Source organism: Colletotrichum jinshuiense, chromosome 5 (genome assembly GCF_051148585.1).
Source record: "Colletotrichum jinshuiense chromosome 5, complete sequence".
Taxonomy (NCBI): domain Eukaryota; kingdom Fungi; phylum Ascomycota; class Sordariomycetes; order Glomerellales; family Glomerellaceae; genus Colletotrichum; species Colletotrichum jinshuiense.
In genome coordinates this window covers 962,285-1,174,758 of record NC_139312.1, presented here as the reverse complement: position 1 = coordinate 1,174,758, position 212,474 = coordinate 962,285, and the positions used below count along the sequence as shown (strand labels likewise).

Below are 212,474 nucleotides of genomic sequence, written 5' to 3'. Positions count from 1 at the left end.
GAGCGTATTAAACAGATTCGTAATGACATGGATCTGTCCATGACGCAGATTTCCTTCGAGGAGCATGTCTTCAATGATCCGAGAATTCAGTGCCGCTGCCTGAAGAGCGATCTGCCCATCTATTTCCCTGCCCTCTTCGGCGTTGCCTATGCAACCTGACCTATACAACAGAATCAAAAGATTGTTGTACGCCAGGTGCAGCATACTGGCATGGAAACTGGGCGGATTACCAAAGTCGTTGGCTCCAAGTTGCATTTCTGGCGGTAAGCTCTGCCTCCACCGTACTAGATCATTCTTCATCTGCAATCTGTCACTGGCAGAAAGGGATTTGCTAGGGAGGTACCCGCCATGAACAATCCGTCCCAGGGCTCGAGAGAGTTGAGCTATTCCGATGAAGTACGATATGTATTCTTGAACCTTGTTACTCGACATAGCCGGGTTGAAGGCATGCTCAAAGTCCATATCTCCCAAGAGTTCGATGTCACAGTCTTCATCTCGGATCCTATTCGGCAAGCCCAAAGCCGCGGCGCATTGCCTTTCACGGATGTATATAGCCCACCAAAGTCGCCTCCGAAGCTTTTCGGTCTTCTTCTCAGTAGACGCGGCACGAGACGAACGATGCAGCGCTTTTGTCTGTGCCAGGCTGATAGCATTGCCCAACCAGTGTCGAGCATCCTTTTCCAGCAGCAAACCGGCTCTCCAAAAGCTCATCAGGAACAAGGACTGAATAACAGTAAACTTCTTTGACTCGAACTCAATGTCATAAATGTCCTTTGCTCGGTTATAAAAGACCCATTTAGCCATATGGCGTCCACCGAGGCCCAGAGCTGGTAATGCGTCTTCGTCACAGTGTATGACGGCGATGAAGAGGATTGCCTGAAGTAGCAATGGAGACAAATTCCCATTTCTGTAACTACTCAGTACGTCAAGCTCATCCACGATAGGAAAACATGGATGAAACCATTTAAAATATGCACTGAGCAGCGTCTCAACGGCTGGCTTGGGCGGGAAAGAAAAGACACCCTCTGCTTTCAGCGCCCGGATTCGTGTCTGTCTTCGCTGAAACTCCCACTCAGGTATGAGATTCTCGGCTCTCACGGCATGAGGGACAGAATGAAGAAATCGCAGGTTTTCAGGTGGTGAAATGCCTGCTTCTGATGGTGCCGGGTTGCCATTGGTGACGTATCGGATCGATGACGACTCGCCCAGAAAAACAGAGCTATCATCTTCATGCCTTGAGTCTGATATTAAGCTAGGAGACAATGGTCTTAAAGGTCTGATGTCGTCGACCCTTGAAACTTCAGTTAAAGCTTCATGGTCCCGATTCCTTGCCAAGTCGGCTAGCGCTTGGGAAGCTGCCACATGTTCGTCGGTTTCTTGTTCTACTGAGCCTTCAAATAGGTTGCTATCGACGAAGTCAGGCGATGATGCCGTTTGGTCGGGGACGGCAAGGTTCCTTGGTGTCGCGTGTCGCCGTGATGGGCGCGGGTGCTTGCCGCGCCGGGATTCCCGCAGCTCGCAGGATATGTCGGCTGCCGCACAGTTTCGGCAGGGGGTCTGCTCGGTTACATTGCACTTGACACGTCTCGCATTGCAGGCCTGGCAAGCCTGGCGCGCTCGTCTCCGGAGACTCGTCATAACCGTCAGCCGACTCCGCGACTAATGAATGTTACCGGCAGACGACTCTCGCCTCGGCCAGATATATTGGTGATACAGTTTTAGTTGATAAGGAAGATCCACCTTACAGACGCTGTTGCAAAAGGATTCTGGCCACGGTGTTTGATAAGTTGAGTATGAAATAATATGGGTTGTTGCCGTGTGCGTAGCAAGCAGCACTGACCACACTGGCCACTGGTCTGGTGGGCGTCGTTTCTTATTGCCGAGGTGGGGGAATGGGTACAGAAATGACATCAGTACGGTTGCTCGGTTATATGGCATATAACCGACACCACTAACGGAAACCCACGGACAATCAATTTAGTTACATTCTCAAGGTATCCATGAAACTGTACATGAACTTGCTGTAAGTATTCACCACAGAATTATCAGACACTCGCCATTTAATAACAGTTCCCATCATGCGCGCACAACAACTCTCCAGAGTTACCAGCTTATGCCGGCAATGGAGTGTACCACGTGAGGCAAGAAGGAGCTTCTCGTCAACAGGCAGACAGAAAGCTTCTTACGATGATACAATCACAAATCTAAGGATATACCGGAGCACGAGAGTGATATACCAAGGTGAGTGGCCTCAATAACCACGTGACACCTTGTAAATGGACCCATGTTGACATGTTTGCAGGGTTTACTGGCAAGGCCGTATGTGGAACGGTGCAGTTCTGAATTGCCGTGATCACTGCTGATTATTCGTACTTCCGAAAAGGCTACAAAAAATGCAAGAGATACAATAGAGTACGGGACTAACGTCGTTGGAGGCGTTTCGCCCGGGAAGGGAAGCCAACTTCACCTGGGCCTTCCAGTGTTTGGTACCGTGAAAGAGGTATAACTAGTTCACAATCCCCCGACTAGAAACGCGAACTCACAGTGAGATTTTCGATTTAGGCCATGGAAAAGGTAAAGCCGCACGCGAGTGCTGTTTTTGTTCCTGCGCAATTTGCAGCTGGGGCCATTATCGAGGCCATTGAAGCCGAGGTCCCACTGGTAGTGTCAGTCGCGGAGCATGTCCCACTTCACGACATGGCACGGGTACAAGAAGTTTTAAGAACACAGAGTAAGACTCGCCTTGTCGGGCCAAATTGTCCTGGAATCATCGCACCGGATCAGTGCCGCATTGGAATCATGCCATACAAGCAATACTCCAAGGGAATAGTCGGCATTGTCTCAAAAAGCGGAACTCTTAGCTATGAAGCCGTTGGTGCCACCACTAAAGCGGGGCTTGGGCAAAGTATTGTTGTCGGGATGGGAGGAGACATGATGCCAGGTCTGTATCTGCTCTTGAAACTTTAAGCTTCTATTCTTATCTGACCTTTTTCGAACAGGTACCACCTTGCTTGATGGCCTTAAGCTGTTCTTCCAGCATGACGAGACCAAGGGCATCATTGTCATTGGGGAAATTGGTGGCGAAGCGGAACTCAGAGCAGCTGAAGCAATTAGAAAGTACAGGGCATCCACGCCCAATCCCAAGCCAATTATCGCCATGGTCGCCGGAATGACTTCACCTCAAGGAAAGACGATGGGCCATGCGGGTGCGATTTTGTTTCCAGGTGATGTGTCCGCCGTTGCGAAATCCAAAGCACTTGAGGACGCGGGTGCCATTGTGGTTCCTCACCCTGGGGTGATGGGTTCAGAAATGAAGAGACTACTTCAGATTCAGTATAAGACGATTTAGATTACATCCAAGATAATAATAAATTATTTAAGAAACACGGACTTACTGGTCCAAGCCTCGTCAGCTTGTTTTCCCTCGACTGCTATCCTAGGATGGACGTTTCTCATTGGCCTTTTTGGCCGTTATTGGCCGTTATTGGACATGATGGCTCGTACTAACAGATTATGCTCGCTCAACCACTACAGTCTTGGTTCTCTGTGTTGCGCATAACACTCGCTCTAGATGGGTATATTGGCTTTATCACTTTAGATTATTGTTAAACCATACCTTCCACAGGAAATTCTGGACATAAGGATTCCAAGGGACTCATTGAAACTTTAAGACAGCTGAATCGTATTGGTATCTTTAAACTTCAGATGAATCTCAGATAACACGCATTCACATTGAAACTAGTCAATGAAAAACCAAACTTATGTCATCTGAAATGTTCCTAACGGCTCCATTCATGGTTTGGCCCGTTTCCGAGAGGCAGAATACAACATTTCATGGGGTCTCATCAGGTCCGTACACACACCCAACAACACTCTCAATACTCAGGTTTGCACAATATCCCAGCCTCTATATCATCTTAATGGATACTCATCTCCGCATTTGACTCAATTAGCTTCTGAAATTCTCATTTCTATTGTTCAATGCCCTAAATCGAATGTCTCCGCTATGAGGGAGAGTGGAGCACGGCACAGAACTAACTAAATTTTCTTTGTCGCCCACCATACCACAATTCTCTGAGATTAAATCAGTTTCTCGGCCAGGCTGACCATCAACCAGCCAATTTACAGGTGAAATCTGCCCGGCTAGCTCAATCGGTAGAGCGTGAGACTCTTAATCTCAAGGTTGTGGGTTCGACCCGTAAGCATCTAGAGCCTAATCAAATATACATCTTGGACATCATCACTAACAAATCCCAGCCACGTCGGGCTCAATTCCCGTCAGCGATTGACACATTTCTTTTTTTGCCATTTCCACCATTTAACTGATTTCTTTGCTGTCTTTTCCAAGTGTCATTTAGTTGATATACATCCATAGTACCGTACTGGTACCTAGGCTTGGGGTAAGTAGCTCGAGGCAGTCTTTGTAATGATTCTTGTTTATAGTCACTGATTAACCCCATTTTACACCCCAGTAATAAATGGCGTCTGTTGATAACAACATTAAATGTTGTTACAGGACTGAAAGCGCTGTCTTATCAAGTTGATCTCGGCAGGTGGCTGGCGAGCCATGATTCTGTAGAGCAATCTAAGCAAAATATCGTAAGCGATCAACAGACGAAGGCCTATCAGATTTCGCTTGATACAACTTTATTCCCCACCACCACACGCGTCTAATGATACTGATGCTTGATTCTTATCAGGAATCAAACGAGCTAACATGTAGGGCACGGCATACTGCTGCTGATCTGATGACCACAGCTGCTTAGGCTTGGCTCCCAGGATTGCAACGGCCGTTTAATTGCTATTACCGCGAACTATTGGCCAGAGACTGCGTATAAAACGCCCGTATTATGTCTCTGAACGCCCGCTGGTATGCACCTGGAGACAGCAGATCAGGGTAGTAATGAGCCATGGTCAAGGTGAGCAAGATAAAGGAGCAGATTATTGAAATGGCTCAAATATATAAAAAGGCAATATCAACCACTCTTTCATTAAGCCCTAACGTCATGTCATTTAAAAGCAATGAGAAAGACAGCGAGGTTCATTTCGTGAGTACTACAAATTGCTCGTCCATTTCTCTAGTGAATGCTCCAGTCAAAGACGAATGACTATTAGGTTCAACAGCTCCGCAGTATTTTATATTGACAAAGAAGTGGTAAAAGATACCGGTTAGCTCCTGGACGAACACACATATTGGATACGACAATGAATCATCACCAAGTCCAAGCACTGCGGTACCACCATCAAACCTTCAGGCACGATCACTCAGAGCAGATGAATTCCATGGCGCAACCCACAACTCCTCAAGAGATTCAAATCACTGAAACTGCCTCCAAATCCGGGTTGGCAGTCTTCAGGACATTTCCTGTTTGCTGAGTCCCAGCTGATGCCGGCTTCGGAGCATGGCAACCTCTCATAAACAATAAAAGCCTCAAAATGGTCTATCAAACTGCCAAATCCGGCACTAGCTCAGCTGCGACATCAGTCCCGGAGACAAGTTTCCTTCTCAGAAGCAGAAGCCGCCGTCGGCTAATGAGCTCTCTCCACCTCTACGTCAGACCGCTGCACGTGTGAGTAGTACAATAATGTTCACATTAAACACCGGGCAATTCGAGGAATGCCGAAGCTTGTTCCCACATACAGTAAGAAACCTGCAAAGATTGCATGCTAGTTACGCTGTGGAAGGGCATCTCTTGTTTGCCTATCAGCTGCAATGCGGGCTTATCAGTGATCCACGTCCATACTATGGCACGGGAAGTGGGAAGTGGAGAAGCCTCGGCAGTAGGCTGGGGGCAGTTTCCGACATCCACGGTAGTTCATCGACCAAGCCAAAATTTCAGGTGTTTCGATATCCTTCGGGTACGTTTTGACCTAATTTTGCAACTGTGAACAATAAGCTAATATTCTCAAAAGATGGGCCATTGGTAATCATCGCAACTTCCGCATCACTCCAGGCCCAGCTGGGTCTAACAAGCCATACTGTGCAACTGTTCCGAACTCCCTACCGGCGGACCACTGCCGAGATAAGAATGAAAGATAAGCAGACCGCGACGTCAACTGATGGCTTGATCGGCTGTCAACGACTGGGTTCCGTTACCAGGGGGAAGAAACTAATCGCCCGGCTGCTTTTGGGTCTCAGGCCAACCCTTACCCGCAATGCAGGCATCGGGAAAGACCCTGTTGTCAAAGTTGGTAGCTGGGCTTTGTGGATGCAAACCCCATTCAACTCTCCATCTTGAGCTCACAGACTATCAACAAACCCCGCATGCCCAGCCTCTCCACATCGTTGACAGCCCAGCTGAACCAGGGTTACCTGGCTGGCGACTCCACATAATTGCATTTCAAGATAAGGGAACCTATCTTCAACACCACCGTGGCAGCGGACTCAGTAGTCGATTCCATTCAAGCTTAACTAATATCACTGGTTGAAAGTTGCAATCGCAGCAATGTCTAACTGTTTTGGAGCTGGCACTATCAAGATATGGGTTATCTCGGATATTTTGGGCTTCTTTGTTCCCAATTACCGGTCTCACAGGTGGAGCGGAAGATGCCAATCAACAATGCCTGGCAACACATCATCGTGTCGCCTCCAGTCATGAGATGAACCGCAAGACACTCTCTCTGCAGGCCGCGGGCCGCGATATCAGCGATCCGGGTCCGCTATCCGCGAGCCAGACGCCACTTTCTGCAACTGTGAGCGATTATCCCGTCATTTTGCGGGTCATTTCGCAGAGCACAATGCGTGTCTCGCTCGACTGGAGTTGCAAGCTCCAAATGAGGCTCTCGCTCCTGGCTTCCATCTACATCCTTAGTGGCGCAATTACTTACCGAAACTGGTTAGCTTGCATATTGAAGGTTTGCTCGCATATCGTTGTCAGTTAGTACTCTAATGAAGATGTCGATACTGTTGATACGACTGTATCACCGGTGTCGGGGCATACCAGATTCTTGCGATCATTGTGCACATGCTTCCGTGAAAGCAATGAAGGCATATATAAACAGCGGTGCCCTTCACCATCTACATGTCGGACTTCCCGGAGATACGCCCACAACTCTAACCATCTCACAACAGACTGGCAAGACGTCCAGATCTTAGACAAAATGGGTTTCTCTTCGCTCACCCGTATTCTCGGGCTGGGAGCCCTGATTCTTCTTGGATCCGACTTGGTCCCCCAAGTGAATGGTCTTCCAAAGACCAGTTGGGCTCAGCAACGCGCCAAAGGACACGGAAGGAAGGCTCTCAGCCAAGCGATCAACCGACGTCAATTTTCTAATGCGACTGACCCCATCGACTGCGTGCCTCATGACCCTCTCGATATTGAAGCGCCAAAAGACAACATTTGGGGTGGATTGACGGGCCCTGAAGCCGCAGGCGTCACGCAGTGGCTCTTTGCTCAGACAGAGCTGAACCTCACCCTCAGCGAGAACGCCACATCATGGGATAACACAATGTGAGCAAACTCGAGAGATTTCTGTAAAATATTCTATACTAACAAGTGAAAACAGTGTCCTGGTAGAGCTCATGCAGCCAAATAAGTCGGACGCCCTGGCATATATTGACGGAAGCGCCCCTGCGCCCCCTCGCTATGCCCATGTCTTGATCGACTTCCGGGCGTCGGAGGATCCTGAATACCAGGACATCCTAGTCGGTCCTCTGCCAGTCACAAACGGTACTACTAAGTGGGAGCGCCTCGAATACCCCTACACCCGCAAGACAGGCGGGCGAGTCCGCAGCTTGGACGCAGACGAAGACGCTATGCAAGAATGGCTCTACGAGGTCAGCAAGACCGTCGCAGACATCACCAAAGATCTCTGGAACGCCACCGCACTAGGGCTCGAGAACGATACTCTGGAAATCTGGGGTATTGATCCATACTATCAGGATGGGGATCGTGTCCAACGCTGGGACACGTTCTGGAGCATACCCGACTCTATCTTCGATGTTGGCTCGATGATGCCTATGGGGCTGTTTTTCATGTCGGATATTACCGGCCGTGACGCCTCCAAATGGTTCGTCGAGGGGTGGTACTACAACGGTATTTTCTACGAGACTACTGAAGAGTTCCGTGCTGCTTACTGGGGTGGCAACGTCGAGAAGCTTGGAGGCAATTTCGCCGGGAGCTGGTCAGCCACGGACCAGCAAGGCCCAATTCTCCCGATGGACACCATGGCTCCCCCAACCTCCGTTGCTCCCCAAGGCGCCAGATACTCTGTTGACCCAGAGAGGAAGTATGTTGAGTGGATGGGCTGGTCCTTCTATGTCGGTTTCAACCGTGATACTGGCATGGCTCTCTATGACATCCGTTACAAGGGCCAGAGAATTATCTACGAGCTTGGCCTTCAGGAGGCATTGGCTCACTATGCTGGTCAGTACTTCCCTAAATTATGAGAAATATTGTTGATTGTTAACTGGTCAACAGGAAGCGATCCTACACAGTCTCACGTGGCGTATCTCGATACTTACTACGGATTTGGTCCGTTCGCCTTTGAGCTGCTCAAGGGCTACGACTGCCCGTCCTACGCTACTTATCTGAACTCATCTTTCTATGTCTCCGAAACCACCCACACGCATCTTAACAGCATTTGCATGTTTGAGTTCGATGCCGACTACCCAATGGCCCGCCACAGCTCACAGGATTATGTGACAGCTACCAAGAACGTCTATTTCACCATCCGTTCCGTCTCTACTGTCGGAAACTACGACTACATGTTCTCCTACTCATTTTTCCTTGATGGCTCCGTCGCCGTCGAGGTCCGCGCTTCTGGATACATTCAGGCCGCATTCTACGCCAAGAATGATGGTTATGGCTTCAAGATCCACGACCAACTTTCCGGTTCCATGCACGACCACGTTATCAACTTCAAGGCCGACTTTGATATCTTCGGAACTGAAAACAGTGTACAACGCATGCATCAGGTTCCAACAACGCAAGTCTACCCGTGGTCCAAGGGCAAAGCTTTCAACACCATGAAGGTGGAGAGGGAGTTCGTCGACAACGAGGACCAGGGTCGCTTCGACTGGAGCTACAACAACCAGGACCAACTTTTCGTTCTCAACCAGGATGTCAAAAACAAGAACGGCGAGTACCGCGCCTACCGCGTGCTTCCTTACACCGGCGCCGCGCATCTGACAGTAAAGGACTCGAATATCATCAAGAATTCGGCCAAGTGGGCTGGTTATGATATCATGGTCTCAAAGCGCAAGGATACGGAACCTCGCAGCAGTCACCCGTACAACAACCAGGACACTGAGAACCCGCCTGTAAATTTTGACGCATTCTTTGACGGCGAGAGTCTGAACCAGACTGACTTGGTTCTTTGGCTCAACCTCGGCATGCATCACGTTCCTCATACTGTAAGTTTTGGTCAAACTGATAAATCCCTTTTTCTCTTACTTTGGTATCCTTGATGGATAGATTTTGATGCTTGCTGGTATGAATATTAACACGAGTCTTAGGGTGACCTTCCCACTACTGTCTTCACCACAGCTCACTCTGGAATTCAATTCATGCCGGCCAACTATTTCGACATTGGCCCGAACGTAGAGACAGTCAACATGGTCCGCATTAACTACTCTAACGGCAACACAACAGATGTCTTGACATTTGGTGCTGAAACGGAGACCTGCGGCCTTGATTATGAGCCTACCCAAGTTGACCTCTGGTCATACAAGGGAGATGTCGTTGTTCGCAAGCTCCCGTATTTGCCTGATGACCCCTACTACGACACTGAAAGCATTTAGAACCCAAAGATAGCAAAGGGTTGGCAATGGAAAAGCCATTGGGGGAAATGAGGCATGAGCGAGCACATGATGGAATGAAGTATGCCCAAATGAGAAGTTATAATTACTGAAGATATTGACGATCTGACGAAAATGCCATCGCTAGAATATTAATTAAATCCATGCATTCTTTTAAAGACAGCCCATTCTGTAAACCACCCCAATTGAAGTCCCATCAACAACAAACCATAAATACAACATGTATTTTCCCTAACGGATCAAGTATGGCGATCAAGAATGTGTTAACTCACATTGCTGTATCTTGAGATCTCGTCCTGTTAGCTCAGCTCAAGATACAACGGACAAGCAAGGATGGATCAGGTTGTATCATGTTCATCGTGAAATTGACATGCAAAATGTGGCTCAGCATCGGAAGGAATACGGGAACTAGCATTGCAGAACCGTTGATTACTGAGCCTTAGATCATTTTTCGCTGACGGCAGCTATTTCGAGGTTACTGGCCTTGCATTTACAGTACCACAGGTTAACTAAACAATCATCCATCCCGATGGGTGCACAACAGCGGGAAGGCTGTAGAAAAAACGGCGGGATTCCGGAAAGGATTCTGATTGAGGAGTAATTGACACTGCAGCTCCAAGGCGCTGGGCCAATTGATGTCTTCGGCTCAAGAAGAAAGGGTGGGGGTTTACCCGAAATAGCATCATGCTTCGGGAGCTGATTCCCTCCATTTTCGTATTCCCCTCACTCATCCACTCAGCACGATTACTCCCCTGATAACGGCCACCAGTTAAACGTAAATCAGATCGACGGATCAACGAGGGGACGACATAGAATCACCCAAACAACAGTGCACATAGGGCTTAGGGTGCCCTCGGATCGCGACGCAGGGCCCAAATATAATGAACGATGTATCAGTAATGATCGTCAGGAGGGGGACTCCATCAGGCATCCATGGCTGGGTATATTGGACTAGCCAAGTCACCGCAATGGCCCCATGGCCGCCCCCGATTTCCCTCTTCCCCAGCGGCCGAAGTGCACTTGAGTCGCACAGTAATCCATTGATAACGATGACGACTTCATTAATGCCGCCGACATGTTCTAGGACGGGGCACTCCGCTTCTTCCCTTATCACCCAGCAACCGGCCCCAGGGCTCGCACTTCCAGACCCAGCAATCCCTTGGCCCAGAGTTTGGTTATCCCTGGCGTCGATGCTCTGTCTCGGTCGTCCTACCTGAAGCCCCCAGCTAGGTCAATAATCCTGGGACTCTTGGCTGGCAACCGTGCGTCAATTGGCTATCTGACCGAATGGCACCGCGACAGCACCAGTTACCATCGTCCAAGACAAAGTGCATTAGGGTTTACCGACCGATGTCACGTCATCGGTCTCCGCCTGGCGGAAGCCTCCAGCGCCGCATGGGGAGACACCAATCCGAAAGAGGCTCAGCTTCTCGCGCTCCAAACCCCTTCCTTACCTCCCTGCCTATGCAGCTCTAACCCACTCTCTCCATATTGATCCCCTGATTTTGTGTTCTATCTTGCTTTTCTTGTTTCGCTTTTGCATGCCACATCCATAGTGGCATGGTCCAGTCTTGCAGTCAGCTGGAATCGGAACATTGAAGAGCGAGCAAGTGCAGTGCGCCCTGCGGCTTGAGCTCAAGATCCGGCCTAGCTCTCCAGCCTGGCGTGGTTCAGCCATCAGTACGACGTTGAGATCGGTGCCTGTGAAGAATCATTCCACTGGAATTCTCGCAAATCAATTGCCCCATGGACCACATACACGCACCTTCTGAAGTCTGTTATGCCATGCATCGCAAAAAAAAAGGTCCTCCTAACCTTAGCTTTCCAGCCACAGCTTCGAGAAGGGAACTAGCGTGCGTTTAATGTGTCCGAAGTATTTTTTCCATTTCGGTGTTTTCCGCGGCCACGTTTGTCAGGGCAGAAGATCAGCGCTTGCAACATTCGCATTCCTCGCCGGGCAAAGCTAGCTCCCGCGGTGACATCTTGAGACATGCACCCACCTCACCAGGGCTGACTCTCGGCGATTGAGCCTCTTTAGACGGTCGTAGTATGTCTATTCACTCACAGGACAAAGTTGAAATGTCCCCGGGGGTTCGGATTTCGATAACGATGTCTCAGTTCCTGTCTTCATTCCACCTAGGGGCCTCCGCCACTGTCCATTAGACCCATGAGGGCATTGACTCAACGTGTTGAGTTTTGCTGCCCTGCCAAGAATCAGCAGGAGTGAAACAATTTCACCTTCTCCCACCGCAAACCGGTTTCTTCCCCCAAACTTCGCTTATGTTTTCCCATCATTTAGCCATGCCATTCCTTTACGAACGCCAACATATAATATATCTATCCGAAAAGTGTCCTGTCTCCTGGTGCAAGCCGTCTGTGGCATTGGAGGATGATTAGTAGAGGCGACGCTAGTTCCGAAGCGGCGTTTTTCAACTGTCAAACCCACAACTCATGGCTCTGGCGTACTTCTGCACTCACTGTGCAGCCAAGACAAGCCTTCGACACGCCACGTTTATCGGCCTTGGCCGCTGCTGAGGAGGAAAGACTGGTAGTCCAAGTCTCCGGGCCAATCTTCTTTCGAGGCTTCCACGCCTTCCATACACACCTCTATTTTGGGACTTGGCCCCCAGCGCGACTGCATCCATACCCCACGGGAACTTCAGCCGTCGACGCAAACATGCCTCACTCAGTCCCCCACGCCACGTGACTGGCCGGTTTACTACTCTATCCCACCGTTAATGGCCCAATGCGGATTTGAAAGCCTAGGTTCAACGTTGATGTATTCTATTTTCGTTGTGGTGGCTATCCCCAAGCAAGTCGTACGCGGGACCAGCATGCAAGGCATGTGAAGACATCTCCTGAGTATCATGAAGGGGGTTATATATCAGGCCATCAGGACCCCCTCGTTGAATGGTGTTCTCTCCTCAGTCACACAAGAATCAAGCATACAGTCTCCTAGGTTTCTAACAACTTTCCTATCTCTTTTATTTTTATTTTCCTTATTTTCTTTTTGTCCGCTACATCACTATTAGATTTCCTTCTGCAGGTTTTCTGTCTCCTTCCTTTTTTATCTCCTTACCTTCCAATCACACGTCGCCGTGTTTCTTTATTCCGACCCCCTCTTCAACCACTCTTCTACTACTTTGTAAGTTGACTTCGACACAACCCAACTTCTCTGGACAGTGGTGGTAACTGTGACGTAGTTCCTTTTTCTTATATCTCAACTTGACAATGTCTTTCGCGACGGCTTCTTCAGTCACGCTCGCAGTTGCGGAAGATGGGCAGGAGCAGTTGCCAACCGAGACTGGCAACGATTCTGCCTCCCAGCTTAGCCTGACCCCTCCCATGAAAGCCCTTTTCCCCATGGGCTTGAACTCATCATGTCGCACTCTTGTGGTCCCGGAAGGCACAGGCCATTCTCAGGCTCCCGCCGGCTCCGCAAGCTCGAGCGAAGCTGACGAGGATGAGGACGAAATCACCGTCCCGTCCAAGAAGGGCACCCGGGCCTATCGCTACCTCCGATGGAACTTCGGCTCCGTATACAGACGCATCTTTACTCTGGCCTTCTTTGGCAACATCGTGGCCCTCGCCTTCGTTATTATCCGCTCGCTCATCGGAGGTTCGTCCGCCCGCCTCACCCCGCAGACCTGCGCCACTGCAGTCTCGGCCAACATCCTCGCTGCGCTCTTCATTCGCAACGAGCATACTGTCAACGCCATGTTCAAGGTCTTCGTCCTCTTCCCCGTGAAGACACCCCTCTCAGTCCGCCACGCATTTGCCAAGGTATACTCCTATGGCGGCATCCACAGCGGTTGCGGTGTCGCTTCCTTCTTCTGGTTCGTCGCCTTCCTGGTCGTCCTTACCGCCGAATTCGAGAATCCCAACGCCATCCGCGCCTACATCCTCCTCGACAGCTACCTCATCTGCGCCCTTCTCGCAGCTATCATTGGCTTCGCGCATCCCAAGGCCCGCGTTCTCCTCCATAACTGGTTTGAGGGCACCCACCGCTTTCTGGGCTGGTCCGTCATCTTCCTCTTTTGGGCCCTGGTCATGATGCTCGCCGAGGACTACAGTGCCGCCTCCAAGATTCCCTACGCCGCTTCCCTCATCATTACTCCGTCTTTCTGGATGCTTATCGTCATCACTCTCTTGGTCGCCTATCCCTGGACCCGCCTTCGTCTTCGCGATGTCGAAGCTGAGGCCATGTCCAGCCACGTTGTCAAGCTCAACTTCGACTATGCCGACGTACAATACGGGCAGGCCATTCGCCTCACCGATGCGCCGCTTCGCGAGACCCATGCTTTCGCCGTAATCCCCAACCCTGCGGCACCCTCAACCGACGATGATGCTGAAAAGGCGCAAAATGGACTCTCCAACGCTGGCAAGAAGGGCTTCTCTGTTCTCGTCTCCAACGCAGGCGACTGGACTGACAAGATCATCAAAAACCCGCCCAAGAAGATCTGGACCCGCGGCGTCCCGCAATATGGCGTCCTACGCGTCGCCGGCCTCTTCGAACCCTGCATCGTTATTGCCACGGGATCTGGCATTGGGCCTTGCTTGAGTCTTTTCGTGCAGAAGCCCGACCACCCAGTTCGCATTATCTGGTCGACGCAGCGCCCTGTTGAGACCTACGGACAAGCTGTCATTGATACCATCTACAAGGCCGACCCCAACGCCGTCATCATCGACACCAAGAAGACTGGCCGCCCGGATCTGGTTGCCATCACCTACCGCATCTGGGAGGGTAGCCGTCGCCAAGCGTTGGGACTTGCACAGAACGACGGCGTCGTATCGGCTAAGAAGATGGGACCGTGCGAGGCAGTTGTCATCATTTCAAACCAGAAGGTGACGAGGAAAGTCGTTTACGGCCTCGAGACCAGAGGTATTCCCGCCTATGGCGCCATTTTCGATTCGTAAACTCTTTAGACGAGGGCCTTTTTGTCTCATTTTCCATTTTCCATTTCCGTTTTCTTCCTTTTTCTTTTTTGGCTCTGAAGAATCTTATCTTGTGGCGTTTTTGTCTCTGGGGATCCTCAAATACAGGTATCTGTACAGTGGACGGGCATGGCAGGCGTTGGTGTGTCATAGAATAGAACTAAGACCGCAATTTCTTTTCCCTTTTCCGAATTGTCTTCTTTCACTCATTTTAGGATACTTATTAGCATAATTAACGCCTACTTTGACTCTCAACTTTACATAAGCCCCAAGCATGCTCTTAGTGTGATAGCGAGAGATGCTATCTTGAACACTTGGATTGTTTAGCTGAAGGTTTTCCTACTGGTCAAAAAATACTTCCCCACTTCCATACCCAAGCCGATATGGGATTGTAATCTCTTCGCCACTACAACAGCCAATCACGGCACACAACTGGTCGGTTAGCTCAGTTGGTTAGAGCGTGGTACTAATATATCATCGGATATGTTGTGTAATGCCAAGGCCGGGAGTTCAAGCCTCCCACTGATCATGACTTTTTGCTGATTTCAACGAATTGTATTGGTGATTGAGAGATGAAGAGTAAAGAAGTTAGTGGTCAATGTGATCTTTCTACTTGCATCTCCTCCGCCAGTCGGCCCATAGCTTGTAGACTATGTTGAGATCCCCGGTTGGTCTATGCTACCATATCTACCCACAACCCGCTGAAGTAGTAAGTGATAATGCGTTCGTCTCCAACAGCAGGCAGCGCGTCAACTCAACCTCGGATGGGAAGCACGGGACGCCTAACTTCACCAGGGTGTCTTTATAGGAAGTTTCGCTAAATCCCGCCTCGACAAGTAGAGCCTGAAGAGATTGTTAATCGTTATTATTAAACGAGTGATTTGTTCGGCGACTAAATCTCCTCTGCATTCGTCTTCTTCCTATGCTTAGGATTTGTCATTCATCTCTACAAGATCTCGTTTCCCAATTTAGCCTCCATGTAACTCCATTGTCCGTCATGTAGCGTTGCAACGAGGCCGAATGTAGGGTAGACGCAATGGGCGCCAAGTAATTGATAGATTTCCGGCGGATGCGCCCATTCAGCCCGGCTGTGCTCCGATTGAAGCGGGGCTGCTTGACACAGCCCAAGCCGCAGCGCGAAACCGCCGCGCTAGGAATTGCCACCAACAGCTTGACTAGTTTTGAGTTTGTTGAAGTAAGGATGGACAAAGAGTAGATAACTAAGGTTCGAATTTCGCCCGAACCCAAAGATTCTGGATAAAAAGAAGAAAAGTTGCGCTGTATACAGAATGCTTTGTAAAGATCTCATGCAGCCGGGGACACTAGCTCGATATCGATATAAAATATTCACTTCAGATTGGGGGCTTTGAAATTGGTTTGGGTACCTTGGATACATAGCTAGAAGTGAATTTTGTGCCCTGTCTTGAGGCCTATCTCGGCCAACGTCGGCGAAGCCATGTTGGAGACTAAAACCGTGCTTTGCTAACTCTGATCAAGACCTCTTTTCTTGCTGCCTTCGCAACGAACTTCCCCGGAATCTTCTGTTGGCATGAACTGTTTCCAAGGTCCAAGGAGAAGGAAAGGAAACTAAGGTTGATTGAGAACGGGCTCCTTACTATCCTAGGATGAGATGGAGTGGCACTGCAAGCAACAGTGCTCTGAAGGCACCGTCGATGCGGGAAAGTATAAGCAACAGAATAGTAGAAAACACCGACAACATGTACACAATAGCCCCAAGGAGTAAATATTTCATCTATAATAGGGAAATAATAGTTGTCACTCATGTTCTATTCAGCTAATTATTCGTCTCAGCTCTGCAATTTGCTCCAGGACCCCGGCTCGGCTGGTGCTGCCTCGACCAGTTTTGGCCTCGACACTTCGGAGATAATCAAAGCAATCCAATACGTCATCTTCCAGTCTTTCGTCCACCGTACGGAGTTGTTCAACGCTCAAAGAACTTATCGGAAGGCCTAGTTCTTCGCCCAAGGCAACCACCTTTCCAGCAATATGATGAGTTTCGCGGAAAGGAACACCTTTTCGAACCAGATAATCTGCCAAGTCCGTCGCCAGCAAATCCGGAGTCAATGCCGCATTCATGCGTTCCGAGTTGACTGTCAGAGTTGACAGTATTCCGTCGGCAAGGCGTATGCTGTCCCCTACACAGTCAACACCAGAAAACAAGGCGCCCAGACTCCTCTGTAAATCCTTGTTGTAGGTACTTGGAGTGCCTTTGATCATGACCATGACGCCTGTTGTGAGACCCATAACTTCTCCCATTCGACCCCTGATCAGCTCGAGACTGTCGGCATTTTTCTTTTGCGGCATCAGACTACTGCCTGTGCAGTATGCATCCGCAATACTAACGAATCCAAATTCTGCACTCGAGTACAATATGAGGTCTTCAGACAATCGAGAAAGATGCAGCATGACCATGGTGGCCCATTGAAGTGTTTCGAGGGTGTACTCGCGATCGCCCACCGATCTCATCGAGTTCCATGACGTGGAGGCAAATCCAAGCTCTTTTGCAATCGCAGAGCGGTCGACCCCAAAGGGATTGCCTGCGATGGCACCGCTCCCGTATGGGCACACATTGACCCTCCCGTACAAAAACTCAAGCGATTCAAGATCAGCAGCCATCGCAAATCCGTGATTGAGTAGCCAATGTGACCAGCGTACGGGCTGGGCGCGTTGAAGATGAGTGTAGCCGGGCATCAGCTGGTCGATATCCAACTCTGCACGCTCCACGAACGCCCGTATAAGGTCCTTGAGCCACGAGCGCAGGACTTCGAGCCTCTTCCTGATCCACAAGCGCTGATCAGTTGCAGACTGGTCGTTCCGGCTTCGACCGGTGTGCAGCTTGCCTGAGATAGCAGTTCCGATGATTTCTCCTAAACGTCGCTCATTGGCCGTGTATATGTCTTCGTCATTTGGCTGGATGACAAAATTGCCAGCTTCCCATTCGCTTGAAACGATTTTAAATCCTCGTTCGATCTCAGAGAGCTCGGGTTCAGTCAGTATGCCCGTCTTTTGGTTTGCTCGGGCCCAAGCCACTGATCCTTCAATGTCTTCCCGCCAAAGACCACTGTCAACTTGGATGTAGGTGTTGAACTTTGTCATCAACGGGTCCAGTCCACCTTTTACGATGTCAATTTATGATAATATGCATCGAAAGTGTCACTTTGACTTACCTTTAAACCGACCACCCCATAGCATGTTTGCGCCTGGCGCTTTCTCGTCGGCTGGACTCTGACTGTTCATTTCGACGCTACTGTATGTCAATGTTTGGCCGATGTTAATGGAAAATGAAGCGTTAGTAAGACCTCGCACCAAATATACCGTGAGAGCGAACCTCAAAATAAGTAGATGGCGCGCGAAACCTGGAAATCTGGGGAGATCGAAATTGAAGATCTGTATCTACGCTTACAGAAGCCGTCCCCACTGCCTCTGGAAAAAGGGTAAGAAATCCCGCCGCTATCTTTAATAAGACTGCCAATCACTATCTGTAATCTATGTCACCCCATATCACTTGAGGGGTTGAAAGATAACCTCCGCATGGGAGCCAAATCCATGCAATCGCAACGATAAGGATTGTAGAGTGCCAAATAACGCCTCGGACTTGCTCCGGTGATTCCAGTCGTTCGAGCCTATCTTCACGGCCCTCATTACGATTGTTTTAACTTCATCCTTGCCAGTGGCCTAATCAGACTTAGCGAGCGAGCCGACTTGCCTAATGAAATCTTCCAAAGTCGACCGTGCAGGGCGGTCTTTAGGGGGCTGTATTGGTACTGAACCATTTCTGGCAATTCATCTCGCTGAAGTACGACACTTTGTAACTAATCATCGGTTCAGGGTGCCGAAAAAGGAAGCGCAAATGTGACGAGACGCATCCCGAATGCCACGAATGCTCACGGCGAGGGCTACGCTGCCCCGGGTATCAATCAACAGCCCGATTCCTGCAATACCAGCCTCGGAGTCAGACCTTTGACTGGAGTTGCAATGATCCAGGTGTAGGACTCAACATACCACACACCAGGCCAAACATGTCGAGATCCCGTCAGTAGACATCATAATAAAATGCATGACTCAAAATGCTGATTTCGCAGGTGAACATACAGACACCAGCAGTACAACTATGAAGGAAGCCCAGGAGCTTTTGAATTTGGAGAAGACTATGACCCAAAGTCCCAGAGGCTACCTAACTGAGCATCGTGATGAGCGGTTCGCAGTTCAGAATGGGGAGTTTGGAGTGTGGAGCATACATGATGATGCGTCGGATACTCGACCCTCATCTAATAGCAGTCAGAGTTTCCGCCTCACACCTCTCCTGGCGCCTATTCCAGACGAGGCATTTGAACGTGAATGCGGCCTTGCGGACTCAGTATACGCCCAAGAAGAAGACACCATAGGCAACGCAGCAACCTGTCTCAGCCAGGAGTTAAGGTTGGCCACAAATGCAAACGAACCAAGCGACCTTCTTTCTGGGCCCTTTTTTGATCACCATCGATCTCAAGATTTGAGAACTCCAGAGTCAGCAAGAAACCATGATGTCATGCTCGATCTGCAGCCAGGCTTTAATCTTTCCAGCCACTTGAATGCATCTGCTCAAAGCTCCAGTATCGCGCATCTCATGGAACATTATCGCGTCATTGCAGGAACTTTCTTCTCTCCCCGAAGAACTAGCAAGCTGCCATGGGTTATTATGCACCTGCCGTCGGCGCGCTCAACGCTTGCAAAGATCGCGGCAGGAGAAAAAACCACATTCGTACAGACGGCAATTCTGAATGCTGTTCTTTCTATCAGTGCTTCCAATCTGGACACAATGACTCCATCGAAACATATTCCATCCGACCTTTGGTGGGTTCTTGGGCAATCATATAGATCCCATGGCAAGCTTGACATGCAGAAACATCTGTCACTGAAGCTGTCAGACCCGGACACGGATCAGTACGCAGAAACGCTGATGGCGCTTCTTACTATGGCGTCGGCATCGGTAATATCCCTCGTTCACAACATGACCGAATAGAGCACACGTCCCTGACAAATCCACAGATCATTGGTGGGCAATTCTCGGAAGTCCGACCATTTTTGCTTGACGCAGAGACATGGATTTGCCGCTATGGGAAGAAACAACCCACTTCGAGGTTCTCGCAGATAAACATGCTTCACCAGATCTTCTTGTTTCAAAGGGTCATAGAGGAAAGCACTTTCGTCTATCCCCAATGGGCTGAGTGTGGGTCCCCAACCCAAGCAACCTTGGACGGTCATGCCCAGCGATATCCCTCCTTGCAAACCGTCTACTTTGCGCGAGGCGTCAAGCTGCCGGAATCACTCTCCAGGGCATTGGAGGCGTTCCTTCGAGATACAGACTCGGAGGACGCCCATGCAAAGTCGACATTTGAGGAGATATACGGAATACCCGAAAGCCTCTTATCTTTGATTTCAAAAACCACTAGCCTCTCGAACGAGATCAGAGCGTCTAGAGCACAGATAAGTGATCAAATACTAGATCCAGAGTTTGCTGCTCGCAGCAAAGCGCTTGAGACGGACATCCTGCGGTGGCGTATGGATGAACTAGGCATCAACGACACGGTGTATACAGACAGTCTCGTAGATCTGGATTGCAGCTTTCTATCCACACCGCATGGAAATGAAACACCAGAAGAAGGGCCTATACAACCCATAATCAAGGGCCTCGACGATACGATAGACTGTCAGCCATCAACTTACCTCAACCTGGCTACCCACCATGGCCTCCTGATATATTTTTATCGCCGAATCTCCAATCTCGACGCCTCTCTCCTCCAATTCCATGTAGATGCTATCATGAAACTTCTTCGCTACTGCAGACATGAGATGGTTAAGCTCGGCATAATCAACTGCGGAATTGTGTGGCCGGGCTTTTTAGCAGCAGCCGAGGCCCTGGGCCGCTCACGCCAGGCTAGCATTCGTTCTTTCTTACGGGACAGCGCTTGCATTTCAGGAATGCGTAGTTTCGACGTCGCCATGGATGTCGCGGAAGAGGTCTGGAGGCAAAGGATGCAGAAGGGCAATGCAGAAGTCAGTTGGGTAGACATTTTAGCAGACCAGGGGAGAACTGTTATTCTCACTTAAACCGTTGAGCCATCATTGCCAAACACTAGAAAATATATATAAGAGCTTTATAAAGTATTGTTGAAGCAAATCGGACAGACAAAAATGGTATTTTACTGCCAAATATCTAGGACTTGAGACTTCTGAAATCATATTCCCCCCTCCACAGTTGAATAAGCGACAATAATTGGTTTCCTGGCATGACAACCAGCCATCCCCTACAGGACGTATCTGAAGTCCATGTTCTCATTGTCCGTTTTGTCATGCATACCAAGCCTGATACCATCCATCTTCTGCTCCAAGTTCTCCAGTTTGCCGTATTTTCGATCACGACGCCTGTTTTCGAGGGACATCACTACTCTAAGGCCGATACCGCTGAATAAAGTGATGACGAAGAACACCAAAATCGAAGTGATCGCAAGCGTGTATCTTGGCGCATCCTCGGCACGAAAGAAAAAGGGGCCGGCAATGTTGCCGACCGCGAAGAGGATAAACAGCAAGGTGTTGGTCACCGAGCGCTTGGTATGACCAGCAATATTCTGGCCAACAATGGCAAGACTGAACGGAGTCTATGGTTTCCAGTGGTCAGCTCAAGTCTGGCGAACTTCAACTTCTCAAGAGGGGAGATGCATACCGTCACAGAGTAGGAATTAATGAGCCAGTAAGCGACAGCGCGTCCATAAGGATTGGCTCCGGTGTTTTGAGTTGCGTAGACCGCAGCAATTCCGGCAATGGCGATCAACATGGGAATAATCATCCCCAACGTCCGGAGGTTGCCATACTTGATGGAGAAGAAACCCCAGATGAACATGCTACCCGCGCTGACGGCAGATGTTGGGAGACCCATGAGTAGGGTTTGGAATTTATTGAAGCCAAATCCCTGCATCACTAGGGTTCCAAAATTGGTGATGCCTCCATTAGGAATGCTTTTGAAGAGTTCGTAAACCATCAGGAGCCAGACCTTGGGATCCTTGAGAGCGTGCCATACTTGGTAGCTCTTCCATTCATAACTATTGAGTGGCGATGTTAGCAAATATCAACTGCTAGAGGGAAGAGATTCAATATACCCCTTAATTCCTGTCATGTTCTGTGCCACGCGGTGGACAGCAATGCGCCTTTCGCGATCGGTCAGGAATTTGGCTCGGTTCGGAGTCTCTGGCATCAGCCACAGCCACAATGCTCCGTTCAACAAAGAGAGGAGGCCGAGGACCAGAAATATGTACATCCATGGCTTAAGCACAGTGCCCGTGATGTGACCCAAGCCATAGGACATGAGAGCTCCTAGCATAGTGAAGATGCCTTGCATGGAGGACCAAAGAAGCGTCCTCCACACTTGCTCCTTCCTGGTATACCAGACCGAAGTGTAGAGAACGAAGGCCGGCATTACGCAGGACTCGCAAATTCCTAGCAGAACTCGAATGACCATAAGACCGACATAGTTGCGAAGACCCAGATGTCTTTGAATGAAAATTAGCAAATCGCCCGTCAGGAAGTACATGGTGAGAGATGAAGCACTCACCCAACCATCAGGATACCCCAGCAAACGACACACCAGCCGAGAATTCTTCCTGTTTGGTACTTTTGAAGAAGGTAGTTGAAGGGGTACTGTGCCACTAGGTAACCGAAGTAGAAGATCGAAGAGCCCCAGTTGTACTGGTCGCCGGTGAGTTTCAAATCCTTCCTGAAGTCGAAGAGAACAGCCCATGACAGACAGGCCTTATCCACGTAACATATGCCATAAAGAAAGCACATCAGCGGAAGTAGGTGCAGGTCCAACTTCCGGAGCACGGCCGCAGACTCTTCCTCGGTGTAAGACAAGTCCTCCGAGTCGGCGAACATATCGTACCCTTCATCTGTCTTTTGGCCGGCGGCTGTGCCCTTCTCGATGCTTGTGTGCGATGGTGCTCGCGCCATTTCGACGTTGTCGGCCATGATGAATCGATGTTGCTGAGATGGATATCGACTCAACTACGGGTGAGCCTACGAAAGAAAGACTCGGTAGGATATACGTCCATTAATACAGGCGTTACGTTGAACAAAAATACGGTATCAATCAACCACTAAGGCCTTCCAACAGTGTTATCTTCCCCCCAATCTGCATCGAGAAATGTTCGGCGCCGCTGCGACATTGATTGCGGATGCCCGGCTTATCAGATTAGGTTGGTTGGCGAGCGATAAGATCTGGCATGCAGCGGCGCTATCTCTTTCCCATTTTGAAACTCGTGATTAACTCGCAGGACGAGAATCCCTCCGATGCACGTCCCGCATTGGTACTGGGGTATTGGTCAAGCGGAGGAGCTCGAGGTCCACCAAGAAGGCTCCTATGATCGAACGACGCAGTGATTATCGGCTCATAACTTCCAACCCTGCAGAAAGTCATCATTCGGTCATGGGCGTAGATATGCTACTCAAATGAGTATCACTTGGCAAGTCGAGTTCTGCGGGTTCTCGGCCTTGTTATTAAAATTCATTGTTTACTCAATCGAGCAGTTCGGAAAGCTTTCACCTTTTAGACTGCCTTTCTATTGGATCTCATTGCGAAAACAAAGTTCAACTTCTATTGATGTTTACTAGCCCGAACCTGACATGGCAATTGCTTGTGTGGATGATACTCTTTGTCATGACTGACGCCCAGTTGAAGACGTATGCGCCAAATAGAGTTGTAAAGCCTTCGGTCGCTTCTCCAGGTTGGCTCGTAAGTGGTAGCGCTGCGGCTGATAGATCTGGGAGATGTTGAAAACCACGTTCTCCTAAGAAATCTCGAGTCTACCTAGAGACAATGTATGGTCTTGTCTTGAAAGAAATCGGATCAAATAGCTCTACTTTGATCTCTGCAACCATGATTGAGTGGCCTAGATTCAGGCACAATTAATTGAGACGTCATGGTTCTGTAACGTCGGTCCATTAATGGGCCAGTTATAGGCCTCGTAAAGCTTGCCTGCGTTATGGTATGTGTGGCTGAGGGTGAACCGGAGGGAACGATGAGTAAAGGTGAGCAAAGGTGAGCAGAAGGTGAGCGTGAGCCGAGCTGAGCCTGAACAGCTCGGAGGTTGTCCCGACAAAGAGACATTGGGTTACATGCGCGGCAAAGCCACTTGGTGTTGGGATTGAGTTCATGAAACCAATATATCGTCGGGTATGTTGTGTAATGCCAAGGTCGGGAATGTAAGGCCTTCCACTGATCATCATTTTCCCCTTGATTTCTACAAATTGTGTCGTGATTGAGAGGCGAGCGGGTGAATGAAGAGGGAAGGAATCGGCCGTCAATGTGCGCACGGTGGGCGCACAGCATATTTACCCGTATAGAATGTCTCTTTTATGTGGTATTCATATATAGTTTTGTATGCATAGATACCTGCTCTGCTACATGCCCTCGCTTACAGTGCCTAAAGCGCCCCTGCTGCGAAAATGAGTCGTCGGGTCCTCTCCTCCATCCAGCAACCAATCCTCTCACCAACGCAGGCCGCCTCAACGTCGACTTCTGGCCTCGACTGCTTCACACGATGACTGATCATCACTAAGCAACTTCGAGGTTCCGTCCCGTCGCATCCATCTAATCTTGATGTCCAGGTCCAGCCACGCTCGCTTACTTCAACCACGAGACTGTTGCTTGCTTGCCCGCGACCTCACGGGAACGACCATCATCCCGACAAAAGATCCTCGTCAAGACGACGTATCTGGACTCGGAGCTCTATCCCGTTTGCTGATTGCGGGCCCCCATCATGATTGTCGTCTGCCACTTTACTCGCCACGACTCAAAATGGCGTGTGTGCTTGGCATCCCACCCTCCCAGCGAACACAGTCACCAACCCTTCCTCTCTCCCTTGGCTCCGGTTGAAGTAATACCGTACCGTCGCATTGCGGCGAGGCGAAATGAACCGCGACCCAACTGACTCAAGAATACCCGGGCGCCGTGCTTCCCTCTCTGTTTTCAGCCCTTTCGTCCACGATTAATCGATCGGCGAGTACGACAACTGCACATAGCCGTCAGTCACACTGCGGTGTGAAACCCTTCATTGACTACCTAGTGCATCCCTCACTCTGCTCCGGCCAGAATGGGCTGGCCGCGACTCGTCCCATCCGCAATCAAGGCGCTGCACGTCGCCGCCCCAGACACCTGGGAATCCTGACAGCCCGACAAACATGTTTTTCTTCTCTCGCACCCCCCCGCAATCTACAAGAAGCTCCGTGGCGTTGTCTCGGTACAGGGGACCGGGAGACGTGCATTGGAGGGGGCGCGCAAACCGATGTGCCTCGAGGGTTGCATCTCTGCTCCTGACAGGAGGCCACGAGGTCCCAGCTGACGCCCCTCGACCCCCGGGCAAACAGCCACTTGGACCCCGGTCGGTTGGGAAGCCCGGGTCGAAATGCCGCACCGCAACGTGGGGAAGCGCCTCGCTGCCTCCGCATTCCGTTCCTGGCAAATGCCCTGCACGCCTGTTTCGACCTCACTTCACTGCCCAAGACATTATACATATGTTATATCCAAAGCCGCGGGCGGGCGTGCTCTCTCAACACGTCAAGGACGTCAGAACGCAGAGCAGGATTTCTTATTCCCCCTTAGCTTTGTTACTTTTTTGCCCCCTTTGGTGCCTGACTTGTCTCATGTACAAACCCCAGCGCCTCTGGTCATCACGTCTCGCTCTCCCCCTTCATCTGGCGGCGGAATCCCACGCTGCCTCTGGTAGATTGGTTTGCCTGTATGAACCCCGGTCATGAGGCTTGACCAACAAAGGCAATCAGCAATGTTACATTCCGCTCGAAAGAGGCCCTGCCCCACCACCTCTGCCGTGCTTCGCCATACCGGTACTGCGCTGGGCTTTGGGGCGAACATTTCCTCCTATCGGCGCATTTGCAAAACCTTGCATCCATCCACAATCACAGGAGCCGTGACTGGACAAACCGGGCTGCGGAAGACTTTGGTCATGTGGCAGCGGCGCCAGCTTTTGGTTTGGGTTTGATGCCTGGAAGAAGAAAGTAGCGTAGCAGGTGCCGGGGGGGAGGGTCGCGAGCAGGGAGAGTTGGACAGCCGAGGGGGTGCGTTGGGCATATCACATTTGTCCCTCTTTAAATACCATAGCACCCTCCTCGATGACAGAGGCTCATAGTATTGATATTGGTTGCCAGAGCTTTGTTGACGTAGACGTCTCGCACCATGAAGTTCCTCAGTCGTTCTGGTGCTCTGGCGGCTCTCCTGGCGGCCACGACTCGTAAGCCCCTTGATGTTCCCCCATGAAAACCCTCCGCTAACAGCGACGCTCAAGTCCTCGATGGAGTTGCCGCGCAGGCCTCGACGCCGACCATCTTCACCGATGCAAAAACCGGCATCGTCTTCAACACCTGGTCGGCCACCGACGCCCAGACGGCCGGTGGTATGACGTACGGCTTCGCCTTGCCATCGACCGCCTTGACGACGGACGCCAACGAGTACGTCGGGTACCTGGTGCGTACGCTAACCCCCCGCTCGCGTGATGCCCGGCTAACACGCCCCCGTCCAGCAATGCGCCTCCAAGAACGGCCAGGGCACCGGCTGGTGCGGCATCTCGCTCGGCGGCACCATGACGAACAAGCTCCTGCTCATGGCGTGGCCCAACGGCGGCGAGATCCTGACGTCGTTCCGCTGGTCGTCGGGCTACGACATGCCCACCGCGTACGCCGGCGACGCCAAGATCACGCAGATCTCGTCGACCATCAACGCGACGCACTACACGCTCCTCTACCGCTGCCAGAACTGCTTCCAGTGGAACCACAACGGCGCCACGGGCTCCGCGTCGACCAGCGCGGGCTTCTTCGTGCTCGGCTGGGCGCAGGCCTTCACCAGCCCGACCAACCCCTCGTGCCCGGCCAGCCTCAACCTCGTCCAGCACGACAACCAGGGCATCCACGGCACCGGCCTGGACCCCAGCATCGCGAACCCGTCGTACTCGGCCTGGGCCGCCCTGGCGACCAAGACCGTGACCGGCAGCTGCGGCGGCTCCACGGCCACGTCGGCGCCCGGCTCGACCACGACGCGCGCCCCCACCGGCCCCACCGGCGTGCCCGTCCCCTCGGGCACGTACGACTACATCGTGATCGGCGCCGGCGCCGGCGGCATCCCGCTGGCCGACAAGCTGAGCGAGGCCGGCAAGAGCGTGCTGCTCATCGAGAAGGGCCCGCCGTCGTCGGGCCGCTGGGGCGGCACCGTGAAGCCCCCCTGGCTCGAGGGCACCAACCTGACCAGGTTCGACGTCCCCGGCCTCTGCAACCAGATCTGGCACGACTCGGCGGGCATCGCCTGCCAGGACACTGACCAGATGGCCGGCTGCGTCCTCGGCGGCGGCACGGCCATCAACGCCGCGCTCTGGTGGAAGGTGAGTTTTTTTGTTCTTTTCCCTGTCGCTTTTTCTGCCTGTTACTACGACGGGTGGGTGAATGCAATGCTAAAAATATTTCTACTCGCGCAGCCGTACGCCCAGGACTGGGACTACAACTTCCCTGCGGGCTGGAAGTCGGCCGACGTGGCGGCGGCGACGAGCCGCGTCTTCTCCCGCATCCCGGGCACGACGACGCCGTCGCAGGACGGCAAGGTGTACCTCACGGACGGGTTCAACGCGCTCGCGGGCGGCCTCCGCGCGGCGGGCTGGAAGGAGCTGGACCTCAACGCGAACCCCAACTCCAAGAACCGCACGTTCGGCAAGACGCCGTACATGTACTCGGGCGGCGAGCGCGGCGGGCCGATGGCGACGTACCTCGTGTCGGCGAGCAAGCGGTCCAACTTCAAGCTGTGGACGCGGACGGCGGTCAAGCGCGTCGTGCGGAGCGGCGGGCACATCACGGGCGTCGAGGTCGAGCCGTACGTCGACGGCGGGTTCGCGGGGACGGTCGGCGTGACGGCCGTGACGGGGCGCGTGGTCCTGGCCGCGGGCACGTTCGGCAGCGCCAAGCTGCTCCTGCGCAGCGGCATCGGGCCGGCGGACCAGCTGGAGATCGTCAAGAGCTCCACCGACGGGCCGACGATGATCGCCAACTCGTCGTGGATCAGCCTGCCCGTCGGGTACAACCTGGAGGACCACACCAACGTGGGTTTTTTTCATTCCACCTACCACACCCCCTAACCCCTGCTCGGGGTATTCTTTTGCTGCATGGAAACCGCTGACTGGAGGGACAGACCGACACCGTCGCCACGCACCCGGACGTGCAGTTCTACGACTTTTACGAGGCGTACGATGACCCCAACGTCACGGACAAGAACGCTTACCTGCAGAAGCGGAGCGGCATCCTGGCGCAGTCCGCGCCCAACATCGGTCCTCTGTGGGTTTTCATTTTCAAACCTCTTTTTGTAGCTTTACCCCGGAGCGGTTGCTAACCTCGCGGCAGATTCTTCGAGGAGATCAAGGGCGCTGACGGAATCACCCGCCAGATGCAGTACACGGCCCGCATGGAGGGCAGCAACGGCACCCCCGACGGCAGTAAGTGAACCTCTCCCCGTCCCCGTCCCCCTCCCAGCAACCTCGACCTCCTCCCGCCAGACCCCTGTTCGCCCGGCTAACTTGGGGCTTCCCCCACCAGAGGGCATCACCATCAGCCAGTACCTCGGGCGCGGGGCCACCTCGCGCGGCAGGATGACGATCCAGGCCAACCTGGGCACGGTGGTCTCCACGGTGCCGTACCTGCGGGACCAGAACGACGTCGAGGCCGTCATCAAGGGCATCGAGAACGTGCAGGCGGCGCTCAAGAACGTGCCGAACCTCGTGTGGACGTTCCCGGCGGCGGGCACGTCGGTGCGCGACTTCGTCAACAACATGCTCGTGTCGTACTCGAACCGCCGGGCCAACCACTGGATCGGCACCAACAAGCTCGGCACCAAGGACGGGCGCAGCACGGGCGGCGACGCCGTCGTCGACGTCAACGCAAAGGTCTACGGCACCGACAACCTCTTCGTCGTCGACGCCAGCATCTTCCCCGGCATGGTCACGACCAACCCGTCGTCGTACATCGTCGTCGCCTCGGAGCACGCCGCCGCCCGCATCCTCGCCCTCGCGCCCGCCACCGGCCAGGCGCTGTACGCGCAGTGCGGCGGGTCGACGTGGACCGGCAGCTTCCAGTGCGCCGCCGGCCTGACGTGCACGTTCAAGGACTCGTACTATTCCCAGGTATGCCGTGATATCTCCATCTCTTTTTCCCTTTCCTTGACGGCCCCCTTGTCCCTTGTCGGGTTGACGATGACGTTGAAGATTACTGACGCAATTGATAGTGTCTGTGAGAGAGCGCGAGAGAGAGAGAGAGAGTGGGACGGAGGCCGGGTGTGGGGAACCAGGACGGGATACATGCCGAGTTGAGGGAGAGACGGAGACAGAAACAGAGAGTGACACCGAAACACACAGACAAGAGACAGAGACAGGCGCACGTGGCGCGCGCCTTATTCCGGGCCCCATCCCATTTCTTCACGTGTATATACTTTTCAAAGTAAATATCTTGATTTCTCGTATATATCATATCCACTTCCGACTACACTACCACACTGCACTACACCACTTCCGACCAGCATCCCTTTCCCGAACGTGTTCTCGCCGGGCCCGCACCGCCAAAAACAGGCGCGCCAATGGCAGCGCGGGTTCCCGCGGACCGGCTACCCCACAACCCACTGACGTCGCATCTGCGATCTCCCGGCACCTGGGATCATCCCCCAGCTTTCTCCTTCTCGCCCATTCCGCCCCTCCCACTACGGATAAGGTTTGGGGCAGTTGGGCCGCGCTTCCCTGTGCTGTCAGCTGTTCTGTGCCTGACCTGACGTGGGACCCGAGGAGGGGCGGGCGAGCGGGCGGCCGGCACCACCCCAATTTCCCTGATTCGAGCACCATCTCTGCTTTCTGGTGCCGCCGCTGCTGCTGCTCTCATCACCCATCCCCAACGCAGCCCGCGCCGCTGCTGAGATGGGTTCTGGCCGACGCTATTGTGGTGATTTCGTCCTCGTGACCGAGTACATCCCATTCCGTAATCGAATTGACCACCACCACCCCCTCTCTCCCAGCCGCCCTGGTGCGACCATCCGCATAGTCCAGCCCGTCCGTGGTCTCCCGGCTCCGACAACCCCGTTGCGAGGACCCCCTACCGGCGTATGCACGCGCGGGAGTGCCCATGACGCGACTCTTGGCGCAGTTCTTCCAGCAAGGAAAATTCCCAGCGTCGAGCGAAAGCTCTGAGGGGAGGGGAGGGGGAGGTGAGTGGGCGGACTGGGGCGGATGGATAGTTTGAAGCAATTTAGCCTCGGAGCCGACGGCGGGGGGCGTCTCTCGTGTCTCTCGTGCCTGGCTGTATGTCGCATCCCGGGTCTGTCGCTGAGTGCTTCGTTGGCGCAATGTCGCCGTACCCGCCCTGGCCTCGAGCTTAGCCAAATGAGATGGATACCACCCTCATATGACGATGGTCAAGAGCGCAGCGTCGTGTTTTCCCCGGATTGCGGGGGTTGCTTGCTTGCTTGCTTGCTTGCTGGATGGTGCCTGCCGGTGCTCCTCGAGGACATAATAAACAGACCGCTCCCGTTCTCGATGCCGACGAGTTCCTCCATCTCATCCCTCAGTTCCCTCACGATACCCTCCTCCCTCCCCTCCAGACGCCACAGGTAGTCCCCCTAGCCCATCATGCTCTCCCTCAAGGCCCTCCTCGGCGCCGGCCTGGCCGCGACCGCCGTCCTGGCCACCCCGATCCAGTCCCTCGACTTCACCGGCTCCCTCGCGCCTCGCGCCGACCCGAGCCTCGTGGGCTACCTCGGCGCCTTCTTCCTCGGCGCTGACCCTTACGTCTACCTGTACCTCAGCAACGGCAACAGCCCCACCTCGTTCCGCGCTCTCAACTCGGGCTCGCCCGTCATCCGCCCGACAAAGGGCACCGGCGGCGTGCGCGACCCGGCCATCGTCGAGGGCGGCGGCGCCGAGAAGGGCAAGAAGTGGTACATTGTCGGCACGGATCTCGACATTGGAAAGGTGTGTGCTGTCCTGTTCTTGTTCCTGTCCATCGTTTAGAGTTTTTGTGTCATTTTGTTCTCCTCTTCCTCATCTCCCTGGCTTGCCTGCCATGACCCTTGTCGTCAAATGAGGGTGCCACGTGCTGATCGTGATTTGCCTAGACGACGTGGGACGCCGCTCAGAGACAGGGGTCCAAGGGCATTTTCGTCTGGGAGAGCACGGATCTCGTCAACTGGACCGGCGAGAGGCTCGTCGTCGTCGAGAACGCCAGCGCCGGCATGGTCTGGGCCCCCGAGGCCATCTGGGACCCGACCAAGGGCCAGTACCTCGTCCACTGGGCTTCCAAATTCGTAAGTGAACAACTCCGCCTCTCCCACAAATCTCACCGGGAGCTGTGTTTTCCGGCCCACTGGGTGTTGCTGCTGCGCCTGCAGAGGACTGACTCGGATATCGCGGCACGCAGTACGGCGCCTCGGACCCCAACCACACCGGCGCCCCCGGCCCCATCGTGATCCGCTACGCCTACACCTCCGACTTCCGCACCTTCTCGACGCCGCAGACGTACATTGACAAGTCGCCCACCAACATCATCGACCTCAACATCCTGCCCACGTCGACCGACGGCCGCTCCTTCGTGCGCTTCCTCAAGGACGAGTCCCTCAAGACCGTCTTCGTCGAGGTCTCCACCACCGGCCTCTTCGGCACCTGGACCCGCCCCGGCGGCGCCTCCGCCATCATCGCCAGCGGCGTCGAGGGCCCCGCCGCCTACTGGGACAACCAGGTTGCCGGCCGCGCCCACGTCCTGCTCGACTTCTACGGCGACGACGGCTACCGCCCCTACGAGACGGCCAACGTCGCCAGCAACTCGGGCTGGACCGCGAGCTCCCGCACCGGCTTCCCTAGCGGCCTGCGCCACGGCGGCGTGCTGCCCGTCAACCAGACGCTGTACAACGCCGTGACGGCCCGCTGGGGTTAAAGATGGGTGTGGGCTATACAAAGTAATTGTGTCGATGTAAATAATATCCCCACATGATGAGAGAGGGAGATCCAAAGTATATATCTGTATATATAAAAAATGTGTTCATTTGAAAAAGTTGGGCGACGCGCTTTTGGTCGCCCGGGTATCTTCCCGCCTGGTCCCTTTTCGTACTCCGCCCCGTCATTCTCGGTTCCGGATGTTCTCCGCACCTCCGGGTGCACTGCCAAGCCTGTCACGTCAATTATCCCGTATCTTCCATGGTGGTTGCAATGCGACTACTCCCTACAGCCAATGTTCAAAATAGGAACAACTGCCGACAAAGGCACCGAGAACCTACTCTTCTCTTCTCTGGCCGGCTGTGGAACATTTCAATAATGCAAAACACATTCATCGTCTACGACATCGTTCTTTCCGAGTTGCGTCTCGTGGCGTGGCAGTCTTGTATAATCATTTCTGTTGCGCTCCCTTCCCCAGGGGGCACTCTAATACCGACTGTACCTCTCGGACGGGAGTTCCGTGGCGTTGTTGCCGGTGCCCGCCGGATTGGTGGCTGCAACTTCGGATAGCCGGTGAGGATCCTCGGTCGCAGGGCTGTGAGACGGGCCGATATTCTGGTACATACCGTCGGGCGTTGATCTAGGGTTGGACACTGGGTGTGCCGACTGGTAATAGCTCTCCTGATTGGGGGAGGTAACGGCGGACTGGTGATAAAAGCCCTTGTAGGCGTTCGCGTCGTGGGTGGACGGCGGCGGGGGCGAGTGAGGCTCTGTCGGAGCGCCGGTGGGGGACATCGGGGAGTAGTTGTACGACTGGTTCATCATGCTGGAGGAGGTCGCCGCTGCCGCTGCGTGGCTCTTCTGGCGACGGTTGCGGAGCCAGAGCCAGACGATGGCGAATACGGACAGGCCCAGGACCGCCAGACCGCCGATCACGCCACCGACAATGGGGCCGACAGGCGTGCCCCCCGATGACGAGTCGGAAGAGTTCGTCGAGGTCTCGGCGGGGATGTTGTTGACGGTAGAGGATCCGGGTGTGGAGGCCGACAGGGTCGAGGTGGTTGAGGTGCCCAGAGTTTCGAGGATGAGCTTCTCGCCCTTGGCGCGGTTGTTGCCGCAGCGGTAGCCGGTGATTGTTGCGACAGAGTAGCTCGTCAGGGGTTTGAGCGCGGTGACGCAGAGGGGGAAGTCGGTGTTGAAGTTGCTACATTCACATGTCAGATGATGAGCGTCTGGTGCGAGAATGAAAGGGGACGGTGGGAGCACGAACCAGCAGAGCGTACCGAAGCCCTCGGTGCTCTGGCTGCAAATGGAGTTGAAGCCGTCAAGGCAGGCCGTGTACGGCTGTGAACCAGCGGTGCAGCCAAAGTAGCTGCCTTTGGTCACGCAAGCCTGGTCAGTGAAGCAGTCAAACGCCTCGCTGTCTGTCATTCGGTGTTAGTATAATAACAACGACCCGGAGCTTCGGCCACGAGGTTCAACACACTGTACTCGTAGTATCCGCACGTCGGGCCGCCTTCCTGTCTCTTTACAGCCATGGCTTCGAAGCGAAGGCTGGGAGGCGGCGTCGGCGCGATGGACCAACCCCCAATCTCATCTCGTACCTGAAGTGTCTGGGAGGGCAATGGCACGTCGTGGCGGCCGATCTTGACTGCGATAATTGGCAGAACGAACCCTGCCAACGGCAAGAGCTTTACGAATGCGACCATGGCGGCGTGGTAGTTGAAGAGGTGATCGAATGGACGGGTTGTAGTTATGAAACGACACAATCCGTTCTAGAAGACCGAATGCAATCGCAGGTTCGTGGAGGGGATGGAATGACGAACGGGAGAGATATTAGATTGAAGTTAGATTGAAAACATGGGAAGAATCAAGATCAAGGAGTCGAGTCAGCGCTGACGATAATAGATGGGGGCTGAGGCAGTCCAAATATGGCAGCAGCATTGGCTGAGGGAGACGGAGAGTGAGATACCGGTAGGAGAGAGGGGGGTGGAAAGGGTACGGTACTCTGCAGATCTCACGGATACCGACACGGGGAAGCAGGACGTGCAGGTGTAGCTCCCACAACACCAACACCAACACCGGCCCTGTCGTAATGCGGCTGGGCTCGGTGTTGGAAGCCAGGTAACATCCATGGCATCAGTCGTGTCTTGTCAAATCCAATCTCGCTAGCTGCTGCGCCCTAGAAGCCCAGCCTCGTGGGCTGGCTCTCTCGCAGGCGCAGAGGAGATTGACGAGAATGGCACGAGGCCGGGATGCCTGAGCCATCACACAGACTCGACTAGAGGCTAGCAGAGGCTTGGCTGGCGACGGTGGAGGCAGATTGGAGCGACGGGGTGGGCGGACGGGCATGTTTGCGCTGTCAAGAGAGAGATTTGGACGGCGAGAAAGACTGCTGCGCCCGGAGAAGGATCACACACCCTGGCTGCAACCAATAATTAGTCTTGGACGATGAGAGGAGGAGGTCATCGCCAACCAACAGCACAAACAGTACACCAACAAGACAGACCAGCCACCCAGGCCGTCAGGCCAAGGAGGAGGTGGAGGGGTGGTCGTAGGCGGTGTATGCGGTGGTCGTCATCGTCGGTCAATTGCCGAATGGCCACTCATTGTTGGCGAATCCTTCGTCGGCCCCGTGATTGGCTTTGAATGTCTTTCATGTGTTGATGATACATGTCGTCGATGGTTTTCGAGGGGGGAGTAATCGGTTGACCGCCGCCGCATGCACTAGAGAGCAGGGGGGGTGCAAGGTGGAAGTGCAGTAGGGCTGGCTGTATGGGCAGGTTTCCACCGCAGTTGGCTCGCTACGGTCCGCGGGCTCTTGCCATTTGGGGGCCATCATCCCCGCCGTCCCCGCCGAAATGGCTTTTTCGCATCTCGCTTATTGGGCTTTATTCTTGTTCACGCATGTCTAGTGCACCCTCTGCCCGCTTCTATTTTTACAGCCATCGCAACGCTGATTGATTCCTTTCTTCCCCTCCCTCTTCCGATCCCACCTGTGCCACGCGACAGAGTAAATGATCAGCATTGCCCATCTTTCTTTCGGTGTGAAACTGTCGCATTTTCCCGTTGTCCGGCTTCTCCCTGGAAGTGGAAGGGTGAGACACCGCGCACCAAACTATTCATGGCGCTGATGCTCACAGAGAGAGAGAAGGGTAGGGGAGTGAAAGGGAGAGCCTGGCCGATCAACCAATGGCCTACATCATCATCTCATGTCCTGTAAGGCATGTCCTGATGTAGATCGTCAGCCTTACCACTATCGAGAGACATCCATACACTTTAGATCCACCCTGAGTTTCCTGCAGGCACTTCAATGACCGTCATCAGCTTGTCTGAGCTGCATCAGCCTCCTCAGTGCTTCACATGCGTCCCGTACTACTGCCCACTCCTCATCCGCCATTGCAGAAGTCTGGCAGCAAAAGCGCTTCCTGGGGGTCCGAACATGCTTGGGCAATCGAGAGGAGGTACTGCTGCCTCGTCAGCTCGAGCGATATCTTGGATACCTCCAACGACTCCTTGCCAACGTCAAATGCCCATTTCGCATAGATGACCGAGATGACCCCGAATACGAAACTGATGACAGTCAGCCACGCTACAAACGCTGCGATCCAAAAGTTGACCGATTCCAGCAGGTTGGGCCGGTCCCTGTCGGGGAACAGCTGCCGGATCCCGTCCCGCGGCCCCTGCAAGACCTCCGACAGCTCCTCGAGCTGCCGGCCCCATCGCGGGTACGCCCCGAGCTCCAGCTTCCGCTCCCGCCCGCACAGCCCAAGGCTGTAGAACCGCTGGCCCTGCTTGTCCAGGAACGACTTCGTCGGCGCGTCACCGTATGGGAACAGTAGGTTGAGCGTGTCCAGCGCCTCGCCGACTAGGCCCCCAGGCAGAACGCACTGCGCGGACGATTGGAGATGCGACGAGAGCCACAGCTTGTGCTGATATATCGATACCAGTTTCGTCTTCCAGTTGATAGCGAGGTGTTCATCCAGGTGGTCGGTCCAGTCAACATCAAACCCGTGATTTACCACCAAGTAGCTCATGGTCAGTTTCGAGTCGACCGTTCGCGACTTCATGTCGGCATCTTGACACGGCGCCGGCTCCTCGAACCGCTGCCTCAGAGCATCCCGTAATGAGACGCCGGCTTCCCACACGACCGGCGCTGCCTCCGCCAGGGGCCGGTCTCTGGTGATGCCAACCTTCGCCGTTGTGCACAGGGAAGCCGCCAGACATGCCGTTAGCTGCGCCGATTCCTCACTGCAGCCTTGCCAGTCGCCTGCCTTTAAGTCGCCCATTGCATCCTCACGTGTTTTATTGCTGGACTTGCACATCGCATTGGTCATCTCGGGTATTTTGCTCGCCGCGCCGGGCAAGTATAGGTCGGGGCGGTAATTGAATCGCCCCTGGATATCTCGCACGTAAGCCGCGAGCCGGGCATATTGGTTGGGCCTGTACGTGTCGGCCGCCAAAGCAGGCCAGACGGCATGGCAGATGCGGATGTCGTCCTTTGATTGTCCGGCATCCCGGGCCCGCAACATCAGCTCCATCGCTTGCTAAATAGCAAAAAGAAAAGCTGCAGAGCCCGAAGATTGATAGCGTGGTCCGGTAATAAGCCGATGTTCTTCCCGATGCCTTTTTGGATTGGAATCTTTTCGCTCGTGAGTTACTGGGCTTCCGGCTGCTTTTGAAAGCCTCTCTCTAGCGGTAAGGCTTTTTTTCTCAGCTCCCTAGCCTTTGCTGATTGGGTTGCGTCCTCCCACGTCAAAACACAGCCACAAGCCGGTTGTTGCTACAGGGCTGTGCAGCGTTGGAATATCCAACCAGATTGGTCGTCATATCAGGCTCCCTCAAAACTGATCGGGACGCCAGATTATCTCCATTTCTTTCACTCTCTCCACCTCCCTCGTCGCCCCAGGGCATGTTCTCCATGTCATGATGGCATACCCTCAACCACCTGTCGCCTCAATGTATCCGGCCAACTTCATCAACGTCGGCACAACTAGCCCTACCTTGCAAATCTTCGGCAAGTTGAAACATGCCTTACGAAAGTCGCATGGGAGCACCACGGAGGGCAAGGGCAAAGCCGTCGCGGATACTGCTATGCAAGACGGCCCAACAAAATCTCTGGACGATGGCTCCGAAAAGTACGACGTCGCGTCTGTCTATTATTCCGACTGCATAGGTTCAAATAGCTCGAGCTCGACGCAAACAGCAGAAAGCGATTGCACTCCAACTGGCGGAAGTAGTTCCACCAGCGTGTCGTTCACGGCAAATTCAGTAAGCGTCCCCTCGCCCTTGGAAAGCTCGCCGAATTCTCTAGGCGCGGTATCAGAGGGTAAGCCCCAGCCAATCCCAGTCGAACTGTATCCAAGAGGGGCCACCAGCACCTACGGTCTGCATATCACAGTTTCACCAGTCGAGCAGCCGTCCGGTACCAATTCAGCGTATCTCCAGGCCGGGGCGGACCACTCTCGATCCTTTGACATCCCCTCGTCACACATCTATCGATACCATAAAACGAACGTCTGGTGCGGGAAACCTGCACAGGTCCCGGTCCCCAAGAATCTTCGAGCTCGTTGGGACGAGGAGGGGGGCGTCAGAGACAGGCTTGCACTAGATCTGCAATCCGTGCGGCATACCATGAAGAAGAAGGGAACGAACCTACCTTCTCGTGAACGGGAATTCGTCTCCGAGCTCCGAATGTCGGGGTATGCCAACGGCTCCCCGCCCCGATCAGTAACTTTAAATCCCTGCATCTGGATACTCTGCGGAAGCAGTTGGTGCAAGAAATACATCCGCAAGGCTCTAAAAGACCTGTCCTGGACGGTGAGCTTCATTAACCGTCCTATAGAGGTTCACGTGGGCGGTCCTGTCTATGCAGCGGCTCCGTCTCTTATCCCGCTCCGGCAACTTCAGCTGGACGCTTCCAGCTGGAGTGCCCCAGATTTAGCGGGGTACAAGATCCTGTACCATGTGGATTTTGGCCCCCCGTTCGGGACGTTAAAATCTGCCTCTGGGCTTCTATGCTGTGCTACCCTTCTTCGGGACGGCATTGTTATTGACCAACAAGTCTCCCGCATTGGAGGCTTTATATGTACTACACTAGGAAGAACGGCTGAGATGTGGCCGGAACCAGCCATCACGACTGCTCACGGACTCCTCGAGCGCCTCCTTCAAAGACTAGAGGATGATATCCCTCCAGATTCCAGTGATACTGGCCCGGCATCTTCAGGCTCGGCATTGAGCAGCCCTGCTTCTCTTTCAGACACAGACCTTGAGACTGACTCCGCATTCGAATCCGGTTCTGAATCTGATGGCTCTGAAATCTTCAATGACGAGGACGAAAACGGCACAAACCTTCTCGGCTTCAGGGATCCATCGACAGTGGCACGTTGGACTCCGGTAGCCTTTGTGGGATCCAGCTTCATGGGGAACATTATGGACCCGCAGAACATAAGGTCCATGGCCTCTAACATGGCCGATTACGCACTCCTAGAACTCAAACAATCTTATTACGAAAATTTTAGCTCAGGCCTCGTTACCAAAAATCCATTATCATCATATACAACGAACGCAGAACTCTTGTCTGGGCCTGTTTCGTTGTTATTCAGCGACAACGTCGTCACTGGAGCAACAATTCTCCCTGAGACTCAGCAGATGCCATCACTTGGAAAATCTCTGCCGGCGCGAAAAGTTCAGCTTTCAGCGCCGCTTGGTGCGTCTGCCCTTGACTGGTAAATAAACATGTGGTGCAACGTATTCACACTTGTCACAGCACCTGGCACCTCGGGGACGTGGCTGATTAGAGACGAGTCGCTCTGTGGGATGATCATCGCGAGGTATCCAGGAGAGCCTCTGGCCTTGTTCGTGGCGGCGGAAGACATCTTGCAGGACATTGCGTCCTCCTTTCCCCACCATAAATGGTTACCGCTCATTCCAGGAATTCCGTCTGTTGCGTTAGAAAGTCAACTCGATTATGTACCCGGCGGCTCCCGCTTTAAGCTGCCAGCAGCATCTCATTTTGACATTGACAACCCCCAAGCGGGCACAAACAGGAGGCAAGTAATCGAATACGACCTTCCAAGTTCAGAGATATTCGACTGTGACATGAATCTAGTCACCTTAGACGAAAGTCTCGGCATTTCCAGCATGTCCAGCATTCAAACATCGATTCAGTCTCAATCTGATTCTGATGGTCTCCAAGACGGCAAAGACAGAATAAGTATGGAACAACAAAGAGAAATAAGGCGAGAACGCTTCGAACAAATGAGAAGAATATTAGGCATTTCAAAAGGCGGTGTTGATTCTGATGAAGAATTTACCCCATCGGATCAAAAGCTAGGCCCAACAGTCATGCGCAAGATGTCTCAAGATCCGGGACCCCCAAATCCTCGAGCCGCAATTCTCGGGTCCCAGGCTCTAGTCTCATCCAAGTCTCCAACACCCTTCGGTGTGTCTTCGCAAGTTGACCCGTTTGCACAGTCACGACCACCATCTACGCCAGGCGACTATTCGATTTCTTCGGCTGATCCTGGAAGCAGCCTTGCCTTTTTCCAGCATCCTTCTGCAGTAGCTCGTTATCACATGGCATCAATACCAGGGCCGATCATGTCCAACCTCATGGCACCAAGCCTTCAACAAATAATCGTCCCCTGTACAGCCATCTCCAGCCGCTACGGAGCACAACAACTGGCGCCCCTTATGTCCAGCGCTAGCCACGATGGGCAAACGAACCAGCGGCCGGATCGTTTGTTCAAGTGTGATCAGTGCCCACGGTCCTTCAATCGAAACCACGACTTAAAGAGACATAAACGAATCCACCTCGCCGTTAAGCCGTTCCCCTGTAACCACTGCGATAAGAGTTTCTCCCGTAAAGATGCACTAAAAGTAAGTCCCAGAAACAGAAATCACCATTAGTATCCTCCCTATAAAAGAAACACGGCTAACAGATTTGAAGCGACACCGTCTTGTTAAAGGCTGCGGTAGTAAAAAGGAAGATGAGCAGAAAGACAACAACCTCAGCTCAAGCGAGAACGAAGAAGAGTTGTTGAATAGCTCTCAAGGGCTGGACAACCCCCGCCCAAGTGGCGGCAAAGAAGAATTGCGGAATGACTTTCAAGGCCTCAATAATCCCGTTCAAACCAGCATCGTTCAACAGCAACCGAACTATCAGGAGCGCGGACCGGGCGAGGGCGCCGGGGGAGCGCCAGGGACCAGCCGGGGCCCGGCACAGGGAATAGTTAGCCCGTTATGGAGATAAAGGGGCCAGCGCGGGCCTTATAGCGGTAGAGAAGGCAGATTCAAATGATAGTTATACCTGATACATACATGCGAAACGTTGATCTTTTCACTCTGTGCTAAGACCTCTGACACGAGCGCTGAAATCACGAGTTATTGAGATAAACCGCGCCTCTAGCCCGTATCATTGACCGAGCTTTGCTCAAGGTGCTAGGTATACAATTTGGAGGCGTAGCATACTATCCAACTATCATTGAATACACAGCAGAACGGAACGGATCAAGAGTCGGCATATCGGTGGTAAGATATCAGAACGGGAGCTGACCTATTGTTGGGAGGCTCTTGATGTAGGAATCGAGGAATATGTCGAAATTTCCTCTCGATACACGAGAAATAAAATACCTGAGCGAAAAAATCATAATAACCAACACTCCAAACTGTAACCGGCAGAATGCCTTTGGAAACATAGATCATGAGACAGGCTCAAGATTACCCTTTGATGGACCCTCAACGCATAATCCTTCCGTGGAAAACCGGCTGCCGTGCACAGGGCAGTCCCATGACTTCTCCACCCCATTCCAACACACGACACCCTTCATGTGCGGGCAAATAGCGCTGACCTTGGTGACCTTTCCATTCTCGTCTTTGTAGACAGCTATCGGCTTCGACATTTTCGGGTTCAGCACACCCCCAGAACCCGGTACCAAGTCCTCGATGTCGGTGATGTCTGACTGCAAGAGCCGCTTGTACTGGCTGTTGATCTGGAGATCGTGCATGAACAGAGACGGCGCCGATCCGAGGATTGATGCCACACGCTTCGGAGAGTACAGCTTTGCCCAGGTATTCGGCTGGCCATCGATCTCGTCGGAAATTAGCTTGCCCGCAATGACGCCGTGCGTGAGGCCGTTACCGGAATCGCCAGTCACAACAAATGTGCGCCTCTGACCCTGGTTCAGGCCGATGAAAGCCACGTAGTCGACAGGCTCGAAGACTTGGCCGCTCCACTGGTAGTCGACGGCGCCGGCCTGGGGGAACCGTTCCCTGGCCCAAGTCTCAAGCTCTTCGAAACGGCCTGCCGTGTCCTCCTGCCCGACCTTGTGGTCCATGCCACCGACAATCATGTAATCGTGCTTGTCGTCGCACTCGGTCAACTTCACATACTTGTACTCCTCGGCGGTGTCGTAGATGAGGCAGTCCTCCACGGAGCCCTTTGGGATGCGGATGGCAACGCAGTATGTGCGGTAAAACTCCATTTCCGCGACGATGCTGAGTTTCTGCAGCGGGACGTTGGTCGCCTCAACGGCGTGGTCGCATGTGACGGTGTGGTCTTGTTGTGTCTTGACTTCGACGTGCTTGTTGCCCATTCCGAGGATCTCGATGCCGGGCTCTTCGACGGACATGACCCTCGTCTGGGAGTGGCACTTGAAGTTGGGCTGCTGCAGGAGAAACTCCAATACTCCGTTGACGTACTTGGTAGGGTGAAATGTTGCTTGGCCGTGCCAGATGGCCCCGTCGCGCTGATCGGGCCTGCCGGGCTCGGCGGACCAGCCCTTGATGGCCAACCCGTCTTTGAACTCGACGTCGATTCCAAGCTCTTTGGCACAGTCGACCTCCTCGCGGATGCTCTTTATGTCCTCATCATGCTTCGGGTCGCTGCGGCTGTACTGCGAGACCATGTACCCAGGCAGCTTGCGGTATTCGCAGTCGATGCCCAGTTTCTTGGAGACTTCGCCCACGTAGTTTAGCGCCCAGGTGTGGCTTTCGGCGGCAGCCCTTGCGCCCTCGCTTCCGTGCTTCTTCTTTATCTCGAGGTACCCGTCATCGAGGGCGTTGGACAAGTGGCCGCTGGTCCGGCCCGTCTCGCCAGAAAGGAGTTCGCGGGCCTCGAGGAGTACAACCTGCTTGCCGCGGGTGACGAGCTCGTACGCTACGGAAACGCCGGCGATACCCGAGCCGACAATGCAGACATCGGCTTCCGTGCTGTGGGTCAGAGGCTTTATATCCTGCCCGGCACGGTTGGTGTACTTGTCATTGTGCACCCAGACGGCATCGGTGGCGCCAGAGGTGGCCTCAAATTGCTGCTCGAACTGATTCCTCGACATTGTAGTGGTAGACATCGTTCGATAATGTTTTGGAGACTTTGAAAACTCGGGGTTGACTGCTCTCGGCGTTCTTTGGGCAAACAACGAAACTGAAGCCCGGCGGGCGAGGGAGGGCAGAAGACGGCGTTGAAGCTTTATTGACTGTATGCGGAGGGAGTTCATATTTCCCAGGCTTCAGTCAACCCCCAAAAAAGATATGCTCGGTCTATTAGTGACGACCTCTCAAGCTCTTTTGTTTCCTTTAACGCAGCGTGGTATTTGTTTTATCCTTCTCCTGATTGGTGTTGTTTATTGTTGAATGACACGGGGTGAAGTCATCACGCGGTCATCACGTTGCGTTTCGTCATGACCTTTCGAAGCCAACATCGAATCGTACCTGCACCCGCATTTCTAATTCCGTACTCAGAGATCGGTTTACCTTCCTTCCTTCTTCTCTGGGCCACTTGCATCCTAAAAGTAGCCTTATAGCCAATATTCGCCCGCTCCGTGTCTTGGCCCTGGAGGGATAGCTCCGGTTTGGCGATCGACACCCCGCAGAGCCATTTCAACGGTATGTAACCCACACCCCCCATCGGTTAGTCTTGAATTTCTTAGTGTAAGCTGGGGTATCGGGGCCACTCAGGATGCTTGCGACTGTTGTGGTTTTACACTGGCCTCTGTTCAATTGGCCAATCCTTCCCGATTGCTACGTCGACTTCGCTACATAACTCCCCATGCGAGATGTAAATGTATGACGCGAACATAAGCGGCAAGTCTAATTTCCACGAAAGAATTTCAGCCAGGAACAACAATCTATCCAGCTGTTTGGCTACCAGAGCTTTGCAATTCAAGGTTGCGTCGTCGCCTAAGCAGTGGGTAGTGAGCCTATGCGCCATCTAATATGTTTAGAGCTGAGAATGCGAACAGGATGTGCACGCCCTATCCTCTGTTTTGTATTGTTGGATTGGGTTTTCCGAATATCAATATCATGTTAGCATAAATGGAGGGATTCCGACTGGTGACCAAAGCATCATCAAACACAGCGGGCCCAACGAAGAAGCCGTTGTTCCCTAATTTTATCACCAAGGTCATTGAACAGAAAACATCAATAAAGTCCAATCAACAAGGACAAACCAACGATTTTCTTCGCGCACCCGGGCTTGCTAACTACAAAAAATCAAAAGCGGCCGAATATCAGAGTCCTATTCCTCGGACGGCACAGGCTTTTGGGCCCACAACGCTCTTTGGCGGTAGTAGCCATGATACTTTCCAGATCTAATCTCGCGGCGTAGTTGTGCCGCATAGATGTGGATCTCCTCCCGACTCCAGGTGGACATGACGTTCGCCATGAAAAGAACATAGCCCTCGATGTCGGACAAAAGCGTCAACTGCGCCCACTCGCCAATCTCCTTCTTGATTGGGTCCTTGGGCCAAGTGCCGATGGGGGCCTGTCGGTAAATGTTGGTAAGATATCCCCAACTTGCTCTGGACGGGAATCACATGGCCAGCCACGTACCTTGTTGTTCCACTCGTTGATGTTCTCAAACCCGGCCGCTTCCATTGAAGTCCTCTGCAGTTCTTCGTCAAGGACTCGGAAGGTCCGACCCATCTTCCTACCGCCCTCTTCGAAGAACTTACCCCATTGGCCTAAAGCACTGGTCTCCGGAACGGTCCCGTCGTCACTCAAGATGGCTGGCGAGACCTCAAAACTTTCGAGATAGCCGCCGGGCTTGAGTGCCCTGTAGGCTTGCTTAAACAGCGCTGGCCAGTCCTCGATGCTCCCGACCAAGAAGCGGATGTGAATATAGTCGAAAGACTCGGGCTGAAAGGTCCATTCACGAGTGCAGTCGTCAATCTCGCTACGTTGGGTCAGTGCTGTGGGCGTGATGCCAACGAAGTCTTCGTACTCACAACTTGAGGTTAGTCGGAACCCAGCTAGGCTGAATGGGCGAAATGTCAGTTCCGATGACTTCGCAGTTTGGGTACTCGTCGGCGAAATCACTCCATGGCCAACGGGTTAGTCTTGATTCTATGCACGCGTATCGAAGCCGCTTGGACTCACATCGCCCAGATGCCTGCATCGAAAACGTATTTTTAGCTCTCGACTCCAAATTTAAACGGGATCAAAGTAGTGCCCACCTGTTCCTGTGCCGATGTCAAGAGCTTTGCTCAGCTAGTCAAGGTCAGCCATATGCAACATGTGGGGCTAAGAGGCTCGTATGCCACCTTGGTCTTGTCGAGCGGTGCCAGGTGAAGCTTGTCGCCCATCGACAAAGTAAGCAGATGATGGCTACGAATCGTCAGATCTATAAATTCAATTTGGTCGGCCTGGGTTCCATCTTACTTGATGTCCCATGCCTCATTCTGCTGCTCATCGTTGCTTCCCCTTCATGCAGTATGTTAGCAGACTGTTAAGCCGCGACATGTCGGATCGGAGCCGGTACCAATACTGGGCGTTGCCGACCTCGCCGTGAAAGGTTCTTCCATGAATCTTCCGGTACTGAAGAATTGTCGAGGTGATGGACGCCGTAGAACTGGCGTTGTCGTCACCTAGGGCCGAGTCGGCGTCGCCATCATTAGCAGCGTCCTAGCGAGTCGTCGTCAGTCATCCTCTGCACCGTCGTTGGGGAACCTGAAAATGGTGTCGACTGACTCGTGCGGCTTGCACCCAGTGCTCAGCTGGAAGGATACCAGCGGTCTGCTCTCCAGCCCCCACATCCTGCCCTTCATCCTGCTCGGGACACATGATACCAGTCGCAGTGGATTGTTCGCTCCGTCTTGTCTCGAATCTTTCGCGAGTCTTCCGCGTGTCTTGAGCCACTCAAACTCGCTCAACTCTGGAGAGAGAGAAGGCTGGCTTCGACGAAACGAAGTGTGGAAACATTCCACAGCTTACGACGATGGTCCCCGGTCCCTGTCCCTTCTATATGAGAACCGAGGGCCAACCCCACAGCGGGTAATGCGCGTGGGCATGGACGTGCGCTCCAAGATTCTTCACCGAGTGTTTCTTCGACAGCGCTACACAACAACAGTGTCGTCGGATAGCGTTTCCATTTGCCGGGGTAAGCTCAACATCACCTCCGGCCTGTGCAGGATTCTACGTGTCACGCTATGCTGCGCTTGCTGATCCAGGCTTCGGATGCTACCATATTCGGCCCTTATCACCAAAACGAACAACGGAGGGGCCGAGGATCAACAATGGTTCGGCCAACCGGATGAGCATCATGACATTTGTTAGTGGACCTCCCATGCGCGAATCTGCAGGGGACGGTGTTCGCAAGCACGACTTCTCCACGGGATGCAGTTTTGACAGTACGAGGTGCGATGCCCGAAACCTGGTATCGGGAATTGCCTAGGTATCTGGATCTCTATGAAAACACGTGTTGGCAGTCATACCCGCACACCATCGAAATACAACACCGTCCTGACCAGTTCAATATGTCGCATTCAGGCGCATTTCAATATACTCTCGGCTATTGATCGGATCGTATTTCTTCGGCCTGTCGGGACCGAAACAGCCGGGGATACAGTCCACCGTCTTCTCCTGGTCGGCGCCGATGAAGTATGGAATCGAATATCGTGCCCGGGTAACGCGGTTACCGTCCTCGTTCGTCTCCAACGGCGGCGCTCGCACACGATGCATGGTTGAGCGCAGCGTATCGTTGCTCCACCGCTGCATAAAGTCGCCAATATTGACCACGATCGTCCCAGGGATGTGCGGTACTGGCACAAAGCGACCCTTTTCGTTAGGGTCTTCCACCTCGAGGCCGCCCACCTCGTCTTGGAAAAGGAGGGTCATGGAGCCAAAGTCTGTGTGCGCTCCTAGCCGCTCGACTTTGCCGGAGCGAAGCAGCTTCTCCTCGACCGACGGATAGTGGAGTAGGCGGATCTGGTTGTCCTTCCTCGCGTGGTACTTCTGAAAGAAGTCCTCGTTTAGGCCCATACCAAGTGCCATGGCTCTGAGCAAGTGGAGCTCCAGCTGGTAACAGACCTCGTAGAACTCGTTAAAGAACGAGCGGAATCCGGTTAGCGACTCTTCTGGAATCCAGATGTTGAGCAAATGGTCGTCGTCCTCGCGTCCGATCTCGTAGGATTCCTTAAAGTCGGGAATCTTTCGCAATTCGCTGATTTGTTCGGCGTCAAAAACCATCTGCGAAACCTTTTCTCGGCCGATGCCCGAATACCCGCGGTGCCACCATCCCTCGGGAGGATGTGGTGCCTTGTCTTTCTCGGCTTGTGGCAGGGAGAAGAATTTTTCGCTCTGTAGGGAATGATAGCATTAGTATCGCTCAGAGATCCAGAACGGTGCCGTGGTATGAGGTAATAAGACGGGCAGTGTGCGAGACATACCCACTGGAAAGCCATCTTCAAGGTCTCCTCTGATATTCCATGATTTTTAACGTACGCAAAGCCCGACGTTTTAAATGCATCCACAAGGTCTTCTCCGACTTGCGACGCTTTCTCTGCATCACTGCTGTTATCAAAACCTGCTAGGTCAACAAAAGGAATGTTCTGTTGTTGGGTTCGCTGATCGGAGCTGACACGGTCTGATTCTTGTGGCTCGTGCATAATGGTGATCTTGATGCAATCTTCGAATCTGAATTGATAATCGATATCACAGAATGAATAAATACTCATTGGTTTTCATGTCGTTCAAATTAGGTTCTGATGATTCAAGTTCAAAGCCCCGCCTTTGCAGGATGATGGTATGACGTCGATCGACGCACGAGGTTATTCACATGCGAAATCGGAACACAGACATGGATTAGAAATCAAGGCATTGTTATATCCGCGAAACCCACACCTGACTTCATACTAACTCAACAACTGCTATCAAAATGCATAGATACGCTGAACAATTACAGCCGCCGTTACCCGTCGCAAAGGAAAACCGCTTGCACAGGTTTGATCAACATTACTAAATCTGGCTACAACAGAGGTTTCTCGCGTTCGGCGTCGAGTTTTCACAAATACATCCTCTTAAATCCGGTTGATCATCAGCCCAGCCTGCCGGACTTTACCAGATGTCCCAAGGTCTGGGTAATTACTTCGTAAAACTCATCTGTATTATCTTGTTTCATAATTCCAGGCTGGTTTCTGAATGCCTCTGGAAATGCCAGCTACTTTCTTTCCGATAATGAGCGTCGACCCACGATTCTTTTTACCTCGTAAAATATGCAGAGGGGTTCTTACCCGCTTCGCATAGAGATATTGTCAATCACATCAATATCAAAGAGAATTTCTTTCCGGCACAGCATACGCCTTGCAAATGACGAAATCTTCCGAAATTGAACCGAAAGTGTTGGGTTTGCGGCTTTCACAAAATGACCATCTTCACACCGAATGTGCGAAGTCTTGCTGACATGGAAATAGCTAAATCGCAGAAAGGTACTTTATCATAAAATGATCTAACGAGGCGAAGGGCAGTTCGAGTTCTTGAGCACACCGATAAATATCTAATATAGTGTTTAGTTGATCTGGTGGAGGGTGATCTGGATACTCATAATATGGCTGGCTGAACAGGGAGGCCTATCTCACCATTCAGCCCGGCAAACGCAACACACTAAGAACCATACACCTAATACCGGTAAAACCGGTAAAAACGATTCATCAGGACGGTATTCCTACATAGTTTACATCTGGTCACTGCAGCTTGAACTCATAAGCCACGGCATCGTCATCCGGCTAGGAAGTAAATCGGGTACTCCACGGAGCAGCAGCACAAACTCCAGTCTTTTGCCTTCCTACCCAAGGAAGCTAGACAATTTCGCTTAAGTTGATTGTATGCAAACGGGCAAATAGCGCTTTCCCCGAGCTTTCTTGACTCGCTTCAGAGAGTCAGTGCCTCGCTTATGTGGAATACGACATGACCTGTCGGAAAAACAAGATTCATGACTAGGAGGTTTGCAGTGCATTCGCACACGCACTACATATTTAGTAAATATTTCATTCATGCTAGCTTCTAAAGTGTATTTCGTGGTCATTGCACATCAATGGCGTCTTGAATCCTCTATGTCCTTTTCCGTATCCCAGTCTTGTCTCTCCAAATCGTCCCTGCTTCCCGTATCGGATGCTGTTTCTCCTGCAACATGGGTTTCTTTGGCCGTTGAGCTGCTTCCAAATTGCCTCGGCTGAATTGGCTTTGTGGGAGAACTTTCTGGTGATGATTGCGCACTGTAGCCACGTGAGCTGCGCAACTTCGCTGTTGTTGATGCAACCAGTGACTGCCTGCGATTTCCGCTCTGCGAAGTGGTTCTGAATGTGGCGAAGAATGGCGGGACCTTTTTAAACAGTGGTCGTAATGCCGGGAGGCTGCCACATAGGATCGCCAGGTTAAGCTCGACCGACGACCATATGACGACTTCGACGTTGTCCCCTGGAATCGGATCAGAATCAAACCCCAAATTATGCAGTCCTTTCGACAGATACTTACAGGTCGCATCGTAAGTGTGAGAAAACGAAACCAGGGAGTTGAGCCGAACCATGCTTGCAATGCATGCACTATGATCCGTAATTAGCTTCCGCCAAGGCTCTTCAAAGGACAATCCAGCAACCACTCACACTGAGCCAACGGCAAACATGAGGACCAAGGCTAGCTTCTTTTTTCTTCCCAGCTGCAGCTTCATGAGCTCTGGGATTGGCATAATCATCAAGATGACATCTTCCAAGATGCTGAGGGCGGCTCCCGCGTAGCTAACGGATACTACGTCAAGGCAGCGTCCTTCGATAGATTTGTCCCATATCGACTGTATTGGTAGACATTGGAAAACGAGTAGCAATAAGAACATAAGTCCATGGACAAGTAGAAATATGATAAAAATGTTGATGGTCAGCCGAAATCGCTTATTGGTGAACACACGGGAGTAGAAGCAACAAATGGAGGTTTTTGAGCTGATTCTGGGTTTCAATTAGCCCACTTTCCTACAACATGATTTTATCAGGTTAACAACGTACAGAACGAATACGTAGAGCATCTGCAAGACGTAGAATATCTGTAGCAAGTTGTCAGCAAGTTGTTGGTGGTATTATACACAATATGGCTTCGAACCTGGAGGATCGGCTTGCTATTTCCTGGCTTAACGTTCCAATAGTGAAGGCCAAAGCCTAACTGGGAATCTAATGAAGAATTGTATTTAGCATATTTTCTGGTTAGGATAACGGGTCAAAATTCATACTTGCGAGACCACAACCAGACATTACTATCAAGAATCCCTGGGAAAGTTAGGATTTTTGCTTCAGTTCATGCTTCAGATACTACACTTACCAAAGCTATTAAAGCGGCCCAATCGTCCCACCAAAGTTTGTTCGTGACTTGTAGCCTGGCTACGCATCGAAGAGCTACTACTATAGCGCTCACCAGAGGAAATCCTATGGAGAATATCTTTGAGAATCGTCGTCGTTCTGGGATGGGGTAGCCGTAACAGAACTGTTGCGTGACACGGGCCGTAGCTAAGCAGATGGTCAATACCGGCCAGTGATGAAAATGGTAGATCTACATGATATAACAATTCGTACCGACTTGATCGTCAAACACGCATGACTTCTGTACGCACGTTGCGACACGAGATTGTAAGGCGATATCAGTGCACACACAATCTGACAATCCCTCGATAGTACAGCCCCCGGACTTGAATCCATCGACATAGCAGTGCACCTATGATTGAGGTCAGCAATTGGGTTCATTCAACAAAAATGCCGCGGATCGTCGCCGTGTGGATAAAATGAAGCCATAGGCGACCACATGAATTGGGATGATGAATTACCGCGCAGCTGGGCGTTAATTGAAGTAGTGCAGACGTCGACATGGAATTCGTATTCGGGTTGGCTGCCGCTGAGGCCATTGCGGCAGTCAGCAGCAAGATGATGGCTTGCATCGTTGACTTCATGATTGGCAGACGATGCAACAACATAAAGTGGTGGGTTTTCAAGTCGCATCAAAACGACCAAAAAGCAACAAGTTCAATCAAAAGGATTGACACGGCCGCGGCAGCATCCTACATAAGAACTCTCGGAGAACAGGAGTTCGGCCGAATTGCCACCAAGTGCCACCGTGAACTTGTGGTGGCTCCAACTGACGGAAACGTCAAATGGTGATGACTAGTTGAACTCTTAGAACGTTCCCGGCTTTCCTCACTACGTCTAACTGATCCGACCACATCCATTGTTTATCGTAATGGAGGAAGCGCCACAGACTGATGTCTCACTGCCATGTGCGGGGCTTCTTCCTCTTTCTCGAAGAAAGTCTAAGAAGAAAAGTGTATTCGGAATCATTTTGTTTGTTTTGAACCAATTAGTAACAACATTACGCTGTTACTTTCCTCTATGCGACATCGTTCGTATTATTGAGCCATCATTTACAGCAGTAAGTGACCTTGGCGATATCGAGATGAGTTTCATCCCGCTTCACGGGAGCCGCACCGCCCTTTTTGAAGCGCCTCGACTGCGTTTACACCGATAAATGTTTTCTGCAACATCGTTGCGCTAGTCAGATACACGTGGTGCAGTAGGAAATCTTGGATGAAAACAGCTTTCTTATGAGATAGCAAACCCGATGCTAAGAAGAAAACAGCGATACGGAGACACGGAGACTGTCGAAGAACTGTGAATGAAAGGATCAAATGGTTGTCCATTTAGGCTAGCGTCAGGGAAGAAAGGGGCGCAAAGGAGACTACCGGCTCAGTGTTCATCATTTGTGTCTCTTACACTTCTACGGGGCCTGAGTAATGCCCGGTCCGAGGGATTCGACCGGTTCATCCAGGCTTTCCCGAGCTCCAAATAAACACAAATGACAAACTGTGAAAACTGGAAAGGATACAGCTGTGCAAATTTAGTGTCCTAATCGCATTCTTTGAGATCTAAGTGTCGAGCCAGCAGTACTAAGGATGACTCATCTTTGTCGACTTGCACTGCAAAAATAGTACTATGTTAATTCCAGCAGGTCACCCAAAGTAGCCGAACTTTCACCGTCTAACAATTACTGACTGGAGCGCAGCACAGTGCACAAACGGCAATTAGTACACACCCTCCTTACCTTAGTGTGTTTTGCACGTAAATAGCCATGTTCATGTCAAATTCTGCCCTACGGAAGCGTCGTCACAAAATAACAATTTGAGTGCGCATTAAACTGTAGATCCAGCGTTAAGATGACCAAAATAAGGCCTCTTTCCAACACGTGCTGCTGTATGAATATGGAAAATCAGGCTCTGCTAAGGATGCACCAATTGACAGATGGTTCTATGAAGGGTTGGGGTTTTACTCGCCCTGGTAGTCAAGACTCCGAGGGATGCATGAAACTATCGATGTCGTGTCACCGATCCTATCTTGTTTTGATCAGTCACGCAGCTTACTAGGGTGATCATCAAACATGGAAAGCGACAGAGCGAGGGACACGTAGCAGCCAGTAACCAAGAATTTAAAGATTTATACTATTTTCAACGTTTGAATTGCTGTAAACAGCCCAGGAAAAGAAAAGTAAACATCACATGATGCCCAGCCATTGATGTCGGTTGCGACCCGATGTCGAGAGCGCCTAACACACATGCCCAAATCCCTTGGCATCTGATTTTTGTTGGCAGATTCCGTGGCTCTACTTGGTGAGACTGCCCTTTAATAGATCTCCCGTGTCGCCTTTTTGGGCCGTTGGCTGTCGGAACCTTCATCCCTTCATTCCTCCTACTCCTCACCTTGAAGCCCGGTGTACGGAACAAGCTATTATCCTGAAGCACGCTCTACAAAACGACAAGATCTTCATCATGGTTGCAGTAACTGCTACCGGCGGCGGCGCAATTGCTGGTCTGGGCCTTATAGGGCAAGCCGCCACAATCCAAGTTGCAACGGCTACCGCCATTTCGGAGGCTGCTCTTGCTGTCGCTACTGCTGCCGAAGTGGCTGGCGCCTGTGCCGCCGCCGAAGTTGCACTTGGTGCAGCTGTTGCTGCTGAAAGTGTTGCGACTGTCGCGATGGGGGTTACCGCCGCTAACCTCTGGAACCCAGCGGGATGGATTGTCGGCGCCGTTCTTGTCGGTGCCAGTCAACAGGCATCGCAAACCGTGACCTGGGGCTGCTATAAGCCTATTATTGGCGAGATTGATACGAAAGAAACATCGACCAAGCCAATCACGTTTGCAGATCTCATCGCGCACTCAGAGGTTCGGCGGGCTACTATCTTTACGGCCACCGCGTCTGCCAACCTACCCGAAGTCGAAGTGGAAAACAAGGCCGGGCAACTTTACTTACTACGAGGTGTCGTCTTGCCGTGGGGCTCAGCCGCATATCACGCAGAGCGATACGATGAACAAAGCTATTCTAACCCTTCATTGGCAACTTTGTAATGAGATCCTCGGCCAGGAGTCTAGTGGTCACAGACCCTATAGTTGGTATGTAGAACAACATAAATTACCCCATAGGGCTGACTTAGTTTTAGAAGCTGTTGATTAACATTTTGAATCGTTAATATGGGCCCGTCCGATTTGTGATGAAAGGGTTGAACATGGAAGACTTTTTATGACGTAACCTGTAGTATCTTTCTCTTGCCTGCTACAAAATTGACATTTATCTTTCACTCAAAAGTCAGAAGCTTCGATGTCCACAAAGCAACGTGAACGGCCGCGTCACAGGTCTCAGCAATGTGAATAGTGTATGTGAGACGAATATTGATACTAGCTGCTTAATCGACCACACTAGTTACACTGTCATCAGCGGCAAGGTCGTGCCTAGAGCGAGCTACAAGCGGGTCCTTGGCTGTGAAGCCTTTTGCTGATTCTGCTGACTTGTACTGGTGTTGCTGATGGAAAGAGTAAAGATCTAATTCGGGAGTCATAATTATGACTTACGTAGAGGCCATGGAATCTATCGGCTCTCGGCATAATCCATTTCCGGAGTGATCAACCTCGTCGTAGTACTATGCTTACAGCCATCAGTATCCACACTGTATTTAATTTGTCCGTGCGGTGAGAGTATCTAAAGAATTTAGTTCAACGGGACACCATTTCGCACATAGGTGGCTGTACTTGGAGCATTCATAGCGGCGCATATAAACTGCACCTTTGCCCTAACCTGAAATAGAATCTTGAACTGCCCCTGTGTGAACAATCGAATTAGGCCGATGTCTCCCTCCAAGGCTGAGCTACCCCCGCAAAACCAGGGCAACAGCTGCCTTCGTGCTTGGCGCTCCGAGATGCATCGGCTAACTTACCCGATTCATGGTATTCGACAGCGCAATTTCATTAAAGCTGCCCCTGCAACAATCATGCCAACTTCGCGCACGCCGTGTCTGTAACGCTCCCCTGAAATCTTGGAATCGTTTACATCGGCTTCCCGCTCGTGTTCCCACAAAACAATGTCGCTTTCCCCTTGCGCGGTCCAGGGCAGCATCCCCCTACTTCCCCAATCGTTTGCTTGGCCGACTATGGTAGGCTAGCAGTCAGGGTAAGGGGTTATTACACATGGTAGCAAAGCCTGCCAAAATTGGTAACATCAACATCAAAAACAAGCAGGTCGCATTGTATGTGGAGAATAAAGACGGAAACCGGTATGCCTAATCAAATGCAAGGGGCGGCAATGGTTTTTGCGATCAGGCGCATCGTGTTGCAAATGAGCTTTTCCTGGGGGAGTTTAAAGGGATACATATACTGGTGTATGTGGAATTTGCAACGGATTGGTATTGCGACCTCGAGCCACTGATCGAAAGCTGTCAGCCAAGATGCATTGGGGCCTTCATGTCACGAACGCGCTGCTCGGCTACATTGTAGCCACGGCCTCTGCTGTGTGAGTTTGCCCGTCTTTTACCTCGCGAGTGACTCACAACGTTGGCTAACATGAGCCCTGCAATCATAGTCCGAGCCAGCAGCTTCACGCTCGACAGTCTACGGGCATACTTGCATCGTATGACTATGTCGTCGTCGGCTCCGGCCCGGGTGGTGGTCCTCTAGCCGCCCGGCTTGCTATCGCTGGCAAGAAGGTCCTGCTCATCGATGCCGGTGATGATCAGGGCGACTCCATTCCGTACCAGGTGCCCGCACTCAACCTCCAGTCGACCGAGTACGAGCCAATGCGATGGGACTACTATGTGAACCACTTCAGCGACCTCCAAGCTCAGAAAAAGGACTCCAAAATGACGTACCGTACCTCCTCCGGTGAACTCTACGTCGGCCTCGACCCACCTGCTGGCGCTACGCCGCTTGGAATTCTTTATCCTCGGGCTGGTACGCTCGGCGGCTGCGGGTCGCATAACGCCCTCATCACCATCTATCCACACAAAAGCGACTGGGACGGTATTGCGAGTTTGACCGGGGACAGCTCCTGGAGCGCCTCGAACATGCGCAAGTACTTTCAGCGTCTGGAGAACGCCGAGTATCTCCCCAACGGCGTCATCGGGCATGGATTCAGTGGCTGGCTCACGACAGGCGTGACAGATCTAGGACTTGTGATCCAAGATGTCAAGCTGCTCACCGTCATCGTCTCTGCTGCCTCGGCCATGGGCAAGAGCCTCCTGGGCTTGATCTTCTCCACTATCCAGGGCCTTGGCGAGGTACTACTTCGTGATATCAACGTCGACCTACCTAGCAGAGACTCATCTGAGGGTCTCTACCAGGTGCCCATCGCCGTTGACAGCGGCAAACGCGTGGGACCTCGCGATTTCGTCCTCGACACTGCCAACGCGAAGAATGCAGACGGTTCAAGGAAGTATTACCTCGACATCAAGCTCAGCACCCTCGTGACTAAGGTGCGATTCGACAAGAGCGGGGCGAAACCGCGCGCTGTAGGCGTAGACTTCGTCACGGGACAGAGCCTCTACCGCGCTGATCCCCGATCCGGCAACGCAGGTGCTGGGATCGCCGGATCCGTAAACGCCACCGCCGAAGTCATCCTGTCGGCTGGCGCCTTCAACACCCCGCAGCTGCTCAAACTCAGTGGCGTAGGCCCCAAAGACGAGCTTGCATCGTTCGGCATCCCCGTCGTCGTCGATCTGCCTGGCGTCGGCACCAACCTTCAGGATCGCTATGAGACTACTGTCATTGGTGAGACACCAACAGACTTCCAAATCACCAAAGACTGCACCTTCACCCGCGCTGGAACGGACGATCCCTGCCTGAAAAAGTGGCAGGATGGGGCCCAGAATGGACAGAGAGGCATCTACGGTTCCAACGGTATAAGCCTGGGTATGTTTCAACCCCCCTCTTTGCAGACCTACCATCTCGTCTAACATGTCTCTAGGTATTGTTAAGAAGTCTTCAGTGGCTGAGGGGGATCCAGACCTCTTTATTGCCGGCGCACCCGTTGCCTTCCCTGGATATTACCCGGGATACTCCGCCGACGGCACGGCGGACGTTCGCCACTGGTCATGGATAACGCTCAAGGCGCACAGCCGCAACCGCGCTGGAACTGTCACACTGCGCTCCGCGGACCCTCGGGACATGCCGCTGATCAACTTCAACTCATTCCAAGACGAGGCGACGGGTGCCAAAGACATCCAAGCCGTCGTGGAGGGTATGAAGCTCTCGCGGAAGATGTTTGCAAACGTGGTTCCCCTCACCGGCGGCTTTACCGAGGTTTGGCCTGGCCCCGACGTGAAGGACGCAGATCTGCCGGAGTTTGTGAAGAATGAGGCATGGGGCCACCACGCGAGCTGCACCTGCCCCATCGGTAAGGACGGTGACTCGATGGCTGTGCTGGACGCCAAGTTCAAGGTGAGGGGAACGGAGGGCCTCCGAGTGGTTGATGCCAGCGTTTTCCCCAAGATTCCTGGCTTTTACATCGCGGTGCCGGTGTACATGGTGAGCGAGAAGGCGGCCGATGTGATCCTTGGGCTGTAAACAAGTAATACTTGCATTTCTCCATAATTGGGTATTTTGTACTTTAAGTTATAATTATGAACCGTTCATGTCCAAAAATCTGGGTATAAGCGTGTATTTATGTGGCATGCTGCCCTGCAACATTGGTCGAGTCGGAGCAGGGGATGGTGAGAGGAGGAGTGATGAGAGAGTGAATGCAGCAAAGACAAGCTGCGAACCGCTGGCAATCCATAAATGAAAAGGCCGAAGTGGTGAGGCAGCGATGTGTCTCTCAAGGTGTTTGTTGCGTTGCTTATATTGCTCTAGTCGGTGGATCCTACAAGATTCACCGCTGAACCGCTGAACCGCTGAACCGCGGCTCCTGGACGTGGGTCAGTAACGGGCGTAAGTTAAGAAACAATTACTGGAAATTAAAACATCCTCATGTTTTCCTTTCAGAAAGAAGGGAGAGAGAGAGAAAAAGGCGCCAGTAACGGATTCCCCACTCTAAGTGAGCAGGCAGTTTACCATCTTCTCGGGATCTAGATTTTTCGAAGCACATCTCCCAAGAGATGTACCACTGAACATGATGATGGGCCAAGGAGAGGCGCAACCCGTACTACGCGGCCTCTAGCTCATGTTACTTGTGAAGAAGAAAAGCAGAAGGGGGCAGGGGCCATTCCACGTGGCACGTCGGCAATAGGGCCAGAAAGCCAGCCAGGGTGGGCTAGGGTAGCAAGATTACGGCATTCAGCTCTTCAAAGCCCCGAGTCCAAGCATGCGGCATGTTTTGGTCTGTGTAAGGACTCCCAGCCGGCGGGAACAAATCGGCAGTGGCAACTAGAGCAAACGCCAAAAAAGCCTACATTTGGAGACTGGTAGAGTTCAGTAGTGCGTAGATAGGAACAAACAAACAAATGTTGAACTAGACCAGAGGGCGAGGGGCACACACCCTTCCCTTCTCCCTGGCTTTGCTGACTGGTTGGGGCTAGAGGGCGAACCGAGGTGGGGGTTGGTGGCGACACGTGGAGCCTGTTCGGTCCAAGTCTAATATCGACGCTATTTGCTCAGGCGAAGTGATAGTTGACAAGTTAAGAGATAACAGAGATATCGAGGCATTGGACGGGGAACAGGATGGGCTTGCCTTTGGCGTTGGCGACGGATTTGTTGGTGTAATACCCTGACTCCCCCGAGTGGCCGATGACACCCAAGAGGCGCTCGGGGAGCCCTCTTAGGGTGCAGACGAGGCGTTCTGTGGCTAACGCCCGCTTGGTTTTCTTTGAGAATGCCTGTTTGCCTGCCATTCGTCACCCTCGAGCTTTCTGCGCCCCTCCTCTCCGTTGTCTTCGCACCTAGAGTCGAGCGTTTTCCTCCCAAGTTTGGTGGATTTGCAGACCTAAATGAGTGCCGGTGCTAGGGATGACAGTCCCAACCCCTGCTACCATCACGTCAGAAGAATTAACGTTACCGAAGTGCACTGTGCCTACAGATGAACTTGCTTATTAGCACTTGCCCTAAGCACCAAGCCCGAAATGAGGGCATGATGCAGGCGGCCGGGCCTAGCCACGGCGTGATGGGAAAAGGCTTCCTCGTTCTGCAGCAGACACAGTTACACCACAGGATAAGAAATTTTGACGAAACGAGCGGCAGCGCAACGAGCAATCATCCTGGATATTAAGCGGCGGGCAACCCGCGGCAGGTTCGTCTCCAGGCCACCACACCATCTCGTGTTCTCGGGGAGGCACAGGGACTCCCCCGCCCAGCGAGTGTGGACCGTGGTCTCGCATCCCGTCGATCAAAACGCACGGTTAACTTCCCCTCCCAGTTCGCGCGCGTTCGCCCGTGCCTATTGGAACGGGGCATGTCAGCTTATTCCCCGCGGGTCCTGGTGCCAGGGCCTCATAAGTCGCAGACGCAATCGCTAGCTGCTAGTTTTTCCTTAGGCCTGCTGCAGCAGCTTGCCATCATCCCTCCCTGGTCGTTGCCGGGAAAGACCAGGCACGCAACTTCAGCTCGTCCAAACTATACATGGGTTAATGGGTAACGCTGTGTCACTGTGAGGCGCCCTACACATGGGTGACGCGCGCAAGTGATTTGATGACTTTTAGCGTTCCACCCGCAGAGATCCATCGCGACGTTTGGTCCCGCAATTCGTTGACGAGTTTTCCAGCGAACACAAATTGTAGCTGGCCTAGACCGAGACTGTACTAATGGAAAACCGGCAGACATCATGTACCGAGGACGGACAGACCTCTCTAATGTAGATGTCCCGTACGCACGGAGCACCTCGAGACTGCCGACATCCCATCAGCGTCGCACTGAGGGCAAGGTGATGGCAGATTCCGATGTGCTTACTAGCGAATGCATAGTTTCTGCCTGCTCCGCGATTTGCAATACCATGCCGCCAAATTCTGCACTGCGAAGTTCCATCGTCTGCGCCCCCTACTCGTAACACGAAGAACAAAGACAACAGCAGATGATGCCTTGATCGGTAAGCATCAACTACTGTGGCCCTCTGGCTTCCCCAGAAAGCTTCGAAGACTTGGACCGGTCACAACTCACAAAGCAGGCTGAGAAGAGACAAAGAAAACTCTGCTTGATCTACTTGCCAAAAGGAGGGTGGAGAGATCCGGAGGGGGTGTGCGAGAGGAATGGGAGACGGAGCGTGAGGCGTCGGAATGTCAGCCAAGCGCTCTTTTTCACGTGGCGAGACCGTTCTCAGCTCCCCACGCCACCAGCGCTAAGATTGACATGGATATTTGTTAACAGCTCATCTCATGGGAATACAGGGCCAGAGGACCCTCTATTTTCTCACGAGCGATATTGATATGCTTCATCTCTCCCTCTTGTCTCATTTCGGTCTCGTCTTGTCTTCGTCCCGTCAATCGCATTCCTTCTCCCCTGAAAATTTCAAGCCAGGGCTAAACGTCGGGGCCGGTGCCAGCTAATGATGGCAGATGTCAGATCCGCGTCTTGACTGGCCTGTCCGGGCTGGCCTTCCTGTCTGAGTTCCTGATTTCCGGTTCTTTGTGTCAAAGCGGACGTCCTAGCGCATGGCGTCTCTGGGGTTAACAGCTCTAGCGTTAACTTAGTCCTTGGAACTTCCCTTGTACCTGGCACTATGGCTTTCTCTTCGTCGGATGTAAACACTGTGTTTGTCACTGTTGGGTACGATCACGACTCAGGTCACAAACTAGGACAATGCCTGCATTTCCCAATGAGCCCCATTTGGCGTGGATGGTGGCTTGACGCTTGTCTTATGTCTGTCGATGGTCGCCGAATAGCCCTCGACCTGTCCGAGAGCTCTTTCTTGGCTGCCACTTGCCTGGGTTCGACCCAGCTCAACCACAACCGTGGGAACAACAGATAAAACGCCTCTGCTCCCACGTTGTCTATGGGGCGGGGCTGAAGTTGTTCATCACATTCGTTTTACATTCATTACCGTCTCAATCCCACCATTTGGCATTGTACGAACCACATCCAAGGCTACACATTTCGACCACTTCTGAAGAGTCTAACGACCCATCACCTCAGCCTAACGATCCCGACTGTGTACCCTCCTTATCTGTTCAGCCGAAAACGGCATCAGAAAGAATCACAATGACTGCCGCTATGTATGGCAAACCAAAGCCCAAAGAGTCCGTCCTGGACCTTTGCACAAGGGCCACGCTCCTCGGCAATAACATCTCAGTCCGTATGCTTGAGTTTCTTACCAACATCAAGCATCAACCGCATGGCTTCCGGGAACTTGCCAACGACTTCCTCGATATCTGCCGGATACTATGGTCCATCGAGGCCGGCCTCTCAGAGGCGGCCCGCACCCACCAGGAGTTCCCCGCCGACATGATCAAGGAGCTCGACCTGAAGTTCCGCCAGACCAACTCCGACTTCCAGGTCCTCGACCACATGATGTTCGAGTTCCTCGAGTACGAGAAGAAGGGTGCCATGGGCAAGTTCCAGCGCGGCTGGCGCATGATGTTCGCCGACAAGGAGATCTACAGGATGAGAGAGTCCATTCGCAAGGCCAGAGACGCACTGAGAATGAGCGCTCTTGTCTTCCAGTGGTCTCTTGGGAACTCAAAGACCGACGACGCCGTTGGCAACGGCTATGCTGGTCTTGCGGCCGCTTTGGACCGCATGAGCAGCAACAAGTCGACAGTTCGGATATCCAAGTCCAAGTCATTTGAAGTCCAGTCAACATCAACACCGCATCACACAGACGAGGATACCCCTCCCCTTCCTCCTCTACCCACAATCCCATCTCAAGCCCCTTACATCCCTCCTCCTTCTCTTGTGGAAAAGTTGTCAACAGACTTCGTCCAGGAAGCGAGATTATCTCCAGACCCGCGTCGCCGCAGATCCGTCTCCAACAGGAGTCATCACAGCTCCTCGGAAAACGGACATTCCTCCAGAATCCCCGACCGCAGGGCTGGCCGCGACGACATTACAATCTCAGAACACGGCCATTATGATCTCCATCCTATAAGCACAAGAATCAATGTCGACCGGAGATCAGCGCGGGATGACATTACCCTTTCGGATGGCTATGACGCGCCCAGTCGCATCTCAGACCGCAGAAATCTTCGGGACTCGGACAACACCATCTCACCTTCATCATCCGGCACAGAGACGTTGATTGGCGAGCTTCAAAGCATCGCGGACAGCATTCCTGTCAAGGTAGTTCGCCTAAAGGCCGACCCCATGACGATGCCGCGCTGGACCCCGCGCCATAATGCCAACGGAAACCCATCACTCAAGACCTCCCTCATCTCCGCTGTGCAAGGCAAGAACCACAAGCTGGTAGAGCAGCTGCTGGACCGTGGCGTCTCTCCGGACACCGGCGTAGACCAGCACGTTCTCGTCGATGCGGTGCTGTGCCAGGACCATGAGAGCGTTCGCTTGCTTCTGCTATTTGGTGCCGATCCCAACTCTGCTGACAAGGATGGAATCACACCCCTGTTTGCTGCAGTTGAGATGAACGCTGTCGACATCGCCAAGATGCTCCTGAAGTACGGCGCGGATCCCAACCTGTCTGCTGGATCTTCGCAAGAGTCTCCGTTGGCAATTTCTGTCATTGATGTCAAGATCGACTTTGTCCACCTGCTCCTCACTTACGGTGGCGACCCGAACCACATCATGGCCAATGGCAACACTGTTCTGATTGCATCCATGAACAAGACGACACCGAAGAAGCTTGTCGAACTGATGCTCGACTATGGCTCCGACCCCAACGTGAAGAACAGGGAAGGCAAGACTGCTTTGTTCGAGGCCATCATGTCTGCAAGAGTGGACCTCCTCATCGCCCTCCTGGATCACGGTGCAAACCCCAACCTGCCCGGTCCTAAGCATATGCTGTGGCCTGCCACCTACCAGGCAGCTTGCTTGAAGGTACTTCTGGCTCGTGGCGCGGATAACAACAAGGCACCTGGCAACATGGAACTCGCTGTTAGTATCAACAACATCGAGTCTGTTCGCGTCTTGCTTGCGTCTGGTGTCTCCCCCAACATCAAGAAAGATGGTATCTGGACACCGCTCTGCACATCCATCCGTGACAACCGCGCGGACATTCTTGAGCTTCTTTTGGAAAATGGTGCGGACCCTAACCTCAACTCCGCTGAGTACCCCGCATTCAAGTGCGTGACGCATTTCCGCACGCACTTCCTTCCCCGTCTTGTCGCTGCCGGCAACGACCTTCACACACCCAAGGGCATTATCGAAACCGCCGTCAAGGTCAACAACGTAGAAGCTCTCAACTGGCTCCTTGACCAGGGCGTCTCACCTAACGACAAGGGCGAGGACGGCAACACTCCCCTGACTACGGCCATCAAGGAGAACCGCATGGAGATGTTGGACGAACTTCTCTCCCACGGTGCGGACCCCAACGTCCGCGGTACCGACTGGCCCATTGTCATGTCTGTCCAGCATCCTAAAATCCTCGAAAAGCTCCTCCCCGCCGTCCCCGACCCGCGCTCTTTCAAGGGTCTGATGGAACGTGCCGTCGTTGCCAACCAGCTTGATAGCATCAAGTTGCTGCTGAAGGCCGGAGTGTCAGTCGAGGACAAGAATGGCGGTGTCTTCTCGCCGCTAACGTCTGCCATCAGAGAGGACAACAAAGAGATCACCAAGTTCCTCATCAACGAGGGCGGCGCTGACATCAACGCCCCCGGCGAGCATTTGCCCATTGTCAAGGCCGTGCGCCGATGCCGTGGTGATGATACTGAGATCATCGAGATGCTCCTCAAGAAGGGCGCCGATGTTAACAAGATGTACCGCGGATGGAATGCCATCATGCAGGCCGTCGAGAACGGCGACGCCAACGTTCTCAAGCTGCTCGTCGCAGCTGGCGGTGTTGACCTCGAGGCCAGAGACGAGGCTGGCCGCACAGTCATGGAGATTGCAGCCGGTCGCGGCTGGGAGGAGTCGGTGGGGATCATCCTTTGGGATGGCAAGGTCAAGGCGTAGTTCCCTCTGCTGCGTTTGATTTCATTCAAGGTCCAATTTATTTTTGTTCTTCTTTCATGAGTTACTGACCGGACTTGCCGCTGACGGCAACTTTTCTATGTACGATGTATTCATGAGCACAAATAGCGGGTTGGATGACTGGTTTTTCTCGTGTAAGATGGAAAAGGTGTTTATGATATCAGTTTGATTGTTGATTTGCTGCGTATGGATATCACCTTTTGTCTTCCTCTTTTCTATATTACCCACATCCTAGACTTTGGACTCTTTACTATTCATTCAATTGATAAGCAAACATTCTACAAATTCAATAGTTCATTGACACGATTGGCAAGTGATACTTCGTCCTCCACTCTTTTGCCTGATTTCGCCGCCGGTGCAGTGCACACTTATCTTCATGGCTATTGGGTCCAAGCATAAACGTGCCTAAGCTATTACCGCGCATGTCGCCCTGCCATAATGTTTTTTGCCCACTAGACGATGTTTACGAAAAATATTGGACAGCAATCAAAAATAGTGGAGAAAAGGGTCAACATGATGATTTTATCTCGAGCACTCTGGAATATCAACAAAAAGTCAAGTTGACTGCCTCATGCCTGAATCGAACAGGCGATCTTCTCATTACTAGTGAGACGCTTTACCACTGAGCCAATGAGGCTGTATATGAGTTTTCTCACAGCTGCTTGCTTGATGCTCACGGGTGATGCAGATTCATTTCAAGAGATTAGTTTGTTGTGGGAAAGGCGAGGTAGCCTTGTCCCACTACCCACTCGTTTCGGGCCGGGGATGGGTGGAGGGGCAAGGGTTTGGAAGTAGTGGCGGGGCCGCGGTTGACAGCTCCAATGGATTTTAAAATCCTATCCAGGCATGAGCTGGTTCTCATACGATGTGCTCAAGAAACAGGCAAAGGGAAGCAGCCTTACGGCTTTTATGCAGTTTTCAACACCTTGGGATATTTACAGGCTTGCTTCCATGGAACATGACAAAATCAGAGAAGTGTTCGTTTTGGAGTTAGATTGCAGTTTATCAAGTGAACTTGCGTGTGCTGTTCTATTTTTTTAAATTATACTTTGAGTGATTGATCTTGGTGTAGCCAATAAAGCCAAATTTTCGTATTCTAGTAGGTAAAGGAGAGAAATGAACGAAAAGGAAACCCAGAACGAGAGGCGAGTCTAACCCGTTTCATTGCCCTCCACCTTGAGATCTCGAGCAAGTAGTACAACCCATCGAAGTGCTCTTGGCCAGTACAGCATCATCTATACTGGGAGGTTGATTGCAGATGCCAGTAGAGAATCTTCGAAGAGTATCCATTCGTGAAGTTCCCCTTGATACATGCACAAGTATGTAAGAGTAGAGAAACTGCACTTGACGTCAGTTCAGAAGGAAATGCCGGCATGTCGCAACATATCCATACCTTGTTGTTTTTCAATTTGAATCCTAGAAGCCGTGAATTGACTTTGATGCTGTGGCAGGCTTTGGGAGCATGCATTTGGTGCATGTTGAAATTGATTGCGCTGGTGTCGAGGTTGTCGGGCATTGGCATACCTTTGTAGGATCTGCCAATGCAGCAAGGGCTGAGGCGGGGATAATAGGTGCTGGCATTTTGAGAGTAAAGAATATCGAACGAGGCGTTGATTCTTTGCTTGGGGAGACTGGACTTGGATTCCTTGTGGTAAGAGTAGGAAAGATCTGAAAGAGCGTAGCTATTGATGTTGTTGCATTCTACTTTGAGAGAACAACTCAATAACTTATATACAAATTCAGTCCCCATGATGACATACTTTGAACAAGAGACGGCAGTGTCAAGGGAGCAACGTAAGATCTCATCATAGTTGCGATTGTGTTCATTGGGCCAGCTTGTCCCGAGAACCTGGTATTCCGCCTTTTGGGAAATAGTGAGGGCCAAGAGGCACTCGGCCCCTCATGATGATTTGCATATGGTCAAATTCCCATACTAATTTCTGACCCGAGCAATGAATCGTCTTCAATGGCAGTCAATCCTTGGCTAGCAAGGTAGAAGGTTGTCTCACATAGTCGCATGTGGATTTCGCCCGGGCCGGCGAACACAGCAAACCTCATTACCTGGGCGTAGCTCATAGCCGCCGATTCCACACTAGCTGCATGTTATCTGGTGATTTCATCGTTGGTTTCAATGGCCCGCGACGAATCAAGAGCCTGAATTGTCGATTTGACATCGTGGCGAGCCCAAATGACCGTCTTGGGTCCTAGAAAATCAGCTTAGCTCATTTACGTTTCTTTACAAGGGCTGACAGGAAGCCCGGTCCGTTGGAAAAGTTTGGCGGTGAAAAGAAACACTGATAAATGTTGAAGCCGAAATCGTGAGTGTGGATTGCCTAATGCGGAAGTAATTAGTATGTTGAACCCCCATGCTGATGCCGAGAGAGTACTGCACAGTTTCCTAAAGAGGAAACACTACGTATTTGACGACAGCCAAGACATAATGGAGCATTTTGATTCGTCCCTTCCACGCGTTTAAACATAAATAATGCTGAATTAACCGTCTTACTAATTTTCCAGACCGCCGGGCGAGGCGTGGGGGCTGCATCAATCGCGTGCGCATGATCATGGTCAGGCACGAACGTGATCTTGTTACATTGTGTAGGGCTGAAGGGCTGGATGGAACAGCAAAACGAGGCAGACTGCGCACGGCAACCGGGGTCATGCACGTTGTTTACCCAAAACGTATAATGTGAGGTTAAATTTTCGGGATTCAGAATGCTTATCGCCCCTGGGCCCCCTCTTTTCATTCATTTGGGTTGCGTGAGGCGCACCGCCAGGGGGTCAGGATAGGCAGCCACTTCGGTTGAGCTTATCCGAACCAAGATGTTAGCATCTCTTAAGAAGCACAGGTATTGCTGTGTCCTCGATCACTTGTAACACAGCGGTATGAATTATGCCAAGTTTCCCACGACTGTCCATAATACACTATAGGAATGCGAACATGTGCGTTTTGCATTCAACATCTTCAGCATTGCGAAACAAACAGCATGTTGTAGAAATAGGAGACTACAACAAACCTCTAAGGTATTATGAATGGATGCAGCAGAAATTGCATAATTGCAAAACGGGGCATCTTACTGTTGTGCCGCACCACAGGTAAGATGCAGTTGTGCTTAACCGATACAATCAAATCCCCGATAGTCTAGTGGTGAGGATATCTGCTTGTCATGGAATCGTGCTCGCAGGGGACCGGGGTTCAATTCCCCGTCGAGGAGTTCTTTTTGCCTTCAGAAACTCCTTTCTTTCATCTACGAGTGCTCAATGTTCCCTTCCTAAGGAGTAGGTCGGCCCAAAATTCACACACAACCAACTATCACTGGATGACCACATCCACCAATCCCCGATAGTCTAGTGGTGAGGATATCTGCTTGTCATGAAATCATGCTCGCAGGGGACCGGGGTTCAATTCCCCGTCGAGGAGTTCTTTTGCTCTTTGGCAAGTTTTTTCTTTGTACAAGTGCTCGACCACCCACCGCCTTACCATGACACCCCAGTGCACTTCATGTCGACAAATCTACCGTCACAGCTGACAATTGCTTCCATGCGCCCTGAGTCAAAAATACAGCTCTTTATACTCACCTCGGTCTCCATCTTGAGTTCCTTTCGTGGTGTGTTGGACCTGCCTCCTGGCTTTAAGCGCCGTACTGGCCTAGATATCCTCCCTAACGAGCTGTGTTAAATCTGCTTTCTCTTAGCGTGGTTATACGACCCCCACCCCATATATGCACAAATTTTTCGGGTCAGGAAGGTAGATCAGGTGCTGTAGGTATGAGGTATCGTTGTGGGAGTAAGGAATCGGCGACAGTGGCAGAGCTTTGCGTCAGTTGGTGAGCCTAGGTGATCTCTAGATTTGGGAATATCGAGTTCATCATTCTCTATAATTTATTCTATATGGAAAATTGACATGGCGCCAGTGATGCAATCAAGTTCTTTAAGCCGCAGGCGGTTCACGTTGAATGTGTGTGCTTGGTCGCCAGAGATGTGTGAGTTAGTCATGGATTCCATATCTGAGTACCAAGTTCGCTGCGACTCAGCAACCAACTATCATTGGATGAACACATCCACTAATCCCCGATAGTCTAGTGGTGAGGATATCTGCTTGTCATGAACAATCGTGCTCGCAGGGGACCGGGGTTCAATTCCCCGTCGAGGAGATTCTTTTGGACTAGCTTGTTTTTTTTTACTCTATGCTTAACTGGAGGAGCCCTACTTTTAAAAAAGGCTGTTGCTTTTGAAGGTGTCTGTCTTATTTTTATTCTGGGCTGTCTCTTGATGGCAAGAGATTTACAGGAATACCACGTTTAATGAAATGCAACTAAATGCTGATCCGGTACCAATCAGACAATACTGGCACTGCACCCTAATAACCCAGGGCTAGGCCTTTGTTGACCTGCGCAGTACCATAAACATCGGCGTTGCGACTTAAACTCCAAGACAGTTGGCGATAGTTTCAACCGTAAGGGTCTTCTGCCGGTGAGGTGGCATTAACTACAGAGGTTCTGGACCTTATGAAATGGAAGCATAATGCGACAGATTATATATTGCCACTTTGCAATTTAAGCAAACACACCTACGCATCAAGCCTATCACTACTAACTCACCAGATCATTAACATACTAAATACTTATAACTTCAGCTAGTGCGCCAGGCACGACTAATAAAAGTCATTAGCCAATCTTTTCCTGTTTCCAGACCAGGGTCTACGGCCTCAGAAGGAGAAAGGGCAGATGCGTACCAAGTTAGTAGGGATGGGGCTTACGACAGTCGCAAGAACCAACGGCAGCACAGCTAGCAGAAGTAACGTCGGGCACCCACTTTCCGGCACCCCCACTTGCTGGCACCCCAACTTAACAGACGTTGCCACACAACCCATCAACTTCGATTATCTACCTATTCTACCCACCACCAACTACAATACAGTCGTCAGCTTCACTAGGGTAATCAGAGTCGCTGGATTCAGCTGCCGTATCTACAACTTCGCCAGATTCTATTTGAGACCGTCGGATATCCTGGATGTTGGCGAACTTCGTGTTGGGGTCTATTTTGACAGCCTTCTGTTTCCTCTGCTGTGAACTATCAACCTGTACTTGCAGCAGCTTAATTTCCTGCCTAGCAGCAGCCAGTTGGTATGCCTTCTCTTTAAATCCTTTCTAGACCTTTCTAAACAACAGTCGCCGTATACTGTTACATCTATCCAGCTTACTAAACAACCGTAATTAATCCTGTAGATCAACAGTCTTCCTAGGTGTTAACCACGCTACAGCAGATGTAATGGAAACCCAACTATTAATCTAGCCAGCCTGGCTAGCTGTAGACTACCTATTCCAGGCCCTATCTATCTGTCTGGCTGGCGTTAATAAGGTCTAGAGGAGTAGGCGGCTTATCAGCAGCTTAGCAATATATACAGGCTACAACCTAGTTGCTTTCCAGCCACTCTTAATATTCCACTTAGTTAGAGCATCTAGACGGGCCTTTTAGTAGCAGCCTAGAAAGTTCCTTTTGCCTATAATAGTGGAATTATTCTATAAAGCAAGCCAACCCAGCTCCTTTCTATAGGCCGTTTTAAGTAGACTAAATACTAACTAGTCTAAAGGCTGGAGGACGTATAAGGTATATAGTAGTAGAAAGAGTAGATAGATGTTATTAGTAAAGTATATCTATATAAAGTCTGTTATCTTATAGCTACTATAGCCGTTAAGAACTAGTAGTCTAGGCTTATCTCTATTGTTATATATAGTCTGTAGAATAAAGACCTTCTGCAGCTACTTAATTGCAGTTACATCTATTATCTAGCTGTTATCTATTAATATAAACTCCTAACCAGCATAAGGTTGAAGATCTAGAGGGAACTACTACTGTTATACTGACTTGCCCTTATATATAATAAGTAGCAGTAAGGAGCAGCTGTTAGTAGAGATACACTTAATAATAGATACCTAAGCTTGTAATCCAGGCTGCTTCTTCTAGACTGACTTAGTCTTAGAGGATCTAAGTACTAGCCTATTAGATCCCTTGCCCTTAAGGATTCCAGTCTTATCTATATTGTATCTATTAGCTAGTTTAATAGCTTTAATCTCTAGAATAGAGAGATATCTAAACTAGTCCTGAAGAACCTTAGTAGAAGCTCTATTAATACGTCTAGAGTTAATTGCTCTACTTCTCTAGGTTGAGATAGATGGGTTTCTTTTCTAGAATCTATCTATCTAGTTCTTTCTAAGTGGTTGGGTATCCTTATTAGCCTGTAGAATACGCTTAGCGAATTCCTTAACTTGTTGATAGGTTGGAGCAAGCCTAAGTGAAGCCTGAATTCGTACCTATTCAGCCAGCTTACTTTCTTAGGTCTGTAATAATCGCTGGAGATCAGTAAATGCTAGATCTTGTGGTTAGGCACCTTTAATCCGGCCTTAAAGTGTTGATTGTGGTATCCCCTATTCCAGAGCTGCCTTCTTGATAGATTGACTATTGGTAATAGCATCCAGGGCCTGGCTGACCTCAAACTCGGTGTATTAGCCTATTGGGCCATCAAATAGACGTATGGAAAAGAGGAGGTTAATTGGATAAAAATCAGTAAAGTTGTGTAAGTTGGATGTTGAGGGGTAGTTGTGGTGTTGAGGCATTTTTGGGGTGCCAGCAAGTGGGGGTGCCGGAAAGTGGGTGCCCGACGTTAATATTTGACTTTCAAATTCAACCTGCAAACACAGAAAACAGCATGATACCAATTCGGGCTACAATAGCAAACCACCACTGGGTTGTCTCTGGCTCTGCTTTTGCCAAGGGTCAAATGTAAAATTAATTGAATAGTCTTAGACTGTTAAAGGTTTCCACACGAATCTTTATTCTTTCTTATAGGCCTGTTTGATAATTTGAAAATTGGAGTAGATGCTGGCCAAAATAATTGGTTCAGCCAATACTTCCGGTCAAATCCCATGGGCAAATGCTGCCGTAAGCTATTGGAGACCGGTACCGGTGCTTTGTATTTCATCTCGGCGCCGGGCAAGATCCGGGGCCGCGGAGCTTGTTTCTCAATTTGTAAGCAAGATATTTATGCGCTTATTCGGAATCGCACACATTCAATAAGATAATCATGTCATCATTAAGTCGCTATAATTTCAGTACTTTTGGTTGGCTCGTTTGGTGAATATCATCGGCTGCCCCTCCAGTATAAGAACTTTGTCCCAAATGTGTTAAATGTGTTAAGTGCGTTAAGTGCGTTAAAGGCGAGGCCGGTAAGGAATCCATGGTGTAAAGCTGTAGCAGTATTTCAGAACTCGGCGTTAAGGCTTGGACGCCGGGGCAGATGGTTGATGCAATAGGAACTTTGGTTGGTGAGTGGAGCATTGATGGGGCCAGTCCACGCCAATTCACAGCGCTGTTTAGTGAAGCCTCGGGGAAGGTGTGAGGTCCGCGGAGGTGCTCACCAATCGCAGCCCCAACTTTGTCCTTCGACGGAATATATTTCCCAGGCAGCATGACAGCTGTTGTGTTGAAGATTGGCCAGGTGGATGCGGTTGTGTAGCAAACGCAGTACACAACTCGTGCATATGCCTGAACAGTTGAAATCGGAGAACATCAAGTCTTGAAGATGGAGGATGGTTATATGAGGAGTGACTGCTCTCTACAGAAGGGACTTCTTTGCAAGTCAGATTCATCTACCAGACACTATTAACTATCGATATCACAATTCACTTCAAGATGCCTTCACACTCTTTTGCCGTCGTCGACCATCTCCCAGCCATCCGCGGGACCCCGGAATTTGAGGCCGCGCGCAAATCCCTCGTAGAGGAGTTCGCCGCCAAGGTGCCGCAAGAATACTACATCTCCCACGATATTATCAACCATCCGCCTAAAAATGTCATTAAAATCCCCCAAGAATCTGGCATTCTTTCTCAAGAAGAAATCCGTATCACGGAGGACTTCGACGCTGTAGCCCTGGCCGGAGCCATCGCAGCCAGAAAGTTCACAGCTGTTGCCGTTGCCACCGCATTCGCCAAGAGGGCCATCATTGCCCACCAGCTCACGTGCTGCCTCACGGAATGGTTCATGGACGAAGCCGTTGAGCAGGCCAAGACTCTCGACGAGTTTCTTGAGAAGAATGGAAAGACCGTTGGGCCCCTCCATGGCGTGCCCATCAGCGTCAAGGAAATGATCCCTCTGGCTGGTCATTATTCTTCATTAGGTTTTCTGGTCACTCGACACAGAGACGAAAAAGACAGTCAAATGCTGGCGATTCTACGAAAAGCCGGTGCAGTTTTCTACTGCAAGACTGCTCAACCGCAGGGCGTTATGCACCTGGAGACCGTTTCATTCTACGGCCGCGCCCTCAACCCGTATAACATCAACCTGACACCTGGCGGGTCGACTGGTGGTGCGGCCGCACTCCTGGCCTTGCGAGGCTCTGTTCTGAGCATCGGCACGGACATCGGAGGCAGCATCCGGGCCCCAGCGAGTTTCTGCGGTCTTTACGGCTTCAAACCCACGTCATACACCCTCCCAATGAAGGACTTTGTCGGACCTAACGGGTTTTCCGCAGAACTCAACATCCTTGGTTCGACGGGACCCCTCTGCACTTCTTTGAGGGACATGGACTTTTTCGTATCGGTGGTAAAAGCAGCACAGCCTCACTTGGAGGATCCGCGTCTCATCCCCATCCCATGGAGAGGTCTGAATGGAGAGCCGAAGGGGTCACCTTTGAAGGTCGGGTTCATGACGAATGACGGCGTTATGACGCCCCAGCCGCCTGTGACTAGAGCCATCAACTGGGCACGCGCACAACTGAGCAACTCTTCAGGTTTCGAGGTCAAGGAATTTACACCATATCGTGTCGAGGAGGCGCTTCATAACATTCAGCTAGCTTTCTTTCCTGACGGTGGCAAGCAGGTGAAGGCAGCTCTAGCAGCATCAGGCGAGCCTATGTTCCCGCTTACACAAGCAATCATCGGGGGCTCGGAGGTCGCTTCCCAAGACTTGGATGCAGCGGGTGTTCTTCAGCAGCGAGTTGCTCGCGACGACTTTAGGGTCGACTTTGCGGCTCATTGGAACGAGCAGGATGTCGACGTCGTCATTTGCCCTGCGTACATAGGCCCCGCATGCTCGCATGAAACGGCCTTCTTCTGGAACTATACGGCGTTCTGGAATTATGTTGACTACCCCGGCGCGGTAGTCCCTACGCCTTTCAAGGCTCTGGAGAAGGGGGCTGAGACCTACGCTGCTACAGAAACAGAAGTTCTCAGCCAACAAGATGAGCTGGTTCGGAAAATGTGGCACGAGGGCGATTTCGAGGGCGCTCCGGTAGGAATCCAGATCGTTGCTCGTAAATACCACGACAACGATCTGTTCGCAGCCTTGGCAGCTATGAAAGTTCCCCTCGGATTGCAATGAGTTCATAGCTCTATCATTTTTGACTAGGTAGATAAAGCTATTTATCAAAAATAACATATTCCTCTCCCCTCCTCTCAGCTCTAGATCTGATTGAAACCAGGCCATTGGAAGCGGTCAAAGTAGCACCACTTGTGATTCTGACAGACCCAATCTTTGCGCACATGTCTCGGTTTTATTCGTAAAGAAAGCCAACCAAGTCTACCGGCCTTACTCCGGATATCCAATGATGTGAAACAAAGTCCACTATGGCTCACCTAGGTGAGCTCGGCAGTGCATCTTCACCAGGAACAATGGTGCCATTCTCAATGGCCGCCCGGTGGCTTCTAGCCAACATACCAATGGCAGGGACGTAATCGTCAAGGAAGGTAAAGACTTGGATGCCAGTAGGAGGCGTGCGCCAGTCCCTCATAAGCTCGCCCCAAATGGCTCCCAGAGACAACAAGTGTACACCAGCATCCTTCATCCTGTCGTTGGCAGCATCTCGGACCATCTCACTGGAAGTTCCCGACGCCTCGATGTTGGCAAAAACGGTATAGCCGGCTTCGCGGAGAGACAGAGCGGCAAAAGCGGTGCCTGGTACGAGGAAAGTGTGATGTAAGCTCAGGCCCTATATTCCCACAAGGGGATCAAAGCTTTGTCAATGGCATAGGGAACTCACAAACATCCGTCAAAATTCCACCAATGATCACTTGAGTCTTGTTCGTGGCGGCAATAGCAGCTCTTACGTCGGCGTTATCCCACGCGTTGACCTCACCGGGGCGTTTGACGATGGGCGAGTTAGGGAAGAGCTCCAGAATTTCAGCGGGGAGTGGTCCGTTGGGTCCTATATTCATGTTTTAGACGTGCAATTCGGGTTTTTATAGTTTAGCAGCATACGTACCAGTTTCGGCAGACGTGCTCATGACAACTGGCAAGTCGAACGCCTTCGCCAGAGCAGCGTGGGCAAAGATGTTCTGCTTGAAGTAGAGGGGCTCCAGGTCGCGAACGAGACTGAACAGGCCAACCTGCTGATCCAGGATGAGAACCATCTGATAACTGTTAGTCTATACGTCACAAAACTGCGTTTTGACACATGGAGATAAACCTACCGAGTCATTTCGGTCGAGCCTTTCATACTTATAGGCGAGGGTGGTCGCCGAAAGAACAGAAGTGGCCGCCAGAATTTTATTGAACAACATTTCGTCTGGCTAGCTTGAGGATCAGCTTCAAAGAAGTAGAAAATAGTATGGTTAGAGGCAGGTAGGTTTATTATGACAAGACGATGGATGTGATGTCTTGATAGAATATGAATTCTAGTGGTAAGGGACAATCGGCTCTCTTATATATCCAAAAGTCAAGCATGCTTTCTAGTCCTTTCTCATCATTCGAATTCAGATCGGAAATGAAGTACATCCGGGCTCCAACTTGAGCCTCGCCACCGAAATCAACGCGGTGAGATTCCCTAACAAAGGATGCCTAGTAGTAGGTAGATGAGTAAGATGCCAATGCTCTGACGGCGAACAGAAATTCGATGTTGTGGGTTCCGTATGTTGGTATTGGATAGATTCTGGAAACGGAACTCCGCTCGATGTGAACGAAACTGAGTCTACACCGAACAAGGAAACATAACTCAAGATGCATCAAATATTAGTTGCGGATGCCGTCAGCACTAAACCCGAAAGACCGTATACAGGTGCCGCTGCAGAGCTAGAGACGAGGCTGCGGCTAACATGCATACACATATGCACATGCACTGTAAGCCACTGCGATTGAGAAATTGATTGAGGGGAAACCGTCCTTCACTTACCTTCGGCATGTTGTGGCAAGAATGGGTTGCCTGCCGAGTGGCCCGGTGGAAACTAGCCGATCGATCGACGCATAATTGTGCATTGCATGTTTTGGTGCATATTGTTGGTCTTTCATGGTTTATTGAGAGTAGAATTAAATGCGGTTTAGAATTAAGGTGAGTTATTGAACCCGAGTAATAGATCCTATATGCCCCGCGTATAGTTAAATAGTGTCTATGTTATATCTATGTCTTGCAGTTATTCCCAATGCGTGTTTATGCCATCCAAAGAAAATCCGAACTCAAAATCTACCAAATGTAGCAAAACACTAACTCCATAATATGTCGGGTATCAAACATGGCGCTCTAGTCGTGCCAAATATGCATGCTGAACTCATCGCTTCTGGTCGTATCTCTCTTTCACAACACCGCAAGGCGTCGTTCATTTCTCGTTCCTGGCCTGCTCTTCGTCCGAGTGCAGAGTCATCTCAGTGTTGGCCGAACGAGGAGTCATGGGCGCGATGTCCTTTTGTTCCGACGCCTGGGGGGCCGCGGCAGCAGCCATCTTCTCGGCATCAGCGCAACGCTTGCGAATAGAGAAGACAGATGCAACGTGGCCTAGCAGCCACCACGAGAACAAAACAGGCAGCGAGATCCGTGTCTGATCAGCGCAGCCGGACCATGCTTGCACCATGAGAGTGTAGGCCTCATGTGCTGGCAGCGCATATCCGATTCTGTAGAAGCCGGCCATGATCTCAAATGGGAAGACGGTGCTCGCAACGTTGGTGAGCATCCAGGTCAAGAAGACGAAAGGTACGAAGTGCATGGGGACGAAGGACCCAACAAAGGATTCCAACACCTGCCATTGCACATCCATGTAGAGCCAGAAGACCACGAGGGTCAGGCCAAACTCCGAGCCGCCGACAGGCCAAGTCTCCTTGAAAGCCCAAAGGTAACCGGTGACGGTCAGAGCGGTAAGGAAGCCGTAGATTTTGCCGATGCCGAAGCGGAGCATCCACACGTCGCGGACCCTCGCCTTGGCCAGAAGGCCACTGCTCATGCCGATTCCGTTAAGCGCCAGGACGTAGAAAAACTGAGCGAGGGTCGGGATGATGATATTAATGGTATTGAAAAATACACGGCTAGATTGCGTCTGCTTTCCGATGATATCGCCAGTGGATGAGATGGGGTTCAGGTATGCGGCGATGGCGGCCGGGTTGGTCGTGTTCAAGGATCGGAGAGCGGCCGTGCCATTGGGTGATTGGTAGTAGAAGCCTCGCGATGCGCCCACCACCTTTGTCAAGCTGCTGAGAAGAACGGAGTCGGCGATGGCAGGGTACCGAGCCTGGTTGTAGGTGTATGTGACGGAATCGGCGGCATTGTAGGCGGCGGTCGAGGTGCCGTCGATGGCGCTGGCGAGCTTCGCTGATGCACCTTCGTGGATGTAGATCGCTGCCCAATAGTCTCCCTTGCAAACTGCGTTCTTCACTGCTGCGGGCGTTGAGTACTTGGAGGCGGAACCAAGCTCGATGGTCGGGAAGTTGGCAGCCTGAAAGCTGTTAGAGGCCCCAGAGATGGCAGATCCGACCGCACCTCCATCGAAGTCGACGGCAAGAATTTTGAGGGCGTGAGTGCGCTTGGCCTGTTCAAATGTTGCTCCGAATAGGTATGACATGTTGGCGAGGACGAGAACAAGAATCAATACTGAGGACATGACCATGGGGATAACTATGCCCTTGAGCTGCGGGCCCCATTGTGATAGGGGCGTCCGCTTTGGGAGGCCTGATGTTGACATTGTCGCTATGTTAATCTGTCGGTTGACTCCGTTACTTTATCGGTCTCGAATATGGAGGGAGAGAGAATATGCAGCCGAGACTGTTTGAACTCCAAGGACGAAAGCTTGCTGTTAAATAGTGCGAAAAGGGAGGAGCCGATGATGAGCCAAGTAGTAGGGCTGATGGAAGTGATAAGGGTGGTTCGAGCTTCTTAAAAGGATCTTATGAAAATGAGGTCCCACGCTATCCCCATCTTTCATGGTACGGTAGCCTAGATAAAGGAGGGTCCTTTAGTTCAAGAACACGGAGACCGGCCGACAAGACGGACAGCGGGGACGCCATCCCACCGGGGCTGGGAGAATGGCATTTGAAATTAGTGTCTTTATTCGTCATCAATCTCATTCTGTCACTCTTGCGTGGCGTTGATTGATCAAGTCGAGTTCTTCGGGCTTCAGGCTCGGAGGTAAGCCTAGTTGCGAGGCCCGAAACCCCGTAGCCATGGAACAACCCACGATGGAAGTGGGTTGGCAAGTTTTGGTGTGGTCAAAAAGTCTTCTGATGCGTCAACAGAGGGCGCAGGGGAAGCCCCCTAGTATGGGTTATCTAATATGAATGCGGCACAACGCGGCGGGTCGGCGCTTACGTTCGCCGAAAGGGCGGACTTTTTTTCATTATGTACTCGCCGTTCCCCCGATTCGGTTGCACGTTCGTCCTACATTCGTCCATTCTTTTCGTGCTGACCACCCAATCCCCAACCCCATTATTAATCCTTTCGCACATGGGAATTAGCTGTCCCCGCTCAACCCGCTGTCGCCGACTATGATTTTGTTGTGGATCGCATCTTGGAGATCATGGCAGCAGCTAATTAATAGTGCCGCCCCAACTCTAATCAGCTTCAGTCCAGACCGACCATCTCGAAATCTGCCGACCTGACCTTCTGCCGAACACGTCTCGTGCCTTTGAAGAGGAGGACCGAAGGCCTTGGAGTTCAGTGGCCGTAACAAATTAGCGGTGAATCTCACCCCCCTCCCCGAAGATGCGGGGGGGGATGAACTGCGACGCTACAAAGGTATTTGCCACCTTCAAAGAAAAGATGCTTCTATGATTACAGCTTCACATATCCTCGCAGGTTTTACCAATCGACATATATCCTGGATACATTGCACGTACACAAAGCATATCTGTGGCAGTTAGGTGTAGCCGGTGTATAGTGAAACCCATTTTTGTGTTTCGAGCAGATAGCTCCAGCGTCGTATTCTTCAATGTTGATTCACGTCACAAAGGATGTTGCTGAAGAATTTCATGCGTTGACTAGCATCGGACAGTGACATACATGTGCATCGAGTTTTCAATCTCGGGTAGCAGAGTGGCATTCCGGTCCCGAAAGATTGGGCCTGGCCAGAGCCGGCGACGTCCGGATCGAAGTTGGCCGCCGAATTCAAGGATTGACTCCCTTTGTATCCACAATCGATGTCGGCCAACGCATAAGCATTTGGGTCTCCGCGCCGTCCAACACATCAGCCACGCGGCGGCAGATCTTCAGACTAGGCAGGCATGTCTTATCTGTAGCGCCTGATTCTCTACGGTACCGGTATATTTCCCCGCTTCTTTTTTTCTCTTTGAAGCTCCAGAATGATGGATCCCACATCGGAGTCGTTTATCCTCCGATCACCGGGTTTTGGGTCTTGGCCCGCGGATCCATGGATCATCCGGCCATCAAGCGGGGCATGGCAAGTCGCACCAAGAAGCCCGCCGCTCAAGGATCAATGCTACAATTTTATCACCTTTCAAGCTTTGAACGTGACGGCCAGGAGAAAGCAGAGGGCGTGCTAAAATACTTACAATCCGACTGGTTGTACGACTTTATCTTCGACCTGCAACGAATGGGCTATCTATACTGAAGCGAGGTGGGTCTTACATATATGCTACTCAGGTGAAAGTGAAATATGATCTCCGTGTAGGCGTTGACGGCGTCTGCTTCCCGTCTGCAAATGCACAGAAAAAAGAGTGGGTGAATGGCATGCACCAGTTTGATCATTTCAACGCTTGGTATAGGTAAGGAGGGGGACAGTGAATTATCCTTCCTTGCTTGTTAGTATAGGATCAACTCGAGATCATCAATGATGTCTGCCCCCTTCGTGACTTTGAACTTTCAAACTCCATGTGTCTCCGGTTGAGAGTGCGGAATGGCTGTCTTCTCTTTTATAAATAGCATGCATCCCATCGTTAAACATTTTCCAAAAGGCTACAATACCCAGCATGCCAAACCGGTGGTTAAGGTTCATTTAGCTCAGCCTAGATTAGTGACTTTTGGGTTAATGAGATCAACCGTCGAGAAGAATAGCGCTTGAAAACTCATGTTAGTAACTATTGGATGACTCGGTCAGAATACGGGTAGGCGGTCAGCAGCAGCGGAAACCGGAGGTTCTATCTCCGCGCTGTCAGCGGTGATATCTTCACTGCTGCTTCCACTGCCAAATTTTCCACTTTCTTCTCTTTCTGCAACGAATTTACTGCTTACTGAATACATATCGATGGTCGTCTAGCTATCACCCGAACGGATATTCTGTAATATCGACAGTATCAACATAAACATCAGTCTTGCTTGCAGAATGGTTTCAACTGCAAAGGTACAAAAACTGGGGGCTTCAATAAAAATCTTTGGGCTATAGTTATGCCAAGTCGCCGTCATGCAAGAGATGATCTTGTTGTTTGAACGTGGGAAAACCATCTCACCGTCATACAAAAAGTGTTTTCTCCATTCCCACAGGAAACCGATGCTTACTCATGCCTGGAGCGAGCAGTATTCAGTCTTCCATTCGCACATTATTGAGAGGGGGGGATTGCAGTGAGGTAAATACACTCTATTTTAATTTTATTACACAGCTTCCTATCTACTTCGCGGACCTCTATTCGACTTGCGTCTCTTTCCTCTGATAAACATTTAGGACAAGCCTCCATGGCAACACTGCAGGATTATGGTAGTTGAACAATGAGATGGAGGCTAATCCTAGAAATTATATAGCTTCGAAGCAAATAAACGGATTTGAAGCGAAAACATGTGTTCGCTGAAGAAATACATTGTGCTTCTAGACGAGTGTGAAAGTGCTACGTGAAAAGATGTACGCCGTGCGTAGCTTTCGACCCCTTGAACACATCCCAAAAACCCCGCAACCATGCTTGCAGATGCGTCGTATTGATTCAACTGAACCAATATATAATACAGTACGTCCACAATGAACCATATCTACGACTCGTAATCGATGCACTCAAGTAATTCTGAAACCCGAGCATTCATTACATGAAGCACTCTCCTGATGATATGAACCGTAACTAGCTCACAATAAAATCAATCACAGGGTATTGCTACCAAGTAGTTATGATTCCCATTCCGTTTCCCATTGCATAAGGGGAGGTATTCTTCACCAGATTTGGTCGTCCCGAACACCTTTGGGCGGATAAAGCATTACTTACAAAGCATTGCTTTTTGTGACGTCAAGAGTCACAAATGCTGTTTGTGTTACATTGGAGTATTTTCTAAAACTCGCTCCAGTTTGCTAATAACACTCTAAATATACGTCAAGTACCTTGATGGGGTTTGTTGGACAGGTAAGAGTAAACTATGGCGTCTTCTTATGAGCTACAGAAACCCATAGACTTCCATAGTCATGGACTCATCAAGCACTTCTTCTAAATCTCAACGTGATCATCCAACCGAACCCGGACTCACTCGGGTTTCGGACACGATCGAGGGTCCCTTTTTTCCCCAATGTTTCTTCTCAAATATACCTGGGTTGAAAACTACAGCCCATCTTGTGCCCTTAATTTTACTCAAGATCCCTCAGTTGCTTCATATCTTTGCCTTGGGGTTGTGGCCTTGGTAAAAGCGGGCATTTCTTTGAGCTCGCCAGCACAATATCCTTTGTTAACCGGCTGGGGCCGCAGAAGCAAGCCGCACCGTAGAGCAGAACCCCAGTCATTAAAATCTTTGTAAATTCTGCAACCGCGGATCGGAGACTTCTTCCCCTGAATATGCCCGGAAGGCAAAGTGTGATTTAATTATTGATGCGAGCGCCAATACTACTCTCAGTTGCAAGGATCGGCCAAACTCTGCCGGAACAGGGCCGATCAACAAAATGGCTAGGGGAAAGCTTGACGGGGGTGCTCCACATCTTGGGTCGCCGGCTTGGCCCAGCCCTTTTTTCTAGTGTACTGCTTCTGGCTCCCTTCAATCTGAAAACCATGTGGTCTGGGCCCAATATTTCATCAGTCGCGGTGTGTACCTGAAACTAAGTATCGATCTCCGTTGTTTCACCACGGACCAAGGGCGACAGGGGCAACCCAAGAAGAAAGAAGGACACGAGCTGAACGAATCCCTCGCACAGCTGAGAAGCATCGCCCAAGGTTTCCTACATGGCAGAGTTGGCAGGGTTCTTGGCTTACAAAACGTGGTCATCATCGCGGGGTCTGCGGGATCAGTGCGCAAGGGTAACGCGCATGATTGGTCATGCCACGAAGCGAGATCCGGGAAAAAGGAATGCTGTTCACAAACACGCAGGATGAAAAGGAAGTTCTGCTTCGAATTTGATAGTATATGCAGAAGAATATGTACGAAGAAAGAAAGAAACCCTCCGAATCATGCCCAGCAAGATCCTGCCTCTTTCAGCTGACCACCCCTGCCGAGTCAATCAACTTCGAGCCGCCACTTTTACAAGTAAGAAGCATCGAAGTATCCGGCACTGGTGTAGCCGCTACCCAGAATGGCACTGATGTCGACGGCGGAGCTGAGCTTCTTGGAGAAGCTGGCGCGAGTGCCTTGGGAACCGATTCCAGTGTTCTGGTACTCGCCAAACAGAACGTTGCCGGTGCGAGGGTCGTCGTTGTTCCAGATCTTCCAGCCAGCGGAGTTGATGACGCCCGTCATGCTCGTCTTCTGGAACACAACCTGGGCGAACTCTCTCCAGGGGCGGCCGAGGTAGTAGACGCCGTCGGTAACCGTGTGACCAGCGGCGGCGGCAATGTTGCAGTTGTTGAAGACGTACTCCGACTTAATAGAAGCGTCCGTTCGGCCGTGGGCTGTTGCCAAATGTTAGACAAGACTAAAACAAACTCCTCCTTGGGGAGTTAAAGGATGTGCGCTTACCGGTGATGTATCCAATAGAGTTCTCGACGACGCGGAGGTCGCACTTCTCGAACCAGGCCAAAGCCTTCTGGCCGAAAATAAAGTCGGTGGCGCCCTGGATCAGGCACTTGGAGTACAGCTGGTTGCCCTCCTGGCTGAGAACGGTGTCCTGGAATCCAGTGAACTGGCTGGCGTAGTATCCGCTGTCGGCGTAGGCGCTCAGAGCAACGGCCTGGCTGCCCTTGCCGTAAGTGTTGGCGACGTTGACGTTGTAGAGCTTGAAGTTCTTCGACTTGACGCGGAGGGTCGCGCTCTGATCGTTGTTGAGGCCGTCGGCCTGGCTCTTCTTGGCGGTGATGGTCACCTTGTTGGCGGTGTACTTGCTCGTGTCCGAGGTGTAGCCGTAGACGGTCAGCTGGGCTGTGCGCGCAGGGACGAGGACCTGCTCTTCGTAGGTGCCCTGGTCGATCCAAATGCACTGCTTTCCGGTGCTGGTGGTGGAGAGGGCGTCAACAGCCTTCTGGATGGTGCCGTACTGGCCGCTGGCGGGCGACTTCTTGACAACGAGACATCCGGAAGGGGCGGAAGTGCGGCTGGCTGCCAGAGCCGCCGTGATAAAGGTAAGGGCGGTAACGAAGGACTTCATATTTGCGAAATGGGGTTTTTATAAAAGAATGTATTCTTGGTTCGTCCCAAGGTTGGTTTAAGAAGGGATCATCCGGAATAGGTCCGTAGGGCGGCTTGGCCGTCCTTTATGTAGTTCACTAAGGGTCCACAAGGCTTCCGGCGCAAAGCAGCCGGAGCGAAAGCGATGAGAGCTTCGTCTCCTTCCCGCGTGTTCTGTCGACACCGGTTTCTTCGCAAAGCCCAGTCACAATTGGTGGAGAACGGCACATAGTTCACAGGGGCACTGTTCGTAGATTAACTCCGATTAAACAACCAATCCCGAGCTCAAAACTCTAAATTCAACCGGGTCCCAACTAGGATGGCCCCCAAACGGATATTCCACGGACGTCAGGGGGGATTCATAATTCTGGAACCAAGCGCTCTCACGCGGTTGAATCCCGTTGGCGGATTAATTGCCCGACAACCCCATCGAGTGCACTACGGAGGCTGAGTTTTGCTCCAGTCTCCGTCAGTTGCGTCACATAATAACCGGTGGACCGGAAGGAGATTGCGGGGTGGGCAACCCGGCAGTCGATCACAGGTGGTTGCTAATGCCGAAGGGGTTTTGCTTGGTATTGTTTCTAGAACAGTGCAGCCCATGGGTACACAGCGGGGGCGCGAGTCAGACACGGTCAAAACGTAGTACCATTTCAATATCCAACTACGGGGAAGGGGTGTGTGGATCGTCTGATGAGAGACTTGACGAAACAATTTGTTCTCATAAACTCCAGATTGGGCAGAGCTTGGCAACAGAGTTGCGAGATTCTATCCGGCGGCTCACAATCTTTCGACGACAATCAGATTAGTTCTCCCTGGCTTGGCAAAGTCGCTGCGGAAATAGGCGGCTTGGCAGCATCGCCGAAAATACGTAAACGCTACTCCCATCTAGATGCAGTGCAGCCCGCTTGTGTCCCATTGTGTTTTCCAAAGCCTCTTCCACCAATCATCAAAAACAGTACCCAACCCTCTTCGGCTCACGTGGCCAGGATGGTGTGTGTGCACTGCCGTTTCTGACACCTACGAGGTCAAAGAACTCTTTGGGGCAATTGTTTTTCCCACCTATCATTTCCTAACCGATGTCGCGCAAAGAGGCAATATTCGGCTGCAGTTTGTTTCCTTCTTGGCCATGTCCAAGACAATAGTCGTGAGACTTTGCAATGTTTGTCTGTCTCAGCAGCTGGGACCAAGGTGTGCGCAAGTAAGCCTCGGCATCTCGCAGCATGGCGGATTCTGATACTCGTGTTGTCTGCCAACTGGTGGTTTCTAGCGGCCCCTGACAACTGCAATTGTGTTTTGATCGATATATGGAAGTGCATTTCATACAGTCGATGAACAAGCAACGAATGTTCCAGACCTTTGTTTGCTCCCATGCGGATAGTTTCGACTTGCAGCCATCCTGTAGGCCTTGCGGGGCCGCAAAATACGAACGAATCACTTGGCGCTGCCTCACCCCCTATGCAAACACGGTGCCCAATAAAGAATCGGATCTTGGCCGAGTTACTGATCAAACTCAATTTGGCTTCAAGCTGACGTGTAGTCAGTTAAGGTCAATTTTGGGCCGCGCATCCCGTAGTACGACTGCCCACTAAATACAGAGAGTCTCAGCCAACTAAAATTGTAGCTGAGAAGTCTGTTCATTTCTTTCCGAAATGAAACGAGCAGTTGCACACCACACCGCCAGAGTAACCAAGACCAATCGATATGCGGTCCAATTAGAATGTGATTATGAGGTGATCAGGCCTTTGTAGCAGGCGATAGGCAGCCTTGGTTGTTCGTCAACAGAACGGTATTTAATTGCATGACATGAGTATCTTACCACTATGAAATCCGAGACGAATCTTAGACTCTAGTCGATGTGATGAATCTGTTGTTTCCTGCAACTCTATCTGTACAAACGGCCGCCTTGTTAGCATGCAAAGGCAACCCGTCCCTTGCATTGATTATGGACGGTAACGTACACACAAATAATACAGAATGTCACAACAGGTCTCTGTCTTTTGGCCTTGGCTTTGACCGGGAACCCAAGAGTCCTCGTTGGTTAAAATGGTGTAACCTGCCTAAATTGTAACCGAGTAAGCGCCCTGCATTTCAATTTAATTATGTCAATGGTCCCGGTGTCCCATTATGCATTGTTCCAGTGCATTGTTAACTGCCCTGCCCGGATTTAGAATTGTTTTCGACGACGATCTAGCTCAGTATGATCATGAAAGGTAACTACCATCAGGCTTTCTCATGACAAAAAAAATCGAATTCTGTTTCTTAGAATCTCGCTTCTATATAAATGACCATGTAGCGTCGTTGAAGAATATGTCCACAAAGCACCTCGTCCTCGACTCGTCTGGTGGGAGGCCGGGTCTGATGCTGGATTTGTAGTTCAATGTTGATCATCAATCTTCACGCTCACACCATGCTTGACCTTGATTAAGCATTGTCGTATGCGTTCCAGTGTGTTCGTCTCACAAACATTCATGTTCCACTGATATTGCTGGTCAAAAATAAAGCTTTGAGTCGGACTTGTAGAGACCGGAACCTCACCAGAACAATTGATAATATCCAGTGCACGGTGATGTTGACGTGAGGATGGACAACCGCGTATATCTGATTGACCCTGCAGATCCCCGTCTCTTGAATTAGCGTCCGCCCCTCGAGGCCTACATCTATCCAATGTCCACAACGCGATTGCATCTGTTCAGCCCGACGGCAGGGCAGGTGGGTAGGCAGAACGATCCACGATCGCCCGGAAGAGCCCTTGCAAGCCAACAGCTTACCTAAGTTATCGGGGGCCTGCTCAGTTGTTATCTCCCCTCCACCGGTTCCTAATCGCTCCATCCAATTATGCCCAGCAGCACTTCCGCCATCTCCCTTTGCGATGGTGTGCTCTGCCCGTTTGGGCTCCGCCGGGCTCTGGGATTCGCTGGGCCAAGTGCGCTGCGGGCAGAAATTTTGTTCAAACGGGTTTAGAATGGCCCCACAGGCCGAGCACGTCAGTTTGTCCCGGTGGAGAAATGGGGATTGCGGGCCATATTATCCTCGGTCTCTTCCGGGCTCCGCATCCCGCGCCGCCGTTCAGTCCTCACCCACGAGTTGCTGCCAGTCCTGCTAACTGAGTCCCTTTCAAACCCACAAACGGAGGCCCAGAGTCATGATGCCAAGCCCCAGTCCGGTCGCCGAACCGCAGCAGCCAACCAGGTTGCGCTGCCTGACCTGCAAACGCCGCAAGGTAAGTTGCTGCCCCGGATGAGCGCGTGTTGCCCACCCACTGTGTGTCGTACTGACGCCGGCCCAGGTTAAATGCACCGGCGGCCCGGAGCCGTGCGAGAATTGCCGCCGACTCAAGCTCGGGTGCACCTTCAACTACTCGGACACCACCCCGTCCCCCGAAGTTGGTGATCCACACGGCTTCCTGGCTCCCACACAGAGCCTCACCGAGGCCGGGACCAAACGGCGGCGTATCGCGGCCGCATGCGTAGAGTGTCGGTCCCAGAAGGCAAAGTGCTCCGGCCACCGCCCGCAATGCTTTCACTGCACCCGGCGGAACATAGCCTGCGTATACCCGCCGTCGCCATCCAGACGCAAGAGCCGGCACGGAGGCCAGGCACAGCAGTCAACGTCCCCGGAGTCGACCAGCACCCTCAGCCACAGCGCCTCGTACGAGGCAGACTCGAGTCTACAGCAGTACGCGGGCAGCCAGCCGTCGCTGAACACCGCCCTGGACCACTCGCTGCTCAGCACAGACGTCGTCCGCCGGCACCTCGAGGCGTACTTCGACCACGTCTACCCCCTGGGCCACGACTTTTTCCACAGGCCGTTGATGATGGAGGAGTTCTACGCCAGAAAGCTGCCGCCGATACTGTGCAAGTCCATCTGCGCCACGGCGGCCATGTTCGTCTCGCGGTCCAGGGAGTCCCGCGTCCTGTCCATTCAGTGGGCCAAGGAAGTGGACGCCTACATATTCGGGAACCTTAACGTCTTCAAGGTGCTCAACATCCAGCTCATGGTCCTGTCCATGTTCCAGAACTTTGCCTATCGGCAGTTTGGCAAGATTTGGCTTCTCATAAGCACGGCCGCGAGATTGGCCGTGTCGTTCCAGCTGAACGACGAGAGGCCGGCGCCCCCCGACAGCGACACCACTACGCTCATCAAGCGCGAGTGCGAGCGGCGTCTGATCTGGCACGTGTGGAGCATGGACAAGATGCTGTCGGCAGGACTTGACGAGTTCACCGTCCTGCCGAACCGCTGGATGAGGACGTCTCTCCCGAATGCGGAGCACGCCTTCTGCCACGGCTTGTTAAAGCCGACCAGCAAGCTCGGCGACGGGGTTGGAGCCCTCTTGTCTCATGAGGCTGGGCCGAACTCCTATCTGATCATGCTCCTGCCTCTGCGCTCCGAAATACTAAGGTATGCCTTCCTATGCCCCAACACACCCCCTAACCGGCGACACACAAGATACTACGAATCCTAACGCTTGGCAGGTCGACGAAGAGAATCGTGCTCGACAGCCACTCCGACTCCTCCCCGGCCTCGGTCTCCAGAGCGATCGCGACCATGGTCGACCTGAAGAGCCAGCTCCTCAGCTTCCACAGACAGCTCCCCAAGCATCTCCACCTCAGCGAGCTAAACATGTTCTCCCACTCGACCACGTCCGAGTTCTCCTCGTACCTGACCCTCAACTCGTGGTACCTCCAGTGCTGCTGCGACCTGTTCCGCGTCGCCCTCCCGGCCCCGTACAGGGAGAGCGCCGCCCCGGGCTTCCTCGCCAACGCCCCGCCGAACTTCGTGTCGTCGTGGCGCGCCCTCGCCGTCTCCCACGCGCTCAGGCAGGCTCGGCTCTGGGAGCATCTCCAGGATCTCCGGGCAAAGGGCGCGCTGCAGTCGAAGCAGACGCGCATCCCGCTTCGCCTCGGGTACGGCAGCATGGTGCACCACTGCACCAAAACACTGCTCACGGCGCGTCGGCACGCGCTCTACGAGAACCTGGTCGACCCAACCACCGGCGACGCCGCCAGTCTCGACGACGAGGCCGTCGGCGTCTTGTGCCAGAGCAACGTCTCCCTGCTGGACGAGATGGCCAAGATCGCGCCGGTCGTCGCGGTGCTGCAGCAGGACGTCAAGAAAATGATCGAGGCGGACGAGGACAGGCGGCAGAACGACTCAGAGACGCAGGAGCACGCTCCCGTCAGCAGCGAGGTCCAGCGGAGCAACCTCCTCAGCAGGTACCACCCGCTCTCGCAGAGCTTCGACAGCAACGCCAAAACGGCCGACGAGGTTGCGCTGCAGCATTCGGACCCTCCCCAGCAGCCGTCCGACCGCCGGGCGCAAAACACGGCGAGCCCGGAGGACGTCTCCATGGCGGACCCCGCCGCCGGCTACGGCAGGGACGCGGACGTGGACGCCTTCCGGCCTCGGGACGCCGCGTACCAGGTGGAGGTCCCGAGCGACATGTACCCGCCTTCGCTGGCGGGCGCCGCCGACATGGCCGACGTCGTCCCGGGCCTCGACGGGCCGCTCAGCTGGTCCGGGTTCGCCGAAAACCAACTGGCGCCGGAATATTTCGTGGCCCCTTCGCAGTTCGACATGAGCGGCGAGCTGAGCTGGTTCCTGTCGGGCTACCTCGATCCAGATCCCGCAAATGTCTGAGGTGAAGGCTCAATTCTCTAAAATGATCCTATCTACGGGCTACCGGGCATTACCGCTAGAAGATTGATCCCCGGGCAGCGACCAGCCCATCTTCCCCCGGAAGCTTGACCTAGCGGCGCCCGTCCAAGCGAAGCGAAGCACGCAAGACGGGGCCGAGATGGTGTTTCGACGAAAAGGTGGGTCCCCACCGCATCTCGCCGGATCTCGCGTCCAGCACCCGTCGCTGTCAACAGCTCTAGGAGCCCTTCCACATCCGCCGAGATCCGCCGCCACGAACCATCTGCACGCTCTTTGCAACCCAGCAATTCCAGACCGGCGCGGTTTGGAGCCCCACAGCCTGCCCATTAGCAAGCCTCCCCAGGGCGCCGGCCCCTGGCATCGTCCATCATCACGACATGGCGACATGCCGCAGCGTTGTAAGCAGGCAATCGCCCTTTCAGGATGCAACGCGATATAAATTTTCCTCCTGCCCGCCCGCGCATACATATTGCCCCCGGGTCTCCGCGGTCCAGGTCGTGTCGAGGGCAACTTGGGTGATATAACAGACTAACAACCACGCTCGACGCAAAGGCCCCAGGACTGTAGACTGTATAATCTACTCCGGCATCATGGGTGTTCGCTCGGTAACGCAGCACTTCAACAAGAGGCTCTTCGCCTCCGTCTTCCTCATCGCCGTGTCGCAGTTCAACTATGGCTTCGACAACCAGGCCTTCACGTCGACGCAGGCCATGGACGCCTTTGAGCGGCAGTTTGGCGAGTACGACGACGCGACGCACCAGTGGAAGATCCCCACCTACTTCCTCTCGCTGCTCAACAGTCTGAATTACATTGGCTTTGCCGTCGGTATGTCCAGCCGCTCCCTCTCTTGACGGGTGTATCGTGGTTGGGGTGGGAGAGGAAAGAATGAGGGAAGACGGAAAGAGGGAAGACAACTGCTGACTCTACTCCGCTGCTAGGTCTTGTTCTCGGAAGCTTGACCAGTGCGCGATTCGGTCGCCGGACGACAATGTTCGTCATGAGCGTCTATGCGCTGGTCAGCGCCACGATCGTGGTCACGTCGACGAAGAAGGAGCAAATCCTCGTAGGCAGAATTCTCAATTGTAAGGCCAGAACAACAACCCCCTATTCTCTCGGTGACGATCCCTGAAGATTTGGTTGGCTCTAACCCGGCTTAGATGTTTACATCGGCTTCGAGCTGTCCGTCGTCCCCGTCTACCAGTCCGAAATCGTCCCGGCCCCCGTCCGAGGAATGGTTGTCGGAACGTATCAATTGGCGATAGGCGTGAGTATCTTCCGCCCCCCTTTAATACCGGCTCGATATCATCCAGAATCCTGACTCGATACTGTGCGCACCAGCTGGGCGGTCTCGTCATCAACTCCATCTGCCGCGGGACCTCGAGCTTCCAGGACAGCCGCGCCTACAGAATCCCGTTCGGCCTCTTCTACGTCATCCCCTCGATCGTAATCTCCCTGATCTGGTTCATCCCCGAGGTAAGCAGCTCCCATCCATCCCCTGCGCAGCTCCTCCCCCTCCCCCGCAATCTTGGTTCCCCTTTACTAACGCCCGAGGGCGAATCAGTCCCCCCGCTGGCTCCTCCTCCGAGACCGCGTCGAAGAGGCCCGGAAGGCGCACCACCTCCTCCGCGACGGCACAATGTCGGACGCCGACATCGACCTCGAGTTCTCCAGGATCCAGCAGTCCCTCCTCGAGGAGCCCGAGCAGGGCCGCACCAAGGAGCTCTTCCAGGGCGTCAACCTCAAGCGCACCGCCATCGCCGTCGGCATGTCATTCTTCCAGCAGGCCACCGGCCAGGCCTTCGCCAGCCAGTACGGCGCCGTCTGGGTCAAGTCCCTCGGCACGCTGAACCCCTTCGACGTGACCCTGGGGTCGTCGGCCCTGACCAGCTGTCTCATCATCACGTGTCTGCTCCTGACGGACCGTGTTGGACGTCGGTAAGTTCTCCCCCTTTCCAACCCCCCGAATCTCCCCTCCCCCCCAACATCGGCTTGGTTAGAATGCCCAGGACCAAGTTACTGACACGCCACTCCCCCAAAAACAGCAAGATCCTCATGGTCGGCTCCACCGTGCAGGCGGCCGCCCTCTTCACCATGGCCGGCCTCGGCGTGCCGTCCCCCGTGCCCCGCGGCAACAAGTCGGGCATGGTCGGCATGCTCCTCCTCTTCGGCGCCGGCTTCGGCCTGGGCTGGGGCCCGCTCACGTACGTCGTCGTCACCGAGATCCCCGCCCTGCGCCTGCGCGACCGCTCCCAGCGCGCCTCGTCGCTCGTCAACATCTTCATGAACTTCCTCGTCAACTTCACCCTGCCCTACCTGCTCAACGCCCCCTACGCCGCGCTGCAGAGCAGGGTCGGCTTCATCTTCGGCAGCATCGCCGTCTGCTCCGGCCTGTTCGTCTTCCTCTGCGTGCCCGAGTGCAAGGGCCGGAGCCTCGAGGAGATCGACCGCATGTTCCACGAGGGCGTGCCGGTGAGGCACTTTGCGGACCACCCGAGGGACGAGGCGCGCGCGAACCCGGCCAAGGAGGCGGACGAGGAGGAGGGCGTCGAGCGGAATGCCGCGCAGGAGGTCAAATAGAGCCTCTGCTCTTTGGGTAAACGCACGCCTCGAAAATGTAGATAAAAATAGCAATCCCGGCTGAAGGGGGTTCCCCGAATTGAACTCGGCCAAGCAGCCAGATAATATGTGTATTTATTTTGCCCCCGCGTGTCCGCGTGTACAAATGTGTGGATAATGTCGCTACGTATGTCCGGTTTTTAGAGCCCCAATGTTGCCGCTCCCATAAAACACATTGCACCCCATGCGCCAATTCCCCAAGATTCGACCAGTCAAGTGTAGATACCATCCATGCCATTCAAAGTTTCAAGGTTACCGACTGCACCATCGCACATGCAAGCCGCCGATTGTTAACATAACCTTGAGGTCATGTTCCCTCCGTGGAACGTCCTCATCATAATTCGCGGAGACCAAGGGGAGTCCCGTGTATCGCTGCCGGATTTCGAGCGCCGGCGGGCTGTGATTGGTGCGGGTTTCCTTCGCATCGATGCTCACGCCCGTCATCCTTGCCCTGTTGCACTGGGTATTTGTACAGTCCTATGAACCAGTGTCGCTTTGCCGCCGAAAAATGCCGTAGTGGCCGTGGCCCCGAGTTTGATCCGTCGAAAACCGGCCCAATGCTCGTAGCAGGCATGCTTCCTTTCATTAAGCCCAGTTCTCTGGGCTGATGCCAATGTTCCCCACGCTCCACCGGTCCAAGTCCATGACGTCCTCGTCCCGCTCCTTCTCGTCGATGGGCCGCGCGAACTCGGTCAGGAATCTGAGCATCCAGCGGTCCATGCGGTAGCTCGTGTTCATGCTCTTGCGGCACAGCTCGTGGAACGTCTTCAGGCGGGCGAAGCACACCTCGAGCGCGGGCCAGTAGGAGCGCAGGGCTACCAGGGTGTTGAAGTGGCGCTCGAGGGTGGCGCGGGCGTTTGCAATCTCGGCCTCGTCCGTCTCGAAGAGCAGCGTGTGGATGAAGATGGACGAGGTGATGACGATGATGTGCCCGAGCATGTTGAACTTTGCGTCGCAGCCTGGCGTGGTGTTGGCGAGGTCGATGATGCGGGACATGGAGATGGCGTTCTCTTTGCATTTGCGGGCAAACTTTTGGGCGGTGGGCGAGGCGGGGAAGCGCTGAACCTCGTCGAGGTACTGATAGTAGAGGAGCTGGCTGTAGTGGTAGTGGCCGGTGTGCACGGCGATGAAGATGCGGCCCAGGCCCTGGGCTGCGAACGAGTGGAGGTTGCTGGGGGTGTCGCGGAGGTTCATGGGCAGCTCCTGCTCCCAGGCCTCCAGCTCTTGGGATAGCTCGGAAACGGTCTCGTCGATGTTTGTGACGGTGACGTCCGATGTGAGGCTCTTGATGCCGTCGTTGACCCTCATCAGGATGCTGTTGAGCTTGATCATCTGGGCAATGAGCGAGTCCTCCCGGTTGGGAGAGAGGATAAAGTCAAAGTGGTTGTTGTTCGCGCGGTTCATGTTGAGGAACGTCGACTCGTTCATGGGTAACGGGACGTCCATCCGACGATCCATGAGACGCGGGAGGTTGACACCCGTCGATGACCAGACGTCGATCATGCAGAGCGACCAGTACACTGCGAGCGCCGGTCGTTGTCAGTAGCTGGCCATCAACTAAAGGGTATTGAAGTACCTCTGATGTGGATCTCCCTCTGCAGCGCATCAGGAGTCGGCAGGTTTGGGAGATCAAGATAGTTGGCCACCCTGCATGCCGCTGAGTAAAAGACGGTTTCGGCGCCTGCCTCGCCCTCGACGATGGAATATGCGCCGAGGAGGACACACGCTTGAATGCTGGTCAAAGACACATCACGCAAGTTAAGGAGCAGGTTGCCCTCGTTGGCGAAGAGCTCCCCTCTCGACATGGGAGAGACGCCGTTGAAGATGGGGTTAGAGGAGAATCTGACGGTGTCAGTCGGCCGGACCGAGTAGCTGGAAACGTGACAACGTCATCCCGTACCTTGCTGACAACGCCATCATGCCGTAGACCAGCACCAGCGGGGCGGTCCCCTCGTGGAGATCGAGCATGAAGCTAGGCCTGTGGAACAGGGAGTGGAGCTGGTCGTGGATGTACTTGAAGTACAGCTCCACCAGCTCGAAGCAGAGGGCCTTATCGGCGACGGCGGCGGTGGGCGTGATGCCGGGCGGGCTGGCGATGAGGATCTCGGTCACGGTGGGCGTCTTTGGCGTCGTCACGGATATCGGGCTCACGGGGGCGGCCTTGGGCTGGATGATGGAGCCTGCACGCGAGCATGCGATGTTTTGCGCCGCGCAGTACGTGCATTGGCCGCCACCGAGGGGCACCTCGCACTTTCGCCGTCGCGCGCTGTAGAGTCGCCGGGTGAGCAACGGGTTTCAATCTTCGAGGCCCCAGGCCGGACGAGGCCGGAGAGGGCCCAAGGACAAGTGTTCGACTGGGGTACTTACCGACAAGCCGAGCATGCTGTGGAGTATCTCATGGTTGGTCTGGAGAATGTACGAGGTTCGAAGGACGGGCTGGAGCCGACTTTGAGGCGGTATTTGTCGTCTCTGTCTCGTCGTGCTTCGCGCGTCTCATATGATGGCACGGCCTGGCCAGATCTGATAAGAACACCAGCGCAAGAAGCGTCGATGTCCGGGACGAGGCGACCAAATCAACAAAAAAATTGAAATCGAAAGTCACCTGCTCCTCCCCAGTGGCCTTCCTTCCCCCAAGCCGCAGCTGCAGCAGCTACTGGTCGGGAGACGCGCTACTTCCCCCGCTTTCCCAGAAGAGCTGCCGGGGTCCTCAGTGGCTCGGCGAGACTCAGCACCCCGCATATATGGGTCTTCTCCGCATCTCTGGGCCGTCAAGAGCTCCGAGCTAGCCCCATCGAGATGGCCTGCGAGTGGGTCGGCCGTGGGTGTGCGGAGCGACGAGCCGATGGCTTTCTGCGGTGCTTCTCGTCGTCCTCCTGTTCCTGGAGGGGGGCCTTCTCTGGCTCCATGCCATGCTCTTCACGCCTCCAATACCGCACCTGCATAACTCTCCGGCACAAGGGCCCGTAGCGTAGTCGCCCATGTCGATGGAAGGGGTCTTGGTGAATGCAACGCACCCAAACTCTGTCGTGTTGCCATCCAATCACGCCCGCTGTAAACCTCAGACCACCAGAAGAAGGTCGAAATGAGGGGGTTCTGGAGCTCGAAGTGGCCTTCGGTGCGCTTCGTATGGTCGCCGTGGTGGGTTGCGCCGCATGCCCACTGGACCACCCCTGCTGCCCGAAATGTCCGCCGATCGTTCCTGTCCTCCAGCACTCAATCGGCACGCTGGCTGCAGCAGTGGATAGGCTAGGAAACACGAAAGCTGAATCGAGAGGCACGCTGGCCTGATCTGGGCAGCCATGTGCAGCCTGTCTCAGAAATATCGACTGCGGCCTGCCTCCGTCGTTTCCGAAGGGCCGAGTTCCTTGAGGCTTGACCCCAGACGGGAGCTCCCGCAACTCTCCTGCTCTTTGCCACGCGGAGAAGAAGCCGTCTGGTGTTCGACTGATGCAACCCTCGATTCCACTTCGAACGCGAGGAGCTTGCAGATGGTCGCAAACCAAACTGAAGTGAGTGACGGAAGGCCGCTCTCCTTTCTCGCTACAGCAACCTTGTTTGATACCGATGCCTAGAGATGGCTTTAGATGCGAGCATGACCCTCGTCTCAAGGGTTTGTGGCTTCAAAACCTCCACACGCCGAATCCTCTTGTCTTTCCCCGCGGTCGGATCTGAGGGACGTTTTTGCTGCCTTACAGACGGTCTTCGTACTTTGTTGCCGATTGTTTTTCAACACAAGGACCCGTCGATTTGTAGGTACAGCAACTCATAAAGTGTCTGTGTAATTTCGCCGGGAGGAAAAAGTCGGCACTGGCTTAAAAGCATGTGAGTTACCCTATCCTGAGCGCTATAAATGAAACTTAGGCTTACCTCTCGAGTAGTTCTTTGAACGACGCGCCACATCCGTGCCATTAGGCATCAACCACAGCCTCTTGCCACGACTGAAGCTGAAGCACAAGGCTTTTATCATTCGGGGGAAAAGGCAACCGCCGCCGTATGATCTTGGTCCTTGATGATGCTCCTCGTGTGGATAAGAACTACCATTTAAGATGCCACCGCGTCCCTCTTTCCAAAAGACAAGTTGAGTGTGTCTGGAGATCCGAGATCTGGACCCTTCTCCTCAACACACATCTCCCACCTTCCGCCTTTGAGTCACCGCACCTCGCCGGCTCCCTTGAGACGGAGCTTTCACCCGTGGCTCTGTTGCCGTTTGGGTATATTCGGAAAATCCGGTTTCTAACCACATCTTCAATGACCTTCTGTTCGGGTGCATTTGAGCCTGAGAGGTCCGTGGATTATTTTCGTAAAATGTAACTTCGTGGCTATGTTTCGACTGTCGTGCTAGTGATGATAGATCCGTCGGCCGCCGAGGGACGCATACATGACTTGGGATGAGTAATGTGGTTCTAGTTGGAAGCCATCCTCGAGCGAGCACTAGCCAGATTAGGAAGAGAACAGAATCCACGCCCATGCCCACACCTACGGAGGTGTAGTAAAAAGAGGAAACCGCTCTGTCTGGTTTGTTGGTGGTTGAAGGCTCAAGACTCGGAAAGGAATATCGTGAGAGGTAACGAGAATTTGAACGGAAAAGGAGGTTCTCGAAAGCTGCCCAAGGTTATTAAGAAAAAACCATTCACAGTGTTTTCCCTTACCGCGGCCGAGGATTTCCTCTCAAGTGAATCAGGTTTAGAGAAGAGCAGGACCGCGAAGGCGATGTTATGTAACACGGCTCAATCCCGAATTCCGCCAGCGTGGAGCCGCCGAGAGGACAATATCCGCCAGTCCCGTCGAGGCAAACCCGCTAGTGGCGGGAAACCGTTGGCGCACAGGGCGTGGAGAATGCGGGGAGATCTGCGGGAATGAGACGGCCCTTTCCATTCCTCTGGTGCCAGCGGCGCATCCACCCATGCAGGGATCAAGACGTGACTTGACGATGCAACTCGTCGTTAATAAAGGCAGACCCTATCACCGGGGTTTTACGGACGTAATAAATCAACTGCTTGGGTGGCATTGGTGGGATACGGTATTTTTCTTCATTCCGGATTGAACGCGGTTTTGGCACAACCCATGGCATCTGTCTGTCTACCGTTATTCGGGACAGGTCATGCATGGTCTGCTGCTGTCATCATACCCAGTAAATTAAATCCTTTCATGCATCTGGCCTCTAATCCATGAATTTCATTTGGACCAAAGATTTTGTCACTCGGGCAATTTATTGGCCTACTTGACTCGGCCATCTACATCTAATGGTAAAGAAAGTTGGAGAAGTTGAGCAAAAGAGGCATACGACTGGGGGCCAACTACTTGTCTAAAGCAGGTGAACTTCCAAACAGATTTCCATCAGCCATGTAGTGAATAAGAAATTTCTTTTTAAATACCAGACAACACACAAGTGTCGAACCTGGAGCCAGCAAGTGCTTCAAACCACACAATAATAAAACTGCCACGGTTTACATGGAAGCTTGGGCGCCTGACCGCCTGCCCGTATTCTGGCTGGGTAATCCAACAGGCATAGTGTTTATTTTCATTTCCTTCCTCGTCTCGAATTTCTCCATCATGTTCACCAATGTGAGTATCATGATACTCTGTGACTGGTGCCTATTTGATACATATTCCCTTATCACATTGCTACCCAGGTATTAGTACAAATGCCTTAGTTAACATAGGCTAACATAATTAAGCAAACCTTTTTATTATAAGCAACACATATCTGTTAAAGGTTTTATTAGTTATCTCGTACTTCACTTTATCGAGCTGCCCTCCTGTGTTTGGTAGGCTTACGCAATTCTTTCCGTCTGTCCTGCAGCATACCTCGCCCTGCTCAGGGTACACGGCACGGATATGCAGGTCGCTGGGGGTTTTTGCCACGAGCTGAGGGTTTGCCGCGAACACGGCGGCAGCAAAGATGAACAAAATTAAAAGGACCTTCATGATGGAGATTGCTTCTGAATGAACGAGCAAGCCTTTTTGGTTTCCTAGAATGTTGGACAGGCTGCGGGGGGGCAGCTTCCCGTGGAAACTCGGTGGTTATAAGATGATTTCCATAACGAACACCTGGACCCTCGAATGCTCATGCGGACGTTTCAACGCTATACGCGTCATGGATCTCGGCGGCATTTCACTGCTCCAAGACGTGGGACATCAGCCAAACTTTAACTTCGGTCTACACGCCTGCCTAGGTAGATTACTTTGATGGAGCAATGATGCGTTCGAGAGTCCGAGCAGCGCGTAACATCCACCAAGCACCAACCACACGTTAAAATCTCCAGTCAGCGCATAGATCGCGGTCGATGTGGATATTTATCGCCTGATATCCCGGCACACTATGCCATTTGCGATTCGCGCATTAAGTAAAGTTTGACCCAAAAAGTTTATGTCCAAAAATGGACAGCTGCCATACTGTTCGGAGTTTGACTGCGCAAGGGTTCTAAATCCATTACTCAGCCAATCCGGGACAAGCAAAGTATGTTGTCCTTGTAAATGCGAAAAGCAGTGAGAGTTCCGCCCTAATCCTTCTATGTCCACCTTGCCAGTGGCTCAGCGATAGGGCAAGGACTGGTCCTTATGTATAATCAGAGGTAGTTTGTATCGTCCACGCAATTCTTGCTTTAAGTTTCAGTATAAGGTTTGGGGAATGTTTGTAAAAGGTCCTTGCTCTTTCCTCTCATAATGAAGCGAAATATCTGACCGGCAGCTCCGCCAAGGTCAGTAGGTCGCAATGAGTTTCAGAAATAATGTTAATTGCCCTATCTAGGAGATATACGCATAAACCCTTCATAAGTTTAAGCTATGATGTCCTGGTCCTTTGATATTCGCGTTCGTGAGCAGCGAAACGAAGACCACCTCCCTCCAGCTGAACTAGGTGTTGCGGCCGCTGTAGATAAACAACTCATGTCAGACTGCAAACTACCTGCACGTCAACTGTCACCAACTAAGTTTATCTGATCTATGTTAAGATATTCCATTCTCACATCCATTTGGAACTAACCTAGTAGATGTAATGGTTCATATTTTTGTGTCATTAATCAAAGAATTAACGTGCTACCTTTCTTGGATGCCGTTTTCGCCAAATACGTTTAATAAATCTCCTTAATTACCTGTGAAGGGGTGCATCAGGCTCCTCCACTGGCATTTTCTCCAGCCTGAAGTCTGCCCATCTTTTCCCATAGGCAACCATCGATTCCAACGTCTTTCAACCTCTACGGTGGGACCCCTTCGGGCCTATCCACATTATCAGGCATGGAATCCCAACAAACATCCATAAAAACAGCACGATAAATATGAGAATCGCCCTCCAGGCTGGTCCCGGGGTAAGTGCCCGGATTATGACTAACGTGAAATGCCGTATGGCCAAACTCAGACTCGTCGCAAGCTCATGCACAAACTTCGCCAGTGGCTTGACGAGCCAAACAATAATTTGCAATGGCTTGTAGAGAAGGTTGACGACAAGCACGCCATACCAGCGAACCCACCACCGGTCATCTTCGTCGAGTGGAACTACCTCATGATAACCTTCCGAGCTCAATTCCCGGTGTTGGTTGGCAAAGGTACCCTCCTCTTAGTCGGGTCATGTCAGTCACGAATTTCTCAACCGCCCCCCATTTGATTATGGGTGGAAACACGTTACTCACCAGCTTCTGCCAGTTGCCACCGGGGTCTAGAGGGAGACGCCCAAGACCATCGAGGCAGGTCCCAATCCCAACCCGAGTCTGATTGTTGCCCATTATAACCGCGAACGTGGCCGTAGCCGCCCTTGGTGCGTAGCATCTTAGGTCGCTCTGCGCTAAGCGGTCAGTGATTGCCCATCTAACCTGATTTTGTGCTACTGACATAATACTCACGACGAAAGAAGTTCGACTTTGGTGCGGGATCGAAAAAGTAGTAATGTGAGAAATCTCAGCCTGATCATGCCAGCCCCAACAGGGGTGGAATCCCTTATCACACCTGGCACCAAGTACAGCCAAGATCATGTGACCTGGCTCCGACCGGCAATTCAGACGTACTGCATCGTCTTGTGCTAAGTTATCACACGGAATCGGCTGGTGCAGGAGAGTGACACAAGTTGTCGAATTGGCAGAGTGGGTGGGCCATTATTCAATCCAGGCAATTCTGCCCGTTTATGTACCCAAAGGCAGCACCCGACAATCTGACAAGGCCACACCGCCAACGCAACGCAGGCGGCTGGCTGCAGATGCAAGGCCCAGGGGGCAACATCGGTCCGTCCCACGGCTGAACTGCCAAGTCAGGCTCCCGTCAGCCAGGCATCCCCGCAGCCTGATGCGAAATCCAAGCTGTTAACTCCTTCACCACGCACTCAACAGTCCTTTCGATCATCGTCGTTATGGCTGAATTGGCTGCTATTGGCCTTGCAAGTAACCTGCTTCAATTCGCCGAATTCGGAACCAAACTTTTCATACTCGCCCGTGAGAGCTACAAGTCCGGCTCCATTGGCGAGCGAGACGCCTTGGAGGCGGAAGCGGGTCGTTTGCTACGCGTCTCTCAGGAAATCCGAGATCTGTGCAAGGGCGATGACACGTCTACTCTGCGGTCCGAGCTACGGGCGGCAGCTAAGGAATGCGATGAGACTGCAAGGACTCTCATCGAATACCTCCGCGCATTGCAAAAGGGAGTCAAGGATCAGAAGAAGGTCTACAACAGAATATGGGCCAGTCTGTCGGACGCTCTTCGACACATGTCGCATGCAGGCGAGACGAAGAATTTAGAGAGAAAGCTGGAGAAGGTCCAGACAAAGCTCCGGGTTTATCTAGCCGCGGCGTCTGCGTAAGTTGTGGTTGCGTCACCATTTACATGGCGCAGTGGGCTTATTTGAGTAACAGAAGAGAGCAAGCGACAATCTTGAGGATTGTGAAGAATCTTGAGGACCAGAACGCAAAGCTGGAAACGCGAACCACGGAAAGACTTGAGGACATAGCCAACAAGATCGAGACCGCAACAGAGGCTCTGCGAAACCAACAGGCGGATGAGTTCAGCGAGCATGTTGCCAGATACAAGATGGAGATGTACGAATTCGGGGAAGAAATGAACCGAATTGAGAGGAAGCAACGTATCCTTCAGGGTTTGAAATTCAACCAAATGAAGGATAGGCAAGACAAAATCTTGCCAGAGCACGAAACCACGTTCAACTGGGTTTTCGAAGAGAATAACACGAAGTTTCCGCAATGGCTGGAGTCGCAGGGAGGCATTTTCTGGATCAGGGGCAAGCCGGGAAGTGGCAAGTCGACACTGATGAAATTCCTAGTCGGCCATGCGTCAACCAAAAGGAAATTGCAGGTGTGGAGCCAAAACAGTAGAGTGGTCATAGCCAGTCACTATTTCTGGATCACCGGAAACATCATGCAGAAGTCACGCCGAGGCCTCTTGCAGACCCTCTTATTTGATGTGTTGAGAGAGCTTCCACAGCTCATTGACAGAGTCTGCAGCTCTCGCTGGACATCACCGCTGGAGACTCTCACGGATTCGTGGACTGAGTCTGAACTAATGACTGCATTTGATGCGCTTGCCCAGCAAACCGAGAAGGACATGGCCGTGAAGTTTTGCTTCTTCATCGACGGGCTGGATGAGTACACAGCTGGTGAGCAGACCTACAACGGCATGTTTGAAGATCTGCTCCAAACGCTGTATAATATGGTCTCCCTCCCCTGCATCAAGATTTGTGCATCCAGCAGACCCTGGAACGCGTTTGATCTTTCATTAGGCCCAAAAGTGGGTGACTGGCGGATACAAGTGGAAGACCTCACAAAAGACGACATCAAGAAGTATGTCAAGGATAAGTTGGAAGGAAGCGACTACTACAAGGAGCTCGAGGCACACGACGGCAGGTTTTCTCAGATTCCCGCCGTCGTCGTTCAAAAAGCCGAGGGAGTTTTCCTGTGGGTTTACTTGATAGTCAAATCTTTGATTACTGGGTTGTCAAAGGCGGACACGTACGAAGAACTACTCAGACGACTCAGCAAGATCCCCGGTAACCTGAAGAAGTATTTCCGACACATGCTAGAGTCCATCGAGCGTGATTATTGGGAGAGCACGTCCCGCATTTTCAGAGTCATGATTGCCTCCGGGCAGCCTCTGCCTCTCCTCGCATTTGAGTTCCTCGACCAGGAGGAAAAGGACCCGCAATACGCACTGCACATGAGCCTAGGCTTGTTCTCAACAACGACTATTAGCTCCACATACAAACGCCTCAGGAAACGCGTCGAAGCCCGGGGCAGAGACCTCCTGCAAATATCCAACAATTCGGATGCTAAGTTCCTGCAGTTGCAGGTCGACTTTCTCCACCGCACCGTCAGAGACTTCTTCCGCGAAACTCGCGCCATGGACGAGACCCTCCAGCTAAGAGAGACAAACGACTTCAGCCCACTGGTTTCGCTTTGCAGAATCATGTTGGCATGCGGGAAGGCCCTCCCCTACCCCACCGAGATCCCCGTAGACTTCAACCAAGTTTTCCTTTTCGCCGACGGGCTGATGTACTACGCCTGGAGAATCGAAGACGAACGAAGCAGGGACAAGGACGGAAACATCACCCCTACGGAGGGCGACAAGACCAGCCTGCAAGACTCCTTTGAGCTTCTGGACGAGTTGGATAGATCAAACACACAGCGGCTCAACAAGGACGGGTTTCACTGGTCCAACTACAGGGAATTGCCAAATGGCAACTTCAAGGAGCTCAGGAAGAAGACCTTTCTTGCCACAGCCATACAGTCGAGGCTGACTCTATATGTTGAGCACAAGATCCAATGCCAGAATCAAGTGGAAAGCAAAGCAGGACGGCCACTCCTCGACTACGCCCTGCGGCCTACGATGATAACGCCTCTGCAGCCCGAGAGGCCCATCCCGGAAGGCCCGGTAAGCCCCGTCGTCAAATACCTGCTCGGCAAAGGCGCGAACCCCAACCAACGCCCGCGCTTCTATGATGAACAGAGCCTCTGGGAGCTGTTCCTGGCCGTCTGTCTCAACCACAGCACAAACGCCGACAAGTACAACCTGAAGAGCGGCGAGATTGCGGAGACTATGCTCGCCATGATCTCGCACGGCGCGGACACGCACGCCTGGAGAGAGACACGGGGTCACAAGAGGGTCGGCATATTGGAGATTGCGCAGGAGCTTGACTTGTCGCGCGGAAAGCTGCGCGAGATTGAGAGTCTCATCGCTGAGAAACAGAAGGAAGAAGAGAATAAGATGGTCCCTTCAGGCGTCTTTGGGCTTTTCCAGAGCGCAATGGTATACTTCAACAGATGAATGCTATGGCAGACAGGAGATAAAACTTCCCAATCCCCCGGCCGCGACATGTACAGGCAATGCGCGTGAAGCTGAAACCACTTCAATAACTTGCCAATATTTTGAATGCTGTATTCATGCGCTCGTTGAATTCCACCTCCCATGACTTCCAAAATGTATCCTACTAATCAGTCACAAAGATGAGGGTACATGGCCTAGAGAGAGCCCAGACACCCGGGGAGTACAGTATTCACATGGAAGGAACTCCCTCACGACAGGTTTCAATATCATTATAGCAACGTACCGCGTTGATGGGGAATCTGCCTGGACTAGCGTATCTCATTCAAGCTAGAATCAGGACGCCCGTCAAATCCGTGTAGATACCGTCTTCACATCTTGGTCTTCGGAAGCGATGCGTCATAATAATGTCTTTTGTACTAAAATACCCCCGACTACCCTACGCCTCTCTCAGCACCTCGTGGTCGTACTCCGGGTTCACCCAGTCGGGCTCCCCGCACCTCTGCCTGATAGCCCCGCCGAACCAATGGAGGAGCGCGAGCGCCGGGATGCAGAAGAAGAACGTGATGATGCCGTGCCCCGCAAAGGTCCACGTGTACCCCGCCTCGGCGACCCAGGGCGCGATGAAGAAGGGGTCGATGAAGGCGCTGAGGTTGAGCAGCACGGCGTAGAACGTGATGACGGCCATGCTCTGGAGGGGGTACGCGTCGACAATGTACGAGCAGACGGCCGTGTTGCCCATCTGGATACCGGCACCGACTGTGGGATCAGGTCAGTCAGTCGGTCAAGCTCGAGCGACCCACGAGGGGGGAAAGCAAAAAAAAATTTGGTTGGGTTGCAGAAAGACAGAAAACCACTTACACAATGCAAAGGCGACCTGGCCCACCATCCAGTGGTACGCCTTGTCGATGCTGATGCCCCAGATGATGAGGCCGACGGAGGTCAGCAGCGCGGCCGGGTAGGCGAGCCACAGGCGCATCTCGGCCGTCTTGACGCCGCCGTTGCGCTTCGCCAGCCGGACGACGAGCCAGTCGCTGAGCTTGCCCGAGAAGAAGACCTCCGAGACGAGCGTCCCGACGATGAGGCCGATGAAGAAGAGGCTGCGGACACGTTAGCCGTTGATACATCCCTGCTCCGCGCAAGATCGAGGCGGAAAAAATCATGCCCCCCTGCGGAGGTTTAAAAAAAAGGGGGGAGGGGGGATTATCGTGATTCTTTTTTTTGAACGTACCCCTGGATCTGCGGCGAATAGTCGATGTACGCCACGGGAATCATCGTGATGACCGACAGCACCCACCAGTACCAGCCGAAGCAGTACACGCCCGTCGCGATGGGCACGACGGGGAACCGGAACAGCTTGCCGAAGCGCACGACCGAGGCCCAGGGCCTGGGGTGCCGCATCGCCGGCACGGGCCGCACGTTCAGGAAGGCCAGCCCCTTTGTCCTCGGGACCGCCGCGGCGGCCGCGGGCACGACGACGGCGGCCTTTTCGTCCGCGGACCCCCCCGCGACGGGCGACCCCGCCGCCGCCACGGCGGACAGCATGTAGTCCCTGGGGTACAGCGTCTCGGGCAGGAAGGCCAGCTCGGCGGCGAGGATGGCGGCGAAGAAGATGGCCGTCAGCCACTGGATCCAGTAGTGGTCGACGAGGTCGACGAAGCCGCCGACGAGCGGGCCGGCGAGCAGGCCCAGGTCGATGGCCAGCACCCACAGCCCGACCTTCTGCCCGCGCTCGTGCTCGAAGAACATGTCGTTGATGATGGCCAGCCCGACGGTGGCGGCGGGGCTGACGCCGAGGCCCTGGAACAGCCGCGCCGCCATGTACCCGCCGTACGAGGGCGCCCGGGCCGCGCCGACGGTCGCCGCGAGCGCGACGACGGTGCCCGCCACGAAGACGGGGCGGCGCCCGACGATGTCGGCCGCCGAGGACCAGATCAGCGGCCCGATGGCGAGGCCGAGCGCCGGGATGGCGACGGTCCAGTTCACCATCTCGAGCGTGAGCCCGTACTGCTCCTGGAGCTCGGGGAAGGAGGGCACCGTCGTCGTCGTGATGTACGTGAACATGAAGTATCTGCGAATTTTGGCAAAACGGGTCAGTCACAAGCTACCCCCCCTTCGGGCCCCCAGTCCGGCGCGTATAAGTGAAAACGTACAATGCCATGACGATGGCGAGGATGGTGTGCTTCTGGAAGGACGACCAGTTGAGGGGGTCCATGGCGTCGCCCGGGACGGGCTGGGGGTGGACGCTGAAGCCGTCTTTCGTGAAGGCGAACTCCTGTGTCGTCTTCCCGACCCCGTGCTCCTCCGCCCCCGGTGGAGGGACCGTCTTCTCCTTTTCGGTGATCGAGTCCGCCATCGTGAAAAAGCCCAACCTTGCGCAGCGCGATATTTCCGAAAAGCCAAGGGGGGTTCGAGGCTTGAATGTCACGGCGAGGAGGAAATGATATAATGAAAACGCTGAATAGGGGGGGTATCTCGAAAAAAAGGGCAAATTCACCACGGCAGGATCGACATCTCGAGGAGTGGGATGAGGGCCGCCATATATCAGTAAACGTTGCTTGTTTTGCTTTTCTCCTATCTGCGAAAAAGTCAATCGATAACCCGTCTGCAATGCGCACTCCGCCCCGGGGCCCCCTTGGCTAGACTTGCACATCCCATTCGACTGTGCCCTCCTCCCACGCAAAGAACCGCCCATCACTGGGAATCTGGGAGACAAGCTTTCCGATGGCAAGAGACATGCAGCAACCACCAGCAACGCGGGCAGCGAACCCCTGCGCTCAACCCCCCAAGTCCCGTTAGGCGATGCCATTAAATAATCCCGTCCTCGCACCTCACTGGCTGCCCGGTGCCCCTTGCGGTCTCGCCGTCGTGCCTGGCCAGTGGTTCGGAGACGTTGAAAGATAAGCCGGGGGAGGGGGGGAGGGAGGGAGACCCGTGCCTCTGCCGGGGGACCCGCCAAGAGATAAGGGAATATGCAACGACAGCCCATCTGAGCCTTATCTCTCCGCCCTATTCCCATCTCCCGTTGCTCTCCCAGGGAACCGCCATGACTGCTGAAGATGACGCTCGCCTCGACCGATAAGATAGAAGTCTGTCCGCCCGAGACGTTGGGACTGAGGAATTTTGCCTCGATTCAGAAACTTGGGCGCAGGTCGTGCAGCGACTTTTTGCGGGGAACCTGCAAATCCGGGCCCCCTCCCCCCGTCCCCCCCCTCTTCCTGTCACCATCACCACATGGTTCTTCGCAATGGCTTCATGGCTGTCGCGGCAAGCCCGTGGTGTTGGCGTTGGAATGAGCGGCAAAGGATGAAGAGTTGACAAATTTACACATCTCATTTGGAGGCGCCGTTTGGGGGGCCGGTTGGGGGGGGCTTATCGTGGCGTGGGCGAAGGTTTCGGAGTCGAGAGACGGACTTGGCAGATCTCTCCTAACGGTCAACGAGTACCACCCTCGAGCCTCATCTTGTTCTAACCGACTGCAACTCTTTCTCCTCGTAGAACCAGAAACAGACAAGCGCCTGCCAGACGGCGTTGTATGAGACCAACCCCCCCTCCCTCGGTGAGGAGCCAATTATCTGGGTTTCGTGAGATACCGCATGTAGGATTCGAGTTTAAAAAATAAAACTGCCGGGCCTCCCACGACGTACGTACACACACCATGTGGCAGGAACCGATCAGACGGGTACCCCCCGGGGCGGGCAGCGATTAGGCCTTTTTCTGCGTCGAGATTTCCTGGTCAAATAACGATGATTAAAAGACATGCAGCCCTTTCCCTCCCTTCATGCCGGGCGATAAGCGAAATCGCGAGAGCCCCGACCAATCGCGGCTGCAGGAGAAAAGCATCACCACCACACCACCACCGGCCCCCCGATGCGTGCCACACACCAGCCGCAAGAGGGATTCGTTCATGTGGCTGTGACACCGGCAGTGGCTGGTGTTGGACGATCCTCACTTCCCAACTTCTCCGGGGCTCCAGACCAACAGCTCTCATATCATAACGCGTAGTCGTTGTGGCCGTTGACGACGAACGCGGGGGGGAAGACTGGGACAATAATCGACACACCGAACCTGGCAGCAGCCAGCTGCCCGACGGCACTTCGCAATCGAATAGAATTCAGCCGAAAAAAAATTCAAGTCGCGGAAAGTTGGCATGAGTGGCACGCGGTCCGTCTTTTTTTTTTTTTTTTTTGTAAGAATTCTTGGAAAGGTACAGCCATGTAACCGGGTAATTGTTGAAACTAATGTCGTCCAGTAGATGCCGAACCGGAAGCCGTTTTGTTCAGACTCTCTTTTGCCTTGCAATATTGACCGGTGTTTGGTAGCTGTTATACATGTTCGGACTCGTTGCTATAAATCATGTGTCATTGCGGCACTAGGCGAGGAGGACGTCGGGTCGAAACAGTCTCCTCATCGGCGCAGTGGCACAATATTGTCTCTCGGTCATCCCGCCTCTCTGCCTCTTCGCCGCATCCATCCATGTGGCTATCCGACATCCTACTCCACGGGGACGCGTGCAAAACGGACGGCGGGGAAACAGATCACCAACACCGGCTTCCGGTCGGACCAGACGGGCCTGGGCCTGCCATGGGAGGTCGTTTCCCACACGCTGCGGCCGTTCGTTTGGATTGAAATATTCGAAGAGGTCGAATTTATACCCCTCCGTCTTCCAACATGACCTTGGGGGGTGCTGCCGATGGAGCCATTGATCGACCGCCATTAACCGATTCCCTTCCCCACATAGTATACTTGTATCAAACGAAGAAATCAACACCAAGGGATGGAGGTAAGCTTAAAATGAAGGTCGAATCCCAGTGCCTATCGCCAAAGTCCTTGTAAGCCATTCAGTCACCATTCGCTGCACGACATCACATCACAATAATCACATGAGGAACAGGTTATTTCTATGTGCAGGACCAATCATAAAGTCCGCGCTTTCCATTCATCTAGTATACTCCGGCGCCGCCGAACGTAGCTAGCTAGGTAAAGAAGTCTTTATCCAAAAAATGTCCACGTCGGTGTTGTACACGAAACCAACAGGTGTTGTTTATATATACATTTGAAAAAATCCAACAAAGCAGTCATGTCGTCATGTGCCTTGGGGTGACTGAGCTAGCCCAAAACCGAAAATGGTCTTGAGGGTTCACTCGAAGTGAGACGCGTCCTTGGTTGGGAAGCGTGATTTAAACACGGCGGACGATGTCACGGGCGTGCTGGCGGGCCATGCGGCGAGCAAGGCGGCGGCGACGCTTCTCCTCGCAGGTAGGCTTGGTGGCACCGCTGGTAGGCTGGGGAGCAGCGGTGGAGCTGGCAGCGGGGGCGGAGGTGACGGCGGCCTCAGCGGCAGCAGTGGTGGTGGCAGCGGCAGCGGGAGCAGAGGTGGCGGCAGGGGCGGAGGAAGCGGCGGCGGCAGCGGTGGTGGTGGCAGCGGGGGCGGCAGAGGAGCCGGAGCCGGAGTCGGAGCCGGAACCACCGAAGACGGAGGGCAGCTTGGGGCCGGGGATGGGGTAGGAGGTAAGGGAGTTGTAGATGGAGATCAGGATACCGGCGTCAGAGGCGGTGTAGAGAGAAGTACCCTTGGTACCGGCGGGGAGGTCGGAGCCGGAGCCGGTAACCTCAATGTTGAGGCACTGGGGGTAGTTCTGGGCACCGTTCTCCTGGCCGGCGGAGTGGAGGGCAATGATCTCGTGGCGCCAGACGTACTTGCCGGGCTTCAGGGTCGAGGGGACGGTGACGGTCCAGGAGTTGTTGGCGGCAATGAGGTCGTCAGAGGCCCAGGTGGAGCCGGACAGACCAGCCTCCTGGATCTTGAAGAACTCGAGGGTGGCCTTGTCGACGGTGGAGCAGTCATCACCGCAAGAGGCGAGGTAGTCGATGACGGGACCCTTGTGGGACTCGGGCCAGGTGTCCCAGAAGACCTGGAGCTTGTCACCGGCGGCGACCTTGGCGGTCAGGGCGGCGTTCTTACCACCCTTGTGGCAGATGATGTCGCCGGAGGCGTACGAGGCGGGGTCGACGAAGCCGTTGTCGGTGTTGGTGGCGGCCCATCCGTAAACCTCGGGGGGGGAGGCCATGTAGGGGAGCTTGGTGACGTCGTAACCGGCGAACTGCTCACCACCGTCGGTGAAGTAGTTGACGTGGCCGTGGGCCATGACGGAGGCAGCGCCAGCAAGGGCGGAAACAACAGCGGAGGTCTTGAAGGAAGGCATTTTTGCGGTGGGATTTTCCAAAAGTTGGATGGGTTCGGTTTGAGATCGGTTCGTGGAGTGAGTGGATAAGACTTCAAGTCAAAAAGAGTGTCAACTTCAGTCAATGAAGTGATCGAATGAACTAATGAAAGTAAGGTGCTGAAAAGCGGAAAAGAATGTGGAAATGGAAAGCTGAGGATGATGGGTGAAGAGAGAGAGAGGGAAGGGAAACAGCGATGAGGACGACGAGAAGAGGACCTTATATCTCGAGATGGGCTTGACCGGTCGTCGTAGGGTACCTGCGTAAGCGTGGGTGGAGGCAATTTCGACCGCCCAACAGGAGATGGCGCCAACGCTTCATCCCATGTTGGCATGCTAGCACTGCTGCGGCCCCCCATCTCCGTCCACACGGAGGAGAGAGCCAGGGGCCTAGTCAACGGGCAGTCCCTGTGCAAATCCAAGTCGGGCAGTGTCCAGGCACGAGTTTGTCAACTGGATGTGGTGAGCCGGGCGTCTTTTGGGCGGGGGGTCCATAAGTTGAACCAGGAGGCGCCCACCCTGCATGGGAGCGGGGAGGGGGCCATGGGGCCGGCGTCTGCCCCGTCGTCGACCCGGGATCTAGGTCCGCAACCAGAGTCCGAAGCGAGGACAACGCGGCTGGAAACAAGCCCATAGGTGGAAGGATGGGAAACAAGCGGGGGTGGTGGCCATGCCGAGTAGCCATGGCGAAATCAAGCCGTTTCAGCATAAATGAAAGGTGGTGACTGGTTGCATCCCGCCCTGCAGGGTTGGGTAGGGGATAGGCCACAGTGTGGTAGGCTGGCGGCAGACATCAAAGGCGCAACAACGGTGGGCAGCTAGCAGCCCGCTTGGGCGGTAAGACTTGACGGGTGTTGGTTTGGGGTATATGGGCGACGACGAGGAGGATCATGGTGCCGATTAGCGTAGCATCTTGCGTGAAGATCGCTCGATGATCAACCCATGGCCGACTTTTTGGCTGATGGCCGGACCCGAGCCCGGCTGAGAGATCCGTTGCCCTGGTGGTCCGAGGGGAGGCAAACTTTGCACAGAGAGGCATATCACGGGCCAGGGAACAAACATGAAAGTCGAGCAGGCAGTAAGCATAGGTCACGGCAAGGAGAAGAAATGAGGCAGGATGAGGCAGGATGGGATGACAGGGCAGTTTGGCGTGTGGCGGTTCGTCTGAGCGTAGGGAGGCGGGTGGTCAATGCCGCCCGAGCTTGCTTTCTTTGCGGGTGCTGGTGGCAGGGCCGTGCTTGGTTGGCGACAGCACTGGATGGCTTACCCAAACCAACTGGATATTGGCAAATCTGGACGGTTTCCGGCGGAAGGCGAAAGCTGATGGACTGGATGGAGACTTGGAGATTGACGTCTGGGAGAGGATGACGAGTCTAGGCGGGTATGTGGAAAAGCAAACAGGGTGGATGGCGGCAAAGTAGCGTAGGCGGGCTGGCATGTCTGTGATGGAGCGAGGAGGGATGCAGCTGGCAAATGCCCAAGGCTTGCCGGCTTGTCGGTGGAGGAGCAAAAAGGAAGCATGGCGGGCTTGGCGAGGCTTGGAGCTCATGTCGGAATTCGGGCACGCTGCATTGTCTGTTCTCGAAGCAGCGGACCAAGTCATGGACTCCTTTCATCGTGACATGGGATGGCTCGATTGGGGAAACGATCAACCTCGATACAGCTTCGTATGGGCCAGCCCATGGTGCAAGGTACCGGTTTACCCCGGCGGTGGACTGGGCGAGTGCCGGAGTCGAAGGGGGGAGCGGCAGGGTGGTTGTCCAGGTGAGGATTCGACGAAGCAGATGTGTCTTCCGAATCGAGATGAAGCGATGGAGAGAGATGGACCAAGTGCCGCCAATGCAGGCGCGATGTTGGCATTGGTCACAACAACAACAGCGAGCCTTCGGACTGTGGGCGGACGGCTTGGAGTAGTCCTGATCCTGGAGGCGACGCAGGTCGTTGGGCGCCGGGGCGGCAATCTATTTGGAACCTTGCGCAGAGGTCTCGATCTCTGGTGGACGGGGTTCAGGGAGTGGAAAAAATCTGTATCGGCCGACAGCCAGCGATCAACAGCTGACAGGAAGGCAGATGGCGCTGCCGTGGTAGGGTGGCAGTGGTGAGGCCGAGCGGTTTGGGGCTTGGGGCCATTCGCCGTTGGCAACGTTCCCGGGGCCAAGGGCTGAGGGGAGTCGGACAGGGATGAGGCAGGCAGAACTTTTGGGGATCGTCTCCTCCTGCATCCCGCAGCCGCAACTCTGTGCCTGGACCAACACCTTCTTTTTTCGTGCTTTTTCGTCCCGTCTCGCCTGTTTGCTGCTGACTCAGTCGGGAAAAACATTTCGCCGTGACGTGGTGGGGCCAGGTAGCCAATCACATCTCCTCAATCATCGCCTTTTTTCGGTTATCATGTCCGTGGTGGTTCCAGGGGCTTGTACAGGGGGCACGAAGGGGGTCCTTCAGGGGGGCCTCTCCGCTGTCACTAGTTCGGATGACCCAACCAGAACTCCTCCAGCCCGCTTTCACAGCTGCACTAGCCACTGGCAGAGACAGCCTGCCAACAAAATCGGCTGCAGGTCAACGGCCCTTTGGCCAAAATTTGAGCAGCCTGAAACTGCAACATCCACCTCAGCGCCTCCTGCCTCCACGTTCTGTGGGTACGTACCGATCTGGCATCAATGATCGAGGAGAGGTGGGAAGGTGGGTAATTAATTGCCTTTTGCCCGGGTACGTACCCTGTCAACGACGAAATCCGCGCCCACTCACTCACTCACTCTGGTTCCTGGAAAGGACCCATCCTTCCCGGGGCAAAATGACTTGTTTTTTCCCTTTCCCATCCCTTTTCCCCTTCAACCTGGCCCCTCCCCCCCGACCGTCCAATTTATTTTAATTGCCCTGGCTGCACGGCATTGCTATCTCCTTCGCCTAATAACAGGTTCACTGCTTTGCATGGCCCGTTTGTTCCCGCTCCTCCTTCTTCTGGTGTCTTCCAGATAATGAAATGGGCCGTGTCCCCCTGTCCCGTGTCTGTTTACAGCGATGACGTTGTGCCTTTATTGATGTCCGTGTGGTCTGCTCGGGGGCCACTTACCTCATTGGTGCCCCCTCTTCGACGCGTCTCCCTATTTTCATGTTGATTTTTACGCAGCGATTCCATTGACGGTCGGATTTCTCGTAAAGCTCGTGAGATGAAATCCCCCCCTCTTCCTTCAGACAAACAGAGACACACCGAGATTGTTGCCGCCCCTCCCAGCGCCGCAGCCGTACCCGCTCCGTCTAGTTGATTTCGCTGGAATTGCCGTTTTGCACGATCTATTGCCTCCAGTCCAGTTTTAATATCCGTCCCAATGCCGCCCAAGAATGCCGGCCAAGAATGCCGCCGCCGCCGTTGCGCCCGCGCCGCTTGGCGAGGTTGACGCGAACCGCATCTCGGCCCCAAATCCTGCTGCAAAGGTACGAAAGCGCCATCGTGAGCCTTTTCATCATGTATCGTCATGTATCCCTCCACCTATCCTCTACTGGAGCCCCCAACAAGAACCGCATCAAATCACAAGGTTCCCCCGGCCCCCCATTCACGCATCCCTCTTACGCATAAACAAACCATGGCATCATCCAGTGAACATTCATTCCGCGTCCCCAGTGACATGCTGACGTGATGAACACAACCCTCCAGCCCGCCGCCCCCAAGTCCCGCAAGCGCAGGTCCGACGCTGACGGCGACCCCGCCGCCCCGGCCCCCAAGAAGCAGGCGGCGGCCAAGAAAAAGGACGACCCCGTCCCGGACCTCTCGGGCATCCACCTCGACGGCGACGATGACATGACGGTCCCCCTCTTCGACACCTGCGACACCGTCCGCACCAAGATCCGCGCCATCCTCAAGAAGGACGGCGTCACAAAGGCCGCCTTCCTGCGCCGAGTCTACCCACAAGCTCGCCCCGAGCCTGCTCGCCAACTTCATGGAAAAGAAGGGCCCCGCCGCCGGCAACACGAGCTCCGTCTTCTACGCCGCCTACGTCTTCTTCGAGAAGCTGCGCGTGAGGGACAACAAGCCCAAGGCCAAGAAGAGGCAGGAGATGGAGACCGAGTGGCCCGACGGCTTCAACACTGGGCAGCAGCTGAGCGGCGGTGTGACGGTGCACGTGACCGAGAAGGTCTCCATGGACCAGTACGGCAAGACGATCATCACCGGACCAAGGGGTATCATCCGCTTCTAGACGCGCCAAGGGACTCGCCGCGAACCTGTCACTTGGAACATGGGCTGTCTTTTCTGTGTAGTTTTTTTAATTATTGAGCCTTGCTTGGGATGCAATGCCGCACGGCGTATGGCGAACAGTGTGCATCTTCAGATTCGGGAGCGCACTCGTATCATCGCGCGCTGGCTCGCATTGATTCAATGGTCGTACGGAGAACTCTTCTGTAAAAATGAAATATTATCACCTTCCCAATGTGTAGCCACGGAGAAGTCCAGCCCAAGCAATATGACTCGGGAGGCCCACGCGGAAGAGACGGCCACGTAACCGATATATCTGCGACGGGGGGTGGAGTAGGGATACCGGAGCATCGGCACGGCGAGTCATCGGCAATTCGGCTTCCCCCGAGCCCTACTGCGTAGCGAAGTCGACCCGACTTTGCACACTCTGTGCGCTACTTGTCACAAAGCTTGGCCCCCGCACCTGCCCCTGACCCGCCATGTGACAACAACCGGCCTCTCGAGGGGGCCGCCCTTTGTGTTCTTGCTGTGTGGAAAAAGCGATACACGCTGCACGGGTTTTTTCCTTTTCTTTTCTTCTCCCCCTGTCTAGCGACCTGCCAGGACCTGTACGCGGACCCCTCGGAACCGATGCCTGCCCAGCTTGGATTATGGAAAAAGGGGAGATTCCCCGGTCTCAGGTTGCTGACCTGTCTTTTGTTTCACTGCAAATGAAGGCGACCAAACGCGGCAACGGCGATTGGCGACGAGCCGGGAAACGAGGGAACCAGGCTCGCTCCTCACCGCCAAGAAAGCTTGCTGCTAGCCTTTGGGCTCTGTTTCCCTCGGGCCCTGCAACCTCTGCATCAGGTAGACAGGGCGGGCACACGGCCGCCATGCATCGCCCCGGCGCGGCCGTCGTTTGTAACCACTGAATCAGCGGGCGAGGGGAGCTTATAGATGAGACGACAAACACCCACGTCATTCGGCAAACATGGCCGGAGCCATAGGAACGGAATGGTTGCCAGCCCGCCTGTCGGTTTGCGAGGGACCATTGCAAGGGAACCCCAAAAGCCACGCTTGGCGCGGGCTCGGACCCGGGTTCACGAGAGGGGAATACGGCCGTTGGGATGAGAGACTCCGATCCACGCATGACGGCAGTCGAGGTTTCCTGCAGGGCGCCAACTCTCTAGGGCCGAGTATAACACCCAGCTGGGTTGGGTTCACAGCTGCTCGGACCCAAAGTCCTGCGTGGCCGTTGGCGTCTTCTAGGAGACGAAAACCTTGCTCGGAACACGGGCTGCGAGACACTTACCCAGCTGTGTTCGCGACGGGAAGCCGCATGTCAATCGTGAAGGGGAGGCCGGCGCCTGCGTAGAACTGACCCAACTTCAGGCCCCAGTCCCACTTATTGTCGTTGACCATGCATGGCCCCGAGGCGTGACGCCCTGCGGCGTAGCCTCCTGGGGCGTCACACTAATGTCTAGTCGAGTTTCCTCGAAAGTTACAAGTGAATGAAGGAGGCAGGCGGGGATGGTGGAATCACACACTCCACGAACAGACAAAAGCCAAAAAGACGCATTTCGACGCCCTGGCCTGTGTGGTCATGCCGATGACACGAATGATCATGCATGAAATCCACGAGGTCATAATACCGCCGCAGCCGGTTCATCTCCCGCGCAAACGGTGAGTTGGGGTGGGGAGGGGGAATGGTGGTGACCGTGGCGATATTGATTGAGTACGTTTTGGGACTATCCCAATGAGAACTTGGTCGAATACGGTGTTCGCCAACTATAAATTATCTTAGCAATATTAAACTGTCGTGCGATGGTTATTTGAATGGCTGCTATGCCAATTTGGGCGTTAGGTCTGGATGTCACACAACGAAGGACTAGATATATCTCTCGCATTAGGAGATGGTCCTATTCGATAATATCCATCGGCTCTGAAACAACTCCCATATTGCAACTAGCAACAATCTCACAAAGCGTTTCTAGCTGGGCATGAAATGAGAAGATTGTGACGAAAACTAAGCTGTCATCGGTCACACCTTGTCGCTCCATAAGCAATTGTAGGGGCCAAATTGCTTCTTAATCACGTATCACGTGGCTTGGACACTTTGCATCGGTAGCCGTCGTAGAGAAGAACCCACAATTCTTTGGACTCCAGTCCTACATGTTCTTGGATCTGGCTAGATTATAAGTTTTTAGTTACCGACGGACCCTTCCCGGTGGATGGTCATCAGTCTTCAACACTGATCATATTGCTTTCAAAACAATCCAGTCGCTGGCTGGATTGCTTGATGAAACTTCGTTGTGTACGTCTTTTGGATTTCTGGTTTGCAACGCTCTGCCGTACTTAAAGATTTTTTCAAGTTGAAGATATAACTACGTGAAGTGAAGCGACGAGCCCAGTAACGATTATCATGAAAAAGGCATCATTTAAATATTAAAGACTCAGAAATTATGTCAGAGTTAGATTCATGCACATTGCTGTACACTGCCGAGATTCCTGTCTTGGCTTGTAGGTGTCGCCCTTGAAGACGGCAGCCTTGGCATCCTTGCGAACATCCTGAGGGGCTGCGCTAACGTGAGCACGATAACGATGTCACTATATCCTACTCTTTGTGTAGAGCGTAGTGTTATATGTCTGGACAACCTCGGGGTAGCTACTGAGGCGCTGGGGCTGGTAAATAGCCATTTTTAGCTATTTCTTCTATACATAGATCATTTTCGAACCTACTTAAGGACGCTCGGAGTTGTTATACCAGAAGGGTAAAAATGGACTATCATAGATGGACAATCACAACAAATGAACATGTTAAACAGGAGGACTGTGGCAGAAATTTTAGTGATAGGAGTTTCAGTGGCTTTGAGGATGATATTCAGAGTTATTTCTATGAAATTACTGGTAACCATGGTAACTCTTACGATATTGAGATTGATATTGACATTAATTGGTAGCCCTTGCTGGGTATAGAGCAGTTGTATCCTTTCTCGGTTAACAGCAGACACGTTTAAGACGTAGCAGTACGATTAAGTTGAATTAGTAACGAATAGAGCTAGCCTTGTTACTTCTGTTAATAGGTCTTAGAATCAATAGAGTAACTATGTGTGTATTGGATTACCCAGCCAGAATACGGGCAGGTGGTCAGGTCACGGGAAGCGGCAGCAGTCGGGCCCGGAGATTCTACCTCCGGGCCGCCAACGGTGATATCCTCACAACTGCTGTTTCCGCTGTCTGCCTCTCTTTTCTTCCTTCTACATCTACAACCAACCAATACAGTACCAGTTTTGCTCTTTCGTTACGTCTGATTTACCACCCGTACGGGTATCCTGTGATACCAACAGTGTGTTTATCATGTAGCTCTCCATATCCCGCCAGAAGGCCTGTGTGCAAGGTGCCGTTATAACTATTGTAAGCTATGGGATACGCCCATAAAAGGCTTTCGCAGTATAGCCGGATAAGACTTCCCAGCGTAGATTCTGTTGTCTGGGTGCGTGGCAAAGACTACCTTTCACCAGCCTCCCCTACAACCTAACAGTTCTTTTCTGTCACAAGTTGAAGATAACCTTTCCTAGCAGAAGTCACTTCTGGACTCGCAACACTGAAACGGCTCGGATTCTTAAAGAGTCCACGAAAGGTAACCATGTTATTTCACAGTATCATTACGCAGCTATCTGTAGCTATATTGGATGGAAGGTGGGCGGAAGGAGACTGAAGAAAGGCTGAAGTCAACCCTAACTCTCTTGCGCTTTGCGTCCGTAAATTACTCCAGACACAAGAGAACTGAAAGGGAGGGGTAATCAAATACAATTTTCACGCGATATATTCTAAGATCTTATTTCTATCTTGAATTGGCCCACAGCAAGCCTGGTTATGGCTGCCTGCACACATGTCCTGCCTCAGCCAACCCCTAGAAATAAGCTCTGCAAATCTTTAGTACAACCGCAGCCTCGTCCCTTTCTCACGCAAAACCTACATAAACGCATATTTCGAATTTGTCGAAAGAAAACTACCATCAGTCTGTATAGACAGCTACCTACGTCCAGACTCTGTTTTTTGCAGGCTGCAAAACCGATTTCCTGGATACAAACGGGGGTTGATCGCCCCCGTACACACCTTCCAAGTGTGATGAGATCCCACCTGATGCGAGCCTGATCTTGAAGAAGCCCCCCATACCGGAGAGAACCTGGCTTACCTTGGCTATTCGAAGCGAATAATTGCACGTTGCGCTGCTTTACCTGTATTACCCCAAAATCGAAAACCTTTAGAATGAAGAAGCCAGAGGCACCCGGGATGGAGAGTATTACAACTTCGGTTGCCACTACTTTTGATGGATTCTGGCATAGCTATCGGATGTCAGCGGGGCGTGGGCGTGGGCAACCGTCTACAACAGTGCAGACGCCTGCACTCTTGGCCGCCGCTATGGGACAAGTGGATAGCGCTGGATGGGTCGAGTTGAGATTTCGTATAGCTACCCCGTGGCGGGCAAGACCTAGCAATGTCCATCCAGAAAACCTTTGTGTCTACAAAGCTGAACACCGACTTCGGACGCCTTAGTTTATATCTTCAGCAAGCAGAACCGAAATCCACTGTAATATGTCACGTCCTCCCGATAGTTTTGAACCATTGAATCACAGTATGCCATTCTGTCGCCGGGATATGCCAAATGTTTCGAAACAAGCAGTTCGAGTCAATATCAAATTGGATGAAACAAAGTTCCAGCTCATGCGGAGCAAATCAAGGCTTATATAGCTTTGTTTATGCTTATCTAGCAACAGTCAATGAGACATCCAGTGTCTTCCGCAGCCTTGTTGGAACTTATATGCTCTTTTCTCAGAACGCCGCGTGGGAGTTGGACAGTCAATCATGAATTGCCCAATGTTATTATCAGATAGCCATCAGATATCGTGTTCGATAACTAGCACATGTTCATTCATTGTCCTCAACTCCGTGCAGAAGACGCCTGGTCTTTTTTTTTCCATTGTAAACCGAACAACCTTTTAAACAAGTTACATTTTCTTAATGAGAACGCCTTTCCCCGGGGAATCAAACCATCCAAAATGGAAAACCATATGAAAACATTCCCGTTGCATGATGGTATTTTGTGTGTGCCAGAGAGTCAAGGCCCAAGCTCGCCCTCCCTGGTATATGAAATCAAACTTGAAAAGATTAGGCAGCGTGTCGCGCCTTAAAAGAAAAAAGGATCAAGAGACTTGCCCGTGAGGGTCTTCGCGATCTCCGTGATCTGGATCGTCTGGCTGGCCCGTACCAATTTTTACCTTGCGATACCGCCACTTACTAATCGCACGCTTCGGGCTCATTGCCTTTTTGAACTTGCTCCAAGTTCCCTCTTTCTTGACAGAGGCCGACGGCAACTCGTACTCGCATTCTTCAAACGGGTTTTCACCAAGGTCGTCGTCGTCGTCTCGGCCGTCATCCTCGTTTTGTTCTCTAAAGTCTTCTCCGAACGGATTACTTTCCGAGTATGAGTAATCGTCGTCATCGAAAGGGCTCGCCACCCGCCGCCGGAATGTGGGACTACGCAGAGACGGAGTAGCCGATCGCGGCAACCAGGAGAATCTGCGCTGGGGTTCAGCGACAGGCGGCACCGGGTCAGGGATAATCGTCGTAGTCATCATGGTGTTGATCGTGTGCCTCCTATTTATGGATGTTCTTGTTGTCGGCTAGACGGCAAAAACAGTCAGCCTGAGCGTGCAGACTTTGGCGGGTGTTCAACGCATACAGGTGCAGATACTTGTGCCTGAGAGAAGGCAGTACTCTTCTCATCAATATCCATGGACGCTCCTCTGAATTTTTCGTCCGGGTCGCAGTCATAGCCGTCCAACATGTTGTCGGGTTCTTGATAGGAATTGACAGCTCTGTTAGTCTCGTCCAGTGATCCGTGTTGCAACCGATTTTTTTGTCGATGGCTTGTTTATTGTGCGCCGGGCACTTCTTGTTTGCTCTTATGTCACGGTGAAACGAAGGCTGGGGGGCCGGGGAAAGGGGGTGTGAGCGGGTGTGGCCAGCCACCTATATGTATGTATGCACGGAAAGATGTTTCAAGGGCTGACGAGTCATTGATTCATCTCTTGGGGCTTTTTTTTTCTGGGGGGGGAGATTTTTTTTTTGGCTCTTCATTCGATCTTGTTGCATGGAACAGCATATTCGATGGGTCTTTCTTCTTCCAAGGGAGAGAGGGGCAAAGTCTAGCCCATCTCCTCAAACATGAGACGCAAAAGTTGATGCACTTTGGGGACTATGTATCGTCGGCGGTGATCTAATCCCATGCACTGTGCAAGCAAGTGGCTGGTAGATGGGGTTTTGATGGGGGCAAGATCGAGGACGATCCATGTCGACAGACACAGAAGATATTGTTGTCCTCTAGCAATGGGCGCGGAAGTCGTCCATCTCTGCCGTTGCATCCGGGATAGCCCTCCCAGCTGCGGGGGCGATCAGTCATATCCCGGCGGTTTCCGCCCCTGCATGCATGGGCACCCCCCACACTGTCTAAAAGGTGGATGCCACCTACTGTCGATCATAGTGTGTTGGCTGTCGCCCGCGTTCACTAACGACTTGCGAGCGAGGTCTATCGTGGCACATAATTCTCTCCTTGTTTGCTCCAACCTCCTCCTCCGGTTCGCATAAGTATCTCTAAACAGAGCCCATGTTGTCGAGCTGGCACAGCCACGTTTGGCCGAAACTCAAGCTTGGATTTCGTCCGCTTTTCAGCCTCCGTTCGTCCCCAAAAGGGAAGGTGGCTCAACAGGATGATCATGCACGAGAAGGTTGGGGGAGAAAATTCGGGTAGGTTGTAGCACGATGGTTTTCTCATTTGCTGTCCGACGACAAAGTCCGGTGTGCTTTTTGACGGAAATCTGTCAACCTTCTTCTCCCCCGGCTCTTCCGATCTGATCTGTGCGCTGACTACTCCCATTTCTAAACTGGTGACGAAGAACCACGGGCCTTTTTTTCTGTGCCATTTCGTCCTATCGGATATAGTGTACTACGTGGGACTTCGCTTGGGTTTGCTCACCTAACAACGCATTGATGGGGCAACATTTTTGGACAACGTTCCCCGGTCATGCCGGCAATTAGCGGCGATCATGAAGCACTCAAATCCGGGAACCCCTTTTGAATAAAATACACTGCCGAACCCTGGTAGTTGCCGTCTTCATACCCATTTCTGACAATAAGCTGCTCTTCAACCCGAAATCGGAAAGCAAAGTTTGCCAAAAGCCACGATCCAGTTCGACGACTTGCAAAATACTTCTTTTCTAGAAGAGGCTTGAGCTCGAGCTCACAGAGAACACAACATGCCATTCTGGAGACACGAACAAATAAAAGACAAGACTTTCGAATCCAACCGAACGCCGAGGGATTCTAGCTCCGGTAATGAGGATGATATCGAGCTTGGTGTTCCAAATCAATTGGATGGCTACCGCGGCAAACAGCCATCGGATAGAATAACCGGGCATCAACTCTTTTACATTTTTGGAACCAGTGGTATTGGTGCCGCGGTGTTGTCAGGTGGAATAAATTTTGCCATCGCCTACGGTGAGTTTAAATCTTTTTGTTGGCTTCGCTGCAGAAGCTCCCGGAATTGGAAGTCGGAAGGGAAAATTTTTCTAACGCAAACTTTAGGCATGTACTCAACTCAGAACGTAGATCATCCTATACGTTTATTCCAGCTGCCCAACACGCTAGCCGGGGATGCGGTAGTCACCATTATCATCCAAACCATGATGACATGGTTCATCGAGCTTAATCTTGTTGGCCGCGACTTGAAGAACAACTCTGTTCAATCAATAGGATTTATCGGGGAGCCATCGCATCCGTTTCTGCGATGGCTGATGCTGCTCGATCGAAAAGAAGACGGCAGGCGTGAAGTGAAAGACTCGTTGAAGTCCGGGCGTTGGGTTGCACGTTTCGCCGACCACAGTGTTCGAGTTGGCTTGATGTTTGTGGTCGCATTCTTTCTGCTCTGGCCAGCATCAATAGGTATCTTGACCGCTGTCGGGCAGCGGAGAAGCGGCGGCGATTGGGATTGGTATTTTGACCGCAAATGGGCACCACAAGCTTTCAAAGCCATATTTGGCGGACTACTTGCACTTTTGACAACGCCGCTCATGGCTTCTTTCTGGATTGTTAGGGAGGGATGGCGGTTGAAGAGAACTAGAGCTGCGTTGACTGCTGAAGGAGTATCACAGACATCCTTATAGAATATAGACAAACAGAGAGTTAAATTTGAATGACTGATTTCCTGTCCCCATTCAAAAATCAACACCACCATTGCCATATTCTCATTGTGTACTAAAATCTTTTGGAAATTTGGCGGGAAATTCTTGAAAGCGAACTCTTGTTGAATATTGTCTGTTACACATACCTCCACCCGAGCATTTGTTGATGAAGTTCTAATGCAAACCCAATCTATGCTATTATTATGATAGAGCTCTGTGATTGTTGTGAATATTCAGGGAACAGATTCGCTGATCGGTTTGGGTGACAAATGAATGATAAGAGAGTCTGTTAACAATATGCTGTATATATCAGAACCAACTAGAGACATTGATACTCTTACGTATATTTCTCAATGAAATGTTGATTCAGGCCTTCCACATAGGTTAGCTGGAAACTCCTTGTAATCTTCTCCCTAGTAAAAGAAACTTTACTCATTAGGTTAGTTGACTGGAACCTTCAATACCCACACAAACTATCACCGTTAAATGTTGACAATGACTACCTATATTTTATCCATATATTTTGGAATCCCCCGCCGCTAACCAAATAGCTCCACGTCGTCTTACTCATCATACAATGATTGAAATCTTACCAATGACCGTTATTTTTTTACAAAGAAAGATCCTAACGAACACCATTGATGGTCCTGGGATTTTGGGAGGTAGCGGTGTTCCGCACAACGTGTAGCGTTAATAAAAGAAGTCACGAGCGTAAACTACCTAAGAATAAAAACTGCGGGTGGATCTGCTATGACACTCTACTTGCATTGACTGCTTGCTTAAAGAAGGCCTTTACTGTATACTGATTGTAATGATAAATGAGAGCACTGAGGGACCTTTGGGCTTGTATGCGGAATCCCGCTCAATTGCAATTGCCTGTAGAATTGAAATGACTCCCTTCCGACAGGCTCGTTCTCGTGAGTAATAGCAACATGCTCAATGTGCAGACAAGCGACAGATGGCAAGACAGGTGGTTGCAGGCCTGGAGCAGGAAACCGGTTGGTACCTGTACTCGGGGCATAGGAATAAACTGGCGCGTCATTGCTAGAGACAACCGCCACCTCTGATACAGGGACTGTGCCCGACTGATGCTCCACCCTAACAACCATCGAACTTCCGCAATCGGGCAACCACGATGTCGAGCAGGCAAAGCAAATTCTCCGAAAATGGCAAAAGTTAGACTTGGGCCTCGGAATGACGTCACGTACAGCTGCGTCGGCTGGCGGTAGACTTGACTGCAACTTTGGACGTTTCGGTCTTGGCCGGATGATGCTTGATCCTTGCAGTGAAAAGAAAATGTCAACTCAAGTGACGGGAAGGTTCCGGAACGGAACGTTGATATCGTTTGCTGCCAGAAATCATAGCCGCTGGGTATGTGCAAGCGAAACTTTTGGAGTTTGTGTGTTGTCTAGACCACACTGTCACAGTTCCGGTAACATGTTGCCTGTAAAACAGTGCCAAGGTGTTATCGCTGTGAAATTCTCGACACCTGCGACTCGGTTGACCCCCAATGACTCGATCGTCCTTTGCCCTGATAATCAAGTAGTTGACATCCACAAGGTCCATTAGGGATTTAATGCTGTGTAATTGAGCCATGCTTCGTGAGCCGGTTGTGCCCACAAAAGTGCTGCACTATTCGTGTTTGGCCAATGACGGCAATCAAACAATCATTGCTGTGGGGTACTTAGGTAGCTGATTGCGCTGAGCTTCCATACAACACTATCACTGGATGATCACATCCACTAATCCCCGATAGTCTAGTGGTGAGGATATCTGCTTGTCATGAAAAATCGTGCTCGCAGGGGACCGGGGTTCAATTCCCCGTCGAGGAGATTCTTTTTTCTTTTTCTTTCTCTCTCTGAAAAAACTTGGCTTACGAGTGGTAGTTAATCTACCCTGCTCAATAAGTGTACGATTTTATTTTATATCGAGTCAGCTTTTGATTATTGTCTCTCGTATTGAAAAGTTTCTATCATTATCAACCCTACTGTGTATATCTGGATTCTCTTATCTGATTGACTTCTTGCTTCTCCCCTTGTGTTCTACACCTAGCAAGAATGGTGATCTCAGAGTAATGTGATCGCCGACTAATTGAAGCACCTTGCGGTTTTGGCAGTCGGCAAAACAGTAAGAATTTGTTTGCATTTCCTTCTGAGGCGTGATGCAGTAATAAAGGTGACATGACCTTATTAGGAAGGTGAATCCTCGCGCACTGATCGCCGTTGTTGTCAGGGTGTCTACATCCTCCGTGGCCGACTCCGCACCGGCGAACAGCGGATTGACGCTTATCGGCCGGATTTATCTTGGTTCCCCTCCCCGACCAACCAACTCCGAACAACCTCTCCTTCATCATAGCTCATCTTTGCTCTGGGCGCACTGAATCTTTGCGGCCTACCAGGCATCTACTAGTTCAATTGATACCATGACAGTCCGCAAAGCTCCCGTATTCCCCGCCGCCGCCACAGCTCTCCCGCAGCATGCTTCGCCGCGGCGAGGGGCAGATCCCGCGGGTGCGATTCCGGAGAAGCTTATCAAGCCGTGGAAACTTCCCCGTCAAAACACATACATTTTTATCAACGCCAATGTTGTAGACACCGCCAACGGTGCTATCATCGAAAACACAACGGTCAAGATATCGAATGGCATAGTCGAAAGCGTTGGTGGGAGCTCGGCGAACCATCTAGGCGACGCCATCGTCGTCGATTTACAAGGCAAATATCTTTCCCCTGGCCTCATTGACTGCCATGTCCACGTCAGCTCAGTTCCTGGGGAGGCTGGGCTCAATGGCGGCTTCAACATGGATGCCACGGTCTCTCACTTGCGGCAATCATTTGTGTGTGGTCGCATTCTGAGCAAAGGATTCACCACGGTTCGTGACACCGGGGGCGCTACTCTGGCGCTTCGTGAGGCCATTCAAGATGATGTCTTCCCTGGTCCACGCTTGTTCATCGCCAACCAGGCGCTGTCTCAGACCGGGGGCCATGGCGATAGAAGGGGCGCCCATGATCATTCGGAACTATGCTGTGGAGGCACTGCAGGACTTTCGAAGGTTGTCGACGGTGTACCCGAGTGCATAAGGGCAGCAAGAGAGCAACTCAGAACGGGGGCAGACTTTATTAAGATCATGGTCGGCGGAGGTGTAGCGTCCCCCACTGATAGGATTGAGAACACGCAGTTTACCGCGGATGAGATCAAAGCCATCAGCGAGGTCGCCAGAAGCTACGGCACCTGGGTCACGGCCCACGCCTACACGCCACGAGCGATTCGCCACGCGGTTGAAAACGGTGTCACTGGTATCGAGCACGGCAACTTCATCGACAAGGAGACGGCAGAGTTTATGGCCGAGAACGACGTTTGGTTGACTCCCACGCTCGTTACCTACGACGCCATGGGATCCAGCAAATATGCTGGATTTTTGCCGCCTGAGAACCAGCAAAAGAATCAAGAGGTCTTGGAAAAGGGGCTTCAGTCGCTAAAAATTGCTGCCGAAGCTGGGGTCAACATTTGCCATGGGTCGGATTTGCTCGGGCCATTGCAAGCTGAGCAAAGTAGAGAGTTTGGAATTCGCCAGCAGGCGCTCAGCAACAAGCAGGTACTGCAGTCTGCGACGGTCAACGCCGCCAGGATGCTTCGGCAGGATGAATTTCTGGGCCAAGTGAAAGAGAAATTCGCAGCCGACTTGCTGATTCTCAACCAGAATCCGCTGGAAGACGTTTCGATTTTGGACGAGCCCGAGAAGAATGTTTTGGCAGTGATTAAAGATGGGAGAGTTTACACCAGCCGGTGGAGCAGGCTGCCGGAGGACGTGACTGAACCGTCTACACTGATCGAGTAAACCAAATATATTCTGTTCCTACTCAGGAACTTCTTGATTGAGCTGATATGGATACATCTAAAGGTCGAATGATATCTTAATGTTGAAGTAGCTTCATTCATATCCTTGTCAGGACAAAGTTGATGTTGTCTCTCTTGGTCTAACGGGCGCTTGGGTACGCCATCTTCCAACAAGAAAATCAGAAACTGTGACATGGAATAATAATCTAATTTCTATATTTGTGTGCTAATAACTATCTCGAGCACTACTGCCTCTACTGACCTTACTTGGCATCGATGGCATAGAGAGTTTTTGCTCGTGGTCTTGTAACTGCACCTGAGACGAATTCTCCACGAGAACGAATCCATCGCTTTCCCTACCACTTCTCCCCATACGGTCCGAGTTTCCATTAGATGTGTAGTATCTAGCAGTGCCCTTGGTTGAGTACTGGGAACGGCCCAGTAGAGGTCGGAGGAATGGTATGCAGGCAAGCGTGATGCCGACGCCGGGCTCAAGAGCACTGAAGATTAGAGCGTTTGGGATGTTGAAAGTTACGTCGTAGTACTTAAGATTTGCAAGGTAGTACAATCGTAGAACTGATACGATGCACGTACTGTTGGTGCAAAGCAACGGTTAGCTTCGGTCGATAAACGTCTATGTGGACAAAGCGTAGGACTCACAAAATTCCCAACGAGAAAGTCACAATGAGAGCTACTTTCTTATATGTCTCGAGACGCAGTCGCCATAGGTGGGAAACGGGCATGATGAGAACGGCCACATCAGTAATCATGTTCAAAACACCCATAGTCCCATCAGCCGCCGGTTGGTTGCCACAGTTCCGGTTTTTAAGGTCGAGCAGCCAATTGTCTGAAAGGGGGCGGCAGATGAAGAAGGCCACCAGAACGGTCACCACAGTCCACATCATAGTAAAGCCAGCCAACAATCTTGCAGACAAAATCATTATACGTGTTGTAAATATCTTCGCGTAAAGAAGGAGGATGGCGATTTTGCAAAGACTAAGACTGATTGCCCAGAGAACTTGTTGCGCAACGAGAACCTGGAGTTCAGGAGTGAACGAGTTAGCCTCCAAGGGTACAAAGAGAGGAGTGTCCGCGTTATTCCCATCGCGACATATGTGTTGCACGAACCTTGAGGAATTTGATGATAGGTCCGAAGCCAAACTTGGGTACAATCTCGGCGTTGTGGAAACCAACACCGCACTGTATCACGCTGACTATCGAGACGGCCTGGAGAGCGTTTGAGAATATCTGAGGGGCAAATAATGGGTTAGCATACGTGTCGTTTATGGTCAAAACGACCTTTTTGGAAAATAAGGTATGGGAACATACACATGCTGCTATGATACAGTAGTCGCTAGCATCCGTAGATCTATGCGCCAAACGTCTCGCGACAAGGCGCAAGCCGACCATGAGTGTTGGCACGATGATAAAAACGATAGACACCGCCACAACAGATATTTGACTCTGCCTCTCCAGCGGGAAAATAATGACTCCGTCCGCCATCGTGGGCTTCGTCGATGGTGGTGGCGAGGCCGCCATTTTTGCCGTCCCTGTGTTCGTGATGGAATGATGACAACCCCAGTCATCCACGATGTGGATTTCGCGGGAGGTGGTAAGACGAGTTTCGAAGCCCTTGGGGAAAGGGAGCAAGACGCTCCATTTTGAACTTGCGAGGTTCCAAAAGTCGTAGACTGACAACTTTCTTTTTCATGGAAACCCTCAGGCCACCTAATCGCCCGAGGTGGTGGTTTTATTTGCTTTTTCTGTGCCCACAGACTGTTCACCAGGGAGCGTGCAGACGCTGTGCGGAGGGAACAGGGGCAAGGCAGCCCAGCACAACTTCCAGAAGGGGAATGGGAAGAAGCTTGTGACGCACGAATATTCAAAAATTCCGGTGCCAAGACCTGAGTTGGGAAGCTAAAGGTGTGACGGCTCACCTAAGTCATGCTTTAGTCGAATGTGAAAAAGCGGATGCCATTGATACACGGCGTAATACAAGAACGGTTTCCTGGAAGAGAATTTACTCATATGACAACAAATTTTTACCTTTTGATTTGCTAACATCTTCAAGATTTCCCTTGTGCGATGTAACTGGAGTCTTTTCACAAGGGTACTCATCTTGGCCTGCCTGAAGATGCTGCTGTACAACGCGGTTTTGGGATCCACACTGGGGACAAAAATGTTTGCCGAACCTGGCCTTGTCCACGAGGGGATCCAACTCGGTGCATCCAGCATGGGTTCAGCATCCAGCATGGGTTCACGAGTAGAGGTGGCGAGCCCTCGCTGGCCAGACGTAGGGGTAAACCGACAGGGGTTGTCTTTTCGGCTTACCGGGCATTGTGCTTTCTTTTTTGAACTCTTTTCTTTTTCACACACGTTCCCCGTTTCGACGTTCGTGCATGTTCCACGCCAATCACAGTCGCCATTGATCGTCTTCGTTCAAGGCTTTGCATGTCTAGGCCAATGTCTAGATCAGCCGTTTGAACACATTCCAAGCTTTACCCCTCAGCCAGCCCCTCCTGCGGACTTGCCTCGAACTAAACAACGTGGACAAGTGTGGATAGCTTCCCCGCTGCATGTCACTACCCGTTCAGCCCCTGCCTCCGTTAAATCCTGCGTGACACACCATCCAGAAGGGGTTTGTTGTCCGGGCACTGGTCAACTTAAAACCGACGTCTTGATCAAAAGAGGAAGAGGCAGCATTAGCCATGACAGAATTTTCACGCCAGTGTCCGTCAGCAACCCTTTCAGTAGCGCGCGGCATGGCGGTAAAGCTAGGTTATGCACGACACGACGGGAGGCAGAAGCCGGCCCGGCGGCCTAAGGTTTAGGTGTAGGTGGTGTGGATCGAGATAACAATGTGGTCATTTATCCACTTTGGACCGCCAACAGGCCACTTTCGGTTACTTTCGAGTCCCCAGCTTGCCCACAGAAAACATAGGTGGCTGGTCTGTAAGCGATAATCGAAAATACGGCTAGATACCTCACTGTCTTGTTTTCGACGCCAGCAAAAGGGTGCGCTCGGTGACGGTGCTTCTATCCTGAAAATCGGCGCCATCTCGATCGTAAAAGCCTTTGTTCTACCATTCCCGAGTGCCATTGCGGCGAGCTGCCCAAGTTGATTCATTTCCAGTTCAGTGACCACATTTCATTTCAGTTTCATTTTAATAAAAGTTTCAGGTCAAGGATCAATCAGATAATGTTATTCATGCTTAATGCTATTGGAAAAATGTTGACCATAGTTTGAAGCAATGTATATTATTCCGTAGGAGACGAGAAGTTGAGAGGTTGGCTTTGAGACATGCCCTGGCTGAGATGGACAGGTCTTGTGTGGTAGCAACGTACTCGCCAAGCATGATGAATCAAACGGAAGTTGCCCTCGTCTAACAACTGGAATGGTACCTGACTAACTCTGATAAGTGTTGATTTATGTGAGAGCTGCAGTATGACTGTCGGGTGTGTGGGTTGCAGGCAAAGTGAATGGCCATTGGGCAGTGAACAAACAGTGCAGCCAAAGATAAGTGCAATGTCTTGGTCTCGCTGAGATAAGACTCTTTCATCATGCGCTATCTACACCTTGCATTGTAACCAACATAAATTGTGACGCAAACATTGGTTGCAGCCGGAGGTGGCTTCTTGTGCGACGATGACCTGAGAATTACATATGTACATGAGGAACACCGTTCCATTCTAGTCAGATGAATCAGATCTTTAGGAACAGAGCTTAAACATATCACACTGCAGTAGCGGACAATTAGAAGGCTTTCCAAAACAAAGCTAGCTTGAGTGAAGCAAAATGGCTAACATAGTCTTCATAAGTCGAAATGTGACCAGTGATTCAGGCATCACATTGTTGATGCTGGTTTTGGAACGAAAAGGGCCGTTCAGACAGTCAAAGTTTCAAATTGGTCCCTTTCACCTATTCTTTGGTACAATGGGCATTGCTCTCTTGCCACTTCGCGTTATGCGCATGGCGAAATATTATGCACTGATTGAAGGGGTTTATATAACGGTCAGGGACACACGAGAAATAATGCTGTCCCCAATATTAATATAAGCATTCTTTATCTGAGCTCTGGTCTTCCAATATGGTGTTTTATAAGTTAAACGTCATGAACAGAACTCGAGCTACTTCTTGCCAGTTCAACTGCTTTCCTTGCCGCCTCCCCGAAATCAGCCTCCGTGTGTAATCCCAGATTTGCTTCTTCGAGCTGTGTCCCCACGTAAGCAAGCTTTCAGGTACCCCTAAAAGGAGCGCCACTTACAATCTTCAGGCCCAGTTCCGAATTTGTGCCCTGGAGCCGGACAACCATTGGTACCTTCAACGGACCCAGCTCTTTCGCTGCCCCAATAATGGATTCTGCTATCATATCGCCTCTAGTAATTCCTGTCATAGGTCGAGTCAGTGATGAAGACGTCTTGTTTGACATCCTTGATTCAACGTACCGCCATAAATATTGACAAGGATCGTCTTTACCCTGTCATCTCTCAAGATAATCTCGAAGGCCTTCACCATAGTTTCCTTCGTGGCTTGGCCACCGGCATCGAGGAAATTGGCGCTTGCACCCCCGTGAAGGGCAATTGCATCATTCGTAGCCATCGCAAGCCCAGCACCATTCACCACATTGCCAATGTTACCGTCCATCCGGACATACACCAAACCATATTTCTCGGCCTCCAGCTCCTCGGGTATTTCATGCTCAGGGTTCCGGTTTGCAAACAGATCCTTTTGTCTCTTCCCAGCTGCATCATCGAAAGTGAATTTGGAGTTCAAGCAAGTCAGCGTTCCATCTGACGATCTTGCAAGTGGGTTGATCTCGAGTAGTATGGCATCTTTGGTGGTAAAGATTCCGTACAAGCGGCCAAGAATATTCTGTAGGCTTTCTGTTTCTTTTTTCGAGGCCCCTAAAAAGTTTGAGATCTTATGGACGATATCCGGCGTGATACCTTCCGTTAAACTAAAGCTGAAGCTGCGAAGTTGCTCGGGATGCTGCTTCGCTATAGTCTCAATATCCACTCCGCCGCTCTTAGATACGACGATGGCCGGGCAGTATTGCTCACGGTCAAACGTCATGGAAATGTACCATTCGTCATCGTGATTGATCTTTTCGGCAATATAAACCTTGCCGACAAGAAGCCCTTCGCCTTGAGTCTTCTTCGTTTGCAAGCGATGGCCGAGCATCTTCTTGGCAACCTCCCCTGCTGTCCTAGCATCACCCACTACTTTGACACCGCCTTTAAAGCCATTGTCGAACGTGCCCTTTGTTCGGCCGCCTCCTAATATTTGCGACTTTATGACACAGTTTCCGTCTGCAGTTGTCAACTATGACTCCTTAAGTTTGATAGAACGATGCCATACTGAGCTCTTTGGAGATTGCTTCCGCTTCAGCCGGCGATTCGGCGAGCTTTCCACGGGGGGTCGGGATCCCAAACTTGGCCCGTAACGTCAGTTGGCACATTATGGCGATAATTTTCACAGAAACTAACCTCTCTTAATATGCTATGTGACTGATACTCATACAAGGTGAGTTGTCTTTTCTGCTGCCGGAAAACGAGCTGGGTCATAGGTCAGCGTTGTGGTAAAACGACGAATTAGCAGTACTCGCTTTGGCGTCGCTCATCCAAAACTTCGTTATTAGACTTCGAGATGCCATTGCCAATACGAATCAAACTTAGGCAAACGCGGCGAGACAGTTGATGTGGTGCGTTTTGGTACGACAGCTAGGTAAATGCGTATAATAGTGCTGCATGCAAGTCGCATTGTGTACCTATGGTGAGTGTATAGCCGATACCGACGACATAAGCCCACGTACGTCATCGATAGCCGATCTCTGGAAGCGCGGGGTGGTGGGAGGGGGTTCGGTTATATCGGCTATCAAGACAACTTCTTACGCTTTACCACATAACCGAAACCATCAAAGCCGAAGTCTAGTTCAGTGCACACAGCCTCCGTTATTTGGTGGCATGAATCAAACCCACTATTTAATTGTGCTATCAGCCTTTTCAACGGTATGCTTCATTTAATCATATCATATCGCCACCACTATACGGTTTTTGTTGCCAGTCGCCAAAGACGCCGAAGCGTTTGTACGTAATGAGTGAGGACAATAAAACAAACTCTGTTAGTTTCAACTCATTTGGAGCTTCAGGCATGATAAATTCCTAGATACACCATAAACATGAACGAATAGCACCATCCAGGGTAACCCAATAGCCTTTTTATAGACGTTGTACACCCTACATCCGATTAGATGGCCCTACCACCATCGACTTCTAAATTAATGCCAGTGATGAATTTGCTTTCATCTGAAGCTAAGAAAAGACAAGCATCTGCCACATCGGTAGCCTCACACAACCGCTTCAATGGGACATTTTCAATGAATTTCATCCTATTCTCAGGCGTGTCGGGCTGGCCGGCAAATGACTCAAACCTATGGCAGTATTAACAGACAAATGACAGCTTGATGAAAGTGTCGACTTACAGCCCGGTGCCGCTTAAGAGAGGGCACACAGAGTTCACACGAATCTGGTGCGCACCATATTCAGCCGCGAGTCCCTTGGTTGCCTGTAGCTTGATTAGCGGATATTGTGTGGGCATGTTATTGGAAATGGCTCACCGTGCACACAGCCCCCTTTGAAGCATTATACCAGACAAGCCCTGGCCTCGGACGTACTGCCCCAATCGAGGCGATGTTTAGCATGACGCCTCCTTCACCTTGTTTGATGACCCGAGGCATGAAAGCTGCAGTGCCTAAGAATATTCCCTTGACGTTGACGTTGAAAACCCTGTCAAACTCGCTCTCCGTTACCTCCAAGGTCGGCTGTAAGAACTTTTAGCCCGTGTCGTTTCCATGCTCTTAATAAGAAAGATGTAAGTTCAAACCTTGTTCTTGTAGGTTGTGCCGGCGTTGTTGACTAGGCAGTCGACTCGCCCGTACTTCGACTGCGTTGCGTCCATCAGCCGTTCCCAGTCCTCCGCGCTGGTGGCATCTGCTTTGAAGTATGTGATTGATTCTGGAATATCCTGTGCTACTCTCATCCCGTCGTTCTCGTTGATATCTGTGATAACGACTTTGGCACCCTCATGCGCGAACCTCCTGGCAATTCCCTCGCCAAACCCATGACCTCCACCTGTCAATTGTCAGTATAACGCCATTGATTCAAGTATGGATGCGCCAACCTGTGATGATGGCAACCTTTCCGTTCAACCTCGATCCTGATTTAATCTCACTCATATCGGTTAGATTCGGTGTTGGTGATGGTTCCTGACTTCAATACGACTTCGCCGCAGGTGGTTCGTCTTGAATTTCTAGACAACGACGACCTGTGTCATAACCTGGGCCCCTCTTTTAAATAACCATCCAGGTCGTACGCCACTTTCTTTCTTAGGCTATTGCCGAGATCATTGCATCATACAGAGGAGGGGGAATGCGGGGGATACACCCGGGGAACGAATTCCATCTGGCGTCACGGCACGGTCCGGCTACCCGCCTCATGTCTCGGTAACCCCTCCTCTTATACATTTCCCACCAATCAAGCCGCCGGTTCTCTTCAAACATTTCAAGAGGGAACTCCGAGTCTTTAGATTATATGTATAAGTTCAGTGTTGCAAATAAGAGTTGGACCTTGGTGAAGTATTCCTATCTGGGTTGGCTCATTACACCTACGCTGGTGCGTTATACTAATCGCTTCGAATTTCCTGCATTAAACACGGGTGACTTTTGCCGGATCGAACCTATGGTCCTTTATGAGACACAATAAAACCTCCTTTTTGAATAAAAAGGTAAAAACTTTAAAAAAGGATAGTTTCGGAAAGACATTTGCTCTCCCCATGAATCGATGGGAACCTTATATGATTTGAGCATTCCCAAGGTAGGCATTTGGACAGCATAGCAGGTTTAGTCAATGTAGCAAATCTATCACTCAGGACTCTGAAATATGTCCCTCAATTATCTAGTTCCGATATAATTGCATGGCTCAATTCCGAGATTCGGGTTCCGAGCGGAATATCGTACGAGGAGGCATCGCTGGCCATTCCGGTACACTAATGTCTTAGAAATGTCTTGCACTGCCTCGCCTAAGTCGTCGACCCAGCTTTTCGTCCGATCATCCGTTTGGCTTTCTATGTCCACCTGCCAGATTTATCATGCTGTTAGCTTTACCATCCACCTACAACGTAGTAATTTGGCTGCATACCCCGCATCACGCAGCAGCGTGGGCGTCTCCTACCCCAGGGTTACCCTGTCTGCAACTCCCGAATCTAACATCCGTCACCAAACGCCCAGCGGGGTGCTGTCCAACAACCATGTGCCGAAGATGTCACTAGTATTAGGTTTCTGGGTTGTATCAGAGTCTACGATTATCCTGCATCTTAATGCGGACTTGTTTTTCCCGCACAGTTCTTCGAGGCACATTTAAACATCAGTTCGGCGGCACGTTGATACCTGAAAACTTCCAATCACTCATATCATCATTCCTTGACTATCTTTTGATCTAACAGGAAATATGGCTACCATTCCATCATCACCAGGAACTATCTTTGGCAGCAACGCTTCTTTTTCGCATGAACTGAAGTCGGCGACTGAGCATGTTGAAAACGTCAAACATGTAGATTGCAAGGCCACTGCCGGCCAGACGACATCTGGAGGAGGCCCCCACTCCCTCACGAATATCGAGACAGTGGCCTACGTTGTAGAAAAAGTTAAAGCCGACTTCAGTTTGGTTCCAGTTATTCTTGATGAGATCCGACCAGATGAAGTGCTCGTGGAGATGAAATATAGCGGGATTTGTAGGTCAAGTTCAACGGTGCATCCATAATTTCTTTCTGCCCGACAACTCACATTACCGCTTTAGGCCACACAGATATCGTTGTGCAGCAAGGCCTCCTTCCACTTATTGATTTTCCTGCCATACTTGGTCATGAAGGTGCCGGCATCGTCCGTGCTATTGGCAGTAGTGTCAGTATCAAAGACTTGGGGATCGGCGACGCCGTCCTCCTCTCTTTCAACAGCTGTGGCTCATGCAAAACCTGCAAGAGTGGTCACTCAGCCCTGTGCCTAGACTCTTCGCTGATCAACATCAACTCGGTGCGCACTACCGATCGTAGCACGCCGGCACGGCTTGCTTCTGACGGCCGCTCTGTTCGGAGTCAATTCTTTGGTCAATCGTCTTTCTCCAAAATGTCTGTCGTCAGCGAAAAGTGCATCGTCAGGTGTCCACCAGCAGCGGTCGACCACATGGATGTGTATGCCCCGCTTGGATGCGGACTCCAGACCGGTGCCGGGACGGTCTTGAACGTCATCAAGCCGGGAAAGGAAGACTCGATTGTCATTTTCGGGCTCGGAAGTGTGGGATTAGCAGCCTTGATGGCAGCACGCTACCTCGAAACCGGCCAGATCATCGCCGTCGATATCGTCCCGGAACGCTTGGAGTTAGCCAAGGAACTCGGAGCCACTGTGACGATAAACTCCAGAGACAGCCACAATGTGGTTCAAGATATCAAGGATGCCACAGATGGAGGTCCTACATTTGCTGTGGACTGCACCGGAATTTTAAAGGTCATTGAAGATATGATTGCATGCGTCGGTCATATGGGTACCGCTGTCCAAGTTGGGGTGCCGCCCGCAGGTGCCCAGATCAACATCGACCCGCAAGCGTTTCTTTTTGGCAATAAAAGATATATTGGAGTGATTGAGGGGGATTCATACTCTCCCGAATTCATTCCTCGACTGATCTCCATGCACCAAGATGGAAATTTTCCTATCGACAAGCTTTACAAGCTTTACCCGGCGTCAGAGCTTAAGCAGGCGATGCAAGATATGGCATCGGGCAAGGTATGTTTATTCTTACTTGAAAGCGACTCCTCTTTCTACTGTAATACTGACTACATCTAAAAGGTTATCAAGCCTGTAATTCAGTGGAGTTAGGCTATGTTTGTTATAGGTTATGGACAGGGTTAGGTTGGGATGGCTAAATATGCAGAGGAAGACAGCTTAGAAGTAGATTGGGCGACCGTTCCATATAGTATTCTTATCGACATGGCAATTCCTCTGACTTCATCTTCACTTGTTCGCCTAAGATTATCTGTAACATTTCAAATTTGATCATCAGACGCAATAACGACGTTGTGGTTGCCGATCCTGCCTAACGCATAGCAGTTGTTGTCGTGATGGTCGACCTCTCTAGGTCCGTCGTGTTTCTAATTCAAGACGACTAGCTAACGGGCATCTTCATAACTGATGGGTGCATCTGCGCTGCGTTGGCTCTCGACATTGGCCTGGGTATCAGGCACACCATCTGTAAGCTCACCGGTTTCGAAAATACGAGTTGACAAATGTTAGCCTTTTCACAGGTATAAAGAAATTTACTTCGGCATACACTACTAATATGTTTCACACCCTATATACGTAGGTAGCTGATAATGTGGATTTACGTTATTAGGTTATTAGCACTACATACAGTTCTATTCTAGCTCTTGTAAAGCAGTTCGTTTATTTTTTTTCTTCTATGTTTCTTCGAAGTCAAGGACTTGGACCGGAACATCACTTGGACCATTACGTTCTTCAATATGGCTCTGATGATTGTAACATTTCGTGTCCTCATTTGCCAATGTGCGTCATTCCAGGCAACATCGAAGGGAGAGGTAGGTACCTTGTAATCGCATTAACAAGTTCGCTTTTACTGCCACTGTGAGAAGTTTGACCATTCTCACCAATATCATAACTATTGGTCTTTTATTCTATGTATTCTTTTGCCCTAATGTGAACAAGGAAAAGAAAATTGCTTAAAATCCCGAGACCCGAGACGATGGAATTATTAAAGCAAGTGCTGCTTCGGCTGCGGAAGCCATTGGCGATCCACTTACCTGTTAGGGGTGGACACTATCGGGCCGCATTGCTTTCTCGGTTGCCGACGGCGGCGGCGTTTAGTAGAAAATGCCGGCAGAAACCCCTGGCAAAAAGCTAACACTCGAAAATTCGATCTTCTCGTCGCATCCAGAGGTGGTGAAGTAAGAATAAGCAAAGCTTACTTGCATTAAATTTCACTGAGATCTTGATCCACAGGTCATTCGAGCCGCGAAAGATTTCCTTTGCCAGTCTCTTGAATAGCGATAAGATCTTGGGGACGTTAGTTGGTAGCCTGCCTCTCATGTAGCTCAACGGTGTAATTGTGAAGTTAGCATTCAGATACGGTTACTCGATGCGCGAATCAAAACGTATCACGGGCATCTAAAGAACGTTGAAATCTACTACTGGCCTAGAATTCTTTGCGGCACTTCTCTGTAAGTGCGGAGGTAGTATCGAGCATGACCATGACTTCTCTTGACGAACAGTATTTGTTCTGCCAGCGAAAATGTGAAGTTGTTAAAATTCCGAAAGAACCCCCCCCCCCCCCCCCAATACAGCTGGAACAGAAGCTGCAAGGCAATCATGACAAAATTAACGAAGTGAAGAGGAGCTGAAGCTTTGCAGCCGAAGATTGTCTGTATTGGGAGACATTCTGGCATAAAAAAACTTGAAGTTTACAGAAATCGCCATGCTTCTCAGAGGATGGCAGGGCTTTTCGCCTTTTATGATTTTGAGGATGCGTCCCCAAAGATATTTTCAATCATCTTTGGGATGGCCCACATTGATTCTGCTTGACATACATATGGTGCCTCCTCAGTCTTAGTGAATGGGACCCAAAGGTATCGGGCCAAAGTCCCAATACGCGTGTAAGGCGAAACTAGTAACGGGTAAAACCTGGCTCAGCCACGATGAAGAAGACAAACGCTAACGTACCCATGACTCAGCTATTACGTCGGACAATTGATATTAATTGCGGCCTAGCCCCTCCTCCACTACATTTCCGCGTGTTGCTTTACGTCCTTGAGCCCTATGTACTCATAACACACGTATTCGTGTACCATTTGCTTTCAACCTTCACAGAACCCCGAGTCCATCAACCAATGTCGAAACAGCAACGAGAGCAGCTCTCCGGCCGTCGATCCCACCGAAAGTCAAGAAACGGTTGCAACGTATGCAAAAAAAGACATATCAAATGCGATGAAACTCAACCGGAATGTCGGAACTGCGTTATGGGCGAACGACTATGCTCGTATCTCACGCCGGGCTCTAATCCTAGCAGCTTGCACCCAAGCACAGCCTACACCGCATCTACTCCTAGCAGCGTCGCCAGCGACAACGTGTTGGTTGTCCCCACGGACACAGCGGAAGGCTTACTGTGCCCCGGACCGACCTTTACGGCGATCCACATGGCCTTCCTTCACTATGCCGAGTCAAACATGTCTGAATACATGTCTCTACAAGGGAGAGTGCAGCCTATGATTGATACTGCTATGGAACACGCCCATACAGCGCCATACCTTCTGGATCAACTTCTTGCGCTCTCCGCACTTCACTTTTCCACCAAAGACGTAGCCCAGGCATCTTCATTCCGTCACCAAGCCACTGAGCTGCAAACACGCGCTTTGGGCCTATTCAACCAAGCCAAAAGCCACATATCCGAAAGCACATATTTGCCAACTTTTCTCTTCGCCTCACTTCTGGGCATCCACGTTCTCCATGAAACACTTCAACGGCGCCAGGACACGCTCTCAGAGTTCATTGATGATTTCGTCAGCTACTTGCGTCTCCATCGGGGGGTACGGGCCATCACCGAAAAGTACTGGCAACGCATTATGGAGTCCAACCTCAAACCTCTCATGTACATCGCAGTCGTGTCTGAAAAGACGGAATCACAAACACCAGGAAAGGAGACAAATGAATTAAGAGAATTTCTTGAGTCATCCTCGACCTTAGCTACCGCCACTGAAGGTTGCCTTTCGGCACTCAGCCGGATTCAGTGGGTATTGGACATAACAAAGCAAGAGCCATCCAGATTTGATGTCGGTACTCACGCGGTCATGGCATGGCCGCTGGTCATATCGGAAGAGTATATTGAAGCCTTGCATCAACATAGACCGGAAGCTCTTGTGATTTTAGCGTTCTATGCGGCCATCTTACATCGATATCGACATTACTGGGTATTTGGCCATTCAGGTTCGTTCTTGATTCATCTTGTAGCCAAAACAGTTGGCTCATTCTGGCAGGATGCTTTAGCTTGGCCATTACAAATTCTTTCAGAAGGTTAAATATTCATTACCATTACACCACCGCTAGTATCATGTTCCCGTGCGCATTTTTGTTGAAGCAGGCCCCTATCTTTAAAAAGTTCCTGTAAAGTCTTATGCTATTAATGTATGAGCCACCAACATACTGGTTACATCTCTATATTCCCCCTTCTCTCCTCGAAGCACACCGCACCATCCAAACCCCCAAACTGAATAAAGGAAATTACATCCAACCAGAGGTCTCTCCAAACCTTTCCCATCAAAAAAACGGCGCATTGCCGAGTTATCGTACATTAACTGCACGTGCACTTTTTTTGGTATCACATGATCCCCGTGCGGGTGGCAATTCAAGCGCAAACAACGAAAGGTCAAAACTGGTACTGTATTCTGGTGTGCATATGTGTAGAAGAGAAAAGCAGGTAGGTTGGCAGTAGCAGCAGTAGTGAAGATATCGCTGTTGGCAGCCCGGAGGTTGGATCTCCGGGTTCCGCGGCTGGCTGCTCCCCGTATTCTGGCTGGGTAATCCAACAGTAATTGTATTGGGCTCCCAGATCCCGACTAGTGTCGGCACAATTTGCCAGTATTCAGGCTGTACTCCCACAGATGACTGCCAACACCGGAGAGAACATACATGCTCGCGAAAGGATCGTATTTATCCTTTATCTGAAGCAAGCGATCGTAATTGCCCCCGTAGAAATCTTCCTGAAAGTTGCTGTTGAAAGGGTTGGCTTCGTTAATGTAGGAGCCGGACCCAGGGGCCCACTGACGCCAAACAACTTCCTTGTTCTCTTCAGTCCAGGCCGCAGCGGAAGCCAATGCATCTTGAGGAGCAGAATCCGTGGTGTTGATGAAAGCTCCGGCGCTGATAAGATGAATGTAAGCGTTCCGCCAAGCAGGGTTAACTGCGCCGCGCATATCTGGTTGAGCTTGTGCTGGTCCCAAACCGCCTTGCAAGCCAAAGATTAAGGAAGATGGATTTCCTTTAACCTGAGACTTTGAAATGTTTTGTAGGTGGGTCCGAAGTGTTTGCAATGGAATCTCTGTCAGTTCTTTGCGACCAAGCAAACGACTGGAAATCAGACTGATCTGTCCCACTGGTTCCGGAGATTTGTTGAGGTCGTCAAAAAAGGAAAGATATGTTGAGAAAACTGTTGGCTTCGAGATGACTACCGACAGTGTGCGGTTTGTGTCAGATGCAATCATCTTCCTTTTTACAGGTTCTAGAGCGGAAATGAGGGCATCCGCTGTGGTGTTGTAGCCAAATAAAGTGAATGATGACTCTATACCTTGACTGAGAGCATCAGAGGACCCCTCAAAAGCTTTCGTCGTCACTGCGTTGCCGAATCCTGCTATACCCATATCCATGAGATCTGGGAGAGAGCTTGAAAGTGTGGCCATGGCGTCCCAAGATGCAGATATCGCTGCTTTTGTGTTATCTCCAGCCATGGACATGGAGAGAGTGGTTTGAACAACATTCTGAGGGATAGGATATGTGCGCAGAACGTATTCTGTGACAACACCATAGGAACCCGGTCCGCCGCCTCGGATCGCCCACAGTAAATCTTGGTTCTGTGCCTCGTTAACCACTAGGACATCTCCGTTTGGTGTCACAATTGTGGCTTGGAGAACCTGATCAGCAGCCAAACCGTAATGGCTCGACAAGGGACCGTGGCCGCCGCCTCCGATGAAACCACCAAGACCGACTGTGCTGACCTGGCCGCTAACTAGCGTTCTTCCAACTGTGGAAGCAGCTTTGAGGACACTACCCCAATTGATGCCGCTTCCAAGAATTGCAACATTCTCTATCCTGTTGCCTAATGGACGTGGCCACTCAGCATCCAACTTGATGGTTCGAAATTGATAGGTCCAGATCGATAGCGAGTAAGCGCCGCTAGATCTGCTAGTGAGTTAGCGGGACACATGATTATGCTGAAGTGAACGGAGTTATGTCTACTGACCTTCCATTTAAATCATGCCCAGTTCCTTTCGCAATCACACGAATATTGCTTTCGCCGGCCCATTTCATGGCTATTGCCACCTGACGCTCAGTTGTGGCATTGAGAATGAACTCAGGTAATCCTCCAAGCTGGCATCCTTGGTTTTTGTAACCATAATCGCTGGGCGGAACACATGAGCTGTTAGCCCAATAAGGATAGTCGATTGACTCGGGAAAGCGCGCGTGGAAAGCCGAAGAAGACCAGCTTTTATCCACCTCGTCACAGGACAAGGTCGAATAAAAAGGGTTGTTTTCGTAGCAAGACGACGCAACAGGCTGGGACTTGAGCAAAGCACCACCCAAGGATTGGTTGAAAGCGTTCCAATCCTCAGCGCTAGGCCAGGTTGAATCGAAAGGAGTGACTTTGCAGGCCACCCCTGCCGAGACATGGCCAAATAGAAGTGAGGCCGCAACCGAGAATATTGCGAGCATGGTATTGGATTTGTGTTTCGATGTATTGGAGTTAACTGGATTTCCATAGGGACGAAGGAGGACCGCTACGTATTATATAACGGTCTTCTATTCAGTGTACTTGAACCCGAGGATGAAGAAGAGCAAATAGAACCAACTTTTGGCCTGCGCCACTCATGGATGCCTGAATTGGCCTGATACACGGATGCGAATGGTGGAGGAGCCGATTATCGACAAAGGTATTGGCAAGTGTGTTCGCTCCCCACAGCAAATTTCCGCAGCTGCTATAACTTGTATGCAGAACAGTGAGTGCCATTTCTCCGTTGTTTTCCCTTCAAATACTTAACGCGTATTGCATTTTAGATCATCGGAGGCTATCACCGGACCTTACTGTGACATTGCCCCTACTTATAGATAGAACACCGCTCCACTTGGCGGGCAGACATTGTTGCTTAGCAGGCTGTTGACATAATAAGTCTATAAGCTTAGCAAGTCTGCATTTTATTCGGCACCTTCTATGCACAAGGATGCAGTTTAATTACAATTGTTGCATATGGTTTATTCACTGCTACCGTTTTCTATCTATTTTATTCGCAGATTCCACTCAAATTCTAGGTTTTATAAAAGCCACGCAAGTCGGATGCCCTTTTTCATAGGACAACGTGGAAGTTAAGTGCAGCGCAGTAGTAGTCATGTGAACTAGTTGAAAGTCGATTTCTGGTAGTCACAAGCAAGAGCTGAGTAAAATCTACGACATACTCATTTCGTAAATTGAATCGAATACCAAACAAGATGAAGAGAACGCCAAAGACGGCATTGATGTTGTGGCTGCGTTCATTCAACAAATTCTATGAGAGTGCCAACAGCGTAGAAAGCTGGCCATAGGAGGATGAGCATGCTCTGTGCGACGTATGGTATCAGATCCCAATCTGTGGTCTGTTTGGCCGAATAATCTCTCGAGGCATATACTAAAGTTTCAACTTTAGGCCATATATGTTATTAGTGGCGATTTTAAAAAGACGTGAAAGTTCACCTTCAAAACTTACAGAGGCAGCCCACAAAGAAAGGGATGAAATACCAAGTCTGCGTCCTTACCCACAGCTGAAAATGACGTGCTGGAAGCGTAACAAAGTATGCAGCAAAATAATTGCAGCAGCAAAAGATGATTCATAGTAATAAGCTTGAAGCCGGAATCGTCTTTAGTCACCAGAGCCAAGGACATCGTGCCAGGGGTAGGTACAGAAACAGTGGGAACCGTGGAGTAATTGTAAGTGTGTAAGGGATGACAAGTGACGATTTGAAGCGAGTTGCAATAAAACTATGTATTGCCTTTTAACAAATGTTGGTTTTCTCTTCTTATTTTGGTTCTCTTTTTCTGCTGTTTTCTATTCATATTTGTGCGTTTAGGATGGTGATAGCGATATAATACCTATGTCGAAAGCCTGTGTGAGATGTGCAATGGAGGGATTCCCGCGTATTAGTGGGGATGCATCCAAGCGCTGCGCGCGTGTAAGGCGCCACCACGGCCATAGCCTGACCAGACATGGAGGATACGCCGTCAGTGATCACTTGTGCTGCTTGATACAGGATAGCGTGATTTTCTTTTCGATCAATAAAACATGTATGGGGACTTCTTTCCTCTCGTGGTTAGAGATGTCCAGGTTGCATAACCTTTACCGTAGCCCATGCAAGACACAGTAGCCCATGCAAGACACAATTTTTTTTTTCTTGTATTCAGTTTCTCTATGATCCGCACGCTGAGCATAAATTGCAACATGAAATTTATAGTTTTTAGCCAATCCCATAGAACTATCTATATAGATGTTTGGATATTGCAAGCGTTATAGGTGCCTGATAATATGGACACTAAACCACGAAAAACCTTCGGGCACAGAAACCATTTACCACTACAAGAGGAAAAAGGAAGAAAAGCCTAGTGGAAGAAGAAGGATGCAGACGAACGCCGCAGCTTTCATTAAGTGTTCATGCACCCTTCAAGGATACTAGACCTCCCACTTTGCCATATACCAGCTGAGATTTTGGACCGTCCAGGAGCTTGTGCTTTGACCGTTTTTGGCAATACGGATACTCTTCTGAGCCTCGATGCATGCTCTTTCGACGGAGTCAAGCAGACCGGCAGGCCCAGAACTGTAAACCCATGCGTGATTGTTCGAAGATGCAGCCGGTTGCTGACCGAGAGTAAGAGCTCTTCGGAGGTATTCGTTGGCGTCCACCCTTCCACTTTCTGAACTGACATGTGCGATAGCCGTAAGGTTCAGCATGGAGCCAGCACTCTCCTCGAGGTCTGTCCATTCCTTAATCATTGTAGCTTCTCTATGCCGCACCGTCCAGACGAGAGTGAACGAAGTATTCCCGGGCCGTTTCTCTAGCCACCAGCGCGCGAGACTGCAAGCACCGGTGATACCAGTTCCTCCTACAATACAGACAATATGAGACGCTGTTTCGAATCCATTGTCACCGACACCGTAAGGTCCCTCGATTCGAATATGTATGTTCTTAATACTCAAGGGATCGGAGACTAGCGATGCTAGCTTCCAGGTCCATTCTTTGCTGAGTCTCTTCTGAGATTTTCCAGTCGTTGGCTGTAATAGGAAACCGGGACCAGACTGAATGGAACTTGGAATCGCTGCAGTGAAGGCGTGGTTCTGAAATTTGCTGATAGACGGTATTTGGATGTAGTAGTAAAGAAGTGGCCGACAATTCGATCTGCTTTTCTCTTCCATGGAAATGCTACTATTGTAAGAGCCTCCATTCGTGCTCAGTGGGGGCAATGTTATCCTGAGCCACTCATTGCCTGCATTTTCCAGAATCGCTCTTTTTTGGGACAGAATTCCACCAGCTTCTCCAGCAAACAACCGACATGCCCAATCTGCAAACCACAGAAGTAGGCCGGGCAAAAGAAGGTAAAAGTCGGTGCTGGCGTGGATGCTGGCGGCAATGAAGATGACCGAACCAAAGAGAACGTGGTTGTAGTAGAAGAAATTGTAGTGGTTTCTACGAATCCAGGGAATCGACGTGATTATAATGATCCAGACAGGCAGAAGCGCAGAAATTCCGGTGTATGTGGTCATAGTGAACCACTCACTTCGCTGCTTGCTCTCTGAGAGGGTTATCGCCGGGTTGCCTGTTGCGAATGCTTCTTCTTTCGCTACATCCCCTTCGCTGCTGGTATCGGCCGCATACATCTATCACAAGTCAGGCTAATTAGTCTTACAACTGTTTGTAACGATATAATCACTTACGATATAAGTGACACCATGAGCAGTTGCTGCCACTAAATAAAGATATGCGACCATCTTGTGTACAAACAACAGGGTACTATGATGCAGCGAGAGCCCTCTTTCAACCAGGTTATTTCTTGACACAGGAATAACCAAGAGCCCCATCAAGATGTCAGCATAGTGGCCGGTGACGCCGGTGATAGTGAGTTTGATCTTGGCACTGATCCAATCAAGAGGGTCCGCTCGAAGACCCCAAAAGTGTTGTTGCGCTGGCAGCCAGAAAGTAGTTGTCGAAGCGGTAACACCAACTATCCAGGTACAAGCCATCAAACCACCAAATGTGACTCGTTTGCCCACAAGTGGTATTCTGCACAGGTGCTGGCCGCTCAGTGCTCGGGCCCAAGGAAAGTATGCTCGGAGAAGGAGGAAGCAGCCTAGTCCTATGACAAGGGCGTAGTAAATGATGATATGAAGCCTCGTTTCAAAGTCGAAGTAGTCTTCGGAACAAAATGTAGCATAGCATGGCGCAAAAGTGAGCACTATTGCTGCTGCTGCTGATACGGCGAACGTGAGAAACAGCGCCACGATGCATAATAATTGTTTCATAGCGGAAACCCCTTGATAGTTGTGGATAAATGACTTATTGACGAACGGAAAGAGTTGGGGATAGAAAGAATCAAGACAGAGCGAGTTTGGTTTGCTTCATTCGTCTTTGTGAGCGATACCTCAAGTATTTAAACTATATGAAAACCAGACATTGTGTATACACTTGTCAGCCCATGAAACTCTCATTGATGAGGTACGGCTTGGCATTCGTCTGCGCCGCAGTCGATGATGAAGTCGGGAAACCCATAGCAAGGCGCTCCTGTCATTTTACCAATGCCAAGATAATAAGCCAAGTGTGAATATCTTAATAGCGACTTTGTGGCCCGTCGGAAGTTGACGCTAAAGACCGACGGAGTTTCTAAGCGAGATCCACGGTCCAGCGGGCAGATCCGCTAACAACAGACAAAGACCTTATTCATTCTAATTTGAGGTTCAAACTCGAGTTTTCTTTTCACATCATGTCATTCATTCCTTTGTATCTAGCCTTTCAGTTATTAAACAATTTGGAGTCAGTCACTTGGTGTGTACCGCATGGTAGTGTGGTGAGAAAGTTTAACTAGTTGCCGATATAATTAAAACTTGAGAGACTATAAATTTTTGCGTCGGTCAATAGCCTTTCAGATGGTCTTGGTCTTTTCAGGCGGCGGTAGGTTAGATGGCTTGTCATCTACCCCTAAATAATTCAGCTTCGCAATTGCCATATTCGTCTTCTCCTCCATATAATCGCCCAAGATCCATAGTCGTTTTAGTTGCTTGCCATAATTGCCAATGTGGTCCGTGGCTTTGGTTTGGAGGATAGGCGCCGTCTGGTTTGGAAAAATCCAACTCTTTTCGTTCTCAGGGTCATGACGCAGAGATGCGGCTAGAAATATTGATTTGATAACATCCTGGCTGCTGAAGTCTCCCACAATCTCGTCCCACCGCTGCGCGGCGAGCTCACTAGCTTTGGTGACTGACTGAGAGTCATGTGCAGCCTCCCATATTGGACAGCGGTAACGCAAGCCCCATTCCTCCTGATCTGGATCCACATCCCATCCGCGAAGAATGACGGATTTGCCACGAACATCCTTCAATTCGGGCCACTTTGTATCGGTATATATATTATCGTCGATTTTAAGTGACTTCTTCATTAACCTGTCGAAATGCTCTGACAAAGTGTCATTCTTGATCGAGTAGCATTCAGGCCATGGTTCTTCGGAGTTGTATTCGACGCTTGCAGATGAATAGCCGAGCAATACCAGGACAGTTTCCCTTGGGTTGGCCTCCAAAAATGTGTTGACTTGGTCTAGTACGTCATCCAGTTGCTTGTTGAGGCTCAAAGGTCCGTCCCTGAGCGCGTAACCTCCATCACAACGCAGGTCGAGCAGGCGAATGCCATTTTTCAGCTGAGCGGGAATGGTATCGTGATGACATTTATGCATGTCAATGATTCTCTTTTTCAACTTGGTGTCTTCAAGCTCTGGAGTAATGTCAAGGTCTGCGCCATCGTTAATCCAAGAGACTGAGGCACTGCTACACCGAGTGCCAGGCAATGTCAGGTCTTTCAAGTTCAGTTTGTCATCCAAACAGCTCATCCAAGAGGAAGCAGAAAATTTAGGTCTAGATAGTATTAGCTGATAAACATTTCTCATGGATAAACTTTTGGGGTTTCATACTTGGCACGGAAAACACAATGCCCATTCTCCCAATCAAAATCGCCTGTTGAGATCAGGTAGGACGTGTAACTGGCAACGTTTAGCGAACGGTTCATCCAGACTCAAACAAGACTGAGACTCACTTATTCTGGGTCATATTCTTGCGGGTGTATTTAAAAGTACCTTCCACTATGATATGGTATTCGTAGCGAGGGGCGCCCTTGGTGAAATTCATTATAAAGTTGCCACCTGCTTTCGCTTCGCTCTCATGATAAACCCATCGAGCCCCAGGCAGGAACTCGAAAGATCCTTCACAACACGAAATAACGACATGGTACTGTGGATATTTTTCCCTCAAAGCCTGGAAGCGAGCCTGAAGAGGATGTTTTGAGTTGACTCCCACGGCCATAATTGAATTGATGACAAAAGGTTCGTAGAAGTATGGTTGGAAGCACGAGCGTACCAAGCCCACCTCAGGTTCCATGCAAGATCATATAGATACAGAATGTTCTAGGTCGACCTCCTTTTGTCCCATATCCCACGGCACTAGTTCCGGGCTCAGGTGTAAGACATACGCATTCGTTCAGCTGAACTGAACCCGCCAAGACATGGGGCTTAACTTTTCCCGCGCCATGCGGCTGATAAAAACCATAAAGTGAGACAGGCTATCTTCAGGTCTCTTTCGATCGTTTTCAGTACTTCCCTGATTCACTCTGTTCATTAATTGTGTGACGAGAGCGAACGCATCTATTGAAGGGAGAAAAGGCCCAGGTAGTAAGTATTCTCAGATGCATACAAGCAGCTCATACCACTTCATTCTTTTCCCCACGTGCCGAGAGATTTTCAAGTCAATACTTCTCAATCTACTCTCATCACGACTAGAGTTCCAATGACCACAGCTATGGAAAGCTCACAGCTTACTCCGCCGCCCTCGGCAGACAACAAAACCTTTAACGATGTAACAACCCAGCAACCTGATATGAGAGCGTTGGTCACATTCCAACGAATTGACAACGTAGCCGCGGCGCCTAATAAGGGTACAATGAGTAGCGCAACTGCTGGTCCGACCTCTGGCAGCAAAATTGGCACTGTCAGCCTTGCCGTGTTGTATCAGAAGTGCGGCATCGGAGAAGATGTTCGTTTGAAAGACGTTTCCATGGCCACGGTCAAAGAGGGGATGATCAAAATCGGCCTGGCGAAAGAGTTTGATATTTGGAGCTCTCCCATCTCCAAGCTACTTGACTACGATCTCAACTTCATGGATTACTTGGATCATGTCTCAACCGTTTTAAAGGAACCCGAGTTGGATATGCGAGTCTTCTATGGCCTGAAGAAGGACCATGACCAACAGACAGTCCAAGAGGTGTATAAGTCTGGAAACTTTGTCATCAAGCTAGTTGAGGTCAGAAGTGGCAAGTCTCAGGGGGTTGGTTCCATTCGAGTCATGAAATCACTTCCCGATGGTGCAAGCAACGACATTCTCGATCCCGCAAGACTCCGGTCTCGAACACTAGGGGACTTTCGTGACAAAATCACTCCAATGTGAGCCTTGGAAAGTATGAAAAGCAGCGCTTTTAATCTTGACTAAAACATTTTCAAGGTCGCAACTCATGACAAAGCATCAATTCTGCCTACCCGACGAAACTCCGGTTCCAGACACAACTCTGTTCAAAGACTATGTCGACCTCCTTGTATGCTTTCTATCCATAAAACGGAAGTCAAATTTGCTAATTATGGCAGGAAGAGACTTGTCCTTACGAAAGTAACGTGCCTGCAATCAAACTCAGATTCAAAGAGACAAGCCCGTCGTTTGTTGGCGGAGAGAAGGCCAAGTCAGCCCTGGCTGCCTTGGGCGTCAACAATCAAATTCAGAAGGATGAGGTATTTTTGGTGATGAATAATCTTCTCTATCTATCTGCTAATCTAATCGAAGGTTCCAGCTGGTCTAGTTGGTCCGGCTTTGGGTCTTAATTTCGATAAACCCCAAGCCTCGCTGATCGCTCAGGAAATGTTGAAGGTTGAGATGTCACAGAACGCTAGGTAAGCAAGCTTGTCTTGGGATTGAATTATTCCTATTTCAATCTCGTACTACACGCAGTTTGAGCTCGTCTGACGTAGTTCTGTCAAAGTTCTCCGTCATCGCTTGATGAACTGCAATGGAGTCTCGTAATGAAGAACTGCCAAGTTATGCATGGTTGGTATTTTGACCACAACACTAACCAGATCAAAATGGCACCGAAGCCCGGTATGTAGAGAAGCATTTCTCTTGATTCTCTTCTGATATCGTGATTTTAGCTTTTGCTCTGCGAAAAGGCCTTAATATCCCTGGGGTAAGTCTGCAGTCTGTCTTCGAATTAATATTCTTTCCTTCAAACCGTGTACTCGCGGCCTCTGGGTTTGTTCTGACCAAACTCCCCGTCCCTTTTCTTTTTTTGCCCTTCATATTTTCAATTTTAAACTCTGTTATTGGTGAAGTTAGCTAATTCCCACACAAGAATCCAAATATAACACCTAATGGAGTGGATATCGCCTCTGGAATCAACGCTGCTGATGCAATTCCTAACTACGGTGTCACCGATAGTTCCAAAATCGATGTCATTATTGTCAAGAACGAAATTTCTCACTCCATGGTGCGGAATAGTTTTGAAAATTCGTCAGTCAACGGTAAAATCACAATGGGCTACTCCGGACTCGGCATTGGTGTGACTGCGGGGACGAATTCAGACACTCAGAGCGGGTCGTCGGCCGAGAAGGCGGCCTCAACTTACAACATGATTGGCAAGTATATGGTAAGTCACTCGCACAGTAACGGAATGAACGAGGAGCTTTTGCTGATCAGGCCTTAGTTGCCAAGAGTTACCCTTTTTCTTAACGCCGATGATCTTGTGCCGACGCCAGAGTTCATAGAGGATGTTGAGGAAATCAAGAAAACCAAAGATATGTTGAAAATCCGGAAGTTCCACAAAAAGTTTGGTAAGCGCCCTCACGTCCTCTTCTTCTGTAAAAGTTCATGCGTTTCTGACTAAGTGTAGGACAGTTCTTCTGCCACGAAGTCACCATTGGGGGCACGTTGATCTCATCGAAAACGTTGATGGGGGATGAAATATTCGAGCAAGAGAAGCGACGAGACAGCTTCAAACATTCTATCGGGCTCGCAATCTCTTCGGTGTGTTTCCCTTCTGGTGCGCAAGTCTTTGGTCAAATGAACTGAGATATCCGCTGGCAGCCGGTTGAGATTGGAGCAGACTCTAAAGAGGAAAGCACAGCAGCCAAGGACCATAACGTGAGCCGTGGCTTTAAAAACAGCAGTGATTGTGTTGTTTTCGAGGCCGTGGGTGGCAATACCATCCTCGCGTCAAAGTATGAGACCCCTTGCGCTTGAATTCAGGTTTGTAGACACTGACTGCATTATAGTCCACAACAGTGGTGCCCTACCGTAGGCAACCACCTCAACTGGAGAGTCATTGAGGTAATCTCCATATGCCATGGCAAAGCTGTATTTGTATCTAATTCATACCAGCGAGCGGATATGACAAACATCATCGAATCCATGGAGGCTTGCGGACATTTTAGCCTTGCGAACGCTGCGGAGTGGTTTTGTGGTGCAACTCAAGGCTCTACCTCGAAGTGCATCGACATTCCTAAATCTCTCAGCATCACTGCTCAAATTCGGTTCAAAACACAGACATCTGATGGCAGAGCTCAGTATCTCTTCCACGACATTCACAAACCTGTTGTCATCAAGACGAAGAGCGAAAGCCCTGTATTTCCACCAAGGTGAGATTTAATTATTCTTTTGTGATTTTTAACAGAGTATTCAATGGTACCTCTGACACTGGTCCTGTGAGCAGATTCCAAGGACCGCGATCTGCACCTTATGACCCATCAACATGGGGAGATCACGATGGTTTATGGTCTATTAACCCATATCTTGACGGCAAGGTAAATCATATTTAGTATTAATTGGTATCATTATGCTAATAAGGGGCGACGATAAACAGTATAGCACACTTGGACACCTGGTGGATGGCTCCCCGGTAACCATCCGTACGAGGTATGGACCACAAATTCCATGGTTTCTCTCCATGCTTCGCACGTCCACCGGTCTTTCCGTACCCTGCATAACAACTTCGGGGCAAACTGTGTGGAGGATCCGCGAAATAACGCGACCCGCCAAAGGTGGTCTCGAACCCAGTCCTACCTACAAGGCGCTCAAACACGACAGCTTATTATGCTTGACTTTCGAGTTCGCAGACAACCCTCGCGGTTACCGGGATTTCAAGGGCGACGAACGCGGCTTCAGAAATTGCGAATTCCCGCCAAGCGACAGCGGCCGGATGGTTCTTGTAGAGTCGCCTAACAAGTCGGATGGCTGGTTGGACCGCTCAGTCCTTCTCTTGGCCGATGAAGGCAAATTAAGACCTGATACGTCTGCAAGTCTTCTCAACTTGGAAAACGACTTCGAGGTTACAGTGAGAATTGCGCAGTTCAGAATCGATGTGCGTGGTAAGTGGACATTACCGTTACAGTCACTTGCGTCGTTTGCCATAAGCTTACTGAATCTCTTGCGCAATCTAGACGGGATGGATGATAACTATGACATCTTACTCAGAGATGGTCCCGATATCGTGGCCAAAAGAAAGGAGCACGAGAACAAATTAAAAACCGGCAAGGGGGTAGCATGATAAAAAACGAAAACTTTCAAAAAGCTGGAAGAGGGCTACTGTACTACCGAAACCATGATCGGGCTAGCCTATGTTAGTCTAAGTTTGCCTCAGACCACCAATGATCTACTCAAGAAAGCCTTCCAAGAAGATCATTCAATCAAACATATTTTCAATGGAACGATATTTGGCGTAACTGCGCACTAGAACAAGGCTGCCGTGCAACCGAGCAAGAGACTGTGTCCTCACTAGGGACATCGGAGGTGTTGCCTAATTCTTCATGCAATAGAAACAGCCCACTTCAAGTTTGCCCAGGTCTTTAAAATTACCTCCTGGGTAGGTCATGTCCTGTTTCTCGTGCCTGTAGCTGCACTCAGGACCACTTCGAAAATGTTAGCCAGCCCATTACGGAAATAGAAAGACAGCAGAATGTCCAAACGTACAGAAAGAAAACACATTTTGCGCCCTGCCCTGGCCGAGCAGACTTGACTTTGTGGCCCCAGCTCGAGTTGGGCCAAGCCTCCTCGCCGGGCCGGAAGCAGGCCCAGTAGCAGTCGCCTTTCCAGTCCTCCTCGAGGCAGAGGTGCACGCTAATGCAATTTTCTTCCCGCGTTTCTAGTACTTTAACGACGTCGCGTTTTTCTTTGAGAGCGTCTAGGGAGAGAGGGCCGACATAGTTTGAGGATGACGTGTCCGAAGGAGCAACTGCGGCAACGGCCGCTGCGGCAAAGATAGGGGTGATGAAGTGAAGGAGTAACATATTGGCGGTTGAATCTCAATATCAACGCCTTGGGTTCTCCTCAATTTAAAAATGAGGATATGGTCAACGCTTCCGTAGGTGAAGCTGGCGGCCTGCCTTTCCTTTAAACTTTCATGATCGGGTCGTAACTGGACCTCCCAAAAAACTACGTTGGACGCATTTGGCGGCAACCAACGCAATCCAAATGCCAAAGTTACACAGTTTCGAAGCAGCACAAAGAAAACAGAAGCCATTTAGCTCGTTATTAGCATCATAGAATCATTCTGAGTACTGTGTAAATGTTTCCTGTCTTTGTTGCGACAACTTGCTATCTGGCGTAAGGGGTAGCAAGACTGTAAGGGGCTGCTTAACGATGTCGTATTCCAAATACAGGCACGAATATTTCATCGCCAGTCACAAGATTGCGTCTGAGTGAAGAGTATTCTTTCTTGCAGTAGTCGATCCCCCCCCCCCCCCCCTGGATACCAGCGATATCTTCGAACATCTTGGCAGTAAAATAAGAGATCCTGTCAGTCCGAAATGGTTTCAGGGAAACTCACGCTCCCACAATGACTGTGACAGTTATCTGCTACTTCTCACTTGTGTGCTTGTCATCTCACCATGGCTTCATTGGATACATATTATGCGTATAAATTGGCAAGATGCCCAAACTTGTTTGGTTGCTTTGAAGCGCTGTTTGTTGCGAAAGCCTTGGCGTATAACTGCGAGTCTACTATGGCACCATCTAAAACAGGTTTGTCAGGCGAAGTCGTATAAATAATAGATATTTAAGTCTTGGAGTTGCCCGGAGATGGGATTTCAGGCTGTATCTCCGTGTTTGAGACTGTCATAATGCGATTTTGCTACAGTGTCGACTGCAGAGCAGCGGCTTATTTGCAAGGTCACAGTCGGCTTACTTTTAGGTGTGTGATGAGCATTCCCACAAAGTATTAGAGAAGGTTGACCTATGTGCGGGGACGATGCATGACTGAAAGGGCAGCGCGGAGAGGAGGGAGCCTTCTGAATCCTGTAATTGCTCGAGAGGGGATTCTTGGCCAACATTCTCCCGTATTACCTGTACCCGGGAAAATACCTATGTGTCATAGAAAGGCGTACAAGCTTCTAGAGCGTTGCCAAACTCACCCGGGGACGCAGGCTGAACGCATCGTCGCCTTGCCATCCCAGCGGAGCCAACACAGCCCCTCCAGCAGAAGCCAGCCGACAGATCACATCATCGTGAAACCTTGCAACTTGCAGTTTTGGATCACACCGACGCTCATCATCTCGTAAATAGATCCTACTGAGACTGAAAAAAAAAGCCACAGATCCTCAATAAACGACCTTTTATGGCGAGCTTCCCCATTAAACGCTCCCGCAGTCATGTCTCAGCCAGGAATTTAGAATACGATGTTTTCCTCCAGTCCCGTGCTAGTGTGGAATTTTTCTTCTCACTTGCCTACCGGCCGGCAGATCATGCGAATGTAAGCTTAGACAAATATACGAAGCCCTGCCACCACCATTTAGCCTACCCATCAAGCCACGCGACGCAGCCCACGAAGCTCCGATAGGCTGCAGCTGCCACGCCGCTCGCGCTCATTGGCCGAAGCTTCTCAGCTCTTTGAAAGCTGAGCCTCCTCGGCACGTGCTGGTCATCCTTCAGCCCACCCACCTCATTGCGGGGGGGCTTCGAGGATCGCATTGGATGAACGCTGGGTGCGGACTGGAATAGGCTTCGTTTGTCTTATTCGTCTGCGGAGCCAAAGTGCAACTGTTCTCGTGATTTTAGGTTCCGTCGCACGCCGCGGAGGGCTGGCGGGCATGGTTGCGGGGGAGGCGTCGGGAAGCTGGAGGCCTGATCGGATCTGACCTAACGGCTGGTAGTAAGAATCGGGCTATGCCACTTTGCGGTGTGTGTGTGAGTGAGTTGGTGTGTGTGTTGCTATTTTTGAGGCCGTTTTGAGGCTATTCCGATTGCTAGACTTGCACTTGCACCGAAAACGCCTGAGCTGGCGAAGCCACGATGCTTGGCTGATGGCCAAGAAGTCGGTGAGGCTCACGATAATGGATGTTTCTTCTGCGACGTTTCCCTCTTTGAGATTTGTATAAATACTCGTCCGACTTCTTTCATTGTCCATCTCCTCTCATCATCATCAGCTCACCGAGTCACCAAGCAAACACACCACCACCAAAAACAACCAACTTGCCCATTTCTCTCAACAAGTCTTAGAGACTCCTCCACCCAAAATCCTCCCTCCAGCCTTTCAGCAAAGCCCATCAAAAATGTTCCCCAAGACCGTCCTCGCCGCCCTCCTCGCCGCGACCTCCGCGATCGCCTCCCCCGTGGAATCTCGCCAGGCCGCCCCCGCCACCTACTTCACGCCCTCTGCCATCTTCACCTACAACACCAGGAACGGTGCCATCACCCCCTCGTACGGCGGCGTCGTCGCCAAGTCCACCTCCAACCAGGGCAACGATCTCACCGCCCTCCTGACCTTCACCTACCCTCAGGCCGCCGCCGGCAAGAAGTGCCAGTTCTACTTCTACCTCGACGGCCCCACCTCAAGCGTCTCGGGCAGCGGCAAGCTCGACGTCTTCACCTCGCTGCAGCCCGCCCCCGCCGGCGGCTCGCCCGGCTGGGGCCCCGGCAACCAGAGGAACGTCAACATTGGGCGCATCTCGGTCGTCTCGGGCGGGTACGCCACTTGGGATGCCACGTACGGGGCATACCTGACCGCGCCGACGGACTGCAAGGCCGCGGGCACCGTCGAGGGCCTCGAGCTCGTGGGCGTCTACGACAACGACTACGTCTCGTGGAACCCTCAGGTCTCGGGCCCCCGGATCGCCTACTTCTAAACCCCTTACTTCGGCGCCCCTTGGAGGCAGTTCGCCCAGGGGCCCGGTGAACGACTTTGATTCTTCTTCACTCCCTTTTCACGGCTTTTATTGCATCGTATTCATTGGGAGAGGACTTGGTAAAGCGCGGCATTAGGCGTTGGACGGCGGGCTTCTGGGTTATGGGTTATGGGTTATGGTCACGGTCCTTCGGTGCTTTGGCAACAGAGATATGTCATTAGAAATCCATTCCTTAGGTTTTTAGCATTCACGGATAATACACGAGGAATCATTATCTCGCCCTTGCCTGGTTATCGTGTAAGACTGAAGTGGTTGCTCTACGTCACAGCGGCGACGACAATAGCGTCGGTGAGTACGACCCCAATGGCTGGGACGGGGGGTAAACTATGATTCTCGCACACGTGCGACGTGCTCATTCAAGTGTGAGCTTTCGGGAACCAGCTAAATAGTTAATAACGGCTGCAAGATCTTGGATAGCTGTTTCGTGTAGTTCCTTATAGAGATCAATGCTGCCATAGTTACTTGAAAGACTGCTAGACTCGTATGACAGGCTCCGACTGACTAGGACTAAAGATGTAAGGTTACCGCTCCAATGCCTGTTGATTTCACAGACGCCCTTCTGTTTCTGGCGATCCTTCCAGCACTTGTCCTGATGTTGAATTGGGAACGGTCTTCGGCTTCGGTCACGCATGATGTGGCGCATGCTATCGTATTATTTATACAATCTTCAGTGTAAGCTAGCTCGGGCACTGATTTACAAAACTTGTAACCCTGTTTCTGGGCTCAGACTAACACCGATTATGAATTTAGCCCGGAATTGCCAGTTTTTCTAGTAAAAAAACACGTTATGTAGCAATTCAACATTGTAGAGTGCATAGTTTTCGTTGCTACCAGGTGATGGAGAGACTCTGAATTGCCAACAATTTTATAGAGAACAGCCTTGAAGACCAAGATTCTCTAACATGCGAGCGGGGGTTCCTTTGTTTTGCTACTGGCTTTCTCCCGCAGCGCGCATTATAATATGGAAACCGATATCTAGAATCTGTGGGCAATTCGCATTGATCCTAACAAACTAGCTAACACCAGATACTCGTCCAACTCATTCAAGGCATCACGAATTAGAGTCGCATGGCACCTGGCAAAAGAATATCACGATCAAATCGGAAAGTGATGTACAAGTCCGGTTGAACAAAAGAGAATCGATGGGACTCCCATCTCACGAATGCCTCGTGGGCGAATCGAACGCCCGATCTCCTCATTACTAGTGAGGCGCTTTACCACTGAGCCAACAAGGCCTCTGATTGGATGCTGAGATCTGAGGGCTTGGAGAATATGTTTGGCGGAGACCCCGGGGGTTTGGTTAGCGGATCCTCTTGCTCAGGACATGCACGTCGTCCGAACCTCATCCAAACTGAGCAGTCAGGAGTCGCTGACGTCTTCTTACTGCAAGACATTTACAGTTATGGGAGCGACACTATTGACCCACGTAAACCCAGATGAGAGGCGTCGGACGTACGTAAGGCCCACACGATGCCCAAAAATCTCCAGACGACAAGCACGCTCCAAGGCTCTCGAGTCCCCGTCCCGTTCGTTCTAGACACGACTCCGCGCGGAGGGCACTTCTGGGTCTCTGGGGGCGGATGGCTGTTGCCGGTGGGCGGTGGAGAAACATCTGGGGCAACGCAAAACCAGCGACGATGATCCAAATCCAGAGATCGACACTGTCGAGGGCCTGTGTCTTGTTTTCCAATCACAGATGCGACAATAGTCAGGAACAACGGGAAGGCGAAATGCTCCGTCTTGGCAACCGAGAAATTCTCATGCCGGCTGGCGGCTCACGTTCAGCCCTAGAGAGTGCTAAGAGATCGAACTTGTCTTGCCAAGGTATGCTCCGTGCTGATCGATGTGCCTACATGGTAAGTACTGGTATGGGAATTGGAAATATGAAGGGAGGCCAGTGCACGAGCAACCCCTTTTCGCGCCTTCGTGGAACAGGCGCAGCGAATGAATGGCGCACCGGACATTGCCTACGGACCAAACCACACAGCCGGGGTATGCGCTGACGACACCCTCGTCACTCAGTGGGCGTTAGTAGCTTGCAGAGACACCATTGATTTCGGATCCGAGCGCTTCTTGCAGCAAACCGACGCATGATTCGTCGACGGCAGACGATGGGCAAAGTTTTTCGAAGCATCGACCGACATGACATGCCTGGGCACCGGATGGCTCACATTGCATGGTCCCGGCGTCAGTGCCAAGGGAATGCCCAGGCGCGTAGATCGCGGGAGGACGAACTGGGAAGTGCGGATGACATGGGCGACACGAGGGGGCAACAAGGGAGCTAGCACAGCCAAGAAACCCAAGGGAAAGACAGATCCGGTTGACGAAAAGCTTGTTCTGAAATGATGCCGCCTCGTTGCTGCGCGATTGTGTTTCGGAGAACCGGCGGTCGCAGCCACTTGATGGACGGGCGATTTCAAATAAGACGACGGACGGCGAGGGATGCTGGGGAAGAAGGGGCACACACACCCTGTCTCTATGGGAGGGAGGAGGGAGAGGGGAAATCACACGGCGTGGCGCGCAACAAAAGCTGCTGCGCAACGAAAAAGCGCAGCAGGTCACTTCTGTCCATTTCCACCGGCCCTGACCAGCCGGGACCCGCAAGTAATCAATTGTAAAAAGGGGGGCAGACACAGGGATGGCCGCGTAATCCTGGACAGAATGGAGGAGCCCATTGGGCAAGATTACGATCACGTGATCTTTCTCGTGACTCTCGATCAGGGGGATTCCCCCTTGGTCGGGTTGTCCTGCCACGGGGGGACACTGGCGGCACGCCGTCGTTCCCTCCCCCAATGTTGCGAGTCCCAGGGGATGGATGTACCGGGCCCCTTCCCATCGTACGTCTTTGAATACGAGGTGGGAATTAATCGCTGGAATAAGCAGAGTTTCTTGACAATCAACAACGGGAATGGAAGTAAACGGCCAAGACAGTATGCCCGGCACACGACAGCCGTGCACCAACTCAACCCCCCGGTCGCTTGGCATTCAGGCGACCCTGTCCCTGGATCGCCAAGAACACGGGACAAGACGCTGGAAAACTTGGAATTTGCTTGTTTTCTACACTGTTGGCTTGGCGCGCCTGGGCATACCGGTATGGCGTGGGATTGCACCAACTGCCGCTGCGGCGGAAGCACAGAGAGCACTCGCCCACCCTCCCGACGCCGATACCGACGCCGCCATCAGCTGCCAGCCACAGCACACCTCCCAACGCCCATCATCCTTTGTTCGATCAACTGCCCTGTTTTATTTCCCCTGGGGCGGTCGGAGCGTCTTTGATCGCATCTTTTTCTGCCTGACGTGACAGTAGCTGACTGTGTCTGTGTGTGTGCCGCAGACCCGACAGGCATATGCACTATGTATGTAGCCTACACTAATTATTATGTGCCTTGTATCACTCATCCATCCGTACCCTCTCCCATCCCTTCACCCTTGCTCGGACCACCCCTCCTGCCAGTAATTCCCGTCCCGGTACCATCCTGGGTTCGCTTTTGCACTTGCACTTGCACTTGCACCTGCCCAACCTTGAACTAGCATGCCCCCTTCGCTGTCACTCTGCCACCCATTCGTCCCTGAGCCCCCGACGCCATCCGCCTCTTTCGTTCTCCTTCAACGTCCCTGTTCGTCTCTTTCCTTTCTCCTCCAACCCTCTTTTTTCGCCTGCTCCCATACCCACCACAGCATCCAGCGACACTCGAAAAGCTGGCGCCTTTGATCCTCGCCCGTGTACGACGGAATCGAAACACTCGCATGATACGGCCCCAACACGATCGCGCCATATTCCGAGGGAATTGAGCTTCCTCCTCCGATCCCTTTTGTTTTTCCCGTCCCTCTCAGTCGCTCGCTTCGATTTCACAGACGTCATCTCTCCATCATAACCATGAAGAACTCCTTCGTCGCCCGCGCTGCGACAGCGCTCCTCCTCTCCACCGGTGTCGCCAACGCCGCATACTCTATCGCCTCCAACGGTACTTTCTCCCTCCGTCTCGACGCCCGGATCCTGGGCAATGATTGTACGCCCCAGATTTCGCTAACGCTGCACTTCCAGATGATATCAAGTCGACGGCCAAGGACCTTGCCTTCGACCTCATGAGCTTCTACGATGGCAACCTGACTGGCCACACACCCGGCATCTTGCCTGGCCCCCCGCCCAACGGTGATTACTACTGGTGGGAGGCTGGTGCCATGTGGGGAACCATGATCGATTACTGGCACTTGACCGGCGATTCCACCTACAACGACGTCGTCATGCAGGCCATGCTGCACCAGGTCGGCCCCAATCGCGATTACATGCCCCCCAACTACACAGCGTCGCTGGGTAACGACGATCAAGGGTTCTGGGGCATGTCCGCCATGACCGCCGCCGAGAATGGTTTCCCCAACCCCCCCGAAGACCAGGCGCAATGGTTGGCCCTTGCCCAAGCTGTCTTCAACACCATGGCCAGCCCCGACAGGCATGACTCCACATGCGGCGGTGGCCTGCGCTGGCAGATTCCCTTCTCCAACAACGGATACAACTACAAGAACAGTAAGACTTCCAGACCAGTATGAGTACGGATGTTTTGGTACTGACTGAAAATCAGGTATTGCAAATGGCTGCTTCTTCAACATTGGCGCCAGGCTGGCCCGGTACACCAAGAACGAGACGTACGCTGATTGGGCCGAGAAGACTTGGGACTGGATGGTTTCTGTCGGGTTCATTGACAGCAGCTACAACATTTACGACGGCGGCCACGTCGAGCAAAACTGCACCGATATCAACAAGGCCCAGTTTTCATACAACAACGGCGTTTACCTCCTTGGAGCTGCCATGATGTATAACTACGTAAGTGGCTCACCCCCCTCGAAAACTTGCAAGAGTTTGTTCTAACATGATCACAGACGGATGGCTCCGACAAGTGGAAGACTCGCCTCGACGGCCTCATCAACGGCACTCTCAATATGTTCTTCCCGAATAACATCGCTTTTGAGATCGCCTGCGAGGAACACAACACATGCACTACTGACATGTTGAGTTTCAAAGGCTACGTGGCTCGATGGATGTCAGTCATGACCCAGATCGCGCCATACACCGCCACTCAAATCCTTCCGATTCTCAAGACATCGGCCGAGGCCGCAGTCAAGCAATGCACGGGGCAATCGAACCAGCGCACGTGTGGCTTCAAATGGAGTACAGGCACATACGATGGCACCATCGGAGCTGGTCAGCAGATGAACGTGCTGGCTGCCGTTTCATCTTTGCTCATCAGCGAGGCCAAGGTGCCAGTGACGAACACCACCGGCGGTATTTCCAAAGGCGACCCGAACGCCGGCAGCCACTCAGACAGCCTGCTTGTCCAAGAAACCCCGATAACAACGGGGGATAAGGCCGGTGCGGGCATCCTGACCTTCTTGGTCTTGGCATCTGCCTCGGGCATATTCGGTTGGATGAGTTTCGGAGCATAAAAGGTGGGACGGGTAGCATATAACGACTTGATTTTCTTGCCATTTTGCATCAGCGGTGCCACGGCACTGCTGGCGAGTTGTACTCGCGATAGGGATGTACCGGCGTTGAGGCCAAGGAAGGCCGGGGTTATTTGGCGTCGAGCCTTGTTGTACAAGTGCCCAGAACGATGCGGGGGCTATGCAGTCTCCGGGTTCCGTTCAGTTCTTTATTTCCCCAGTTGCCACGGGTGTTGGATAGCCCGCGATAGGGAGGAATCCCTGTAGTCTATAATAATGTAGCTACGCTACCACACACATAACATAGTTTCCTAGAATAGACATTACGTCGCTGCAACCATGCCACACCGCGCAAAATGCAACTCACCTGGGAGACACCTCGGAGGCAACCAGCCAAGGCTGTGTCGTAGGAAGGTCGTGAAACGGAACGCATAGAAGCTCAGAGGCGCCATGACGCCACCTCATCCGATGTCGCGGCAGCCAAAGGGCTCAGACGCTGGTCCTGTCATCTGCAATCATGAACTCTTAGCCGTTTGCGTATCACGCAAAGCACTCACACGGGCGCGCCAAGGACGGGGTCCCCAGCGCAGTCGCAGTTTACGTCATCTCGCGGCTGTCATCTTATCCTGTAGCGGCAGCTGTTTCAGCGCGGGAAGGAGGAAGGTTTTGGAGGGAAATGCCAAGTCCTTCTATTCTGGCCGACTTTTCTCCGGCGCATTGTTCTTGCAACTTTCCTCTGCTCCCCCCATTTGCTTTGCATTCCCCGGTAATGTTTCTCCCAGGCGAGGCAGGCCTCTCTTGTTGTCCTCTTTTTTCCCCAGACAACCACCCCACATCATTGGCAATTTCAGCCAACCACGGCACGCGAGCGCCCTCCCGGGCTATCCCCTCTCGCTCTCTCTCGCGAGGTCAATCAATCTCATACTCAGGCATTTCTCACTCACTCATTCGATCAAACTCACTCGCCCTCTCAGTGAAACCCAACCCACCACAAACTCTTTTTGTTACCGAGTACACTAAAAACAAACCCAGCCATTTGACGCCAATCCTAATTTAGGCTTATCTATTCTCCAACCTTTGATTGGTCTTTGACACCTTTGCCCGGGGTATTTGCCACTATTATTGGTTTTCCCTTTGGAGGGGTTTTAATCGTTCCTTGGTCGTAATTTACCCGAGGGGACCTTTTGCGTATCAGAACAATGCCGATCCCGGACTTTGCCAGCGAGGCCGTCTTCCCGGCCTTCGAGGCCCTGCCCATCGAGGACGCCGCGGCCGCCGACCCCCCGTCATACTCCCCCGCCTCCGAGCCCCCGTCCTACGCCGACGCCCCCTCCGAGCCGCCGTCGTACTCTGACTCCGAGTCCCGTGCCGGCTCCGCTGCCGCCCCCACCACCTCCAGCTCCAGCACCAGCACCGCCCTGGCCAAGGCCCCCGCGCTCGCGCCGGGCGCATCGTCCCACGACGCGCGGGAGGAGTGGTTCCTCGTGGCGCAGGTGAAGCAGAACATGACCATCACCAAGCCCACCCTCGTCGTCGTCGACCGCTCGGGCACCGAGTTCGCCGTCACCTTCGAGGACCGCGGCATCGACCTGCGGCCGGTGAAGAACGGGTGGACGATTGTGGTGCCGCGGGCCGTCCGGACGCAGCCCAAGGGGGGCAAGCAGGGGTTCGTCAGGGTCCCCGAGGGCAAGGGCACGGGGGTCAAGTACGTGCCGGGCGGGCTAGAGAAGCTCGGCGAGCTCGGGGCGCTCGTCAGGGGCGAGGGCGAGGGCGAGGGCGGCGGCGGCGGCGGCGTCGGGGTCAAGGGGAAGTGCGCCGGGTGCGGGAAGACGGAGGCCGAGGCTGGCGGGCTGAAGAGCTGCACGGGGTGCGGGCTTTGGAGGTATTGTGGAAGAGTGAGTTGTGTTGGGAGTTTTCCTTTGGTCGACTTCTTCATCCCCCCTTTTTGGTGGTGAATGGTGTTGTTTCACTGCTATGTGACGCTACTCTTTCCCCGTCTTTTTATTTTTATTTCTCCCCCCTCTCTTTTCCCTCTCTTGTTTGAATCCCGTGAGCGTGCTGACGAGGTTTCGATGTAGGAATGCCAGGTGCCGGACTGGAAGACGCACAAGGTGGATTGCAAGATATTGAAGGGCATGGTGAACGCGTGGGGAGCGTGAGGGGGGTGACAACGTCCCATGGAACCCGGAGCTTCGCCTGCGAGAAGCGTTGAGCGCCAAAAAGATGAAGACACGGGAGTACCTTGCTTGGATGGGCCTTCTATCTGGAGCTATGAGATGCCGGAGAATGGCGCTGTGCAGTGTGGCACTCGGGGTTTTCTCTCTTTCCATTTTCCCTCTGGCTCCGTGTAGATCACCTTGGCCTTCATAGCGTTGCGTATGTGGATGGCGGTTCCCGAGGCGCCATGGCTTCGCCGCACATTGGAAGATTACAGTCAGCTGGCGTCCCTCGCTGAACGGGACCGCCGCTGTGGAAGAAAGATTTACCAGACGGACGGGTAGGGCACCAGCACTGTAACCCCGTCTGAATAGAACATGAACTTTCCGAGGCAAATAAGGGCATCACTGTCTTCTAGCTTCCTGCCTGAATACAGGGCTTTATCTTTAAACTCGTATCAGCTTGTGTTTGCGGCTGAAGTTGGTAGACGTCTCTCACACCTAAAAGACTTGGGCAAAACGTGTTTACAGTTGACGGTAACATAACTGAGGGATGCCAGTCGACGGTAAACCATTGATTGTATTTGACCCTTCACAAAACCTACCAAGTGGCTTTTCTGGCGGGCTAGTGAGAGGACGATGAGAGTATAGCGGGCCGACACCCGTCTGGAAATAGCCACATGAAACAAAAGCATAACAAGACAACTCTGATAGATATGTTCTAGAACCGGGGCCCGCCCATAACATCATGCTAACCCCCCCCCCTCCCCCCGCCTCCCCAAAACGCCCAAGGCAAAAAAAAAAACAAAAAAAAAAAAAAAACCCTACACCCAGACTAAGTAGCCGGGGGCATCACTCCGCCCTGGGCGCCGTCTTCTCCCTGACGAGCTCGTACAGGATGTCCGTCCGCATGGTGTACTTGGTCCCCTTGACGACGTCGTCGCCCGAGTGGTACAGCCTGCTGTGCTGGAAGATGAGCACCCGCCCCGCCTTGGGGTCGACGTCGACCTTCCTCTTCTCGTCGCCGGAAAGAAACGAGGTGGCGCCGCCGACGAGGTCCGCCTGGCCCTTGCCGGCCTCGGCGACCGAGTCGTTGAGGTAGAGGTGGACGGTGTAGTGCGTCCGGAAGACGCTGCCGTCCTCGTTCTCCTCGCCGTAGGGGCCGTCGCAGTGTGCTGCGTCGAAGTGTCAGTCGCCGTATGCCAGGCCGAGGAGATGACCGCGGTCGCGGGGGGGGGAGGGAAAAGGAAAAAAAAGAAAAAGAAAAAGGGGGAGGTGGTCTCACGTCTAAAGAACTGGCCCTTTTGGTACCTCAAAAACCTCATGCGCTGGTTGAACCTCGCGAACCGCCACCTCGTCTCCAGCTCCTTGTCGGGCCGGGCGACCCCCTCGACCTCGGCCAGCTCCCCGGCCAGCCCCGGCGCGAGCCTGCACCGCTCCCACAGCCGGTCCACGACCTCCTGCTGGTCCCAGATGATGCGGTCGCTGTTGCGGTACTGGGGCTCGAAGATCTCCCACCCGGGGCCCACGTTGACCATGGCGGGCTGCCACGGCTCGTCCCCGCCGGGCCCGCGCTCCGTCGCGCTCGCCTCCGCCATGCGCACGAGCTCGGCGCACTCGGCGGGCGTCAGGACGTTGTCGAGGACGACGGCGTAGCGGGTCCCGTTCTCGGGGAGCTTGGTCTTGGACCAGTCGACGCGGGTGAGGGTCACGGGCGGCGCGCCGGCCGGGAGGGGCACGGAGAGGAAGTCTGCGGGGATGGGGACGTCGTGGGACAGGTACGAGGTCTTCTGCGGCTGGCCGGCCCGCTTGCGCGGCTTCGGCTTTAGGGCCGCGGGGATGAGATTTGAGAGGGACATTGTGCCGTCTGGGCTGTTGTTGTGCGTGTCCGTGTGTGTGTGTGTCTTACCGAGCCCACTGCTGCTGCTGCTGCTGCTGCTGTACTGCGAACGCCGTTCCCCAGTGTTTTGTGTTGCAGGCTGTGGTATCGAAGCAGAGACGGGGTTTAATCGATCGACTTGCAGGACCGAGGCGGGTATTTACAATATGAGAATCTCACTGCCTGGAAACCAGCGCCAAGGCGCAGCCTGGGCTTTTGTGACCGGCTGGTGACTTTGCCCGGTGAAGGTGGCGGAGTTTCGATTGGCCTCAGGCGGGGCAGCAGCCTTCGCGCCGTCTGGCGCGACAGTTGTCCTCCCGATACAAGTAAGGATGCCGGATTGAGGGACATGGGACGTGTCCTCAAGTGCTACTACGCTTTGACTTGGAAAACTGCGTCTCGTAACTTCCTACAATGCGTATGCACTACATTACTTACACGTGTATATGAAGAACGACGTCCGGCGAGGTGCTGGGACGAGACGATGACTCCGGGGATGGGATGGATGCCTGCGGCGGAGTGCCTAGCGCGGCGGGGCATGCTGCCGGCGGGCTTTTACGGGTTTCCGATTGGGTTCCAAGCCGCTAAACTACCCCAGGGCACCTCTCTGTGCCGGTTAGCGTCGGTGACTGTCTGCCTATGGCGGTGGCTCGCCTCAGAGGATGCCTACCAGGCTTCCTTCCACCTGGCTCACCTGCGTAGGTGAAGCACGGTGAACAGATTTGCCTGTCACAGCAGGACACGTTCAACTTCCGAGCGGCATACAGAAATCCGGGGGAAAATGGCACGTTTAAGTTTGATCTTTGACCAAAAGAGATGGTATGTCGTCCACCTTCCCATATCTGTACAGCGGTCTGGAAAATGCGGGCGAAGTTGAGCCTTTGTGTTGGGGCGGCCAAAATCCATATTCTACATCTATAGCTTTGCCAAACTACAACAACCAGCAGACATGGCCCCAAGGGCGGAACATGCTAACCGTTATAACCTCATGTTCGTGCTTGATACTTATACAGTCTAGCACAATCTAAAATCTTTTTTTCCATTCCCATGTCCAAGAACGACCTCAGACCTCACTAACCCTCTCCTTCTCCCGCTCCGTCCCCTCCTCAGCAACCTTGGCCTCCACGGCCTCCAACCCCGTCTTCGTCTCCGTGTGCGTTTGCCGCAGCTCGATCTGCCGAATAAAAAACGTCGACACCAGCCCAACCCCCGAGGCGACACAGAAGAATATCCACAGCTTGCTAATGCTGTCCGTCACCGCCGCCCTGACGACGAGTCGCTGCGTCTCGCTCAGCCCCTGGACCAGGTCGTGCGCCGCAATGGCCGAGCCGCTGCCAAACTTGGCCGCCACGCCCGCCGGGAGCCCGGCCGCCAGCAGGCCCGCCTCGTGCCGCCCCATGACGCTCTGGAAGATGACCTGCCCGACGACGACGCCGACCCCCAGCGCAACGTGCCTTACAAACGCGAACGTCGCCGTCCCCGCGGCCAGGTCCTTCTGCTCCACCAGCGCCTGCAGCGCGATCAGCAGCGCCTGAAGGTTGGGCGAGATGCCCAGGGCGGCGAGGATCTGGAACAGGATCAGCCGCGGCCAGTCGCGTCCCGGCGGGAACGTGACGAACAGCCCGAAGGCGATGGCCGTGAGCGCCATCGAGATGCGGATGATCTCGATGTACCGCCCCGTCTTCTTGATCGTCACGCCGACGCCAATGGTACAGAAGGCAAGCGGCAGCGCCGTCGCGAGCAGCCACACCCCCGACTGGATCGGGCTCGCGCCGAGGACCGTCTGGAAGTAGAGCGGGAGGAAGAAGGCGATGGCCGCGAACCCTAGGCCGTGGCAGAAGTTGGCGACGTAACAGAAGATGACCGACGGGTTCCGGAAGAGCGAGGCCGGCACCAGCGGGTGCTTCGCGAAGCGTTCGACGAGGGCGAAGACGGTGTAGGCGGCGCAGCCGAAGACGATGAGGCAGATGACCGTGGGCGAGTTCCAGGGGTTCCGCAGCCCGCCGAACTGCAGCCCGAGAAGCAGCATCAGCGTCGCGCCGGTGAATGTGAGGGTTCCGAGCCAGTCGATGGCCGCCAGGCCCTTGGCTAGCGGCGTCTTGGGGGTGTGGATCCGGAGGAAGAAGACGAGGATGAGGAGCGACGCCCCCGATATGGGGAGGTTGATCCAGAAGCACCACCTCCACGAGATGTTTTCCGTCAGCCCGCCCCCGATGAGCGGCCCGATCCCGCTGGCGAGGCCCCAGACGGCGCCGATCATGCCAAAGTACATGCCTCTCTCCCTCGGACTGAAGAGGTCTCCGATGGTGATGTTCACCAGCGCCATTAGCCCGCCGCCCCCGAGCCCCTGCACCGCCCTGCCCGCCACCAGCATCGTCAGCGACCCGGCAAGCGCCGAGACCAGGCTGCCGACCATGAAGACCAGGTTGGCGATGACGAGGATCGGCTTCCGCCCGAATATGTCGCTGACCTTGCCCCAGAACGGCACCGAGGCGGCGTTGGCGAGCAGGTACGCCGCGCCGATCCAGGCGAAGCCCGAGTCCGAAGCCCCGACCTCGCGAGCAATGGTTGGAAGCGCGGTGGTGATGATGACAGCGTCGAGGGCCGCGAGGAAGACGGCCATGCAGAGCGCCAGCATCAGAATCGTTGTCTGGGCCCGGCTACGCCCGGGCGATATCTTGGAGTCGGCCGTCGTAATGCTGCCTTCGCCCTGCTCGACGCTCTTTTTCCCCTGGCTCTCTCCATCTTGGTCGGGTGGCCCGCCGCGAGAAACATTGTCGACTTCACCGGCCATAGTGAACAGCGAGATGCCTCGTTAACACGGGTGCACGACATGCTGTCCGCTGTGAGCAGCTCGCGGGACTGGGCTGATATACCCTCAGAGAACAGCGCCCCTCGCTAGCATTCGGGTCCATATCTTGCGGCACAGTCACTCACCAACACGTGCTTCCCAGGCCCAGGTCCGACATGAAGAGCCCCCAAAGACGCCGGACCTTTGGCTGCTTCGGTACGACCCATTGTGCATATAATGGCATCGCGCAGGGTGCAGGAGTCGTTGGCGGATGTGGCTGTACGGCACACGGGGGCGGGGGGAGGAGCCACAGCCCGACTGGAAATGGGAATTGGGGCTTTTGCTCTGGTTGGTGGCTTTACGAGAGATTATCCTGGGGGCCGCTTTCTCTCACTCACCTTACGCCAGCTACCTCCTTTGAGAAGGTCCAAAAATGACGTGCATCGGCCAACCAACGGCATCGCTTCTGTTCAAAAAGGTCCAAAGAGGAAACAGAACTAGAAAAGGGATCCAACGGGCCGTCGAAGTCACCTCCCCGGGCCGCCAAGGGAGGGAATCGTCAAGACCCCCCTGTCAATCGGGCTCTGCTGCGCCCGCTGTGTTTTTCGTGAGCTGATGTTGGCCGGGACGAAGGATCCAGCGGTATTCTAGGATTCGCTTCAAATGCGACTTCGGTATATTGGTTCTGGGGGCGGAAAAAGAAAGGCTTGTTGTTCGCGCCTTCGTCAAACCGCCTCCTCCCCCAACGCAACGTTAAACGAGGCAGGGGGAACGCTCCACCGGTTCGCATAACAGGGATACGGCAAACGAGACTAAATCTAAGCAACGAAACAAAACGAAGAATTCAAAAAGGTGGCAAAGGATCAAGAAAGGCGTCCCGGTGTTTCGCGAGAAGGGCTGGTAGCTGCGTGTCCCGATAGGCACGATCATGCGGACTGCCGACTTCAGGCCGAGGATAAGTTGCAGGCGTGGAGCCTTCGAATCGTCATTGCAGATGACTACTGCGGGCTTTCGTAACAAGTCTTGTAGCACGTGTATATGCAGGATATTTCGTCAATAGTACTTTGGGTGCTTGTCGTATGGTGCGCCCAGGCTGAGGCGGCAAAACTGTGGCGCGCGCCGGCTCGTCTATTTTGTCTGCTTCGAGTATGCTCTCCTGGAGTGTCGACACACTTCAGACGTTACGGTTCATCTACCTGAACCTCGTATTCACGCCATGAGCTTGCTTGTTGCAACGTCCTAGGCGTTGACTTTGACATGCGCCATGTGGTGCTTCGTGGGTGTGTCACACGCTCGTCTAAACAGCCTCGTGGTTTTCTGTCACACCGTTGTCAGAACCAACGGGAGAACCTTGAGTTTCACTTTGCATCAGCGGCATTGAACCAGGATGAGGGAAAAAGACTCATTTCTGTATTATGAAAGAACGGCCAGTCAACCCTTCTTGTTGCATGCAGCACCCCCGGGCTCGAGAGCAAGGGGCGCCGAAGTAAAAAAGACAAAACATCGTATATCGAGATCGAATTCGCAAAGCGCGCCCACAAGGCAAGACCAACGATAGCGCAGAAGCATTGTCGCCGTCATTGCCTCGGTTCAACACGCAGTCCCAGCGATGGCGTAACAGCACTTTCGCGGTCGAGTGGCGAGGTTCTCGAACGACAGCGTATCTAAACACGTATGGGGTATCATAAAAATGCAAAACAAAAACACAAAACTCGTCCACCATCAACCCCTTACGGGTTTTCTTCCAAACCCTCTCCCTTTTTTTTGTTTCCCACGGGACGGACCAAAGTGCGATAGCGCAATAGCATTGTCGCCGGTGACCGTCCCCATTCCAATACGCCGTTTCCCAGCGATGGCGTAGAAGCACTGTCGCCGTCGAGGAAACCAGCCTCGTTTTCTGCCGCTCTTCGCCATGCAGCAGGGTGAACCAGAGCCTTCCCTCGGATGAAAAAGCATATCCGAATATAATATGGGTATATACGGTAAGTGAATAAGCGCGGTAATCGAATGGAACATGCCTAGTCGTGGCAGAGTGAAGAAAAACAGCAGGTTGAACTGCTTCGTGAATAGAGCGTCGTGTTGGTTTTCAACGGAGCCGTGGGTTGTTGTTGAAGTCCTTGGAGCATAGGCTGCTCCCGAATATTAATCGGCCTGACGCCCATCCTGAAACCCATTAGGCTTCTTGACGTTGGCTGCCCCGGGGGAACAACTTTCCGAAGCCTCGTTCACGGGCCTCGCGTCTCGCAGCTCCGTCTTCGACCTCGCTGGAAGAGTCAATGTTTGAGATCTTGTTCACGGGCTTGTTGCCGAAGATCTTCAACAGGATGAACATGGCAAAGCTGCTGATAATGCTCAAGCAAAGGATGCCGATCATAGCGTAATTGCTCCGACGGTATTGATAACGGCCCTTGGCGGCATCCGCTGGCCATCCCGTATACAAGGCATAGGTGGTGACAATGCTTCCGAGGTTTCCTAGACCGGACACCAGTGCAGTTGCAGCCGCAACACCAACCTCGCCGTGACGGCGCTGGAAAATCTCGTTCGTCCAGGTCATGCAGTTGGGTACAGTTGGACCCAGCCCGAACCCAACCAGTAGGAGTCCGCCGTAACGGGCCCACCCGTTGTCCAAGGCGAAAGTCACGAGTAGCAGGCCGGTAATTTGAATGCACACGGCAGCCGAAAAGATGAATGGGCGGTGGCCGTGGAAGCGGTCGGAGATCGGCATCACCAGCAAAATTGCAATCAAATCCATCTGCCCAGGGTTAGCTATGGTTCTGAGAAGGAAGTCTCAAAAAGCTTACGATCCAAATAGGAGCAAAGAGCAAGCTGACTTCAATGCTTGATGCTGTGGGCACGATGGAGCGGATGATGACGGATCCATAGAGTTGAGTACCAATGCCGACACCGACGACTCCGAAGTACATCATGGTCAACGGCCAGAGACGCCAGTCGATGAGGACTCTGAAGAGATCCCTCAGGGTCCAGGGCCTGGGGTGGTAAACCCGGCGAAGGTCGTGGTAGTGGATGACGGCATCCTGGCCGGAGAGCGCCTCCGGGGTGGCAGGAATCCACTTGAGCCAGCTGGAGCGCTGACGCTTCTGCCCTGGGGGCAAGGGACGATCGGGGAGCCACCAAAGCAAGGTGAAACCAAGCACAACGGCGACAAGTCCGTAGATGAGGAACATCCAGCGGAAGCCAACCAGGCCCCCAAGGCCGTCCATGAGCTGGAATCCAGCAGACACAAGACCAACAACAGCAGCCGAGAGCTGAGCAGCCGTGAAGTACATGCCGATTCTCTTGCCCGTTCGAGAAGGCGGGTAGAACAAGGTCAGGTAGTATGACATTCCCGGCCACATGCCGGCAATGACGACACCAAGTAAAAACCGAAGCAGCCTGGGGTCGTTAGCTGTAGTCGAGAGTAGGTCTTACGGAATACATACTTGACACTCCAGGCACTTTGAACGGCTGCGAAGCAGGTTCCAATAACGCCAGTGGCAATGACGATGCGCGCCATCCAGATCCGAGGGCTCAGTTTAGCCATGACCAGGTTGGAGGGGCAGTCAAAAATGACATAAGCCACGTAGAAGAGAGCCAAAGCGGTCGATGTATCCTTGGCTGTCAAGCCTAGCACCGTCATCAAGTCGTGACCTTGGGCAGCGTTCATGGTCTGCGCGATGCCAATGTTGGACCTGATGGCCGAGCAGACGAAGTAGAGAGTCCAAAAGGCTATGGGAGCATTAGATTTGGTCCGATACGCTAGGGGAAATAATGTAGTCACCTGGAATGATGCGAAGGTCGAGCTTCCTAGGCGTTGGTTAGCATTGAGACCAAACAATGTTGAAAACAGTCGGATGGCGTTCGTACCTGTAGACCTTTTCAACCGTCTCAACATCGTATTCCTCCTCCTCCTGCTGCGGAGATGGGCCAGCTGGAGGTTCCGTGCTGGAGGAAGCGGCGGCAGTGTTGAACTCATTGGGATGCTTGTCATCGGCGGCGCTGCGCGCATCTTCATCTAGGTGAGCCATACTTGACTACGAAGCAATGGAAATGCGTGCCACTAGTCTTTTCTGGCCACCCGTAGTGAACAATGCTGAAAAGAATACCAAATAATCCAACAAAGGCTGGCTACGGGTTTGCGCTCTCAGCGATACAGCAACGAGGGGAAAGCGTAGCTTGCGTTGTGATGGATCAAGTGTGGTGAAAGATTTGATGTTCTGGGCGAGCGGATATCACAGGCATTTTTAAGGTGACATTTGCCGAGACCCTTTGGAGGCACATCGGACCTGATAGTGGAAACCTCCAAGCCAGCAGCTTGAGCCCTCTTTTTTCAGGCGGTTCTGGCCAGGCTGCACTAGCATATCTGAGTGTCTACCAATGGGCAGCTTGATGCAGTTTAGGGGATTTGGGTCGGCCGTTCTCGCCCAACAGAAATGCCGCTCCACCCCTGCTGCAAGGTGCATTTTACGGTGCGATTATCGGTGGGCCGCGGTGAAGCCCACATTCCCAAACCTCAGCGACTCCGGACTCGGTCACTAGACCGAGCCGAGTGGTAGCGCCGTCGACACCGGATACAAGTCGGGGCACACTCGTGAGCATTAGTGAAGAGAGTCGACGGGGCGTGTTCGTACCTGACATGGCAGCGGTGTACCCGATAGGACCGAAACCAAGTGACAAGTGGATAGTGAGGGGACTGGCAAGAATGTGAGCTTTTGGCGTGTCAAAGCGCTTGCCGATAATTCGAACGAGACTGGCCGTTCTAGAGGCAGTGTGAGTGATATATGGAAGAGAAAGTGCAGCCATCTAGTATGGTGTACAAGTCCAGAGGTACCTGTGGACTCTTGCTGCTGAGACCCCGTGGAGAGTGATGACGGAATTAATTGGAGTGTGAGCGACCACAATTGCAAACATCCCGTGGTGGGGTAATTTGTCGAGCTCGAGTGTCGCTTAGCTCTGACTTTACTTCTCCTTGCTCAATCCATGATAGCGATAAATTGCCAGGTTCTTGTGGCTTCCAATGCAAGTCTGCGGACGTTTCTCTTCCTAACCGAGTCGTTCACATTGTTTTCACTTGTGTTCAATGCCTGGCGGATGTCCTCGCCTGTCAGAAACCATAAGGCATCAAAAAGTCTGCCTCAGGAGTTGAGGGCAGAAACTCATCTCCTTCTCCTCATTCACAACCCCACTTTCAGTCTCATATCCATTGCCAATTCCACGCTTTCTCCTTATTTCTATTCATGATGTCCGTTGCTGTTTAACACTTGTGGAATACGCATACGCGTTTGTCTGAACATACGCTCACTTCTCTTTGGGCTTCATACGCACGCCTAGCTTCTCAATCATATTGCCATGGCCATGTGCCAGTGTTGGGCTGGTCCCCCTCGGGCTGCCAAGTCAGCAGTCCGCCAACCGCCATGCGACGTTGCCTCGATGCGACTCTCTACGCTTGTGAAGTTGGTTCGCTATTCAATGGCTTCACCGAGAAGTTTTTAGGCACTCCATTACTTAGGAGAATAGGTCTGGGTCTGTTGGCGGGGTAGTTGCCTTCCACCATGCGCTGATCTCATCGCAACATCCAACCTAGTCACCGGTCAAGATAGGGAGTAGTCATACGGCTCATTGGCTAGTAGCCGACAGCCGGAGAAGGATTTGGCGAACCAAATGTGTGGTACGCGAGCTGTGCGAACAGTACCGGTTCTGGCACTACAAGATGACAGGAGTCCGAAAGGGGGAGGTGGTGTGGATGATGCCTGGTGCCCACGAGCTCAAGTCGAGCCAAGACGCGAGTGCGAAGATGGGACTTCAGACAGCCAGTGAATATTCGTGAGTGTGCCCACGATTGGGTCCAATGAGCAAGTGACAACAATCTGGCTATGTGCCTTTCACAAATCGCGTGTCCAATGCCTGGATGATAGCACTTCGAAACCACGCCTCCAAACCCAGCAGATTGCCTACACGAAACGAAAACAAGAAGCTGGGGCTCTCAGTACCATCTCCAATAGCAGCTGGAACTGACAGACCCCAGCAAACATCACCGAGATTTGGTTGGACCTGTTTCAACGGTCCAACCGACACATGTCAGCCTCCGAAGCTGAGGCTGTAGAACGAACGGCCTTATTTGCGGCTGTGAATATCGACTTATCACCGCGCCATGCTTTGTTGCGGCTCAGTCTTATTGAACATTACCAATAATAGGCAAGCATTACACCGTCGGGGTCGGAGGATTTGCAGAAGCCCTTCCCATGGGCGCAGTTGGGTGAGTCCTTCCAACACCATGTATGAGCCTGGACTAACCGAATCTCCTACAAAGAAACAGACTTGGCTTCTAACTGCTAGGATTCTTGGCTATGCTATAGTAATCACGGGGTCGCCAGCTCGACAAGACACGAACCCCTGCATGGCAGCCTTGAGGCCAACCAAAGCGTTCCGGTGACTCAGACAGGGCATCGCCGAATTCACAGCCAACATCAACTACGAAGATGGAGTCATATAAGGCTCCTGCAGCCTAAATCGATTGCCATAAAAACCATATATTGTTTGCAAGCATCTCTCAAGGTACGAAGGACAAGGCCACTTTTTTTTGCAGTGCACCGAATCTTAGTAGCACAAGGCAGCTGCGAGTTGTTCTCTCGAGTAAGTGGGTTGGTTCCCTCACGTGCTTCTGCCTTCAGCGCCACCGCACACTCAAGTGAGTGGGTCTACGTAGGTGAGAGTGGCAAAGGCGGGTCACGTGGACTGCGGCTGATTAATGCCGATTATCATCCTTTGTGGCTGAAGAAGCTTCCACGTCTTCAGCCAGATTTTTCAGGCCAAACTGACTTTTCCGCCATCTCTAGCATCGGAGCTCATCGAAACCTGTGCAAGCTTGACGAGGCGACGCGTTATCGAGTGCGAAATCACAATCCCAGTTGCAGCACCTCCTACTGCGACCCTTTTTTTTTTCTTTTCCTATCGACTTCTGCTCTTCCCGTCTTGCCTGCGGGTTTTTGCACAGAAACTAGAAGTCGCAACTTCCTCCCCCGGTCACGACATCCTCCGACAGTCATTCCTCACCCGTGGCAAGCTTCATCTAGCAACAACCACCGCATCGCGATTCAAGATGAGCGTCGTCTATGAACCCCGAAACTTCATGCACGATGGGTCTTACCCCCCGATCGGCGACCCGGACCACGATCATAATGGCGACCCGACTGCACAATACCAAGCGTCCGACGTTCCGGACCTTGCATCCTACAACCCTGGAGCTTCGATGTTGACAGACGATCGCTCTCTGATGCCAGATGGTCTTGGTGATGATTCCGTAGGCGTTCCCGATGCTACGCGACTTGATCTATCCGCACCGCCGAGCCTCGCATCACTTCCCTCGAATCTTCCTCCCGCGCTCCCCGAGCCACTGCCATCTAACAACAAAGATGATGGTGAAGCTTCGACTCCGTCATCGAGGGTGAAGTGCATACCCAAGCCTGAACGTGAGGTCACCAAACAACCGGACGGGAAGTTCTACTGCACATTCCCAGGATGCACGGAAGAGACGCAGGTCTTCACACGGAAATGCGAATGGAGGTAAGTCACAAACGTACCATGTCTACAACAACGGAAAATGATGCTAACGAGTTTCTGTCAACAGCAAGCACATGGACAAGCACGAGCGACCCTACCGATGCGCCGCCGAAGGTTGCGAAAAGCTCCCCGGCTTCACATACTCCGGCGGCCTCCTCCGCCACGAGCGCGAAGTCCACGGCAAGCACGGCGGACCGAAGAACACAGTCAACTGCCCTCACCCGAACTGCAAGCGGCATACTGGCAAGGGCTTCTCGCGCCAGGAGAACCTCAACGAGCACCTCCGACGAGTTCACACCAGCGACGGTTCCAGCACCGTCCAAGATGACATACAGACGGGCAGCGATGGCGACAGCGAAAAAGCCATGGGCCTCGGCGGACTTGGCCTTGGAATAGGAAACAAGCGGAAACGCTCCCGGAAGAGCTCCGACGCGGGGCTGGACGAGCTTCGCGAGGAGATTAAGCGCGTGCGCCAGGAGAACGAGGAGCTGCGCCAGCAACTCGATAGGCAGGGCCAGCACAGCTTCGCCATGATGACGCAGATCGCAGAGCTGCAGGATGCGCTGCGGACGAATCTTGACGGCACTGGCCTAGGCGCTCCCACCGCCACGATGTTATGAACCCATGACCTAACATCTGCGCCTCTGCCCGAAAGCGAGGTCTTCCTCCCGAACTTCCCGTTACGGCGTTACGACCACATCTCCCCTTAGATCCGGCAGCCACGACTACTCCAGGCTGCCACAATTTTTTTTTTCGCTCACTCGCACACATCAAACACACGTATACATCCTTACGAAACACATCGACGAGGCGTTCCGGGGCAGAGTCTTTTAATGATCCATCCCTCTTTCGGCGAGGAGTCACGCCATGTATACTTGCACATCACTTTTTCCACGAGGGTAGTCTACAGAGGGGGCAGGCGTTTCACGGTTCATCCCCTAATTTGGTTTTGTTTTACACGGTGGCGAAGCAAAGAACGATGACGACTACTTTTTGATATCCCCCTCCTCCTCCCCTTGTTTCGCAGAGCGATAGGCAAAGGGAGATTAAGAGAAACAACATTTTTCGGAGTTCTTTAGTTGCGGCGGCAAACGGTAGACTGTATTAATTCTGCCCATCCTCAACTCATGGCCCTTCCTCCCCCCCGTTTGGTCTCCTCAAATCATCATTTGTAATCCTATTGTCCTGTATTGTGGCCTGTCTTAGTGTGTAGTTAGCATAGAAGGGACGTTTTTCTAAACTTAAAACGTCCTATAAATCCATATGGAACCCTCTTCTCTTCCTACTTGACCTTATTTACCACTATATCCTTCTCCCTGTTGCCGAGAGTTTTTATTTTTATTTTGCCATTTGTCCTGGCTGGCTGAGTTGCGCGGGATGTGATGACGTACCCCGGAAGTGCTTTACGCGTCCAGGCAGTCCACGTTTGAAGAAGAAATACGCCCAGGTACGCGTCGTCACATGTGGCTTTGCCTGAGGCAAATCCGTTCCTTTTGGCAGGGGTTGTTTGCATGATGCACGAGGGAGGATCATCGTCGAGCTGAGTAATGAGGTATCCAGCAGAACATGCGGCTGGCCGATCCCGCGTCGTTTTCGGCGGCGAGTCAGCTTCTGGTGCGAGGGCAACGGGGAAGAGTGGCAACTCTCGGTGCATCGGTTTCTGGCTTTGGGCTCTCCCGGAATCCCAACGACTTCTTTGCTTGGATATCGGACTGCGTCTACTTGTATTGTACATGTTGGACTTTGGGCCCGACACGGCGCATATGCGCCGTCCAAATAAAAGTCTAAAAAGCAGAAAAATATGCGCCACTTTCCAGGCTTAGACCTCGAACACCTCGCCGATGCCTTCGGAGCCGCCTCGCCGGTGTTCGACAAGATACAATCTCCAGCCTTCCCAGTTCTTGAGCGTGCGCTTAATCTCCTTGATGCGCTCGAGACGGTTCTTCGCATCCTCCTCCGCAGCGCGGCGGAAGGCATCCTCGTCAAAGTCAATATCGTCATCTTCTAGGAACTCATCATCGCCAGTGCCAGTGAGGGCGTTGATGCCGCTCTGGAAGAAGTCACCGATGCCGCCCTGCTGCTTCCTCTGGGCAGATGGGGACGTGCCACGGCTGCCGCCGAGATCCACATTTTCGAAGCCGGGGCTGGTGGGACCCCCGATCTCGCGGCGCTTCTCTTGCCAGACTCCCCGGCGGAGATCATGGACCTCGCTCTCCAGCTCGCGAACCTTCTTCTCCAGGCGCAATCGCTCCTCATTTTCGAGCTCGTCGACTCCGTCGTCGTCGAGACCACCACCGCCATCGGCTGACTTGCGACTCCGTAGCTTCGTGTTTTCGCTTTCCAGGCTCTCAACCCGTGCTTTGAGCTGACTGACCTCCTTCTCGGCGCGCTCCTTCTCCTTTCTCAACGTCTGGGTCCGCGAGTCTTGCTCTTTGTGCAGGGTGGTCAGCGTCGTGACCTTCTTCTCCAGACCGTCCGCCTTCTTCTCGGCCTCTAGTCTGGCCGCGATGGAGTCCGCAAGCTCGTGTTCCAGGCTGCGGAGCTTCGTCTCTGCACTTGTGCGCTCGCTGCCCTCCCGAACAGCCTTTTCCGCTGTCCGGTCTAGGTTTTTCCGTAGATCGGTAAGTTCGTGCTGCGCCTTGGTAGCGGCCTTTTCGGACCGTGCAAGCTTCTCTTCCAGCGCAGCAATCTGTTCGCGTTCGGATGATGTACCGCTGGCTTGGCGATCGACCTGGGCGCGCAGCTTTGAGATCTCGATCTCCATCGACTCGATAGTCGCAGTCTTCGACGCTAGCTGGGCTTCGAGTTCGGCCGGGGGTGACGACATCGATACCGATGGTGAAGATCCGTGACGGGCGCCGGAGCGGGAGGCTTGCTGTTGTAGCTGTGAGTTCTGGCGCTGAAGGGCCTCGATTTCGGATTTCTGCGTAGAAAGGGTTCAGCAACTCGAATATAGGAACTAGCGGGCGGCAAAATGCATAATACTAACCAGCTTTTCAATTTGGCTGTCTGATCCGCCCTTGCTCTCGCCCTCAGTCTCGCGCAAATCGGCCAGCTCCTCCTCGGCCTTTTTCCATCTCTTCTCCGAGTCGGTGGATTCCTTGGCAAGGCGTTTGTTCTCCTTCTCGAGCTCTTCTATGCGAGCGACATGTTTGCGGTAGATATCGGTGGCCGTTTCGCCCTCTGCGCTCTGAGCCCCGGGCGAGAGAGGGCCAGTGCCGCCGGATACGGATCCTTGTCTGAACGAGGCGGAGCGAAGCTTCGATTGTTCAGCTAGAGATGGTTGGGAGGCATTGGGTGATGTCGGCTGCTCCGCAACTGCTTCTTCCTTTTCGTTTTCCTTCGTGTCTTCCTTGGTCGGATCGGCGGGCGTCGTTGGCTCAACTTCGGGCTCCTTCTCCTTCGAACCGCTGGGTTCCGCAGCTGCCGCTTCTCCCTTCTCCTTCTTGGAAGTTCCGCTTGCCTTTTTCGTCTTCTTCTTCTTCATCTCTTCCACCTGATGGACCGTGAGCAAGGGATTAGCAATCGCATGCTGCGCAAGCTTACCCTCTTCCTGGCCGCTGCCAGCTTCTCGGCCTTTGCTTTCTCCTCAGCGTCGGCCATGGTGAAAGCTTAGATTTCTTGTTTCTGTGTTCGACTTTGGAAATGCAGACTAGTCGTAGGTGTGCGCGTTCAGAGGGTGAGCTGTTGACAAGATGGGCGTTATTGAGAAATCGTTGTGGAATGCGAGGTGTTCACGGACTGAATGCTTTAGCCTGTCTGCACGAGCTTAGCTGTCCACTCGTGTCAGGAACAAGTCACATTCCAAAACCTGTGGCGGACAGGGGTCTCCCCCAATGACGAACGGGTGTGCGTTGCGGACGCTAGAGTTACAGGGGACAACCCTATGATTAGAAGAACGCCTTCGTAGCAACTTCGACTTCGCCAATAGAACATCAATCAACTAGACCTCATCACACCTTCCTGTACCTACGAAGAATGCTTCTTTACTTCGCATTCATGACTAGTTTATTGAATTTCAGTACAGATACTTTTCCCTTTGGCTCTCGAACCCAACATTCCAATATTCAGCAGGGATGACAGCGTATAGTAGATGCTAGGCAACCCATGTCCATCCGACCCTCACATTGAGGAACATCTTGAGCCCGTCGGTGACGGTACTGTCATTCGACACAATACAGTCATTCTCATTGATTAATAGACCGTTTGTTCAGTTTCCATATCAAATATATCATGCCTGGCGATAAACAACAATAACTCAACCACCCAAGCGGGTTTGCTTACGTCCGAATGGCGCGGCGAACTCCCCTCCTCCCCTGCACAGCTTTGGCCCACACAACGTTCTTTAATGCGTTGGCGCCTTACATCCTCCCTCGCAGTGTTCCAACCGGTCCAATCTTCCTTTCGGGCGCGGGCTGATTGGCAAGCTGCCAGTGGTTTTTATCTGCGCTGATGTCCAGTTGGCAGCAGCCAGCGCCCGAAATGGACACAATATGCATCAAGGCCCCCAGTGACAAAGCATGTCTGCCTCCTAACGCGGGATGCGACAGACCAGGGGGGGCTCGTTCATCAGGACGCCTGCCTACTACCTCCAGGGAAAGACTTACCTCATTCAGTAGGATCGGAGCTGCCGCAACAACAACAACACCGGCGGCGCCTTTATGCAGCTCAAACATCAAAGTGTGCCGGGCTGACATGCTTTCGAGAAATGCTCACCTCACCAACACCTAACCTCCCAGCGCGCGCTGGAGGAGGAACCCAGGACGGCGGCAGGAGCCATGGGACAGTGTGTTTCCAGCAGTACTACCGGCGTCGCCGCCGGCAACAACCAAGGCGAGCCCGATCCCCACTGTCAGGCGCCTGGCTGCCAGAAAGCCCGCGATCAAGGATCCAAGTCGCGGTATTGCGTTCAGCACGCCGTGTGTAGACGGCAGGGGTGTACGAGGCCACGATACCGCAAGGGCCCGTACTGTCAGGAGCATTTACGCGAGTGTCCCACCTCGCCCCTCCAAGAATGTGCTGTTTTCTGACTTCAGATCCAGATACATGTCGGGTGTCAAGGTGCCCAAACGACCAAGCTAGGTTCTTGGACGCCTGGTTCACCAACCACCTCTGCTTTGAGCACCAACCTGACGATGTGCGATACGCGTACTTTTACGGACTCGTCCCTGAAGCTGGGGCAGCGTCGGGAGCAGCAACAAATGACCATCAGCAGCATACCCGCCGCCGTCGTCGTTCGCGCCAGAAACCCAGCCCTATTCCAGCACCAACTGACGTAGCGCCAGCGCCTGATCCTCGAGAGCCCAGCTCTGAAGACTCTTCATCTGAGTCGGAAAGCGATGAGGCCTCTGTCGCAGGCCGCCGGCTGTCTGTTGTCGGAGAGGAGACCGATGGGGACGACATTCTGCTTCCCTCCATCAAGAAACCACGAGATCTCCCGGATACGACGCCAGGAACCCCGACCGCTCGTCGCAGTCAAAAAACGGTCCACTTTGCAGAGTCCCTTCCTCGCACTTCCTCTCCCGAGAGAAACCCTATCGTGGCCGCAGATGCCTGGACCGTTGACCCTGTTTCCACTTCTTCGGCGCACCGTCTCCGATCCTCCCGTCACCGGCGCAGTGTAGAGTCTCGGCCTGGAACTCGCCCATCCCCCAAGGCGTCCAGCAGTTCCGTGGAACCGGTTGCACGTAGTCGCGAGAAGCGCAGCAGCACGGGCAGCACTCCAAAGCCGACCGAAGTCAAGCGAGTAACGAGAAGAAGGTCCAGTCATTGAAAACAGCAAATCCCTTGCAGCATAGTAACCCGCCCCAACGTGGCGTCGCAGCATTCCCATGACACATACACCCCAGAGGCTCTTCTTCCTTTATCGCCATACAACTCCCCTTTCTATGACAGTCTGACAAGGACCTGTATCTTGGGTGGGGGTCTTCAATGCAGGAGCCCAAGATAATGTGCTAAAGATACAGTGTAATATCTCTCAACGGGCGGTAGAAAGGTTCCACCTTTTGGCGTCGGGCACGGCATATGGCGGGGTAATGGCGGGGTACGGGCGCGACCAAGGCGCTACAAACTACTACCTCAAGCCGAACCACCACAACCGCGAGAAACCGCACTTCTCACAAAGCCTCGTCGTTTCCCACCCTCTACTTCGCCTGCTGATCTTCTACCATATTCTGCCATAACGTCTCAATTGAATCTCTTAGCACAGGATATTTTTTCTTCAATCCACCGAAACAGAACTCATTACCTCCAACCCAAGCGCGCAACGAACGCGAGCGCAGCAGCCGCCCGCCCAACAAAATGGCGTCGCTCCCATCTCAACACCCCTCCCTAGCCCTCCACCTCACAGACCGCGCCCTCAACCCGATCCTGACCTCGGCGCACTCCCAGTCCCAGCTCGAGGCCCTCACATCCCTAACAACAACCGCTCTAACCGCCCACGCATCCGCGAACCGCTTCTCCCTCGGCCCCGCCCAGCGCATCATCGTTGAACACGGCCCGGGGAGCCCTGTCGTCCTAGCCTCCTTTCTCAACGGTGCCGACGCCCTACCGAACGGCGCTGCGAATAGTATCACCTCTTCAAGACCTGTCCCGTCCGGTGCCGCGGCTGCCACCCCGACAGGGGAGTCTTCGGCGGCAGCGACGTCGTCGGCAAGGGCGGGCGCGATATCTGATATGGGCAAGACGAGCGATGATTCAGAGAACGCGGCGCCGATGCTTGTCGGCGTTGTGGTCGCGGCTACTAGCGATGAGGCCACGGAGGCGCGTCGCGCGGCCGGTAGGCTGGAAAGGGTGGGCAGGGAATTTCAACGGGAATGGGCTGCCGAAGAAGAGAATGGCGACGCAGGCGGCGGTGGTCAGTGATAGACATACAAGGCTTGGGAACTTTCTTTTTGCAGCTGGTGCGAGCGTGGTCACGCAAAAAGGACAGCGTGTCCGCGGTTTGGCGTTTACGATGCGACGCGACCATGGCTCGTTTAGCCAGCTTTCGGTTTTCACGAGGACACGAGCGATGAGATCATGGTGACATGGAGGATTCGGCACGGAACCGCCAGGCTGCAGGATAGGCGTACAGGATGCATTCGCGTTAATCATAATCTTTGATTTTGACGGTCTCTATATACCGAGTTCATTTTCCCCGTAAACGTCCATCATCGCGCTAAAAAAAAATATCGCCAATTAACCAGTTTCTACCCATTGATATGACCGCTTTAAATAATCTGCTGGAAAGCACGGTTGATAGGAGAGCGAACGTTGGGGACGTCCTTCCAGAAGTCGACGGTGGCAACCGCACGCTTGGAGATGCCCTCGGGGGTGAACTCGAACTTCTGTAGAGGTTGTTAGTATCACTGGTATACATAATAAGGTGTGCGAAAAACTTGCCTTGTAAACGTCCTTGTAAGGACCGGAAGCACCGAAGCGGTTGATACCGAACTGCTCGTGAGAGTATCTCTCCCAGCCGAGAGTGCTCATAACCTCAACGGACAGGATGGGCTTGCCGTCGGGCAGGACGGACAGCTTGTACTCCTTGGACTGAGAGTCGAAGACCTCAGTGCAAGGCATGGAGACAATACGGGCAGTAAGGTTGTGCTTCTCCTTGAGGTACTTGACGGCGTCAACGCAGATGCAGACCTCGGAACCGGTGGAAACGAGGGTGATGTCGGCGTTCTCGGCCTCGTGCAGGACGTATCCACCCTTGGCGGCCTTCTCGATGATGGAGCCCTCAAGCTGGGGCAGGTTCTGGCGAGAGAGGGCGATGATGCTGGGGGTGTGCTTGGAGGTCAGGGCAACGTAGTAAGCAGCGCTAGTCTCGTTACCGTCGGCAGGGCGCCAGACCATGTTGTTGGGGAGGGCACGGAAGTGAGCGAGGGTCTCAATAGGCTGGTGGGTAGGGCCGTCCTCACCCAGACCAATAGAGTCGTGGGTAGCAACCCAGATGGCGCGAATCTGGGAGAGGGCGCTGAGACGGACGGCACCGGCAGCGTAGGAGACGAAGTTAAGGAAGGTTCCACCGTAGGGCAGGATGGTGCCGTAGGCGGCAAGACCGTTCATGATGGCACCCATGGCGTGCTCACGGACACCGTAGCGGATGTAACGGCCAGAGTAGTCACCGAGACCGGTCTGGGGGGCCTGGAAGTCGACGGCGTCCTTCCAGCGGGTCAGGTTGGAACCAGTCAAATCGGCAGAGCCACCGAGAAGCTCGGGCACGACGTTGTAGATCTTGCTGAGAACAGTCTCGGAAAGCTTGCGGGAAGCAATGGCGGGGTCAGCCGGGGTGTAGACGGGGAGAGACTTCTCCCAGCCCTCGGGAAGGTCGCCAGAGAGACGGCGGGTGAGGTCCTTGGCCTCGTTGGGGTACTTCTCAGAGTACTTGGCGAAGAGCTTGTTCCACTCCGCCTCGGCGGCAGCACCCTCAGCGGCGTGCTTGTTGTAGGCGTCGTAGACCTCCTGGGGAACGGCGAAAGACTCCTCAGGGTTGAAGCCGAACTTCTCCTTGAGCTGCTTGATGTCATCAGCCTTGAGGGGAGAGCCGTGGACACCGTGGGTGCCCTGCTGGAGAGAGCCGAAACCGATAGTGGTTCTCAGCTTGATGATGGTGGGCTTGTCCTTGGACTTCTGGGCCTGGGCAATGGCCTTCTCAATGCTGTCGAGGTCGTTGTCACCGTCATCGACGATGAGGACCTCCCAGCCGAAGGACTCGTATCTCTTGACGACGTCCTCAGTGAAGGCAACGTTGGTGTCACCGTCAATGGAGATGTGGTTGTCGTCGTAGATGGCAATCAGGTTGCCGAGCTGGAGGTGGCCAGCCAGGGAGGAAGCCTCGCCGGAGACACCCTCCATCAAGCAACCATCACCAAGGAAGGTGTATGTGTAGTTGTCAGAGATGTTGAAGCCGTCCTTGTTGAAGGTGGCAGCGGTGTGGGCCTGAGCAATGGCCAAGCCGACAGCGTTAGAGACACCCTGGCCGAGAGGGCCAGTGGTGACCTCAATGCCGGGGGTGTCGTGAGCCTCAGGGTGGCCGGGGGTGATGCTGTCGACCGTCTGTGACAAAGCGTTAGCGATTGGCCGCTTCCTGATTGATTGCAAAATTACGAATACTTACGCGGAACTTCTTCAGGTCGTCGATGGAGACGCCGTAGCCGAAGAGGTGGAGGAGAGCATACTGAAGCATGCAGCCGTGGCCGTTGCTGGGGAGAGACGGTCAGGTTTCGGCCGCGGAAGCTTTGTTGCTTTCCCAGGAACTTACGAGAGAACGAAGCGGTCACGGTTCACCCAGTTGGGGTTCTTGGGGTTGAACTTCATGAACTTGTTGAACAGAACGTGGGCGACCGGCGCCATACCCCTGTAAAACAAATTGGTGAGCTTTTCTGTCCAAACTCTTCACAAAACACGCGCAGGCTAGGCGAATACGTACATGGGCGCACCAGGGTGGCCGGAGTTGCTGTTGAAGGTGGCATCGACCTGAAATTCGCAGTCATTATCAGTCTCTTGTCAAGCTCTCGATTTGATTGCGTCTCTTGATGGAAGCTCGTTGATGATGGCCCATTGCAAAGGTTGTTCTCGTCCTGCCATCGCTGTGCAGGCGTGCCAATGGCGGGGTAACGACGTCTCAACGAGCGTAGCGGGGTAAATTCTGGCGGGCGGGTGAAACTCACAGCAAGCAGGCGGATCGTGTTGATCGCCTTCCAGTCTTGTTCGGTGTAACCCATGATGTCTGTATTTTCTTCCAAAAGACTTAGTGCAGAACTCGGTCAGGGAGGAAGAGAAGTTGATTGTGAAGAAGGGAGGAAGTTGAGAGCAGTCGGAGGGGGAGAAAAAAAGAGCAGATCAAGTAGGAGGAGGGAAGGGCGGTAGTAATGTGTACGGCGTACGTCGGCGGCCGGGAAGGTAATTATTGAGCATCTAGTGGGGACCTGACGTGGGAGTGGACAAGGAGGGGGGGATGGAGGGGCAGACCACTGCCGCCGGATTCACTCGAGCACAACACAACACCAGACGAGACAGCCACTGGGGGCGAAAGGTCACCACACGGTGGAATGCTTGCCGGGGGGACGTTGTCGTGGGACTCGTGGTGCACTTGGATCAAGCAACCCACTCAAGTCGCATCGTAAAATTGCAAGAGACGCTCTGGGCTGACTGGGCCGTCATGTACCTCCAAGTAGCTACATGACCTATGCCTCAGCATTTTGGACGTGAGGTGACTAGGTAGCTCCCTCTCCACCCCCCGCGCGGCAAGGTACCTTGGTCTGCCTCGAGCTGTACCTTAGTCAGAGGCGTCTGACGGCGGAATGCCCGGACGAGCGCCGCTCAATTCGCTCCGTGACACGACAGGCGTGCTCGACGTTAACTCAGCACCTCGACTCTTTCCGTCCTCACTTGTGCGGCATCTCGGCGCAGGAATCTGCATCGAGACAGAAAAGTCACTCAATGTCACTTTCCAGAACTCGCAGGGCTCTGGTGCCAATCCAAATTCACGGGGAGTGGGGGCCATGCTTTTTGTCGCATCCCCAATTTTTGGCCTTGGACCTTCAGCTCGTCTCAACAACCTCGTCGTCCGTCAGAGCTGTGGACTGACTTGTGTCGACCTGTCCCATCTGCTGGCAGCTTCTGCCCCTCCCATCGTCCAGTCGCCCGGCTTCCCGCCATTGCATTGGTGGCTTTGTCGGCCCAACCAGACAGAGTGTGTCGCTTACTGCCAATTCACCCGGCAACCCCTGTGAGGCAAAAATGTCCGGTGTCGACCTACCTGAGTTGTCCAACGATGCCGTCCCGTACCGACGTCGGTGTGAGGGCCTTTCTGGGTAATCCCATCTCGACGAATCATACCGGACTTGGCGGTTCGGCCAACCAGGATAACCACCATCAGTCCAACACATCAGTCAGCACCCAAAAGGCGTATCACATTCTGACTCTGACGTATCTTCTTCAGGACCTGACTCTCAATTCCCTCCAGATATTCAGCAAATCCCATTTTTGACTCGTGCGAGTGATGTCGCCGATGGATCATGGAGACCGACTGTCGTCATAATGCCCACAACGCTTCACCTGGGTCCCTTCGGTATCTGGCACGACCTGCAGCTTCGGCTTCTCCTTGACTAATCCGTGGAGATGGCTGCGTCTTTTGGGTATCTCCGGCCCACCCTATCGCCCCTCCTCCTCTTCCTCCCCGGCCAGTAGCCTCGCGCTATTTATTCACTCATGATGCTGCTTCGGCCATAGGCCCAGAGCGAACCGGAGTTTAAGCCTCGTCCAAGCAAGTCAGCCTGAGAGAGCCAAGCGCCGAAAATATCCCTCCTGCTCCTCCTGTGTCGCTCGCGCTGTTTCACGCCGGCGACGCGGATAAGCTCTGGCCGCCTCTCCCACCTCGACCCTGGCCAATTCTCTTGCTGAGATCCAGTCATGCCAGTGGACCCTGGCCGCATAATGGCACCCTCCCGTCCCCTCTGAAATTTTCGCTCTTCGGCCTACGCAGCCTTCTTTCAGCATCAGATTGCCCCTCCGACCCCTCCATTGCGTAGGCGGGTTTTTTTTTTGCAGGTCAACGCGCGACATCCGTTGATAATAGTGTACGGCCAGCTCGGATATCTCATAACCAGATCGGAAACCCAGCAAAACCGGCTGACCAAGCCAAACACTCGGACGACGTTCCGCACCAAATGTAAGCCCATCACACACTGCGATATCTCGTGGACAGGGAAAGCATCTCCAAACCCCGGCGTGTCTCAGAACGCGGCACTCGGGGCCGGTTGAAAGCACGCCGTGAATTCAATGCCGCGATGCCCTTTCTGTGCTCTTCACCTCTGTCCCTCCTCCGGAGCCGGTGAGCATGGGCCACCCGCCTGGGATGCGACCAGTTTCGTATTTATCCGCACAAATCAAGGCGGCCCCAGGCCCAAGCTCCCTTCTTCCCTGCGGATGACATCAAGCCTCTCCACCCGCATATCCGCCACTTGAAGCGACTGTATCCGTTGTTGGTTGAGATTGAGCGGATGAAGATGCGAAAAAAATAAAAATAAAAGTAATTGGTTTCGGGTCAAGTTATTGAGAACCTGGCTTCGCCTCAATTCGCCGAGATGAAGTCTAGCCTCACTGTTGTAGATGCGGAATCTGGCCGTCTGGCATTGGCTAATCGGGCCTCTTATGACGACTGGCCGAACTCGAGCGTGGCCAAGTTTTACGATGAGCCATCGATATTGCTCTTGACAGTGCATCGGACCACCTTTTGATTTTGCAATGAAGCCGGCAGTCTAATTTTGCAATTCGCAAGAATATCGTCGATTTTGTCCCAATCGCCAGGTGCTGTTGAATCTCAATTTGAGATTCAAATCCGATGTTGGTTCTCATGAGCTCCTCTTCCGGTAACGAGCCACGAGCAAAATGTGAAAGCGGGCGGTGTGGATCCTGCCCGATTGAGTTTTCGCCTCACCCAAGTTCAACCACAGCCATAGACCAAAAAAATACATCAAGATAGCCTCAGAGTAACCCAAAGCCAACAACTTGTAAACTTCGAAAAGCGTATATCAGGTATACGCCGAAATTTTATTCCTGGGTAGACAGTTGTTTGATCTGCTTTAGTTCGAGGAAAACTCGTTCCGTCGAGCCAAAACCGCTTCGACTTTTACCCCTCCTCCGGGGCCTTTTTTACCAGTCATTTAGGTGAATATTCACCATACCAACTCGCAAAGATGGGCAAAAAGATGCGCGTTGAGAAGAACATTCGCGAGAATACCTTTCAGTCGGGGAAAAAGCCCTCAAAGGACAAGCCGAAGCCCAAGCCGCAAGCCTCAAAGCCCCAGCAACAGCCGTCATCGTCGTCCGCCGACACCAACGCTCCGCCACCCCTCCCCCTGCCCGTCCAACAACGGCTGCTGTCGTCCTTCAATGCCGCCTTCAAGCCGGTCCTCACCTCGGACACCTTCCCGGCTCTCCTCCAGGAGGTGAAGGCTGCCCTCTACGCCCGCGACTTTAACGCTGCCTTCACCTCCGCCCGCCCCGAGGCCCTCGACGCCTACGCCGCGCGTTGGAGCCCCACCCGCGCTTTGGGGTATGCCGCCGTTCTTCTCGGGATCGGCGAACACCTGGCGGCTGATGTTCACCGGGATGTTGTCCCCGGGGCTGGTGATCTGGCCGACAAGCCTGCTGGACCCTCTGGAGGCGATGGGGCCTCCGGGGATGACGATCAGGACGCCCCTGGAGGGAAAGATGTTGCTTCTCCCTCTGCCGCAGACGAGGCCTCGACGACGGGTGCCCAAAAATCCATCAAGATGCTCTCCATAGGAGGTGGCGCCGCAGAGATAGGAGCCTTCGCAGCCTACATCTCCCAACAGGAAGACCCCTCCCTCACGGGAACTATCGCCTCCCTTGACTCCGCACCCTGGAACAAGGCGGTATCAGAACTCCACGGCGCCCTTACGGTCCCACCGCCTCTGCCACAGTACGCCAACGCAGCCGCAAGGGCCTCCAATGCGGCGGTTGTCCAACCGGAACGCCTGTCTTCGACATTCACGCAGCAGGATGTCATCCTCATGACGCAGCAGCAGCTCTCGCAAAGCCTGGGTGACGAACCATTACTTGTTACATTACTATTTACGCTTAACGAGCTCTATACTACCGCCGGCATTGGCAAGACCACCTCCTTCCTCCTCAACCTCACCGCTACGATTCCCCACGGCTCCCTGCTTCTCGTCGTCGACAGCCCTGGCAGCTACTCGGAAGCGGCTGTTGGCAAGGAGTCCAAGAAGTATCCCATGCAGTGGCTGATGGACCACACTCTTCTCAAGAAGACGGAAAAGGACGCTGTCGAGGGCTGCCGATGGGAGAAGCTGGAGTCTCACGATTCTATCTGGTTCCGCCTCGCCGATTCTTTGAAGTATCCCATTTCTCTTGAAAACATGCGCTACCAGATGCACCTGTATCGCGCCACCAAACCCTGAACGCCAGAAAACGACATGCATGCGACCGACGGGCAAAGCATTTATGCCCAGACGAGCCTCTTCAGAGAGTAGCTCAGGTGGTCCAGCAAGCCGGTGCTCTGTCTCGCTTCCTCTAGCGAAATGATGTCGCCCTTCTCTATGATGCTCTCGGTGCCTGGCTTCTCCTTGCCAGGTTGACTCAGGAACGCCAGTCGTTCTATTTCAGCGCAAATGTTGACAACCTGCTGGATCTCGCTGAGCTTCGGGCCCTCGCCCGTCACAGCGGCAGATGACTGTGAATAAGGAGCCTTAAAGGCTATCTTTCGCACTGGCGAAGCCTTGGGGCGTCCGCCTCCTAGCAAACTACTTAGAGCGGATTGGTGCTGCTGCTGCTGCTGCTGCTGCTCCGGTTCACTTGGCCGGTCCGTCTTGGCAGCACCCATGTTCGAGATAGTCCTGGTGTTTGTTCTCGTGATGTCGTTCTTGCCCGGCTGGTACGAAACCACGAGACCAACGTTCTTCATCTCGTCCGTCTGTCCCGGAGAGACCGTCGAGATGATGTATGTGCCAAACTTGATGCCAACAACATGGGCCAAGTCGATACGCTCAAAAGACGACACCTTGTCCATATTCCAGTCAAATCGGCAGAGGTAGAGGGCGGCATCCGTCAGCAAAAGGACCACTTCTTCGAAAGGCAGAGACCGCAGAGAGTCTGATTGGTGCGGGCTGAAAAGAACCCAGCCGCCCATGAACTCTTCGCTCTCGTCCGAGATGACGCGCCTTTGTGAGAGCTCAATCGCTTGCTCCCTCATCTTCAACATGGAGACTGCAGGGTCTTTCGTCATCATTTCGGCCTCGAATTCTTGGAAGACCATCGAATTGACATTCCCCAAGAGGAAGTCGATGGCGGCCTGGCTGAAGAAGTCATTGACCATTCTAGGATATGCGTTAGCAAGGTAGAACTAGAAATTAGGAGAATACAACAAATATCTCACCCATTGTAGTATCGTGTCAATGAAAGGCCTAGGTCGTTCAGAGTTCCGCCTAGGTTTCTTTTTCTCGTCCTCGTGTAGTCGCCCTTCATGGCCGCTGTCGACGCATACTGTTTCGACACAGCATCACCATTGTCGGCCCAAAGTGTGTTGAACCATGGCGTCTGCTGGTCTACCTGAGCAGCAAGATCGTAGCCCTCCGCCTTAAGCTGGGCTTCAAGCATGAACTTTCCAAACGAACTCTGGCAGACATTCGTCCTGTCAAGACAGTCCATACAGTTGGTGCGCAAAACGCCTTGCTGCTTTACTAAGATGCTTCCAGCTTCTTCGATGGTGCTGCCAAACCCCTCCAACTTGTCGCGAAGTGTATCAAGAAGTAAGCTGACGTTCTCGAACTTCATTCCTCGGCAAGCCGAGTGGAAGTCAAACCACTCAAACGGAATCGTATAATCCTGGTTTTTAAATTCTTCCTCGTTCAGTCTTTCGACCGTCTTTTCGTACTGATTGCCCACCGTTGCTTCCACGCCATGTTTTTCGACCAGATTGACAATCTGCAAGTCACCGTATTCCGACTTCAATCGCTCGAAATGCTTTTTCGCTGCAGTGTAGTTTGCTTCTGGCGAGTGTTGAATCACAGGTGCTGGTTTTAGGGATACGGGCGACTGTGTAAAGAAAAGCGGAATGCTGCCTCGGATTTGGAGAAAAGAATAGATCTTGGACGACTTATCCCAGGAGGTACTTGAAAGAATCTGCTCCGTTTCAACGGCGTTCGCGACGTAGCCCTGTTCATCGATGCCTCGTCTCAGGTATCTCAGACCAGCTCTCTGCGTTGAACGGCGTGAGATCACGGTCAAGATAAACCTCTTCTCAGTAGAGCGTAGGTCGATCGAATCGCGGACCTTTTCTGACGGCGGCGAAGGCAGTTCGGAACCAGGTTGTTTGATGGGTGACATCTCCACGGAATCTCCCAAGCCTTCGTCATACTGCGGAGGGCTGCTGTCTACGACGAACTGTTGCTGTCCAACGAATCCCTGCATTAGGGGAAGTAACAGGACATCTTGCCCAGCTTCCACAAATGGTCTCAAGGTGTTCTTGTTCCAAAAGAACATTGGGTCCACGCGTTCATGAAGAGGGACTTCGTTGGAGTGGGACGTTGAACGGCTCGCCCAACGCCGCGTGATGTCGAAGTCGTATGAGAAGAAGAAGCTCCGCGATGAGCCAAAAAGAATCTGGGTGGTCCGAAGAAGCTTCGGCAGTAGCGTAGACGTCGGCACTGGTTCGTCGGTTTCGTCCAACGCCAGCTGCGAAGCCGAGCTTTTGGTCGGACTATGGTCTATGGAGCGCCGGACTTGGTCCGCTGTGCCACTCCAACCTGTCGTCCTCTTCTGATCTTGTGTCCACCCGCTCTTGCTAAACCATGTGCGCGCGAACCTCCCATAGCTTCCTCTTCTCCCAATAACATCCTTAGCAACGGTACTCTTCACAGCTTCGGGTCCCTTGTCGTTGTCTGATTTGGCTTCTTGAGCGGGATCCTCGACCTCGTCACCGCTTACTGGAAGCTCGACATAGTCATCACTATCGCTGTCTTCGGCATCCTTATCCGTTTCTCTGTCTTGCAACTCCAAGGCAGTCTTTGCAATAGCTTCACCAGCTTCCTTTTGCGAGGCGCATGGGGTAACGGCGACCTCTGTGACGACGTAAATCGGGAAGCCGCAGATTTGAGCGACTTGCTGGCGTCGAGTAATCGTAATCAAGTAGCTGAGGCGCGAGACGGTAATGAGTCCTACGCCACGCGATTGTCAGTCTCAAATGCGCAATGATAACAAGCTGCGGCTGCATCCTCGGAGCACGCACCTATAACGCCGAAGGCCTCGAATGAAGAAGTCGGCTGTGAGATATCTGGAATTTGCTCTCGAGATGCGGACGTTATTGACGCGTCGCCATATTTGATCCTAACCGGCTGCGCGGGGCGCTGTCCTTTGGTCACAAACGGTTGGATAATAAGGCCGTCGACCGCAGCGCAGATGATGATCTTGCGAGCGATACCGGGCATTTTGCGATCCGTGGCCATGCAATGCGCAGGTAGCGATAGAGACTCAATAAACGGTCGGAGCAATCCCGGAGCGTCTCAGAAGAGTCATGAATAGGGTAAGAATGATTCCCAAAGTTTCAGTATTTACACATTATTGGTGTTGGTGAGGATGCAGGGGGGAGAATGGGACGTTGAGTGCAGCGAACCGCTGATGATGTCTCCCGCCCATTGAAAATCGTACATGCAGCTATGACATGGGTGGTGGGCCGCGGGGTAACGTCAGAGTGCATTTCCTGGGCGGCGCGTGCAAGTCCAGGTCACGCCTGAGACACCGGCCCGATGAGTGGTCCAGTCCAGACGCGCTCAGTCTTCATTCGTGCAGGGCATGTCAAATTTACCACACTTCGGGCTTAAGCTCTTGCCTTACCTTCAGCTATTGGATCCTGACTGTAGTACTCCAAAGATAATTTCCTCCATGATATTGTCTCAGCTTTAGCACGATTACTTGCATAGTTGAGGACATTGCATATTTGAGTTTTGACGATCTCAATTGACGGTTTTCTGAACCTCGCTATTTCGGGGAGCTAGCCTACTGCGAAACCGGCACCGCCAAATGGCAATGTTTACAGCCTTGGGGTGCGTCGTCATAGCATGAAGCGCCGAGATAGCTAAGGCCCAAGAATAACTAGTCGACGCCTATCAACAATTCAGACTTTTCCATTCCAAACAGTTTTCAGCACCACCCAGGCTATATCATAAACGCCACCCAATATCCTGCATCGTGGGTATCTTAGATTGCGAGTCTCTCGACCTTGTCCCTGAGAGCGCGGATGGGGCCGGCGAGCTCACTGCCCTCGTTGGAAGTGATGCTAGCGGCAATGACGGCGCGGGAAACACCGCAGGCGCGGCCAAGAGCGGTCTTGGACTTGACGTAGACGTAGGGGACGTTCTTGTCCTCGGAAAGGAGGGGAAGGTGAAGAACGATGCTGAGAGGGTTGGTGTCGGCAGCTAGGGAAAATGTCAGTTCGGCATTTTTACCGTTGAAGGGGTCAGTAGAGAGCACTTACCCAAGATGATGAGCTCAGAGACACCACGGTTGAGGGTCTTGGTGGCCTCGTTGGCTGAAAGACGAAAGTCAGTAACGGGGACAAAGATTTGAGATTCAAAGTGTTACGTACCGCCCTTCTTCAGCTGACGGTAGTGCTGGCACTGCTGGACGAGGTCCAGAATCTCCTGCTGGAGGGCATCGTCGGCCAAGGGCCAGGCAGCGGATTGATCAGCCATTGTTGAAGAGTTTGCGTCGAGGAGATGTCTGCAGGAAACGGTCAGATTTTATCAATCAATGTGCTTTGAACTATTAAACGTACCAAGTTTATAAACAGCAGGGTTCCTTGCGTTGGCTCGCCCTGATGGTGAGATGGAAGCTCGGTGGATGTGCGGTGGTGAACGTGAAGATCCAAAAGTCTCGGAACTGAAGCCAACGAAAAAAAAATATCCCACCTTCCCCAAATTTCGACGGCAGATTCCGCAGGGGAGTGGATCCTGTGGTTGCCCCTTCGGAGGCCACATTCAGCCGGACTCCGGCACTGCCTCCTCTTTGTCTTACGTAAGGGCACGGAGCTGTCAACGCGCCGCAAAACCTTGCAACCAACCAGAAGGCCAACCTGGAAACGAGATCTTAACAAGCAACACCTCATCTCCAGCCGTCGCCGAAGCATCGAACCTCGCCGCCCCAACAGCCATCACCGCAATCGCCCTCAGCCCAGCTGTCGCCGCATCTCCCTCCATTCCCGACCTTCTCTCGACTTTTTCTTCGACTTTTTCTGGTCCGAACCACCACAACCGTCAAAATGCCTTCCGAACTTTGGTACGTCAACATGCGTGTTGCCCCCGTCTACGAGCTCCCTATTCATCAACCGAAGCTTCCAACACCATCCATTTCGATGCCCAACTTGCCCAGCTAGCTTTCCATCATGTTTCTGAAGCTCATATGCTAACGCGATTATGTTACAGCCCCGTCTATGCGGTTCGTCACCCCTGTGCATCCCGAGTCACCGATCCATGACGTCGCCCCTTCCTTCCCACCGATGAGCCATTTGGGCATCACCACGGCACCGCGCCAACGACATCGCTAACAATTCTATAGCCCTTCTTTGGTGCCATGGGTTGCACCATCGCCATTGTCTTCACCTGCTTCGGTGCCTCATACGGTACCGCGAAGTCCGGTGTCGGTATCTCGGCTATGGGTGTCCTGCGCCCTGACCTGATCGTCAAGAGTACGAAATTACCTCCGTCATCCTGGACTAGTTGCGCGCCGTCGAAATGCAACATGGTATGCTAACAACTGCTCTAGACATCGTTCCCGTCATTATGGCTGGTATCATTGCCATTTACGGTCTTGTCGTGTCCGTGCTTATCTCCGATGGCCTCAGCCAGCAGATGTCCCTCTACGCTGGTTTCATCCAGTTTGGTGCTGGTCTTTCTGTCGGTCTCGCTGGTCTTGCTGCTGGCTTCGCCATTGGTATTGTCGGTGACGCTGGTGTCCGTGGAACTGCCCAACAGCCTCGTCTTTTCGTCGGCATGATTTTGATTCTCATTTTCGCTGAAGTCTTGGGTATGTCTGGTTACCTTTCCTCCCTGCATCCATCCATATGCTGACTTATCATACCCAGGTCTGTACGGCTTGATTGTTGCCCTTCTCATGAACTCCAAGGCCACCCAGGACGTCACCTGCTAAACGAAGACAATGAAACGACGAATGCTCGGTTGAACGGTTGACAAGATGTACTTAAGCCACAACTTGCACGGGCATATCTGCCACAAAGCAGACAAATATCATCAGCAGGCGCGTCGAAAACTCGAATCTAAGGTTTTAAGGCATAGGCGTGGAAACGGTTAAGGGTCACGAAATGCCATGTTTGAGACGGTCGGGGGTTGCTTCGATCAAGAATCAAACGTATATGTACTATTGTGCCATCAAGGTATGCTATCCATTTGGAGGGCGGTTGCTCAGCATAGACAATGGTGATGGGGATTGGAATTGTAGTCTAGGTTGCGATAATGCTTTCTTGCGTCTACCATGTTACACAATGCACCCGTACCCACGTGATGTCTTATACTCGGATGATGGTGCTTGTTTTCTAGAGACATGCTCGGGTGGGGTCTGAACGTATACTAGATGCTCGCAGCTGACGCACTCGCAAGGTACCTACGATGCCTCGGTACCATGTCTTCGGGCCATCGGTGTAGGCAAACACCAAGTCTTGCTGATGATAGCTCCGGCGCAGATCACTCCGCTTAGTCACCCCGTCAAGATGTCGAACGTCTACTGGCCAGTTATCTATGCAAGATATATGATGGTCATGTCGGGGTAATGATGACACCTCCTGTGGGGAAAGGATGGAGCTTGATTGAATAAACCTCACATACGAGCTCTTAATCAGAGACACCCCTCAGGAGAGCTAGGCTAGTGTCTCCCTCGGCGGGAGAAGCGTGTGCTGAAAAGAGGGCCGCAGGGCTTGGGCGAGAAGCCTCGGCGTTTCCTTTGCTCTGCGCCTATGAGCCGTCGGATATTCTTTCTCGTCAGCCCCTTGCGCATTCACGTTGCTGACTTATTAGTTTGCCTGGGGGTTGGGGGGGGGCCAAGAATTACTATAGATTAGTGGAAAAGTCGTGGTCTTGAATGATGTGGTGGTCTTGATGTGAATATTTCATCCCACTCATTTTACTTCATTTGAATTGACGAACAAGTACTGTCATGATATCTACAAAGAAAGCTGCGGCGACACTGCTGTCGAAAAGAGCACCGCAGTGATATATAATTACAACTCTTTATGCCGGCATGTTCACGTATGATGCCGGCAGTCTTTTTCCTTTTCCCCCGTAGCTTGCCAGCTGTCATGATTACCCTAGCATTCACCAGTTGCACCAGCTCCAGGTCACGAAGCATATATGTACAGAAATGGCCTGATGGCCGTGGCATAAGACGCCACTTATTTTCACGTTCGAAGTCTCAAGCCCTTTAAATAACGTACTATGGGGAAAGTCAGCCATGATTGTCACTCAAATAGCTCGATACGAAAGACTTACCGGGATGAAGAGGTAGGGAACCTCGCGCTCGTACTGGGTCCAGGCGTCACCGTACTTCTGGCGGCAGCGGTGGATGTCACGGGCGGCACGGTGAGCGATCATGCCGCAGAAGAAGACGGGGTAGAACCAAGGGAAGGGGCTCTTGAAACCCGTAATCAAGCCCCAGCAGATGGCGAAGAAGGCATCGCAGGTGTAGTGGATCTTGCGAGCGTAACCATACCAGCCATCAGCCAAGATGACATCACCCTTGGCCGAAGTAATGGTCTTGGGGTTCTTGACAGTCTGCCAAGGTAGCTGAGGGAAAGTCTTGCGGGCGACCAGCTGCCCACGCTCTTGGGCGCGGAAGCCGTTCTTCTGGCTGTTGGTGGTGTCCCAAATCCAGTAGACGAAGAGGTACGAGATGAACAAGGCGGCAAGCGCGAAGGGGTTCCACTTGTACTCCGAAGGGTGGTGGTTAGCCAAGAAGATGGTGCAGTGGCAGTACGACAGAGGAACACCGGCAAGGTTCCAGAAGATGAGCATGAAGCCCCACTTCTCGTAGTACATGTCCCTAGAGCAAAGATTGTTAGATAGTCTCAAGCCAGGGAAGTAGGCAAATCTTACCAGGTGGGGACAATGAGCTGCTCGCCCTTGGCGCAGGCATTGGCATAGAGGTAGTGAGCCATGACCAGGAAAAGCACCTCGCCAGAGACGTAGCCGTACTTCTCGTACTGACGGGCAGCAGCACCACAGCTAAGACCGAAGAGGATGAACCAGGGGATGCGAACTTCGAAGAACATCTTGAAATCCAGAATGCCGAACATGCGAGGGTTCAGCTCGGCACCAAGGAAGAAGTCGTAGATCGGGTAGCCGGTCATGCGGTGCTGGGCACCTCTCAACAGAGCAGAGAAGTAGGCGACAAAGGCCACGAGGAAGCCGCTAAGAATGGCCACAGACATCAGGGGTCCAAACTCGTCAATGAAGGTGTAGACGGGGAAGAAACCACTGAAGTGGAGCCCAGCCATAACTGCAATCGTGAAGTAGAAGCTGACGTAGGCGTTGCAGAAGTACTTCAGCTGCTTGCCGTTCTCATGAGCAAGGGGCTTGCCCCAAGCCCAGACACCGGGCAAGACGCAGTAGCAGATTCCCTCGAAGGTGAAGAAAGTCCAGTAGATGCGCCAGGCACGGAGAGTGGGGAATGCGCCGGTGTAGACAAGGTCGAAGAGATGTCGGCCGAAATCGCCCCAGCTCTGGCCCTGTTCGCGAGTCGGCGGCTTGCCATCGTAGTAAGTGGCTCCAATCCACATGTACCACATCAGCAAGGGGAAACCGATCATCAGTGACAACGTGCCGAGACTGCCGCCAAACTCGAATTCGCCAGAAGCATCAATCTTGGGGTCCGTACCGACCTCCCAGCCATCGATGATGTCGCCCTTCTTATAGACGTGCTGAACATCATCCGTTTTGGGAGGGACAGCATGGCCGTTGATCGGCACCTCAGTCTTCACCTCCTTGGCATGTCCATTGGTGGCATGGCCGTTGGTGGCATGGCCATTGGTGGCGTGGCCATTGGCCGCTTCCTCCTCCTTCACGTGTCCGTTGGAGTGTCCGTTCGCCAGGGGCTTCTCTTCGTCCTCGTCGTCAATCTCTTCCCGAAACTTGCCAGTGGTGCGTCGTCGAGGAGTGCGGGATGGCGGCTTCGACTCGGAGACATCTGTGCCAGAGGCAACCTCGGGGGACTTGCGCCTGGTGGAAACACGACGAGGGGTTTCGACCATGCCCTCGAAGAGCTCCTTCTTCCTGCTCAGCATATTAGCCACGTTACGAACACAGTTGCCATGCAGGGTATTGACTCGTTGGAGGAGCGAACAGCGGCGGCCATGGTTCCAGCTTACAGCAGCTGTTGGCTCGACAAAGCGCACAAGTCTGGCAGGTGGTGCAATGATGTTACGACAGGCCCAATCACCTCGAGCAATGGCAAGAAGAGGGCAGGGGAAGCAATATTCTGACTAACCTGGGAGTCTGCCGCAGCGAGTATCGACCCGTCATGTTGACTGCTGTTTTATACAAATACTCTAACGTGGGGTCATGCACCTCTCGTGTAGCTGAAAGTCAAGTCCGTGTGACGGTCGTGGATCTTTCAACAGCGCGGCCAGGGTTCGCGGATGAAATGGTTAGCAGCGACGAAGGGATGTCGTCTGTGGCATGGGACAGAGGCGGTCTGGACGGGGAATCCGAGTACGACCAGACGAGGCGTCGGGGTGGCGTGCAAGACGGGAACTTGGAGGCCTGACAGACTTTGGGGAGTCGGAACGGCGTCAAGTCAAAATTCGCAGCGTGTCCTCGGCTTGCGATTGGACCCTTGTCACTGCGCTCTCAAAATTTTGTTGATATTTGTGTTTGCCCCTTTCTGCTGGTAGTCATGGGTCACCAAGAGAGTCGAAATTGGGGGTACTTCCATTTGGGCGCGAAAGCCCTAGCTCGAGAAGTACCTACCTGCCTCCCAGTGGTTACTCTAACCTTCTCGGGAGGACCCTCGGCCGCAGGGGGGCCCGCATATGCACGATTCGTCTAGACATCAGGCCAATCAGAAGCTTCCTTTTACTTCAATTCGGATTTCGACCTTCGGACCCCACTGCTAGACGAAAGCTCGCTGCAATAGTGGCTGCACCCTGTGCTAACGGCGCATATCGATCGATTTTGCCCTGAGCTCCGGCATCAAATCTCCTACACGACGCCTGCATGACATGCATTACCCGCCATCGTCTACAAGGATTTTCGAGGCTGCTCAGAGCGGACGGCCCTTCAATAAACCCCGGATTACCGTCACGCAACGACGGAGTCGTACAGCAACCACAGGAGGGTCCTCCTTGAAGATAGGTTGCAACTTGTTTCGCAAACTGCCGGTGCAAGGTTAGCAACTGTGTACGTACCTGCATATACACTATACGTCCCTGGGTTACTCCTCTCTCAGCAACGGCTGCTCGCATATACGATGAACCTATTGGCCGTAGAATTCATGAAAGGCTTCGATCTGTTGGTGATCTTTTCTAAAATTGGAACAAGCATTCTTTTGAATCGTGTTATCTGATGAAGCCTGATACATTGATCTTGTCATCGTTATGGCGGACCTCAACCGATGGATGTGGTGAGCCAAGCTGAAGCCATTAGTGAGAAAAACAATAAAGCATGCACGGTGCATTGGAAACCTGTGATGCCAACCAAACGGATATCAATTTAAGCTGTAATTTGATTTCCCGGCTGTCAAGTATGCCTTCAACAACTTAAGGGAGCTTGATCCGCCGTCTCCGACGAGCTCGTAGTGTTATACTAGGCCAACTGTGATTGCTCACCACACTTGCCAAGCGCCAGCATTCTGCGCGAAATGCGGAAGCAAGCATCGAACCATACAAACGTCTCAGCGTCCAAAATATTATCTCGGCCTTCTTTCCCCACAGAACGGACGATAGATCAAGTACTCAGGCAAATAATCAGGCAAGCATTCTGATCACCTTGGTCGCGACTAGGCAGATATCGCACCTTGCTCAATGTCGTACAACTTGCTGTGTTGTTGGCGGTAGAGCCAGGCAGGACGTACCTGTACGTACTTGCCTGCAAAAAATTGGCCTCAATGGTTCCTACGGTACGTACTTTCTCAGCTGATTTCTCTGTTCGCACGGACCACTCAGAAAAGATATATAATGCCTCCCACCCAGGGCAGGTTTTGGACTTTTTCCCTCTTTCTCCTTACCTTCTCTTTGCCTTTTGGCTTAGATCAAGTGTAGTATCTGTTCTTTTCAGTTTAATCTCTGAAAGATCTCCATGGAGATCAACTTTGATTATTCCTATTTTTGATCTTAGGTGATGGCCTCTGCAGCTTGCTGTACGCCTTCTCCATCGTGTTCCTGGTATTTCACTACCTCCAGGCGACGCAAACTACGGTTTTCATTGCATTTGTCTGGCTTGTCCAGGCGTGCGAAGAAGACGTCTCCGTTGCGAACCTTGATGAACTGAAGCCTTCGCCGCTGCTATGATTTAGGTGCACAAAGTAGAGCCGCATGCACGGCTGATGCTGATGATCCATGTCCAACAACCCCACCCCTGTATTTGTCGATTGTGACCGCCTTCCAACCCATGCACGATTTTCATCAAGTCTGCCATTGTAAATCGTATCGTGACACTCATGAGACATGGAAATATTTGTCTGGTGTCCCTAAGATAGTATCTGACATTATTTCTCATTGCTAGCACGGGCAGGTCACCATCGTAAGTAAGTAAAACTCTGATTTTTCCGAGCCCGTCTTCTGCAGCGTGACGTCGCCCTAAATCGCGGGGCTCATTCCATCCACCAGTTTCAAACCTCATCACCGTATTCATTGCTCTCATTATTCGGCGTAGGTTCAGCACGTCTGCAAAGCTCTGAGACCACACACCCCGTTCGCAAGGTGCACTTATTCATCGTACCTAGGCTCACATCCTTCCCTAGATTCAATATCTTCAGCGTCGCCAGGTCGCATCATCACCAGTCATGGACAACGATACCAAGATGGGCGAGGTCCCCGCCTCCCGTCTGCTGGACCCCCAGATCTTCGAGCACCTCAAGAACAGGATCGACGAAGACCAGCAAGTTCGTGACCAGATGAGTCAGACGGTACAGAAGCTTGACAGGGCCATCTCCTACGTCCAGGGCCTGCTGTCCCGCATCCACGCCACCCCGCGCGAGCAATGTGAGCCCTCACCTCGCTGGTGCCTGGCATCGCCACCCATGCCTGGTTGCCTTCCGGATTTTTAAGTAGCTTAAGCTGACGAGTTTTCTCTCCTGCAGATGGTCCTCTCTTGGCAGATGTGCAGGCTGGCATCCAGAAGGAGATTGAGGTCGTCGGAGAGCTACAGGAGATTGCCTCCAAGCACCCCTACTACAAGTAGGCATCCAATGCATGCTCTTAAGGCGGCATCCTCTGACTCACTATCTTTTAGATACAACCAGAAGTGGAACCGCCAAGTGCAAAACGCCATCTTCACCGTCCTCCTGTGCGGCTGGCTGGGTGGTCTCACTTCTGACGGGAAGCCTGGTCCTGTCGCCCGTCTCCTGACCCTCGAAGAAGTTGGAGAGATCTTCAAAGGTACCGAGTTTCTGCCCTACATTTCAGGCGTGGCAGGCACTCATTCTGCCTTCTTTGTAGTCTTGAGCTAACGATGTGGCAGTCCCTGTTAACCTGAAGGACCGCGACGCCTTTCACCTCACGATCGAGGAGTACCTTCTGGCCCTGACCGATCTGACATCGGAACTTTCGCGCCTTGCCACCAACGCCGTCACTCTCAGCGACTTTTCCATGCCTGTAGAGATCAGCAGCTTCGTCAAGGATCTTTTCGCTGGCTTCCAGCTTCTCAATCTCAAGAACGACATTCTGCGGAAGCGCGTCGACGCGGTCAAGTACGACGTCAAGCGGGTCGAGGACGTCGTCTACGATCTCTCCCTTCGTAACCTCATTCCGCAAAAGCAGAAGGAGGCTGCTACCGATGAGTCAAGCTCCGCCGCGAAGCCTTAGACGGGTCTGAGGGGTAATTCATCGTCCCGATCTTCGCCATTCCTAAGCTTTGTAACCAAGGTTCATTATACGGGTTCTGTCGCTCCACGTGATCACGGAAGGCGAGGAGGAGCGCTATGAAGGATGACTCAGTGTTCGGGGTCCAGTACTCAAAAGTCCACTGTTGTCAATACGTTCACACTTGCGCCATTACATGCCAGCAGGTTTGCTCAAGCATTCTGTGACCTCAATCTCTTGTTTGATTGCTCGGTTTCTTGCTTCCGTGCTCCATTCGTGTATAACCCTAACTGCATCAAAGCATGTATCACGAAAACAAAAAAATGAAAACAAAAATGACCTCTCTTTGTGATCATCTGGGATGTCATGTCTCCAGGCTATCGGAAAGAAGTGTGGCCAGGGTATGATACGGTTTTTAACTAGAATAAGTGAGATTGTTGCCTACAGACATCTCGCTGTCTCCATCTTGTACGAGCAAATTCCGTCATCCGTTCGCGGGCAAGGATAGGAGAACTGACGCATGATAGTTGAGGCAAATCTGTGATGCTTGAGGTCAGAGCAGTGCCTTTATGGCAGCTAATACCTCATACTAACTCAAGAATAGACCTATGATCTGCCCCAAACCCGTTGCTTCAGCTGCGCAATTCGCGAGCAACACCATTGACTAGCTTCGACAAGAGATGGTTGAACCCCAGACGCCAGCGACTGTGTAATCCCCGGATTGATGATATAGACATATTCGATTCAGGAAGGGAAAAATGAGACTGCCGCCTTTTACGTATACAGGGTCAGGCAAAGTTTCCGCTCAAAAGTCAAGGGAGTCGGGCACTATGTCCAAGTGACCTAGACTAGGTAGTGGGCTCTGAGTCAAATTGTGGGGTTATATACGCTAGTGTGAACGTGCCTCCCACACAACACTATCACTGGATGATCACATCCATTAATCCCCGATAGTCTAGTGGTGAGGATATCTGCTTGTCATGACTTCGTGCTCGCAGGGGACCGGGGTTCAATTCCCCGTCGAGGAGATTCTTTTTTTGCATTTTGCAGACCTTCTTTTCATCTAAGAATTTCCAATGTTCCTTTTCTGAGTACCAAATTGTGCCCGACCGTCAACCAACTATCACTGGATGAACACATCCACTAATCCCCGATAGTCTAGTGGTGAGGATATCTGCTTGTCATGAAAATCGTGCTCGCAGGGGACCGGGGTTCAATTCCCCGTCGAGGAGATTTTTTTTTCGCTTTTGGGCTTCCCTTTTTATACCTGCGTTTGTTGGCAAGCCGGTGAGGGCTGAATTCATTTGCCGACCGTTCAGTTATCGGCAATAGAGTTTCAACCGCTTCAGGCATGGAGGCTCCACCTAAAAGTAGGAGATGTGAAAGCAGGATAAGAATATATTATCGCTGCAGCAGTACATAGTTACATTAATAACGAAATCTATGTTCTATTCACTGCACACCAACTCTATGAGGCCGCTGAAGAAGTGTCCTCCCGGGTATAATACAAGACATTGCCCTCGAATAGTCTTCGGGCCGTCCTTGAGACGACACACCGATCAACAGCCATTCCCTCTCCGCCCCCCTGAATCCAAACTTCTACTTCCATGGTCCCGCTGCTATGTTGGATGCGGACAATCTGCCCCTTTTTGTGGTCTCTGGCGGCTGAGTCGCATGCCTGCCTTTTCGAAGGGACCATCAAGCTGTCCTCTGCCGGACTCGGTGTTCTCCTTGGTGTCGGTATGCCCTCCGTCTGCAATGTGGCATTACGGCCTGCGATGCGGTGGGCCACCGTTCCTTCTGTAATTACAGCGCTCGCCAGTGTAACGCCGCCTGTGAGCTGTAGACTGGGGTGAGACTTGCCCATACTGTAGGCTTGGACCCAGATATCCGCCGCCTCTTTGACTAGCCCGGCATCTGTTGGTCTCGAAAGATACGCAAGTTTTGGTGTGCCCTTGACCAAGGCAGCCCCTTCTATAGTGTTTGCAAGACCCATTCGAACGGCACCTTGTCTCCGAATGGCCTCGGCGACTTCAAGAGAGAGCGGCGCATCCGGTGGTTGGCTCCTAACCAGCGCTGGAAGACTCTGGTAGTCAACAAGAACAAATGGGTTCGCCGCATCAATGAGCGTAGCCTCAACCGTGAAAGGCTCTAGCGTAGCCAGATCTCTAACGGTAATACTTTCAGACAACCGTTTACTGGGGAACAGTTGGCCCGTCATGCTGCCCTCCGGCTCGACGAAAGCGAGCTTGATCTCGCTTCCGGAGCCTTTGACACCGGGGATGATGCAGTCGCCATCTTCTTCAACGTCGCCGTCTTCGTCAATATAGACAGTCTCGACGATGAGTTTTGATGTGTTGGTGTTGAGAATGTGCACATCCACTGTCCGGGCCCCTGGCCTCGGTGTCACCAGCCTCTCCTGCACAGCAAAGGGGCCGACCCCTGAGCAGATGTTGCCGCAGTTTCCGCTGAAGTCAACGGTTTCGCTTCCAACAGCCACTTGGACGAATGTGTATTCGACATCGATGCCAGGCCGATTTGAGGGGGCTATGACGGCCACCTTGGATGTTACGCTGCTGCCGCCCCCAATGCCGTCGATCTGACGGGCATCGTTGTATTTAGAGCCCATGGCGGCTAAGAGGGGAGTTTTCCAGTCATCTTGAGATGGAGGTAGATGAGACCGGTGAATAAAGAGACCCTTAGAGGTACCGGCTCTCATGAGGACCGCAGGTAGGGAGTGCCTGACTTGGCGTTTCGAGGCGGATGTCGGCATTGCCATTATGGGAATGGGGAACGGTGGTATGCTACTGTGCAAGACTTGGTGAAGAAACCTCTGTGATCCGGTATGCTTGCTAAGAATCTTGATGTTGGGGTGTATCCGTGACATTTAGGAGAAAGGCGTAGAAGACATGTTGTTCATGTAAACCTTTTTTTGAATTCGAGAACGTAGACCCCAAGAATAGAGTCCACGATGAGAATTCTTTGTTCGCCGCGATTCCGTGTGGCTTAATAGTTATAGCATCCGTATTGCTGGCAATTTGATGTATGCTTATGATTCATGTCAAGGCAGCCCTGTGTCAGGGGCCGGTACCCGCGGGAGTGAAGCTGTCCCGCGGGATCGTACTCCGCGCTGCTCCCGCCTGGTGGGGCAACAAGTTCACGATCAGCCCACCGGTCGAACAGGAAACCAGTCATCAGAGTCTTTCATCATTCATGACTCTATTTATCGATCAGTGTCTTTACTAGTAGAACAAGCTGTCGAGAGCGGAGCCGTTGAAGCCGAAAAGCAAGTCGTCAACGGACGCCGCTCCGCTATCTCCATCCGGCAACCCCTGAACCCACACTTGATTGCCCACAAAACTCATAGGATCACCGTTCAATTGCTGATTTCCCGTTCCTGTCGGTACTTGCTGTAGATGGGCATCTGTATGGCCGGGGTTCGCCGAACCTATATTGTACTCTTGCCCTCTAACAAAGCTCTGGATGATTCCATCGATATCTGACCACCCCATCGGTGGTGATTCGTTCTCCAACACCGTTTGTGACTGCCTTTGTTGATTTATCTGCGCCGCAGTTTGCCTGCTTTCGGTGCTTTCTTGGGTGTTGACTATCGAGTTGGTGGCCATTGAGTTGGGCAACCGGCGCTCGCTGTGTCGGACGTTGCCGTCATTCTGGGCGAGATTGACACCAAGCCGCGCCATTAAGCCTTCAACAATGGTCTTGGCCCTCCTCACAGCCCAGTTTGTCTCTTGATTCTCACGGAACACGGACATACAGGTTTCCAGACGTTCACGTGCCTCTGACTCTGTGCTGCGCTTCGCTGCGATCCGGACATGGATCGTGGCGGCGACATAGGTGGCATATGAAATCAGGTAGGGTGCATGTCTTACTGAGAACACCTTGCCATATTCTCGAAGAATCCCCACTATGCTGTCGGCTGCTGAAGCACAGGTGATGAATGAGTTAACAGATATGGAACGGGAAGTGTTGTAAAGATGACCGTCGGCAACAAACGGGCGGTGTAGGAGGATTGTGAGGACATAATACATAGCGCTGTAATCTAGTCAGATACCCATTGACGATCACGAGAAGTTATGTTTCGATAGAACTTACTGCAAGCTGAGTACGTGTGGTGGAGGGACTTTAGTACTTCTTTTCGGGTCAAAGGCAAGATGTGCGGGTAGTGTGTCTTTCCACGCATCCAATTTCGAGCTGAGTACTTCAAGCATTGCAGAAAGCTCTGTTGCGCTTTTATCGAAAGCCCTCTCTGTGTAAATGCAACTCAATATGTCGCTCATGACAACAGATAATCGGCACAAGGACGTGAAAGTCGATACGCTGTAAGCGGGTGAACCAGGGTAATTGGTGGCATCAGTGGAATACGCAAACGGCGTCCAGTTTTCAAATTCCTCAAACGTGTCGAAAAACTTGATGGGTACTAACGTGTCGGACTCCTTCAGGGATGCGGGACGGCCCTGGTAAAGGCTCTGGATCTTGTCGACAACTGACCATGAGGTTTAGCCACTGCTCCCAAGGCCAGTACAGACAGGAAGTGCATTTTCTTACCAAAAGCACCCCAAAAGACCCGCCGTCGTATCTCAACGTCCTCGTCGGAAAATTTCCTCGTATTGCCAAAACCTGGTGCGTCGACATGCATGCCCAAGTCAATGATCATACGGAAAGCCAAGCCAGCATACAACCAAGCGGCGCTTCTCTCGTCGCCTAGAGCAAACAGCGAGTTTGTCATCACTAGCAAGGCTTGAATGGTTGTGATATCACTACTGTCTAGTGCATCGCCGAGTAACTTGCGAACACGCTCGCGAAATGCCCAGCCGGCAGTACGCACGTCGTTGGGATCCCCCCGAACCTCTCGGCGGGGACTGAACTTGGAAGCGCCAAAGTAGATGGCATTCAGCAGAATCTTGGAAAAGTAGGGCCCATTGCATGCCATATCTCGCATGAATGCAGGTCGATACGTAATCAGGAATGAGTGGTGTTGACGGTTCCAATGGAGGGAGAGGAGATGCATGCCAAGCTCTGGATCCACGCCATCGAAATCGAGTGTTCCAGCTCGAAAGTTGAACTCCTCAAGTTGACCTGTTACGTGTGAGACTAGTAGGATGGTTGCTCAGCGCCTAAGTGAAGGAGATGATAAAACATACGTTGTTTTGCTGCCTCCGCAATCAACCCCTTTTCTATCCAGTCATCTGGCATCCGTGGGCGCAAGTCGACCGCTGATGTTCGTTCCTGTAAACTCTCTTCGAACAGAGCACTTGTGCGACCATGGTAGCTCGAAACGCCGTTTGCGGAGACTACAATGCGGGAAATACCCGCTCGATGGGAAGGGGCTGGATCTGCTGGAGTGTCTGGATGATGGGTCCCGTCACGAGGGGCTGGGACCACTGAGACACCAAGGCCAGGGGTGTGTGACGAGACATCACCATGTTCCGTGGGAGGGCCATTCTTGTCACCTCCGTCCTGGTCGGTTGATTGGGAGTGGAGTCTTGTCCTAGCTTCAACAAGTGCCCCTCGCCTCCGCCGCTCCGTGCGGCGCGGTGTTGAGGCTGCGTCGACTGCATTGTCGCAGGGATTCGACAAGGGCTCGTAGATGCAATCTTTGCCGTAAGTCTTGCAGTTTGCACATGTCGGATGTTCATTGTTGCACTTGATCTGATAGAAGATGTTAGCACGGATGAAAGTGCACACAACTACCCTAGGTGGAAGGTGACAAACCTTGCGTCGTCGGCAGAACGTACAGGCTTCAACGGCCCGTCTTCGAGGACGACCAGAAATCAGTTCCGGTCTTGGCGCCATAAAATAATTGGACTGCAATGCAAAATGTCTTAGTTCCCGTGGGTGTGATGCTGGAAGACCTGTGGTAATTGACTCCCGGGATGCTATGTTTACAGTGGAAAATGCAAGATCTTCCCGCGGGTAATGAATGATGTCGACCGTTGGGGTGCACTACGTGTGGTTGTGCCGCGGATACGGGAAGAGACCTGATTGGTCAGATTTCAACACTAACCGTGTCTGAGGTACCCGCGGGAGACTTCAGACGGCTTCCATACGGTGGATGTTCGAAAAAGGGGCAGTATTGCGCATACTGCAGGGAATGAATTACTTTTCTCCATCTCGACGGACATGTTGGTCGATGATTCCTAGCTTGTTGAGCTGCTCTGGCTATTTTTGAAGTTTACATCATAGCCTTCTCTCCCATTACCTACTCAAACCTAACGAAATATATTAGCGCGCCCAGTCTTAAGTCTTCCAATATAACTTGGTATTTCGGATCATTTTGCTCATACGCCGTTCGAAAGACCTTACACCTCAGGAAGCAGGCATTATCTGGGGATAATATGGTATATGTGACCTCAACTGCTGCGCCGAGCACGGGGCTCGTCAGCTCAACGACATCACAAGAAAATGTAAATTCAACCGTGAAGCACACAGTTTCGCTGGGAACTTCTCTGATCTCAGGCGGAGTTGCCGGAGCTGTTGAAGCTGCAGTTACAGTAAGTTCTGCGTGTTTAGCTTCATTGTCATCCTGGGAAGATCTAGGTTTACTGACAATCGGGCCACCTTTTGGAAGTATCCTTTCGAATTCGCAAAAACAAGAGTGCAGCTACACTCAGCAAGCGCCAAAAATCCATTCAAGGTGCTCCTCCAGGTTACAAGGAAAGATGGACTGAGAGCTATCTACACAGGATGTTCGACGTTGATCATTGTACTGTGCCATACCCGCAAGCTGAGAATCGGGAATTGCCGTTCTAATGTTTTCCAGGGGACAACCTTTAAGGCGGGAGTTCGATTTCTCTCTTTTGATTCCATAAGAAATAATTTGATGGATGAAAAGGGAAGATTGACACCAGCCAGGGGCATCTTAGCTGGCATGATTGCCGGAAGCGTTGAAAGTGTTGTGGCGGTGACTCCCACTGAGCGGGTGAAAACGGCGCTGTAAGTCTCCAATCAACCGCATGACTGATCAAGTCAGAATTCTTACAGTATAATCTTATGATAGACATCTAACATTGCTTTGGGAACAGGATTGACGATGCTAAAGCCGGCACAAGAAAATACACAGGCGGGAGACATGCCTTGTATTTGATGGTGAAGGAACATGGCTTCGGTGAAGTATACCGTGGTCTCATCTCGACTACATTGAAACAGTCTGCAACTTCTGCCGTTAGAATGGGTTCCTACAATGTGCTGAGAGAACTATCCAAGCAGAGCAGCCTACCAAGCAACACTTTAGTGACCTTCGGATCTGGGGCAGTTGCTGGCATTATCACTGTCTATGCCACACAGCCATTCGACACGATAAAGACAAGGGCACAATCTTCTCGTGGAGCTGGTACTATGGAAGCCTTTCGAATGGTGTTGTCGGAAAGGGGCATACGGGGTCTTTGGAGTGGTAGCACTATGAGACTTGGCCGTCTAGTTCTAAGTGGGGGCATTGTATTCACCGTCTATGAGAAGGTGTCAAGCCTCTTAGGCAATTAATCCGACATGTCAAAGGTTGTACATAAGCATAAGCAGCTGTACTTAACCGTAGCATTCAAAACCAGGCATAGGCTACTCAACAATGCTCATGTGACTTTATCCTCTTGCATAATTTTGCTGCGGCCAGAGTTGTTGTTCATGCCTCTTGAACTCATATGTTGTATTCATTTCTCATTTTCCGAGGTCTTTTGGGCCCATCGTCAACTATAAACCATGCCTGAAGGCAGACATATCCTATCAATGCAAATCACAAATGTCTGTTATTACTTTTAGAGCGCGGAGACCGAACGACTTCAGAATCTGGTCAACCAATATTTCTAGCCTCCAGCGGAACGTGAACACTGTAGCTAGATCTAAGGCGGCACTGGAGAAATCTATGAGAATCCTTGTTGTTGTTGTTGTTCAGACCAGTATCTGCAGGACAGGAAGTAAAGCGAGTTTAGCCAGTTTAGCGCCGGCCCGGAATCCTCAAACTTGGCAGAGTGGTTTATACAAGCATACTGGGTATTCCTACTGGGTATTCCTGTGCACCAATCCCAGCCAGAGGGGTGCTTCCCGCGGGAACAGCTCTGCGGGTGAGCTGTGGAGTTCCCGTCTCGCCCCCGGATTTTATGAACCTTGCCATTAGTTTCACGCGGGGTATTCTGGAGTCTCCAAATTGCCAAGAGGCTCAATGTGTTCCACTGGCTTGGTAGCTGTTCTAACGGCAGTTATTGGGAAGTTGCACAAGTATAAAGTTGATTCCCCAGCCAACATTTAAAACCAATGGTCCATTGCGGTTCCTTCCACATCAGTAAGCCAGGTGACCCTAGTCTTTATTTGAGATTCCCTACCAGTCAGTCTACAGATATGATTTCTAACGTCGGCGACCGTGAGATCGTCTGCGCCAACAAACATGCCGCCAAATGCGACGAGATCGAACATCCGGTACAACCTGGTGATAAAGAGTACCAGCCTGGGGAGATGCTAAGTCAACAACATCGGCTTTCGTCTAGGGAGATACAGTGTCGTTTTGATCTTCTTCGCGACCTGAACGATGAGGAGATGGCGCGACTTAACCAGAAAGTTGTGAGGTCGATTGATATAAGAATGCTTCCTACTATAACGGCCATGTTTCTTATGAGGCAAGTATTTTCTCAAGAATACTTCATGCGGACTATCAAACGACTAATACAGATGTGGCCAACTAGTTATCTCGACCGAATTAATGTTTCCAACGCGAGATTAGGTGGCATGCAGGAGGACTTGCACATGTCAGACACTATATGGAATCTAGGAATATCTTCTTTCTACATCGGATATCTTGTCGGACAAGTGCCAGGTAACTTGTGGCTGGCTAAAGCAAACCCAAGATGGTTCCTCCCGTCCACAATGATAGCATGGGGCGCGGCAACGATCTGCACACCAGCTCTGAAAAAGTAAGCAAATAGACCACGCGTATAAAACAGAGGCGTTGACATCCATGTTCAGTGGTGCTGGCTTTGTAGCTTTACGTTTCTTCACGGGCTTGGCTGAAGCGCCGTTCTTCCCCGGAATCACTCTCAGTAGGTGGATCCGTTTTTTGCCTCAAGGAGGTTTCGATATTGATGGAATGGCGCTAACAAATATTAGTGACTTCTTCTTGGTATAATAAACAAGAGAGCCCTACTCGTATGGCCATCTGGCACGCAGGAAACACGATTTCTAACATCATTTCCGGATTCCTCGCTGCAGGAATTCTTACTACGATGGGTGGAGTGGCAGGACTCTACTCCTGGCAGTGGTTCTTTCTCATCGAGGGGATAGCAACGTTCCTGATTGCTTTCTCCGCCTATATATTTCTTCCAGACTGGCCACACAACACCCGGTTTCTGACACCAGCCGAAAGAGAGATGGCACAGTACCGTATTCTGTGTTCCAATGGCGGTAAAGAAGAAGTCGAGGGGGGTACATGGGACGGTTTCAAGGAAGCCGTTAAAGATCCTTTCACCTGGATTTTCTGCCTCATGCACTTTGCTCTCGTTACAGCACAAGCGTTCAAAGACTTCTTACCTTCTGTAAGTTCCGCAAACATGGAGTGGAGTTTGATAGGTGAAGCTTACTTTGACCAGATTGTGAACACTTTCGACTTTGGCAAGCTCACTACGTATTTCATCCAGGCGCCCCCTTATGCGTTCGCCTTTGCATTCTGCTACACAGTCGCTTGGTCTTCAGGACGCAACCAGGAATCTTTCTGGCATGTTGTCTTGCCTATATTCGGCAGTGCAATAGGCTGCGCTCTACTGATCTCGACGATGAATATAGGTGCTCGCTACTTCGGCCTTTTCTTGCTGATCTCAGGCACATATAATGGCCTCAATCTGCAACTTTCATGGGAGACAGCTCTAGTTCCAGCACCTCGGAGTAAGAAGGCCGCACTCATTGCTATTGCCAACTGTCTCAGCCAGATTAGTCATTGGTTCAGCCCTTACTTCTGGCCCCGTTCGCACGAGCCTTTCTATCGTCTGGGTGGCAGTCTGGTTTTAGTGGGTTGTCTTTTAGTTGCTTTGGCGGCCTGGTTAGCAAAATGGCGTGCTATGAGACTGAACAAGAAACTTGATGAGGCAGAGGAGTATTCTGAGCAATCGGGCGTGGAAAGGGGTTGGAGATATACATACTGACGCACGTCTTCGAGATAGCTTCTATTTACAAACAAGCTATACAGTCGTGTCCGCGGCACAGTAATGCCTTTGAGAGCTTTTAAGGGCTAGCGCATGCTATGCATGTGGTGGGCTCAAGAGCATGAAGACTTGAAGCAGACGCTCGCAATTTCGAATAAACTGTTTGTCTTCACTGCATATTTTTGCGACTAAGTGCATATTTGACGTATAATTTGCTGCGATTGGACGAGGTTGACATCAAGAATAAGCTGAGGACACAAATGCAGTTCAATGTAACCCAGATAATGCACCACAGTTTGCTTGAATTTGGATTGTCTGCTTGTTGGATTACGTGACCAGAATACGGGCAGGCGGTCAGCAGCAGAGCCAGGAGATTACGTCTCCGGGCTGACAACAGCTATATCTACGCTGCCGTTGCTGCTGCCAACCCCCTTCTTTCTCTTCTACATACCGATTTAAAGCTTCCGAATATACCATATTGATATTCGGCGAGCTCCAGCCCGTACGGGCAGTCCCGTTGTATACAACAGATACCCTGTGATTTCAACACTGCTCGTCCTTTAACCAACGCATAGAGCCAGTCACAAAGTACCGGCAAACCTAGTGAAGCCTCGAGCTGTAAGGTTGGCTCCAGGTCAGTGCTGGCCAATTATTTCGCTTACTTGCCATGAAGACATTATTTTAGTGGAATTAACTTTTATTACCTAATAATTTCGGCGTCAAAAGATCAGGTATGGTTTCGGGGTTAGCTTTCCAACACATCCGTGATATTTAGCGTCTGATTCAAGCTTTCATTATGACCTATTATGGGCACACCTTTGCCATAACTCTATATTGCCAAGTCCCACACCAAGGCCAGAAGTTCTTCAAATCGTGATAGAAGTATCTAATGTATTCTTGCTGCAATCGCATCTTATTTAATGACGTCCTGACAAATCATTATGGCCTAGATTCGTTGTGTAGAAGTGCGAGTCGGAGTGCTTCCTCATTTCAACTTTTTCGTGTTACGCTTAATGGAAAACCAGGATTTGGGTTTAAAGTTCATTGAAGCAGTATATGGGATAAACTCTATTGGAAACAACGAGTCAGGATACTAATGCAATGATTATTCATCATACCATCACACCATCATAAACGAGTCAGAAACCCATGTGCCTTATCACCAGTAGTTCTTCCACCCAAGCCGACCTCTGACAGGTGAATGACCGTCTAAACATTCATTTCATCGATTAAAACCCCGAGATGTTTATGTAACTTAGCATGGGATGTACCTCACAGGCGGTTTTCGCTAGTACAGTCGAACGTAGAAGGACATCATCATGGCGGACAAAATTGGCATGGTTGGTGCCTTCCCTCCTCCACCAGGGCATGTACCAAACTTCGAGCATCCGACGGATCTTAGCAGGACAAGTCTAATTGCTGTAATGGCGGTGATGGCGGGTCTAACCACCGTTTCATTTTGCCTGAGAACGTACTCCAAGCTGGTGCTCACAGTGGAATACCACCTCGACGATTGTAAGTGCCGGTGTTATCTGGTTGTGGCAAGATTTTATCTGATCACTAAGACTTTTGAAGGGTCATGTTTGGCGGCATATGTAGGACTTCGTTGGCTTTTTTCAAGACGAGATAAAGCTGACTTTTCCTGGTCCAACAGATGCTGTTGATGAGCTACATAAGCACGGTTCTCGTCATGGCACATTTCGGAGAAGGCTATCACTCATGGGAAGTGACGAAAGAAGCATACAGGGAAATCATGCGTGTAAGACGGTCAAGAAATCTTCCAAGGCGAAATTTGGTATTGACGTTTTACCAGTGGCTCTATATCGGCTCCGTCATATACTGCCCAACAGCCTATTTCACCAAGGTGACACTGCTACTTCTTGAGGTGAGGGTCTTTTCTGCTTTCAAGCAGGTAGCAAAAGCCATCCGTGTCTTCATCATCGTAACTCTCCTTCTATACACTCCAATCATGTTCGTGAAAGCATTTATTTGCACTCCAATTGCAGCGGCATGGGATTTAGATGTCAAGCAATCGAACTGCCTCAATCAACGGAAGGTTTTCTTATCTGACATGTGCCTCGGCGTCCTCACCGACATCATTATTCTTATCTTACCGCTACCTTTAACATATTCGCTTCAAATGCCCCTTCGTACCAAGATCAAGGTTGTGGCACTCCTGAGCGCCGGCGGTGTGGCTACAGGGGTCTCGATCTTTCGGCTTTATGAGGCAGTACTATTTCTCGACCCAACAGACCCCACAGAGGGGTTTGTTTTATTAGATATCACAACGTAAGCCCCTTGTGATAACTGATAGAAAAGGATGAGTACTGACTAGTGCTTCTTCAAAGTGCGCTTGAGCTGGTCATTGGCTTATGTTGTGCGTGTTTGCCATCAATTAATCTGCTGATACAGAGCCATTCAAGCACTCGACACCTCTCTCCTCCAAATATGCCGCGTACATGTGGCAGTGAGATCAAGAAGAAAGCGAACTCTTTTATTAAATGGTCTTTTAAAACATCAAAAACATCACAAACCCTCTCTTTGAGGGGGGATCCCACAGATGCTGAGCTTGGAATTGCGTTAGATTCAGAAGTGGTGTTTAAGAGTGAATCAAATGCTTCCTGGGGATATAATCCAAGAGCTACATCAGTTGACGGACACCGCGAAGGTTGGCTACTTCAGGCTAAAGCCTCGGTCATGAAAACCGAAATTGGGATATTACCTACCCAAACCTGTGCCGGTCTCGAAGCAAGAAGGTCTTGGGAGGCTGCATGGAACCGCTCATTGCCTTGAGCCGCATTGGGTTGAACTCTCAGTCTTTAAATGTCATTTTAGCAGGCGTCATTATAAAAGCAGTGCGATACTATTTAAATCTAGTACACCCAACTCTGTTGCGTGTGATAACGCATCATGTAAAACTGGTTCTAAGAGCCTAGAGAATGCGTTTGGGAAGGGTTCTACGTTTAAGAAAATTGACATCGATGTTAATTTCGGTGGTTCACAAGGCCGTTTTAGTAACAGAGAGGCTATAATCTTTGCAAACCCTCATGTACAACAAGTTACGTCTGGATTGGCAGCGAGAACTTTCCGCATATTTTATGTGAATGCTTATTCTAGTTGACGGCTAGGGACATCTTTCGAAGATTGTTAAATTGACTCTAACAAGCCGATACAAAAGCACACATGTTGCTATATATGGAAAAAAACGTTGGCTTAGAAGTCTGGACCCGTGATTGTCTACCATTATGTTTGGTTCTGGTTCGTTTCCATAGATTCGCAAAACATCATTACTAGTTCCAATTAGGTAGTTTGAACGTCGGAAAGTTTTGACTGCCAGAGAATAGCTCGAGGACTTCCTCAACTTTCCTTAACTTTACCAATTCCGGTGTGTCATTCACAGCCAACGGAGCATCGATGTTATAAAATGACACATTGCAGCTTTAACCCTGGCTTCGCTATTCTTTGCTACCTTCGAGGCTGGCTGCATAACTAGATCGCGATCACAGTTCGCAAGCAAAGTTGTAGTACTAAGCTGTCACAATACCCGCCTTCATTTCATTCGCAGTATTGTGATGTAAGGCATAGTTTATCGCACGGGGGGTTTTCCCCCGAATTTCATCACCAAACAACCCGTCCGTAATTAATTCACGGGCAACTACCATTGTTGGGATCGGAACT

General features: G+C 52.2%; 51 protein-coding genes across 51 annotated transcripts in view; 24 read left to right on the top strand and 27 right to left on the bottom strand.

Moving 5' to 3' along the window:
• Positions 1-1,638, bottom strand: part of EsH8_V_000315 (Zn(II)2Cys6 transcription factor) — a gene marked incomplete at both ends in the record, with an annotated part of 2,133 nt that extends 495 nt beyond the window's left edge. Inside the window, one exon of the mRNA XM_083272831.1 lies at positions 1-1,638. This exon is cut by the window's left edge and continues 495 nt beyond it. Within this exon, the coding sequence (XP_083125546.1) occupies positions 1-1,638 (1,638 nt within the window).
• A 1,161-nt stretch (positions 1,639-2,799) lies between these two features.
• On the top strand, positions 2,800-3,349 carry EsH8_V_000314 (uncharacterized protein; the record flags this gene model as incomplete). The annotated part of the gene is made up of 2 exons (XM_083272830.1): positions 2,800-2,941; positions 3,000-3,349. The coding sequence occupies 2 exons, from the start codon at positions 2,800-2,802 to the stop codon at positions 3,347-3,349; spliced, it is 492 nt and encodes a 163-aa protein (XP_083125545.1).
• A 3,752-nt stretch (positions 3,350-7,101) lies between these two features.
• EsH8_V_000313 (copper amine oxidase) lies at positions 7,102-9,742 on the top strand (the record flags this gene model as incomplete). The annotated part of the gene is made up of 4 exons (XM_083272829.1): positions 7,102-7,451; positions 7,507-8,366; positions 8,421-9,355; positions 9,458-9,742. 4 exons carry the CDS (start codon positions 7,102-7,104, stop codon positions 9,740-9,742), a joined length of 2,430 nt encoding a protein of 809 aa, XP_083125544.1.
• A 3,249-nt stretch (positions 9,743-12,991) lies between these two features.
• EsH8_V_000312 (uncharacterized protein) lies at positions 12,992-14,677 on the top strand (the record flags this gene model as incomplete). Its single annotated transcript, XM_083272828.1, has 1 exon — positions 12,992-14,677. One exon carries the CDS (start codon positions 12,992-12,994, stop codon positions 14,675-14,677), a length of 1,686 nt encoding a protein of 561 aa, XP_083125543.1.
• A 1,809-nt stretch (positions 14,678-16,486) lies between these two features.
• Positions 16,487-17,953, bottom strand: EsH8_V_000311 (uncharacterized protein; the record flags this gene model as incomplete). The annotated part of the gene is made up of 2 exons (XM_083272827.1): positions 16,487-17,829; positions 17,884-17,953. The coding sequence occupies 2 exons, from the start codon at positions 17,951-17,953 to the stop codon at positions 16,487-16,489; spliced, it is 1,413 nt and encodes a 470-aa protein (XP_083125542.1).
• A 3,050-nt stretch (positions 17,954-21,003) lies between these two features.
• Positions 21,004-22,717, bottom strand: EsH8_V_000310 (uncharacterized protein; the record flags this gene model as incomplete). Its single annotated transcript, XM_083272826.1, has 4 exons — positions 21,004-21,354; positions 21,420-21,795; positions 21,853-22,242; positions 22,305-22,717. The coding sequence occupies 4 exons, from the start codon at positions 22,715-22,717 to the stop codon at positions 21,004-21,006; spliced, it is 1,530 nt and encodes a 509-aa protein (XP_083125541.1).
• Positions 22,718-25,940: 3,223 nt separating this feature from the next.
• On the top strand, positions 25,941-31,705 carry EsH8_V_000309 (uncharacterized protein; the record flags this gene model as incomplete). Its single annotated transcript, XM_083272825.1, has 10 exons — positions 25,941-25,995; positions 26,050-26,228; positions 26,284-27,135; positions 27,229-27,843; positions 27,933-28,075; positions 28,142-28,233; positions 28,334-28,917; positions 30,400-30,780; positions 30,891-31,079; positions 31,193-31,705. The coding sequence occupies 10 exons, from the start codon at positions 25,941-25,943 to the stop codon at positions 31,703-31,705; spliced, it is 3,603 nt and encodes a 1,200-aa protein (XP_083125540.1).
• A 485-nt stretch (positions 31,706-32,190) lies between these two features.
• On the bottom strand, positions 32,191-33,413 carry EsH8_V_000308 (uncharacterized protein; the record flags this gene model as incomplete). The annotated part of the gene is made up of 3 exons (XM_083272824.1): positions 32,191-32,908; positions 32,975-33,128; positions 33,191-33,413. 3 exons carry the CDS (start codon positions 33,411-33,413, stop codon positions 32,191-32,193), a joined length of 1,095 nt encoding a protein of 364 aa, XP_083125539.1.
• Positions 33,414-35,093: 1,680 nt separating this feature from the next.
• On the bottom strand, positions 35,094-36,245 carry EsH8_V_000307 (uncharacterized protein; the record flags this gene model as incomplete). The annotated part of the gene is made up of 1 exon (XM_083272823.1): positions 35,094-36,245. The coding sequence occupies one exon, from the start codon at positions 36,243-36,245 to the stop codon at positions 35,094-35,096; it is 1,152 nt and encodes a 383-aa protein (XP_083125538.1).
• Positions 36,246-36,630: 385 nt separating this feature from the next.
• Positions 36,631-39,958, top strand: EsH8_V_000306 (C2H2-type zinc finger protein; the record flags this gene model as incomplete). Its single annotated transcript, XM_083272822.1, has 3 exons — positions 36,631-38,413; positions 38,474-39,585; positions 39,656-39,958. 3 exons carry the CDS (start codon positions 36,631-36,633, stop codon positions 39,956-39,958), a joined length of 3,198 nt encoding a protein of 1,065 aa, XP_083125537.1.
• Positions 39,959-40,406: 448 nt separating this feature from the next.
• EsH8_V_000305 (FAD dependent oxidoreductase-domain-containing protein) lies at positions 40,407-42,053 on the bottom strand (the record flags this gene model as incomplete). Its single annotated transcript, XM_083272821.1, has 1 exon — positions 40,407-42,053. The coding sequence occupies one exon, from the start codon at positions 42,051-42,053 to the stop codon at positions 40,407-40,409; it is 1,647 nt and encodes a 548-aa protein (XP_083125536.1).
• Positions 42,054-43,219: 1,166 nt separating this feature from the next.
• EsH8_V_000304 (class I SAM-dependent methyltransferase) lies at positions 43,220-44,763 on the bottom strand (the record flags this gene model as incomplete). Its single annotated transcript, XM_083272820.1, has 9 exons — positions 43,220-43,465; positions 43,534-43,876; positions 43,929-44,018; positions 44,080-44,092; positions 44,157-44,190; positions 44,244-44,307; positions 44,362-44,403; positions 44,462-44,604; positions 44,671-44,763. 9 exons carry the CDS (start codon positions 44,761-44,763, stop codon positions 43,220-43,222), a joined length of 1,068 nt encoding a protein of 355 aa, XP_083125535.1.
• A 687-nt stretch (positions 44,764-45,450) lies between these two features.
• EsH8_V_000303 (isopenicillin N synthase family dioxygenase) lies at positions 45,451-46,586 on the bottom strand (the record flags this gene model as incomplete). Its single annotated transcript, XM_083272819.1, has 2 exons — positions 45,451-46,278; positions 46,368-46,586. The coding sequence occupies 2 exons, from the start codon at positions 46,584-46,586 to the stop codon at positions 45,451-45,453; spliced, it is 1,047 nt and encodes a 348-aa protein (XP_083125534.1).
• Positions 46,587-51,769: 5,183 nt separating this feature from the next.
• EsH8_V_000302 (uncharacterized protein) lies at positions 51,770-52,348 on the top strand (the record flags this gene model as incomplete). The annotated part of the gene is made up of 1 exon (XM_083272818.1): positions 51,770-52,348. One exon carries the CDS (start codon positions 51,770-51,772, stop codon positions 52,346-52,348), a length of 579 nt encoding a protein of 192 aa, XP_083125533.1.
• Positions 52,349-53,718: 1,370 nt separating this feature from the next.
• EsH8_V_000301 (GMC family oxidoreductase) lies at positions 53,719-55,831 on the top strand (the record flags this gene model as incomplete). Its single annotated transcript, XM_083272817.1, has 3 exons — positions 53,719-53,783; positions 53,853-55,177; positions 55,233-55,831. The coding sequence occupies 3 exons, from the start codon at positions 53,719-53,721 to the stop codon at positions 55,829-55,831; spliced, it is 1,989 nt and encodes a 662-aa protein (XP_083125532.1).
• A 3,558-nt stretch (positions 55,832-59,389) lies between these two features.
• On the top strand, positions 59,390-62,251 carry EsH8_V_000300 (ankyrin repeat-containing domain protein; the record flags this gene model as incomplete). The annotated part of the gene is made up of 1 exon (XM_083272816.1): positions 59,390-62,251. The coding sequence occupies one exon, from the start codon at positions 59,390-59,392 to the stop codon at positions 62,249-62,251; it is 2,862 nt and encodes a 953-aa protein (XP_083125531.1).
• Positions 62,252-69,961: 7,710 nt separating this feature from the next.
• EsH8_V_000299 (uncharacterized protein) lies at positions 69,962-71,647 on the top strand (the record flags this gene model as incomplete). The annotated part of the gene is made up of 1 exon (XM_083272815.1): positions 69,962-71,647. The coding sequence occupies one exon, from the start codon at positions 69,962-69,964 to the stop codon at positions 71,645-71,647; it is 1,686 nt and encodes a 561-aa protein (XP_083125530.1).
• A 250-nt stretch (positions 71,648-71,897) lies between these two features.
• Positions 71,898-72,825, bottom strand: EsH8_V_000298 (uncharacterized protein; the record flags this gene model as incomplete). Its single annotated transcript, XM_083272814.1, has 4 exons — positions 71,898-72,220; positions 72,306-72,470; positions 72,528-72,675; positions 72,736-72,825. The coding sequence occupies 4 exons, from the start codon at positions 72,823-72,825 to the stop codon at positions 71,898-71,900; spliced, it is 726 nt and encodes a 241-aa protein (XP_083125529.1).
• Positions 72,826-73,854: 1,029 nt separating this feature from the next.
• EsH8_V_000297 (uncharacterized protein) lies at positions 73,855-75,207 on the bottom strand (the record flags this gene model as incomplete). The annotated part of the gene is made up of 1 exon (XM_083272813.1): positions 73,855-75,207. One exon carries the CDS (start codon positions 75,205-75,207, stop codon positions 73,855-73,857), a length of 1,353 nt encoding a protein of 450 aa, XP_083125528.1.
• Positions 75,208-79,895: 4,688 nt separating this feature from the next.
• EsH8_V_000296 (uncharacterized protein) lies at positions 79,896-80,955 on the bottom strand (the record flags this gene model as incomplete). Its single annotated transcript, XM_083272812.1, has 2 exons — positions 79,896-80,263; positions 80,331-80,955. The coding sequence occupies 2 exons, from the start codon at positions 80,953-80,955 to the stop codon at positions 79,896-79,898; spliced, it is 993 nt and encodes a 330-aa protein (XP_083125527.1).
• A 3,162-nt stretch (positions 80,956-84,117) lies between these two features.
• EsH8_V_000295 (Zn(II)2Cys6 transcription factor) lies at positions 84,118-86,612 on the top strand (the record flags this gene model as incomplete). The annotated part of the gene is made up of 3 exons (XM_083272811.1): positions 84,118-84,195; positions 84,262-85,373; positions 85,448-86,612. The coding sequence occupies 3 exons, from the start codon at positions 84,118-84,120 to the stop codon at positions 86,610-86,612; spliced, it is 2,355 nt and encodes a 784-aa protein (XP_083125526.1).
• Positions 86,613-87,220: 608 nt separating this feature from the next.
• EsH8_V_000294 (uncharacterized protein) lies at positions 87,221-89,207 on the top strand (the record flags this gene model as incomplete). Its single annotated transcript, XM_083272810.1, has 6 exons — positions 87,221-87,455; positions 87,569-87,712; positions 87,788-87,894; positions 87,969-88,103; positions 88,192-88,565; positions 88,673-89,207. The coding sequence occupies 6 exons, from the start codon at positions 87,221-87,223 to the stop codon at positions 89,205-89,207; spliced, it is 1,530 nt and encodes a 509-aa protein (XP_083125525.1).
• A 624-nt stretch (positions 89,208-89,831) lies between these two features.
• EsH8_V_000293 (Zn(II)2Cys6 transcription factor) lies at positions 89,832-91,645 on the bottom strand (the record flags this gene model as incomplete). Its single annotated transcript, XM_083272809.1, has 4 exons — positions 89,832-90,766; positions 90,823-91,088; positions 91,147-91,512; positions 91,614-91,645. 4 exons carry the CDS (start codon positions 91,643-91,645, stop codon positions 89,832-89,834), a joined length of 1,599 nt encoding a protein of 532 aa, XP_083125524.1.
• A 5,939-nt stretch (positions 91,646-97,584) lies between these two features.
• Positions 97,585-100,499, top strand: EsH8_V_000292 (uncharacterized protein; the record flags this gene model as incomplete). Its single annotated transcript, XM_083272808.1, has 2 exons — positions 97,585-98,024; positions 98,081-100,499. 2 exons carry the CDS (start codon positions 97,585-97,587, stop codon positions 100,497-100,499), a joined length of 2,859 nt encoding a protein of 952 aa, XP_083125523.1.
• Positions 100,500-100,935: 436 nt separating this feature from the next.
• On the bottom strand, positions 100,936-102,852 carry EsH8_V_000291 (uncharacterized protein; the record flags this gene model as incomplete). Its single annotated transcript, XM_083272807.1, has 4 exons — positions 100,936-101,255; positions 101,358-101,596; positions 101,728-102,567; positions 102,650-102,852. The coding sequence occupies 4 exons, from the start codon at positions 102,850-102,852 to the stop codon at positions 100,936-100,938; spliced, it is 1,602 nt and encodes a 533-aa protein (XP_083125522.1).
• Positions 102,853-105,676: 2,824 nt separating this feature from the next.
• Positions 105,677-106,702, bottom strand: EsH8_V_000290 (AA9 family lytic polysaccharide monooxygenase; the record flags this gene model as incomplete). Its single annotated transcript, XM_083272806.1, has 1 exon — positions 105,677-106,702. The coding sequence occupies one exon, from the start codon at positions 106,700-106,702 to the stop codon at positions 105,677-105,679; it is 1,026 nt and encodes a 341-aa protein (XP_083125521.1).
• A 3,357-nt stretch (positions 106,703-110,059) lies between these two features.
• Positions 110,060-110,990, top strand: EsH8_V_000289 (uncharacterized protein; the record flags this gene model as incomplete). Its single annotated transcript, XM_083272805.1, has 2 exons — positions 110,060-110,152; positions 110,373-110,990. 2 exons carry the CDS (start codon positions 110,060-110,062, stop codon positions 110,988-110,990), a joined length of 711 nt encoding a protein of 236 aa, XP_083125520.1.
• A 10,566-nt stretch (positions 110,991-121,556) lies between these two features.
• Positions 121,557-122,969, top strand: EsH8_V_000288 (metal-dependent hydrolase family protein; the record flags this gene model as incomplete). The annotated part of the gene is made up of 1 exon (XM_083272804.1): positions 121,557-122,969. The coding sequence occupies one exon, from the start codon at positions 121,557-121,559 to the stop codon at positions 122,967-122,969; it is 1,413 nt and encodes a 470-aa protein (XP_083125519.1).
• Positions 122,970-123,194: 225 nt separating this feature from the next.
• Positions 123,195-124,507, bottom strand: EsH8_V_000287 (uncharacterized protein; the record flags this gene model as incomplete). Its single annotated transcript, XM_083272803.1, has 4 exons — positions 123,195-123,561; positions 123,629-124,005; positions 124,097-124,216; positions 124,298-124,507. The coding sequence occupies 4 exons, from the start codon at positions 124,505-124,507 to the stop codon at positions 123,195-123,197; spliced, it is 1,074 nt and encodes a 357-aa protein (XP_083125518.1).
• Positions 124,508-127,203: 2,696 nt separating this feature from the next.
• Positions 127,204-130,203, bottom strand: EsH8_V_000286 (uncharacterized protein; the record flags this gene model as incomplete). The annotated part of the gene is made up of 5 exons (XM_083272802.1): positions 127,204-127,355; positions 127,415-128,258; positions 129,643-129,789; positions 129,852-130,099; positions 130,149-130,203. 5 exons carry the CDS (start codon positions 130,201-130,203, stop codon positions 127,204-127,206), a joined length of 1,446 nt encoding a protein of 481 aa, XP_083125517.1.
• A 1,270-nt stretch (positions 130,204-131,473) lies between these two features.
• EsH8_V_000285 (NAD(P)-dependent alcohol dehydrogenase) lies at positions 131,474-132,861 on the top strand (the record flags this gene model as incomplete). The annotated part of the gene is made up of 2 exons (XM_083272801.1): positions 131,474-131,756; positions 131,822-132,861. The coding sequence occupies 2 exons, from the start codon at positions 131,474-131,476 to the stop codon at positions 132,859-132,861; spliced, it is 1,323 nt and encodes a 440-aa protein (XP_083125516.1).
• A 3,776-nt stretch (positions 132,862-136,637) lies between these two features.
• Positions 136,638-138,932, bottom strand: EsH8_V_000284 (FAD-binding oxidoreductase; the record flags this gene model as incomplete). The annotated part of the gene is made up of 2 exons (XM_083272800.1): positions 136,638-137,976; positions 138,910-138,932. 2 exons carry the CDS (start codon positions 138,930-138,932, stop codon positions 136,638-136,640), a joined length of 1,362 nt encoding a protein of 453 aa, XP_083125515.1.
• Positions 138,933-144,869: 5,937 nt separating this feature from the next.
• EsH8_V_000283 (uncharacterized protein) lies at positions 144,870-147,179 on the top strand (the record flags this gene model as incomplete). Its single annotated transcript, XM_083272799.1, has 8 exons — positions 144,870-145,510; positions 145,569-145,659; positions 145,902-146,008; positions 146,098-146,213; positions 146,264-146,298; positions 146,464-146,757; positions 146,815-146,941; positions 147,001-147,179. 8 exons carry the CDS (start codon positions 144,870-144,872, stop codon positions 147,177-147,179), a joined length of 1,590 nt encoding a protein of 529 aa, XP_083125514.1.
• A 1,723-nt stretch (positions 147,180-148,902) lies between these two features.
• Positions 148,903-149,392, bottom strand: EsH8_V_000282 (uncharacterized protein; the record flags this gene model as incomplete). The annotated part of the gene is made up of 2 exons (XM_083272798.1): positions 148,903-149,014; positions 149,076-149,392. The coding sequence occupies 2 exons, from the start codon at positions 149,390-149,392 to the stop codon at positions 148,903-148,905; spliced, it is 429 nt and encodes a 142-aa protein (XP_083125513.1).
• Positions 149,393-151,651: 2,259 nt separating this feature from the next.
• EsH8_V_000281 (uncharacterized protein) lies at positions 151,652-152,224 on the top strand (the record flags this gene model as incomplete). Its single annotated transcript, XM_083272797.1, has 1 exon — positions 151,652-152,224. One exon carries the CDS (start codon positions 151,652-151,654, stop codon positions 152,222-152,224), a length of 573 nt encoding a protein of 190 aa, XP_083125512.1.
• Positions 152,225-156,161: 3,937 nt separating this feature from the next.
• EsH8_V_000280 (glycoside hydrolase family 76 protein) lies at positions 156,162-157,726 on the top strand (the record flags this gene model as incomplete). The annotated part of the gene is made up of 4 exons (XM_083272796.1): positions 156,162-156,249; positions 156,330-156,809; positions 156,865-157,106; positions 157,163-157,726. The coding sequence occupies 4 exons, from the start codon at positions 156,162-156,164 to the stop codon at positions 157,724-157,726; spliced, it is 1,374 nt and encodes a 457-aa protein (XP_083125511.1).
• A 1,196-nt stretch (positions 157,727-158,922) lies between these two features.
• On the top strand, positions 158,923-159,882 carry EsH8_V_000279 (zinc finger MYND domain-containing protein; the record flags this gene model as incomplete). The annotated part of the gene is made up of 2 exons (XM_083272795.1): positions 158,923-159,618; positions 159,802-159,882. 2 exons carry the CDS (start codon positions 158,923-158,925, stop codon positions 159,880-159,882), a joined length of 777 nt encoding a protein of 258 aa, XP_083125510.1.
• Positions 159,883-160,731: 849 nt separating this feature from the next.
• EsH8_V_000278 (uncharacterized protein) lies at positions 160,732-161,738 on the bottom strand (the record flags this gene model as incomplete). The annotated part of the gene is made up of 2 exons (XM_083272794.1): positions 160,732-161,054; positions 161,165-161,738. The coding sequence occupies 2 exons, from the start codon at positions 161,736-161,738 to the stop codon at positions 160,732-160,734; spliced, it is 897 nt and encodes a 298-aa protein (XP_083125509.1).
• A 1,083-nt stretch (positions 161,739-162,821) lies between these two features.
• Positions 162,822-164,552, bottom strand: EsH8_V_000277 (MDR family MFS transporter; the record flags this gene model as incomplete). Its single annotated transcript, XM_083272793.1, has 1 exon — positions 162,822-164,552. The coding sequence occupies one exon, from the start codon at positions 164,550-164,552 to the stop codon at positions 162,822-162,824; it is 1,731 nt and encodes a 576-aa protein (XP_083125508.1).
• Positions 164,553-166,722: 2,170 nt separating this feature from the next.
• Positions 166,723-168,574, bottom strand: EsH8_V_000276 (major facilitator superfamily domain-containing protein; the record flags this gene model as incomplete). Its single annotated transcript, XM_083272792.1, has 5 exons — positions 166,723-167,301; positions 167,351-167,942; positions 167,990-168,275; positions 168,328-168,353; positions 168,414-168,574. The coding sequence occupies 5 exons, from the start codon at positions 168,572-168,574 to the stop codon at positions 166,723-166,725; spliced, it is 1,644 nt and encodes a 547-aa protein (XP_083125507.1).
• Positions 168,575-171,645: 3,071 nt separating this feature from the next.
• On the top strand, positions 171,646-172,726 carry EsH8_V_000275 (uncharacterized protein; the record flags this gene model as incomplete). The annotated part of the gene is made up of 2 exons (XM_083272791.1): positions 171,646-172,109; positions 172,174-172,726. The coding sequence occupies 2 exons, from the start codon at positions 171,646-171,648 to the stop codon at positions 172,724-172,726; spliced, it is 1,017 nt and encodes a 338-aa protein (XP_083125506.1).
• A 1,199-nt stretch (positions 172,727-173,925) lies between these two features.
• Positions 173,926-175,709, bottom strand: EsH8_V_000274 (uncharacterized protein; the record flags this gene model as incomplete). The annotated part of the gene is made up of 3 exons (XM_083272790.1): positions 173,926-175,029; positions 175,096-175,602; positions 175,653-175,709. 3 exons carry the CDS (start codon positions 175,707-175,709, stop codon positions 173,926-173,928), a joined length of 1,668 nt encoding a protein of 555 aa, XP_083125505.1.
• A 2,697-nt stretch (positions 175,710-178,406) lies between these two features.
• EsH8_V_000273 (DUF5308 domain-containing protein) lies at positions 178,407-178,970 on the top strand (the record flags this gene model as incomplete). The annotated part of the gene is made up of 1 exon (XM_083272789.1): positions 178,407-178,970. The coding sequence occupies one exon, from the start codon at positions 178,407-178,409 to the stop codon at positions 178,968-178,970; it is 564 nt and encodes a 187-aa protein (XP_083125504.1).
• Positions 178,971-179,317: 347 nt separating this feature from the next.
• EsH8_V_000272 (Transketolase, thiamine diphosphate binding domain-containing protein) lies at positions 179,318-181,816 on the bottom strand (the record flags this gene model as incomplete). The annotated part of the gene is made up of 6 exons (XM_083272788.1): positions 179,318-179,434; positions 179,490-181,148; positions 181,210-181,294; positions 181,354-181,449; positions 181,522-181,568; positions 181,763-181,816. 6 exons carry the CDS (start codon positions 181,814-181,816, stop codon positions 179,318-179,320), a joined length of 2,058 nt encoding a protein of 685 aa, XP_083125503.1.
• Positions 181,817-184,792: 2,976 nt separating this feature from the next.
• Positions 184,793-186,040, top strand: EsH8_V_000271 (uncharacterized protein; the record flags this gene model as incomplete). Its single annotated transcript, XM_083272787.1, has 1 exon — positions 184,793-186,040. One exon carries the CDS (start codon positions 184,793-184,795, stop codon positions 186,038-186,040), a length of 1,248 nt encoding a protein of 415 aa, XP_083125502.1.
• A 41-nt stretch (positions 186,041-186,081) lies between these two features.
• Positions 186,082-189,064, bottom strand: EsH8_V_000270 (SacI homology domain-containing protein; the record flags this gene model as incomplete). Its single annotated transcript, XM_083272786.1, has 3 exons — positions 186,082-186,955; positions 187,015-188,794; positions 188,866-189,064. The coding sequence occupies 3 exons, from the start codon at positions 189,062-189,064 to the stop codon at positions 186,082-186,084; spliced, it is 2,853 nt and encodes a 950-aa protein (XP_083125501.1).
• A 769-nt stretch (positions 189,065-189,833) lies between these two features.
• EsH8_V_000269 (RNA binding protein SNU13) lies at positions 189,834-190,327 on the bottom strand (the record flags this gene model as incomplete). Its single annotated transcript, XM_083272785.1, has 3 exons — positions 189,834-190,051; positions 190,111-190,164; positions 190,222-190,327. 3 exons carry the CDS (start codon positions 190,325-190,327, stop codon positions 189,834-189,836), a joined length of 378 nt encoding a protein of 125 aa, XP_083125500.1.
• A 566-nt stretch (positions 190,328-190,893) lies between these two features.
• Positions 190,894-191,780, top strand: EsH8_V_000268 (H(+)-transporting V0 sector ATPase subunit c; the record flags this gene model as incomplete). The annotated part of the gene is made up of 5 exons (XM_083272784.1): positions 190,894-190,910; positions 191,057-191,069; positions 191,190-191,319; positions 191,397-191,657; positions 191,716-191,780. 5 exons carry the CDS (start codon positions 190,894-190,896, stop codon positions 191,778-191,780), a joined length of 486 nt encoding a protein of 161 aa, XP_083125499.1.
• Positions 191,781-193,064: 1,284 nt separating this feature from the next.
• On the bottom strand, positions 193,065-195,160 carry EsH8_V_000267 (ergosterol biosynthesis ERG4/ERG24 family-domain-containing protein; the record flags this gene model as incomplete). The annotated part of the gene is made up of 4 exons (XM_083272783.1): positions 193,065-193,076; positions 193,133-193,682; positions 193,736-194,911; positions 195,126-195,160. 4 exons carry the CDS (start codon positions 195,158-195,160, stop codon positions 193,065-193,067), a joined length of 1,773 nt encoding a protein of 590 aa, XP_083125498.1.
• Positions 195,161-197,639: 2,479 nt separating this feature from the next.
• On the top strand, positions 197,640-198,660 carry EsH8_V_000266 (Translin; the record flags this gene model as incomplete). The annotated part of the gene is made up of 4 exons (XM_083272782.1): positions 197,640-197,838; positions 197,937-198,033; positions 198,089-198,234; positions 198,317-198,660. 4 exons carry the CDS (start codon positions 197,640-197,642, stop codon positions 198,658-198,660), a joined length of 786 nt encoding a protein of 261 aa, XP_083125497.1.
• A 1,465-nt stretch (positions 198,661-200,125) lies between these two features.
• EsH8_V_000265 (PrpF protein-domain-containing protein) lies at positions 200,126-201,286 on the bottom strand (the record flags this gene model as incomplete). The annotated part of the gene is made up of 1 exon (XM_083272781.1): positions 200,126-201,286. One exon carries the CDS (start codon positions 201,284-201,286, stop codon positions 200,126-200,128), a length of 1,161 nt encoding a protein of 386 aa, XP_083125496.1.
• Positions 201,287-212,474: the final 11,188 nt, after the last annotated feature.